Raw genomic sequence first — 219,687 nt, 5'->3', positions numbered from 1 at the left:
CCGCAGCGAGAACCCCCCCCACCTCACTGGGGAGCGACTCTAGCGTGGCCCCCCCGCCACCGGCAGGGGCCAAGCCCATCCCCAGGGGCCCCAGCAAACGGAGGCCCAGGCCCCCCCCCCCCCACCTACGACGCAGGGCAGCCCAGCCCACACCCGTAGCCCCCCCTCCCCCCCAGCGCCCACCACACGCCTAGGTAGGCACTGAGGCCCCAGGTCCCCACACCCGGGGCACACCCAGGCCCCCAGGGCAGCCCAGCCCACCACCAGGGACAGCAGAGCCCCCGCCAGACCGCACCCCAGGAGGCGGGCCGGAGCCCGCCACAGCTATCCCCGACGCCTACCCCGGAGCCAACCACACGACTTCCCCCCAGAGGGGAGCAGGCAGAGGCTCATGTAGGGATCCCAGCCGGGGTCCCCAAGGAACAGGAGACAGCAGGGTCCCGGATCCGCCCCGGGCAAGCCCCCCCACACTGGTATGGGTCAGAGGCCGAAAGATCTGCCACGGCGGACCCCACGCTCACCCGGCATAGGGACCCACCGTCCACCCAGGGCAGGGCGCCCAAAGTCAGCCCCCGCCGGGCGACCAGTCCGCGGCCCACCATCACCCTTCCCAGGAGTCATGGCAAGCCACGGCCAGGTCCCCCGGGACTCCCCCCGACAGACCGACAGCGGACCCAACTACCTACCGCAGCCGCCAGCGCCCCGGAGCCCCACAGCCGCACCCCAGCCCAAACCGCCGATCCCAGCTCAGCCGGGAGGCAGGCGGGCGGGACACAGATACCCGGGAGGTCCCCGTCACCCATCCCCCACCCCCCCCACCAGGATCTGGTGTGGTGTGTATGTATGTGTGCTGTGGGATGTGTGTATGGTGGATGTTGGTCTCTAAGAGTGCATTAAAAATGTGGGGGGAGGATGAGGCGACAACACCCAGCTGCTTGCTGACAGCGGGGTTGTCGATATGCCCCACCCCACCCCCAAGCCCTAGTGTCTAATATGCCATAAAAAATTGGGGGAGAGCGGAGACCCCTGGAGGGGAAGATGGGGGATAGACCCACTACTTGGTGGGCCCGCCCCCAACCCCCCAATGGTCTTCCCGTATCTCCCCCAATGCCCTAGTTGTGTGTGTGAGAATGATATACCAGATCCGGTGGGGGAGCACGGAGGGCAGGCAAGGTTGACCACCCAGGCCGGTTGCTAGCTTCCTGACTAGCAGAGCCGTGTATCGCCGCCCACCCAGCCCCCCAGCCCAGCAGAGGCCAGCCCGCTCAGACCGGGGCGACGCTTAAGCTCTCCACGGGCACCACCGGCGCGGCAGGGTCAGGTCCGCTCCCGCTCCCCCGGAGGGGGAAGCCAACAGTGAGCGCCGCACCCCGGACGCCAGTAGGACCCGTAGCCAGATCAGCATGGGATCCGCCACGACAGTCCAGGCCCCCGACCCACCCACCGCTTGGAGACAGCCCAGGCCGGTCCAGGCCCCGCCCCCCCCAGTCCCCCGGGTCCCCCATGCCAGGAAGCCCACCGGCCTCTACCGCTTTACCCGCCCAGGGGAAAAGTTACGTGCCGGTCCACCCCAGGGCACCGCCGGGACGCCGCAGCGAGCACCCCCCCCACCTCACTAGGGAGCGACTCTAGCGGGGCCCCCCCGCCACCGGCAGGGGCCAAGCCCACCCCCAGGGGCCCAGCGGGCCCCAGCATATGGAGGCCCAGGGCTCCCCCCCACCTACGACGCAGGGCAGCCCAGCCCACACCCGCCTCTACCGTTTTACCCGCCCAGGGGACAAGAGGTGCGCCGGTCCACCCCAGGGCACCGCAGCGAGCACCCCCCCCCCACCGACTCTGGGGGGGGGAGCGACTCTAGCGGGGCCCCCCCGCCACCGGCAGGGGCCAAGCCCACCCCCAGGGTCCCAGCGGGCCCCAGCATACGGAGGCCTAGGGCCCCCCTCCCCCACCTACGACGCAGGGCAGCGCAGCCCAGCCCACACCCGCAGCCCCCTGCCCCCCCCAGCGCCCCCCGCACGAGGGCAGCAGCTGCCCAGCCACCCCCCCCCCCCCCCAGTCCCCACGGGGAAGGCCCACAGCCACCGAGAGAGGGCCGGAAAGCGGGACCACCAGACACCAGAAGCCACCGAACATCCCCAGCACCCCGGACCCCCGGCCCCCACCCCAGGAGGCCGGCCAGCAGGGACGCCAGCCCACCACTGCCGTAAGTAATATGGTTGATTTAAGGTGCCCAGGTAGAATTGAAGTCAGTCGACTGTTTTTTAATTGAGGCAGACATTCTCTCCATAGAGATGTGGTCAAGCAGAAGATTTCTATATCGGCTTATACTTATTTTTTGTTTGTTTTTCCAGTTTCTGAGGATTGTTTTCTTGGTGATGCTTAGGCTCAAGATTGTCATTTTTAGTGGCGACTCTACCCATAAGTGATATGGGTAGAGGTCCATCGTTGGAGGTCATTTTCAATTGTTTTGAGTAGAGGTGTATAATTTAGTTGAGTCAGGTCTGAGATCCTAGAGGATAAACTAATTCCCAGATATTTAATGTTGCCTGATTTGCCAAAGGGAGTCGGTAAAGATGTTTTGAAGTCGGAGTTGATCGGTAGAATAGTTGATATTGTCCAATTAATTGAGTAATCTGAAACTACTGAGAATTTATTGATGAGTGAGATAGTACCAGAGAGAGTGTTTTGTGTTTTAGTGTTTTGAAGGAAGAGTAATACATCATCTGCATATAGGCTTATCTTGTGGTGCAGATTTTCTGTTTGAATACCTTTGATATTTCCATTTTCTCGAATTGCGGCTGCAAGCGGTTCTATAAACATGGCAAACAGTGAAGGGGAGAGTGGACAACCTTGTCTGGTGCCCCTCCGGAGCTTGAAGCTTGGAGCTGTTTGAGCGTTTGTCCTGACCGAAGCACTGGATGAATTATAAAGAATTTTGATCCAGGAGACAAAGTTTTGTTTGAATCCAAATTAATCCATTGTCGCAAGGAGGAATTTCCAGTTTACTCTATCAAATGCTTTTTCTGCATCTAGTGACATAATTGCTGATTCAAGTTTATCAATTGTGCAATAGTCTACTATATTAATTAGCCTGCGCGTATTATTTGTTGAGTGTCTGCCCTTAATAAATCCTGTCTGGTCTGGGTGAATTATGAAGGGGGTGATTTTTCCCAGTCTCCTTGCTAAGGCTTTGCAGATGATTTTAAGATCTGCATTTATGAGTGAGATTGGCTGGTAGCTGGATGGGAGTGAGGGGTCTTTATCTGGTTTAAGGTGGAGACAGATATGTGCTGTGTTTATGTGTGCGGGGAGAGTGCCACTTTCCTTAATTTCCATTACCATTTTATGAAATATGGGTGCCAGTATGGGCCAAAACGTTTTCCTTTTTTATAGAAGTCTCTAAAGACGTTATTTATTTCCTCCGGTGTGTGGGTTAAGTTCCCGTCAGGACCTTTTATGGAATGGATAGTTGTTTTTTTCCTTATTTATTTTAAGTTGGTTAGCTAAAAAACTGCTGGATTTGTTACTATGTTCGAAGCTTTCTAAGCGTAGCCTTTACAGTTGGAACTGTGTTTTCCTTTCAATTATTTTATTTAATTCAAGTTTTAATTGTCGTATATTGTTCAAAAGGTGTTCGTCTTGTGAGGCTGTGTAAGCAGTCTCCAGTGTTTTAATTTTCTGTTCTAATTCTATTTCTAGTAAATTGTCTTTCTTCTTTTTAAATGAGGAGAAGGAGATTATTCTACCCTCATTACTGCTTTAGCCGTTTCCCAGAGAACACATTGCGAAGTTCCTGGTAGGTTATTGAACTCCAGAAAGGTTGTCCACTCATCCTCGATGTATTTCTGTTTGGTGGGGTAACTGCCTTTATAGTTACGTTTAGTGAGACCAGTGCATGGTCACTGAAAGTGATACGGTGGATATAAGTGTCTGGAATATTTGCTAAAATTTAGCTGCTGGTCAGGAAGAAGTCAAGTCGTGAGTAGGAGTTGTGTACCGGTGAGAAGATGGTGTATTCTTTCGTAGCTGGGTTCCGGGAGCGCCAAGCATCACAGAGAAAACCATCCTCCATATATTTTTTAAGAATCCCCGTCGACTGCCAGTTTCATGTTGTTTCTGTCATACTGAGCCTGTCTAATTCTTGGTTGAGTGTCATGTTGAAGTCCCCTCCCAATATGACTGTTGTGTCCAGGTGAGTGGATAGTGAGGAGAAGAAGGAGTGAAAGAAGGAAGGGTTATCAACATTTGGTCCATATATGTTGGCAATGCAGAAGTCTGTACTATTGATTAGTAGGGTAATTATTATAAACCTACCTTCTGGATCTGTAATAGTGTTTTTATTAGGGATCGACCAATTATCGGTCTGGCCGATAATATCGTCCGATATTCGATATTTTATTTTTGCGTTAATCGGCATCGGCCGTTTTTTTCACTGATAACGATATAATTTATTAATATAGAACATAAGACGTCATTAATTAAATGTTATTCATGTAGGCTATCATAAGAATATGATGTAGTGGAGTGGAAGTTTAATAGACAGTTTGCTCTAATAAATTCATATATATCTACTCTTTTTAAATTCTCACTCTTTCTTTTTGTCTCTCTTTCTCTAAATCCTCATTACAGATGGATGGATCCAAGAATCTGGTGAAAAGTACAGTATGGCAGTATTTCACAAAGCCAACCCCAGGAAGGGCAGTGTGCAATACCTGCAAAGACATTAATGACTATGTGATTATGTTATTATGTTAATTATGTGTTCATGTTATTTTACAAAAAGTTAATTTTGTCAGTGTACACAAACAGTATACTGTATTCATTTTAATCCCAGGTGTGTTTCTCTAAATTTTGACACCAAAGTGTTAATTTTTATTGCAAATAAATATCGGTTCTACATATCGGCTATCGGTTTCGCTTGGTTATTAATAATCGGTATCGATATATCGGCCGTGAAAAACCCATATCGTTCGATCCCTAGTTTTTATGTGTGAAATGTAACTTCTTATTGATCAGAATAGCTACTCCTCTCTGTCTAGAGTTATAGTTTGCTAGATACATGTGAGGGAATTGTAGTGAAGTTAACTGGCAGTCTGACTTAGGCAGGTGAGTCTCTCGTAATAAGACAATGTCTGCTTCCAACTTATTAAGATGATTAAGGACTTTAAGTCTTTTATTTTTAGAGCCGATTCCTCGTACATTCCAAGTGACAAGCTTCAGTGTGGTCATCCTGGCTTATCTAATTGTGTTATGTAGTTGTGTGTATTGTCTGTTGGTGTGTGTGTGTGTGCGTGTGTGTATCTGTGTAATCAATATTATAATCCTGTATATGGGTGTAGGTGTAAGTCTGGGTGTGCATGTATGTATGAGTACATGTGAATGCATACGTAGTGGTGTGTGTGTGTATGTATCTGTATGTGCGTGGGTTCATGCGGGTGTATGTATAGGGGTGTATGTGTGTACTTATGAGTGGTTGTAGGTATAGGAGTGTGTGCGTGAGTGTCTGTGAGTGTATGTGTAGTTGCCTGACTATCTGAGTGTGTGTGCGCGCGCGTGTGCGTATGTGTGCGCGTATGTGTGTGTGCGTATGTGCGTGCGTTCGTGTGTGCGCATGTATTTGTGCCGGTATATGCAAGGTCCTAATCGTGATGTGGTTGCTAAGTACAATCAACATATCATGAATAGCAGTGATAGCTAAGTTATGCGTCTCAATAGTAAACAAGTGTGTAACAATACAATATGAATAAAATACAAATATACATTCAGGGACGGGGAGACACAACAAACAAAATACACATAACTTCTAAACAGGTCTGTATGTATGTGTATAATATGCATAATATAAATTCGAATTATTACCATCATTTATCCAGAGATTAATAATAATCGGCCAATCTTATAGTCGCACACCTCAGCATCCCCCCCCCCCACCACCGTTGTTAAAATCCCTTACTTTCTGTGTTACTTATTTCTGTTACCTCTTTATCCCAGTATAGCTGCCCGTTGACGTGAATTAAAATAACACTTATCTTTTTTTTGGTAGTAGATCAGAGTCCTCTTGAAGGCTGCCGTTTTTCCTCTTGAAGGTCCTCTTCCTTGCATCTGTTCCAATCCTTTGGTAAAGACAGAGAGTTTTAGTTTGCTAAATGAATGATTTAGAATAATAATCTCAGTTTGTGTTTGTCTCGATTGACATCTGCATCATGTCCCGTTACTAAACATGTTTCTGAGAAAACAATGTTTGGTTTGTGGTCCACATAAATGTTCTGTATAATTGACCTGGTATTTGCATTGCCCTGAAGTTTCAAGACGATGTCTGGGAACTCGGCAGAGTGTTGATCATCCTTGATGTTTTCTGAAAATACACAAAACCAAAAGACACCAATGAGACACATGACAATATAATGTGGAGAAAATTTCAACTCACCAAACAACACAAATGAAACACTAGTGAAGTAATTTTACTGGTAAATAATACTCATCTTTTTTTGGAGTAGATAAGAGTCCTCTTGAAGGCTGCCGTTCTTTGTTTGACCCAACCAAAACGAGCACAGTGAGCAAATCCCAGAGTGCAAATAATTTACAAGCAACCCCCCCGGTGCGTGCCTCGCTCCAACTAAACCTGTCTTCTGAGACGTGCCAGGCTCGAGGCCTATTTAAAGCAGAACTTCAGAAAACCTCAGCCATATGACCAAGGCCCTGAATGCTTGCCCCCACCAGAGAAACAAGTCTCAACCCAGGATTTGCCTCGAAAATAAAAAAGGAAAAATAACAAATAGTGCACCGATGGAAGGACAGATTGCTCTGTCCAGCTGGTACACTCCATAACTAACCAGGGAGGTCACTTGCAACTTGAAATCACAAACACTCGGGTACGGTACTCGCCATACTCCCAATGAGAAATCCACAGCTGCTCACCACCACACTACCAAACACCACCAACAACAGGAGGATGTTTGGGAAATGCTGGGCAGTGTAGTCATCTTCATCGTCTATTAAAAACACACAGAATAATCAGTTAAGACATAACAATTTTATGAACTTGTGTTGGGGTTTGGAGTCTCTGTCAGAAAATAAACTCACTTGGCTTAGGTCACACATGTCAGGAGCAGCTATGACTCTGCTGATTGGCACCTTCTAAAAACTGTGGGGGAAAAGAACACATTTATGTTTTTTAATTCAGTGTTTGTATACAACCCATGAACAACAATGTGTTTGACTGAAGACAAAAAAAACAAACTGTAAAACAAATGTGTATGCCTCACCTGGATTTCTTCATGCAGGGTCCATCTTCCCCTTGCTGCCCCCCCATCTTCTATTGGTGATTCCCACTCCCACCCAATCCCCACACACAACAAACATGACATTACATGATATATACAAGATGTGATACTTAACATTTTACATATACACCCTATTACCAGCCAATACATCTGTGACATCATAAAATACATGTGGTCAATCACATGTTTACAATCAGAACGATAATAGCAAAAAACAATTAGCATCAATGAGTTATTTAAAAACATTGAAAAAGAAACGTGGGACCAGTTTAGGACTTAACAAATGCCTCGACTGGAATCACGATATGCACACCCAGAATAATAAAAACACTGATATATGAGCAGTAAACAAATCATTTAATTACACAGAAAAATGAATGCGTGACAGCAGTTTAGGACTTGATGAATGCCTAGACCGCCATCATGATATGCACCCAAAAACGTGTTAGAGCAGTGGAGGACTCCATGAATGATGACAATGACTTGATTTCCATCCAGAAATGAGTTAGAGCAGTGGGGGATTTGACAAATGACGACAATGACTTGATTTCCATCCAGAAATGTGTCCGAGCAGAGGAAGACTTGATGAATGACGACAATGACTTGATTTCCATCCAGAAATGTGTCCGAGCAGTGGAGGACTTAATGAATGACGACAATGACTTGATTTCCTTGACAGCAGTTGGGGACTTGACGAAGCCTCAACCACAATCACATAATTTGCACGCCCAAAAAGTTAAAAACACTGATTTGTGAGCAATGAATAAGTTATTTAAATACAAATAAATATGAACATGTGAGATTTATAAATAAATTAGTTAAAAACATTTTTAAAAATGTGAGCGCAGGGGAGGACTTGACTTATGCCTCGACTACACATCACATGCACCCAAAACATTTTAAAAATGTGAGCGCAGGGGAGGACTTGACTTATGCCTCGACTACACATCACATGCACCCGAAACATTAAAAAACATTTTAAAAATGTGAGCGCAGGGGAGGACTTGACTTATGCCTCGACTACACATCACATGCACCCAAAACATTAAATAGCGATTTAAAAAACATTTAAAAAATGTGAGAGCAGTTTAGGACTTGATGAATGCCTAGACCGCCATCATGATATGCACCCAAAAACGTGTTAGAGCAGTGGAGGACTCCATAAATTATGACAATGATATGATTTCCATCCAGAAATGTGTCCGAGCAGTGGAGGACTTAATGAATGACGACAATGACTTGCTTTCCATCCAGAAATGTGTCCGAGCAGTGGAGGACTTAATGAATGATGACAATGACTTGATTTCCTTGAGAGCAGTTGGGGACTTGACGCAGCCTCAACCACAATCACATAATTTGCACGCCCAAAAAGTTCAAAACACTGATTTGTGAGCAATTAATAAGTTATTTAAATACATATAAATATGAACATGTGAGATTTATAAATAAATAAGTTAGTTAAAAACATTAAAAGATGTGAGAGCAGGGGAGGACTTGACTTATGCCTCGACTACACATAACATGCACCCAAAACATTGAAAAGCGATTAAAAACATTTGAAAAATGTGAGAGCAGGGGAGGACTTGACTTATGCCTCGACTACACATCACATGCACCCAAAACATGAAAAAACATTTGAAAAATGTGAGAGCAGGGGAGGACTTGACTTATGCCTCGACTACACATCACATGCACCCAAAACATGAAAAAACATTTGAAAAATGTGAGAGCAGGGGAGGACTTGACTTATGCCTCGACTACACATCACATGCACCCAAAACATGAAAAAACTTTTAAAAAATGTGAGAGCAGGGGAGGACTTGACTTATGCCTCGACTACAATCACAGCACGATTTGCACCCATGATAGATAAATAAATTAAATATATCATGAGTAAATATATATACACATCGTAGATAAATAAATAGTCATGATAGATGGATTAAAAACATCAGTTAAAACAGAACAAACTGGTCAACAGAATGTATTGGCTGGTTTTTACACACTCAGAACACAGTAGACTGGCTGGTGATAGCTGTAGTACGTTTGCAGTACACCAGACTGAAGGCAGGTTTGTGGTTCCGATGTGTAGATGTGGTCGAGCAGTGTCTGCTTTTCAGTTGTTGCCGCCGTTATGAGTTGCGTGTAGCCTCTGGACTGAAACACCTCGCGTATGGCTTTCTTTCCTCCTGAAAGGAGGTCCTCATTGAAATCCCCACAAACAATGACGGGCTGGTGATTCATCATGTCCAAACTCTCCAAGAGGCTTTGCAAGTTTGGCAGAAACTTGCCGAGACTGTAATTTGGGGGCTTGTAAACAGTCGCGATCAACGCTTTGACTGGTCCCTCAACTTTGACGACAACAAACTCCAGATCGGTAACATTGTGAACAAACCTTCGCACCTCAGCTTGAAGACTGTTTCGGCAGTACACTGCGACGCCACCGCCTTCTTTGGCAGCCATGTCTGGACAGCTCGAGTATGACGTGCTCCTGCTGCGCGTGAACACGTTGTATCCCTCCAAGTGTAACGTTTGGGGCACAAAGGAGCCAGACATATGGGTTTCGGTCACACAGAAAACATCAGCCAACTTGAGTTCATGGTGGGCTTTGACGTCGTCAATGTGACACGCCAGTCCTTCCGTGTTGTGGTGGATGACTGTGAGCGTCGCCGGACCGGTTTGGTCTGCTGGTGGGACTCGGTGCAAGAGTGGCATTACACCGTGGAACGAAGCTTTGCTCATATTCTCAAGAGCAGACGCGATGAGAGGATCGGCATAAATCTTCTTTTCTTCAAAGTCTGTGACGCTCAGTCCTTGAAGTGACGTGGTCCGACTCAGAGCGACGTAGGCCATTCCGGGCTGGAACACGCGCTTCAAACTGACGACAGCCGACTGTAAGGTCATGCCTTGCACTTTGTGGGCTGTACATGCAAAGGCCAGCTTCATTGGGAACTGTCGTCGAACCATTCTCTTGAGAGTCATACTCTCCTCCCATTTCTCCACGTAGACCAGATCGTCAGACGACCCTCGAATCTGTTTACGGAGCGTCTGGCCTGCGGAAGGATTGTCCAGTTTGAGTCCGATCAGCCTCACGGTAGTCTTTCCGTTTGCCGACGCGGTCACAATGTTTGCGATCGTTCCAAACGTCCCATTGACAAGCCCGTCTTCAACGTCAAGATTTCTGGTGATCATGACGCGCACCCCCTCTGCAGCTTGTAAGTTGTCAGGCAAGTCTCTTTTGCCGCCCTTGAGTGGCTGCGCACAGGCACGCATGCCTCCAGTTCTGGAATCTTTCCTGTAGTCGTCTGCTGGAATGTTTACAATGTTTGTGTGGAAAGCAGCGACCGTTGCAGCGTTGTGACCGTCCACCTCTTTGTTTGTAGCGAAAATGTGCAGGGCTTTAGGTGGGCAGTCCTTGACGTCTACGACGACTTGTGCTAGCAAAGCTTTGTCCTCGATGCCCAGCGGATCCGTCTTCTGCTTCACCCTAATCCGGTTCAGGAGTTCGGCAAAAGCACGGTCGTCCTTCTGGCGCATGATCTCCGTCAGATTGACCATCTGAAAGTAATCTCTCCAGAGATCCAGCACAGTCTCCTCATAGACGCAGAGCGGCTTGGTTGTACCAGGTGGTGGCAACTGGTAAAAGTCTCCTACAGCCAGAACAGACATCCCCCCAAACGGTTTCCTGTTTCCTTTGATCTGCTGGAATCTCCAGTGGACGTAGGCAAACAGCTCCTTTGAAACCATCGATATCTCGTCGATTATCAAAATCTCTGCGTTTGACAGCGTTGCTCTCACCTCGTCCAGTGCATTGCCAAGGCCCTGGTACGGTGGCTTCAGGCTTCTCGGCAGTTTCAGAAGGGAGTGTAGCGTTTTCCCCGAGATGTTGAATGCTGCGGTTCCAGTAAATGCTGCGAGCAACACTGTGGGCTGGGACATGTCTGCTATGTCGCGGAACTTGGGGAGCTGGCGCAGGATTTTGGTCGCTTCCTGGTGTATGGACTTGATGACGTGAGACTTGCCACAGCCAGCTCCGCCAGAGACCAGGTAGAAAAACTGTTCGGGGTCGTGACCCCAAACACGTTTCAGGCACCATTCTCGCACAGTGTAAAATATGGACGCCTGCGTTTCATTCAGACTTTGGTACATTTTTCTGACAAAGTCTGGACTCAACTTGGGTGCAACTATACCTGGTATGCCTCCACTGCTCTTGGGATCCACGTGGTAGTCTGGGATCCCGTCTTCGTCGTCGTCGTCACTGTGATCCACGGGTTCTCGCTGCTCGAGGCATTCCATGCGATCCACTTCAACCTCTGGCGCAAAGGTGTTCCACGCATTGATGTTTGGGCCAATCTCATGCATCAGTTCGAGTGCGGCTGCGATTTTTTTGCCATAGCCTTCGTATCGCTGCTTGTTGTGGTCCACAATTTGCTTGACTTCATGATCCCATTGGCGGCCGCTTAGGTAAAACTGCTCGTACGTCGGACACGTCTCGTTTTTCAAGTCTTCGACTGACCAGTGCGGAAAATACAGTCTCAGCAGACGTCGGTAAAACTTCTCGGGTTGCTTCTTCTCCGAGAAGTGAGGGAACCTGATGATGGCGGCGTTCCCTCGAGTCCGTTTCTGAATGTAGCCTTTGTTGTTTTGGAGAGGAATTGCGTTTTTGCCTTCTGTCTGGCGGCCATAAAGAATTCTGTACTCTGAGGCAAATTCAGCCAGACACATGTATTCAAACTCGGGTGTTGCTGGTCTGTCCTCATACTTCTCTGGCACGCCCGACATCCACACTGCCTCTGCGTCTGCTGGCATGCTCTTCAATCTGCTCATTGGGTAACTCATTCTCAGAGCATCGTCATCAGTCTGCACAAAGATGACGCTACGGGTGCATTTTTTCAAGGGCAGGCTGCAAGTCCGTGCCACGGCCTCTTGAGCGCTGACCTCTCGGTGTTTGGCGTACGCCTGCATGATCAGCTTCATCTCGTCTCGCTCGTTGACGCTCGTTTTCTTCACCTCGCTTATGACTGCATTCAGGTGCTCAGTCATTTCGTGCTCTGGTTTGGACAGGTAGGACATCATGTATGCCATGCAGCTGTAGTCGTCGACAACATACTGAATGTCCATGTTGGCGTTCCATGCCCTGAGCAAATCTGGATTGTACGGATTGATCCAACAATCATTGGGATGGCGTTTGATGTGAAGCACATTCCCAATGGTCATATCAAACACGGCGTTCATGTACTCTTCACGGGTCAGATTGCATTTCTCAAGCAGCTCTGACAAGTCCTTGAACGAAGCGTTTGGATCAGAGAGCAGACGTCTCATTGGCTGCAGTTTATCTCTGGCCTCTCTTTGCTTCTTTAAAAGTGCTGTCCTCTTCCTCTTGTTGCCTGCACTTTTGGCCTCGTTTCCACTCTTGCTTTGCTCCTCGTTGTCGTCCTTTTTCTCCTTATCGTCGTCATTGTCGTCATTGTCTGGGCACGGACATGCGAGGATAGTTTGGTCCATGGGCAATTTGGGGAACCCAAATCTGCATTCCACGTTGCCTTTCCTGCATGACTTTGAGTGGTTTCTGCTGTGAACTTGAACTTCAGAAACAATTTTGTGCAGCTCAGGGTCCGTGTTCGGGTCGGGCCTCGCACATGAAATGTACCGGTCGACAAATCTGTACACGTGCTCGTCAAAGTCGTCTCCCAGCACGGGTGCATCTTTGATCCAGACCAGCATGTGAATGTGTGGGCTTCCTCTGGCTTGAAATTCCACACGGTAGAAATAATCCTTCACTTCACCGATGGGTTGAGCAGGAGACATGATGAGGCTCGTCATGAGCGCATCAACTCTCTTCTCAAACATGCGCATGACAGTGACAGGATTGCTGCGGAGAATGTCACACTTCGCGTTCCAGTCCAGCTGTGAAAAATCCACTTGTTCTCCTTGTTGGGCTTTTATGGCCTCTATGACTTCAGGCCATCTCATTTCGGCAGCAGAGAATGTCAGGAAAAACGTAGGCCTGCCCAACTGTCTGGCCATAGCGTGAAGATCCTTCAGCGTTTTCTTCCAATACGCTGGAGTTCCTCTGAGGGGCTGCATGAAGCGTGTGGCATGTTGACTTTGGATGAGCCTCTCCACCTCATTTTTGTCCTGAAGCATTCTGTTGGAAATGAAGCGACCGTCTTTTGTCTGGGTTTTACCTTTGCGCATTTGGATAGACATGCTGCTGGTAGCCAAATTCGTTTCGGTAACAAATTGGGCAAAGAAAAGGTAACTTTGGTCGTTTGCAAATCGGAAGTCTGCAGAGAACAGTCTCACGTTGAAGTACATGCTTGGGGACAGTTTGATCAGTCTGATTTCGTCCAGCGTGTTTTGTCCAGTTGGGAACTGCACAGGAAATGCCATGGATTCAAGTTTTGGTATGGTAAAAAATCCCACAGGTTTGTTGCCTTGGGCGGGTGCAATGCTAAATATACCACTACCATATGACATTACTTCCTGTGCAATGTCGGGGGGCTGCATGCAAGTGTCCAGGGCCAAACCGGGTCTCAGTTGGTCCTGTTCACCTGTCGTGGAAGTGGGTGCAGTGGCTTCCTTTTCTCCCTCTGCAGTGGTGCTCTGCTGGGGCTGTGCAGCGTCGTCAGACTGATCAACCTGCTCCGTGTCCTCTTCGTGGTCGTCTTGGACACTTTCAAAAGTAGCACTCTGGTCTATTTCGATGTCTTCGTATTCAGAGTGCATCTCCTTAAGTGTCGCAAGTGCGGCGAGCACATTCTTCATGTTGACGGTGTAGAAGAATTGATGACCTTTGTAGTTGATGCGTCTTTTCAGCTTTACCTGCAGCAGCTGAGCTTCAGCGTTGGGTCTTGGGAGACAGTTTACAGTCGATTCCACCTCTGATGGCACACACACGACAGCGCCGCGTACTGCTCTTTGCTGTCCTTTGGGCAACGCGACGATCTTTGCGAAAGGCAGAATTTTGGCAATCAACTGTCTCTCGAGCACATTGAGCTCAGCGAGCTCTGGGGGGATGTCTGCTAACTCCAGGCTGTTTGCTACTGCGATGGATGGCATCTCTCCTCTCATCACGTGAGCGTCACAAGTGGGGCAGATCCACTCCTGCAGTCTCTCTTTTGGAACAGTACAAGGAGTTGAGCATTCATCGTGACAAACGTGAACGTATTTTCCAGTCAAACAAGCAGATGCCACGTCGGGGTTTCTGACATATTTGGATCTGTTGCACGGCTTGACTTGATTGGGAAAGAGAACACGGTGGCAGCTTGTGCAGGGACATGTGGGTCCCTTGCGAGTCGTCTCTCGGAATGCAAATGTGGCCGCTTGCATCACAGGGTTCACGACAGGCTTTGGAGTTTTCTGCTGGCGCTTCATCAAGAGTTTGTACTTCTCTTTTATTTTCAGTGCACGCTGCAACCTGTAATGGATTTGGAAGGTTGCATTTGAAGCCAACTTGTTCCTTCTGTTTTGGGCACAGCTCTGTATTTGGTGCAGTCTGAAGTCAGGGTCACTGTGGTATCTGGTGTGAACAGTTTGCTTCTTTTTTAGCCTGTACTTCTGGTCACGAGCATACTTTGTTGTGCTGTATGCTTTCTTGCTTTTGCTGACGTCAGGAGTGGTTTTGTATCTCTGGGCCATGTATTTTTTGTTACTGCTCTGAAAATCAGGATCTCTGTTTCTCTGGGCCATGTATTTCTTCTGTGTGCTCTGGAAATTAGGATCTCTGTTTCTCTGGGCCATGTATTTCTTCTGGGTGCTCTGAAAATCAGGATCCATTCTGTATCTTTGGGCCATGTTTTCTTTCTTTTTGTCTTGAATATGAGGCTTGGCATAATACCTCTTGTATGAAAACAGTCTCCGTTTGTGGTAGTGACGGTCTTCCACATACTTGGTTTTCACAGTTTGCTTTTTTTTCCCTCGAAATTCTGAGCAGGTGGCATATTTGGTTTTCTGACTTTGCAGTTTTCTTGTCTGAGCTGTGGACTTTTGTTGAGGTTGTGCTTGTTCCTCTTGGCCTTGTTTGATCACTTTGCGTCTAGCTTTTTGTCGCCGTTGTTTACTGATTTTGGTGACATTTGGTGCAGCCTTTGATGTTTTGTCTTCCACACATGTCACAATAACATCCGTGTTTTCTGGCTGTTGTTTATATGTGCTGCTCTGTTGGTCGTCGTCCACACACACTGTAGGTGTTGCAGACTGTGGTGACTTCTCCACACACACTGTGGGTGTTGCAGGTTGTGGGGAGTCCTCTACACACACTGTGGGTGTTGCAGGCTGTGGTGACTTCTCCACACACACTGTGGGTGTTGCAGGTTGTGGAGAGTCATCCACATTGCTCTCTGTGACATCTGCTGTCACGTTGCTTTGTGGGGGTGGTGGTGAGGTAACTGCTCTTTCAAAAGAAACGGGCACAAGTTCGTAGCTGGCATCAGGGCCGCGCTCTTTAAAGAGCTTGTTGAGGTGGTCAGTCAATCCACGGAGATGATTGAAAGTCAGCATAACTGCTCTTCCGTTTAGGTAAGGCAAGCCTCTTGCATTCCTTGAGTGAGAGTCAAAGATTCCATACTGGCCTGATCTGGTGCGAAACACTGCAAAGCACTCGGGGGTGACGAGGAGCAAAGCAAGGCTGACATCACTTGACAGACAGTCCAGTTGGGCAGCCAGGGGCAGAAACCATTGACTTCTTGATGGGCTGCTCACTTTTTTTTTCAGATAGCCACATCTCACATGTGACAAGCGTACACTGTAGATATTTCCATCGGTTAGAACTTGGGTTGGCAGTTCCTCTACAGTCAAGTGGTTGCTTTGGAATCTCTTGTCAACCAGGAGCTGTTGCTTGATGGCAACATAGAGAGAATCTCCATTTTCAAGCACTCTGTCAAGGTCAGTTGTGCTGAAGTGAAGGCCCTCATTTTGAAAGGCCAGGAAGGTCAAAGCGTTACAGGTACACTGATGGTTTCTAGAGAAGGTTGTGTACCTTGTATCGTTCTGAGAGTGACTTGCCCTGAGAGAACGCTCCTGCCGTCCGGCCGAAGCCTGAAAATAAAGACAATTGTCATTACACTTCTCATGCATTGTTTAAAGTTGAATTACCTTTTGGTTGAATGGCCAACACATTTTTTATTCAAATCATTGTGATTTTCAAAAGTGCTTCATTATATAGCTTTACACAGATGTTTCTTTGCATTAATTTTTTTCTTTTTTATAAGTGTAGCTGAATGTGTGAAATTTAAAAAATTTCAGAATTCACGCTGTTTGTTTTGTTTTTTTTTTAACACGCAGCCCTAATAGTGTCTTGTATACTTGCTTCTCCCCCTTTAAAAACACATTGAACGTGTAATACAACATTTGATGTCATAGCAACAAACCCTTCATGTTGTTCATGCAGACACATATTTATCCAAATAAAGGTAAAACTGCAACAAACTGGAATACAAGGTAAAGAAATAAATCAATATAATGACACAATATAAAATTAATGCGTTTGCTGTTTTTTGTCCTCCTTTTAGTTGTATTTGTATTGTATTTGTCACGGAGAGAAAAAACAACAACAGTATAATATACATTTCTCTGGTGTGCTGTCACTATGGAACCAGGAGGAAACTGTTGTCATACACATGTGCTTGCCTTCTTTACTCCTGAGCAATGCTCACTTTAGCAGGTACTCTTCTAGTGGCCAAAAGGAGAAATCACACAGTGTGCCATGTGTGCTAATTCTCATCACAGAAATTGGAGCACAGATACTATTTTGTCAGCTACACTGCTACACAGAGCAATTCACTCAAAACTGCAGATAATAACCTTTTATAGCTTTTGAAATGAAAAAAAATCTGCCACCAACACCTAAAACACAGAAGGATAACCCCCTGCAACGCAGGACCATGAAATAACTGATTAAATAGTGAAAATAATTATATATATATATATAAATGTATATATATATATACATACATATACATACATATACATATATATATATACACATACATATATATATATATATATATATACATATACATATATATATATATATATATACACATACATATATATATATATATATATACACATACATATATATATATATATACACATACATATATATATATATATACACATACATATATATATATATATATATATACACATACATATATATATATATATATACACATACATATATATATATATATATACACATACATATATATATATATATATACACATACATATATATATATATATATACACATACATATATATATATATATATATATACACATACATATATATATATATATATACACATACATATATATATATATATATATACACATACATATATATATATATATATATACACATACATATATATATATATATATACACATACATATATATATATATATATATATATATATATACACACATACATATATATATATATATACACACATACATATATATATATATATACACACATACATATATATATATATATACACACATACATATATATATATATATATATATATATACACACATACATATATATATATATATACATATATATATATACACATATATATATATACACATATATATATATACACATATATATATATACACATATATATATATACACATATATATATATACACATATATATATACACATATATATATATACACATATATATATATACACATATATATATATACACATATATATATATATGTATATATATATATATATATATACACATATATATATATATATATATATTGTTTTTTTACATAAAATGAACTGGCATTGTAATTCAGTCATTACACAGTCACTATTTCACCAATTTCAACCAAACATGTAAAAGCTCAAAAATGTATGCAGCTCTCCCCTCACTTAAATACTGAATGATAATACAGATGTAATTATATTTTTTATTCAGGCCTGGTCAAAAAGATTTTGTCTAAGAAACCGTCTTGTTTTGTCCAATAACCAAAATTATTCAGTTTTAATGATGTCTTTGTCATGCCGAGCAAAGAAACACAGAAAATATTGACATTTAAGAAGCCAAAACAATCAGAAATCTTGTTGTAAAAAGGAAAAAAAGCTTCTGAACGATTGTCAAAATAGTTGACGATTTCGTGATGAATCCTAAAATTCTCAATGGAACACATGGAAAATAGTATCACCGAGTGTCACAAGAATTTATTTATATTTATGACGGCATTTGTCAGAATGAGTCTAAAACATGTTGAAAGACTGAGGAGAGAGGTCTTACTTTGCACAATGACTAAGAAAAATGTAACAGATCTGAACAAGCCAATGACTTATTAAAGTTAAACCCTATTTTTATTTTATATACAATCGAGCTGAAAAAAATGAATCAATTACTAAATGAATTGTCAGCCATTATGATAAGCGATTCATGGGTTGGAAGCTTTTTTCATAGTTCATTTCTGATCATCTTAGCTTCTTAAATGTGATTATTTCCTGACTTCTTTGCTCCATATAACAAAAGAAATGATTAACTCTGAATCATTTTGGTTTGAGGACAAAACAAGAACATTGGGGAAGGTCATCATTTTCAGGTTTGACAAACACATTTTCAGACATTTCATGGACCAAACCATAAATCGAGAAAATATCCACAGATTAATCAATTATTATTAAAATAGTTGCAGTTCTAACATACAATAACTTTCATGTCACACCATACGACAAGTTTAGGGACTAGTACAACAAATGAGTTAATAAATCAAGATTCAAGTACTTCAACATGTACTTTTAGAAAAAGAACAGTCAATACAATATAACGCAGTCATTTTCACCAGTAGTATTTAATTTGTTTTGTTGTTTTTTTAAGTTTCATGCTCAAGCGTCATCCCGTTTCTTAATTAATCACACATACATGTATTTAATTTCAATTTTTATGAACGGAACAGGGATTAAAACTAACTTTTTTCACCACCGTCCCTGAAACGTCCCGAAAAACATTTTGAACAGTCCCAAATCGTCCTGAATCGTCCCGAAAATCTTTTTTTACATTTTGAGTTGTTACTTGCTGATAATATAATAAAAACTAAATACATTATGTTGATAATAAATAATAATATTAATAATAATTTACAGACTAGATTTGTCGTGTTGTAAATGACAACCAACACGCTCAGTCACAGAACTGTGGCCTACCGGACCTTCTGCCACTACTCCCATTTAGTGACTGCATTTAGTGTGTTGTAGTTGTCATGAGAAGGGCCATGCATTGAGATTTGCAATGCCTCATGCAATTTTTGAGTAATTTTGACAGCCCTAAACAGCCTCTGTTTAGGGCTGTCAAAATTACTCAAAAATGATGTTTGAAAAAACACAAATATTCTAATATCTGTATTTGCGCATGATATCAATGACGCGCGCATCTGGTGTGCGCTGCATCCGCTGCATCTGGAGGCTTTAAATCAGCCAGACTGTCAGGTGATGACAGCATGACGTCAATAACAGGTCGAACTAATACAACCAGACAAAACTACTTGTATAGGTAGTTTATTTAAGTTTAAACATATTTCACAACATATTACCAACACAAAAATAAGTAAATTAACTAATGACCAAGAGCGCTGATCTCTCTCTCTCTCTCTGTCTCTCTGCGCATACTGATTTACAGGGTTTCCCCCAGAAAACCTGCTAAGCCCGGTGGTACCTCTCAGGTCCACCGGCGGCCCACGGCGTTTTTGTAAAAAAAAAATTAAACGCAGCCAAGTTTCGCTTTTGCGCAGAGACTTTCCAGCTTTTAACAGGTGATGTTCCGCAGTGAACTCGCTCTGTTTCGACCGCCAAATTATTCAATCAGCACCTGGACATGCATGCGCTGCGCTGATTACACGGGGGAACATGCGCTCTTGTTCCCAGGTATAGAAAAAGCCGTGGTGTATAAAAAAATCTATTTTAAATAAATAAACAAGCAACGCTAAGCCTGGCGGGGCTTCATTCAGTGATTGAAACAAACATGTCAACATTAATGAAATGTTTACCGCGGCTCGAGCGGCGCACAGTGAGAGAGGAGCAGTATCTGCGTCTCACTGAACAACACAAACATCAGCGTGCAGCCATTTACCTTTTCACATTGGTATTTCACACCGACTGCGAACCCGTTCTGGTTTACAGAAAGTGTTAAAAACTTAAACAGAAAAATTTAGTCAGTCAAAATTCTCTTTCGTCGTCCCGAGAGAGAATATTGATCGTCCCGATGACAATTAATTACGTCCCCGGGACGACGGGACGGTGTTAATTTTAATCTCTGGAGCGGACACAGATAAAAATCCTTTAATGGTGTGTTTTGAATAATTATTGACACGAGAGTATTTAATTAATTACCATAGTGACCAAAAAGAGAAACCAGACCTCACTGTGTACTACTTATCCCAAAAACCATTTTATGAGCTGAACAGATCAATACATTATAATTCTAGTCATTATTTAATGGTGTACTTTAATGAATGAGTGACATGTAGTTAATTCCAATTTTAATGAATGATTGACAAATGCAAGCAATAATTTGATAGTGTTTTTTTTTTATGTAATTTTGGCACCTACATAGAAGAATGAATTAGTGTGTGTGTGTGTGACATGAATACGTACCATTCCAACAGGGTAGTAGGAGAAGGTGGGTGCAGTTTCCACCGTAATGGAGGGTTTTGCTGGTGGTTTGACAGGTCTCTCCTTCTGATGAAAATATGTATTCAAAAACTTAATCATGGACAGAAATGACTGATATAATATTGATATAACTTGATACTTAAAAACAAATAAAAAAAACAATGAGATTAAAGTCAGGTCCATATATATTGTGGGTGGAAACTATTCTACAGAGAACTACTTTGTTTAAGGATCAAGATTTTACATTATTTATAACCAAATCAAATGAACGGTGTAGGAATTACAACATTTTCGACATGTGCCTCCCACTTTTTAGGGGACCAAAGGTAATGGGACAAACTAAACAATCAAAAATCAAACTTTCATTGTTTAACACGTGGTTTTCAACTGATTTGGATGTAAATACCCTCCAATTAATGCTGAAAGTGTGCAGTTAAACCACGTGTTGTTCATTTCATGTCAAATCCATTGTAGTGGTGTATAGAGCCGAAAAGAAGAGAATCGTGTCGATGTCTCAATAGTTATGGACCTGACTGTATGTCTTAAAACATAATTTCCTTACCACCACAGGCCTGGTTGGTAGGGGCCACTCCTTGTCCAGCTCCACCTTGGAAAAAAAAACAAAAAAATCAAGTACCTGAATGAGTTATATTTTTTTCCACACTTTATTTCATTCTACACCTTTAAAACGTGTATGTTGAATATGGAATACAAAGTAGGCTGTTCATACCCATGCAGGCACACAGAATTATCCAATTACAAATAAAACTGCAACAAACTGGAATACATGTTAAAAAATACAATAAATAAATCACTGGAATTGTGACACATTCAATAATTATTTAGTAGTGTCATTAATTTAGACAGTTATGTCATTCATTCTGATTTCTCTGAATTAATCACATAGAGGAAATTATTTTTTTGCGTGTTTTAAGTAATTAATGGCACATGAATGCATTTAATTAATGACTATTTACACGGATCAATACATTATAATTCTAATCATTATTCAATCGTGTGTTTTGATGAACGATGCGTGTATTTAATTCCAATTTTAATCAATGATTGACACATTCAAGCAATTATTTAATAGTGCTTTCAGGGATGAAATTTTGGCACCGCCGCAGAATAGGGGATTTGTGAATTTTGTGTGTCAAACTAAAACGTACCATTCCAACTGGGTGGTGGGAGCACGAGGGTTCATCGTCGAGGGTCAGGGAAGTTTTCACTGGCGATCTCAAAATTTTTACGATCTGAGGGTACACAGCAGCAAGTTTAGAAAATCTTCAAGTGACACAGTGATCTCGCTAAGCAGGAGGTGGGAAACGTACCTTTGCAGCCGGAGACTGTGTGGGGCTAAGTGCAAGTCCAGTCATCCAGTTGCGTCTGGTGGGTGAAGGTGTCCCAGGCACCTGTTAACACATTATGTTAAATGTCAGTAAAATGAAGCTCGCCACCTCGTGTGTTGTCTTAATACGTTATGCTTTGTTCAAAGGAAAATGTGTCGAGTATGCTGCAAGTGTTTTAAATGACTAAACTGTCAGAAGGAACATACTTGCTCAACAGTAGAGTGCGAGCAGGACGCTGCAGGTGTTCTGGGCTCTCTGGGTGGTGCAGCTGTCACCTACAAGCACAACAAACCAAAAGGCTTTTTGTTACACAATATACTCAGTTGATATTTAACAATCTGATAATTGTAAGCAAATTTAAAGAGGTAAGACATTTTTTTTAAAGAAAACTTATGTTAAAAGGAGCAACCTTGCTTCGTGTCCTCTTGCTTCCGGTTCTCTGCAGACAACAACAGAAACAAAACCTTTCATTAGCCATATCTGGGAAAGTGATCACTTACGACAGTGATGCATTTGCACTTTGACAATATTGGCAATTGTAGATTGCATATGGAAGGAAGGAAGTCTGTACAACAATGAAAACAACTATAACTTCTTAAAAAACAGTTAAGACACTCAAAGTCTTAACTGTACAGTACCTTTGGAGTAGGAGGGCTGACAGCGATGTCAAGCTGTGATGGAGAAAACTGATCCATCGCATCCAAGACATCGCTGGAGAAGACCTCAGGATTCACTGGAATGGGATGAGCCTGTGACATGGCTGGCTGTCCCTGTAAAAGAGACGTGTAAAATGTGAAGTGGTGGTTACTTTCCTTGTCAAAATGGCAAACATCAACACAGCGTCAGGGTCATCAGGATACAGTGTGTGAAACCATTACCTTCCTGTGTGGTTCAACAACTCTCCACTCAAAGGGGTTTGTTATGCGAGGGACAGTTGCTTCTCCGGTCACCACCAGCTTTGGAGAGAAGCGTCTCGGAGAGGATGATGGTGGAGGCGAAACCTGTTGCACAGGAGCTGCATTTGGCGGATCTAAATAATTGTCTGCAACTTCCAACAACAGCTCCGCCAGGACGTCCATCCCTTGCTTGTCACTGAGGTGCACCTGCAAGAATGTGCATTTAAAGTTCATTTATGTCCAAGAACTGGTCAAACTTGATATTAAACATTACATGTGCCCTTTGCCTCAACATTCTACTTACATCGTCTCTGCACCACAGCCAAGGCTCAGAAAACTTGAAGCGGTCAAAGGCGGACAGGTACGGGACACCTTCAAACAAACAAACAAACATTCATCGATCAAACAATTAATTACTGCAACTTTCAGCATTTGAGGATTTACCGATTCATTTTATCAGGTTGGCTAAAAACATTGAGGACATTTGACAGGTACCTGCACTTCAAATTCAATCCATGTGTACATACCCATTTTTGCTGCCACACGATGATACTCCTGAGTCAGGAGTACTTGCATGCCAACCTCAACGTTCCGTCTCGGAACAAACTCCAAGACAGACAGCTGTGAAAATAAGAAGTCACATGATAGCCATTGAAATGAAAGAAATATCACCTTAAAAAAATGTACACTTTAAAACACAATAAATTCACCTGAGGCCAGCGACTACGGATAGTAGTCAGAAGCTGGTTGAAGTCTTTCCCTGATTGGGTGATGGTGGTGTTTTTGGCTGTCAGGTTGTTGCCAGGGGCCAAAAGACAGACCAAGTCAGGGATCCGATCCAGTTCAACATTCCTGACCTCAGTCCTCAACTGCTCTGCAGTGGCCCCCGGTGTTGACATGTAGCCAAAGGAGTACTTTCCTTCGACCTTCTTAGAAACTCCATCTACGAAGCCTCGTAGATGGGAGTCACCAATGACCAACACAAACTGCAACATGAGAAGAAATATTTTTAGAACAAATGTCACAAATAATTCATAGAATAAAGAGCTCTGAGCATAAATGATACAGAAAGACATACCTTTTTGTTTGGTGACTCGGCTGGTACAACCTTTTTGTGTTGCAGGCCAGTGAAGTCTGAAACTGGCCATGGTTGCACTCGCTTACGATGACCAGTCCCGTGACCTATTTAGAAACAAGGAAGTAAAGAGAAAAAAAGGGCTGTTCAACTAGTAAACATTATTTATATAAAGACAACAATGAAAAACAAACAATCACATAAACCCTCCACAGAAATAGGTTACATACAGTTATGGGAAGGTGCATCATCCAAAACAGTGGGCCTGGCAGGTGGAGCCCCTTCCTGGAGTCCGTCAAGGTCCAGCTTCGTCCAGCGCAGCTTCTGGGCCTGGGAACGCTTCCCCTTCCGCGGCATCCTGGGAAAAAACTGGGAGAAAAAGCTGGGAGAAAGCAGACAAGGAGAGAATAGACTCGCAGAAACAAAGTTAGTAGATAATACAATGAGCTTGTACAATCTAAACAATCTAAACTAAAACTAAATAATCTTAACTTAACTAAATAATCTAAACTAAACAATCTAAACTCTACTTAATAATCTAAACTAAACTAAATAGTCTAATCTAAACAATCTAAACTAAACTAAACAGTCTAAACTAAACTAAATAATCTAAACTTAATTAATAATCTTATCTAAACTAAATAATCTAATCTAACCTAATACAAACACACTAATCTAACTGCTTAACTACTAAAACAACTGCTATAATAATACTAGACAAACAAAATGTGATAACGTGTAGGGTGTAGGTGATGAAGATGATGTGTAGGTGATGAAGATGAAGAAGGTGATGAAGACGATGTGTAGGTGATGAAGGTGATGTGTAGGTGATGAAGATGATGAAGGTGATGAAGATGATGTGTAGGTGATGTGTAGGTGATGAAGATGATGTGTAGGTGTAGTTGATGAAGATGATGTGCAGGTGTAGGTGATGAAGAAGATCCTCGATGAAGTCTCTGTTGTAGTCTCTCGCCAGAAGCTCAAGCCAGCCAAAAGAGGCAAAGGTAAACTGGTATTGCAATCTGAAATTCTTCAAACATGAAAAAAGAGACAGAGGGAAAAACAGGAAAGATTATGTCGTGGATACAGCAAACATTTACAGAGAGCAGAAAGATGACACATCACACTGTCACAGGTAATGACACGGCCTAAATTCTTGTGATAGGTTTCTAGCCATTTACTCAATTTCACATCGTAAAAAAGGTCTCCACCAATTATACAATCAAGATGTAATTTTAAAAAAACAACAAAATAAAGATATAATATTTTACAGCTTGTAACAGTGGTTCAACAGCACTTTCCACAAAAAACACCTCCTCATTCATTTCCACTTTTGTTTGTTTTGTTCAGCTAAATAAGCAGGTGAATGAACCATGCAAGCCTCACACACACACACAGAAATATACCACTTTATACATTACTGTACAGTAAAATTACTTTCTTTAAAAATTAACCACATAAAATACACACACACACACACACGAAGCCTGCAAAATCAGTCACAGACTGATAAAAATATACCAATGTACACATTTCCACTTCATACCAAGGACATTAACGTCAGACATACACACACACAGCCTAACGCTTAATGAGCTACATCATGGCTTTATATTAACCCTTACACAAAAGAACCAGACCTACTTCTATGAACAACAAATTTAAGATAATCTTGGATTATAATCCCCAAATATAAAACACGCTTTACATACACACAGTGTGTCTCACAGTCTAAACATAGCATAACATAGACCACCAGATCTCCTTCAATAAACAACACATTTAAGATAAACTTGGATTATAATCTTCCAAAACACGCCTTAAATTGAAAATACATAGTCTCCCCACATTATTCAAGCCATCTCAGATAAAATGGTCATGTTAACATACTGTATAATATAATATACAATAGCCATAATTGTTTAAAAATCTTAAGGAGCAGAGAAATAGTGAGTGTACGTGTACACACACACATACAGACAGAAATATACCACTTTACACACTTCTATACAGTAAAATAACAGTTTACAATGTTCTGCTGAATAAGCACGTGAATGAACCATAAGCCTCACACACACACACACTTATAGACAGACAGACACACAGAAATATACCACTCTACACATTTTTATACAGTTAAAAAGCTTTCTTTAACAATTAACCGAATGACGCACACACACGTCTAGACACACACAAATATACCACTCTACACGTTTTTATACAGTTAAACAACTTTCTTTAACAATTAACCACATCGGACACACACACACACACTTCTAGACACACACACACACACAAATATACCACTCTACACATTTTTATACAGTTAAACAACTTTCTTTAACAATTAACAGCATCGGGCACACACGCGCACACACGCACACACGGGAAGCCTGCAAATTCAGTCACAGACACGCATATCACAGGAATGAAAAATATACCAATTTACACATTTTCTGTACAGTAAAATAACTTTCTCTAAACAGTTCCGCTTCATACCAAGGACATTAACAACGTCAGACACGCACACACACATGGCCTAACGCTTAATGAGCTACACCTGGGCTTTAAATTAACCCTTACACAAAAGAACCAGACCTCGTTCAATAAACAACACATTTAAGATAAACTTGGATTATAATCCCGGAAAACACGCCTTACAGTGAAAAGACACAATCTCCCCACATTATTCAAGCCTTCTCAGACAAAGCGGCCACGTTAACATACCGTTATATAAAATATATAATAACCATAATTGTTTAAAAGTGACGACGAAGAAACGAGCAGCGTACTGATGACGCGCTTCTCACACAGTCTAAAAATAGACACACGCGCACCGCACACACACACAGCTCCAAGCAACGCAAACACATGAAAAATGCTTCCACACTGCGTCAAAAGGAATGAAAAATATACCTATTTACACACCGGTGTACAGTAAAATATTTTCCTCTAAAAAGGGCCCTGAAAAACCAAGTGAATCACGAGGCCACGGTCACACATGCTAACCCTAATGAGCTAACAAGCTAACGCTAACGAGCTAATGCTAACAAGCAACACGAACAGCGTACAAACACAAGTTTAATATCGACGAAACAACTTTCTGACATGAGCACATTCACATTAACAGTAAAACAGCATGGTTTAATAATGAAAAAGTTGAGCTGTGGTTGTTTAAACATGTTAACGAGCAGACAACTACACAGAGCGAACAGAAACACGTCGTTTACTCACCAGAAAAAATGCCAGTCTGAAGAAGAGACGTCGTCCAGACACGTTAGAATGTCACGGACCAATCAGAGCTCACCTGGAATACAGACCATTGTTCACTGACCAATGGCAGGTGCAGCACATGCACTGACCGTGACTCTCTGGTGTCTGTGTCAATTTACCACGCGTGAGCTGGGGAGGAAGTAGTAAGAAACATCCAGTTTACTTTTCACAATAATTTTTTATTTTATTTTTTTTATTTTAAAAACATCTTTTGGCGCATTTCCACCTGGTTAGAGCTAGGACTGCATCACTAGAATCAGGTATTTAAAAATATTTCTCCCAGGCCAGCGCAAAACAAGTAAATAAATTAAAAATATCTAAAAAAAAAAAAAAATCAAAATGAGGGATTTTAATTTTTTTTTCTAAATATTGCCAGTTGAATTCTCAAATCAGCCACTACATGCTTGAATCACAGTAAAACCATAAACTTTGTATTTCAATTAGGGTTATACAGCGTACAACTTCATTTTCTGATGTACTCATTATGGAAAGTTCTACACTTCCATATTATAATAACTGCTGATAGTGCAGTGGTTAAGTAGGATAACTAATGTCTGGAAGGTTGCTGGATTGAATCTGGCCTTGTTATTGTATAAAGCATAATGAGTTGTAAGCATTATTAATACATAAAGCATCTTGTATAAAGCATAAATACTAGCGCTGTCAAACGATAAAAGTATTTAATAGCGATTAATCGCATTAATGACATAGTGAACTCGCGATTAATCGCGATTAATCTCACATTTTTATCTATTCTAAATGTTCCTTGATTTCTTTTCGTACCATTATTTTTCCTCATTTTAATACTCTTATTAACATAGAAAAGTGGATTGGCTTGCGTTGTGTAAATGTTATTTGCATATTTTGGCATATACTGTAGTGTAGGGCTGAACAATTAATCTAAATTGCAATACAAGTTACTGCAATTTCAAGACACAATATTTATAATATAATATTTGTATATATATATGATTTTAGATGAATTATTAGATTATTACACATTTAATTCTAAAGACTGAACCACCCTGGCAGACAAACTAATCTGTTACAGACTAAACATTGATAATGGAAGTGTTCACTGTCCTAAGAAGAATAGCTGCACAATTATGTGTGTGTGTGTGCGTGCGTGCGTGTGTGCGCGAGGAGCTGTGTGTGTGTGTGCGCGCGAGCGAGGAGCTGCGTGTGTGCGCAAGCGAGGAGCTGTGTGTGTGTGTGTGTGTGTGTGTGTGTGTGTGTGTGTGCGTGCGTGCGCGAGCGAGGAGCTGTGTGTGTGTGCGCGAGCGAGGAGCTGCATGTGTGCGCAAGCGAGGAGCTGTGTGTGTGTGTGTGTGTGTGCATATGTGCGCGAGCGAGGAGCTGTGTGTGTGTGTGCTGTAGGAGGTACGAGAGGTACATAGGAGAAGCAGGAAGTAATTTGTTGTTTACATTAGACATTACACATATAAAGTTTCATGCAGATCGGTCAATGTACAGCAAAGTAAGTCGGCACTTCCTGGTTAAGACTTCCTGCTGGGTCAAGGGCATGTCCCTAAACATGTCCATGGAAGGTCCATTGTCTCACATATGGTGTTTGGTGCAGATCGGCCAATGTATGGCAAAGTGACATTTAACTTCCTGTTCTGTGCGTTCCATTTCCTGTTGTGAGGTCACCTTCTGCAGACATGTTCAGGACGGGTCTCTGGTCTCACATATAAAGTTTGAGGTCTCTACGTTAAAGTATGACCCCACTGCGAGGTTCTAAAGTGGACTGGGTTCTGATCATGTTGTTGACCATTTCTCATGTATGTGTATGTGGAAATGGTTGCACAGTTTTTGGGGATTTTTGTCGCCATGGTTACTCGAAACGCTTAGAAAAGACATAGCCGGCTATTCCCGATCCAACCGCACGTTTTGATATAGGATGTGTGGGTGTTTTCACAAAACTGTGGGAGGAGTTGAGTGTCAAAGTTTGTGGTGGAGAAGTACATTTAACTGACAAGCCCCTCCCCCTACTCCTCCTCCTTACCTCACGCACACACGCACCTGTGTCTCTGTCGAAAACCCCAGACAACAGAGAAAACAGGCCCTTTTAAAGTTGTCATATCTCATGAACGGTAAATGATAGAGCTAAAATTCTTGGTTTGTGAGCGTCACAAGACTCTGAGCAGCGTGCACATTTAATTTCGTAAGAAAGGGGTGAGAATTGACCGAGTAATGACAGTTTTAAAATGTCCTGAACTTGACTTTTCAAAAAGTCCAAATCTAAATTTTTAACATGGCAGTCAATGGGGACGTTGACCGGAACTCTCTGCGCAATTAGGTGATTTGAAGAAAAACCGCAAGTCGTATGAAAATAAAAACAACACACAGGGTTAGCCAACAACCATAGCAACATTTCGATGTAAAAAATGTCTGTTTAAGTTGGAAATTGTGGGCAGGAGAGGAGTTTGTTTGGAGATTTTGTCTTTAATTTTGTCCTTCTCACCAGAGTGAGCCACTCTAGCTACCGCCCACGCACGCAATACACACCCATTATAAAATTAAAAAACAATTTTTTTTTTTGCAAAACTTAAACTGCGATTGTGGAAAAACCGTAATATGTATCGAAACCGTGACTTAGGTGATAAAAGTCCCAAGTCTTGTGACCCGTTTAAAGTTAAAATCACGTTTCTACGTTAAAGTATGACGACACTGTGAGGCTCCAAAGCGGGCTTGGTTTGTCGACTTTTGCCATCCGTTTCCCATTCATGTCTATGTGGAACTCGTTAAGGGTTTTTCGCGATTTTTGTCGCCATGGTTACGCGAAACCCTTATAAAAGTCATAGCACACCATTCCCGATCAAACCGCACGTTTTGATATAACTTGTGTCAGGGTTTTCTCAAAGCTGCGGGACGAGTTACGCGGCGAAAAACGGGAGGAAGAGGAATAATTTCAAGCGGAATAAACGCGTAGGATTATAAGAGATGCTTGCTCCGCAATGCATTTAGGCCTGAACTCTAGTTCTACTAGAGTTGAGGCCTAAATGCATTGCGGTGCAGGCACCTAACTAGAAAATTCCGCCGGCGTAATTTCGATGGTGCCTGCAGCTTCCGGCATTTGTCGTCGCGTGCAGGACCTTTGCTGGTAAATATGTGGGCACTTGCCGTTAAAATGGGCCGACTTCCTGTTGGGTCAAGGGCGTGTCCCTAAACATGTTCAGGACGGGTCCCTTGTCTCACATATGATGTTTCGTGCAGATCGGTCAATGGTTGGCAACGTTACATTTAACTTCCTGTTTCGGGTGTTCCACTTCCTGTAGTGAGTTCATCTTTTGCAGACATGTTCAGGACGGGTCTCTGGTCTCACATATAAAGTTTGAGGTCTCTACGTTAAAGTATGACGACACTGTGAGGTTCTAAAGTGGACTGGGTCCTGATCATGTTGTTGACCATTTCTCATGTATGTGTATGTGGAAATGGTTGCACAGTTTTTGGGGATTTTTGTCGCCATGGTTACTCGAAACACTTAGAAAAGTCATAGCACACCTTTCCCGATCAAACCGCACATTTTGATATAGGATGTGTGGGGTTTTTCCCAAAACTGTGGGAGGAGTTGAGTGTCAAAGTTTGTGGTGGAGAAGTACATTTAGATAGTTGGAGACTGACAAGCCCCCCCTAGCCCCTCCCCCTCCTTACCTCACGCACACACGCACCTGTGTCCCTGTCGAAAACCTCATACAACAGCGAAATCAGCACCGTTTAAAGTTGTCATATCTCATGATCGGTAAATAATAGAGTTAAAATTCTTGGTTTGTGAGCGCCACAAGGCTCTGAGCAGCGTCCACATTTAATTTCGTAAGAAACGGGTGAGAATTGACCGAGTAATGACAGTTTTAAAATGTCCTGAACTTGACTTTTCAAAAAGTCCAAATCTAAATTTTTAACATGGCAGTCAATGGGGACGTTGACCAGAACTCTCTGCGCAATTAGGTGATTTGAAGAAAAACCGCAAGTCGTATGAACATGAAAACAACAAACAGGGTTAGCCAACAACCATAGCAACATTTTGATGTAAAAAATGTCTGTTTAAGTTGGAAATTGTGGGCAGGAGAGGAGTTTGTTTGGAGATTTTAAGTGAATAATGTTCTACTTCTCACTACAGTGTACACTCTAGCTACCGCCCACGCACGCAATACACACCCATTATAAAATTTAAAAACGTACATTTTTTTTGCAAAACTTAAACTGCGATTGTGGAAAAACCGTAATATGTATCGAAACCGTGACTTAGGTGATAAAAGTCCCAAGTCTCGTGACCCGTTTAAAGTTAAAATCACGTTTCTACGTGAAAGTATGACGACACTGGTAGGCTCCAAAGCGGGCTTGGTTTTGTCGACTTGTTCCGTCCGTTTCCCATTCATGTCTATGTGGAACTCGTTAAGGGTTTTTCGCGATTTTTGTCGCCATGGTTACGCGAAACCCTTATAAAAGTCATAGCACACCATTCCCGATCAAACCGCACGTTTTGATATAACTTGTGTCAGGGTTTTCTCAAAGCTGCGGGACGAGTTACGCGGCAAAAAACGGGAGGAAGAGGAATTTCAAGCGGAACTAGAAAATTCCGCCGGCGTAATTTCGATGGTGCCTGCAGCTTCCGGCATGTGTCGTCGCGTGCAGGACCTTTGCTGGTAAAGTTGTACAGCAAATATGCGGGCACTTGCCGTTTAAAATGGCCGACTTCCCGTTGGGTAAAGGGCGTGTCCCTAAACATGTTCAGGACGGGTCCCTTGTCTTACATATGATGTTTCGTGCAGATCGGTCAATGTATGGCAACGTTACATTTAACTTCCTGTTTCGGGTGTTCCACTTCCTGTAGTGAGTTCACCTTCTGCAGACATGTTCAGGACGGGTCTCTGGTCTCACATATAAAGTTTGAGGTCTCTACGTTAAAGTATGACGACACTGTGAGGTTCTAAAGTGGACTGGGTTCTGATCATGTTGTTGACCATTTCTCATGTATGTGTATGTGGAAATGGTTGCACAGTTCTTGGGGATTTTTGTCGCCATGGTTACTCGGAACACTTAGAAAAGTCATAGCACACCTTTCTCGATCAAACCGCACATTTTGATATAGGATGTGTGGGGTTTTTCCCAAAACTGTGGGAGGAGTTGAGTGTCAAAGTTTGTGGTGGAGAAGTACATTTAGATAGTTGGAGACTGACAAGCCCCCCCTAGCCCCTCCCCCTCCTTACCTCACGCACACACGCACCTGTGTCTCTGTCGAAAACCCCAGACAACAGAGAAAACAGGCCCTTTTAAAGTTGTCATATCTCATGAACGGTAAATGATAGAGCTATAATTCTTAGTTTGTGAGCGTCATAAGGCTCTGAGCAGCGTTCACATGTAATTTTGTAAGAAACGGGTGAGAATTGACCGAGTAATGACAGTTTTAAAATGTCCTGAACTTGACTTTTCAAAAAGTCCAAATCTAAATTTTTAACATGGCAGTCAATGGGGACGTTGACCGGAACTCTCTGCGCAATTAGGTGATTTGAAGAAAAACCGCAAGTCGTATGAAAATAAAAACAACAAACAGGGTTAGCCAACAACCACAGCAACTTTTCGATGTAAAAAATGTCTGTTTAAGTTGGAAATTGTGGGCAGGAGAGGAGTTTGTTTAGAGATTTTAAGTGAATAATGTTCTACTTCTCACTACAGTGTACACTCTAGCTACCGCCCACGCACGCAATACACACCCATTATAAAATAAAAAAACGTAACTTTTTTTTTGCAAAACTTAAACTGCGATTGTGGAAAAACCGTCATATGTATCGAAACCGTGACTTAGGTGATAAAAGTCCCAAGTCTTGTGACCCGTTTAAAGTTAAAATCACGTTTCTATGTTCAAGTATGGCGACACTGTGAGGCTCCAAAGCAGGCTTGGTTTGTCGACTTTTGCCGTCCGTTTCCCATTCATGTCTATGTGGAACTCGTTAAGGGTTTTTCGCGATTTTTGTCGCCATGGTTACGCGAAATCCTTATAAAAGTCATAGCACACGATTCCCGATCAAACCGCACGTTTTGATATAACTTGTGTCAGGGTTTTCTCAAAGCTGCGGGACAAGTTACGCGGCAAACTTTTGGCGGAAGAGGATGTTCAAGAAGAAAAATTCCGCCGGCGTAATTTCGATGGTGCCTGCAGCTTCCGGCATGTCGAGTTCTCGGGCAACGTCCGAGTTCAGGGAAGTTCCCTCGTCACATCTGTCAAGTTTCGTGCAGATCGGACAACGTTAGACTTTACTTCCTGTTTCAGGTGTTGCACTTCCTGTAGGGAGGTGACCTTTTCTAGACATTTTCAAAACGGATCCCTGGTCTCATATATCGTCTTTCGTGCACATCGGTCAATTTACAGCAAAGTTAGTGGGCACTTGCCGTTTAAAATGGCCGACTTCCTGTTGGGTCAAGGGCGTGTCCCTAAACATGTTCAGGACGGGTCCCTTGTCTCAAATATGATGTTTTGTGCAGATCGGTCAATGTATGGCAAAGTTACATTTAACTTCCTGTTTCGGGTGTTCCACTTCCTGTAGTGAGGTCTCCTTCTGCAGACATGTTCAGGACGGGTCTCTGGTCTCACATATAAAGTTTGAGGTCTCTACGTTAAAGTATGACGACACTGTGAGGTTCTAAAGTGGACTGGGTCCTGATCATGTTGTTGACCATTTCTCATGTATGTGTATGTGGAAATGGTTGCACAGTTTTTGGGGATTTTTGTCGCCATGGTTACTCGAAACACTTAGAAAAGTCATAGCACACCTTTCCCGATCAAACCGTACGTTTTGATATAGGATGTGTGGGGTTTTTCCCAAAACTGTGGGAGGAGTTGAGTGTCAAAGTTTGTGGTGGAGAAGTACATTTAGATAGTTGGAGACTGACAAGCCCCTCCCCCTCCTCCTCCTCCTTACCTCACGCACACACGCACCTGTGTCTCTGTCGAAAACCTCAGACAACAGAGAAAACAGGCTCTTTTAAAGTTGTCATATCTCATGAACGGTAAATGATAGAGCTAAAATTCTTGGTTTGTGAGCGCCACAAGGCTCTGAGCAGCGTCCACATTTAATTTCGTAAGAAACGGGTGAGAATTGACCGAGAAATGACAGTTTTAAAATGTCCTGAACTTGACTTTTCAAAAAGTCCAAATCTAAATTTTTAACATGGCAGTCAATGGGGACGTTGACCGGAACTCTCTGCGCAATTAGGTGATTTGAAGAGAAACCGCAAGTCGTATGAAAATAAAAACAACACACAGGGTTAGCCAACAACCATAGCAACATTTCGATGTAAAAAATGTCTGTTTAAGTTGGAAATTGTGGGCAGGAGAGGAGTTTGTTTGGAGATTTTAAGTGAATAATGTTCTACTTCTCACTACAGTGTACACTCTAGCTACCGCCCACGCACGCAATACACACCCATTATAAAAATTAAAAACGTATTTTTTTTTTGCAAAACTTAAACTGCGATTGTGGAAAAACCGTAATATGTATCGAAACCGTGACTTAGGTGATAAAAGTCCCAAGTCTTGTGACCCGTTTAAAGTTCAAATCACGTTTCTACGTGAAAGTATGACGACACTATGAGGCTCCAAAGCGGGCTTGGTTTGTCGACTTGTTCCGTCCGTTTCCCATTCATGTCTATGTGGAACTCGTTAAGGGTTTTTCGCGATTTTTGTCGCCATGGTTACGCGAAACCCTTATAAAAGTCATAGCACACGATTCCCGATCAAACCGCACGTTTTGATATAACTTGTGTCAGGGTTTTCTCAAAGCTGCGGGACGAGTTACGCGGCAAACTTTTGGCGGAAGAGGAAAATCAAGCGGAAAAAGCGCGAAGGATTATAAGAGATGCTTGCTCCGCAATGCATTTAGGCCTGAACTCTAGTTCTACTAGAGTTGAGGCCCTAAATGCATTGCGGTGCAGGCACCTAATAAACGCGTAGGATTATAAGAGATGCTTGCTCCGCAATGCATTTAGGCCTGAACTCTAGTTCTACTAGAGTTGAGGCCCTAAATGCATTGCGGTGCAGGCACCTAATAATAATAAGAATTTGTACAATTTCAATTTAAATCTATGCTCTTCATCATCACTATGCTCCTCATCATCACTATGCTCCTCTTCATCACTGGGCTCCTCATCACTGTTGTGTACGCGGTCCTGTGTACGCGTTTTTACAATTACAATAGGTTCCTCGTCACGAGTGTAACGAGGACCCTAATAACTAGAAAATTCCGCCGGCGTAATTTCGATGGTGCCTGCAGCTTCCGGCATGTCGAGTTTTCGGGCAACGTCCGAGTTCAGGTAAGTTCCCTCGTCACATCTGTCAAGTTTCGTGCAGATCGGACAATGTTAGACTTTACTCCCTGTTTCGGGTGTCCCACTTCCTGTAGGGAGGTCACCTTTTCTAGACATGTTCAAAACGGATCCCTGGTCTCATATATCCTCTTTCGTGCACATCGGTCAATGTACAGCAAAGTTAGTGGTCACTTGCTGTTTAAAATGGCCGACTTCCTGTTGGGTCAAGGGCGTGTCCCTAAACATGTTCAGGATGGGTCCCTTGTCTCACATATGATGTTTCGTGCAGATCGGCCAATGTATGGCAAAGTTACATTTAACTTCCTGTTCCGGGTGTTCCACTTCCTGTAGTGAGTTCACCTTCTGCAGACATGTTCAGGACGGGTCTCTGGTCTCACATATAAAGTTTGAGGTCTCTACGTTAAAGTATGACGACACTGTGAGGTTCTAAAGTGGACTGGGTTCTGATCATGCTGTTGACCATTTCTCATGTATGTGTATGTGGAAATGGTTGCACAGTTTTTGGGGATTTTTGTCGCCATGGTTACGCGAAACACTTAGAAAAGTCATAGCACACCTTTCCCGATCAAACCGCACATTTTGATATAGGATGTGTGGGGTTTTGTCCAAAACTGTGGGAGGAGTTGAGTGTCAAAGTTTGTGGTGGAGAAGTACATTTAGATAGTTGGAGACTGACAAGCTCCCCCTATCCCCTCCCCCTCCTCCCCCTCCTCCCCCTTACCTCACGCACACACGCACCTGTGTCTCTGTCGAAAACTCCAGACAACAGAGAAAACAGGCCCTTTTAAAGTTGCCATATCTCATGAACGGTAGATGATAGAGCTAAAATTCTTGGTTTGTGAGCGTCACAAGACTCTGAGCAGCGTCCACATGTAATGTTGTGAGAAAGGGGTGAGAATTGACCGAGTAATGACAGTTTTAAAATGTCCTGAACTTGACTTTTCAAAAAGTCAAAATCTAAATTTTTAACATGGCAGTCAATGGGGACGTTTACCGGAACTCTCTGCGCAATTAGGTGATTTGAAGAAAAACCGCAAGTCGTATGAAAATAAAAACAACACACAGGGTTAGACAACAACCATAGCAACATTTTGATGTAAAAAATGTCTGTTTAAGTTGGAAATTGTGGGCAGGGTTGGAGTTTGTTTGGAGATTTTAAGTGAATAATGTTCTACTTCTCACTACAGTGTACACTCTAGCTACCGCCCACGCACGCAATACACACCCATTATAAAAATTAAAAACTTAATTTTTTTTTGCAAAACTTAAACTACGATTGTGGAAAAACCGTAATATGTATCGAAACCGTGACTTAGGTGATAAAAGTCCCAAGTCTTGTGACCCGTTTAAAGTTCAAATCACGTTTCTACGTGAAAGTATGACGACACTGTGAGGCTCCAAAGCGGGCTTGGTTTTGTCGACTTGTCCCGTCCGTTTCCCATTCATGTCTATGTGGAACTCGTTAAGGGTTTTTCGCGATTTTTGTCGCCATGGTTACACGAAACCCTTATAAAAGTCATAGCACACGATTCCCGATCAAACCGCACATTTTGATATAACTTGTGTCAGGGTTTTCTCAAAGCTGCGGGACGAGTTACGCGGCAAACTTTTGGCGGAAGAGGAATATCTAAGAAGAATAAACGCGTAGGATTATAAGAGATGCTTGCTCCGCAATGCATTTAGGCCTGAACTCTAGTTCTACTAGAGTTGAGGCCCTAAATGCATTGCGGTGCAGGCACCTAATAATCTTTACAATTTCAATTTAAACTTATGCTCTTCATCATCACTGGGCTCTTCATCACTGTTGTGTACGAGGTCCCTACCCTCATCACTGTTGTGTACGCGGTCTTGTGTACGCGTTTTTACAATTACAATAGGTTCCTCGTCACTGTAGTGTAACGAGGACCCTAATAATGCAAATAATGCCTTTCAAGTCTGTCTGCCCTTTTGATAACCTCACATGGACACTGCCTAAGGAAACTCATTTCCTTTCACTCAGTCACACAGGAGGGACTGACACAGAGGCAGTGTCATGGTTGGTCATTGATCTTTGGCTTAGGCTGACTGTAAACAGTGTGTCCTGGGTCTAAGAGTCTGGACGGGGTGCATAAGTCTAGTTCCCGCTTAGATCACGTGATCTACATGATGCTGAAAAGCTATTCTAGAATTTGTGATCAACAGTGACCCAGGAACTCACTGTAGTGCTACTATTACAGGTGCAACAGATAGAGCTCAACGGTCAGACTCATGATCAGTGCATGGAATTACAGTTTTATTAATTCACTCCTTCTGTGTGAAGTTTTTTTAAACATTTTTTTCAAATTTTCCAAACAAACAAAATCAAAGGACAATTAAAAAAAAAATTAAAAAAAATAAATCATCAGCTCATTTAAAAAAATTAACCAGTGTCAACAGGGGATTTACAAAAATGTACCCATGTGTATTAGGATTCTTACTGGCGCTGCACAAGAGGTAGACCACGTGTTCATTATGACTCCTTCAATCATTGTAAGTGAAAAATATTATTCGGCCTTCTCTAAAGTTATCAGCTCCCATTCCTAAGCACAAGCCTAAACATTTCAGGACAGCGCCTGCTGAAACTGTTGTTGTCACATTGACCTCGGTATAGCACTGTTGTCTACAGAATACGTCTCTTCATGTTTTCGCTGAGCCTGACCGGATTTGGGCAGAGGACTGACGCTACTGCGCAGTCCTCCCCAAGGTCAGCTCCATGTATCAGCAGAGGAAGCACCTTTAAGTATCCTAACTCTGGGACTCACAGGCAGACTGACAGAGGATGCCCAACTGTTAACATACTTGTTTATGTTCGGCATTGTCTCAGTTCTCCTCAGATCTGAGCTGCTTCCAATAAAGCCTTATTCAACTTAACTCATCTCTGACTCCAGAATACTCCATCCTTGGTCGACTCACCTAATAATCAAATCTCCGCAACAATCATCTGTGTAGACCAGCCATCAGTGACCTGTGGTCAGAAACTAATTGTTGTGGAAGAATGTTACATGTTGGTAACATGTTACCAGAAAGTAAAATGCTATAAAATGAGAAGAGGGAGAGAGAGAGAGAGAGAGAGAGAGAGAGAGAGAGAGAGAGAGAGGCTTAGCTGGATATTAAAGTTCAATAAATATGGTTTCATTCTGTAATTAACTGATTTTGCCTTTGGCAAACGCAGCAGATGTTCCTGTACAGGCAGCAGCGCTGCCCACAACAACAGGAAGGAGCCACTCCATGTTTCACCGTGTTTTACATGATGTTACAGCAGATAATGATGATACATTGACATCGTGTGCTGCGACACAGTGAATCTATCTGGTGCAGTTTGTTCATGTATTTACAAAAAACTATTTGTGACCTTTCCTGGTGTAGAAGGGGATAGTGAAGAATGGAATCTTTGTACTTAAGTAGACGAGGCAGGTTGAAGGACTGTTGGTACGTTTCGACTTAAAGCTGCTGTCAGCGAGTGCTTGCTCAGTACATGAGTCACGAGGCTCTGACAGTAAATCTGGGAGAAACCTGGGAGTAAGGCTTTATCCGCTGAGGTATGACTGTTGGCCGACATTTTTCTGACATACTTTTTTGGTTTTAGTTGCAGTATTAAGTCTTAGATTAAAACAAGCTGGAGACTTATCACATAAAATATCAACAAGATACAACTTTTACATCCTCAACGCAAGGATGAGAACTAAAAATTAAGAATTGGCAGGAACCAGTCAAACCACCAACCACTGAAAAATGAAAAAAAGTAGAACCTTTGCAATCACCTTCTTATAATGTTTTGTTTAAATTGTGATTTCAATTAAAGGCAACAAGAGACAGGAATTTAGCCAAACATCATAACTGACAGCAGCTTTAATGATTTAACATCACAAAACAGGTGGAATGCTGTGGACATCAGAAATATCTGTCGGAGAAACGTTCCTTTAATGTCTATAAATATAAATCCCAAGGTTCATCTGCTTATCAAACCACCCCCCCCCCCCCCTCTCTCTCTTTCGCCAACAAGGCTTCATAATCTACAGTGATAGGGCAGGTTGATGTCAGCTCTGTCTCAAGTTTAACAGCAAAAACAAACAGCAGATGATACTAGAAAACTGTACAGTACCAAACACTAGCGGATAAATAGAATCTGACTCACTCCGAGGTGAATGGTTGTTAGAGTTAGTTAGAAACATCAGAAGTGACACACGACGGTCCATAGAGCGTGTATTGTGAACCAAGTTTGCCAGTTGCGAAATAATAAAAAAAAAAAAAAAAATCACCTGCAACCCAGCACATACTGGACACTACAAGCTGTCCACTCATACATACTGCGCTTGAACGGGAATGTAACTTACAAAATTAGAGTACATTACTGAGAAAATTAGCTCCTCAGGATAATGTTTACTGATGTTATGAATCAATCATCTAATGGTTCTTTTAAAACCAGCTGTATCGCACCCTGGTGGCTATTCATCCTGCAAACCAGAAGACTATGTGCACTTTATAGTATGGTCTATGCTCAGGCCTCAGTGCTGTATCATCATATGAAATATTTGTAGTCAATGCATATATCAGAAGGAGGTTTGTGTCATGTTAATAAAATAAAATATGAAGTCATTTCGATCACAGGAGTATATTTTTTACATGATGACAAGATTATCCAGTTTTGTATCCCATTCATCAAGGTGCAACAGCTATACACACTCACACCCTTCTGAATTATCGTACCATCGTTAGACATGGGGGGGTGCATCACTACTTTGTGAAGACATGACAGAGCAGAGCATCCTTTACTGTGTTTTTATAGCAGCACCACTTGTTTATGTGAAAGTCCAGAGGCTAAAAGGCCAAAAAAGCACCTAAAGCACCGTGTGGTGTCCTCCTACTGTCTGTGTCAACAGAAAATAGGCCAGTGTCTCTACAGAGGCATGTTCAGTGCACAGTTAAGCACCTCATGCTACTACGTTGTTCTATTTCTTATAACCCTGTTTTACATTGACGTCAACATAAGCAGCAGTTCAAGTGTTTGAATAGAAAAATAAATTGTGTGTGTGCATGAATTCGTTGAGAGAATATTCACAAATTGTCAAATTTATTATCAATCTATAAATCAATCTATCCCGAACCACAGTGGATTTAGAATCTCAAATGAACCCCACTCTCTTTTTTGTCTTTGAACTGTGGGAAACATGTGCATGAAGTACATCCAATAAAACTAATGAGCAACGAGAGAAAAGGGCTGAAAAACGTGTCAAACGAACAAGGATTAATCACTTAAGACACACAAACTACTAGTATCCGTGTGTAATTAGCTTCAGAGAAGTCTGTGATTTCTTTTTTTTTTTACTTTTATGACGATCAGATCACATTTTATGAGCTTTCCAAATGGTTCATTTTCGTTTGTTTGCGTTTCTCTTCCATCAAATAAGTCTGACTGACTCTACTCAAAAGCACCCAGTGTAACCCATATATAATGATGGATTTAGTTAATTCACAACTATTCATAGTAAAGTTTTGTATGTAAAATGCTGTATCGGCTCTAATAAAATACAAATGGAAACTTGGAATATTCTGACATTTAGGCATGGAAAAAAATTAGCTGAGATTAGTGATTAAAATATCTTTAAAGGCTTACTCACTACTTTTGTTGTGTTCAGCAGCAACTGCATACTTCAATTAAAATATGAAAAAAAAACCCACACAAACTAACTTGGCTTTTAAAACCCTGAGCTTGGTTTCTGGTCATGGCAATGCCAGGAGAGAGTCAACTGTCCACTCACTGAGAGATGTGTGTGTGTTGGCTGAGAACAGGAAATGAAAGAAACTTATCTCCCTATTATTATCAGTGGGTCAGGGGTGTGGGTGGTAGGCTTGTTAGAGACTGCTGTGAGACAGAGCATGTCACTCCCCTTCAGTATTTTTCCAGTTTCTACTCGGGAAAGAGTTTCTGAAAAAGGGCAGTCTTCATTGTAGTGCACACTGTTTAACAATGAAGTATTGTATGCACGGTGGGAGACTCTATGTTGGCTCTAATGAATCCCATTGATGATATGATTGCACCGCAGCTCCGCGTCTTGGTTGTATATAACGGGAGTCAACTCCTCCTCACGCAGCCTAGCGTTCTTCCTGATATCCTCCAGGGAGTAGTCGTGCACCAGGCTGCCGTTTTCAAAGACAGTCACCAGCAGGTCCTGGAGAACACAGTGCAAACACACAAGATGCATCATGCACTTCAGGAACACGTTTCTCAAGTGGCTACATTCAGCTCAACAATAGGTAATAGTCACAAAGGTTATGTGTGTATAGGCTGAATGCCACTGCTTGATTATTTCAGTTCTGGGTCTCTGAGGTGGGTTTCCATGATTGTGTAATTACAGTTCTCAGATTTTTAAAAATGCATTCCATTTGTCTGTTTTTGTTATATTTAACAGATGTATATTACAGTTTTAAATGACAAAATCAACCAATTCATCATAAAATACAGAGCGAGACCGTTAAAAATGCCGACACTGACCTCCTCGGGCTTGCCTGCTCCTCCCTCTATTGTCTCTAAGAAGCCGCCAGAGTTTCTCCTCAGTGATAAACGACCCCTCTTTGAGCCCTTGGATGGGTCAGTCACCGGCTGCTTGTACACGTCCATCTGAACGGGAAACACATTATGCAATTCTTAAAGACATGAGCAAATGAAAAGGAACTTTCTCTCTTTGAGGATTGAATAACATGTGACCATAAGGTAGAGAAGCAAGTTCTGCTTCATCAGGTCACATCTCACATCTACAGATCCTCTCTATCCAACAATGGGAAACCAGTGAGTGATTTTTATTGAGAAATGTAATGATAGATGTATTGGGTATTTTAAATTTGCAAATTCCTCTAGTCTATTTTAATTATTTGACCAGGCAGGCAGTTATCTTTAACAATAGTCAGATGATAATCACTTTAGTGGTCTATAAAATCTCTGGTCTGTAATTTGTTTCCAAAACTCTTTCTCTTTGTTGAAATCTTTTTTACATCCTGGTGTTAATGGCTATCATGATGCCAAATAAAGTTGTCTGAAGCCTGAAAAACAAGATGAAGAAACCTAGTGGCTATAAAAACTCGCAATACTGTAATAATGATGATAGCCAGAAATTAGCAATCGAGTCGTGTAAAAACGGCAGAGAAAGATCAGCCGAATTTCACAGTAAAGTGTACTGCTTCTGCTAGTATTTCTACACTCGCAGAGCCTAGTTGCGTTATGTTAAGCAGATTTATCATAGCACACATATCAAGCCATAACCATTCCACTCACCCCCTTGCCATTGTTCTCCACGTAGCTGCACTTGAAGGCACAGTTGAGTGTGTCTCTGTTGAGTTTCTGAAGCAAAGCGCTGCCACACCCAAAGAAGACGTTCTCTGCACTCCATCCCTCATCACTGAGCTTCTGAAGAATCTGAAGAACACAGAGTGAGACAGAGGATAAGCCCAACCCTAAGCTGCACTGAAATCTGGATAATATCCAAAATTCAAATGGGAACACAAATGTCTGCAAAACATGTACTGGATTTTTCTCCAGAACTTGTGTCAACCCCTGCTGATTTTCCGCTCAAGAAATTGTCCACACCCAATTTTTCTGATCATGCTGTAAAACTGCATTTTTTTGAAAAGCCACTTTAAATCAAATACTAACAACCCATCTGACAAAAAAGAACAGCTTTCAAATCAAAAAGTCTTACTTTCAAATATGGGGCAGAATGGCGGTTTGGTATAGTTTAATATCAAGCCCCCATGACCCCTTTTACCTGTGGCTCCCAAACTCAGAACACCTGATTGTTTCTTTACCTGATCCACTGATTTGAGATCAATGCCATCCCCTTGAATAATTCGCAGGTAAGAGGGAAGCACTTTGTATCCTACAGAGTTCAGAGAGCAGCCAAAACACTCTCCTAAAATCTTGATGACCTGTAAAACAAACATTGGTGATTATAATAATGATAATAATAATGATAATAATAATAATAATAATAATAATAACAATATATATATATTTATAATAATAATAATAATAATAATAACAACAAGTAATTTATACATATATATATATTTATATATATATATATGTATATATATATATATATTTATATATATATATATATATATATATATATATTATATATATATATATATATATATATATATATATATATGTATAAATAACTTGTTGTTATTATTATTATTAATTATTATTATTATATATTTATATATATATATATATATATATATATATATACGTATATATATATATACATATATATATATATACATATATATACGTATATATATATATACATATATATATATATATATATATATATATATATATATATGTATATATATATATATACATATATATATATATATATACATATATATACAATATATGTATATGTATATGTATATATATATATATATATATATATATATATATATATATATATACATAAATAACTTGGTGTGGTCTGAAAAACAGAGGACCTTTATACAGCTTTAAGTAAAACATCAAACAACACAACCAACACTAATCAAACAAATGAGAGCAAAGTTCATTCACTTTACTGCTACTTTCTAATTTTCAACAGCAGCCACCACAACCCCAACCTGTTTTATGATGGTTAAATTGAAAATAAAACTATAGTTAGGATCCAATCTTAAACTAAGTTTACCCCTTCAAATTAAAAAAGAAGCCCATCTGTGTTTTTTTCCTGTCACACCATCTATTTGAGCAAGGAGTTTTTACCTCAATAAGAGTTTCAGCAGGATCCCCTGAGTCGGGCCGGATGACCAGACACGAGTCCTGGCTGCGCTCCATCACTCGATCCTTCAGTTTGTCTCCCCAAATGTGTTTACAGGCATTAAAGATGTCATAGCTGTCACTGACCACCGACACTGGTCCAGAGGAGAATTGGTCCAGGACTCGCTCAAAAGCATCCTTCTCCTTGTTCCTCCCCCAGGAGATGATGGTACTGTAATGACAGGAAGGAAATAATCTACCATCTCGTGGTGCTGGAGAACCCAACACTTAAAGTAACACGGAGACTGCAGTGCTTCCTCACAGAATTAATTCAATCTATGTGCAACCGAGAAAGAGTGACAGGTGCAGACACAAGAGAGTGAGAGAGACGTGAACTCCTGCACAGCCACAGCTGGAAAAGGTCTCGCTGTCTGGGTGGACGATAATAACTCGGAGCAGCACAAGTTCACAGAAGTGAGCGAGTGCAAGATCTGGATCTACAATGCAGCAATTATGTAAAACACCAATAGGTTTGCACTCATTTAATATTAATGTAACATTCAATTATTAATCTATTGCAAGGTCTGCCTGAAAAAAAGGCAACAACAAAATGCAGCCAATACAGTTTTAATCACGCTGTCCCCAGCTGATGTGTATGCACATAAATGAGACATTGGTTACATGCACAATATGACATGTAATTTACAGGCCAGAACCAAATCTGAAAAAATAATATATATATATATATGTATATATATATATATATTTTTTTTTTTTTAAATTTAAAGGAAGGTGACAAGGCCGGATTAGTGCAGACAATGTCAAAATCTGTGCTAAACGTGATCAATCATATCTGTGACCTGGCAAAGTCACTGTTTACAATACGATCTCAAATGTCCATATGAGAAGTGTAAAAATAATAATATTGAAACTGTGGCAGTGCAAACTAGACAATGGTAGAAAAAAATAAGGCAACTATGCCACTTTAAAAGTTAAAATTAATTTAGAGCGTGTTTATGGACCAAGTATGATGTTGCCAGTCTACATCCAATGTACAAACTTGTGATCTAAAGTATGTGTGGATGTGTCATACCTGTGCTCTGTTGCTGGAATGGAGAAGCCAGCCATTTGGCAGCCATAATATCTCTGAGCCATGAGCAGACCAGCGACTGTGTCTGTGCTGCAGAAGTTAACCAGGTGAGCTGCTCCTCCTAAAGCTGCAGACTGAAGAGTGTAGGTGGGAATTATCAATCACTTTGTGTCTGGTTTTATTATCACAATTTAAAAGAACAGTGTAAAAGCCCGAGAGCTCATCAACCAAACATCTGCAACTATCACATCATGAAAATAATTTTTCAGCAGACATTATATGGAAACAACTCTATTAATGTTATGGGATTTTTTATGCATGTTATTTTATACCATCATTCCTCCCTCTAAAGGGGTGGTGGCGTAACCATGGTAACTGCAGTGCAGGGTGTTAAAAGCAGATTGCTGATTGTTGGCGCCATGTTATCCATTTGTCGTAAGCTGACAGTGTGTGGTAAAACGTGAGGCTCTGCTCTTAAATATTTTCACAACATTAGGATAATACAGCTATATGCAGATGATGACATCTTGCTGCAATGCCAGATTTTCAGACCTACACTATAATTATTTGTTGCTCAACAAAAAAAAAAGTTAATGCTTTGAGGAAAGGTTTCTGTTGTCTCCATGGTAACCACACTATCCTCCAACTGACTCTTGTCAACTTGTTAATTAAGAAAGCAACAGATAAGAGTATGCTTTTGATCTAATCAAAGCACGAAAAAGTGTGATTGTGGCAGCAACATAATACAATTCTAGAGGTGTGCAGCAAATTAAAGTTTGTGACACAGTGAGTGACGAAGTTTAAATCAGAATTTACACAATTTCAAGAAAATCAACATGCTTCACAGGATGAGATAGTGATTGTGTGATAAAAAAAAAAAACAAGCTGGAGTGCAAATAAGGTGTCTGCAGATACCAAAAATTATAAGGAGCAAAATACCTTTATAATTAAATGAGAAACTCCAGCCATTGATTTTAGTATTTTCTGAACGTCCATGCTGGTTATTTATATAAGTACAGTATGTATACAAGTAAACACAAGAAGTGAAAGTGACACTGACCTCCTGTGAGGAAACTCCTCTGTAGCCAAAGTCATGCAGCTTCAGGTCCAGGCCTTCTAGGCTTCCAGTAGTGGCCTTCAGGTGCTTGGCGAGGATCTTCTTAAACTCCCTGGATATAGTGGCAACCGTGATGGGATACCACATCTGGAGCAGCATGGTCTACAGCACGCAAGAGGGATGGGTGGATGAGACAAAAAAATAGCTGGTGAACAGTTGGTAAGAAAAGAAAACGCACAGAAGAGGAGGATGAAGATAGCGAGAACGCTGAAATTTAAGCTGGAGTAGACACATTTTTGGCTTCGACTGATCAATTTATTTTGGTCCCTCAAGTGTTTTTACCCTGTAAAGAGGCACTATGTAAGTCTGAATTATTATTATTTTATCTTGGCCACTTGGGCTCACTTCTCCTGGAAAACATTTTATTGAAGCGTTATTGCTCTCAATCATTAGCACCAGGGCTTCTTCAATACCACATGATTTTAGTTTTGGAAACTATGTTCCCATTTTGAGAAAAATAAACAAAAACACATGGCACTGAGCGGACACTAGTGTGATCGACAGCTTACATTGTCCAATAGGTGAGGCTTGTTAACTTGCAAATGAAAAACCGTCATGCCTCAATCAAAACGCAAATCTCAAGGCTTCAATAAAGGTTTCCAGGGTTCTAACATTTTTAAGTTTACCTCCAGGTAGTTGGTGAGCCAGTAGAACTGGGGATCAGTGTTTTCCACAGTGAAGAGCACGTTGCCTCTTGGTACAATCCTGCCTTCGGGAATGGCTTTGATCCGGATAGGAAGACGGCCATCATATTTCTGACACGGTAACAAAAACAATTACTTCATGTTCGCTACAGTTTATGATGATGACTCTCTCTCTCTCTCGTCCTCTGTTTAGAATGACAGGTGAAATCTTTTTATGCACCTCAAGGATTTTCCTCCACCCTTCTTCATCAAACACATTTTGTCTGAAGTGCATCTGGTAGAAGAGCTTGGCTTCCTGAATCTTTTCCTCTGTGATCACAGGGCCTGTAGAAAACAATCCAAGTTACTATGACAATCAGGTCATGTGGGGTCACATCAGGTGACATGATAGATATGACGCGGATTGTGACGCTGATGTGACCTCACATGACAATCAGGTCATGTGAGGTCACTTGATGGATATGACGCTATGCTGATTGTGACATTAAAAAGAAACAAAAAAACAAAATAGAACATGATATTGTAATTTTGCACAAGCATAGAAAAATACATTTCAAAAGGGTCCTGTCGTTTGTGGGTAAGGGTGTTTTTGCAGCCTCATGAGGTGCAGGGATAGCTGATTTGTCTGGGTTTGCTGCAGTCTCACTAGTGCAGTTGTTATGCTCCTGTCTTCTCTCCATCAGTCAGAAACACAATGTGGAGTGGATAGACTTAATTATATAACTTTGGTAAGGTATGTTATGAATTTGCATTATACAAATTAATCAATAAATTGAAATTATGAGCATTGTGTGAACTAATTTTACAATGGTTTGAATCTAATAGTATCTTATATACTGAAAAGTTACACGCTATAGCTGGAAATTTTTCTCTAGTACAGCCTTTCAATGAGCATTCTAAGTCTGCGGTTACAAAAATTAAAATATATTTTTCTTAAAACTATATGGAAAAAATGATCTGCCGAACCTACCTGTTAGGTACTTCTTCAGAAGATATTGGAGACCGAAGAAGACCACTTCATTAAACTGGGATCCTTTCTTGCGTCTGCATTCAAAGTAGGAGTAGATTTTGCTGATGTTTGGAGGATACTGCTTGTAGTGTGTGATCTAAAAGAAACAGACAAGACAAAAGTCAAGCACAAGCTGGTAGGTAAAACAATATTACAATATCATTTGAATAATCACACAGTATCTGTAATGTTTATTCATCACTTCTCAATCTCATCGCGTCACACATATGTATTGTGAAACAGAGTGAAAAAATAAACCCCCACTAAATCTACTAAGAATCGGCTTTAAAGCGGAGGATTGTCTACTCTGCCTGATGCTTGTGTGTACAGTAAGCATGTTTTCTAAATCCACATGGGTAGGAATAATAACAGCTTAAAAACACAAGACCCTCTTTATGCTCCTGCAGCACTAATTGAATAATCAGCAACATCCACCAGTCAGTCATTGGAGGAAATAACTCTAAGAAGCATTAACTCTGCATTCTTCAGCCTCCTGTGTAACTTTCCTTCTCCCTCTTATGTCTCTACCTTCAGGAGAACAAAATCAGAGTGACAGAAGTAAGCAAACATGGAGACAACACAGACAACCATCTTTGCTGGAGGCAATTAGTCCTTCATGTAAAATCAAGTACAGAGAAGAGTGTAGAAATGGAAAATAAATTACAGTAGTATTTGAGCACCTAATGAGGGGTGGACAAAAACAGTTGCATAAAAAACTGTATGGATGGAGTCAATATAATACTCATTTGCTTTATCAGTCCAATAATGGTCACTCCCAAACAGAAGAAAAGAAAGATAAAACCCTATAATATCCCAAAAAAAATGTTTCACATAAATACTTCACTAGGCACAGACTGCAAAAATATGAGCTGTTTATTTCTTCGCTTGAGCAAAAATATGTGTTATAGAGTTGGAACATCATATTTTTGAAATGGTTGATTATGGCTCGGTGGTAATGGTAATGGAGGTGATGTTTTAGCAGCTTGGTAAATTATAAAACTGTAAGACACAGAGAGAAGTTGGATCATTGTCATAAAACACATTCAAAGTGAGCTTAGATGACAGAGACGTAGGAAACCAACAAACCAACGGTTATCACTTCTAACAGGTACAGAATCCAACACTTACTAGCTTATATTGCAATGTGTTCTGGAGATGTCAGTGTAAGAAAACTGGAGATGTCAGAACACTGCAGATCTGTACTAATATCCATTTCCATACCCAAAAATAGCACTGTATGGGTAATTTATATTCAGTCTGTCAAGTTTCGCAATATTTAGCTCTATGTCCCTGGATTCAACACTCTTAGTGAAGTCTGATGGCTTTGCAGAAACTGTTCCCGTCATTATAGCATTGTGAAACTGTCATGTGAGGCCTGGATCACTATACGCAAAGACCAAGGCTACAATCACACCTCAGTGAACTCCCAGAACCTTCAGTAGCCAAAGCTACAGCTCAGTAGCTCACTGTATTCAGAACTGTGCCGAGATTGCAGCAGTTATTACATTTTACACAGGTTAGAGAAGTTCCGTGACTTAACAAAAAAACAAAGCCAAAGTTAGATGCATTGGCCAGGGACCAAATGGAATTGAAGAATATTAGTCAGGCAGGCCTCATCATGATCTCTGATCAGCATCATCACTAGTCTAAGAATCTAATTATACAGGAACGTACAATGAAATCAGAGGCTCATGCAAGTCCAAAAAATCCTCCTCTTCTGTCAAGCCGACAAATAGTTGAGTAATTAAAATATCTCTGTCTCTAAGTTTTGCCCTGCTGCTGGCAGTATATGAAAAGGAAGAGAAACATGAACTAAACTCAGTGCACTTTCAGATAAGCTCTTCACATTGTACCAAATCAGCTTCTATTATGTGATTATGATTAGAGCTGCAACTAACGATTATTTTCGTAATCGATTAATCTGTCGATTATTTTCTCGATTAATCGATGAATCGTTTAGTTCATAAAATGTCAGAAAAGGTTAAATAACGTTGATCAGTGTTCGTCAAACCTAGAAATGACGATGTTCTCAAAAGTCTTGTTTTGTCCAAAATGATTCAGTTTGAATGATTTCTTTGTTATGTGGAGCAAATTAACAAAGAAAATACTCACATTTAAGAAGCTAAAACGATCAGAAATATTGTTTTAATAATGAAAAAAGCTTCAAACCGATTATCGATTATCAAATTAGTTGACGATTAATTTAGTAATCGATTAATAATCGATTCATCTATTAATCGTTTCAGCTCTGATTATGATATAACAGAGACACTGGAGAATTCCTCTTGGCTGTGCTACTGGTCTTTGGAGCTAATAAAAACACCATGGTCATCATCTAGACCTTTGGCATCTGGTTGCACTACAAAATATTCAGTGACATATTACAGCGACATCTGACATTTAACTCTACTGGCCTGAGTTTAAGCCAGCACAGCCTGCTCTATCAATTGGCTGAGTCACAGCTGGATAGGTTAGATTTGATATCACACATGACCTATTTTTAATTTCATTATCACAAAAGTGAAAGTGAAACCAACTATGATGAACATAACTTAACTTACAAAAATATTTTTTCCCCACACTATAGGCAAATGTAGCCTACATCTGGGTAGGAGGTGGATAGTTGGGTGTGCTGAAGTACATCTAACTAACTGGACACATTATTTGATATCAGGCACATCATTTTCCATTACTTTAGTACAGCCTTGTGTTTTTTTTTCAAGTTTTCATGACTCGCACTTCCAGTTAAGACACTCTGCTGATCAGTGACTGGCAGCCTGTTGACATAACATTTTAGTACTGACTCAACTTGCTTGGAACCTCGCTAGAGCAGCTACTAAAAGTACCAGGTACTACCCCAAATGAAAAAGCAAAAAAAACCTCTTCTCTTTCATGCTCAGTTTGAACTTCAGCAGGTCGCCATTACCATGTCAACATGCTGAAATGCAGTGAGCTGCTGCCATTATATTAACTGACTAGATTGTTAACCAGTAGTTGGGTTTACCTAATTAAGCTGTTATCGTGTACAACATTATACAAGGTACAGTGTATATAATTTTACAACATTTATTGGTGAAGATGCATGTTGCAGCTGAATATCCCTCAGCTCACCTCACTCTTCCCTTCCTTCTAAGTGAGAACTTTGTGTGGCTTTCATTGACATTATTACATTGCTTTTACATCCAAACTTAAAAGGTTTTAAAATTGTCCTAGGTTGACTAGGGTGAAAAACATGGTGGTCCAAAATGGTGGCCTCCACAGAGCTGACAGTGCCTGTGATATAAATATAAAAAGGGCTTATACAGGGGTAACGAAAAAACAACAATTCCTACAACCAGGTGATTGAATTATAAGTAGTTCTTCTTCAATTTCTGCTAAGTTAAAATAATTTCACACACTGGACCTTTAAATGTGACCGTTAACGTCTCCTGATTCAGAGTATCCTACATCTGGGAGGGAGGGACAGATGGTGTATACCAGCGGTATAACTATTAAAGTGTGAAAAGACTACACGGACAATGCTGATGTTCATATATTATTCCCTGACAACGCATACACAGATGAGGCTATTGGTCACATTTCCCCGTGGACACTGAACTTTGCTACGAGTTATGAGCAACTCTACTCACTAATAACAACCGCATGCACATGTGGTTTCACTGTGTGCTTTAATTACGCCATATCCCTGTCAAATTCAGCGAATGCTAACGCCGTTGGCTTTGTACTGTGACATGTAGTGAGATGCTGAAAAGAACGTACAAGCTAACTGCTAACCCAATACAAACGCTATTTACTCTAACGTCTTCGGAAACGACAGCGAAAAAGGACAGAAAGGACGGAGCGGACACTCTCACCTTGTAGGAATCGGTCGCTAGCAAGAGATTGAACTCCTGCGCTGCCATTGTTGTTGTTGTGGATGAATGAACTCCCGTCAGCGTTGACCAAATGTCACTCCAGGTAAGTTTAGAGAGCGACCAAACTGAAAGGGACACGGAGCATGTAGCAGCAGTGAGAAGGAAGCTTCGATGGCAACTCAGAAGATGTTCAGCCCGTGTGTATTACCACTAACTGTGATTAACGACACAGCAGCGCTGAAACAACTACCACAGAGAGCATGAATCATTTTATACATAGGGGGGTTGCTGGAAAGGCACGCATGGCCACGCGCACGTCCTCTCCCCGCCTTTGTGTTACGTCATGCTGCGTTCACTTACATTAGGGAAATTGTTGAAATCCTATGGGCTCTACAAACACAACTTCTACCCACAGAGATCTGGAATAACTGCAACATAAGAAAAAGTCATTGTTTTATGACAAATAAATGACAATCAACTATAGGATTGTATTAGTTGATTCGCTTTTTAAAATTAAGGTATAAGCTACATACAGCTCTTTCGAATTTATTGCGAGGTATAAAGTGTCGATAAGCCCTAAAGAATTGTCCGCAGTGTTTGATGCTATTCCTTCTGGCTGTTGCATGTTTGTTTTACGCAACGCTTTCCCATCCTATAACACAATAAAATGAGGTATTTGCTTCGAGTGTTTGTCAATAATATACAATGGGAAAAAGTCTGGTCTACACCCAAACACAACTTCTACCCACAGAGATTCGGGAATAAATACAATATAAGAACAAGTCATTGTTTTATGACACATGGTTATAGTATTGTATTAGTTGAAAAAAAAAAGAAAAAAAAAAGTATAAGCTTCATACAGCTCTTTCGAATTTATTGCGAGGTACACAGTGTTGATAAGCCCTAAAGAATTGTCTGCAGTGTTTGATGCTATTCCTTCTGGCTATTGCATGTTTGTTTTACGCAACAGTTTCCCGCCCTATAAGATAATAAAATGAGGTATTTGTATAAGAACAAGTCATTGTTTTATGACACATTGTTATAGTATTGTATTAGTTGATCTGCCTTTTAAAAAATAAGGTATAAGCTACTGCCAGCTCTTTCTAATTTATTGCGAGGTACAAAGTGTCGATAAGCCCTAGAAGCACATGTGTCAAACTCAAGGCCCGGGTGCCAAATGTGGCCCCCCACGTCATTTTATGTGGCCCGCGAGTGATTAATTGAAATTAAAATTAAAATTAATTAAAATAGGTCTATGCTACTTTAAGGCGTGCGTTGACCATAAACTACATTTCCTACAATGCATGGCGATTACCTGCAAAGTGACAGCACCGGCACTAGATTGCAGTGCATCATTGTATATGCATCATGCAACGAGTGCAATTGAATGAGTAATAAATACAGAAAGTTATTTAGCAATATGTTATGGAGTAGTTACCTTTATATTTATATTTGGTTACTTTTAGTTACATTTATTCTGTATGACAGTTACATCTGGCCCTTTGAGGGTAACCATTATACTGATGTGGCCCTCCATCCTTCTGGCTTTTGCATGTTTGTTTTACGTAACACTTTCCCATCCTATAAAACAATAAAATGAGGTATTTGCTTCGAGTCTTTGTTAATAATATAGAACGGGTAAATAAAAGTCTGGTTCCTACACCAAACTTTTTTATTATTATTATTATTATTTTTTAAACAAATTAAACTAAAGAATACTATTTCAAGTTGCTCCATAGGTTTTACTATGTTTCAGGTTTAAGTGTGACATTGAGGTGCTATTTTTGTAAATTGCACTCGGATGCACATTTTTCCTGACTTCACTCTGTTCTATAGATATATTATATTTGGCTGTTATGATCACAAACATAAAGACAATGATGCCTTTTCCCTCATCAATCTTACCGTATTTCATTCAAAATTTCATATTCATAAATGCAAACTTCCCAACAACGCAAGGCAAGTTTATTTGTATAGCACCTTTCAACAACAAGGTAATTCAAACTGCTTTGCATAAAACATTAAAAAGCATAGAAAATGACTTTCAGATATAACAAGGAGGTATAAACATAAGCAGGTAAAATATATATGAAAAACATTAAGTAATAGAAAATTTAAAAAATAAAATAATAAAAAGATAAGAAGTTACAGTGCAGTATTAGAAATTATTGAAATGCAGCGGGAAACAGAAAAGTCTTCAGCATTCTGAATTAACTGCAGCTGTCTGATGGACTTTTTGGGGAGACCTGTAAGGACACTGTTACAGAAGTCCAGCCTGCTGAAGATTAATGCATGGACAAGTTTTTCCAAATCCTGCTGAGACATAAGTCCTTTAATCCTTAATATATTCTTTAGGTGGTAGTAGGCTGTCTTTGTAACTGTTATAATGTGGCTCTTGAAGTTCAGGTCTGAGTTCATGACAACACTGAAGTCATGGCTTGGTTTGTGGTTTTTAGCATTACCATTTGAGCCTGGGCACTAACTTTTAATCGTTCCTCCTTGACTCCAAAAATGATAATTTTAGTTTTTTCTTTGTTTAATTGTAGAAAATTCTGCTCCATCCAATCGTTGATTTGCTCACTGCATCTACTCAGTGCTTGTATTGGGCTATAGTTGTTGGGGAGATTTGATTATTTAGTGAGTCGACCGAAGATGGAGTTTCCTGAGTCAGAGATGAGTTAAGTTGAAAAGCTTTATTGGAAGCAACTCAGATCTGAGGAGAACTGAGACAACTGCCTGTGAGTCCCAGAGTTAGGATACTTAAAGGTGCTTTCTCTGCTGATACATGGAACTGACCTTGGGGAGGACTGCGCAGCAGCGTCATCAGTCGTCTGCCCCATTCCGGTCAGGCTCAGCGAAAATATGAAGAGACGAATTCTGTAGACAACAGACTGGAGCCAGTGCTATACCGAGGTCGCTGTGATTACAACAGTTGCGGTAGGCGCCGTCCTGAATTGTTTAGGCTTGTACTTAGGAATGGGAGCTGATAACTTTAGAGAAGGCTGAATAATGTTTTTTTTCTCCTGGTGATATTGTTATGTAAATGTGTGTGTCTGCATAACTATTGTAACGCATTTTTGTTGCTTTACATGATCTGAGCCAGTAGGAGCATATAGATGTTAAACAGAAGAGGCCCCAGAATGGAGCCTTGGGGAAGTCCACATGTCAATATTGCATGCTCAGATGTGTAATTATCTAAAGACACAAAGAAGTCCCTGTCCTTCAAGTAAGTTTCATTCAAACCATTTTAAGTCCTATCCAGTTTTCCAGTTGGTCTAGTAAGTTACGATCGACTGTGCCAAATGCAGCACTGAGATCCAGTAATACTGAGATTCTGCCATTGTCTGTGTTTAATTGAATGTCATTTAAGACCTTGACAAGTACCGTCTCAGTGCTGTGGTGTGGTCTAAATCCTGACTGGAAGACATCAAAACAGCTCTTCATCAACATGAAGTTGTTCAGCTGCATAAAAACGGCTTTTTCAATGATTTGACTGAGAAATGGGAGGTTTGATATTGGTCTATAATTGTTCATTAGATAATCTGAGGCCATGCAGTTTGATACATTTTTGAAAAGGCTTGTTGGCAGAATATCAAGGCAGCAGGAGGAGGATTTCAAATGTTGTATAATGTCCTCCAAGTTTATAGGGTTGATTACGTTAAATTGTGTCATGATATTTTAATTGATTTTAAGTGGACACATGGACAATGCTTGTACTGCACCTGATGTTGAGACACTGACTCTTTTGTGTAATTTTCTGAATTTTGTCAGTGAAGAAGGAGGCAAATTCATCGCAGGCGCTTGTGTAAAACAGTTCAGGGGCCACTGACACAGGAGGGTTTGTTAGCCTGTCGGCAGTGGTAAACAAAATCTGTTCTTAATACTGACAAAGGCCTGAGCATGCTGTACTGTAAAATAAAAAAAAATACTGTAAATCCTGTCTCTGATGTTGTGGATTAGTACCTCATACACATCACATCTTCTTGAGGGACCAGCCTTGGCCATCCCTGCACAGCAATGTCAACACAGGCCTCTTCCACTGTCTGGATGAGATGTGAGATGAGAGAGATCTGTATGTCGATATAATTGATGGTCATAAAACTTCCAACACCACAGTGAATCAATAGGGTTCCAGAAAGAGAGAACAAGGGAGAGAACTTGAAACCATGGGTGATTGTTTCACCAGTGTTGGACAAAATTAGGCAGGAAACTCACATTGTCCCTAAAAATATCAAACATCCCATGAACATGGACAATAGCGCGCTCATATTCCTTCCCCAATGTCTGTTCTTAGTTAGATTGAAGCTTAGATTGATTGTTCCAAAGTATCAAGTTCTGTTTTCTTTATGGTGATGTTTCAGTGGCAGTATTCAGCAATGAATGATGTGTTTAGTAAAACCCTGCCTGTAGTGTTCTGCAAAGTGTGTGATGCTGAGCGTGTTGTTTAGTTGTAAAAATATGGGGTTGGCATCCTTGTGTGTCGAGTTTGAAATGCTGTGCATTACAAACTGTGACTCGGTCATGTCTGCAGCCTCTTGCATAATGACTGATTGTTGTGGGACTTTTATCAATGGCTTTAATTGAAAGAAGGAAGGCGAGGCGTCCACAAGCCCAACCGATGTGTGTCCTTTTAACAAAGAACATTCAAGTGTGTGATTTACTAACATGGTTGCCGTGGTAACCCGCATATAGATCAATGGAAGGTGAGGACGGCATCTGTCTCATTTCTCCATGTAAAACCGGGCAGAAGTGGTTCAATTAGCTCATTAATATATCTGACACATTTCTACCAATATCTCTCACACTTCTTGTCCAAACACTGCCAAAGTTTGCACTGCACACGCTGGTGCCCTTAATAATTAATCTACAAGTTTGAAGCCTGTCAAGTGAACCATTGGACAGATACTGTATGCAATTAACAGACAGATCAACATTATTACTACGAGAGATTGATAACTACTAGAGATCGATAACTTTATTATCAAAAAATATGATGATCAAATCAGCTGTTAATCATTTACTATGACAAAGTAATCATGAAATGAAAGTGATAATAACAATTAAATGTGCAATTAGTCTTGAACAGTTCACAAACAAAATCAGCAGACTAATTAAAAAACCCTACACACACACACACACACACACGCACGCACGCACACACACACGCAAACACACACACACACACACACACACACACACACACACACACACACACACACACACACACACACACACACACACACACACACACACACACACACACACACACACACACACACACACACACACACACACACACACACACGCTGTCTATGCTAGATACAATGGGCAGCACATCAATCCTGAACCATAACCCACAGCCACAACCTATATATGTATATAGCTCAACTGTGCCACCTGTAGGTTGAGAGAAGGGATTAGGATGATGGAACTGAAGTGTTGATGACGAGTTGAGTCTGCGCCACAAGTTGGATTAGTTCTAATAATGGATTGCATGCTTTTATAAAAACAATTATTAATATTATGATTATGAGTGTTGTTATTATTATAAGTTCGAACATACAATGCATAAAAAGGCAAAAGACAAATACAACAAAAGGGGAAAAGGACCATATTTCCTGTTCGCCACACTCATGTTATTATTGCTGTGTGACGTGTAACCATGGCTTGCTTTTTAAGACTTAATGTGATTTTAAACTGCTTGCTCACACGAATATCTAAGAAAGGTTTGAGTATAATGTTAAATACTGTCTTGAGTTTACCACGTCCAGCAGTAGCAGATCAGCCACAACATTAAAACTACCTACCACTGTACAGGTCCAGGGTGTAAGGCTTAGTGCCATCTACTGGTGACACTGCAAATTGCATCAGAGGACTCAAAACTACCTTTCTCAAGTGCATCAACTAACAGTGCAGTGGCCCTCACATAACAAAAGCGATGTCATTCTACTTCAGAACCATAAAATCAATGGTCTCAATCCTAGTTTTGAGATAACCCTAGGGAGAAGCCCAAAGAAGAAGAAGAGGGAGAAGAAGACCAGTTTGAGAGCTACTACTACTACTACTACTACTACTACTACTACTACTGGTTGCAGACAACATCTGTGAATTTCCATTTACAAAGCACACGACACTGGTTAAATTGTGATTCTGCAAAATTGGAATTCAGATTCTTATGAGTGATGTCAAGACTTGACAACGCTTGGTCCAGTGTGTCAGACCTGTGTTTGACATTTACTGGCGAGACTGTAGATGGCAACAAATAGAGGATTCCTCCAATCACTACTTCCTTTCCCAAGTGTGTCAGGGAGTTTCAGTGGCCAATATCGTTTTTCTTTGTTCGCAAAGTAAGGTACTGCTTCAAAAAGCTCTGGCTGGTTTGTGCGCTTGGACTGCTCTGGTCCAAACTGCTGAAGCTTTTAAGTGCTTACAAAAGGCTTATTCCAAGGCTGCAAACAACATTTTATTTCATTTCAAAGCAGAAACGCTTGGTGTTACACATCTCACCTTTGATGTTGTGCTTGGTGTGTGTGAAGATTCATTCAAGCTTTTATAGTGAAACAAAAAAACAACCCTTAGCTTCCGGTTTGCAGCTGTATGAATCTGACCTCTTCTGACTCAGCTGGATCATCAGGTGGTCGCTCATTTATTGTTTTCACCGACTAATCGAAGTGATCCCCGGGGATCAGGTTTCAGCACCGCGGTCAGTTCCAGCCCTGCCTCCCTCTTCCTCTTGCAGGCAGCGCAGCATCAACACATCATCTGTTCTCTCTCTCCCTGTGTCTGCCAGTCTCTCTCGCTCTCTCTCTCCCTGCGACCCCTCCCCCTTTCTCTTTGCTCCCATGTTAAATCCCTCCTATGTGTCCCTGACTGAGTTGAAAGGTCTAGAAACCAGCGCAGCCAACTCGACAGCAACACTTCAATTTTCCTTGCGGACACTGATTCGCCTCTTGGCAGTTTGATTACTATTTTTTTAATCCTGAGAAGCAACAGTGTGAGCCGCTTCTCATCATCACTCAGGTTGTTGCGTCTCCTCAGCGGCTTCACTTGGATCCCTCCCTCTGTGCTTTTTTTCCCCCCGTGAAGCTGATCAGCATCTCTCCTTTTTCCCTCCTCTCTCTAGTTTTTTTTTTTACAGTTTTACTTTTTGCAGTAGGAAGCTTGTTGTACAGACAGTCAGTCTCCACTACAGCAGCCCCAGTAGCATGTTGGACCCGTCTTCCAGCGAGGAGGAAGGGGATGAGGTGCAGGAGGTTGAGCGCAAAGAGGTGGCGGCCCCGAAGAGCGCCGGAGGAGCCCGACTGTCACCGGGCCGCGCTGCCGACAGCCACGGCGGCGGAGGGCTTCAGCCGCGGGGCCGAGGGAGCGGCGGCGGCGGTGGCTGCTGCCGTCCCTCCAGCCCTAGCCCGTCCGTGGGCAGCGACAAGGAGAAGGAAGACCTGGAGAAGATGCAGAGGGAAGAGGAGGAGAGGAAAAAGAGACTCCAGCTGTATGTGTTTGTGATGCGCTGCATCGCTTATCCCTTCAACGCAAAGCAGCCGACTGATATGGCAAGAAGGCAGCAGAAGGTGAGACCTGCAAAGAAAAAAAAATTAAAGAAGAAAAAAAAAAAACCTTAAATCCAACTCCAGAGCTGTGATTTTTAAATACACGCTTTACTTCACCATGCTTCTGCAGGAGATATGGCACCAACTGTTGCTTCACCACGTCACTGAAAGCCTTTTGTTCGAATAACAATGCACAAATATACAAAAGTCAGTTTACACACAGGTAACTCTTGCTTTCTGACACACTATAAGCTGATTCACTGTTTTTTTTGTGAGTGAGTGAGTTTTTTTTGAGTGTGATGATGTGATGATGGAGAGGGTTTACTGTCTTCTGATGATGCTGCACACAGACAGACAGACAGACCTGGCAGTAACTTAACAAAAGACACCGTCTCTTTTAGAGTGATGCCATGGCAAACCTAAAAAGATTAGAGAGAGGTTTCGAGACGATTATAGAGAGCGAGAGAGAGAGAGTCTGTGTGTTCATTTTGTTCCCACCCACTGTAGGAGCTCTTATTGTATGCCAATTGCCTCTAGGCATATAGTATAAACATTTTTGTAGTTCCCTCCTCTTACTCTAGAATGAGAAGCGAGAGACACATCATGATTTCACAAAAATGACATTCTCTGTCTACAGTATACAGAGGTTTTTATTATTATTATTATTATTATTATTATTATTATTATTATTATTATTATTATCATTATGACATCTTTTTACAGTCCAGCAGCAGTGATGTGATCCTTATGTATCAGATTGGTTAAGTTGCCAATCAATGCTACTCAATCACAATGTTTTTGTTGTAGCATTGTTTCTCAACACTGGTCTGCAGCCTACTAGTGGTCTATAGAAGACCTGCAAGCAAGATGGTGTCAGCATACTTATACCGTGTTTCCACTACATGGCCCCACTTCCTCGCCTCTAGTACATTCTCAACGTGGGCGGAGTCATCAATGCAGGAGGCATGAAACTGCTGTGACTTTTTAAATGTATTTTTATATGCGACACACACAGACTAGTGACTTGTAAAGCAGTTGTTTTCAGTGCATTAAAAATATTAGTTCAGTACTTCCTGCATGACTGGAGCACAGACTCTGACACAGTCATTGAATACAGCGGCAGGGTTAGTGATGCGGAGACATCACACATCAGCTCAGCTTGCTTGGAACCCTGTCAGAGCAGGTACTAAAAAGAGTACCAGGTGCAAGTACTTGCTAGTGGTAAAGCAAAAATAACGTGCCATGCCGTATTGAGGAGAGGCGTGCCGCACAAACTGGATAAAAGGAACTTTAGCATGAAAGTGCTGTGTTCACATCAGGGAAAAGTTGACCATTAAATTGTTTAAGGTTTACGTCCACTGGGGCTTTTTTTGATGAGTGCAATCATCACGCATCCTAGCCTCACACACTGTGTGTGCCACTAGGCAGCGTCCAATAGATGACTGACACACATGTTAGGTTGAATACTTTCACTTGTCGACTACCGGAGTTCAAGCCATGCACACCAATAAGGTTGTTTGGACATCTTTCCCATTTGTGGTGATCTTTGGGTGGATCACAGTTCATAAATAGTGATTCATATGTCTTTATTTGCTGTAATGCATTTTTTGGTCCTGTTTTTTGTCTAAATAAGGCCACATGCGCATATTTCATACAACTGGATGATGGTGAAAAACAACAAAATTAGCTTTTAGTGGCTTTAAGGGAAAAGATTTACTTCCTTTATGTTGAACATAAGCAGGCACACAACCAGTAACCTGCTAAATAACATTTGCCATTGTAATAATGTGCATAAAGGCTGGGTAATTCAAAGCAGAACAAATTGCTATAGGGTATCAAACTACTTTTTCCGAAACTTGCCTCCCTCAGTCCCATCCTGTCTTTAGTCCTTAATCTCATTACAACCTAAAACGATCCTCCACTCCCAATTAAAGGAGGCATTGAATAATTACAGCCTCTGGTGGCCTCTATACACTTGTGCTACACTTGTCTGTACACTGTGTTTGCTGGGAGTTAGTGTCTCGTCTCACACACACGCACGCACACACGCACGCACGCACACACACACACACACACACTCGCAGTCCCATTCATTCTAAAATGCGTCTTGAAAGTCTAGCAATCCATCCATGCGTGTGTACCTGATCCCGAATTCTTTTTCACTCTCAATTTACAGTATTGTGTCCTTCCAGTTGAATGTGCGGTCAACATGTGTGGACTGACCAGTCACAAATTAAGGGCTGCTGTTTTGTTGGATTGGATTGCTAGGGCAAAAGTAGAACATAGTTGAACCCTAAACCCTAGACCCAAGAACCAACATCACTGTCTTACAGCCATCAACTGTGGATTAATCCTGACCTGGTGTATCAATAATGAAGGCAGTAATGAAGGCAGAGAAAATGTAAAAGTACTCTCCCACTCAAAACATGTTGTCAGATTACAACATCAATCCATGAGGAAGGTTTCCATGATGGAAAATGCTCAATATACGGTGCATCCCTACTTCATTACATAACAATTTATAGTTTGCAGTTGGAAGTGTCCAGTCACACATGTCTCTTTTACAATAGCAGCCCATGGACAAAAAGCTTTTTGGGCTCCAGGGAATTTGTTTGTTAGAGTAGCTCAGTTGGCTGCTGTAACAAATTGGCAGTGATGCTGACTCACCACATGGTATCCATGGCTTTATCGCAGGGACTGTTTGGAATCTTGACTTCACTGTGATTTTACCAGGCATCCTGCCAATACTTAAGGAACTCACTATGACTGGTTGCTGTTTGCCAACACACGGGCCACTTACAGCAGTATCATCCTCACATTAATGGTTGAATTATAGACTGTGTTAAATGACCATTAGAGGATATACATGTGACATTCTTGACATTTCTATTTCCTTTCTCACAGTTCTTTCTTTCTTTTTTAAGGCATTATATACAGTGGCCGATAGGGGCAAACGCACTGCAAACCCCAAAACACCAGCAAATAAGAAAACACCGGCAAATAACAAAACACCAACAAGTAACAAAAAGCCAGCAAATAACAAAACGCCAGCAAATAACAAAACGCCAGCAAATAACAAAACGCCAGCAAATAACAATACGCCAGCAAATAACAAAACGCCAGCAAATAACAAAACGCCAGCAAATAACAAAACGCCAGCAAATAACAAAACGCCAGCAAATAACAAAACGCCAGCAAATAACAATACGCCAGCAAATAACAAAACGCCAGCAAATAACAAAACGCCAGCAAATAAGAAAACGCCAGCAAATAAGAAAACGCCAGCAAATAAGAAAACGCCAGCAAATAACATAACACCAGCAAATAACAAAACGCCAGCAAATAACAAAACGCCAGCAAATAAGAAAACGCCAGCAAATAAGAAAACGCCAGCAAATAAGAAAACGCCAGCAAATAACAAAACGCCAGCAAATAACAAAACGCCAGCAAGTAAGAAAACCAACCTGTTGACTTGCAGTGTTGGGCCAAAACTTTTTTATAAAAATAAACTTAATTTAAACTTTTCCAGTACACATATACAAAATACCTCAAATTGAATATAAAATTGCATTTGTTACTTGCTGGCATTTTGTTATTTGCTGGTGTTTTGTTATTTGCTGGCGTTTTGTTATTTGCTGGCGTTTTGTTATTTGCTGGCGTTTTGTTATTTGCTGGTGTTTTGTTATCTGCTGGTGTTTTGTTACTTGCTGGCGTTTTGTTACTTGCTGGCTTTTTGTTACATGCTGGCGTTTTGTTATTTGCCAGCGTTTTGTTATTTGCCGGCGTTTTGTTATTTTTCGGTGTTTTCTTATTTGTCGGTGTTTACTTATTTGCTGGTGTTTTGGGGTTTGCAGTGCGTTTGCCCCTGTTGGCCACTGTAATTATTATATGCAACATTTCTACACTAAAATATCTTAGAACAACAAGACTAATGATAGTGAGACTAATGAGACTTTACAGAACTGACTGAATTTAATGAGCACCAGAAAAGGCAACATGTACAGCGTAGACACTCTCCTATGTGTGACACAACAATAGCTGCATGACTAGCTTCATGTTACACCCATGTCTAATGTAAAGTACACAGCAAATGTGCAACCACAGCTATAACTTCCAGGGCAAAGCCCTGCAACATCATCAGACTGAGGAAAGAAATATTTGGTGCTAGTTAGCCAATGTGTTGTCTTTTTATTCTGTGCATTTGTCAGACTACTCATTGCCATTTACAAGCAATCAAGCAAAGTTTATTTCTATAAAAATCTGTGATTCACAGCAAATAAAATACACACATAAAACACAATTAGAGGGAAAAGAGTGTACTCAATAAAACTAGATTTTTAAGACCACTGTAAATAGACATTAAATTCCCTGCACGTTCTGCCGCTGAGGATTTTATCCTGTTTTGTTTAGTGGCAGAAATTACATTCTGTACACTTAACGGTAAGAGATTTCTGAGTGACGCATTGGCTAAATCAGCCCAACACATTTGTAACTTATCAGATGCTGAAATCCAGAACCCAGACCAAAAATGATCAGAAAATGTGGCCTGGTTGTGTTGTATATGTCTAAATCATGTGGTGGCATGTTGCAGTTTATAAGTACATTGCAGCAGCAATAGAGCCCACTGCCCTTGCCTTCATTTGAATCCGCTTGTCTACTAGAGTATGTGGGTGAAGTGGTGACAGTGTGCATTGAGACCATGCAGGAGAATACAGCGGCATCCAACACCCAGGGGGGATATTGGGAAGTGATGTTTGGGGCAGTTGAGGCAGCAAGAGTGGATTTTGGTATGTGGATAATCAAGAGCAGGAGTTGACTCCCATGCAATCATACTTTGTTGAGTTTGGGGACTGGGACTGCGGTCAAAGGATTGGCAGGGATGTGATGATTTCTGCTGTTGCTATTTACATTTTCCTGCTTGTTTGCAAACTGTAGTTACCATGTAAGCCTGATTATTTGCCATTAAACTGCTGTCACCTTCATCTTGTGTTTATATTTGCACAGTGACATTGGCAGAGGAACAGAGCAGATACACGGACAAAGCGGTCTTTGAACACAGGGGCTAAATACACAAGGAGGAAGGAACAATTGGGCATGAATGTAACACATCAACTTGTGGAAGAAATCAGTCTTATAGTTGAATGGAAGCGACAGATATCAGTGAACACCAGTAAAGGTTAAGACAGTAGTATGCAAACTTTACAACCTACAATCCTTCTGCTCACTGAAATCACCACTGAGTGAAAGCACTGCACACGCTGTAACTATGGCGACTCCTATTCTGCTATTTAGTAATGTGACAAACAATAACTTCCCTCTCTTGCTGCAAAAATGAAACATCACTGTGTAGAACACAACAAAAGCACAATGTGCCCTGGACATGCTCAATATGCACATCAAGCACTGTACCACTTCTCTCTCTAGGGGATGCCTCACACCGAACAAGACATTTGTAGCTATGCCATAGCAGAATACTTCTAGTAAACTCCTGCCCCTCTGCAACCAAATTGGCAACGCCCCCGGCGGGAAGCTATTTATAGCCTACCAACAAAACCAGGCTCCTATCTAAATAAATACAGAATAAATCATACAGCAACTTTAAATTGTGTTAAATAAATAGTAATTGTATGGAATCATCAGTCACACACACACATTTTTCTACGCATGCACAAGGTTTCCCAACACCAACCCCTTTTTACAGCTTAATCCAGAGCCATAAACCTTTGAATCTCTGACCTCGCCTCTGTAGATCAAATTTGGCTCCTCCCACCACAGCACTTGAACAGCAATGTGTTGTACTCAGAGTTGCAGATGATTTAAGGAGTGAGTCCTCACTCTATAGTGTCTGCTCATAAATGAAGTTGGACGGTTATTAATAAAAATGCACTAAACTAAAATAGGTTTCGATTTCTGTTCAAATAAGTGCCATCATATTCCAGTGGGGGCAAACTACTGTTAGTTATGGGGATTTCACAAGAGGTGACTGTTGAGTGTAGGTGAAGAGGTTACATAGGACACTTATACCGGATAATTTCTGCCTTTCAAAAGAGGAAAACGTCATTCTAAGGACATTTCTCTCACTCTCCAAGATGCATGGATGGATAACGGTAACGGTTGTTTTTGCTTAACCAATCATCTGAGCAACACTTGAGCAAAGCAAGTATGGTGTGGTGTTCTCAGATGGTGCATTCATGGAGGCATTATTTGCTAATGCAGAACTGCTAGATGGCATTCAAATAATCTACTGGATAAGCAAGGAACCAACAAGTAGCATATTTCTGGAAAGTTGTCTGCTTTTGACTTTTATTGGTTACATTCGACAAGATGAAAGCCAACATTCCATATTTCTCCTGTCATGTACTATTAAAAGGGTCAGTTAAATGTGCTGCCAGTGTCACCTCAGGATTACATGATTAGAGTCTTATTAAATTGGAACTGTTTTTATTCATTTTCATCTCATCTAATAGGCTACTTTAAAAGAAATGTCTGATACATTTGGGGAGTCTACTTTTCAAATAGTGTTTGGCGTTTTTTCTGTATAACTGTTGGGATTTCATCTCTATGATAAATCAGAGGGGGTGAAAAAAAAAAGCAGACTTTGTTTGATTCCAAAACAAAAAAAGAGCTGGGCTCTCTCTAAACAGATACACAATGCTCCCAAACCGGGTGACAATAATCTAATTTACAAGATGTAAACAGGTATAAGCTGTCCAAGTTATCTTGCTGCTCCAGTCATTCAGACAATTACACTCACACATGTTGTCAGTACTTTCTTGCATCTACATTGTTTTTATATTTGGTAGAGGTATGTCATAGTACCACAATGTGACTTAGTATAATATATTATACACAACAAGTAAATACCCAGGTCAATCTGTTGAAACAGGAAGCGCAGTGCATCAGTTGTGCAGGGTATATTTTAAGGAAGCGATCACCCTCATGTTTACTCAATTTTTCACTCAAAGGGCACTGTTGAGAGCAGAACACCCCTACGGTGCTCACTCAGAGGTCTTGTTATTGCTATTTTCTGTTCATGTCATCATGTTATTTTTGTGTCATCATGCTACTCTGTATCCACTTTGTTGTCTCCATACGACTCTCACCCCTGGGTAAATGGATGATGGTTTTATGTACAGTGAGATCCTTCATCCTCACCACCCTCTTGTACAGAACAATAGTGCATTAAAACCATGTAAATACAGAGTTTTCCCCCTTGAAGTGGTGCAAAATTGTGGCTGAGAGAGTAAAATTTTTTTGGCGTAAACCCTGAAAACAGTTTCTCATCAGACTTCTGTTTTTGATTTTTTTAGGCGTGTCTAAAAATATGGCTCGATGATGCACTGGAGCCTAAATTAGCACAACTCTCCCACAAATGTTGTAACAATATAAAAACCTTGATAAATGAGCATTATCAACAGTTTATCTTTGCACTTAACTGCAACTTACTCCTGCACTACATGCTTTGGTTTGTTAGCTAACTGAGATGTTTTAAAGAGATGCATATTGTATATGAAATATTCAAATACTTTTCAATTTTAAATTTTAAAAGTTGTTTAATTGGTGCTTCCAAAAGTACAATGCAATCAAGTATCTATTATAATCAAACACGAACACCCTACTGTGCCAAAAACAATGCATTATTTTAAATGAATGTATAGTTATGATACAAGATATTTTGAAATCGTTTTAATTTTTTAAATGTTTAATTGTCCACCTGCAGCTATTTGCCAATGACAACTGGTAAGTTTTTGAATTTTTGTGTGCTTATTATTATGTAAGACAACCATTAAAGCTAAAAAAGCTAAACCACTTGGTTTAGGGTAATGGGGAAAATCGTTTCCTGGTTTTACACTTTACTGTTCTACTCAAACCATTTGTCATTGGCTTTGTCATCTTCATTCACTCTTCTTCACGGCCTGTTTCCAGTTTCGCTTTTTATCACTTTCCTCCTCACTTTCCTCCTCACTTTCCTCCTCACTTGACGTGTCACTTTCCTCATCACTTTCTTCATCACTTTCCTCATCACTGGTCAGGTCACTTTCCTCATCACTTGCCATGTCACTGTCCTTGTTACTTTGGTTCTCACTTTCCTCATCACGTAATAGGAATTCATAACAGTTTACACATAACATTTTCTTATTCTCCTGCTTATTGCTCTCTTGGTCATGCAAAAAGTCATGTAGTTGATCCTTTGTGGCGGTGTTTTGTCCGACACACAGTGGTGCTTCTTTGTTCTTTACCACCTTCATCCTCTGTGGTTGTGTCATGGATCCTTCAGGGAGTGGCTCGATCGCCCCTTCTCTGTCTTCAGCTTCCCAATAACTGCCCTCATTCAGGATACACTGAGTACCATCAGTGTACAAATGATTCTGAGCATGGTCTAATCTATTTTCAAAACAGTAACCGCTTTCACCCAGGGTGAACTCAGTTTCATTGGTGTCCAAAGCATTTCTTAAAAGCACATTTTGATGGTCAAGAACCTCATACGGCTGTATTGACTGGCCAAGTTGGTTTGTCTCTCTCTTCTCATGTTCACTTATTTCATCAGTTGCGTTCATCATTCGTTCGTCTTCGCGCACGTTTAAAGTTTGTGTTGTGAGCCTTTAGCTCAAGACTGCGATGATCAAAGCATCGCAGTCTTCAAAGGATTTAAAAACTTCACTTTGTGACGTCACAGAGAACCATGACAATGATCTCAATGTCACTATGAATAGACAGAACCTGAGAAATAAGAGAATGTTCATGTTTTATATTGAGTGACATGAGCAATGAATGATATACAGAACTACGAGATAAGAAATGTTACTAATCGGATTATTTGAGTCGGACAATTATGAACTGACAGAACATGATCCTACTGATTATTATTGATTCTGCAGCAGCTCTCACATGTAGAGGGGATATTGTCCTCGTCAGTAGTTTTAGGTCACGTAATAGTTACTTATCATGTTTAATTCTGTTTCTTATCAAGGGCTATTTCAACGTCCAGAGAACTTTGCCCCAAATCTACCTATAATCTAGATATAATCTATGTCGTGAGAGAAGATTTTATAATTTACGATAAAACACAAACCAAGCGCCTTTCAAGGTTCCCTCCCTAGACACCAAGGCACCAGGTATCTGGACTGGATACACTATCTCAAGGCTTACTAATTATATGTATCAGACCTGGAACTCTGTTCTGAGCTGTCTTCAATAAAATCTTTCAATTTAACTCATCTCTGACCCCAGAGGGTCCATCATTGGTCTTCTCATCTGATAATCGGAAATATCCGTAACATGTCTTAGATAAAAGATAAACATCTTTTACCTGTTGTTTAAATGCTTGAAGGTCTGGTGTCCTATAACTCTATGTCATGAAACACTCATTCAGCTTTCATTCTTCATGTATTGTCTAAAATGTTTGCACAAATTTGCTCTTGTCAAAGTGTATATTGTGAACTGAGTCACAATAGTTTTTCCAATCCTTATAAAATGGTTCCCCATCTGAATCTGTCTGATTGACTGACCTTCAAAGACTTGTTGTGAGGCAGGTGGCGTAGTGAAGATGCATGGAATATAGAGGTAGTGAAAGCGTATGAGCTCAAATACCTGGGGTCAGGTCAACCATCCAAAGCAATGGACAGTTCCCAAGAGAGGTGAAGAAGAGAGTGCAGGCAGGGTGGAGTAGGTGGAGACGAGTGTCGGGGTGAAAGTGAAAGGCATGTGGGTACTAAGGCCAGCTTGATTTATGGCAGTGATGCTGTCTAAAAGACAGGAGGCAGAGCTGGAGGTGGCAGAGCTGAAGATGGTTAAGTTTTTTTGGGGAGTGACCAGGACGGACACGGTTACTAAGTTATATGGCACTTTAATCTCAAGTTCACCCATGCAGCAGGTTTTATTTCCTGAAAGTCCTTAGAGTGTTCTCTGTAGCCTCATTTTGTTGTAATTATTGCTGTTATTAAGATGATGCATGTTTCACTTTGCTTCTGGCGTTTATTCATTTTTATACTTTTGTGGAACTGGTTATTACATGAACTCTGAACAAACAATACATGTCAGATTCGGTTTCAGCACACTTCACCTGTTAAGAAACAACACTCTGGATTCTCTTCACCCTACCAATTATACCAGACCGAGGAACAGGCTATTCCTAAATCATTACCACTGGGCCATAAATACACATTTACACACTGCACAAATAAAATATAAAAAAAGTCTGCAGATTTCTGACTTCACACATCTCACTAAATTTTTTTTTTTGGCTCTGGAGGCTAATTACGCCTGGGTCCTAATCAGGCCCTGGGGAATTAGTGTGTCCAGGTGAGATTCTCCATCTGCTTGGTTATTTCTGAATCACAATAGGGCCCTGATGAATTCACTTCTCTTTCCCATCATGCTCTGCCGCTAAACATATCTTCTTCATACTTCTCTCTGTTTTATTTCATCAGTCATCCATGGCCTAAAAAATTAACTTTTCCTAAGTCTGTTTTCTTTTTTGGGAATATTTCCCTTCTCCAGTCTTCATGTCAAACACCAGTATTGCCCCGGTGGCTGATCTGTGACAGAGGAACACTTATACTCTACAGAATGTATGTGATCACCATCAAGCTCACATGGGTCTCGTCTCCAGCTATAAAGCAGACATCTTGACCTCATGTGAGCCAGCTCACAGCCTTAAATTCTCAGGTGAGCCCTTTTATCTGCTCCAAGGAAGAGACTTAACTCTCAAGGTGACCATGCTTTTGCCATCAGGACCCCTCATCTTTAGAAGGAGCTACTTGAGAAGATAAGGCTTTCAGGTTCAGCGAATTCTCTTAAACCACTTCCTAAAAATGATTTTTACAGACTTAGTTTTATGTGCAGTTGTCTGCTTGTCATATTATTTTATTCATACTTGTGTTTATGTGATGTTGCCTTCTTTGATTTCTCTTTTGCTTTTAGTATATTGACATTTGGTGTTTTGTTAAAGCTTCTGCCTTCATGTTACCTTGGTTTCTGTCCCTGAGTATCCCGCGTTTGTTTTGTATTTCAAAGCACTTTGTACCTTTTCTATTTTTTATTCTTGTATAAATCATTTTAGGTGGTTGTTCAGAAAAAGCTCTTTATGCTTGTCATAAAAAAGCTATTTATGAATGCTGTCCATTTACTGCATATTTGAGAACAGTAGCACTAAGCTGTTCAAATCTGCAGAGGGAGCTATGGATGTGAAATCTGATTAATGTCCTCAAGTGAGCAAAGTTTTCTGTTTCCAGACTGCAATAATTAAAAATAAATTGTGTTTGTTTGTTCTAATTCTAGTTATACAGAATATATACTGACCTCATCATTGCAGGCTACATTAGCTAGTACTGTTGGGTCTAATTCGGTGTTTGTTGTTAATTTTAACATTGCTACACCACATTAGCTGCAGCCACAGGCATCAGGCTCACCCAATAATAGTTTGGTCACTAATCTGTGTTTCAAAGTCCACGATACATTTTTTAATTTGAATCAGGAGATGGTAGAACTGTTGACTCTTGCCACCAACTGGCCTGATATGCTTGTTTGGGCATTTGTATTTATTTTATGTTCTTGTGTGGACAGAGGGGGGAATATCAGTTTGTGTGGACAAGACATACACTTGGCTCATGTCATTTCTGCTAGCAATCAATCAAAAGGTAGAAAACATAGCTTTTCTTCTATGCTCTCAATAGAGCATAGACAACGGATAAGCCACAAAAGCACATGTGAAACAATACAGATGTTCTTCAACTCAAGCTGTAACTATAGACTTTTCCCCAAAACTAACACGTTCTCATTGTTGTCACCGTCAGTGAGCCTGGTAACACAGAAGCAGGCGGGTTAAAGAAAGGAAAACCTTTTGAAATTATGCCAACCGAAAGGTTATCCATGTGTGCACATGTGTGTGTTGAAGAAACAGTTTAAAAATGTCTGCATAATTCATGAGGACAGCATGTAGGCTGCTAATAATGATGAAAGCCTTGTCAGATGGCCTGCTGTGTTCATAAACAAACGCACACCCACACACACACACAGACACACGCAGCACACATGAACATACAACACATGCTTCGATGCACGGGGGTCCATCCCCTCACAGAAAGCAATGAGTTTGGTGTAATTAGACTGGGAGTGAGTCATCATACAAATCCAATCCATTCAAACTCAAACATAGTATGATACACATCATCATTGTCTCTGCAGGACCACAGGGCATGTGGCATGAAGAGAGGTCATAAATAATGAGTGAAATATTACACTTCAAGGTCATTACATTCTGCTTAAATAGAATCACTTCTGGGCCTATTCTATTCTGAGTAGACTATGTATTGTACAGTAGTTTCATCTAAAAAATATATCTTCCCACACACCAACACTTCATCCTCAATCATGCACATTTGTTTTGTAAAGAACATGTTCCCAATTTGTATTGGGTTATGAGGACATTCTAGTCTGTTTTTATGGAAAGGATGTTGATGCTAGGGAGACAAAAGCTTGATCTTTCCCTGAACTGAACTGTTACTCACTCTAAACTAAGGCACAGTCTCCAGAAAAAGAGTTGATGCTACTACATACATTGCTACATTTCACCCATAGGTCATTGTTTACATTTAAACGAGTGATATCTAATAGTGAGGCTAAATATTAAGACCAGCATGTTGTTACTTTTTGTTTTGCTTATAAGGTTGCTTATAAGTTCCAGACCAACCATAAAAAACACTCTGGTTGATTTGGAGGCTCAAGCCATGGAAGGGTCTGCATCCTACAGCCGACATGATATATAGAGGACACATCCGTCTTCCATATACTGTGTCAGTTGTAATTGACTGGAAGTCACTGTGTTGTTAAATGAGAAGGACTGCCCTATAAGTGAAAATGCATCACCAGCTGATCCCACCTTCTTTTAGTGTGCGTTTTGTGTTCTTGGGTTTTCTCCGGTTTCCTCCCATAGTTCAAAAACATGCAGATTTGGGGATTAGAAATTGTACTCTAAATTGAGTCCAATTAGTGTGATAGTGGATGGTTGTTTGTCTCTATGCGGCCGTTTGATGGACTGGCTACCTGTCCATGGTGTACCCTGCCTTTTGCTCTTTGTCAGCTGGGATTGGCACCAGCTCCCCCCGTGACCCTCATGTGGAAGATAAAGCGGTAGAAGATGGATGGAAAAAAAAAACCCTGCCTACTATATATATATTTTTGTCCACAACTGCATTTCAGCCTGTCATGGGTTGTCACTGATGGTTGATATTTATAGATATGACAACAGCAGTGCTTAACAGGAAGCCTCTCAAATGGGTCCATACATCCATGTACAACAGAAGAAGTGTTGCTATAATGTGACAAAAATAGAAAACAAAGTGGGCACTCTTGATGTAGCCTCACTTATGTGTCATTTCCTCCAGATGACACATTAGAGCAGTTCTTCATTGGAGTAGTTCTTCATTAGAGTAGTTCAAGGCAAAACTGAAATTTCGCCTGAAATAGTGACTCAGTAAATACTGTTTAAACTGTTAAAGGTACAATATGTAGTATTTATGGGTTTATATAACCCAAAATCCTCTTTTTATACATATTATGTGCTCCTGCATTGTCTAGTCGCTGTATAATAGTTTTTGTTTCATTTTCGTAGTGTTTCAAAAAAGTCATGTAAAATAACATGACCGCGGACCGCGGTTGCATAGCCACTGTTAGCAGCGAGACGCCATGTTTCTACCGGAGCCTGTGAGGACAAACGCGAGAGAACAAAACAAGCGTCTCTTTACTTGTAGCGGAAGTCCCGCCTCCTCTCTCTCCACTTCGTCTGCTACGGCCACGGTAGCTCGCCCTCTCCCTCGCCTCACGAACCTCATCTGCTGACACGGAGAAAGACGACGAGGACGACATTTGACCAGCTGCGGATACCGTAGCGCTCAGGGAAGGGAGGGGGTGAGCAGAGCAGCAGGTCTTTGTTGTAAATTTCAGCCTCTCCTCTAGATGGCACTATAAACTACTTATTTCCCCTTTAAACTGTACACACACCTCATCTCAAATGAAAGCTACAGCAGCTGCTCTGCAATTCCTTTACATTTTTGTTTTTAATACAAACACTTACTGATTGATTACAATGATGTGTACGCTGGATTCTTGTTGGGTTAACGCTTGACCATGGGCAGGTCTTACGCTCAGTGCTGGAGGAAGCAGAGTCAGAGGTGAGCAGAACATTTTAACTATGTTGCAATAGTTGCTATTGTTGCTAAAGTAATGGTGATTTCCATTTCACTTGATGCCTCCACATGTGAGTTCAGCTGTGTTCAACTGTGATGCATCAGTAGGTATTTTATCGCAGCAGTGGTCAGCAGACCTAGACTGGAAGTTCCTATTAACGCTGTTGTTTAGTGTGTATCTGCGTCATTACCTTGTTTACGAAGCCCTGAAGTTTCGAAAACAAATAAATAGTTCAGCCACTGCTGAGAACGCTGTGTTGTATTGTAATCTCTGGCTCTGCGTTTACAGCAACTAGGAGGTTTTTGACCATAAAACGAGTTAATGTATGTAAGTAGACCTCCATAACTAACATATATGTGCAACAGGACCACTCTATGGGAGCTTTAAATGGAAATTTTGATTTTCTGTTATTTTCACTTTGTTATTTTTTTTTAATCAATCCATGAACCACTGCAGTTCATAAATATCCATGTAAACCTAATCTACATTCTAGTTTCACCTCAGAAAATTAGAAATTTAGAAAATCTAGAAAGATTTGTGATCTACGAAATCAAAGATGTCAACAGGAGAGAAAGTAGCTGTCCACATTCACAGTTTATTGGCCCTGTCAAAAAAAAAATAAAAAATAAAAATAAAGTTCACGTTGACACATAATCAGCTCTGACTGTGCTGTGGACACAATGCCAGCATCTACAACCAGTATGAGACAGTCAAGCACACTGAGTGGAAACATGGGTGCCAGTAGGGACACCAAGGAAAACAGATTTTAACAAATGGCTCACCCCAACAATCCATGCCATCTTAACTATTTGCCATTTTATTTCACTGTTACGCAGTCTTTTCTAACAGGAAACTGAAGTTTGTGTTGCTCTCTCCCAGCATCAAAGTCTACATCTCAGCACACAGAAGGTGTTGATCCACTGCTGCCTCCATCAGTTCAAACGTGTTATTTCGTGAATTGGGTGTTTGACATTCTTTGTTCAGATTTACTTTAGTGACACAAACAAGGCAGTATAGGTGACCAGGAGCTACCTTGTCCCAGATGGCTTAAAAGGCTCATTTTCTCTGTGAAGATCTTCAAACCAGTCTCCATCACATTCTCAGTTTATAGGTCTGTTTCCAAAATACCAAATATATTTTAGGTTAACCAACAAAAGGACACCAAATGTCTCTGGCTAACCAGGGTACAAGCGATGTAAATCTTTGCACCATAAAGATGGTCAGGATTCCACAGCACAGAAGACTAACTGACACATGCTCACACTGTCTGTGTCCGCTTACTGATGAGTCCTTGGACTAATCCCTGATGCCATAGTGCTAGATTACTCTAAATCTGTTGTGACAGAAAGCTCTATATATACATTAACAACTCAAAATGCTTAACATAAAATGTACATTTAATGTGACCGATTGTAAGAAGTAGATTATTTTCTGATGGTGAGGACCGTCCGCTGGCTGGAGAGGAGAAGCTGGCCACAGTTCAACTTTTGACAGGATGGCAGCCAGCAGCTGATCTGGTGCCAGGAATGAGTGGGTGGTGTGTTTCAAAGCTGTCTGAAAGTAGTTTCCATACATTCTCAAAAAGAAGCATTTAAAAATGAACATTAGTCACAGATTAGTAGTTTTTCTTTATTTTGGATTTACATGAGGAAGAAGACTGTGGTAGTGGTGTGTGGACCAATTGTCAAGCTCCTATGTTTGTGAGAACAATTTGGGTTAGGAATTTAGTTGTGATGGTTAAGGTTAGCATAAGGGACTAAGGAATGAATTGTCTATTACATTATCTCCACACAAAGAATTCAAAACCAGCATGTGTGTGTATGAAATCCTTGTGTGTGAATATGTAAATGGGAGCCCTCACACTAATGAGAATTTTCTCAATATGATAATCTGGGATTATGGGTTTCTTTAGTGTTATATCATCATATTTAGGGAGGTAAAGGAGGAAAAAGGGTTAATGTCAACACCAATATTCGTAAGAGCATGAGTGTGTATGTTTATGTTTTACAGGAATCTCCCTGTATGGATCATGTGCACGTCTGTTCACCTGGATTGTTTTTGGGAAACTTTGTCAATCACACAAACCTGCAGTGTTTGATTTCAGAGGAAATCAAATGAAATACTGCAAACTTGGATGTGTACTCAGCGACACACAAACACACAACCAGTGACCTTCTTTCTGTGAGGCACAGTGCTAACCACTACTCCACCTGTATTATTTTATACATCTTATATATGATTCGGAAAGAATAATCAATTTAAAAATAAATAAATAAATGTCCTCACGCACACTCTGGGTTTTTACCATTCTCTACTATACTGTACCAAACCAAACCAAACTGTCATAATACTTACTTAAGAAATGCCCTTGTCGTGAAACAAGAAGTCAAAGGACAAAGGAAATTAAGTTTATTAAATGGGTTTTATTTAACCCCCCAAAAATAATTCACAATACAAACAAATACAATCAAGATATTAGATGTATTAATTAAGGAATCTGACGCAAACCAAACATACTCAAACAGTCAAAAAACAAAAACAAACAACCCCCCCACTATCCTCCACCCCCCACCCCCATTTTAATGCAGCTTTTGGTTTGGTCCATGTACTGCACCTCTGTATTTAACCAGGCTCCACCCGCAGCCACGCCCCATAGCCAAACCAGGAAGGAGACCTGTACTGCAGCACATGGTAAAAAAACCCAAAGAGAAATCAATTAATGTAACAAACAAAGATAAAATGGTGTAAAGCGAATGTGTTTGCTTCATTTACAATACAGCATAGTGGCAGCTGTGATAGCATTTATTAACTTAATAACGAAACATGTGATAATGATGTGAGGGTGTGAAACCACTCCATGCTAGCTGATTAAACTTTATGCTAGGAATTCTAACACTAACCTCATGTATGTTTAATTAGCAGTTTATTGTAAAATATTGTATATCGGATCTTCTAGAGCCGAAATTAAGAGACGCAGGATGTAGACTTCATTTTGATTATCAGACTGGAGTGACGTGAAGTTACTCACTACTCACTTTTTTTGTTTAAAAGTGCATAAATTATACTCCAGATATGCCTGTCATTCACATTACCCTGGCAATTTAGAGCCCTGGAAACTGAGAATAACAACACATAAATGTAGTAGTGGTTGAGGAGGTTGGTGTACTTGGACTGGAATGTGTGTTTTTTGTATTTCAGTGTGATGTTGAGGAATAGCTTAACTTTGGTACCAGTCCAATACCTTCGAGAACAAGCAGTGAGGTGTTTGTCTGTCTGTCTTTCTTTTGATTGGCATTACAGGTTTGGTTGGAACCGGTTGACGCGGCATGCTTTTGGCAGCAATGTGTTGTGATGTTTTTGAGAACTTGGCAAGCGAGGAGTGGATAGGATTATTTTTAAAAAACGGAGGAGGAAGACCTCAACTTTCAAAAATACCTGGCTACATGTCGTCTTCACCTTTCAGAACTGATTTTATCAGGGCTGTGTAGATGCAACACGAAATCATACCACAGTCATTGTAATCCACAAGGCAGCTTGGAAAAGTCAGACAATGGAGTGGAGTGTGCACATGTGTGTGGTTTCAGAGTACAGTTGCGTTCACATGGAAGTCAGATGTGAGACACTTGGAGTTAGGAATGTGAACTGTCAAAACTAATCTGTATTAAATTGGAAATAAATAATGTGCTTGGTAATACCACATTGTTTATTGAACATAGCCTTAATCACAGAGCTAAAAAAAAAGAGACCTCCCAGCACTTCACACATCTCTAAAACATTTAATTAAACCACAATACCCTGTATTTACTGTCCGCTGTGTAGCTGTGTTATTTTTATGCCTCTGCGCTGGCTACTGCTGTGGCTGGAGACATAATGTTTTCAGAAGTGCTGTGATTATTTTGTCAAATTAACAGGTAGCTTGAATAGAGTTGAATCGATGAGGGCAGCATTTGAAGTTATACAGTTTAAAATACGCTGTTTGATAAGCTACTTGATGTCAGATTGCAACATACATATTAAGGCATAGTGTCAAGTGGAGAAGTGAAAATGGTAGTGAAGTGTCTTAGATACACACATTAACACAACAAATATGTTTACGATGCACTATAAGTTTGTGTCCACATATATATTTTGTAACTAGATACACAATGCCCAATAATTATGTTTACGGAAGTTGTAGACTTTACCTGAAGCATTGCCTTCTGCATTTTCGGTTGACCATAGTGTATGCATAGGTTAGGCAGTTGTCCTTGGATGTGTTCCCTGAGGGGAGACTGAAGGTCAAATGGCTAAACAAGGGCATAAGTTGATGTATAGAGAGTTAGAGCTTCTTGGGAATCTGGCTGAAGCTCTCCTAAGTGAACTGCAGCGCTTGGAATTGACACTTGACTTGTAACAAAATAAAGATCTCTTTGTTGGGTGAAAAGTCTTGTGTCACGGAGTCTCATTCTGCATCACCATCTCATCACCTGGTATTCTGAACAAGAAGGAAGCCTGACTAAACGACAGTAGGTCCACCATGCCTGAGGAATAGTTCAAGTTCAGCTGAAGCAGCACTAACTGTAAAATAGTTCAACTTCATCTGTAATGTGGTTCGTCTTTTTCTGGTCCCTGTTTGGGCTGCTGCTGCAGCATTTAAGATCATGTGGCATGGGGCTTTTTGCAGACTTATTAGACCATCCTTTTAATAAGGAACTGCAGTAGAACAGACTAGACACCATTAATTAAAGCGATTAGATTTTCAGAGTTCTTTAGGGAGAGGATGTTTCTAATTCTCATCATGTTGTGTCATGTTGCAGGTGGGAGAAAGGTGTCAGTGATATCGAAGGCCAAGTGAATGAGTGACTGTTTTGTTTGAATTTGAAGTATAACATTATCAAGTGTTTTATTTGTGTGACAGAAGGCCCACTGGCGCCTCAGAAAGTGTTTGCTTGTCGCTAGCCTGCTGTCTGTGGCTAGTGTTAGCTGTGTGGCAAACTTTCGGGTCGATTAGCTCACAGTCCGCAGCTGGTGTAAACACTTGTTTGTCACAAGGGACAAAGGACAGACAAAAAAAGAAGAAACAAGAGAGGTCTTGTTGTTGTTGTTGTTGATCTGGTACTAAATGTTCTATATTTATTTCTAACTAACATTTATTTATGTTTATTTATTTACTGTTCTTAAATCTTAATAAAAACTGAAACATGCTTTGTTTTACACCTGAAAAACATTTTAAAACTACCCAAATAAGGTACCGTTTGGTAATGATAGCGATACTGATACCGGTATCGGTTTAATTATGAGCAGTACCCAACCATACAGGGGACATGATTACATTTTTGGGCTGCATGTGAATTACCACAGAGGGTCCAAGCTTATCCTCTTAGAAATGGACGGATGACATTACTGTACGTCACACAGGCCATAGTGAACGTGGAAAGGACTCATGGGTGTGGAAAGAATCAGCCATAAAAGGTCAAGTGTCTGGAGAGAACAAAAGCACCGACTAAGATGTGTTAGCCCAGGCAACATTTAAACTTAAAAGAAATTATCTCAGTGTCGTCAGGAAAGATGGTTTTCAGAAATGCTCATCATCTTTGCCTTAAGATACACTGATCTTAAATGAAAGAAAAATACCAGTGACTAAATCCAAGTTATTTGACAAAGTGACTTTGCTCTTAAAATACCCCTCTGCTTTCAGACTATTTGTGCCACATCCTGCTCCACTCTAGCAGCTTCACTGGCTGGAGCAATTACTGGCAGATAGATAGCACCCACAGAGCGAGACATGTGATGCGCACACACACACACACACACACACACACACACACACACACACACACACACACACACACACACACACACACACACACACACACACACACACACACACACACACACACACACACACACACACACACACACACGTACAGATGCATATGCACTGAGGGAGGCATCTGCTCTCACACTGACATACTCAGACATGCAGACAAACCTACACACAAACACACACACACAGCAATGTAATCTGGGTTTTCTGGCTCCCATATGGCAGCTGTAGCCACTGGTCGTCAGAGTGACACACTGCAGTGTGGTTTGTGTAGAAAATTAGAATTTTAGAGTTCCTGTAGGCAGGGTACAAGATGGTTCTCAGGAGAGGAAAACATCCACTTTACAGTAAGATAATTACTTCAAAAAGCCTCAAAGCAAAATAGTTGTACTTCTGTTCATCAGCCATTGTTGTACTGAAAAAAAAATCTTGTGTCCCAATAATGCCATGTCATTAATAATCATATAATATATATAAGCTGCTCACTGGTTGAATGTGTGAATAGAACACACTCCCTTTTCTTTTGATCATTGTGCATGAGCCCTGTGTCTCAGAGGAACGTTGCTATTTTGCTTTTTCTACCATGGGAAATGTTACATTTTCACATTATGTACAGAAACATTTGTTTGAATGTCACATTTTGTTTTATGTGTCTCCAGTGATGTAGCTTGTATTAAATGCAAAATTCTAACCAGGAGGTGGATGGGTTGGTGGCAGCATGCAACAATGTGAGATGATGGATGTAAGGGTGTTATGAGGATATTACCATTTCTTAGTGCTTTTGTGCCTACATGAAACCACAGGGTTGCTCGCTTTGCCTTAACCTAACCGTATTCATAACCAGGAAATATTATCACATTCCACATTTTTGCCAGAAGCAGTTAAAACACTATCACTTTGACATGCACATCTGTCGAAATGTTAATATATATGGTCATTTTTATGCAAGAACGCAAGCTCAAATACTTACTCTCATAGATTGCCACAGTCTGTGGTAATGTTTTACCTGTCAACATGCTGCAGTCCTCAGTTTATGGAAGTTCTGTTTTCAAAAGCACAGTAAATAAATGAATATACAGTGTACACATGTAGCAAATTTATTTATGTAATCAATGTTATGGCGTTTTACTACTATACAGTAGTCGCATGGCATGGCTCGATTCTGCTCATTTTTTCCATCAGAGATAGTACATGGTATCTGACACTTTTTTAGCACCAGCTCTGACGAGGCTCAAAATGAGCGGAGTCGGTACTAGGTGTGATGTCGAGAGACTGCCGGCCACTGGTTGGTCAGAGAGTCTAATTGCTGGAAGAGTTACGAGCACGATGTCTGATCTCAGTATTTGACAGAGGAGTCATTTATTAGTGACAGCACTTCTGAAAGCCGACAACCGTGAGCCGCATCGCTACCCCTTCTACCGTACTTCAATTCATCAACTGAGTCACAAATGGAAACTCTGTCAAACAGAGCCTGTGCTGCAGTCATGCAGGAAGTACTGAAATAATCTTTTTAATTAACTGATTCTGATGAGCCCACGGTTCCTCCCACAGTCCAAAAAACATGCGATATGGGGATTGGGTGAATTGGTCACTCTAAATTGAACGTAGGTGTGGGAGTGTGAGTGAATGGTTGTTTGTCTCTGTATGTGGCCCTGCGATGGACTGGCGAACTGTCCAGGGTGTACCCCGCCTATCGCCCAATGTGAGCTGAGATGGGCACAGCACCCCCCGCGACCCTCTGGTGGAGGATAAAGCGGTAGATAATGGATGGATGGATAATTCTAATGAGTCAGTATACTGAAAACAAATGCTTTGCCCGCCACTAGTTTGTGTGTTTGCGTCCCGTATAAAGCTCTCCGCCCATGTTGAGGATGTACTATAGTAATAGAAAATTAACCAAACTTTGTAGAGTTAAGCTGGGCTGAGCCGGGCTACTGCTGGAAAAGCACCATTAGATGCACATTTGTAAAGTGAGCTGTTTTTTGTGTGCTTTTGTTGTCTCACAACTTCCCCTCTATTATCAAGAGATGGTTTGTATATTTTTTCTCTCACTCCTCTACAGTATCTCCTGAGTCTGAGTGGCAGTGTTAACAAAGCGTTACTTTTTGACAGATGCCTCTTGATATCCACAACTGGAGTGGAACCAACATTTTTCTGGAAAGTGAATTTAAGGCCCCAGAGTAGTGGCCCCTATGGGATAAATGCTTTTTGTTCACAAAAAAGTGTGCACTCCTTGCGAGACACTGACAATCCAAAGCTCAAGTACAATATTTTGGGTCAAATGGAGGCAGCAGAACAAGCTCTGAACGCGCCATTGACATACAGCACAATCACACTGCTGCTTATACTGGCTGTGAGGCTTCTTTCAGACATGAATGAAGTCAGAAAAGAAGCTGTTCTAAGGGGCTGTATGTGAGCGAAAGTTGCTCCAGACAATTTTAGTCTATACCTTTTTTCAGGGCTTGTTTTTATGTATGCAAACAGCTCATGACATCTATCAGTAGCAGCCTAGGCAACCTAAATTGCTGTACCATCTGCTGCAAAGTTTTGCTTTATTTTGCAAAGGGCTTGTCTTAAAGTATGAAGCCGTTCAGCTGATGATGATGATGCAAATATTTCTCAATAAGAGCCAAAGATGAATAAATTCAGTACTTTTCACTTTGAAATTGTGTCAGAAATTGTGGCTCTGGCTTTAGTTTATTGTTTGGTGAAGGCAAAAGCTTTGGTCAGTGTTGAATGTGAGAAGAGGAGAATTTGACTGTTCTCTGGAGCTAATTCATTGCAGTCGTACTTGAAATACTAACAAGAGAAACTGGTGTTGACTAAAACGCAGAGTTAAAGGTTAAATGAGTGGGTGAAACAACATTAACTGACCTCTTTGAGAGCAAAATGTTTGGACAGATGGAGCTTGCTATCGGGCTCCTAGTCAATCAAGGAAAACTCACTTGGATGCATTCTAAAGTAGGAGGAAACTTTTAAAATCATCACACAATGTCAATGACATGGCACAACATTTAAATGTTGTTAACCAGCACTGTTTGTCAGACGTTTCATCCTTTTGCAACACAAACATATTTGTCTTGTCACTGTATTAAAAACTCGTCAAACAGGCTTTATTTTGATCCCAGCGATTGTAAGTAACAACTTGGACACTGGCTACTTCAAAGACATTTTACCAGACAAGTTCAAACACATCACGTGTAAATATGACAAATGTACGTGATCTAAGAATGTTTCTGACTTTACGATGCATCCTGTCTTCAACAGTCAGTGTTGGTTTTCATTTAACTACAATGACTAGCTCATGGATAAGGGGAAATACCAGGTCTCATTATCGGAAGGTCGACCAGTTCAGTCCTAAGGGCTGGGTTGGTTCTGTGCAAGGCACCAAACTCCAGGGCCCTTCCTCATCACATTAAAATTAATATATCTAAAATTTCTCCACAAGAAGTATGTCAAATTTGGTCTTTGTTCACTCTGAAATCATCCAGACCAAACTCCTGAATCAGTTGCTGAAGTAGAGGATGCACTCGTAGATAATCCATAGTCTTTTGTTTGATTGTTTTTCTTAGTTTAATGTGTATATTAACTCAGTGAGGCAGGTAGTCTCTGCAGCTTCCAGGTTTTGATTGTTTAGTGATGGCAGACGTGACGAGAGCATGACCACCAAGCGTCTCAGTTAAAAAAAACACCTCTGTCTTTTTCCTTTTTTAAAATATCTTTTCAAAAATTCTATTTGTATCCCAGTCTCTTACCCTGTTGCAGCTTCAGACGTGATATAGCCACTTCTTCTTCTTCTTCTTCAGTCATACACTTTTAAATAAGGCCAAATAAATGTTGCCAGTGTCAGGCAGAAAAGAGACAAGAGTTCAGCAAAGGACATCATAGTTTCTTGGCAATAGGATGCTTCCCTGAAAGAACATGAGCGCTGCAGCCTTATGCTGCACGAGGTTGGTGAGTCAATGCCAATCAAAGAAAAATAAATCAAGATGCACACATCCCCCATCTGACTTCTATCAGTATTCAGTCGTACCCTGCTGCACACTGTTGTGGACAAACAGCACCAGTGCACAGCGGTCTCAGCTGTGGTTCATCTTCACTGTGAACTTTGACCCCCATTGAGGAAGCTGTAATCTCATACAGCTTCCTCCTGCAGTGACCATGGTAACGGTTACTACGGCAGCAGACAGAACTGGCCAATGGAAGTCAAGTCTTCCAGCATGAAAGGAGGCTGTTGTTGGTCATTTCATTGTAGTGTTCATTGTCACCGTTAAAGGATGATTCATATAATGACATGTAATTGTGTGACTTACTATACAAACGATCACAAGGTTTACGAGGATTTCCAGACTACAGCCATCTGTAGAAAACCAGGCAGACAACAAGTACTATCCAAGTCTTTATTATTGTAATTTATTATTTTATGGTTCTGTTATGTTGATCTTTATCGACAACGCTGAGGAAAATGACCCAATTCCATATAAAACACCACATAAAGTGCAAATACAAGCAAAGATGATCATTTCTGAAGACAAAGTTGAAATTGTGAGCGCAATGACAGACTTTGTATAAAGAGATTTCCTTTGATTCTCAATGGATCTGAGGTTTCACTATGCCTATGCTTGATAAGTTAACCACTTTGGACAGTTTGGTGTTTACACTTGACATTCAACTGTCTGCACCAAACCAAACCACATCAAACAAATCTAATAAGATAAATGAAAATGGTCCACAGGAAAAAACAAAACAAGATATGAAATAAATACCAGTAACTTTAACTCCTCACTCTGAGTCACAGTGGAGCCTTTGGCAGTGTGAAGTCAGACTGCCCTCACTGCAGACAGCTATGCAAAAGTTACCTTTTTCCAGAAAACCAACCCATTACCTGAGAGCCAGATAATTTATCGATCAGGTGAAAAATAAGGCATCCTGAGAACAAAGAATTGTCTCAGATATTTGACCCAGGTCTAAATTAAATCAATCCGCACAGACAGACTGACTGAATTAAATCAATCTGTCTATACAGATTCATTTAAAAGCTCTTGGCAGCTGTGGCTCACAGGGTAGCGTTGGATGGAGGTTCGACACCTGGCTCTTCTAGTCCGCAAGATGATGTGTTGTTCGGGCAAGACACCGTATCCCAAATTGCTTCTGGCGGCTGAATGCAGACAATGTGTGAATGGGCATGAATAACAAGACACTTGCTATGAGAAGAATATTATTTTCTCTTATTGAAGTGTGTTCTTCTCCTCTTGTTCTGCCAAGACACAAGCAGACGAAATTTTGACCAGAGAATTTGACTTTATGAAAAATCTCTGAATGAGCTATAGTGCTCTTTAAATAAAGTGGATTTCTTGTTTTTGTGAGCTATACAGTAAGGCACTTTGATGTGTCACAGTGAGCACAATAATACATCATAAAATAAGGAATGGTACTTCACTTGGTCCTTTAACTGCATGCAGACAGCAGTGAGGCCAATTCCATAAGAAAGAAAATCGAAATTCTAGCTCCCAGTGACATTTGTAATAACGCTATAAGTTAATCGAAAAATGCTCTGCAACAAATGCAGACTTTTCTTTAGTCGTGGTACACGGAAACTCTCCCAATCCAAACATTTTGAACCATGCTGAGCATGTAAGGTGGGGATTTTGGTGTATTATACAGCAAACTAAATCAGTGAGCAGTATTCCAGTATTGCTTTGCTCACTCCTGTGGGATATATCATTGAGCAGATGCTGTCTCCGTCTCTTCTTGTCCTCTCCTGACTGTTCTCATCACAGCAGCTTTGTTGAAGCATGACACCACAGTCTGTTTCTCAGTTTATGTGATACAGGCGTTCTGGCACCTCTGTGTTCTGTATCCATGCAACTGTGCATTTTACATGTTTTTTTCTCTCTCTCACACTTCAAAGATGTGCAACAGTTACTGGAGACTGTAAATTCACTGTTAGTGTGAATTTACCCAAAACATCTCTGAACAGATCCGTAGAAACAAAGAGTTTCCAAACTTTACAAATGTAATTCGTGTTGGTAAACACAGGGAAACTCATTTCCATATTTATTTTTTCTTTTCTAAATGTTGTGCAAATCCTAAGCTTTTTTTAAATTATTATTTTGAGACAACTATGATCTTAATGACAATTTGAATGGCATGTCCTGTGTGTTAGACAACTGCCAGCTGTTTTTTAAATTTTTATTATTATCTGTTTAGGACAGTGGTTCTCAATCTTTTTATACCATTACCTGACAAAATATTGAGCTCTCAAAATAACACAATTATCACCAACGTTAAAATAAAATAGCATAAATAGGCCGAGCAAAGTTTGCTACAGACATTTCACAAGAGGCAGATCTATTTGTTCTCTCATCACCCTCCTCTTCCCCACATATACTTCCGGCACTGGTATAGCGAAATTAGATTAAGATGGAGATAGAGATATGGTAAAACATTTTTTTTTTTTCCATTTTCTATACACTTCTGTCAAAATTCCTCAGCTCCACTCCTCACAAACCCTTGATATATAGAGTAGAACATTATTTCTGATTAGGACCATGGCTTGAGGAAAACAAATCTACAAAGGTGTTTAACACGACAATTGTAATACTTTTTTTTTATGGGAGAATTAATTTTGATACCATATAACAAAACTACCATTGTAAAGGAGGTTCATACATAGATAATTAGGCGGTAACATTTATGTTAGTTATTACTATAATAATAGAACACATTAGATAAAAAAGGTACCTGTGATCTGTTGCTTAATAGTAAACCCAGATGCATTTGCACTGTTTATGTCTGAATTCTCGCAGAACACGCTCTCTTCTAATATCTCATATTAAACCACATTCAACACCACAAAACAGTCATAGTTTAATTAGGAAACTTCTCACAACAAGGCTTTATTAGTATTGTTAACATTGATGTTTGCTATATACTGCAAAAGTTAGTGAGGTGGACACCACTGTGTTCGTGTAACTGCACACCAAAATACTCATTTGTAGCAATAATGAGGTAAATATTAATCCAGTTATTAGTGAGATTAAAGGTTGGAAAGCAATGACATGATCTTGCCAAATAATAGTAAAAGACTGAGTCAATGTAGGAAAACAGTTTGAACTTGTCTATAATTGTTTGTTAATATCAACGCAACTCATTTAGAGTAGACCATGATGCAGTTTAATTACACTGAACTCTTTCTGCTGGTTTCAGATCAGTAAACAGCATCTGCAGACAGTCAAAGAGCGTTTCCAGTCCTTCCTCAGTGGAGACACTCAGATCGTGGCTGACGAGGCTTTCATCAATGCTGTGCAGAGCTACTATGAGGTGAGTTGTGTTATCTCTTACACTTTTGTATTCACACAGGCTGGGCAGTAGGTCAATAACAACATATGTATTGTTGATGTTAATATTAATATAATGTTATTGCACTTTTCAACCACACTTTGATACAAAACACATCATTGCTATTGTATGATTTGTGAAATGGTTTAAAACATGATTTAAAACCTTAAAAACCAGATTCTTCAACTAGCACTCGGGAGAAAAACTTAATCTGACTTTTCACTGCAATGATTATTGACATCCACTAGGGCTGTAACGATATGCGTATCGAAATCGAAACCGCGATACTCAGAGCCACAAACCTGTCTCGCGGCATGAGAAAACAGGATCGCCAAACGCCCTTTCTAACTCCCAGTTATTTTTTTTTCCAGCCACATGATATGAGCTGTTAGTGCTACCAAACTTTTCAAATTACTATTATTTTTATTAGGGGTGTCAAATTATCGTGTTAATTGTGATTAATTAATTACAGTCATCATTAACGCGTTATGTTTTTTAATCGCGTTAATCTCTTATGCAGTTAATGCTGCATATACTCACAGAAAGGTAAGACCCTCAGCTAAAAGCTCATAAACCATTCTTATGTTCACCAAACACAGTTAAAACACCGATGGATCAAACCCGCAGGAGATGAAAAAGAACCTTACAGCGCACGTTTAAAAGCGGCAACCGGAGCGTCAGCGTGATTATGTAAAACAGCGGAGAATTCACAGATTCTAACGGTACCATTTTTTTATCACTATACGAACAATATTCACGGATCCAGCCCCAAAATAAGAGCAAAACAACAACTGACTTTTAAGAAATACAAGCGGAAATGTTGTCTTACCTTTGCTGTTTATGAAGAACTACACTTACTTCCCAGCATGCTTTGGGGACAAATCCCAGTCTGATTGATCATTTACTTTGTATTTTTTATTATTAAATCTTTGGTTATTTATGTTCAAATCTGTTCACAGTGTTACAAAATATTTATTATTAAACCTTACATGAAGTTGGTATAAGTAAATGTTGTTCAAATAAAATTGAGTTTGTGTATCGTTACAGCCCTAACATCCACTGATTTGAGAAGAAGCCAATTTCTCTGAATCAATAAAATATATCAATTTATTTCTTCATCATTGTTAATGAGTTAGACGTGTCTGCAGTGTTCATGTCATCTAAATTAATAATGCAGACGTTTTGACAGAATCTGTTCATTTGTAAAACTCAAATTAGCATGGAAGGTATCCAAAGCTGAATGAATAACTGAAATGTTGTGGCAAGTTTGGTAGATAAGACACCGATAAGGAGTGAGTTTACCTTTGTAAAGTCCATATGTACATTTCTTCAAACACAAAACAGCAGACTGAACATCAGCTGAAAAATCCTGTGTCACAACAGGCAATTTTGCCCGTACTGCTCTTCTTCTTTTACATTTGTAAAGTTATTAAATGGCCTGACAGCTAGACGATTCAATCTGTCTTATTTCTGTGCGTATACTGTGTGTACACAGCATGTGAAGTATTTGTGTATGTGCTGAGAGGTGATCCAGGTTGGGAGCAGAACAAGGTAGAGTATCTGTGCTAGGGAAGTGGCACCGACACACTGACTGGCACCTCCTTATCAGTTAATGTGGTAGCACCAGCAAGCCAGATGAGAGCGGTGTGATATTTAACAGATGCAGCATGGTGGCACAGGTTATCCAATTCAATTAAAACCTAAAGATCCCAGCTCGGCTTTAGCTCCAGGCTGAAACTGAGGGAGGCGGACAGAAATAGAAGGCTAAAAGAAAAACAGGGACAAAGGGTCAGACAGTGATGGCAGCAGGTGGCGGGAATTAATCTGTCATCAAAAACACGCTCATTCAATCGTTTAAATATGTCAATTCACACTTGTTGTGGAAACATGTACCAGCAATGCTTATTTCTGAGTTTTTTGAGGAATTTTCTAAAGGCTTTGTTGACTTTGGGTGAACCACTGATTCCACTCCACTTTATTTTGACGCTAGATTTAGACACTAGTCTTTTCCAGATAGAAACTCAAGGTTTCTGAAGCTTTTCTGAAGGTTGTACATTGCTCACTCCTCTGCACCAAAGTGCACTACTGCCTCTTTTGTCGAGCTTGTGCAACTTTGGTAAATCTGAACAATTAATTTTAAACACCAAATTCACAAAATAGTTGAATGTTGATAAACCATAGATTTTCTCTGTGGACTTTGGTGCAGGTCAGTGAGTGTCTACAGAAACAGAGGCGTGTGCAACGGCTTTAGTTTCTGAAAACGTTCACTGTCTCGTTGCCATTGCAGTGAAAATTTGGGGCTCTCTGAGTGTTTTTTAATAATTAAAACAAGCATTCAGTTTCTTAAATGTGAATATTTTCTGGTTTCTTTGCTCCATACAATAAAGAAATCATAAAAAATAGATTAATTTTGGTTTGTGGATAAAACAGATTAATCAATTATGAATATAATCTTTAGTTGCAGCCCTAAGTGAAATAGTTTTTGTTGGTCAATTATCGCCTCAGTACTTCAATTTGCCTGCGCAGTGTGCCTGAACACTCTTAATGTTCATTATTATTATACCATTATTTACCATTTACAATATACAGCAGAACATTTGCAGTTTTAGAAACCCCAAGTGATTTGTCAGTGTGGATCTGTGAGTTAACAAAACATCTCACTGACTGCAGGTCTTCCTAAAAAGTGACCGTGTCTCCAGGATGGTGCAGAGTGGCGGCTGCTCAGCCAGTGACTCCCGGGAAGTTTTCAAGAAGCATATAGAGAAGCGTGTGCGCAGTCTGCCCGAGATTGATGGCCTGAGCAAAGAGACTGTCCTGAGCTCCTGGCTTGCCAAGTTTGACGCCATCTACCGCGGTGAAGAGGATCCCAGGAAGCACCAGCAGAGGATGACAGCCAGCGCTGCCTCTGAGCTCATCCTCAGCAAAGACCAGCTCTATGAGATGTTTCAGCAGATCCTGGGCATCAAGAAATTTGAACACCAACTCCTTTATAACGCCTGCCAGGTTAGTGTTGTTTTTCTTAATCATTATTATTATTTATAATGGAGTATATATAACATTCAGCACATTCATCTCATTTTCTGATGTCCTTGTTGCAGCTGTATTGTAACTTCATTGAATATAGTTTTAGAAAAATCTCCCTGAACATGAATGAGACAGAACACGCCCACTGTGAATTATCTGGACCTTTTGCTGCTGTCATGAATCTCATGAGTTCACTCGGATATTATTTAAGGATTTGGACTCAACTGTCAGTCAGGACTGACCTTTTTGCAAACATTTGTGTTCTTACATAGAGCTCCTGAGAATTTGAGAAAAACTGAGCTTTTTTTATTTGTTACACTAAATTTATATTGTTATTTAATTTCATTTTAAAACTACCATGTCATGCATTGCAGCTGTTGCAGCTTCTTTTTTATATGTGTTTTATTTATCGATTCATTGGTTTGACTATACAGTGAAACCAGTGAATTCCTTCATTCATAGATATAGGCAGATATTTTGGAAAAGGAAGCAAAAAACATCAACAACAACGTAACCAGAGTGGATTTTCTGTGGCGATGACACTTTAATAAGAATGGAAACGAAAGGGAGAAATAGACTTTGTGTGTAAATAAATTGTGGTTTTGGCAATGCTTCTAAAAAGCTTTCTGTAATTATCAGATCAATAATGTATGGATTCGGAGTCATTATCATATATTTTTCATACACTTTCCTTGGGTTGGAGTGCCACATTGTGTCTCTAATGTCCCAACTGTGGGGGAAAAAAAATGTAAATTTAATATGACTTGACCAGGAGGATAACTGTCATTTATTTTACTTCACAAACCACAAATATTCACTGTGCTTCCTCATTTGTCTTTAAAGAGACGGATGATCATTACACTTTTGAAATTATGTTTGTTTTTAAACATCAAATCAAATGTAGCAAAGAAGCTGTATGTCACACAAAACTGCAGTGAAGCAGCAGTTTTTTTGTTTTTTTTTATCAGCCTTGAGTCATTGAAGTCCAGCTGTCCAAGAAGCTCTGATTACTGGCCATGAGTGACAGTCCTTGCTGCATCATCCTGTCTTTCAGTTTATTTTTTCCTTCGAGGACATTTATGAGAAGGGCAATATGTGCTCTCCCTCACAGATAGTGACAGGAAGTGTCTAAATGACAGGAGGCAGAGCTGGAGGTGGCAGAGATGAAGATGCAGAGATTTTTCACTGGGAGTGACCAGGATTAGAACTGAGCATATTTGTGGGACAGCTCATGTTGAATATGGAAGTGGAAATAAAGTAAGAGAGGCACAACGTTGAGATGGTTTAGTCACATGCAGAGGAGGGATAGTATATTATATTGGACAAAGGATGTTGAACATGGAGCTGCTGGGCAGGAGAAAAAGAGGAAGACCATAGAGAATGCGTGTGGATGCTGTGAAGGAGGACATGAGGACAGTTTGTATAACAGAAGAGGGACAGGACACGATGAGGGGCAGATGATCCACTGTGGTGTCCTGACAGAAGACATGACAGTGACAGAATGGCAATGGTATGACGGTCATTTTGTGACATGGAGGTCTGGTGTAGTAATTGCGTACTATTTCTACTGCAATCTCCTGCTCTGTAAAACAGAACAGAAATCAAACAGAAATCCTTTTAAAAAAAAAAATCAATATCGAAGGTAATAGCATGGCAAGGAAAGGTATTATCAATGTAATGTCTTCACATGAGTCAGAAAAGTTACCATGTATGAAGTTGAAATACCATGCTATTACTTACTGCTAATACTAATACTCAGTGGCAGCTCCTGAAGTAAATTTCAGGGGGTTGGGGGGCAATTTTTTCTGATAATGATTAAGGTGACCCATTCAATAGGTGCATAAAGCAAGACAGTATCAATTTGTTGTTAGATGATTAAGAGAGTCCTTATTGTGTCTCCTAGATGGCAACTTGATAAACAAATATTATTTACATGAATCGAATGTATGATGTGAAATAGCTAAACAGAACACAATATGTGTCCAGCAACCACATAAAGACAGGGGCAGCATATTAAGTCAAGGATTTATAAACTTACCAAGGATCAAGAGCTTTCACAACCTTTACCAGATACATACAACAAACATATGACAAAATAGTGCAGTCAAATTATTCATTAAGTGCAAAGGAAAGAATTGAATATCTTCAGATGTGTTCCTGAATGCATCTTACAATACTCTCTTACACAAAACAGTTTATTTTGTCTGATTTGAATGAAGTTTTACCTGCAGTTAAACCCTGGGGGATACAAATATCAACAATGTTAGCAAACAGGCTAATGAACGTCGCCTCAAACGACTGATGTCCGCTGCTCTGAGCCATAAACAGCTAACATGTATGAAAGTGTGAACTCTGTGGCACTGGTAAAAAAAACAGTGAGCTTAGCTTGGGGTGCCGTGAGCAGAGAGGCAAACAACTTATCGAGAGACATGACTTGATCGAAGATATCCCGTCCTCTCTTTGCTCAAGTAAGTAAATGACGCATGTGTTTGGGCGAGCCCCAAAATCCTCATTGAAAAGGCATTGGAGAGTAATTTTTCTAAAAAAAAAAAAAAAAGTTTTAACAGGAGAGTCAATGGGAGAATGCTTGGGCGATTATCACGTCAATCAAATCGCCCCTAAAGAGGCAGGACCATTTAAAACATGTCTTGAATCTGAGGATTCCGATTGGACAAATAATAATGTCTATAACACTGATAATAACTACTTTTGCTGGCAGAGACAGCTGAACGGAATATTAGTACTAAGGATCTTTGGAATTGGTTCGGGAAAAAAAAATCTCTTTCTCCTTAGTAGGGCGTGGCCCAAATCCCCTCTATACACCATCCGTCCGCCCATGCTAATACTACTTCCCTCATTACCATTCATTTATCATGTTTTAACCATACTGTGATAGATAATTTAATCCGAAAAAGATGGGCTAAATCTTACATTTGAAACAGCTGCAGTGTAAAAAAAAAAATATGACGGCAGGAGAGCAGTCAGTTGTGTGTTGGCTTTTTTCTGCTTTCGTGGTAACTTGAACACACAGGGAAGGGACAATTATGACAAAGGATCCTGTATGCAGGTACGAAACCAATGTAAAATCTGCTGCGGGATGGAAAATTAGTTATTAATATATGCAGAGTGTAATGGTAATGAGAGGGTAGAGAGCTGCGCTGTAAAGACAGATTGATGTGGTAATAACGGCGTCCAGTTGTGGGCAGCTGTATGCAGGCCTACAGGTACTCAGCCAGTCTTTTGTCTGTATGTGCGTGTGTGTGCGTGCGTGCATGTGTGTGGTGGGGCTTTTGCATCCTTTTATCTTTTCTCTCCCCTTTATTGTTTTACTCTAACATTGGCTGATGGAAACAACATCTACAACTGCTAGGACATCATCTCCTCCATCCAAAGCTGTATCCAGTCAATGCACTTTTCATATAATGAAGGCTATTGCGTCTTATATTTTTTCGGACCAAGGTAAATTTTATTTTCTTATTTACTTGAACAAATGCATACATCTGGGGTGGTTTACAGACAAAATGGGACCTTCCTTAAAGCCGCAGTGTGTACCTTTTCAATAAAAATGAATGTCTGTTGGATTAAAACCATTGTCAAATGAGTTCAAAATAGTCCCCGCCTGCCCCTGCACTGCTACACACAAACACTCCTTCAGTCAGGTCTCATAGTACTTACTGCTTGACCGAGCCCATTTTCAGATGTAGACACTAATTATGTTGCATTGCTTTTCCTTCATGAAGACCAAAAAATTATGCTCTGTAGCTTAAAGAAAAGGTGTGCATTTTAAATGATGTACCATATACAGTATCGCTCTTTTTTTCAGCACACATACACCCACCAGGTGTAATTTCATCTTTGCCATTTAAATTTATCTTCAGGCTTATCTTTCCATGTGAGACACAAGATGATTTTTCCTTCTTCTCTTGTCATGGACAGTTGCCATTTCTGGAGTGATCACTGTGAATTAATGAGCTGTAAGCTGACAAATCCGCCACCGTCTGTTGCAAACGGTTCTGAATGGAGACACAGGGGAGGGAACTGTAGGTGTTTGACGTGACAGCGAGGTTGTTGCTCTGCATTCGCGACGCTGCCGTGCAATATTGAATGAATCCATCATTTGAATATGGGTTGTTTTCTGTTGCTCTTTGGCTTTAACCAGCAACTGTGCAGTGTTCTCCTCAGCAATAAGATCAAACTCATATTATGAGTTTGATCTTACAGGACATGGGTTCATCTATAAGCCCTGAAGCCTGAGCGCCATACACATGTAGCCATACACATATGAGCAGATAAATAGTGTGTGTGTGTGTGTGTGTTCTTGTACTTCCAGCATACTGAGGACCAGTGAAGGTTTTTAACCAACCAAGTGAGGTCATTTTTACGGGGTGAGGACATTTTGGCCGGTCCTCACTTTGTTTTCATTGAAATCACTTCCTTAGGTTGCTATAACATGCTCAATTTGTAAAAAAAAAACATTTTGGACGACATAGTATAGTATGACTTTTATGTCAAATTTTGGAACAAATTTTTTTTGTAATTTTTTTTTTCGACTTTTGGATGACATAGTATAGTATGACGTTTTTGTCAAATTTGGGACCAAATATTTTTTGGTCAATTTTTTTTTGAAATTTTGGTCAACATAGTATAGTATGACGTTTTTGTCAAATTTTGGACCAAAACTTTTTTGTCAAAAATTTTGGCTAACATTTTGGATGACAATATTGTATGTATAAAAAAATAAAAAAAGTTTTCCAGCTCTTTTTGCTCTGGGGCTCCACCTGCATACATTTTATGGTACTGCACCCGGTAGTTCATTGTAGATGTCATTCATGAAGTAGATATTTGTAATTGTGTTGATTTATAAAGTGGAAATGCTGGTCCTCACTTTGTCAGCATCCCAGTCCTCAGTATGCAGCAAGTACAAGAGTGTGTGTGTGTGTGTGTGTGTGTGTGTGTGTGTGTGTGTGTGTGTGTGTGTGTGTGTGTGTGTGTGTGTGTGTGTGTGTGTGTGTGTGTGTGTGTGTGTGTGTGTGTGTGTGTGTGTGTGTGTGTGTGTGTGTGTGTGTGTGTGTGTGTGTGTGTGTGTGTGTGTGTGTGTGTGTGTGTGTGTGTGTGTGTGTGTGTGTGTGTGTGTGTGTGTGTGTGTGTGTGTGTGTGTGTGTGTGTGTGTGTGTGTGTGTGTGTGTGTGTGTGTGTGTGTGTAAGCATCACCTTTATGGCACTCAGTGGTTCAGATGTGGTCATGGCCAATGACTGCACTGTCATACCTCTTCACAACAGACATGCGTGTGACCTCAGGACTCCCTACATCATCCTGTGAGTGACAATGAGTTCACAGATCGAGTGCAATAACAACTCCCGATTATAAACATACTCATTTGTACATTTCCTCCACAAATAGTAGTGCCACATATCCTATGTATCAGCATGTGAGAATGACCCTTGAGCAGCTGGCTGATGGTGCCTTTTTATATTGTCAGCAGGTGACCTAACAACATAATTTCTATGAATAAACAAATTACGATTAAGAACTATACCTGCAATTAAGTGCACATTAATATTTATTTTTTTAAAGTATAGTGCAATTAATGATGTGCAATGTCAGACAAAAATTTTGTTAAATAAAACCACAACCCAAATAGTGCAATGTTAGTAACCACGAAGCTCCCATTGTTACACAGCAGTAGACACCACATGTGCACATTGGCCTAGAATAGAGTGGAAGGGTTAGACTTTTTACATCAAAGTTCATCATATCCCTCTTGGGTCTCTGCAGAAAACTGAGTGCAGAAAAACAACAGATGACAGGAAAAACCATGTATTATACAGAGAAGAGAGAGGAGGATGACAGACTGAACTGTATAAACAAAGATGGTGATTAGGAGGCAGACAGGATGGGAGGCCCAAGCATTACAAGAAACAAAAGGGACTTCCACTAAATGAGCTGTGTGCTCTCCAGTTATCAGTGCACAGTGTAAATATTGGCTTCTTGTCGTGGGAGTTGCTTTCTTCCTAATAACTGCCCATTAAAACCCAACAGTACAGAGTCACAGTTAAATAACTCATCTCATTTAAGGCGTATGCTTACTCTATTATGGTGTTTCATAGGGAGAGAAGATAACTGTAGTTTCAGAGGCGTTAGGTAAAACGCTTCCTCAAACTCAAAGTGGAATATTTCCGACAGATGGTTTGCTGAGTTGAAAGATAATATGACTTGAAGTAACTGTTGATGCTTAGGTCTCTACAAGTTTCAAATCCAAAACCACCACAGAAAACTGCACAATCAAATGGTTCTCAAACTGTGGTATGTGTAGCACCAGTGGTACGCGAGCTTCTTCTGGTGGTACTATGAGGAAAATCAGAAATACTTTTCTACTGTATATAACGGGGTATATGATGAGAGTGGAGCTGAGGACCGCAGTGCATAGAAAATTAAACAGATAACAAAGTAATCATAATAAATTAAATTATAATATTTTTTTTAATAATAATGAGGATTCTGATGAGAGAGCAGATTATATTATCGAGAATAAATCTACCTCCTGTGAAAAGTCTGTAGGTGGAAATGGTGTGACTCCCAGAGCGCAATCTTTTCTCAGGTGGTACTTGGTATGAAAAGTTTAAGACCCTCTGATTTAATCAATTTCAATTTCATGAGCAAATCCCTGCGCAACCCGAGATCTTTTTTTCTACTCGAGTCAACGTCTCGACTTGGGTACATACACAGAACGCAAAGGCAGTGTGCTTCCTAGATGACCCCAGCTGGAACAGTGAAGCACAGATGTAATTTACAGCAGCTTGAATGGGATTTGTCTTTTTCTTCTTTCTTCTACTTGTTGCCTGTAGCTCAGCTCAGCTGCTTTTGAAGAAAAGCCAGACAGAGAGCTCTCCGCCCGCATCTTTAAAAGCAACATGGTGCTGCCCTCATTAGAGGAATTTCCACTGTCTGGCCCACGCACAGTGGGCTTTTTGCTTAACGTCCCTACAGTTTAACCAAAGATACATTCAGATATGGCCTATTAAAGTGTTCCTTTACTGTCCTTCAGGCAGATGTAAAGACGAAGCCAATATCCATGTCTCTACTTAAATCATAGAAATTTGATTTCACAAAAACTTGAAAATATCTTTTAATCTGATTTAAAAAAAAAAAAAAAAAAAACGTAAACAAACCCTCATATGAGCCCCACTGGCTTTGTGTGCAGTTTACTACATGAGATGCAGCCATGCCATTCACACAGGGGGTGTGTGTCTGCTGTAGAGCTGCATACATGTTCTATTTTTAGGGTTTGCATTTGGAAATTATCATAAAATATATTTTTAAATCCTCCTCTGTAATCAACTAAATGCCAGGACTCTTCAGCATTAAGCAGCTTGTCCCTCGGTTTCCCAAACATTTCACAAATGGATTCAGACGACTGAAAGACTAGAGTGCTTCTGTGTAATGTGTTTGTGACATACAGTATACGATAAAGACTCTGAGACTGTGGCGAGAAAGATCACTATTTAGCTGTGAAACGTCTGTGGCTCCTGGACAAAAAAAAAAAAATAGACCTAGTAAGGAGACACATGACTCTGGTGCATCTCAGGCCGGAGAGTGGCTTCTCTAATTACTTAATATGAGTTCCTAAATGAGAAGCAAGTGATTGTGTGACGCTGACTCGCTGCACACACATCCATTATGGCCTGAGACCATCTTTAGAAGCCACAGAATCCACAGGAGGAAAGCAGACATGTCGAAACGTAACTGCTTTGACTGTGTAGTGGCGATTGAAAAATGACTCCATCCACATTAATAATTAGTCCCCTCTAAATCTTGCTTTAATTTCTTTGCCCCTGTGATGAGGTTTTTGCGGAAATGTGACTTCATTAATCCATCATGTTTTGAATGAAGAAGGACTTATTTTGAGTAAAAACTACCCATGTTCTAACTGGCGTCTTTATGACGGACCAAAATAATAATAATAATACACTCTGGAACTCCTTGAGACTTGAAAGCTGTTGTTTTGGGTTTGACTTCATAAACACTGATGTTTCATAAAGTGATGTTTGGTACAAAATGTGTAACACTAGAAAAAAAGGAAATATCACAAAGTAACACACATATCACCATATCACCCATAACACACATAACTATCTATTGGCATAATTGCTTATCTTCTTACTTAGAGTGTGTTCGTTGCAAATACAGCACGTCTCATACAAAAATGATGACAGGATGTTATTCTTATTGAATCGATTCAATAAACTGGGAGCTTTATTTAGTATGATTGTTACACATTGTGCTGGTTAATTATGTAGTTATATAAACACAAATACTTAGGAACTGAAAATACTGCATGTGTATGTAACTGAGCGTATCACGCATCATTCCCAGTTTCACCTCTCATATTTGTGAGGAAATTACATAACAGTCGGCGGCTCCTCTTGCTGAAATATCATGTTGTGTAATCAGGTTAGGTTAAAAAGGCAATTTTAAAATTCTCGCCTCTTTCTACATACACACCTGTTTGCAGTCAGTTAATTGTTCTGACATCATTAATTATTTTTCCACTGTCACATCACTGTTTCATACCAGGTTGCAAAAATAGTTTATTTAGGTCGTTTTGAAACCTAATAGTCCGCTAGACTGCGTACGATTGCACCATTTAGCCGATCCGAGTTTCCTTTCAAACTGCACTTCAGTGAAACGAACCAAACCTTTTGAATAACGCATTCTCCTACTTGCCTGCATAATGAATCACTGAAGAAGACGAGACAACATGAACAAGAAAACTTGCTCATCTGTTGGTTAATGCAGGACAACTTCTATTTCCCACACATCAGAACAAAACATGGAGCTTTTGATCTTTGATTCTTTGATTTGCAGATTCACACCTCCCCAAACGAACTGGACTTTCCAAGCACACAAACTAGGATTCAATTTAGAAGGGCTGGTGTGAATGCTCCCATCGTCTATAACTGTGGTCCGTGTACGTGGTGCTACTTAAACAAATAAAGTTTGAACAAATATTACAGGATATTTTGATGCTTTGAAGATTTTCAGATATCCCCCCCACGCACACATTGAAGACATTTACAGCTTACATTTACGACACCTAAAAAACACGAGTTCAAACAGGACAGCGAAAGCCTCAAATCAGCGAATGAGATGATTGTTCTCTAACAAACTGCACACATCATAAAAAGCAGCGAGGTCAAAAAGCGTTGCACATGTCTTTTGATGAATGTGCCTTTGGCAACAGTGACGGCTGGAACACAGTAAACAAATTGAATTGTCGGCCAACACAGCGGATATGTAGTGAGGGAAGAACAGAGAGCTTCTTTCCCTTTTATCAGATGGGTTTTAGTCATTAGGGCCGTGGTGGAGTCTGCATCTCCCTGAAAGCCTCAACAACACACAAGCATTGTGAGTGCTGAAATAATTAGTACATGAATCAATTGAAAGACAATCAGTGAAAATTTCTGCAATCAGTTCGGGGGGGAATTCACCCAAATCACATATTAGTTGAACAACAGAAAACACAGCTCAACAAAACATTTGCAATTTAATTAAGAATATGGTCGTGATGAAAACCGCCAACACTGAAACAGACACTTAAGAATGTGTTGTTGTTGTTGTTGCAACCACTTTATGAATGTCATTGTCAATTCTGTTGGCACCAAGAAGAAGCAGTATTTGTATTTGATTGTATTTGAGTGGATTCAAAAGTTTAAGACAAAACTGGTAAAAAATCAGTCCAAGAAAGGTTCCTAGAATTTATCAACAATAAATAAGTTAAAGTTCAGACTCGACACATCCGGTAAAAGTTACAATTTGTCCAATACTTTGGTTTATGACCATGTACCAAAACAACATTTTTGCCAGCCTATGAGCTATTATGCATGAAATGATCATGCTAAATTGATTTTAGCTATGCCGTCACTGATAGCATTTAGCTCAATGTTCTGCAGGCAAAACAGGGGGAAATAGACATTTAGGTTTGTTTAAAAGTTGACTCTTGAATCTTGGATTTGTGTGGAGTGACACAGCAGCAGCTCACTCAGCTCTATCATTCACACTGTGTGTGTGTCTCCAGCTGACCTTCTGTGGAGCAAGAAGCTGTGCAGCTTCTTTTATGTTTGCCTTTGAAAATCATGTAAATACATCTCTAGACTAAACTGAATACCAGGACTCATTAGTAGAAAGCCACAAATCTGTTGGTGCTGCACACAATACACAATTTGTTGAAATAAATGAATTAAACAGTTCAGTGCTTTTACTTTGAAACATGAACAGGATGCACTGCGTTTGAAAGATCATTTTCATCGTACATTTTTTACTCCGACAGGCATGTGGCTTGTGTGAAAAATAGAGATCTACTACCGAAAGGAGATTTGCGGGAAACGTACGTCTCATGCAGTCTCAGTGTGAATGGTTTCATTAGTTAACATTTGTGCCTGGGTGAAAAGAAAGACGAGCCAAAGCATGGAACACGCAGTGTGGAACCGGCCTCATTCATACTACACTGTTTTCAGCCTGATGCTCTGCTCACTAACAAGTTTTGTGATCCGCAACTAATTGCCCCTAATTAGCACATGATGGCAGTTGCCAGGTGTGACAGACCTCCACAATAAGTCAGTAAGACATTGAATCTGCTGAGGGCAGCCTGCTGACAATCTGATCTGATTGTGCGACTACGCAAGCCTCCCCAGCCAGTCAGAGACCAGGACAGTGTGATGTCAGGTGAGAGCCAAACAGGAAAAATCATGAAACTGAGCTAAACAAAGCCTGATAACACACATCATTCACTTCTCGCATTTTTGAGGAAATGTACACATACCAGTTAAAACACAGAGCATTTTGACTGCTTTTCTTTGCATTACTATGTTTAAACATACAGTGTATACAGAGGCTATAAGAATGTGGAACATAGTGTCTTATATCCTTTTTTCAGCACAACCTAGGCAATCTGATGAAAAAAAATCAAAAAAATCATCAACTTTATAAACACACCTGAGCAGAAAGTACTCAAAATGTTTAAAATCACATTGCATTTGTGAAATATGGAAATACGTCACGGTTCAAGGTTCACTTGGCTCGTTTTTATGAACAAAAACTGACGTCTGCATGATTATTGCTACTTGTATCACTACTCAAAATGCAGTATAAAATTAATTATAACTTAGACTCAAAAAAAAATGCACTTTTTAAAGTCTGAATATGTGACCTATAAACACACAACCCCAGGATGTCCATATAAGGAGTTATGTATTATTCCCATGACAATTTACCATCGGTGCACCTGTGGCTCAAATCTGGTGAAAGATCATGTCATGTGTGATGCCTGTCACTGCTCACTCATGTAGTGTAGACTCTATAAGACAGTACGTGGTGTAAGTGTTTGATGTCCAGTGATCCTCCGACCCTGAAAGGTGCAAACTAGGCTTTGTAGGTAATGGTGTAATGGGTAAGATTTATGACTCTGGGAACTTTTGATTGACATTTAGCCTTAACTATGGTATTGAAAACCACAGGGTGGGTTGGAGGGCTTGTGCAAAATTTGAAATTTGTCTAAGAACAACAGAACTCTAGGTCACTCTGAGGTTGTTGGTTTTTTTTTGGCAGAATTTGTGATAACAACATAAACACTGAACAAACCATACCGCAGCAACACATTGTCATTCACACCTCTAGCAGTATGTTGCTGCCAGTAGCCTATTTAAAATAAAATCATAAAATGTTTCCATTGCTGCATCTGAAAACAACAACAGAACACAAGCCAAGTTTTCTCTTTGGCGTTTTTATCGTTTCCTTATTTTACTACTTGCAACAAGAAAGAAAGACATGAAATGCCACAACACGGTTTCACAATGAGTGAGACTGATTTACCCCTCTGAAAATTGTTTGTTTCACTTTTATCTGCACTTCTTTGCTGATGTAGATAGTCAACATTTTCTTACGAATGTAAATCAATTGTAAGTTGTTACAAACATGAACTAAACCAGTGCATTATACCAGAATGTTCCCCAATGATTAGCTATTGACCTACATATTTATGTCAGTGTTTTATAGTTGCCCCTTAAAATAAACAACTGTGAGAGTGAAATGGTACAGGGCCAGTGCAGCTCCAGCTTCCTCTCACCCTGTGCAACTGTTGTGAGCCAGATAAATATCTTTTACCAAATCTGATTCTGAGCCAAAATACAGCTGCAAATGCATTACTCCTCTGTCTACCACAGACTGGCTGTTTGTCCTGCAGCATTTCCAATTTGTCTGTGTGACACAAGGTAAGATTGCAAATGTGAGCCTGCATTTTTCCACAGCTTTTTCCAGTTCAAAATTGTGCTCTTCTCACTCAGGGTAAAGTCTTTCCCAGCTTGCCGTTCCTGAAAGGGAAACAAAACATGGCAGGGGGCGGTACGTGTGCTGTGGCTGGTAATCCCCTTCAAATATACTGTACATTACTGCTGTGAAACCCCTGAATTCTCTGTGCATATTTCGTTCTGACAACACAGATGTTGAAGGTGAGACCAAAATAACCCCCAGTCCCTAGAATCATCTTTACGGTTAAACTCTGTGTTTGACCTCAGCACCACCAGCGTGTGAGAATACAGATGCAGAATGTCTATTGATGACATCGTTTACGCAAGCACCAGACACACACGCACGCACAAACGTGTGCAAACACTCACTAGTGCCCTTTATCTCCTTGTGTGTCGTTGCCATGGCAGCTGTACACAGAGGCTACCGCTTGTCACCATCCCCCTTCCTTTGTCATACCAACTGTTGTCCCCTTTGTCTGAATTAAGGGCGAGTGATTGCTTTTCTTTTAATCACTATCAGGGTTTGGGGCGTTAATCCATCCAGAGGAGATATTGGAGAGAGGAGGACAGATTTAGGAAGGATGAAGCTTTTAATTTGATCAGATGTTAAAGGTTGATGCCGATGATGGAGATCTATCAGTATTTTTAGTTAGAGTGTAAATGTTGGGAGCAGGTGGAATGGACATATAGCTTTATTCTCAACCCTCGCCTTGCACTCGTCAAAGGAGCTAACGAACTACAGTTTTAACCAATGTGTTAAATTTCTCAATGGTCTCTACCAGTAGCTAAATGGTCTGTATTTATGTATATAGCACTTTTCTAGTCTTGATGACCACTCAAAGCTAGTTTACACTACAGTTTTGCCATTCACCCATACCTTCATACAGCATGTGTGAAAGCAGCACACTTTCTATCAATCATCTTTCATACCCATTCACACGCTGCACGTAGCATAAACAGCTGATTCTTAAACGAACAAGTGACAACGTTCTAATCGCGTTCTTGTGTAAGTTTAATATTGAATTTTAAATACAACACAGTACATATGTGACGACATTTTAGAGGAAGCCGAGCTTCCCTTGCTGTCTTGGAGCGATCACCACTGGTCTCTACATACAGACCTGTTTGCAGGTGATTCCTTTTTACGACATCATCAGGGATTAGTCCCATATTTGTTCCTCTGAATTATGCAAGCAAGTTCTGCATCTGCAGTGGCTTATGCTTTCACTACACATTCCACACGCACAAACTGACTAGTACATGGTTTACTAGTACTAGTTTATCGTTGTAATGATGGTTATAACAGGAGGTGCAGGGCCCCAGTGTGATTTGAAGATGTCATTTGTCACTTTATGATTTGACTGAGACATGCTGAGGTGTCATCACTCCTCTCCTCTTCCTCTCCTACAATATGGCAAACAGTCTGTATTTATATAACACTTATCTTCTCTTGCAAACACGCAAAGCAATTTGCCATTTACATGCTCTCACATATACTGTACATCCGTTCAGCGCATCTATAAAAGAAGTATCGCTGAGGTAGATGTTCCAGAATGGGAATATATAAATAAACATGATGATTTTCATCAGTTTTCTGAGATGTAGTTGTTATATTCTGTCGATTGTTTCAAGGGATCCGATTGACATTAGTGAACTGTGAATGACACCGTGTTTAAATTTAAATGACATGGTGACCATTGTGGTTTCCTAAAATTGCTTCCTGTTTCAATGGAAGGTTAAAACAAAAAGCCTTTTGTTTTGGTTTTCCAACTCATCAAAGAGCAACAATTACCTTTATGGTGACGCTTGTAGCAGCTAAATGTTTGTGGAATTCACAATAGACCGGCATTTTTGCTTCTTTGCGGCATCACCTGCAAAATCACATAAAAAAAAAACAAACAAACACACACTATATCACATTCAAACAATGAAGCTATGAAAAGCCCTGTTAATACTTTCAGTGGGGATATCAATAGCAACTTGACGAGTCAGCTGCTGAACCAAATGCAATGTATTGTAATCGCATCACTCAACCACTTTGTTCACCACGCTGGAGTTCAGCTCAGGGTCGTCTGCAGTACTTGACACAGATGTTCTCTTTCACCAGAATACTTTCTATTTGTACAATCACAGAGGTTTGCGCTGTTGATCTACAACCCTTGTTGTTGAATTGTTTTGTGTAAAAGACACGCAGTGCTCCAGAAAGTTTTCCTTACATATCTACAGTATTTGAAGCGGCTTATACTTTTAAGTATCTCTTTGAATTAAAAATTAAAGAGTTGGTGTATTAGACCTAGACTTAAACTACACCCATTTAAAGTTAATGGCTTTAAACAACTTGCACCTGTGGTGGCTTTCCTCAATATATTTTTCATAACCAGTCTACAGTAAGTGCTCCTCGATGATTGTTTTTATTGTCTTTGTATTTATAGCTTTTTATGTTCCTACTCTCATGTGGCTTATTATTTATATAAATATTCTTCTCCTTTTGTGGAGACAACCAGACCAGCTCTACACTTCATCTACTCGGTCCTGAAGGATTATTGAGAACTATTTTTCTATGAACGTTCATTTTTGTTTGGTTGAATTTTTTTGATTGATTTTTTTTATTTTAATTGAATACTTTGTTTCTCAAGTTGTGTGGAAAACAAGAAACAAATCTGATCTCTGTTGCCTCTGTCCTTCCTGTTACTAACCAAATTGTGTACTTGCTACTTTTCTTACAAGTGATTCTGACATGATGTAGTTTTTTTTTTTTTATTTTTTTTTTTTTTAAAAGGTGCCATATGTAAGAATGTGGCCAAAAACGGTTACTACATTCAAATTAAAAATAACAGAGGTCTTTTAGGTTTTGTTTTTCTGACGTAACTGGCAACCAGTGGTTGCTCGGCAGCTGAGACTCTACTGACTGCAATGATTGGTAGGTGGCGCCACGTGCCAAAACATGATTTCAAAACATAAACGTGATTTGCAGTCTGCAAAATATATTTTTTAATGCAAATATTTTGGCTGTACTGTTGTTGTTGGTGAGTTCAGTTTGTTATATGAACATTATTCCTGAGTCTCTGTGACATTGTATGGCCAGTTGCTTTAGATTCATTACATAATGCACCTATAAATAATAATGAGGGATTTACTGCTTTTTGTATGAAGTATTGACTGTGATGCTAATGATGAAGCAAACTACCAGGACTACTAATTTGCAGTAGTCCTGGTATTGTGGTATGTGGACAGCCTCACGTATTAAGCAAATGCATCTTTGCCTCTTTCCCCACCCTTTATTCAAATATATATTGATGTCATGAATCTACACAAGAGCAACATTATGTTTCTAACAAGTCTGATTATACAGATGTGTGACTGCAAGAGGAATAGTGATGAGCTTGAGTGAATCAAAGCCCTGGTTATGCTGCTTTAACAAGAAATAAGATTCAATCACTATTAATATTGTGGCAGTAGCTATAAATATATGAATGCATGATCTCTGATTAGCACAATTTATTTTTTCTCCTTCAGCTGAGGAGGTGGTGAATGCGTCTTGAGGGACTGTGTATATGCAGCCTGAGGATGTGGACACATATCAGATCAGATCTGAGGGTGTATTTAGGACGGATTAGGATTGTTCAGACATACAGTACGTAGCACGATCTGGATGTGATCAGATCACTCGGGATGGATTTCGCTAGTTTGTGTTCTTCCCCACAGCCTGCTTTGTTTGCCTTGCTTCCCGACTGCCTGGACTACCTTTTCTCTGTATGTGTCTTTGTAGCTCATACAGCAAACTTTCCAAAGCTCCAGGAGACTTGCACAAAGAGGTTCACACTTAAAATTTGTACCGTATATTTTTTCCTCTGGAGCACAAATAGCCATTAAAAATTGAACAGGTTTTTATAGAATCAAATATATTGTTTTGTCTGTGCATTTACAGAACAACATATATGGCCAATTATGGTCCTGCATGGTCAAACGACATCCACCCTGGCATCTCTTTATAGACTTGCCACTCTAGAACATTGTCACATTACTTTATGTTTAGGTCTTAATGGACAAAATCAAATTTGTTACAGCTGCTACAGGCCTTTTGTCACTGGAAGCTTTAACAGACATTTTGGCCATTGACTGACCTCTTCTTCCCAAAGCTGTCGTCTCTCATTAAGTGCACGGTCTCAGTTCACACGGCACGACTTTAAGAGTCACTGAATCGCTGTGCATCCTACACACTGGGCTGCCATGTGATGGTGAGTCTTTGTAATCACTGTGAGTTGACATTACATGAGGGAGCAGGGATGGACACACACACACACGCAAGCACACACACTACATTTCACCAGGAAGAACCGCCGCCTGATATCTGCCATCACAAAAACACATGTAAGAAGTCACACATGAAATTACACGCTCAGTTTAGTTCCGTTTTGATGTCAACCTCCCTGTCACCATGTTTTTAAATGTTGGATTTCATTTTTTCTTTCCCACATCTTCTCTCTGATGAAGTGGGGTTCTATTTGTGTTATGCTTGTCATCACCTAGTTCTGATCTCTGAATGGCTGGATTGGCGTGACATCCAATTAGTCACAACATTATTTGGGAGCAGATTGTTGTGCTGACTAAGCTGATGAGCTTTAGTCCACTACAGTCCCATGAAAATAATTCAGAAGGATTACATGATAGATATGTGTATTTTTTTCTGCCTGTTGACATCATAGTCCACTGTGGTATTTTATGAGGAGAAAACTGCTGTTGGAGTTGGGTGCTTTACTCAGTGTCTCTAAGTGACTCACTCAAAATGTAATGTTTTCATATCTGCTGAACAAACACAGTCAAGGACATTTTTGAAAGAAATAAAAAGTGCCGTAGAGGAGATGATCTGAGTTCAGTCGGTAGAAAAAGTGGCTCAGTTGGACTTCAGAGGAACATGGTTTTAGGAATGCAAAAAGGGGGTTCTGGCTCAACAGGGAACTAAATATCTTGTCGAAGCGTTTTAATGCACTGAGCAGAGAGACCACCCTCAGCAGCATGAGGAACTTTCTGAGTTCCATTTCAACATTTTAAACCTCTGTCTCAGTTCATTTTCTTCCTCTGACCTTGTCCACATTGAGTCACTTCACTCCACAGACTGTGTGCACAACGACCACATTTCAATCATGTATATCACATGCATATGTTTCGCAAACACAGCTGTCAATATGGACGTGTTGCTCATGTGTAACATTCAGACAACCTGCACTCTGAGTGCTGCCAAAACAGGAGCTACACTAATGTGACTGCGCAGATTGTACATGCTAAATTAATGCATACTCTGCAGCAATAAAACAAATGGGATGCCCGTTTTATTTGCATTATTTTCTATTCCTCATCTATGGTACTGTTGCACATACAGTACAGATGTAGTTATTTTGTATACTATTCATCCACATTAAGCAAAAAATAAGGCTTTTTTTCTGTTGGTAGGTGGTCATCTTATGCATCTGCAAATACAGCTCAATGTACAGAGCTTTAACATTTTTAGTTATTTACACATTCTGAAAGTGTGGTTTCTAAGCTTTCCAACAATGTCTAACACATGGAAATATCTGAACATATTTGAAGAAGATGTGGCCTGTTGCATGTCCTCAATCTGGTAGATGCATATTTCTAATATCAAACAAAATACTTGTTGCCGGTTTTCCCGTGGCTCATATAGGGTGAATTCCAATTCCTTGCTTAATCTCAAAAATGCGCTATCCCGCTAGTGCAAGTGCTGTCCCGATTCTCAGAAAAATTTAGTTGAGGGGCAAGTTTAAGGGCTGTATCGCCCTCAATATTGAGATTTTCCGAGACCACCCTTGGGAGCAAGTGGTTGTGGTATTTGTATGAGTATCATCTTATAACTAACTGACAACCTAATAACTTGACTGACAAACGGATCGTAATAAATAATCGTGACATAAATGTGTTCTTCTTCTTTTTTGGAGTTGACAGACTGGACGCAGCTTTCGCGTTATTCTGCCCCCCACAGTCTGAAGACGTATCTGCATTTAAGGGGTGTCCCATTTCTAAGTGACAAAATAACCCTCAACACTTGGTTTTGAGGGCCAGTTAAGATTAAGGCTTGAGCTTGAGGGTTAAGATAGGAATTGGCCCATAGATAGCTAATTCCAGGAATTAGACTTGAACAACCATTCTGTCCTGTCATCATCAGTCAATCAGAGCATTTCAAGATTGCATTCACCATTGGTATTCTCAATTCATCATAATTAGGGCAATATGGAAGGGAGCGCAACTGGAGCCTTTTTCACACAAGTGAGCAGGTAAATCTGGGATATTTGAACCCAGATGACTCTGCTAATAAAAGGCAATTAACACTATTCCCAGTGACATGACAAACACAGTTGAACTCAGTCACAGTGTAATAATTGTTACTATTTTGCATCTTTAACTTTGGCAAGTGAAATACTTCACTATTAAAATAAAATCAGATGAGATACAAATTATTAATCCCATCATTTCTGGGAATTCACCTGAACCTTTTTTAATGTATGGTCTTCCGGGTGAGGAATAGAATCAACTAAATACTAAATTCTAACTTCTTGACAAGTTTGCTGTAATGTGAGATTCAACACAGTGATATGGTTTAATTAATATATGTATACTGTAAATCAGCCTTCTTCATTTATGTATCAGATCTGTGGTGCGTATTATAAGAGAGAGCGAGACACCTGCCTGGTGTCAGCATTAATTCATGTTCCTCAGTCAGTGGTAACAGCAGGGGTGGCTGTTCTAGCAAGATGTTAATGCAGCCACTTGGAGAAAAATCAATAGCAGTGACAGACAGGTTGGGACGAGTAGGTGGAAGGGGGCAGACCTGTGGCCTTTTTTTTTTTTATTTACTTGTTCATCACATCCTGCAACAGAACATGCTGTAGGTACGTTATAAAGGAGAGACCTATATCGTTACAGTTTCACTCACATGTTGAAGACCCCTCCGCTGCCACAAAAAAAAACATATTGATTTTGAAATATGTTTGTTGGAAAAGTAAACAGTGAACCTTGAATACGTGCAGGAAGTCTGAGAATGAGAAAACTTGTAAATATATTTTTACACAATTCTGTAAATTGTAAGTCTTACTTTTAATTTCAGTGTCATCTTCAGAGTCCAAGCAGCCTGACTTTTAATGAGAGCTCTGAGACAGCATTTCCTGAGCAAAGATGTTCAGAATACACTTCTCCCTAGAGCTTCACCAGCAGCACATTTTTTACTTAATACCTCTGCTAATACAAGAACAGTTTGCTCAACTGGCTTGTTCTGGTTCACGTCTTAATAATTTTTAAAGGTTAAACTTTAATGTAACCCCTACATTCAGTTGTTTTCTTCCAAAAATAAATTAAATACAGAGTAATCTCTATTTTACACACGATAATTACACCCTTTAAATTGAAAGGGCTTTGCAGCCTTGAACGCAATAAAGTCTTCTCTGGCTCCGTCCTGCAAATCATCATTCCTTCTTTCTCTTCAGCTTTGACCTCATAACCGTAACCGCATCTCCTAAGTGAAACATTTTCTCTGCATTTATGTGCAAACCCCTTAAATTTAACAGATTATAAAACACGTCCAGAGAAAGTGGGGGGGACGTCAGGTGATTGTTCAACTCAGGAGTAGGTTAACAGATGATTAGATGGACATGGACCCAGGGACAAAGTCTGGGGACATCTGGTGCGTGGAAGAAGAATGACTGGCCTGTCATGAATGAAGTTTCACTGTGCTCCAATAAGATCCCTTGCTGTTTGGAAAAATGGTAAAGACTCGCTTTTCTCTGCTTTCAATCTTCATTTTATGCACATTCTTCACCAGATACATGTTTTCGTAACCGATTGACATTGTCATGCTTGTTAATTGCATCTTTCATCACCAGCTGACGTACTGTATGTGCATGGGGTGCATTGGTTTGTAAACCAATGGTTAACTCTTCCACTTGGACATGTGAGAGCACAGCTGCCCTTTATCCTTATCTCCCTCAGACATGCTTCACTCTGGGTCCACTTCACCACCTCACATGCCCTGAATGTCATTTTGTCTCAGAAAATACATTACTTACAAAATGCTACTGAGTTTGCAGGTGGTGAATGATGAGGACAGATGGTGAATGAATGATGAGGACAGATGGTGAATGAATGACGAGGACAGGTGAATTATGAAGATATGTGATTTGGAGCTAATTTAAGTCCCTGAGTTAGTGACATTTGTGACCTTTAACCCATTTTGACTGATACATTATGTGTTTACATATTTTATTTTGTCAGCACTTTAATTTGTAAAGGTTTGCCTATAAGATTTGTGTCACTTTGTCCTTTTTGCAGGACACAAGAACAAAACAGTAATTAAGTAAGAGTACATTTTAAACAAGCTACATTTTTTGACCAATACTTTTACTTGTACAAGTAAACTTTTATCAAAAAAGTGGTAGACTATTTCAGTACTTTTTCCACCTCTAATGAATAGTCACATTAACTAAAGAATAATCAAACATTTATGCTCGTCCTTTTGGCAAGATTCTGTCACCCCCTGTAATGTTATATATCTGTCCCCCCCCCCCACACACACACACTACTCATTGAGTGGTGCGACAACAGTGCCATTGACTTGTTCCACCTCCTTTGTAATCAGCAGGCAGTGCTGCAGAGAAATTGTGCAGCCAGGGGCCAGAGCTGCTGATGAGTTCCACATGGCTCTCACATTGATTCCTGCTCTTGGTGCCGCTGGCCTCCGTAAGAAGCTAGGCTTCACAAGGCCGACTTGGAAAGGGAATATATTGACAGGTGTAAGCAATAACATCGCCCAGAGGGAATTTTCTCTGTGATTAAGTGTACTTACAACCATGGAGGACAATGCACTTTAATGAAAAAAAACTCAGCCATTCAAACTGTGTGAAACAAGTTTCGTTTTAATGCAGACATATCTCAGAAACATAAAAGGATTTAAAATCATCATTCACGGTGATCTGCTAGACGTTTAATCCCTCTTGTGTGTCCAAGCAGAGGCATTTCAAGGGAGTTTGGGCAAAACGCAAATTAGACCTGAGGGGGCCCCACATTAAACAAGACCAAATCTTCACCCGTCAAACCCACAAAACAAAAACATATTTGCTATGCTACACAAAATTACCTCAATATGTTTTTTTTATTTAAAATTAGGGCTGTCAAAATTAACGCGTGATTAATTTGTGGAATTAACGTGTTAATTTTTTTAATGCATTAACGCACTTTCTCACTTTCATCACGCTAAGGGTAGACGTGCAGACGTGTTTATGAACGGGACCGTACCTATGTTCCCCGGGTCCTATGTTCCCCGATTTGGTTGTGACCGGGGAACATAGGACCCTTTCTCTAACCCTAACCCTAACCCTACCCTTTTTCAAAAAAAGGGTCCCATGTTCGCCTGTCACATACAAAGTGGGGAACATAGGACCTTTTTTGGGAAAACGGGGAACATAGGACCCAGGGAACATAGGTACGACCCCTTTATGAACAGGCAAGGCAGGCAACTGCTTGGGACCCCGAGCCGATAGGGGGGCTACCGACACTCGGAGCCTAAATGCATCAGTGACCAGCCGCATCCCCGTCCCCCTTAAACAACAATGACATCTCGGTAGGAAACCCCCCTAAAGGGGCCCCATGTCACCTCACGTTAACCTGTGTGAAGTTATCGTTCTGCAAGTTGTAAATGAAGCAGAAGGAAAATGAAGAGGAGTTATCAATCAGGAAGTTAGAAGAGCTACTGGCGCAGATAATGATATAATCATAATATTAACAGTCATTGTGTAACTAACAGGGACACAGACAGCAGGGGGTCGTACCTATGTTCCCCTGGTGCTATGTTCCCCGTTTTTCCGGGGAACATAGGACCCGGGGAACATAGGTACGGTCCGGACAGCAGCTAACATTAGCGTCAGAATGCTAGCTAACGCTAACGCTAACTAGCAGAAGCAGGTGCTGATGAGGAATTTCCTGCAGTGGGTTTAGTACCACAAGAAAACAATTTAACTTCTTTACTTTATATTTTGTTTAAAATGTGAGTTATTTACAGTGCATTGTGTAGTTTTTCAAAGTTATTTACAGTATTTTATTTTTTCTATTTATTTATATTGTCTTATAATGTGGGTTCTTTACAATGTAATGTTTCTTTTTTTACTAAGTTTGTATAGGTTTTTACAAGTTATTTACAGTATTTTATTGTTCTTTGCATTTATATTTTCACATACTTTATTTATCTCTCCGTTCCTACAACAATATAAAGAGAAAATTTGAATTTTTCTGGCATATTTAGGAATGGTAATTAATCGTGATTAATCGTGATTAATCCACAGCTACCCTGTGATTAATCTGATTAAAAATTTTAGTCTTTTGACAGCCCTATTTAAAATATATCTTTAGTCTCAGAAAGTGTAGTTCTTCTCTTTATTTGTGTAATTTGCCATTTTTATTGTTTTCATTTCAAAACATACTGCATATATTTTCCAGCTGGACAACCCCGATGAGCAGGCGGCGCAGATCAGAAGAGAGCTGGATGGACGACTTCAAATGGCAGACCAGATCGCTCGAGTAAGTACAGGATATATGGATGAGTGGGTGGATGGATAGGTGGAACAGTTCGTTAGCTCGCAAAGTTAGACAATGCCATCATTTATCTTGTCTTTTAATTCTATTTCTCATCTTGGTTTGTCAATGCAATTACTGCATGACTCATTTCCATGTGTGTGTGGCATATTACCCTTAATTACAATTGGATGAGAGAGTTGTACTCTTTACAGACTTGATCTAATCAAAGAATTGCACTAAAACACATGAGGCTGACATAGCCTTTATTTTATTGACTTTAATGTCTGTTTTCCTCTGTGTTATTTGAATGTTTGCTTGCTATTTTAAATCTTCTGCTTCTGCTTCTGCTCTCCTCTGTGTGCCTTGTTGTAAGTATTTATTTGGTACAATAACTCAATTTTTTTTGTTTGAAACGACCCCCAGAACAGAAACACCCTTAATCAGTGTCATTAAGAATGCCTGTGATGTTTCTGTAGTGTACGATAATACAGTATATAATGGGGCAATATATCATTCGCCTTACTGCGATAATGCAAACTAAAAAAGTGTCTGGTACAGACACATTTATAACTAGAAAAGCACTCGAAAAGTGCAGACCTCCGCCAAGACAGCTCAGCCCCCCACCGCCTCCCCCCACGGATCACGCCCACAATTGAATCACTTGTTCCTGGTCCCATTGCGGACAGTTCCTGGAAATTTCATCCAAATCTGTCTGTGACTTTTTCGAGTTATGTTGCTAACAAACAGACAGACAAAAAACTCCAGTGAAAACATACCTCCTTTGCGGAGGTCAATTAAACAGTGTGGGAGTTTCGCATATTGACATCTATGACCTACTGCTTTATCCTCCACATGAGGGTCACAGAGGGGCGAGTCCATCACAGAGCCAGATACATAGACATCCATCCTCTCTCACACTCAATTCAGAGTGTCCAATTGACCGAATCCCCATACTCCATGTTTTTGGACTGTGGGAGGAAGCTGGAGAACCTGGAGAACCCCCCCCCCCTGCAAACTCTATGCAGAAAGACCCTTGTTCCAACCTGGTTGCAAACCAGTGTCTTCTTGCTGCAAAGGCAAGAGTGCTAACCACAACACCAATCTTGTGGCCAGATTGACATGTTTTATTAGAATTATTTTAACACTGTGGTTTATAAAATGCATTCTTGGTTTTGTTTTCTTTGGACATGTGTGGACCGTGTTGCTCCTCAGTGAATTTCTTTTCTTCCTGTTTCGGTCCAGCATGGTGGAAGGTTCCCAAAGTTCCCCACCAGGGAGATGGAGGCCATGTTCATCGAAGAGCTGCGCTCCTCTGTCAACCTGTTGATGGCCAACCTGGAGAGCATGCCCGTGTCCAAGGGAGGAGAGTTCAAGCTGCAGAAGCTGAAACGAGGCCACAACACGTCCATCATGGACATGGGTCAGGAGGACGAGAACACGTTGTCCAAATCTGACGTGGTGCTGTCTTTCACTCTGGAGGTTGGTGGAAAACTGATAATAAGAGCTAATTGGTTCGGAGTACTTACTGCATTGGAATACTCAATTTACATGAGAGTACTATAACAACATGATGTAATTGTCATAGGGAAGTTGTATTATGGTACTGCTGTCTTATTTCTAATGGTAATAAGAACAGGAGTTAATATTACACTAATGTTATTTCATAAGTAATGTCCAGGTAACATGAAACATGAAAATGTTCATTCAAGTTGATAATTAAAATGATATAAAGTTGAAATTCATCCTGCCTATGGTACCACACACATTACTAATCTTATTGCCAAGTTACTACTTGGCGATTCCTCTTAAAATAAGATGGTAGTATCATTGTTTTACTACCATGTTATATTACTATACTATTACCATATTTTTACCGTAGAGTAATGTTAAGTGTTACCATTACTCTTCTTTTTTAATGATGTCTCTCTTTGCTGTTTGTGTTACACAGAGGAAGTGGATGAATAAGAAAACCGTAATCAGTCCTATATGAATGTAGTATATATCAATATTAATATAATAATGGTGTTAGTGCTTGACTTTAAGGTTCATCCACTTAGGAGCACGATTGTGTGAGGCATATATTACCATCTGCCGATTAGAATTTCATGGGCGGAAATGTTGAGGTACAAGAAGAAGCAGAAAATGCTGTAAAAACGATAGCTTGACTTACGATGGTGAGGGGTGAATTCTATATTGAAGAGCAAACCTGTGCATTGAAGCAAATAGAGGAGAGCTGTCATCTATTTTCCTGGTTCTCATCAGTCCTAAAGTGTTTTTTTTTCTGCATCTTTTTGTGACAGGACCTGTCTGATTTGAAAATGTTGTAAGTGATAAGTCTGTGGTTTTGGAGTGTTGGTATATGACGTACTTACACAGTAACTCTTACAGATTTTTTTGCTGCAAGTATGAGATGATGAAAGGGCTGGAAATGATTTGAAAAGGACAACGTTTTGTGCGTTTTATTTCTATTCCATGATGTTTGCTTTCAGTTGACTTAAAGCTCCAGTGTGGAACATCTGTTGCCCCGACAGGGAAGTAATTACCAAAACACTGCTTGAATCCCCCCCCCCCACACACACATTTCCAGGGTCTTTACTAAAACACAAAATGAGAGACAAAGAGTCGTATGGAGCTGATATGCTAACCCATTTGACAACAGTCTGAATATAACATCCATTTACACACTTAAATCAGAGTTTGCAAGGTATTACAAATATTATCTTCTCTCCTTTAGACAGCATTTTCCAACAGTAAGTTTGTAAACCAGTCACTCCCACACACTTCAGTCCACAATTGAATGTAGGTGTTAAAATTGAATCAACCTTTACTTTTAAGCTCATACAAAATATGTGGACTGCTGAATGGGGACGTGCTACCTTTTGATATATTACTTGAATCACTGTTTTGTTTTTTGAATATTTTGGACCTTTGTAGCTTAAATCCATTCTAGTAATATTTGCTAGAAATTCTCTTTTTTATTGCCACCATAATGTCAGTCAGTGAATATCACAGAAAAGGAAAATGAATGAAAGCACAAAGCTGGAATTTTTGAGCAAAATACATAAAAAACACCTACATGTTAAAATGGCTCAAAAAAATATCACAGTACTCTTTATTTACATTTACCTAAAGTGTTATGTGTAACACACATACTTAGGTGACAAAAGTTCCCTTAGCAGTTCAGTTAGTCCAGGAAAGCTGAGTGGTTTAGATAGAAGTGACGTTTTTCTGTCTCCTGGATGTGAAATAATGTAGAAATCAGCCTACAGAGTGTCAAATTTACCCTCCCTGTTTTTCCTCGAGAACCGTATTCGTTTTTTCAGGATTAGCGTGGGGGACTTGCTAATGAGTTGACACACATCTCCTAGGATTTCTTCTGACTGACGGACTCTTGGAAGCCTGACTTAATTGGCTGACAGGAGGAGCCAGAGGAAACTGACAGATGAATCCTCCGAAAAAACAAGCATGATAAATTACCTGTCCACTACCTGTGTAGAGCCTCTGTGGGCGTCTGTGCTCCGCAAAGATCTGATCAAGCATAAACTGCAGCGCTGTGATCATCTTACCAGATTTTCTAGCATCCCAGAGAAACAGGGCACCTTTCCATCTCTTCCAGTATGAGAAATACTTTGTGGGTGAGGTGGTGAGAAATTCTATCTTTTGTACAATGAATGCATTCTTTTAGCCTGGCAGCACCTGCCCACAGTTTGTGTCTCTAGCTCCTGTAAATGCTCAGGAGACATTGACACAAGACAGGCTTCAGTTTCAAATTAGATCTATCTTGAATTATGGTTCGTCGGAATTGAAGTGAACAGATCTGACACTGAAACAAAATGTAGTCTGTGTGTCACAGCAGACGAGCTGCATATGTCTAAATTCTGTATTTACACTAAACTTCCAGCAGCTATTTTTTTGTGCTTGTGTGTCATTGTCAACGTTTCTTAAACAGTGAGATAAGAAATTGCTCTTAAACCAAGGTTAGTGTGTTAGTTATCCAAGGCTGAAGTTCAATTGCTTCTGTCGTCAACTTTCTCTCTGCTTCTCCACTGCATATTCTTGTTTTTCTTCTCCGCTGACATTTTTGAGAGGAGGTAGGGAAGGTTGGGAAGGTTTTTAGGTTCGTTAATGTTCGGCATTTCTTATTATAGCTGCAGCTTGCTGTGTTTCGAATAACTCTTTTGGCAACCCTGTCAAAGAGCTACAAGCTGCATTTCCCTCTCTCTGTCACTGTGGTTCTACCTGCGCCGCGTGGATAAATCAAACTATTGCCCTCAACAAACTATTTGGACAGCAGGCAACACATTCATGCATTAATCAGTGTGCAGGATTGAGTGTGCTGAGATTAATGAAAGTGACTACAACAGAGCTTATTGTTAGATCACGTTTCATGCTTTCAGAATTACATTTAAATGCTTCACTGTTCTCTGCAGCTCTTCAGGCTAATTCTGAACTGTAGAGTCAAACAGGGTGGCGGTGGCGTCTGTTGTTACTCATTTGGAAAGAACCGCAACTGATTTCTTTTGCTTGTTTGCTTGCTCTCTACAGATGTTCTGTAATTGCACAAAAGCTGGACCATCTGTTTTCATTTGCTTTAGTGTACAAACTAGTAGAGAGACCTGGAAGCTTTGTTTTGTGAAACAACAATCACACCAAAAGCCTCTAAATCAGAGGTGAAATCCTTCCTCGTTTTAAATAAACAACTCGATACAGTTTAAATGGTTTTAAAATAGCATGGTTGACATGACATTTCAACAGCACAGCTTTATGGAAAATATAAAATCATGATTGTTGCAATTATTAAAGTGAGGACAAATCCAAAAAGAGACATTTAGAGAGATAAATAATACAAGTGATAATAAAAGTGAAGTGTTACTTTCAAATAGCAAACATTGCTTGTGAGAAGTGTAAAATTCCTGATATTTCAGCCCATAAAAGTCTGTCATTTGTGGTATTCCCATGACACATGCTTTGTTTTCAAGTGTTAATAATCCTGGTGTATTTAGCCAAAGTCCTTGGCACTGAATTAAAACCATTATTTTCCATCTACGCACACAATACTGCCACCATCTGGTCATCTGGTAAATGGCTTTCCCCAGGCTTTTAAGGTTTCAGACTGTTCCTTGCTTACCCCAGGTGAACTGTAATTTTGAAGGTCAATAACCCACAATCATGTAACTGTTATAATTATATTCACTGATGAATACCACACATTTCCTCTTGTTTTCTGAGTTGCTGTTCAAACTCCACCTGTGTGTGTTGCAGGTGGTGATCATGGAGGTCCAGGGTCTGAAGTCACTGGCTCCAAACAGGATTGTTTACTGCACCATGGAGGTGGAGGGAGGACATAAACTGCAAACAGACCAGGCTGAGGCCTCCAAGCCCACGTGAGTGCAACACAGATGAGTGTGAACTCTGATTTATTGCACTTGCGCACCTTTGATCCACAGCAGGACAAAAGTGGAGGCTTTGTTTTATGAAATCTCAAATAAGAAATGTTAAATCTAATGATAAACTCGTCTTTATCTCTGTAACTTGGGCCTTTTCAACTTTTTGTTATATTCTTTCTTATGGAGATAAAGAGAGATTTGAATATGAGGAAGCCACAAGTGGTGGTTTGTCACTTTTGATCCTTGAACGTGGGTGTTGTTTTGGCTGTAGGGGATGTTTTTTTATTTTATTCTCTACAGGGTTTAAACTCAGGAGGTGCACATTTAATTTCATGATTCACAGAGGTAACAAAGCCTTTTCATTATTTCTCAATGCTTCAGTGTAAGATGTGACACCACGGGTCACACTGTGTTTCCATGGTAGCGACTAATTGTCTCATCTCACACTTCCTGTTTGTCTGATTCACTCTTAACTGTTACTGTTTAATAGAACAAGCTGTTTTATTAGTAGTGTAGGGGGAAGTCGTGATGGAAATGGCTGACATGTATGACCACATGCAGGCTGAAAACATTGAAATACCACATTTTTAAAAACCCTGGTGAAGATTTACAAAGATCTTTTCACTGAACTTTCACTTTCAACAACCTACTGCAGCCCACTGGGAACTGGGTTCTGTCATTTAGATATATTATTTATCAAAGACACAATGAAATGCTGTGAAATACAGCACAATACTTTAGAAGAGGGAAACTGCTTAATGAGTACACCATTTTTTGCAAGTGATACAAATTCACGTTAATACTGTGCATACATTATCTATATATTTTTAACATTAAACAACACATGTACATGATTAACCCTTTAAATGTGCATTATGTAATAAATCTAAAGCAACTGGCCATAAAATCCTCCTAATATGTCACAGAGACTAAGGAATAATATTCATATAACAAACTGAACTCAACAACAACAACAGTACAGCCAAAATATTTGCACTAAGAAAATATTTTTGCAGACTGCAAATCATGTTTATGTTTTGAAATCATGTTTTGGCATGTGGCGCCACCTACCACCATCTACCAGTCATTGCAGTCAGTAGAGTCTCAGCTGCCGAGCAACCACTGGTTGCCAGTTACGTCAGAAAACGGAACCTAAAAGACCTCTGTATTTTGAATTTTAATGTAGTAACCGTTTTTTGGCCACATTCTTACATATGGCACCTTTAAGAGAATGATACTATTTCATAATATTGTCATTTATTTAATGTGAATAGAATACTTATTTACTGTTTCCATGTACACTTTTCAGCAGATAAATTAGCAACAGCACCAGGCTGGGGCTGAGAATTGTATATGATCTTACATATGAGGTTAAAAAATAGAATAAAGACAAGGCAAACAATGAAGAATAAAACTTCCAAAAAAAAACACATAGTTGTACACAATACCCAACCAAAGAAAAGTCATATAATCAGTATTACTTACTGTGCAAGCCTGTTGCCTTCAGCTGGTCAGATGTCGGTTCAGCAAAAAAAAAAAACTTCAGCTGATGAACTACATTTACTGAATGACCAGGTTTTTCAGGCAGATGCCAGGACTCATTGGGCTCAAGTGGTGACAGAATGGTTGAGGGAGCATGACTTCATTTTCACACGTGGACTGGCTACCACAGAGTCCAAGCTTCCACCCCATTGAGAATTTCTGGGGTGTGTGAAGAAGACTAAACACAGCGGTCCATGTCGCCCATCAAAAACACAAGTGAATGCAACTGTGGACTAAAATAGATGTTGACATTACCTAAGCTTATTGAAGTAATGTTGTGATCAAAGCTGAAGTCGATCCAAATTTTAGGATTTTAGAAGACATATTGCTTATTTTTCCAATCTCATAAAGTGCATTAGCACTCAAAGCAGCTACAAGATTTACTCATTTTGTAAAGCCAGAGAAATGTAAAGCTTTACATAGAGGTTTGTGTGAGTAAAAAACTTAATTTAGATTGGAGGCGTGTGTAATATAATAGAAATGCTAAATGGCCAAAACTGACATAAGATCCAGGAGATGTAGTGTTGGAGATTAGTACAATACAAGTACATTGTAATTCTAAATGCACTGTAAATTGCTTTTACTTACAGTTTGTAAATACAGTATGACTTTAATGTTCACTTCAGAATTTTACAACCAAATTAGATCTTATTGTTAAACTCATCGTGGTTCTGTGATCATGTATAAGCAGCAGACCAAGTGCTGTGGAGCCCGTCTAATCGCACGTCCCTCAGAGAATTGCAGGAATTTTGCAGTGTCTCTGTCTAATTCACTGCTGGCTACCGAAGCAGTTGATGTGTTATTATGAGTCCCTGTGGGACCATTACAGGGGCATTTTGTTCACTGCTTTATGTCTGCTAATAGCATAGGATTACCACTTTCTAATAATCATGAAATTATTTTATTCGTTGCTCTCACCTCAGTGTCCTTTTTCAGTCTACCTCACTTATGCGAGAGCTGAAACTCCACAACAACAGGTCTCACATCAGCTTAAGTGCAGACAAGAGTTGTGCTGTGTATTATATTTTACCACTAGGGGGTCCTTAAAAAGATGGGAACTGAAATTTCATAATTAGCTTTTATTGTGTTTGTATTCCGAAATTAGTTGACCGCAAATGACATATAAGCTTTGAGACGAGTCAGGTTGACCCTGTTGCTATGGCTAAACTCTTCTTAGGTAGAATCCTGTGACTGTGTCTCATTACCTCATACAATCTCTGCAAAAGAATCTGAACTTACCTTTTTTACATTGCAAAACAAAGATAAAACCATATATGACTCAGGCCACTGTGATGATAGATGATAAAATCACATATGCATTTATATATACAGTACAGACCAAAAGTTTGGACACACCTTCTCATTCAAAGAGTTTTCTTTATTTTCATGACTATGAAAGTTGTAGATTCACACTGAAGGCATCAAAACTATGAATTAACACATGTGGAATTATATACTTACTATAAAGTGTGAAACAACTGAAAATATGTCTTATATTCACGGTTCTTCGAAGTAGCCACCTTTTGCTTTGAATACTGCTTTGCACACTCTTGGCATTCTCTTGATGAGCTTCAACAGGTAGTCACTTGAAATGGTCTTTCAACATTCTTGAAGGAGTTCCCAGAGATGCTTAGCTCTAATTGGCCCTTTTGCCTTCACTCTGCGGTCCAGCTCAACCCAAACCATCTCAATTGGGTTCAGGTCCGGTGACTGTGGAGGCCAGGTCATCTGGCGCAGCACCCCATCACTCTCCTTCTTGGTCAAATAGCCCTTACACAGCCTGGAGGTGTGTTTAGGGTCATTGTCCTGTTGAAAATGGTCCAACTAAACGCAAACTGGATGGAATAGCATGCCGCTGCAAGATGCTGTGGTAGCCATGCTGGTTCAGTATGCCTTCAATTTTGAATAAATCCCCAACAGTATCACCAGCAAAGCACCCCCACACCATCACACCTCCTCCTCCATGCTTCACGTGGGAACCAGGCATGTAGAGTCCATCCTTTCACCTTTTCTGCGTCACACAAAGACACGGTGGTTGGAACCAAAGATCTCAAATTTGGATTCATCAGACCAAAGCACAGATTTCCACTGGTCTAATGTCCACTCCTTGTGTTCTTTAGCCCAAGCAAGTCTCTTCTGCTTGTTGCCTGTCCTTACCAGTGGTTTCATAGCAGCTATTCTACCATGAAGGCCTGATTCACACAGTCTCCTCTGAACAGTTGTTCTAGAGATGTGTCTGCTGCTAGAACTCTGTGTGGCATTGACCTGGTCTCTAATCTGAGCTGCTGTTAACCTGCGATTTCTGAGGCTGGTGACTCTGATGAACTTATCCTCCGCAGCAGAGGTGACTCTTGGTCTTCCTTTCCTGGCACAGTCCTCATGTGAGCCAGTTTCTTTGTAGTGCTTGATGGTTTTTGCAACTGCACTTGGGGACACTTTCAAAGTTTTCCCAATTTTTCGGACTGACTGACCTTCATTTCTTAAAGTAATGATGGCCACTCATTTTTCTTTACTTAGCTGTTTTTTTCTTGCCATAATACACATTCTAACAGTCTATTCTGTAGGACTATCAGCTGTGTATCCACCTGACTTCTGGGGTGGTCCCAACCCCATTTATAAGGCAAGAAATCCCACTTATTAAACCTGACAGGGCAAACCTGTGAAGTGAAAACCATTTCAGGTGACTACCTCTTGAAGCTCATCAAGAGAATGAAGTGTGTGCAAAGCAGTAATCCGAGCAAAAGGTGGCTACTTTGAAGAAAGTAGAATATAAGGCGTATTTTCAGTTGTTTTACACTTTTTTGTTAAGTACATATTTCCACATGTGTTAATTCATAGTTTTGATGCCTTCAGTGTGAATCTACAATGTCAATAGTCATGAAAAGAAAGGAAACTCATTGAATGAGAAGGTGTGTCCAAACTTTTGGTCTGTACTGTATATATATATTATTTTGCACATAACAACCAATTAAAGTGCTTTTACGGTATGAGTCATCTTCACGCCCGTATAACCGGCAATGTTCTGTTTTCCTGTGATGCCTGTGAAGCAGTGTATCTTCACTGTACATGTGTTTCAAGCGCAGCTCAGCTGAGATCATGTCAAAGTGCATGGGGATCCATGACAAATGACAGTCCCAGAGACTATTATCATCTCCCTCTGTGTGTGTGTGTGTGTGTGTAGTTGGGGTACCCAGGGTGACTTCACCACCACTCAGCCATTACCTGCCGTCAAAGTGAAGCTGTTTACGGAGAGCACAGGAGTGTTGGCTCTGGAGGATAAAGAGCTGGGCAGGGTGAGAAATGACTTCATTTACTTCTGTATATCACACACACAGTAAATCGCACATGTTACTGATGTGTTGTCACTCACAGGTTGTGCTCCACCCGACACCCAACAGTCCCAAGCAGTCCGAGCTCCACAAGATGTCAGTGTCTAAAGGCTGTCCAGACAGTGACCTCAAGATCAAACTGGCCATTCGAATGGACAAACCACAAAACATGAAGCATTGTGGGTAAGTGGGAGTAGGATTCTGCCTTTGTGACCCTGAATGTTCTGAAATTAGATGCTTTTTCAGATTACATGTTCCCAGTTGTTTGTATCTCTGTACCCACTTATTTGAATACCTGTTTAAACAAGAAGCGTTGGTTTATTTCTGCTATTACAGTGATATACTCACTGACCAGTAGAGAGAGACATTATCTATAAAGCCAAATTGATATGGGCGTGGGTAATAGCATATTTTCATCTTAATACTGAAGCTTGTACGCAGTTATGTAAAATCACAGAATTGAGATATAATTCAGATACTGTAGTTTAACGAAGTAAAATAAGTCTCGTTTGGAAAGAGCAGTTACTTAAAATAGGTACCAGGTACTATCGCTAACGGAAACCCAAAATAACCGTGCCACGCCGAGATGAAGCATGCCGCGCTTGTGGAAAAGCTTTAGCAAGAAATTATTGATCGAGTGAGTGAGTGAGGGAGGAGTGGTATTGGTGGGTACAATCCCAGATGTACCTGCCAATGTTAACTGAAGCTTGCACCTAAAGTGCAGATGGAGAAGGAATGAACATGTTCACCTGGGTCTTGCATTAACACTGGTGCCAATCAGAGCCAAAGCTGATATACAGACGTGCATTACAGGGTTATTTGACTCGAGAGTAAATGCTGCTATGAGATACGTTCTTTTTTGACCAGTAGGAATGGAGTATCATAGATCATTTGGTTGTGTACTGTATACAGCTGGTGTGCCATTCAAAAGAAATCAAAACCCAGGCCAAACTAATGAGACATCACACAGCACAGTGCTGAGACAAAGCCATTGAAAATATGTAGAATAAAATAACTTCTTGTGTTTACCTGTTTATATTATTTTGGTGCTGCTCTTCTGTCTCTCACACTCACACTCAATGGAAACAACTGCAGTTTCCAGTCTTTAACATCAGAGTGTATTTTCTCTCGAGCAGAGTGAGATGTGTCAGCTTTTTAAAGTTAAAAGTGCATTAGTAATGAGTAAATCCTGTTCTAAACCCCAAATATGTTGCTTTGCTACCATCTTGAGGTTCTTAGTTGTTACTACATATACTATAAAATAGAATCCACATCAACAACATTTTATGGTGATGAACCAGCATCAGACCAATATAAATCCAATGCAATGTGTCTCCTTTTTGCAGCTGTTTGACACTACATTATTAAAAGTGAGGCAATTCTAGAAAATATGATGCTGATATTTTCATTCTTGTATGTGCTCAAATTTTAAGAAAAGTAGTTTAGTTCCTACCCATGATATGTCCACATTATGTACACGTGATGTGGTGACTGATGGTGACTGAACACAAGCAGACACATAAAGACACATCACATGACAATTGAAATGTTCTCTGTTGATCTGATGATCTACCACGTGAGCATGTTGAATAAGTGAAAAGCATAAAGAAAAAGCATGGCAGTGTTTTTATACACTTTGTCAAAGACACACTCCCTGCTTTGCAGCATTGCTCCTAGCTATCAGAAGGTGTACCCGTCCCTCTGACATGCTCACTCAGGCTTTCTGCACCATGATATTACTGGTTCCACTCTCTGCACAGCACTGAGGCGGAACCTTCATGTGTTGGTGATGTGTCAAAGGTTTTTATGCAGGACATTAGCCAGAAACAGCTCTGAGAGGGACTGCTGGGAAAGACTGACTCATCACTGATCAACCCACAGTGAGGCTGGAACAAGCAGAAGCAGAGCAAACTGAAGGCCTCACCTTGAGATTTTATAGAAGCCTTCTTCCAGTTCCCCGCATCGCTACATCAGGATTTCTTGGCTTTGGTGAAAGATAATCCTTAGCATTCTTTTTGACTTTCAGGTTCAATATACAAGCACTTTATTGGCATTGTGAAGCATATAGGCATATCACCTTTGCCTAATGACAAAGTTAATGGAAGCTCTGGTTGTTGCTCAATCAGGAGAAACAAGCATATTTTTTGACTTAGAAGTGTAGTGTTTTTTTTGTCAATCAAAAAAGGCCACACCAGCTGCTCTTAAAAGATGTTTCCTGTAGTAGTATTATAGTATATCCTACTGTAGTGTTTAAAACGACTTTAAGACAACATAAAACTTTTTATGGCATGGACAAAAGTCATATTGCTTCTGCTTCAAACAAAAGTGGGTGAAAACTATAGTAGCTTATTATCATTATCATTTCACTCTCAACAAAATGGAAGTTGTAAAACTCCTCTGTAAGCAAGGATTGGGAAAATACTTTACAAAGTGTGTAAATGCTATTTGTTTTTGCTGCCATCTAGTGGAGCAACAATTACTACAATGGCAAGTTAGTGACTACTGTTGCCAGTGACTGTGCTGACCGTTATTAATAGAGGTAGATTGCAAATGTTATTTTGACAGTAGGAATAAAATACAGAGAAAAAGTACACTTCAATGGCAGGTTTTCCCAGCTCTGCAGAGGATTTCTGATGTTTCATTGTCACCTTTTATTCTTTTTCTTTGGGAAGATCCTAATGGTTGCAAACCATGGTTGGAAATGGGTTAATTAATATCTGCGACTGACCGCTAGAAAAGGCATAGTTGATGTGTATGTTGATGTCACTTTTGTGGTAATTTGAGGTGCAATACATAACATTTGATTTATGGACAATTAAATCAATGAAATGGTGCACAAAGACAAATAATCCCCATCCCATTATCTGTCTGATCTCTAAATGCTCTAAGGAAAATATTTCAGTGATGTGACTGGCTGCAGAAATGAAATTTAACCAGCAGATGTCAGTAGAGACCCAAAAATACCATTTGGCTAGAGTCTTGCTCATCATACCTGACTCTCCAGTCCAGAACAGCTGCACAAATGTCACAAAGAGAAATCTGTGACTGTATCTTTTGTCCAACTGAAACTTCTTCTTTCAATTATCCACAGGTATCTTTGGGCCATTGGCAAAAATGTGTGGAAAAGGTGGAAGAAAAGATTCTTTGTGCTGGTTCAGGTAAGCACATAATAAAGTCGTGTTTACACTGGTACTTCCTGGTTGAGATGAGTTACAGATGTGATAAAATGTAAGCAAACCCCAAAAAGCTAAGTTTTTACAAAAGGCTTTGGATTACAATGAATAACAATACATACGTTTTCGTTCTTTTTTTAATGAAACACTTTCTTATCAAATCATATATCAACACATTGCTCCGATGTTTTGACAACCTCTGATCTGGTTGAGCTGTTTGTGCTATTAATCATCGGTGTACAGTGCGTGACTGGAAAAAACAGTCACATCATCTTGATCTGTGCTCACTTTTCTCAAATCTCTCACAATCCCACAAACTCTGACTGAAGTGAACACACAGCGAGCTCCATCACCACATCACACCCAGCAGAGAACCACCGAGCAGCCGTCAGTGTGAGCTCTGCTGCACAGGCGAACATTTCCACTGGCCACATGTTGTGTCGCACGGTTAGATAGAGAGATGCAGCCAAGCTGTCTTCTCTTGACTGTCAGAGGAGGAATGATGGAGAGGCCAAGCAGGCTTTTGTCAGGAGTTTGGGGGTGGGGGGGTGGAGTATATTATGTGTGTGTTTGTTAGTGTGTATATTTGTGGACGGGCTGGTGTAAGCAGCCATTTCCTGGTGGCTCTACATTGGGAAGTTGGCAGTGGGGGTTTGTGGGAGTAGTGTGTGTGTGTGTGTGTGTGTGTGTGTTGGGGAGGGGGGAGGCCTGTCTCCTGTGTGTTGCTGAGGATATGTCTCAGAGCTACAAGTTGACAGGGGATTGACAAAGTCGAGTGAACACTAGCTGGTCTAACACTCGCAGCTAGAAAAGCCTGTGTGCTGCCAAATTGAAGCCTCTCATTTGCTCCCAGCAAAATATATAGCAAGTGACAAATATTGGTCAATAGACTGTGTGCGCATACATGTGTTTGTGTTTGTGTGTGTGGATGTTTGGAGCGACACACTCACTCTCTGGTCATTGCTTTTTGCGTCTGAGTGCACATGTACTTTTTGTTGCCATTTCAGAGATGTTGCGTTGCAGTGCCTTTTTTTTTTTTCTTTCTTCGCCCACTGTCTGTTCTGTTCATGTAAAGTCTTGTGAGTAAGTGCTCACTGTTGGCATTTTGTTACCCAGCCAGGTCTTTATATTCATAACCCGCTGCTTCCTTCAAATGAATCGAAAACATGAATTAAGTTTGTGTGAGTCTGACAGGTTTCGCTATTATGTCATACTTTATTTTCCTCAATGTGGAAAACTGCCTCTGGCTCCACATAAAAACACAAAATAAATGACTAATTTAAACAGCAATTTAAAAAGGAAGACAGAAAACATTTCAGTTAATAAATGATTTCATCATTTAACTATTTAACCTGAACACCTCATTCATCAAAAATCCCCCTCTGATAAAGGGGCTGGAAGGGTCATAAGCCTGATGGATAACTCATGATTTGACAAAAATAACCAATGTCATAACAAAGCAATAACTATCTTAGCATATTTACCAAAACCCTAAAAAAAACAAAAAAGTGGCTTAATTCACTCAAAAGTTTATGTACAGACAAAAAAAAAAAATCTACTAATATGATGGAAAGGGAAATGTTCTGGAAAAGGGAAGTCTCTGTTACACATGGCAGGGGGATGTATATATATATGCTGTATATACGTACACACACACACACACACACACACACACACACACACACACACACACACACACACACACACACACACACACACACACACACACACACACACACACACACACACACGTATATGTTTTTTAAGGTGCGGCTATAATCACCCTTTTCTTACACACCAGCAATGTGTTGACGATAGCTTTGAACCAGTGAAAATAATCATGCTCTCCTCAGCAGCTCAGCGTGGCTCCTTCATCAGTCTGAATGAATATATCACACAAACGTAAATGCTACATTTCCATCAAGTTTTTCGATCTTTTTCACAGCAGCCGCTATGACTCTGTTTTAGCAGGAAGAGCACGGGTGTTACTCATCACATTAATGGTGGCTCTGTTCAGTTCATGTTAGTCAGGGCAGTGTGACAGTGAAATAGCAGGCACTCGGGAGACTGCGGCAGCTAAATGGAATGGAACTCAGCCAGTATTAATTTGATTATTTACACATGTGCTTTTCTGTGACTCAGGCTATCAAGATGTCTTCAATGAAACTGGAAATCTTATTATGAAGTAGTTTTGTTGCACCTTTGTGTATGTTGCTAATCATTTTATAGAAAACAAAAGAAGCATTTTGTTACTTTTAAGGAATACTGGGGGTTGTGAGCCCCTTCCCTCGTTATTTTGGATATTGTAAATACTATTTGAGAATCCCAGCTGTGTCCCGCTTTATAGTATGATGACTTTGTTTGAACACCTCCTCTCTCTTAACTAATGTACAAGTGTTCATTGCACAGACTTACAACATAATGACATGCAGACTTTTATTTTTTTACAAGAAGTATAAAACATTTGCTGTGCTTATCAAGAAGCAGTCATTAAAATATGCTGATAATTTGATTTCCTATTATGTCAATGAATGTGAAGAAAACTTTGCAATTTATTTTTTATTGGAAATGATCCAGTGATCCTGCACTGATACCACAGGACGGGGGCACTGAACGACACCATTTCATGTTTAAAAGTGAAAATGAAACACCTTTAAAATCATGTATCACATCCTTTCCCCAAAACTATACTCTCATATAAATAGTTTACTTTTAAAACATTTCCTATTGGTCCCATTTGTGCAAATGTTCGTCTACAGTCAGCATGTCTTTGATGACATGTTTCTGCACTTGTACATGCAAATGTGTCTCGCTGCTCTGTTTCATTTAATTTGTTTTATGAAGTTGAAAATCAAACAAATTGACTGGGTCAATAGTCGCTGACATCACCTGATGATTCTTCATAACAGCTCTTAAGGTCCTAATGAACAAATTGAGTGTTCATTAGTTAAATGAGTTAATGGAGCTCTGAGTCTTTTACATGCAGATGGGTGGCAGTGTCTCCTCCTTTACTACTAGAGATAGATAGATAGATAGATAGATAGATAGATAGATAGATAGATAGATAGATAGATAGATAGATAGATAGATAGATAGATAGATAGATAGATAGTTAGATAGATAGCCAACAAATTAAGATATTAAATAAATGAAAAAAAAACACAATTCACATATGATGTGATGGAGATTTAAAAGGTGATGCTGAGTTTGCTTCTGCGAGATCTTCAGCCAAGGAGTCTCTACAGCAGGGGTCTCAAATGTGCGGCCCGTGGGCCACATGCGGCCCCCCCGTCGATTTCCTGTGTCCCACCACTTGATACCAAGTTATAATTTGTATTTATTTCTGCATGTTTTTTAAAGGCAAAAAATAATTTTACATCATAAAAACACTTATATTTTTTCAGTTACATATTGTTCCATGTGAAATATCATCAACAATATTGTTATTGCAATATGTTTGATATACAAATTTGGAATTTTTGGGGAAATTGACCGCCCTCCTCCTGACCAGACTCAATGCTCAGTGGCTCCCCAGGTTATTTGAGTTTGAGAACCCTACTCTACAGCAGCAGCTCTGTCACCTTCAGTGAAAAGCCTGGTTCTTGGGAAGCACTCAGTCAGGCCCTTACTGGAGGATCTCAGGGAGCCATCAGGCTCATATGGTATTAAAAGTTCACAAACATTGACAGGAGCCAGACCTTTTAAATCTTTACTCCAAACTCTAAAACTCACAGGTAACCTGTGAAGGTCAGCTAGGATTTTTGTTTTGTCTGCGTGTTTAAAAAGCCTGGCAGCAACATTCTCAATCCGCTGTAGCCCGTGTACACTTTGTTTGCCGATACCAGAATTAAGTAGTGGTAGATCTTCACTGTCATTTTATTAAAGGAAAACACAACAGAGCTCACCTGACACAGCACATTTACCAAAGAAGCAGCAACATTATCTGATAACAAAGTACCTCAAAACACCATATGTGATCATTAAAGACTTGTGTATATCACAGAGTAGGTTACAGGCACTTTCCAACTCTGTAGACATCAATGTAAAAATGACACTGAACACAGACAGGTCAAAGTTTAAAAATGTACATTTTAAGGAAAACTTGCATTCAAACATGTGCACATTGTGAGGAGACGCTACAAAGGCTGCCTTATTATCTCGTTTTACCTTGTCAGAATCATCTATGACCATGGTTCTCAAAATGTGGTATGTGTACCTCCAATGGTGCATAAGCCTCCTCTGGTGGTACTTGGAGGGAAATCAGAAATGTTCTACTGTATATACCAGGGTATGTGCTTGGAGTAATAAAGTAGAGTAAAGTAGAGTTGGGGGTTCACAATGTGGTTACAATTCAACTGGATTTACTTCAATTAAACTTCTTTGAATTCATTGGCTTTACGTTAAATTCAGTTAATTTCAGTCAACTTCCAATTAAATGTTTGTAATTGTACAATTGTATTGTATGTTTTAATGACTACATGAACATAAGCAAGAAAACTCAAGTTTATTAAAGACATTTTAATGTGGAAATATACACACAGGTACATCGTATATGCACCAGTTGACCCCACATCAGGGTTCAGATATAGGAAGTTTTTGCTCTGTTTGTTTGTGAACACAAACACCACAACAAGCAAATCATCTTCAGTATTCACGTCTATGTTTTTCCTTTGATGATGTGAACATAAATGACTGCAGCGATCCACTCTCTCTCCCCCCCTCACTGTCTCTCCATCTTTTCTTTCTGCTGACTGACAGCTGAAGAGAGACAGAGACACTGGGAGGAAAGGAGGCTGGTGGTTTGGGGTGTGGGTGAGTGGGTTGTTGGGTGGAGTAGTGGGGGTTTGGTAGTTTAGACTCGGATTTGCATTTGTGGTGTCCTGGAGGCCAGGAAGCTGTTCAAGAGTTGGTGCAGTTCCCTCCGTCTCTCATTCGTGGCCTCAGGTCTCATCAGTGCTGTCCTCAGGAATCTCATTTGTCACACACATGGAGGGAAATCCAACACACACACACACACACACACACACACACACACACACACACACACACACACACACACACACACACACACACACACACACACACACACACACACACACACACACACACACACACACACACACACACACACACACACACACACACACACACACACACACACACAGAGGATGCAGCTGCAGCTAAAGTGAGAGCTGCCACTTGCAGCGGTGGAGGTGGTGACAGCGCCTGATTGGCCAGGGCTGGTGATGTGTGGTGACAGGCTGGTATGACTGGCAGCTACAGTGGCAGCAGACAGGCTACAGTTAGCAACAGAGCAACTACCGCTTACCACCACAGGAGGAAGTGTGAGAACCACAGCCAGTATGGGTTCATACAGTTATTTCATTACCAGAACTAGAACTTGCTCAGCTCCATCAGAAATGAAAAAAACAGCAGAAGAGATTGTGTATTTATAACAGACCACAACTTCCTTGAGTTTTAGAATGGCTGTTCATTGATCATGTGGTGATTTCACATGCCGTCTGTAAGTCATGCTAAAGATTTCAGTCATCTCTTACTTAGATGATGTTTGGTTTGCTCTTTGGAGACTGAGTGTAAGCTCTGGAATCATCTTTCTGCCTGGGTGGATTTTTTTTTTCTGTGGATGATATTAGAGTATATTTTTATATTTTTGGTAAGGCAGCAGTTGGTGGTATAGTTTATAGCTGACCTAAAAGAATATGTTATATGTTCTTGTAATGACTCATCCTTTCTTCTTTATGTGACTGGTGCAGGTGAGTCAGTACACCTTTGCCATGTGCAGCTACAGAGAGAAGAAGGCCGAGCCTGTGGAGCTTCTCCAGCTGGACGGTTACACTGTGGACTACACTGACCCTCAGCCAGGTAACAGTAGCGCTTCACATTGCCGTATCATGCAGAACAGTTTCCACAGTTAAGGTGAACTGTCTCAATAGTCCCGTTAACACCAAAAGTCTTCCTATGTCCATCGCTCAGGTTTGGACGGGGGTCGGACCTTCTTTAACGCTGTGAAAGAGGGTGACACTGTGATCTTTGCCAGCGATGATGAGCAGGACCGGATTCTCTGGGTGCAGGCCATGTACCGAGCCACTGGCCAGTCACACAAGCCAGTTCCTCCAACTCAGGTCCAGAAACTCAACTCGAGGGGAGGCACGGCACCACAGCTTGATGCACCCATATCTCAGTTCTGTAAGTTTTCATCTCCGGTACTTCTTACACCAGAAACATGATTTTCCCCAAACAGGATATAGCCTGAACTTGGCTTGGAGGCCTCTGTCCTGGCACAAACAGACACCTTGATGTGACCACTATTATTTATTGGGATGTTCAGGTTTTTGGAATTGTGGTTAAATGAAGTATTGACACATTTTCAGCACAGACTTTGCAAAATCCACTGCCATTGTTAAATCACAGTTTGTCTTTCTGAGAACTGCAAGTAGTTACATAGGGAACAAAAATTATTTTGGCCACTGAACAAAATGCTAACCTATTAAATCTAAGACTACTTGGATCTAAAACATCTTCCAACATCCACTTTGTCTTTCATTTATCTTAAGTTCCGTACTGCCAATACGGGTGATGCAGATCTGCTCAGGATCTGACAGTGGTGCCATTCACCCTGTTGACATTATTTCAAGGTTGAAATCTTACATTGTGTTGATTTAAGTGAATAAAATCAATTTTTCCTCGTGTCCCTGCTGACAGCCATCTTGTAAGTTGAGTGAGTGTCCGTGTGTCAAGCTGGTTCTCAGTAATGGTGGTGTGCTCTGGGAAGCTGATGTGTCAGTACTTTATACTACTATACTACTACCATTTAAGAAAACGCAATTATCACTTTGAAGTTAGTCTAAGACATTCTTGTTTATTGCAGCCCAAATTAATGTTGTGTTTTTTATTGATATCTGTCTTCTTGAAGCCTGAGAAAATTCACTTCTATATTTCTGTCCGTCAGTCACAGTTTTGTTGTGCTCAGTGTCTCACTCAGTCTCCTACCGTGCAGTTGTCTTCATATTTTCTTACATATCAGTCAATTATGTTGTTAGTCTTCTTCCTGGTTATATATGTTTTCAACTGTTACTCTATGTGCTGCTTTGCTCTTTGTTGTAGAACTGCTGTAGTGTTAAAGTGTTGGTGGCTTTGCTGTGTGTCTTTATGTTTCTCTATTTGTTCCTTCTTCCTTTTTTTTTTCTTCTTCTTCTTCTTCTTCTAAACCCTGACCCTGCTATCTTGTAGCTGGATTAAAGGGTAAGTGCTTTCCTCCACTTTCTTTCTCTCCCCCCCCCCCCTTTGTTGTCTGTCACACCTTCTCATTTAATAACTTTCTGTGTGCTATTGCTCTAAGAGGACAGATATATACAGTCTGTCACTACTGCTGCTTATTTTTAATAATTGTCCTTTTGAGTTTCTTATATTTCTAATATCATACTCCTTAAATTTTTATTATTTGCTTTGGCTGTGCTTTTGGCTGCATAATTGCTATGTGTCAAACACATAATATGATACATATGATGAGATATGATATGATAATAAAGATTCAAATACTGTGTATTATAATAATATTAATAGGAGCTGGATAGTGAAACCAATGTGAAAGTTGTCACCAGGCGGCGACTGTATGGTTCTAGTCAGAGAGAAAAAAAGTCTAAAATCCATGTTATAGACTTTAGGTCAGTGATGTCAGCATATTTTTTCAAACTTAATGGCTTATATCTGCATTTGTATGGTATATTATATATTTGAATATATGATTGACTTTACAGGAGACTGCAATGACACCATAGAAACCCCCTAACTTGCCTTGTTCCTGTTCAATATGGACCCCATGAATCCCCAAAGTCTATTAAATCTGCCCTGAGTTCTGTGCAAGTAGCACAAGTAGCTTATAGATGAAAGTACAGTCCTTAGAATCGTTTATACTACCTGTTTAATGTGTTAAATAAATACATTTATTAATGCATTAATTAATTAATTAATGCATTAATAAATAGTTTATAAAAATAAATAGTAATAATAGTAAAAAAAGTTTTAATATTTAAAAGTGTATGTTTTGTAATTCCTGTAGTTCCTGTAACTGTATAAATAACTGCAAAACAAGTGGGGATTCAGACACGCAGGCAAACACACACACACACACACACAAAGAAACAGCTGGATTCAGCTGCATTCATCTGTCATTTCACCTGGATTGACAGATGAATATGTCTCAGTGATACTTAAAGACACTTATTTATTACACAAGAGGAAAAAATGTATAAGTATCAAAAATGCAAGAAATGCGTGATCTGTTTCACAGAAAGTGTACAATAGAGTAATCAACAAATACATGCCGATCAAACGGCTAATAAATAAATGCATTCGTGTAAGTGAATTTTTTCTGAGTGAGCTGTTTTTGACACAACCACAGAAATCCCACTGAGTCCCAGCAGCTGGTAATTACCAAGTTAAAAGTGCCAGTTCATGAATAATACAGTGTGGTTGCTGCACAATTAAATCAGGCAGCAATCAGTCAATGTTACCAAATAACTACTTGACGGTTCACACCTGGATCAGCGCACGGAAAAATATAACATCATGTCCCCCCTCACCTATCCACCCACTCACACGCTCATGTCCGACCAACATCAAAATAGACCCCATTAAAACATAAAGAGTTGATCTTGTTTTGACATGTAGTGCTTTGCAACCTTTTAATAGACATACAGTAGGTTGAGTGACATTATGCTGCATTTATTTTTTTCAGTTTTCAATATATGTCACATCTCCTTCTGGCTCTCCTTCTTTTAAAAAAATAAATCCTTAATCATGTTTCTTTTTTTTTTATACAGCAGCCGTTCCCAAACCTAAGAACACCTTGGACCAATTTAATTTCAGAACATTAATTAAAATTCACCAGAACTCTCTAATCCCTTTCTAATCAACATGCTTTGATTTCTTTCTGCCTCGGTGCCAATACTCCATTATGCCCTGTGCCTGACTGACTGCCTTTTAAAAGTGATCACAATTTATTTTTTCTTACATATTTTGAAGCTTAATTGGAAAACCTGAAAATTATAAAAGCTTCCCAAAAATGTGAACTGCATCTGGTACTTTAGTTGTGTGTTCTGATGAACAAAGCTGTAGCATTGCCTGCATATACTGTGTAGGTGAACATACATCACATATTCCCCAAAATCATATCACATTTAGTAGCTCAGTGTGAAAATACTACTTCTCCATATCCGTTAAGCTTTTTTGTCAGATACATGTGACTTCCTAAGCTGCACACCCTACTTGTGTTGGCCAAATGTGAAAATACCAAAGTAGAGGCTTTAAAATGGGTTTTCTCAAACCAGTGGGTGACATCGTGGTGGGCTGACACTTGATCAGATATTGGACAGAATGTTGTTCTGAGACCAGATGTTGTTTCCACTTATTGACTAATGCTTGAGTTGCTTGCCCCAGTTTTTACATAAACACTTCAATTCACCACAGCATGATTTTAGCACAGATTAAAGGTTAAGTTAAGGATGATTGTCTTCCTTGTTTGCTTTGTTTTAGGCTCTCACTCCAAAACACAAAATGCATGCTGCGGCCAGTTTGTCTATTCAGGCTGCTGTAAAAACAAGAAGGAACAAGAGGGTAGCCTCCAAAGCAAGATCTTTGCCTAAAGTATATACTCATATATATATATATATATATACAGAAAGCAATTTTTAAAGCATTTAAAGCCATTATAGACTCATACAAGCATAATTATGGGTAGTAAGAATATTACATATTTGCCAATAAACCCTCCTACATGTTACACTGTGGACCTTGAAACTCATATTAAAACGTTATCCTCATGACAAAAATGGGAAAGGTAGTGTGTTGGAGAGAGAGGTTAAGTGTTGAGGAAACTTATGACAACCCTCAGAAGTGCACTGACAGACAGCTCTCCAAGTGTCTCCTGGTCAGTCCACAATAAACCATAACTCATGTGCTCCATAGCCCCAGTAGGTTTTGACCATCAAACCCAGGACCAGCAGTGTGTCCACTGCCTCCTGGTTCCTATTCCGTTGGATCTATAAATGAATAGCAGCCATCAATCACTGTCAGGTCAGTCCTTCCTCTGCCCAGACGGACTGGGGTGACTAATGTCACAGCATGTTACTGTCCAGTCCTCCCGCCTCCACTCCTGCCCACTCACATCAAAGAGACCTGACAGGGCACCAGCCACAGACCATAGGGCCACCACAATGTCACCTTTTTAGATTTTTTTTTTTTGGGGGGGGTTGGACTTGTTGAGGGGACACAATCAGCTCCCAGCATCTGGCTCTTTGGTTTGGTTGTTGATTGACAGCTGGGGTGCCCTCACTGGGCAGTGAAGAGGACGACTGCTGACAAATCTCTTGATTCCTGTGTAGTTCTGTATACTCTTAATTCTCATCTGTCCCATTTTGTGCTGAGTGACGGGACAGACAAGACAGTCACACTCGATAGTTTGTGTTGTTTTAAATAATGGGCCAACATTGATCAAACAGACACCTTATGTTATCATGTATGTTATACCAAGAATCCACTGGCCAATAAGAGGAGAATCGTTAGTTTTAGTGTCCTTGTTTAAAGTGACACCATGGACATAGACTAAGCAGCTATGGTTCGGAGGGAAAAGTCAGTCGTCAGGGAAGGTTGCGGGTTCGATCGCTGGGTCGTCTAGTCTACACGGTGATATGCCATCAAGACGCGTAAACCTAAATTGTTACCGGGTACAAGAGTGGTGTGATAGGAAGAGCACTATAAATGCATGTGTTGAGTGGTGTTAAAACTAAAACCATGGTAACGTATGAAAACAAACCATTAGTGAGACAAGCTTATCGACTGGGCAAAGCAAACCTAATGTTACTGACCCTGGATTCACCATCAACCAAGTTTATTTGTACAAATGTAATATGTTCAGTGTTTTTTTGTTGTTGTTGAAAAGTAGACCTGGAATCACAATCACTTCCTGAAAGTCTATTTTTACTTCACCTTGAGTCATTCCTGACAAACAGTATGAAGGGATCATAATGGAGTCATTTGTCATAAACCCGACTGAGTAACCAACTAATACTTTGAGATAATTTTTTTAATAACACTTGTGTTATAGAAATGTGCTCTGTGCTCAAGTTGACCATTGTTATTGATTTTCAACACATTGACATGACATTTGACATGTGCGTCATTCTTCCTGTCTGTATCCTCGTTGGACTGGTAAATGGGTGTGTTTAGATGCTGATCGGGCCCAGAAGCACGGCATGGATGAGTTTATTTCAGCCAACCCCTGTAACTTTGACCACGCCTCGCTCTTTGAGCTTGTACAGCGACTCACCCTGGACCACAGGCTCAACGACTCCTACTCTTGCCTGGTGAGGAAATAGTGTATATCTGTGCAACTGTCAAACTGGGTGTGGCACGTCCGGAAGCATTCACTGATCCCTAGGAAACCTCAGGAACAATACAAACTTCATTCTTATCTCTAACACGATACAGATTAAACATACTTGTGCTCCTCTCCTAATGGTGAGAAAGAAAATTAGAGAATGTCACCATGTAATTGGACGAAAGAAAATTGGTTTCACATAGGCTGTGTTTCCATCATGGTATGGTTCGGTTTGGTACAGTATGGTATGGTTTTCATTTAGACTGAGAAACAGTACCTTTACTTGATGTGTGGACTGTGGTCCAGCAGCACGGCGCCACCCTGACCATACCATACCATTTCACTCTGGTACCCTAAGGGAATTGTTCCAAAGATTGGAATGGTTGGGGCTGGTTTATTGTGGTGCTATTTCTACTGGAAAAACACAAGAAATTCATACTGTACAGTACCAAATTGAACCGGCAAAACACCTATATTGGCCGTCAGCTGTACTGATTTCTTAAGATCTACCATCGAAAATCTCAGTCAACCTGTACTTTAGTACACTAACATGGCAGTGGTCTTCTGTGTTGCCCACAGGGTTGGTTCAGTCCTGGCCAGGTGTTCGTCATGGACGAGTACTGCGCTCGCTATGGGGTTCGAGGGTGCCATCGCCATCTATGTTACCTGAGCGATCTGCTGGAGAGGGCGGAGAACGGAGCCATGATCGACCCCACCCTGCTGCATTACAGCTTTGCGTTCTGTGCCTCTCATGTCCATGGAAACAGGTAAAAATCAAACTGCAGGGTGCATTCTGTCTATGTATGTGACAACCACTGATCAGTGAACATATACTGTATGCGAATAGATGTGATACAATATGTGGCCCCACCCTTTTTAATGAGTTTTAAGTTGTTTCTTTTTGCATGTCGGTTGTTTTTTTAATTGCATGTTGTTTGCATGCTCACTTTAACTTTCTTTTGTTCTTTTTTCCTTGTCTTATTTTGACCTTTTTTTCCTCTTCACTTTCCCCTAATGACCTTTTGCTCACTGTTGCCTAAACCCTGCACTTCCCCACATCCACATCTAGTCAGCGTGTGTTTGAGTTGATAAATTGGCCAGTATCTCAGGCCGAACTCGAACAGGCCCTTTTCCCTTGTGTCCCTGAACTCCCCGCCCAAACTGCTAAGAGAGAACTCAAAATCATTGAGTTCATGAAGAAAAAGGACTTCTGGTCCCCAATTTTTGCAGGAACCAGGAGGTAAGTCAGCTTATCCTCATTAATAATCCAGATAATATGATTCAGTCTGAGTCGTTCAGTATTGTATCGCAAACTTGAGCATCTAGAAAAACAAAACTCTCCACTATGGGGCTGAACATCTAACTGTTTTCAGTTAGGTGTTCCACTCTCCCAGTTAGTGGGTAACAGCCTGCCTTTAATCCCAATAATCTTTTCTAGCTTTTCTCTCAGTGCTTGGTATTTCTTTAGCTTCTCGTGTTTTTTTCTTCTTGTTAGTATTGCTTTGGATTGCTACATCTATCACCACTGCCTTCTTCTTCCTCCAAACAGTACATGGTCAGATGGGATAGGCAGTTTTTCAGTCCAGATCTGTATGTCCCACAGGATCCTTGTCATTCCAATCTGACCTTGGGATTTTTAAGCTAAGGGTACAGGCTACATAGGGCCCTCTATAATGGTTCATCCACTGTTGTCTGAAGTTTTTACTGGGTAGCTCATCTTTGGGAGAGGGCATCTTCCTGATGTACTCCTGGATCTTAGTGTACTCCTATGCTGCTTAGTGTACAGCCTCAGGATGCTGGGTTTGGGATGAAAACCTCGGATGAGCTTCCTTGTCTTGATGCCTGTGACTTCTGTCCCTGATTTTGGGCCTGTTATTCCAGCAGGGGTATCTGATCACTGGCAGGGCATACGTGTTGATGGCCTTATTCTCATTCGTTGTCCTCTGCTCTCTGTTCATGTGTGGTGTTGTTTACATTCTGACATTCATATGTTCTTCAGTGGTGCCACTGCTTTGTTCAGCACAGTTTATTATCTAATGCAATATCTATCCATGTAAATTCACATCAATAATCATAATAAAAAAAGTGCCATACTTATACACAGCCACATCAGCAGACATCAAACAGAGTCAGTCCAGCCAGTGTGCCTGCAGGTCGAGGCATGACAGGTTGACAGGTTGGCATGTTTGAAGGGCTGGATGTTTCTGCTACCGACACTGCAGTGTTCGGCCACACCTCAAACCCTCTGCCCCCTCTCCTAATAGCCAGCTGGCCTTGGAGGTATTGGTGGATCGCCCTCTACAGGGTCAGGATTTAACTCATGTGCAGCATCTACATTTTGAAAGAATGATGTTTGTGCATTTACACATTGAGCTTTACATGTCCACATGTTGTTTTCAGTCTTGATGGTGATCCTTTGCCATTATTCTCTCAGAAAAAACAAATCCCTTGCAGCTTCTCAAATACTGTATTTGGAACATGTTCATTTTCTATTTATTATTTGAATAATTGTCTCAATTAGCAAATGTTTGGTCCATGAAAAGTCAAAAATCCATCATAGGTCAGTCAATGTGAGTTAGTTTGTTAAGCTACAGTTAAGCAATCACAACTGAAACTAATGCAACCAATAATTAATTTTTTTAGAGGAATTGGAACCAGACTTTTTAACACATTGTTTTTTGGTTAGGTGAACAGATTCCTCAACCAATAATTGGTTGAGGAATCTGTTCCAAAATCAAACACAGTAATGTTAAAGTAATTATTACTTTAACATTACTGTGTTTGATTTTGTGCACAAATACATTATTTTATTATTTTTCAGTGTAGATTTCATGTTATGTATCCTATTCTACCTCACATCCTCGATGAAGATGTCTGCTACATTGATATGGAGACATGGAAGTGTTACAGACTTGCCATTTGTCCGTCAATGATGGCTCATTTGCTAGTTGTTGTTGTTGGAGCTGTGAGGTTATCTGGTCAAGCAAACATGAGGAAGCTGCCAAAGAACAACATGTGTCTAGATTAGCAGGAAAAAAAGGACAGAGCCCTGCGGGACTTAATTAGTGTGAAATTTTCTGATTGCATTTTCTCTCACAATGTGAAAGGTGAGGTTGCTTTCTACTATGAATCTTTGCAATGACAAAGCTGAGTCAAAAACTCCATAAGTGTAGGCCCACAGGTGGCAGCATACTCTGTCTGTTCACTAGTCGGGGAAAAGTGATAAAAGTCTGGGTGAGATTATTGTTGCTGTTCACCAAACTGGTACCAAACACTGGTCAACACACAGGTTTGGCAGCTATTGTTCTAAAAACCTCATGTTGACTACCATTCATCCATACCATCCAAACAAAGCATTATCCCTAATCTTAATCATAACGGTGTGAGAGTGTCGTGTCTCCTGCTTCTTATCATGCTGTCATGGCGACCACTCCAGCGCCTTTTCTGTCACAGGCAATCTGCTCACTCTCCACCCTGATCTAGCCACAGCACAATTTATGATAAAAAATACAAAACACATCTGATCTGGCACAAACCTGCTGTAATTGCAATCTGTGAAATGAAATAATTTGGAGAATGTGATGTAATAATACCTCTTGATTTGCTGTCTTCACCATATACAATATAACTTGGTGTACTTAATGCTTCATTTAATTGAATATACGTATAGTACGTCTGACAGATTAGACTGTGTGTGAATGTTTTTCAGTGCCACTTGTGTGTGTTGGTCTGTAATATCCTGTGGACTCAGGTTGGATTTTCCTAAACTTAAGAAAGCTTTTCAATCAACATCATATGACCTTTTATCTAATATCCAACTGTTTGAGTTTGGTTGCATCTGTATAGGATTGTGTGGGGCTTTAACTATTTCTTGAATTGTTTTCAACGAGAGGCATTGATTTGTGTCACTCTGCCTGTGTTTCTAAGTGCATATCAAACCCTGACATGCAAAAATATTCATTTACTTTTTTTAACTTTATTACAAACCTGTTTCCAGAACTTTCTGTTTCCATGTGGATAATGCCTACAAAAAGTCACATTGGTTTGAGAAATACATTTGTTTTTCATCAATGACACTCACACACAGTACCTGGGGAGAATGTTGGCCCTTTCATTCACTTTTTAGCATTTTGTCTTTCAGGCCCGATGGTATTGGCACAGTGACGGTGGAAGAGAAGGAGCGCTTCGAAGAGATCAAAGAGAGGCTACGTGTGCTTTTGGAAAATCAGATCACACACTTCAGGTAGGGGTGATGTAAAATTACAACCAGGTCCTTTACTCGTACCTAGCCACAGCTGCTTAGGGTTTGAATTAAGGTTTATTCTTCTGCTACCAAAGGTACTGCTTTCCATTTGGACGACCAGAGGGAGCACTGAAAGCCACATTGTCCTTGCTTGAACGGGTAAGTTCATTTTTACTGCTGGACAGATACATACAGATACACTCTAATCCAGGCCTTAAACTGACACCACCTCAAAATCAATTATAAATGATGCCACTTACATTTTACTGATTTAACCCATTGATGCTGGGAAAGCATTGCCGCACTTCTACCATTGACGCAGAGAGAGCGGCTGCGCGTTTTATTCTACCATAGACACCGGTAAGTCGGGTACGTCAATTTTCAGGGGGTATAAGGGTTCCTCGCGACATTGTTTTGAAATTACTTCGTGCAAACATGGAGGACTTTGACAGTGGGGAGATTTCTGAAGGCAGTGATTTTGAGGAGTTTCGTCTTCGATGACGTCATCGCCGATAATTTCGAACGCGCTGAACAAATCGACCGGGATTTATGGTTAAGACATAATTATGTTTGAAGACGACAATAATGACGATAAATACCACCATAATCGACGGAGTGTTTACAACCACGCACCAGGGGTGACAGTGGATTTACCTGCAGATGCCACAGCGCTGTAAGCACTATCACCGTCACTTGTGAAGCAGACTGTTACAGTCATTACATGCTGTTCATGTTCTTCAAGGCACCGACACAAAGTTGATATTACTTTATTTTCTTACTTTTTTTTAAATTGAAAATAGTTATTCACTTTAATTTTACATTTTTGTATCTGAATAAACTAAATTTCACAGGAAAGCCACAGCTGTAAGCTCTCAAATACTTTTTGAATTGTGTTCCTATATCTGCTACAAAGGCTGAGAAATCAGTCACTTAGTAGCCATTGAAGCTCAGGTTTTAGAGACATTTTTTCCAGGCGCTTCAGGCCTTAATGGGTTAAATGTATGCACTTTATATAACAAATGACAGGTCACAGCATAACTTTGTTAAGGCTTGTGTGTGGGATTTCTCTGATACCCATGCAGACTGGGATTAGGCTAATTAAAGTGTTTTATTTTATTAGTGTAGATGTGAATGCGAGCATGAATGGGTGTATGTTTCTGTATGTTGGCTTTCTAATGAGCTGGTGAGTGACCTCACTGGATTTTAGCTACATTTAACTCTGTTTTCAATAATAATACAGCTAATAAACATGTTGGCATTGATCCATACTTGTGTTCATAAATTATTTACAATTGTTTTTGCCAGCTAATATTAATTTTACTGGTGCTGTGTAAAAAAAATGCTGACGTTTCTCATCATTTGACATGATACAATTGCTATTACTTTGTCTATTCATTCAGGTTCTGATGAGAGATATTGTCACACCTGTTCCACAAGATGACGTCAAAGCTGTCATCCACAGATGTCTGGACCAGGCAGCTCTGGTCAATTACCAGCGCCTGTCAGAATATGCCAAATTGGAAGGTAAGTTACCACTTTATTGTGTCACCTCTGTGGGTTGAATTTGTAGTGTTACAACTGTCCTATGACAGCGCTTTACCTGCTGAGTCAGGTAGACTTTTCTTTCACACATTAATTAAGGTGTGAGATACTCTAAAAGCAGTGTTGAGAGGACTTGTGAACTCAGTGGGGCAGTTGTTTTGTTAGAACGCTTATAGATGACTGTAGTGGAGATAGATGAATAGTGGAGAGAACGGAGTGATAGATTTTCTTCCGTCTGGTGAAATAAACAAATAAAATAAATTGACCATGCTCAGGTGGGACTTATAGACATGAAAAACATACTTTCCTCCTTTTTGGATTGACTATTGGTGAAAAGTAAATCCACTTAATGTCAGCGAACATAAGGGTCTGCACAATGACGCAGATTACTTTTATATACCTGTTATTGCAGTGCAATGTCTAACTGATGTTTTTTCTTCACAGCTACATAAAGAGCTGCTCGCCACTTTTTAAAGTGCACTTAATAGCATGGTTGTTGTTTGATGTGAGAAATGCTGTTGATATGCTGATTTAGTTACAATTTTCCAGTAAGTAAAAATGCATTCAACTCAGTCTTTATGCTGACTTTGTACTCCATGCCTATAGCTTTATAGCTTCTCTTTCAGCTGAGACCTACAAACTGCCTCTGTTTCCCACTTTGGTCTGCCTTTTAGCTGAAGTGATGGTCCTTCTTTTTCCTTTTGTCTGCCTTCCTCCTCTTTGCTCCCTGGTGACTTTCATACTCACCCTTCTCTGTTCCCTGTCTATTGGCTTTTGCTGCTTCTCATTAGCTGCTGGCTGAAAACAGAAAGGCCAATAGACAAGACATGAAGGGACTGGCCCTTGTAGCAGTTCAATTTATTTTATTTTCCCTGTTGCATGTTTTTTTTTTTTTTTTTTAAACATCATGAACATTTTGCAGACATCTTATTTGGACAATATTTATATAACTTATTCTGGATAATGTATTATGTTAAGTTAGATCGAGAAATGTCCCTTAAAAATATTAAATGTCACATAAAAATATTTAAGTATAACATAAATGACATTCAAAACTATCTAACAAATAGCACTCTGGGCAGCATTTTTGGATGAGCCTGGTTCAGGGGTTTAGGAGTCCAGCTCCTCAATGGACGACACATAAATTTAGGTGATTCTCATCCCACCACGGAGAGTGAGGCCAGGACACCATGGAGAATCCAGTAGATTGCAGGGAACTATATCCTCTCCAGCTAGTTTCAGGTTACTAGGCCGTATGCCCATGAATCTACCACATCATCCTGACCCCACAGACCTGTGAATTCACAAACAGGGAGAACCACAGTGGGCAGGGTGTCCACATTCACATCTTTTTGGCCATTTTGGACTCCCCACTTAAACTATACCCTGTCAGAGGAAAGCCTCTTGCTGTGAGGAGATATACTGTACATATATCACATACTGTATGGATGTATGCTCACCACCTGGTTAAAACATACAGTATATACCAGCCTGTTTTTCAAGGACCAATATAATATGTATAATATTTTGACTAATTATACACCCTAAATGTTATTTTTTAGGGTTTTAAATTAATTTGATATAGTAATTTGGTGTAGACATTTACCTACAGTCAGCCAGAGAGGTTACCTATTAGGCTAATACACAATGAAATTAATAAAATAGTGCGAACAAGCACATCGAAAATGTGTAAAAATAAAAATTCTTGAAATTGACAATTTAAGGAGATGTCTGTAAATAAACCATCACCTCGCTGAAGACACTAAGGATGATAAGCCTTAGTTTCTCAGTTGTGATTCTAAAATCCCATCCCTTCATTTTTGGTGGGCTTCTTGACCTAAGGGAAATGATTTCAGATTTTAATTTTGCTTGGAAAGAAATGTTATTTCAATGACAGTCCCTGAGTTCTGAACCCCAGACACACATGCATGGATACAGTCTTGCCTGTACTATGGTATCTATCAGTCACAGAAACAGGGTGATGCCACATTGCTCATTCTGTTGACTTGCAAATCTCAGATATCTGTCCCTCTACCCACCTACAACAACCTTAAAACTGTAAACTCTAAGGTTTGACTGATAAGTTGTTTTATTAATATGGTCTATCTTTGGAAATTATTGACATGGACGATCAACATTATCCAAAGGTGCTTTGTGTATAATTTTGATTGGTTGAATACTTTTTAACAACATTTAACAAACACAACTATCTATCAGTTTGGAGCTTTTTAAATGGTATCTGTATATATATATATATAAAATACTGCAAATCTTTCCCATTCAGTAATAGCCAAATATACATAATATTCAAGTAAAATTCTTGCATCAGGGCTCCCATCCTGACAGTTCCCTTTAAAGTCTATGCAGAACAAGGTTATCATTAAGTACCAGGGAACTGAAACTAGACCAGAGTTTATTGGCCATGAAGTAAAGCCTTGTGTATGTGACAGTAGGTATTTTTGTAAAATTGAATTAATCACTACTGTTTGAGCAGCCAAAACGGCACAGTTTCTTCTCAAATGTATGGACATCATTGTAAACAGTAACTAAACACAGAATAAAGTAGAAAACTGAACTTTATGAAGGCAGCTTGCATTGAAACTGCTGGAAGAGGCTTCATCAGATTTGTTATATATGACAGTAGACAGTGGGAGTATGTCAAAGAATTAACAAACTCTCAATCACCTCTCAGTCATGTATTGAAATGATGAAACGTAGAGGAGTGGAGTGAGTCAAATTCATTTGGTGGGTGCTAATTTTGGACCCTACTTTATTGTTGCCAAACTGCAGTGTGGCTCCAATGCTTTGCTATGCACATTTATGCATTTAGCCATTGTTTTTTTTTTCAGAAAACAATGCTATATAGATATCACAACATTAAAACATACTGCTCTGCTAACCTCCGATGGCTACCTCTCACTCCAGTCTTCACACCATTAAGCATCGTTAATTGTTAATTTCGGTAGGTTTGTGCTGCCCTCTGCTGAACTACACACTGTCAGCTCTTTGCTTCATTGACCCTTACTCGCACGTAATGTGTGTATTTCAAGTTATTTGATTACTCCATTGTACCAACGTCCCTTCATAGCTAATATTAAATTTAAAAAATACACATGGCACCTTTGACACAACTTTTCTTCTCATTGCATTCATTTTGGGGAAACTGAGCGATATTGATTTTCAACACAGAGAGTACAGGTTTCGACCTTTGGAAAACTTCATATCAGTCAAACCCTAGCGACCTCTGTGCTCATCCACTCTGACCCTGGCCTCTCGCATGCCTCGGTATCCACCCTCTTTCTCTCTAGGGAAAAAGAGAGAGATGTATGAGCATCCTGTCTTCTGCTTGGCGTCTCAAGTGATGGATTTAACCATTCGTGAGTACCTTCCTCATTCCCCAGCTTCCCCCTACCCTGCCTTCCTCAGCACTTTGACTTTTTTTTTCTTACAACCAGCACATCCAACCACTATAAGAAGCCTCACGTCTCTGTCGTGTATCAGTTTGTTTGTATGTGGTGTTTAAGTCTGTAAAATGCACTTGCTATAGTTTTCAATTTGCCTCATAAAGCACTCAAACCGTATTCCAATATTTTTTGAAAATGTTGTCTGTCATGATTGAAACACCTGTCCTTTGTGTGCCTGTGACTTGAATGCATTTTTACTTTGCTCGTGTGAAAAATTCTCTTAAATGTTTAAATGACCATGGTACATATAAATAGGGCGCCCACATCCTGCAGAAAGTTTCCTTTGGTTCTCAGTCTTGTGAGTGAAACATTTCTGTACCCAGGTCACACACACCTCTTGCATTTGAAATGCATTAAACATTAGATCCTTGTATTTATTATTTTGATAGTTGTGTATGCTTTTTTTGGAGTAGATTTCAGGTAAAATGACTATTTTCAGTTTTTTTCTGAAGTATTTAACGCTCTAATGGAGTAACCTCTGCTCAGATATGCAACAATGGTTTTAATACTAAAGAAAATCTAACCGTCATATTTTTTTCTGACTCCTGTTTCTCCTCTGCTCATACTAGCTGTACTGAATGATCTCTTCTCTCACACCCTATACCTGATTCTTTCCCACCTTTCTCTACCTTCTGTCCATCCCTGCTACCCATCCTTTTTTTATTATTTTATATTTAATTACACTCTTAGTGGAGGAATCTGAGAACAAACTGAAGGATCCAGGTGATGTTATAATGTCTAACCTGTAACCATGACCCCTATCACAACTTCCCTGATGCACTGCTCATCAAGGGCACATCAACTTTAGACGATAAAGTGACATTATAAAGGTGTTTTTCATATCATTCTGAATCTCAGAATGGAGAAGACATTTTAAAGAAGTTTTACAGGACTTGGGGGGCGGGGGGTGAATAAAGAGATTACCTCAATATGCAAGAATTAAGATTTGCAGTGCAATCATGTCACACTTGTCCTTTAAAAACAGCTTAGATGGTAAAGGAGAGTAGCAATAATGAGTTAATGATTGTGCAATAAATATTTCATAATTAATGTTACCATACTCGCTTTAGCTGATGAGTAACCCAAGAGAGACACAGCGTCTCACAGTATATTCCAATGTTTAATGGTAGCCATTATCATTTCCATAACTAACCCTGGAGTTAAAGGATAGATTATTTTCTAGCCTCTCTTTGGCTTTTGGATATTGTTTAAAGAAAGTTTTGTATGAAGGACACTGAGCTCACTTGAGATATGAACATGTTTCATTTCTCATTTGGAAAGCTGAAAAGATCCTTCAAGCAAGTCCAGCTAAATCTGCAGAACAATGACCTGTGTGGATCACAGTTTTTAAGAAGGATTTGGAAATGTTGGATCTACCCTTTAGTCTCTCTCGAGTCAACAACTGAAAAGAATAACAAGTGTCCCTTTATTTCCAACACTACTCTTCCTAATGCTGACTTAACCACTCTGACTTGACAAACATTACTTGATCCTGACAATCATCCCTTTGAGTCAGTACAGAGTTCCATTCTGTGGACGCTTTCAGCCATGTTGGCGTGAATTAAGCTCCACCGTCCTGCTGAGCTGCCCACAACTGCCACAGCCAGCAGGTGGACCGAACACATCGGAGTGTGGCCCTGACCAATTTAAGTGTGTAAATGTGTTGTTATCCAACAGAATGAGCAGTCCACACTCACACTTGTGTGCACACAGTCTACATTCTTTTATCCTTCCTTTAGTTTGATATGGCAGTGGGTATTAAATAAGTATAAAAATAAAGCAGGGGTAGTAAACCTTATTCCAATCAAGAGCCATTTCAATTTAGACATTGGTTGTGATGTGATGCAAAATCAAGTTTCCACTGCTTATTCTTTTAAATATTAGTCCAATTTCCCTGAAAAACCATGGCTCTTGGGTAATATAACAATTACACTGTCATGCATCATATTCACTCAGTGTTTTTTTTTTATTTCTTTATGTATACAATGGTGGGAGATTTACAGTATCTAATCTTCTACTGACTTAGCGGAGTTATCTTGTGTAAAATGCTTAGTCCCGTTGAATCCAAAATGTTAGAAATGTTGAAATCTTCAATAATGTGAGCTTTACTTTTAGAATCCTCACCGTCCGATTTTTTTCCCCCACAAACATTCCTGCTACTCGATAGTAAGTGATAAAGCACAATGTGGTGTCCTAATATATGAGTACAATGGAAGAAGTGGAGGAACCCTGCAGCTTTTTATCCAGGTTTTTTTTTTTAAATCTCAGAATTCATTCCATATCAAATAATAAAAGCCTTAGAGTGCATCTTCATGCTTATACCACGGCCAAAAATAAAGCTGGGCTAAATTAAAATCACCCGTGTTTAGTAAAAGCCACCAGGCATCAGTCAACTGATCAGAATCAAGTTACAGTCACTGGCCGTGGTATAATTTTAGTCCTTTCTTGAAACTAACCTTGTCTCCCAAAAATATTTTCCCACATATTGAATGTATTTTCTCACAGTTTTACTTGTTTTTGACATAGTAGTAATATTGTTTTTACTTGGAAGAGGATGGGTGAAACAACCTCTCTAAAATGTACAAAAAGTAATTTTCGGCTCAGAAAATACGTTCAAGAGGAGCCATCAGTGTAGTAGTCGTGTGGGAAACTGGAGACAAGGTTGCATGGAACATACTAAGGCATGGTGTGGAGGTCAAACCTTCAGTGCGCTCCACATTTTTTCATAACACTAACACTGAGATGCAACTTCGCTACTCTAAAGGGTTTAGAGTTTAGATTATGTGGACAACATACCAACCACATTACTGCATGATACGTGTTAAGTGTACATTCTGTTTACATCCCCCATCACGGCCATTTTCCCTCTGGATGACAGTGCTGTTGACTTGTTGCTTCATACCACAGACATCCACTAATTCCAGCCTCCTTACCTAGCACTCATGGGGAAAACATTGGCTTAACAACATCTATTCGAGCGGAATCAGAAAATAACTAGGGCTGGGTAAAACCTGAAAGTAAAGTCAAAATATAACCTGCAGTATAAGTATTTTAAAATCTAACATGTATTAAGTTCAGTGGGTGCATTCATATGGGGTCCCGTTTAACTGTTATCATAAAGACCAGCATTGTTTCATTAGCCAAACACTGTTACCCAGCCCTAATTATGAACCGTTGATATGTCATTCATGTGGTGTAATTCTGACTTGACAATCAGATTGTTTCAGTGATTTAGGCTCAGGCTATAAACTGGACAAAGGATCACTTTTGAGGAAGCAGCCACACAAAGTAAATCAAACATTTAGTGAGTGACTTGATCTTTAAGGTCCAGTGTTGGGGGGTAGGCAGGATAAAAATGCATGTTGTATACGTTTACTGTGTCAAAGGACACACTCTGATCATTTAAGTGTTAAAGATCTGGTATGCTCTCTAACACTTTAGGTTGCATGCAAACCGTGTCAAAGAATAGCCGGAGATCAGAAGTGGATGCCGCCCGCCCACACTAACCTGTGACTTTTGTGCTCCAGAGAATGTAGGGCGGTTAGTCACTCCTGCCAAAAAGCTGGAGGACACCATTCGCCTGGCTGAGCTGGTGATTGAGGTCCTTCAGCAGAATGAGGAACACCATGCTGAGGTTAGTCTGCCTGCATCGCTCTCTCTCTCTCACACACAGACACACAAAGACTCACTCACACACGTCAGTTTCATTGCAGTAGAAGCTGAAAGTTCACTAAAACTGAGGGGAAGAGTGATTGTGTGGGCGTAATTATTCATCTTCAACTTGTGAAAACACAAAGCTATGATTAAAGAAAAGGATTAGGACACATTTAAAAGAAAACTTTTCTATCTATACTGTACATCATCTACTTTAAGTACAGAAATGTAAATTCCAATATCTCCCCATAGTCTTGATGATAAATGTGTAGCGTTCGGTGATGAAAGTTGCAGTGTGTGTTACTTTAAGGCTTTGTTATTTTTCCCAGATTAACCACACTAATGTAACCACAACAAAACCTGTCCACTTCTATTCTCAGGTACTGAGGACAGTTTGATTGTGTAATTTATATTTCAGACATTGACTGTCTGCTGGAATCCCATTGTTTTCATTAATGTTTACCTTTTTCTGCGATATACAAAATAAGTTTTTTTTGTTTTTTTTTTTAAACACAGCTGCTTTGTATTGCTCCTCACTGGAGGTCTGGAAGTTTTGAAAAGAACATATAGTATCCCACCAGTGATCAGTTTGGCTCAGTCTGCACAGTAGATCTACTGTGTTTCTTCTTATAATCATCAGGTGTTCATATAGAAAACACAGCTGAACAGATATTGAGGGATAAGAACAAGTTTATATATACTCTGAATGCTGTTTAATTTTGTAAATCACATCATTTCTGTCCCTTTTTAACAAAACTACATTGACGTGTTCCCTCTCTGCTTCTTATTTCACCGATTTGTTTTGGTTTGCGCTGAAATGTTTGAACAGGGAAAAGAGGTATGTGATTGTCTCTCAGTGCCGTATGCCCCGTCTCCTTCCCCACCCTTTACTGTAAGTCCTTTGCATGCAACTTTACAACGCGGCTATTGTTGTAGAGGATCACTAATGTTTCCCTTCTCAACAATGACCCAAACCCGTTTCCGTTTGTAATCACTAATTAAGTGCTTGTCAGCTTCCAAGCGAGCAACGGTCTCATCTTTGGTGCCGAAAAGAACTGAGACAAGCACTTGGGCAACGTGATTTATCTACTGGACTTGCACTCCGAAAAAACAGCGTGCAGAGTTGTAGCATGTTGTGTCTAAACTCTGTATCCTGTTTTTCCCCAAATCCCTAATCATCCTGAAATATGCTAACCTGTTTCCAGTGTTTAGCCATATGTCATTTATTGCACCGAGTCCCCGTAAGGAAGCTAGGTGTGGATGTTATGTCGCTTTTCCTTCCCTTGAATAAACCCATTCCTTATCCATCCCTATTGGATCCACACAAGGGAGGAATATGTGGCATGCTGTGAGTGATCAGCGATCACACCATTACTCCCTGTGCAATTCAGTGAAATGCATCACACTGATGGAAACAGTGATGTGAGCACTTTGCTGAACTAGCCTAACCAGTGTTAGACTCAAGTCTTGTTTGTTTATTTTAATCAATTTACTGTGAACTACTTTGATTTATTTTTTTCACATGCAATATATGGCTCTAATTCTGGTTATTAGTTCTCAACTTTTTTCACCAGGCCCCCAAATGTTGTGCCTCTGATGTATTCACCATTTTTAATCCAAAATATGCAGATTAAATCAACACAACCTTCTAGAAATCGTGTTCCCGCACAAATAAATCACAGTCTCAATTGTGTTTTGTAAGGAACTCTGAATTAATATTTACATGTCAACAGGCAAGTGATGGGAACTTCATTTTATCATCACTTGTGGTGTTTAAAGGTACAGTGTACAATTTAGCAATGTTTATTGTTGTGGTTTCATCTTGCAGCTGAGTGTCCCTCATCCTCACACTTCCATTCCAAGTGTGTTGGAGAACCTTTGTAGTCTTCAGTTAGCTTCAGAACAGAAAAAAAACGTTTTGTTTGTCTCTTGTTCGCAACTGTAAAATCACGGTGGTCTGAAATGGCAGCCTCTTGATCTACGTAAATGTAAAAGGCTCATTATGGGGGTAATTAAGCAATTCATAAAACCAGATGGCTGTGTGCTTATAAAATATTTAGTATTTGATTTTTCTTTTCAATTTTTGCCAAATTAACATAATGCTACCAAAACTTTACACAATGGAACTTTAAATTACATCCCCATTTTGCAAATGGGGATGTAATTTAAAGTACAATTATTATGCCACAGACATCCTAATGTCTGTGGCATAATAATTGTACTGTGTATTCTAATTATAATTATATTATGTGTTTTGGTCAGTTTATGTTTGATTAAAAACAGCTGATCTGATGTGCCACAAAAACTAAATCGAAACAGCTTTAGGTGAAATCTACAAAGACATAACCGGAAGAATGATACACGATAAAGTCCTACTTCTTAATCTCCACCTGAAATCCTTTCAAATCATGTGTGGTTTTCAGCTTCCCAAGCCAACAGTTCCACAGCATCACTAACAAAATATATGTGCAGCTGTCATTAATGGAAAGGTTTTGAATAAGTAATTGTGGGGTTTCCAATTTTTTATTGGGATTTAAAAACATTTGTTATTTCCTAGTTTCCTAGGCTGCAGGTAATTAGCTTGTATCGATTGGAGAGGCATGAAAAAAGCATCTAACATTGTATTAGTATCATATCTAGACTTTTGGTCAGACAGAATAGGATAAAATAATATAGATCTTTAATTGGCAGTTATTTTGTGCTGAAATGTAAAAATGGTGATTACATGTGGGGCACTGGCTGGATGTACCTTCTAAACAACTGCCCAACACCAACAACAAAACTCATAGAAAGTGCATGACCCCGACCCCCACCTCCTCCATATACCTGGCACCACCTAAACCCATGGGTACATTCACATTACAGTGTTGGCAGCTTGATGTGAATGAGCAAACACCATGGGTCCTCATGGGTCCTTCTTTAGAGGCCTGGCAAGAGTGGGGGTGCATGGAGAAAAGCGAGTGTTTTTCATGTGCATGAGAGTAGCCTGGTCCCTGCACAGTCACTTCACTGCATCTGTTTGAAGGGGAGATGCACACGCGGCACAGCTCGCTGACTCCTTTCTTAAGATTGACTCGCTGAAGGAGCTGCGGGTGAGTGTTTAAGTAGCTCCCTGCCACGTCTGTTGAGGAGCTGCTGCTGTTTCCTCTGTGGGCCAACACAAGAGTGTGTGATTCCTCCGTGCCCAAGCGCCGTGTTTTCATGCTTTGAGTTGTGAAGAATCCATCCCCGGAGATCACGCGGTGAAATCGTCGAGGCGACAACTTGACTCGCATAGTGAAAAGCGGGAGAGAAAAGAGAGAGAGTGAGCCAGGAATATTTGTCATAGATCAGAGGAGTTAACACCTTCAACAGAATTGTATTTGAATTGAAAATTCTTAAGGATGTTCCCACAGGGGAACAACTGTATTTTCTCTCGTCTTGATCTAATTTGTGGAATTTCTTTCACTCTCAACCTCTTGATTTTCTTCCACTTCCCGTGTTCCGTCTCCCTTTGCTTTCTGTCTTTCTTTCTCTCCGTCTGAAGGCCTTCGCCTGGTGGTCAGACCTGATGGTGGAGCACGCTGAGACCTTCCTGTGCCTCTACTCAGCTGACATGGACGCTGCACTCGAAGTTCAGCCGCCCGACAGCTGGGACAGTTTCCCCCTCTTCCAGCTGCTCAATGACTTCCTGAGGGTTGACTGTGAGTGAAGAGCAATTAAAAGAAAACATATTCAGGAGTCAATGGCAGACTAAAGTAGTGTAATGTGCCAGTAGTTGGTCAGGAATTGGTCAGGCGTGAGGCTCTGGAATGAAATGGAAAGCCATATTATCTACTTTCCCAGATTATTGTGAAGGAGTTCATGAAACCTGGCGCAAAAACATAAAATATAGTTAATTATCTGGTCATACCTTAAGTAAATATCGTATTACAGGTATACATCTTTTAAACCCTTTGGAAATAGCAATCATCTTTTTGTTTGTACCCAACAAACAGAATTAAAACAATTTCTATAGAAGGTTTACAGCTGCTGTCGACAGCACACTGCAACGTCCCTTGCACAAAATCATTCTTGTCAACATGAGATGTCTGCATTTGGCCTAAAGTGTTGTGTGTGTGTGTGTGTGTGAGAGAGAGAGAGGGTGCGACAGTGTCTGACTGAAGATAATGGTTAGGTCTTGATGCTGGTGGTTGCTGTAGGCCAGTCATTTCTCTAATGAACTGCACTCCCTAGCCTGCAGGCACACTGTGGAGCTGTCCGTGGTCCTGTAAAGGATCCACTCCTCACAATGCAGACTGGATCTGCAGGGTGCTAATTGTCCCTGGGGAATGTTTCCCCCTTTTCAGTTCATCAGGCGGGAGTCAAGGAGAAGGAAGAGTGTGGTCCACTCATTCCGCTCAACACAGATGACTGCAAATAGCTCGTTATGCTCACTTGTTAGTGTCATTAATTGGCTGCTGAAGTGCATAGCAATGGATGAAGCCACACCAGCCAGCAATGAACAAAGGGAGGGAATTTGTACAAATCTGGTTATTTTTTTAAATATAATGTGAGACATTTAGTTTATAATTCATTCAACTGCCAGTGAGTTAAAAATCCTTTGTTTCTTTCTAACCACTTCCATCCATCACACCTATACTGAGTGAAGAAACATGCACATGTGAATGTGACAATTTGCATTAGTTGTTGTTAGAAGATGTCTGGTTCCATGAAAGGAATCATATATTCTGAAAATAATTATAAAATAATTATGGCTTTTTAAAATAGGTTTTAAAATAAATATTGAAATAAAAATATTCTACAATCAAATAATATTAATATAATATTAATATTAAATATATCCATCCATCCATGTTCTACCACTTTATCCTCTACAGGAGGGTCGTGGGGGTGCTGTGCAAATCTCAGCTTATAAACGGTACACCCTGGACAGTTCACCAGTCCATTACAGGGCCATATAGAGACAAACAACCATCCACTGTCACTCCTAGGGTCAATTAGAGAGTTCAATTTATCCAATCAATTATCAATTTAATGTTTTTGGACTGTGGTGAGGAATCCAGAAAACCCATGCAAACACGGGAGAACATGCAAACTCCACGCAGAAATGTCCTCGTTCCAACCAAGGCTCAAACCTGGGTCTTGCTGCAAAGGCAAGAGGGCTAACCACTACACCGTGTGGCCTATGAAATATAAATGAAATGAAATTAATTTAAATTAAAAGTGTATTTAAAAGTTAAGATAGTGTATACATGACTATTAATAAACGATGATATAAGGAGAACGTTGAATCATTCAGTTTAGTATAGTATTCACAAAAGATGCATAAACATAGATGTATTGGATACATTTTTATATGTTTTCACTATGAAGATTATATTGTAATTAAAAAATATTGATAATAATATTGAATATTTTCGGTGATCAAGCAGCAGGGTACTCCACCTCCCCAGTTTTTAACATGGGCTTTATTTTATTTTCTCCGAAACTGAAAACAAAATCAGCACCATGATGACTTAATAACAAATGTTTCCTCAAGTTAACAAAACTCCTCCTGGGGGGCAGAAGTCTTAATGAATTCTGACACTTTTGCATACTTCTGATTAGTAATAGTGGATAAATAACCTGTGGGCCATGTGACTATTACTGTATTCAGCAAAGCCTGCATGGATCTGCACTGTTCCAGTGTGTCATATAGTATCATCAGTGGGCCATCACAACACAAACCATCATCAATACCAGCTTCAGACCCAGCAGAGCCCCCACACTGCCCACACAGCATAACAAGTGTTTTTCCACAGAAGGTCATCTGCGCTGTTGCCCCACAGCACTGCACTTATCTAGCATTAAATAGCCTTGGCACTAGACAGGCGCCAAAGTCAGGCTGCCATTCCAGGAGTTAATGATGTCTTAAGTAGTAGTAGCTTGGCCACAGTGAGCCCCAGGAACACACTCCTGGACACAACACATCCAAGTGGACAGCAGCCGCTCAAGTGGCTAATTGGGAGCGCGGCAATCAGGAAGCACAACAAACATCGCACCTAGTGTGTATCATCGACCTTGACTCCAATGCCAGCACAGACAAACACTAACACAAACACACACATGCTCAGAGGGGGAGAGAAAAACAAAGAGGGAGAGGAAAAGCAGACACACGGCATGGAGCCGTGAGGCATCACATTAGTACACACTGGCCTCCATTTTATCTCCTGTGGTCTTTGTCAGTGTTGCCTTTTTACCAGTTGAAAGCCTGGCACAGACTGAGGGGAGTGTGTGCGTGCGGGTGTGTGTTTGTGAGAGACAGGGTTGTGTTATTGTTCAAGAGTAATTGTAGGTTACATTAAGTATGTCACACTTGAACCTGACAATGTGTTCATTTTAAAACTGCATCCATGTTTCCTGTATTTTCTGGATGCGTTTCAACAAAGACATTCAGATTGATTGAGTAATAATGATACTGTATGGTCCTTGTAGCGTTGCTAAAACAACAAATGGAATGCTTTTTTTAAATCCAAAGAGTGCAGAGTGCAGGGGAGGTAGTAAGTGCTAAGACAGTGCTTTATCACCTCCATGTCTTCCCTCTCATGCCCAACAGATAACCTGTGCAACGGGAAGTTCCACAAACACCTACAGGACCTGTACGCTCCACTGGTGGTGCGATATGTTGACCTGATGGAGTCCTCTATCGCTCAGTCCATTCACAGAGGCTTTGAAAGAGAATCATGGGAACCTGTCAAGTAAGCGTGCCTTAAATCACTTTACCTTTGCCCATCTGCTTTCCCTTTTATAGATATAGTGACACCTCATTTGTTATCAGTACACCTGCATTTATTTATTTTTAATATTGGTTCACTTCCCGTCCCAAACGTCTGAACATCTGGATAAACCACAGGTGTGTTTGGCGGGAAAAAAAGGAGCATTTGATGAAAAGAACACAGTTGAACATGAGAGTGTAAATATTATTCTGTGGGTTTTGTGTGGCAGCTGGAGGCAAAAGAAACACTTTATAGATGGGAGAGAAATAATTAGAATCGGATATTTCTGGATGCAGATGTCATTCAGTCAGTCAATATATCAAATTAAAAGCACACTAAGACTGGTCTGCTCTCTCATCCTCCTTTTCTTTCTCACATATACTATAGACACTGGTACCATCGGAGGAAGCTCACGTACCACTGGTGGTACATGTACCACATTTTGAGAACCATGGTTCTAAATCAATAATAGAAAGGATCTTAACTGCTATGAAATGCAGTGCTTTGTAGAGGAAAAACAAGAATGAATTTAGTGTTGAGGCTTCAGAAAGACGGCGTGAAGACAAGACGTTGCCTTTGTGCACAGATACAAAACAGAACGCTCGAGTGTTAAACACAAATTATGGGTATCACATTTCCCACGCTCTGGGTGACTCTGAAGTTACAGGGCAGAGCTTTGACTGACTTTCACTGATTGGACAATCAGTCCAATCAGAGGGCAGATAGTTGATGAGAGGTGAAGTAGGTTTTAAGGTGGCTAATAATAATAATAATAACTTTCGATAAGGTCCTCCACACTTTGTGCTCTTGGACCCTAATGTTAGCAAAACATGACTCTTGTATATAAAAAAAGAACTATAGAGCCCAGGTCTAAAAAGTGAATCAAATGCTGAAGTGTTTGAAACCTGAATTCTCCACTGGTTTGCACATCATGCCATGAGAAAATGATCCCCACACCTCATTTATTACATCAGTAAGCAATTTACTGAGGAGTTTATGGTCTCAATTACTAGTTTCACGCCTTCTTTAATACACCACGATGTACATATTTGTAAGTTACTGTTGTTATTGTTGTTTACTGTAATTGAATGATACATTTTAAAAGTCATGCACTACAGCTTTAATTTAAAGGCTTTTGGTCGTGTGTTGACTATGAGCTGTGTTAGGACATCACTAAAAGATTTGAGTCAAGTTTCAGGGCATGGAGTCTGACAGCTTGTACCGTCCAATGGGTAGTTGCAGGTGATGGTGATGGTGGAGAACCTTTTAGTCAGACTCCAGCCCCTGCTCTTTCAAATATGGCTGTTAATATGGCACAAAACCCAAAACTCAAGACACTTGATGCAAACTCACCTGTGTCCTGGAAGAGGCCTTGTTATAATTCCCAGTGCTGAACAAATACACATACGTGTTCCTGTGCATTTTTGTTTTATTGTTGTTGGGTTTTTTTGTCTGCTGTGCTTCCGCTGCAGCTTAACATGTGCCAGATGTTCAGCTCTCCAGAGTCAATATGCTCATTTCAACAGTGCAGTTGCACTCTTGACTATTAAAACATATTGTATTATTATGATTATTATTGTTATTATTAGTTATGTTTCTCTGATTAATGACTTAAGCTAGATAAGATGGTAAGATTTTAAATATTGTAACCATTTGTAGCCATACATCACAAAATGTCCTCCCCTGCTCACTATTGTGACTATTGTTCGGACACATAAATGTGATCATTTTCCACATCTCTTTTTTTGTGTCAGTTTTGATGCAGACTTTCTGTCCTCTGTCATTCTCTGTTTCTCTCCACAGAAGCATAACAAGCAGTCTGCCCACTGTCAACCTTCAAATGCCCAAAGTATCAAATCTAACTGTCCCAAGTGTTAACCTCCCACAAATGCCCAGTTTCTCTCCGACCAACTGGATGACAGCTAATCATGACTCTGAGTGTGTAACTGCCAGCCCTAGACATGCACACATGTCCTTGGCATGAACGTGGAACGTGTACGACCCCAAATCAGAATTAAGCATACAATTACAAAACAAAAACATTTCTGTCTTGGCCGGAATTTAAAAAAAAATGTCATGTATACATAGTTCGGGAAAATGCTTTCAGTTTTGATGCAAACATGCACTTAGACATGTTGGTGCTAAAGTTCAAATGTCACTGCAACCATAGACATCAATTTGACTACACCTCATGTCTGAGGTCTCTAATTTAGACCAGTTTCACTTATAATAGCACATACACTTTATTATCCAGTATTCTCTTTGAGATTATTTATTAAAAGCACCAGCTAACTGTGGCTATTCATGGAACAACATCTGGGGAGAGGTTGATCACTTCAAAACGTATTATCCAATTGATATGCACAGTTGAAAACCCTGCCCACACAAGACTAGAAGCTGAGCTTGAGGGTGAAAATAATGAAAGAAGCAAAGGCAACTGAAAATGTCTTACATTCACATTTTTATTTGACATTCAATTTGTTTTGTTTGATATTGCTTGCACACATGTAATTCCAAATCAACTGTTAACAGGTAGGTGGCCAACCTTCAAAGTTTAAACTCATAGTGGCCTCAGAAAACATATGGTTTGCCTCCGGAATATTACATTTATTTTAAGCCAAGTGCATTTTATTTGAAAAAAGTCTTCTTCTTCTTCTTCTTACACATTACATTATTATTATTGTTATTATGATTAGTATTATTGAAAATTGCTCAACACATTTGTATGATGTGTGCTAGGCCTATTTGCAGGTATGCAAATTAACATTATGCTTAATTCAGAAATCAGAGCATTTTTTAGCCATTTCCATATTAATGTGCTAAATAGTGTTTAAGTTACCATGTAATGTGTACTACAACTTTTCCATATTATGACTTTTATTGTAATTTACACAGAGAAATAAGCTACTGCTACTGAGTTCAAAGTGGAATTTACTGTGCGATAATTTAATATAATTCCGGCAATATATCTGATTGAAAGTGGGTGTTGTCATTAAAGACACTCTGCATATCTTATTATATACTTGACACATCATTTATCACACTTCAAAAAAACTTAAGCAGAACGTTGTCTGCACCAACAACAGGGATTTCAGGTGTAAAAACTGCTTCTTGTCATAGAGTGTGACGCTGTCACTGCAGCACATCCTTCACTATTCCCTCATGTGGGATCTTGTGGATACACATTTGAAAACACCAGCCCTGAATTGTCTTACTGGGGAAATACAATATTCACTGTATATTTAGATGGCGGACGTGTTATATTTGTGTTTTCCAAGACAATTAAAGTTAAAAGAGAAGGAACTGACTTGGGGTTTCACACAGGCTTTAAGTCACATTCATGCCAATGTCATGACATGGTGCGTGTGTGTGTGCGTGGATGGAGGCAGTTACTTTTCACTCCTGCTTACTGTATGTTATTTTACAATATTATTGTAAAGATGCAAAAACAACAGAGGATGGCAGGTGTACAAAATATGTTTTTGTTATAGATAAGGCAGAAGAATTACCAGCTAACAAGTCTGTAGTTTTACTAATAATTTGCATACCTTTGTCCATTTTCCTAATTTATACTGTAGATGAAATCTCATCTAACATTTAAAATTAAACATTATGGATTGGATTACTGTATAACCAACTGCAAACACTTTTTTGTATTATGTATCCAGTTTTATTCTCTGGGTATTGAGTCATCTCAGTGATGGACCAACCTGGTCCTGGTCCTCGGTTGAACTTGCATCTTTTCATACATTTCTATTCCAAAGCCTTTTCCTCCAGAGAACTGATCTTGTAGCCACCCAGACCCCAGACCCCAGACTCTGCCCTGCACTGGCTGCAGTGCCACTGTTCCTCTTCCTGCTCCTGGTATCCACACATTTTGCAGAAATCAGTTGTAGAAAGTGGTGACATTTTATAAAATGGTAAAAAATAAATGAGTTGGACATTTGCTTGCCATCGCAGCTCATGAGCTCATTTCCTTCTCGAACTTAATATGACAAAAACATGACTTCTTGAAATGAATGGAAAACCAGAATATATAAAGAATAAAATGAGAAATGTGTGATTTGTGACATTCCCACAAAACTAAACCACATTCTCATCTCTGTTTTGTAAAAATGTGTTTCCTGACCAGAATAACATGATATTCACTCTATAGTGCATATCAACAGGATTTTGTTTTGACTGAGCTTTTGGCTAAAAGGATGGTGCTGGGTCAACAAAATCTCACATGAAATTTTTAAAAAAGGGTAGATTATTTAAATATTTTTGTTGCTGCATGAAGGTATAAGTACTTATTTGTACAAGTTAAAAAAAAAAACAAATGTGCAAATGGAATAGAGGGATAATACATATATAAATGAATCATCAAAACAATACACAACCAATTTATAAATTACGTTACAGTAATTGTGTATTCCATTATAGCTGCACATGCTAATAATGACTTCCCCAAATCACATTCTGTATGAAACATAATTGAGAATGCAGGACAGTTGTGTGAGAATGTGTTTTGTCTTCACTTTATTGTAAGTGATATAGAAATAAATATTTCAGTTTATTTGATTTCCAAGCTCTTAACTTTGTCCTGTTGGTTATCTATCTGTACAGTAACACTCTAATACAGTACAAAGATGTGTATCCTGCTCCCACACATTCACACACTCGAACCCGAACTGATGCCACTTGGGGTGCAAATGACAGGATGGGTTATGCATAAATTTTCACCTTTATTCACTCAGATCAATGTTTATGACGGTGTGTACTATGTTGAAGTGCATGCACACTGTATACTTTGGTTATCATCGATGCAAACAGAGCCCTTTTTCAAGGAACTTTGAGGGCCCCAAGCAAAAGGGACATGAGAGGCCCCACACAGCAGCATTAACCCTTCAAAATTATAATTTTTTTTGCAGAGGGATAGTGACGTGGGGCCCCGTTTTGGCCATTCTTTATAGGGATAATCCCAACCCCTTAATGGACAAACTAGATATAGAGTTTAGCTATTTGAAGCAGAAGCTTTGTTGAATAAAGCAGAGCTATTCCACCCACATGAATCCAATGCATACACCAGCTTACCAACTGTAAAAGAGCTGATGAACAACTCGATGTGCATGTAGATGATGACATCTAGGAAGCAATGGCTCTGGGCCCTGAGGGGCATTACAAAACTGGAGAGAGGGAAACCACTTAATCATTTAGTGTATTTTCTTAAACATGCTCTAAGCTGTCATGATGGCATCACTGTCATGCTTCAAATTATGATCACAGAACTACCATCTACTACCAACTACTATCAGTCTTTAAAATCTATGTACCAAACTAGAACAGGGTAGAACACTGGTATTTCACACTTATTTTCCTTTTGCTAAACCTCTGCACTGCTGTCCTGCAGTAATGGTTCGGGTACTTCTGAGGATCTCTTCTGGAAGCTGGATGCCCTGCAGACCTTCATCAGAGACCTCCACTGGCCTGAGGAGGAGTTTGGTAAACACCTGGAGACCCGGCTGAAGCTGATGTCCAGTGACATGATTGAGTCATGTGTTAAACGGTAAGACACTGAATTGACATCCAACAAAATGTTTCTGCTTCTACAAATTAAATCCTGAATAAATATGTGAAACTTTTTTGTGACTACTTTTTGTGTTTTTCAGTCACACTCTAACCTGTTTACAGTCATTTCACTTAATGTGATTCTTCACCCTTTAGAGAGATAGCTGTGAGGGGGCTTCATTAACTTTTTTTTTTTTCTTAACCCTGGCCTCATCCCTCTGAATTCCTTTCCACATCTTAAGGACAAGGGCTGCATTCGAAGTAAAGCTTCAGAGGAGCAGCCGGGCCACAGACTTCCGCGTGCCACAGTCCATCTGCACCATGTTCAATGTCATGGTGGATGCCAAGGCCCAGTCAGCCAAGCTTTGTGCCATGGACCTGGGACAGGAGGTAAGAGGCACTCAAACTAAAACAGTGAATGCACAACTTATTGTGCACGTTATAAAGTTCTCTGTTGAAATGTCTTAAAATTTAAAGGCCATTAAAATGTTTGGATTTTTAAATGGCATTAGCAGATTAAGGTGTGAAAGTGTTATTTTATTTTATTTTTTACTCAAAGACATCTTTGTTTCTTTGTGTCTCACTTCTTTTGCAGTGTTCACATTATTTTACATGTGCCATGTCACCTCTATATTCCCCCCCTTTCTGTTTCTTTTTTTTTTTTCTCTTCTCTGTCTTGTGAAAGTTTGTGAGAGACTGGGTAAGTGTGGCTACAAATTCAATTGAAATCTCACCCTCCAGTTCCCAAATGTATAATTAGTCATCAGTTTTCCCTGTCTGTCTTCCTCCACTTTAATTGTTTGGATTTCATTAGCATATGTGTAGATAGCTTTGAATATACATGGGGTGGAAGTGATAGGTCTCATCTTTCACAGAATCTTGTGACTGATGCAGATTTCTAACGATGAATTAATTATTGTGAAGTCCTTCACTGTTCTGCTGGTGCTGTTAAACTGAACAAAGGGATTTGTCACAGTGCGGCTGCCTCTGAGTTTCCGTCACTGCAGTGCTTCAGCAGCACCAACTGTCAGTCTTCTAATCCATGCGTCAGTGGAGATTCTTTTTTTTTTAAGTCATTAAAAAAATACTTTTGAAACAAACACTTGATCAATTCATTTAATACAATATTCAATGTAAAAAAAGAAGCAGTTTAACAGAATAACAAGAACATGAAAAAGCAGCTCTCATTGAATTCCTTTTGTTAAAATTTGTACTGGGACATTAATTGGTTAAATACAATAAAGGATTTAAATAATTGCAAATTTATTTAACTAACCCACAATGTGATATATTTGGACTTCACATGCTGTGTAATTAAGCCTTGTACCACTAGGGGGCACAAATCAACCAAAGATTCTACTATTATTAGCAGAAGAAGAAGTCGAAAGAGCACGGAAGCAAAATGTGAAAGGAAGCGGCCTCTCAGCTCACCTCGCGCATTATGCAAATTACGTATGTTTAAGTGTATAGATGCAGGATTAATCAGACTTTGAATTTAATTTTCTAGGAATGTTAGTCCAACTAAGAATAGCTCAATTTTATTTTGACTATTGTTATATTATAACTGTTGCCTTAGTCAGATTTTTCACCTGCATGTAAACACACTGACTGCAGATCTTCTGCAGCCTGACTAAAGGACAGGCCTACATAAGCAGCACAAAGAGCCAGTCCTCTTTGCTCCTGAGGCTCATGAATGTTTTCTTGAGGTGACACAGAGCGAACAGTAATGCTTAAAAAACACGAAGCGATCCAAAAGATGACAGTAGCTTTCATTCTTTCATCTGAATCTCCATTAATGTGTTTGTGTTGTTCACCTAAACATCACTCTCTCTTATCCTTTATTTCAGGCTTACATCACAATTAGAATGTAATCCACTGGATTAATTTAATGTATTATTTACTATATTTACAATTAAAGAAGTGCATATTTCATGTACGGGCCCTCTACATGCAGTTTGGTTGTACCTGATATCATCTGATAATACAAGTATATTAATATACGATATATCTTAGAACAAACAAATAAATTGTCTATGTGTAAATGTCCTTCTGGCACAGTTGCTATGTTTATAAGCATCTGGAGTTCATGCCTTATGCAGCAAATGACCAATATTATTACTGAACTGCCCTTTTGTGATGATATCAGCCCTTTGCTGTATACCAGACCTCACCCTCTCATTTCCCTCAATTCTCTTTCATATAGCATTTATTCACTTAACCATCAGTCAGCTATGATAACATGCTGCTACAGCTACTACTACAACGATTTCAGACATGGGAAATTGCATATTTAATTAACTTGTCTTTTACACATAGTACTTTCCCCAGTGACACTGCCTTTGTCACTCCTATTTTTAAAATAGAGAGACCCCATGAAGACGCTAACTGCAGACCCATAATAACCATAGTGTGTTAATACTTTTAAAAGATTACTTGGAAAGAACAACTGACAACTTAAATAGAACATGAAATAGAAATAATGGTGCCTGTGTTATTAAACTAGTACTCACACTGTGTGTTGACAATTAATCATGGACTATCCAGCAAAATGTAATAACATTAGTCCATATACTGATCTATTGATTACATGACAAAGTGCCATTGTATGCCACTTTTAAAGCACTCGGAGAGAACAAACCTCTGTGATAGCCTCTTGGTTTGGTTCATGCATCGCCACTAAAATGCATTAATTTCCTACTTGCAGTATAACCTACATGTCCAGATATTATCTTCTGAAAAAAATAGGTAGCACCTGAGAAAACTGCTCAAGAAAGGATTATATGGGGACTTCTTAGTTTATTCAACCGCTGATATTTTTATTTTGTCATTGTCATCTGTTGTCTCTCCTCAGGTTGGGGTTTATAGAGTGTGAATTGGAAGAGTAACATGTCTTCTTTTCTTTCTATACAGAGACAATACCACTCCCAAATCGACAATCTAATTGAGGAGACGGTGAAGGAGATGATAACTCTACTTGTAGCAAAGGTACTGAATTGCATACTGTGACATACATTTAAACCATGGATTGGTGGCTGTAAACAAAAATGTGACAATGTGACTAAAAGCAACACAGCTGTTGTCGCCACCTTGTTCTGCCACTGTAAAGAATTATCTTACTGCTGCTTCCCCTTCTGCATACAACTGTGTTGTCATACAAATTGTTTTCTCTTTTTCCTGTTTCTCAGTTTATGGTCATTCTAGAGAGTGTGTTAGCCAAACTCTCCAGATATGATGAGGGCACACTCTTTTCTTCCTTCCTATCTTTCACAGTAAGTATAATTCATTCATTTATTTGCAAAGTATCTCCAAGCAGTTCAGACATGTAACTTACTTCTGCAGTAATCTGAAATTATTATATATTTCTTTTTAAATTGCTAATTATAATTGTATAGATGTAGTAAAAATATGTATTTGTTCTTTATGTATAACTGTATGCCTTAGTTCACCTTAACATTTCCATTCCCATGTTCCTCAGCAATAGAGAAGTAACAGACCATACGGATGCTGACACTCTTTTTTCTGAATCATTATTTTGCATAAATGAATTTACCTTATGTAAATTAAATCTTTCACGCTAATTTTAAAACAGTTAGACTTTTTAGCTCTGTACCAATCAGCTTAACTCTGCTGAGTCCCCACAGTCTTACAAAAGCCACATTATCAAGTGTGTGAGTGCACTTTTGCAGTTGAAATCACCACAGTTGCCACTTTAGTAGCCACCAAACTACATACTGCAGCTTTTGTTCTGGACATTGGTGCCACAGCTGGACTCCTGACTGTTAGTTTTATCTGCTTCTCTCTCTTTTCTGTCAAGGTGAAAGCTGCTTCGAAATATGTGGATGTACCTGTAAGTTATGTACTTATGTATTTATTCATCTTTCATCATGTATTTATTCATCTTCATTTTTCGGACGCTGGTTTAACGATTGTGCACAATCTGACATGCATCCATTTTAAGATTTCAGTGCTAAGTCACGCGCTCACTTATAGTTCGCTTCAATGTGTTGCCAGTGATTCTAAAGAAAGTGACTCACAAGTACACAAAGGAAAACCAATTTGGATGTTCCTGAAATCTGCATTTTCTTTAATGTCCATCAGGTGATGATGGCGATTTACAGTCAAATATAAGATGTTATGTAGTATTGGGGTGTTGACACAGTGTGAATGCCAGCTCGATCCATAGAGGAGGTGTGTGGTTGCAGGTTTAGGTGGACATGCAGTGGACAAGCTCTCGGTCAAGTTCACCTCTGATCTTCCAAATATGGCTGCACATGTCTGGTTTAAAAACAACGACACAAAAATACAAACTTGTGGTACCTCCCACCTTCCAAAAGAAAATTTGAGCAAGTTATGTCTGTAAATAAGAAGTACATTTTTGGTAATATTATTGTTATGCAGTATATTATATTCGATACAAATTACACATGTTTTTGCGTAGTATTTTGATTAGAAAACTGTATCTACACGCAAAAATACAAATAAATGAATGCCACGTAAGTTGTTTAATTTCTTCACAATTCATGTAAAAGGTGCAAAGCATAAACAACATTCCTGACTTAACTTTTATTCTAATTTTTAATCCTAATTTTAAGAATTATTTGTGGCGTAATTAAGACACTTTGTCCCCTAGCGAGGCATGTGTTTGTTTGTGTTTGTGTGTTTCTTGCATGTACAAATATTTGGCTGTGCTTTCACATGTAGAATCATAATCTGGATGATACTACTTGCCATATTTCCACATCAAATGTCCCTGTGTTTCCTTCACCCAAATGTCCATTCACAAGCATGTGGCCAGACACTGACAGCCAGCGATGCCTCGTGCCACGCTCTCTGCGCTGTATATATTGTGAGTCCATGTTGGACAACACATGCCTATTCTACTGTCAGGGTGGCAGCGGGGGCGGTGTGTGTGCGTGTGTGTGTGTGTGTCTGTGTGGATGCATGAGATCTGTATTAGCTGCCAACACTTCGGCCGCAGCAACATGCCAAATTTCAAATTAATGCCTTGTCAGGGAATGTGACGAGGCACTGTGTACGCTGGCAGGGGTCACAGTTTTCAGCCCGGCATGCTAATTATGTCCTTAATGTCCAAAATTAGAGTTTGACTGGTGAAAAAAGACACTCATTTACACATTGTAAGAACCATTGCACATGTGATAACTAAGTTTAGTGGCAGTTAGCTATAAATGTTGTCCTGTAACTTCTTGAATTCGTGTCAGCTGGAGTAAAGGGAGAAAAAAAGATAAGACATGTAGATGTTTTTTTCATGACGTGTTAGGACCACAAGTCCAATCCATTGTCCACAATGAATAATTAAAATGTCAGAATGGTAGGCATTGCAACTGTTTACTTTCTACCTTAAACCAAAATGTGTGTGTCGAGATATCAAAAAGGCACTGAATCCCAAACAGTGAACGGCAAAACTGTAGTATGAAGCACCAGGTCATACTTCATGCATACATCTGTGCTGCTCGGCTCTGTGTGACTTACATTTCTTCATCAGACCATACATGCTAACTGTGCTATGCTACATCTAATTGTAACACCTTCCAGTTCTCTTGGTGAAAAATGAGACAGTGAAGAAGAGACAGAACTTCAACTTAACTCAGACGATTCCAGCTTACAGCTAACTCGTGAAGGTCCATCATTCAAAATTGTTGGTTCATGGTTTTGAAGTGTAAGTTGTGTGAGATACTGGCACATAGTCATGGCTGACTGTGCTCTGTGTGACTGCTGCACTAACAACTGATCTGAGACACAGAGGCTCACTCTTTCTGAAAACACTGCTGCCAGCAGGGAACAGGACTATTTAACCAAAAGGATCACCTAATGAAATTGATGAAAGTCTGTGATATTTTAACCATAATTTAAAGCAGTCTGTGATAATTTAAAGCATATTATGCTTGCTGAATGTTGGCCTCGTTTCCACCGAGTGGAAGTTTGGTTTGGTAGAGTACATATTTTTTTTGCGTTTTCCATTAGGAATAGTACCAGAATAACCAGCCCCAAATGTTCCATTTTTTGGCACCCTTCCCTTGGGGTACGAGAGTGAAATGGTATGGTACGGTCTGGGTGAAGTGAAACACAAGCACGACCCAGGGCTTTACGGTCAAAACTGTACCGTACCATACTAAACCAAAACATTTTATAAACCACTCACTCCCCTGCACCAAAGTCCATGGAGTAAAGATCTTTACAACAGTACAGTAATTGCTTTTTAATCAGGAAAATAACTGCAAACATTTGCTTATACAGAGGTCAACTTTATCCTTTATTTAAGAAACAGATTTCACTTATGTGTCATGATTTTATTGTTGTTGGTGCAGGTACTGGTATTAAATTCATTCATTCTAGATGTAAAGTTCTCGAAAGTGGGTATCATCAGAACTGTATTAAATAATATTGTATCACTCGTCAGCTGCCTGAAAAAATACCATCCTCTTTTTCTCTTCCCTCTGTCCTTTGCAGAAGCCGGGGATGGATGTGGCTGACGGTTATGTAACGTTTGTCCGTCATTCCCAGGACATGCTACGGGAGAAGGTCAACGAGGAGGTGTACATAGAGAGATTATTTGATGTAAGTAAGCAATAGCATCTCCACACCCCACACAGGGAGGCTTAATAATACACAGATTCATTCCATCCACCTGGGATCTCACCAAGGAGGAGATTAAACAAACACAATGCAGTTCTATTTGTCTAGGATCAATCGTCCATCTGATAAGATTGAAGAAATATTCCAGCACATCTTCAGTGCTGTATGCTTTTTCTTGTCTATACTAATTTGTTATTACAAACATTATTAATATCTCTGCCAAGGAGCCATAACAAATAATTATGCTGTGGTCCTTAAAATGATGTTAGATTTATTGTTAACACTAGTGATTATAATAATTGCACCATGTCCATCATTTGATTTAACTTTTTGGCCGGATCTGTATTCCAATATATTAGGTTTAAACATGTTGATGCTCATTTGCTTTGGCTCACTTTACTGCCAACATCAGCATCTTTGTATCCTCTATGTCAGTCAACATCTCATGCAGCTTCATGTCTTTCTGGGTCTTTTGCAAGTTACTTTGTGACGCTGACTGTACTGATGCATCATTGTCCATCATTGTTCACAGCTGACAAACTGTAATCAACCCGAGCTGTAATCAACTTGCGAAACTGTCCAATGGTTTCCTCCCTTGTGTGAGATGAGGTCAAGTAAATCTCTAAGCCTCACTATATTGAGCCTCCTCTTAGTTCAAACTGGAGGTTTTCACCCCTAAATGAACTGAAATAATCACCTCAGCAGTGACACACTGCTCTCCGCGAATCCTTCTCTGTTTCTCTTTTTAAAGTCACCCTCTTGCGTGTGCACGCCACTGTCCTCTATGCTCCTCCCTATTAGCTCCTTTGTCTCATGGTGTTTCTATGCACTGTCTGCCGATCTTGAGGAGGGATTATCCTCAGCAGTGCTCTTTCTTTCTGAATCGGCAAACAACAGTTAATCGAGTGAAAAAAGAGGCACAAAAGACCACTTAGTAAAAAGCCTTAGCTCCATGTTTACAAGCAGCCACCTACCACCTGTTAAACTCTGATTTAGAAAGGTGGAGGCTGGGATGGAGGTGGCATTGGTGTAGCAAGCAACGAGTGAGGGAGGAGTGTTATTTATTTGAATGGTGTTATTTAAATGGACCGCCTTGGTTTTTTTTTGTAACCACACAAAAAAGGCTGATAGAGGTCATCTATGGACTGCTGCTGCTGAATGTTGTCACAAAGATTGTCATTGGACTGAGAGTTCTGTGTTTAAGGTTCTCAGATGGTCATACGCTGCCTGGTCTCTATGAAAACCATTGCTATTTTACTTTTCTGCCAAAGTTTTGGAGTAATTGGACACATTTAAAGTTGCTGTGACACAGACAGATACTGACAGATCCTGTGACATTTTGCCAAATCCTTTCCGTGCCATAACGTTTCATACAGTTCACAAGTATTTGAATTTAAATACATTTCTCATAATGACGTGAAGGGGTGAGGATAACAAGGAAAAAGTTATTATAACCTCCGTTCTGCCAAAAGTGCCACAGCCATTTATATCACCATGTACATCTGCAGACATAATTGACTTTATGTATTAATTTATTTTTTTAAATTAGCTCACTATTTGTGGTTTGTAGAAACAATCCCAAACACATATCTATACGGTCAGCTCCCTTGTCCTTTAAACTAATTTCTATCCAATCTGAAACTGCGTGGGTCAATCATATTCATTAACCTTGTACCAACAGCATTGAACCACCTCACACAGTCAGACAGACGAACACAAGCTTACACGTAAATAAACAAAACAACAAAGAACAAAACAAAGAAATAAAAGTCACTGGGTTGATAGATCACGGTAGTGTTTTAAAGGTGGTCCATTCTCAACCATTTGTAATGGCATTTAAACTTTATTTTGAACTTTCACTTATTCTCTACTGCTTTGTGTCTTTCAAAGTCTAAAACACATTGATCAGCCACATTAAACCCATTTAGCACTGTTAATGGTGAGCCTGATTAGTGGAGAAAATTACCAAATAAGCAACATGCTTCCTTACCCTTTCATGAGTTCTCTCACGTGATCACAACATCATTAATTCAGAAGAACTTTGCTGTGGTTAAAGGTTTCCTACAGCATGGATTTCCTCAACCGTCTGATTAATCCAAAATGTGGTGCGCCATCCTCTGCTCACTCAGCACAATGCACACTGTATACTGTCTGTACAGTAATCTGGAATCAAAGATTACTGGGGTTAATCTTTGACCTCCAAGGGAAGACAAACACACAAACATGTTTTCTCCAAGTCAGATTTTATAAACTTGACAGCTCTTGATAAAGTTATTCATGCCCTTATTGGACTTAATAGGATTTGCTTCATCACTCTCAAATGACGGTCTCTGCCTTTTAATCCACTTCCCACTGGCCGTGCTTTGTTTTTGATTTGTTCTTGTTCTAGTGTTCATATTAATAACAACAGAAAGGTGGGGGAGCTGAAACAACAGTGGAAACAGTGGGAACTCACTTCTTTACTGAAGTGCTCATCACTGCATCTCTTCTGTCTGAACACTTGCATCGATCGCTTCATGCCTTTGCGTTGAAACACGGTCTGAGTTGTAACACGTCTCCTTTCCGCTTGCTCTGTGTTGGTCCTGACACAGGGTGACACTGACAGAGAGGTGTCTGGTGCTGGATGTTTGCTGTTCATTGCTGCATCTCGACCTGCTGCCTCGTCACGTATCCTGTTTTCCTCCAAAAGAGCTTTTCTGCCGAGTTTTGTCTCACCTCTGGTTTTCCTTTGTTGTCATCCCGTATCAGTTCTCCCCACGGCATTGCACAGGCCGGCGAAGGTGTCACTAGCTGGCTTCTCTCTGTCACTCTGTTGTGATTTTCTTGTCACTCTACCCTTTTTTTTAAATCTACCCCACTCTTTCTTGTCTTTTTATCTGGTGAAGGATGACAACACACAACATGGTGAATTAATTCTTGGCTTTTTCCTTAGAGGCAAAGTTGCTCATCCTTAGGTCTGAAGTAAATTTCCATGCCCTCTAAACTGCAGTGTGGCTCAGTTACAGCCAAACAAGTCATAGTATAATGGATACAATATCTGCTAATGTTTACATTTTAAGTTAAATTTTTCGATACATTGACCTTACATAAGCTTTTGCCGTGAAATACCTTCTAATAGTATTGTTTCTTTAAGATGTAATCGGATGTGGACATGCTTAAGTACGACTGTTCACACCTGAAACTAAAATGTCAGAGAGAGAGAAAGAAAGAAGAAAGAGGAGGAGTTGAGTGAATCAAAGCACTTCTCTTGCTGCTGTAACAAGACATTAGTTTTAACCATTCGAAAAATCACGGCATTCTTCAACTGTCGTCTATTTGCTGAACATTGAGAGCTTAGACAAATGTCTTTCTCTTAAACTGACAATTTCAAAGCAAACATTTTCACACAATTTCATAGTCTTTTAAAAACTATTCATTCTGGTTCTCTAAGGAGAAACATAGAGGGGTGTTACAGCTCACCATGGCAGTGTGTGTGTCCTCGTTTTTAATACCTCTTTAGAAACTAGTCTAGCGAGGAAGCTAGAACCTCATATTTGTGGAACTGGTTAAGGTCTATAGTGTGGATGGAGCCTTAGCCCAAGACTAAAGATTTGATTTGATTTTCTAAGATTGAAAAATAGAAAAATAGTGCCTTGGTGAAGTGGAGGTCATGAACCTTATTTAAAAATGACAAATTTAGCATTGGTATATCGTAGACATATACTATTCTAGCAAAGGACTTAGTCAAAACCAATGAGCCATACGACAGCGCTTCTGTGTGACGAGCCACCTCATTGTGAGAGTGTATGAACACAGGTTGTAATCCTCACCAGGGAAACAGATATAATAATGAAGTCATCAGTACACAAGGGAAGGGAGAGGCCAGCTAACAAAGCAAAGATTAAGAGGAGTCCATCCTGACCTTATTTTTAGAGGACACACACACACACACACATGGGTTTGCAGAGCTATTCTTCTTAGGACATTGCGTTGAATTCCATTCATTTGGACAGCCTAAACAAAGCGTTATCCCTAAACTTAACCATAACCAGTTGATGCCTAACCCTAACCTTAACCTAACCACAATTTAAATACTCTCTCTTTGTTTGTCTTTGTTTAAAAATACAAAAAGTGTAAACAAGTGCTGTGAAAACAGCCTTCACCCAGCTTTATATGATCCATTTGACTTTTTCAAGACTAAAAAGACAATATATGTGGTTCGAGAGTAGGCACATTTTTTTATGCTGCTTGACAAGATTAAAGTCTTTACATGGGCCATAATGTAGAATTAAAGGGCATCATCAAATACCCTAGTGCCATGAAAGCTGACTGTAAAGAGATTATAGTTCTAATCCCATCAACACATCAGATACTTTAAAAATACTTTATTTTACACGTTCCTGCCAAATGTGAATGTGAACAACAAAGTTTGAGTTTGTTTTTTTGTACAGACCGAGATGGAGCACAGTGTAGACACTTTCCCTCTGCCTAGGTTTCTAAATCATCCAGAGACAATCCGAGGTTTTACACAATTTTAATTGGGATTATGACATGTGTTTATCTTAAGACGTCTTCTAATATCAGCCACAGTAAGCAGATTATTTCACTGTGGCCTCTTAATTTCCAAATATGTGTCAAACGCTCAATATTTGACATCTATGTGGTATAATGCTTACAATGTTAAACAAACAACAGCATCTCAGGAAATGAGTCATAATCTGAGAAATATTATCTGTAGCTAATACTCATGTTCTGACATAGATTCATTTGTAATTGATATTTGACCCACTTTTCTTACCAATCAAGGGGAAAAATACTTTGCACTTGTTGTTTCTGTGCTACTTCTTGGTGTTTTTCTGGAATCAGATTTACTTTATGCCATTTTTCTACAATCGCAGCTAGCAATCCAATTGTGAAATACTTAATATTGTATCGTCAGCTTTGGTAGGAATTGGTGTGAAGGCAGGTGTCTGTAGAATCCTGATTAAACTTGCATGAAAATCCCCTGTAGAGAGGTGGCTTGTGTTATGCTAGTATTATTCCTTGATCTGTTGCTGCCTCAGATCATCTCCATATTAAGCAGATACCGCTCACGAGTGATCATTTTGCATAATGTATTTCTTTTTTGCGTCATCCTAACACCCGTTGGTGCAGCTTGGACAAATATTGAGTGATGAACCCTGGTCATCAGGTGTTTCGAGTCTTTGATTATTTGTTATCACCCCCACCTGGTTGACCCAGTCAAGGATGATCAGTCCCCATCTGCTACAACATTGAACCCCTCCTCTGCAGTCTCTGTGGTAGATTTTCTCTCCAGTAAACGTTTGATGTCAAGGAGTCAGAGAGCTTGTTGCAGTGACTGGCATACAAAGCTCTTATAGCCCAACTCACTGGGTTCACAGCAGCACCTCCACCTCATTGTCTGCACATTATCTGTGAGTTCAAATTATTTTCCATCCTTGCACTTTTTGACCTCCTCTATCCAATTTTACCATTTCGAGTTATGATAGAGTTCCACTATCATAACTGACCTCAAGCAGACACAATTAATGTTAAATCTAGATCACACTTAGGTCACAAATGTTCTTCCAATAAAGACTGAGGCTAGCAGCCTTTCAGTTTGACTATTTTTCCTCTCCTGCCCTCACAAAGGCAACGCTATGCTTTGCCCTGCTAGGATTCTGAGGTCATGGAAGTTAGCTCATCCATCCTGCAGTGTGTATTTTCTACCATGTCCCTGTGGTATTGTGTTGTGAGTACATTGGAAGTTGGGGTAACCAGGGCCTTCACTGCATAGGGAGAGGGATTGCGATTGAGATGGTGACTCTGTTGTTTTAATCAGACGCTATCTTCTCTGTGTCTGGGCAACACACAAGGCACTATCATCTTATTGGGTGGATCACATGTGCTGTCCAAGATTGGGATGCCTAGGATATCACAGCTGGGGGCAAGACAGAGCCAGGTAACACATAACTGGCGTGACTGTGGCTCAGTTGTAAAGTCCATTTTGATTTGCAACAAAAAAAATGTCAGTATTTGATCCCCAGTCCTGCCAGTCTGTGAACACTTTGGTGTCCAAACATTTGACTTGTACTGTAAACCAGGCGTGGTGAAGATGATGGATAGCTCTTTTACCCTGTGATAGCAAACAGTCAAGCAAAAGGAGAGCATATTACTCCATCACCAAAGATTAAGTTCTGACATATTTTTTTTGTGAGTATGCGTAAAAGTTTGAGCTTTGTGTAGCTTTGGTAACTCAACTTTAATATAATTGATGATGGAATAATGAGCACTCCAGAAACGTGCTTCATGTAGTTTGCAGCATCCCTGTATTAGTCTATGTGTGTGTGTTTTCAGAGACAGAGAGAGAAATTAATTTGGTTTCCCCGTTCACCCCCCTGCCTCCATTCCCTCCCTGGTTTAGTTCTTGAAAGAGTGGCTGAAGAAGCCCAGATTAAAACAGATGTGCTTAAATGATACTGGAGGGGAGACTTAGCACAGCACAGCCCCAGGGATCATTGATTAAAAAAAGCCATGTCTTTAGCCGGAGCTAAATCCAGTTCTGCACTGATACACCACAAAGAGAGCAGGAAGGAAGAACAAGACGGAGATGGTGCTGTAGAACAACAAAATCTGACACACCCCCTTCCAAGCACACAGACACAAACACCCAAACCCCCTCCACCCCCTGGGACTAGGCTTGCTGGAGATACTGGGATTACGTAGGTCAATTATACACTTAATCTGGCTTCGGCCAGAGCGGATTAGGAGTCCTGCTCATTGATTGATTTGAAGTATTTCCTTTGACCTTGGTAGTTATCAGATTCACAAGCATGGCAAAATTGCACTTCTGTGTGACGAAAGTTAAAGCGCTTTTTAATCGCTGCTGGTTCTCCCGTCTCGCTCTGCTTACCAAGTGGTGGACGACTGTGGCGGAGCAGAGTGAGGGCAGAGGTCAGATTAAGCTGCTGATTGGGGGATTTGAGATTGTTGTCATCGCAGTTTCTATACTTTGGTCACGGTGGGTGGTGTATCTGTGTGTGCATGCATGTGTGTTGGGGATGCTGACAGAGAATGCCAGACTAGTGGGTGATGGAGCTGCAGTCATACCACTTGGCTGTCTGAGGGAAGACTTCACCATTTTGCAGGCTCCGGTCAGGAACTGCTGGCCCTGCTGCCACGGCAAGTGAACAATTTAATCAACACTGAGCTCAGTCAACACGCAAACTTAACTCAACTGATATAGAATTTTCTCTGGCCAGTGGCGATCTTTAGAAATCACGGTCGCCGATGGCTGATAAAGCCTATGATTTCTTTTTTGGACGCATGATATGTTTTGCCATTTCTCCATGTTTCCCTCCATTTGATAAAATTAAAATACATTATAATAACAAATTATACACAAATGTTTATGTTAAATAAAAACAATTGATTAACACTTATTGTCACTTATAACTTACTTATGGTCAGTCACTCCAATTGCATACTGTGTCTGCACTGCAGTGCACTACAGTATTTCAAATCAATCAAAGTGAAACTGAACTTTGGAAAATGTACTTTATTTTGTGTTTTTGCCAGTGCCCCTTATTTAAAATGGCAAAACATCAATTTACCCAGCAACTGAGTATTCAGTCCACCTCTCATTTCCAATCAAAATATTCTGATTATATTTGATACCCATTAAGAAAACCGTAAGTGATTACATCAAACAACAAGATAAAATCGGCATTACATCTCTGCAATATTTCGCTGTCGGACTGTCGGGTCATTTGGATCAGTCTTCTTTCCCAACCGAGACACCCTCACTGCAATATTTCATATTGCAGTGATATTGCTGTTGTTTTCCAGGGCAGTAATCTCATTTACGTTAAAGCAAAATAACGACCAAAGGATTACAAAATCAATAGGAAGGAAAAAATAGCCAAAGGTCACAGTAATAAAAAAAAGGCCAGCATACTAGGATAGGTTAAACTGACTGTGTGTGACTGTTCCAAACATGCTCTGAAAAGGTTTCACTTCCGTTTAATGAAGTCTGTAAGCAGCTTATAGAGTCCTTAATAATTACTGAGAGAGAGCATTTTGTTACCCTGCCTCGTTTCTTTGCTCTTAATCTTCTATGAACATTCCCAGTTGCCTTGTTGCTGGGAGGAAATGGCTAAGGACACTAATGCAGCGATCACTCCGAGAGGAGGGAAATGCAAGTTTAATGGAGACTTCTCCTTTGTAGGGTCCTGCTGGCTTATTGATGAGGGCTGGTGGGGTGAATTGATTGAAGACACACATGTCATCCCAAGGGTCTCTATCACCCTTTTACAGCCCCCTTCCTTCTCCCTTTGCCCCCTCCTTGTTAAAATGCGAGGTTCGGTGGCATTTGTTTGATTAACTTGTCTGACAAAAGTGACAGCTGCTCATGGGCGTACGTGGATGAGTGGCCCAGTGCCGCTCCCTCTTTGTACATCTGTCAGAGCCGGAGCAGGGCGAGCGGGGTGAAAAGAGACAAATTGGACCCAAAAAGAAGGCCATTCACCTTCTCCAGACCCCCCTCTGACGCTCCACCCCTCTATCCCATTCAGGTGCTCGGCGGGGCCCTCAAGTGCTTGCTGGCTTATTCCATTTTCACTCCCCCTATAGAGTTCCCTGAGCCCACAAGTGTTTTAGCCCTCTTTTTCCTTCCCTCAATCCAACCCTAAGCAGCTCTTTGTAAGTAGAATGGCTCACTTTTCTCAGGGCCTGAAGCTGGCGGCTTTTTCTCTTTTTTTATTGTCCACCACAGAGCCTTTCTGTTGCTCATTGTATGTTTACCCAATTCCAACTGTTTAGTTCCTCACAACATGAGCCCCCAGCCCCCTGCCCCCACCGCCCCAAATATAACCCCATCCCTTCTCGAAACCACAGTGTTTTCATAAAGTTGCTCCTTATTTAGTCTCTCGTGTTCATTGAACTGACACTTACTGGTAGAAGGAGATGGTTGTTTCGTAAGAGACCTAGATTGCTGTCCTGAAAAGAGACCCAGACCTGAGATAAACATTTACCTTTCTGGGGTCGCCTCCCATCCTGTTCCTTCAACGTCCTTAACCAGCTGTCTGGCCCGAATGCCAGCTGAGCCTGTTTTTTGTTGCTGTCCCAGCTGTGCTCGAACACAATCAGAACACTACATGCTTGTTGAGCCCAAAACTTTCATAACCCATCTACCCCTTTGTCCTGCTGTAGCATACCGACATCCTTCAAAAAACAGCGAGAGGGAGAGAGAGAGAGGGAGAAAGAGAGAGAGAGAGACTATTTAACACAGAAATTAAAGGATATAGCTGGGACTTCTTTAATCAGGGTGAACCTGTAGTGCTTTTTCTTCCACACTTCCATCTTCCATCTTCCATGCATGAAATGTGACGTCACAAATGCACCAGAAACATGAACAAGCAGGTGACACGGGCAAGGGGACATACAGGGGACATATTGATGTCCCGTGCTTGCTCATGACTTATGTGATGACTATTGTGTGCATCCTGAAGGTCCAAGCAGGAAATAATCCTCTAGTATTGGCAGAAGAATTCTGTCATCGTAATAAATTATGACTGGTGAGCAGTACTAGAATAAGCCGGCAGTGCCCTTGAAAGCAGAGCAGGTAGAATGAGCCAAATTCTTTGTCCAAACCACATAATGCTTTACAGCACCAGCCCAACCAAGGCTCTCTTGATGTGTTTCCTTATGTCACAGCAGTGTTAGCATGTTGCTGCTTTATGATACTCAGCAGCCTTACTTCTCCTTCACAGGGAAACCTGTCACTTGGCATTAGTGTTGCCGCACCAGCAAACATCATTCCATGTCTCCTGTTTGACGCAGTCACAGCTGGGTATCGACAGGACAGGCTGTGTGAGAGAGAGAGGACCTTAGCTACTTTTCATCGAGAATTGCCTCCATAATGTGAGGCACACCTCTCTTGATCTGTACCCTCTTCTTCTGGCCCTGGCAGAGGGGTGGAGTTTGAATTAGAAGAACACAAGTTAGGCCATATGCACAAAGAAATTTCCCCACACGATCTTTTTCTTCCTTTTTTTTCTTAAAAAGTTTTCCATAAACACGGAAATAAAAGTTAACATAAGACAAGAGACCAAACAAACTCCAACCATGAGAAGAAAACAATGGCGTCAAAGATACTGGCAGCAAATGCAAGAGCAAAAGAGGCCATGACATCATCGTTTTCCCATCATTGCATATTGTTGTATACACACAAACGCAAGGGTGGCATTTTGATACTTCTATGTCTTCCAAATACAGTCCCCAAAATGCCAGTTCTGTGTGAATAAAAAGCCAAAACAATACAAAACTAAAATAATTCTTATGTGTATGGGTCCTTAGTCAGTTAATTATTATTTATTTAAATTAAATCTAATACATTTTACACAAATTTCCTGTCAGAAAGTTGCTCAAGCAATATAACTTTATCTTTGCACCTAAAAAACTTTTTTGACAAAGTTGGGGAGTCGGAGTCTTGGTGCTACATTTAGTTCACAATTAACACATCCAAGTTTTACATTCATTTATCCAATCAGACGTGATTTGTCTCGTTTTAGCTCAAAAACATCCCTGCTCTGACTTTCCCCAGTTTCTGAAACTAAGCGAACAAACGCTGAGGAGAGAATCTGCTTCCTGTTTACACCACCAAAAGCATGCAGCCCAGTGCACCTAATGGCTGTGTCTGTTTGTAGAGAAGTTTATAACTTCGGATATAGAGCCGAAACTCGTCTGGAGGCAAATCATTTTTTATCCAAAAATGGTATTTATTTAGTGAATGCTTAGCAGTATGGATGTAGCACACACACACATACACACACACACAGAGGCAGCAGTAGCAGAGGCAGAAAGAGGCAGAGTCCCAGGTTGCTTGTAATCCCCGTGTACCTCCTGTGGTGAGGCCTCTCCTCAGCTTCTACATTCCTGCCTCTCAACAGCACAAAAGCTCCTGAGCGGCCCCACAAAGAGGGGCCTCTGACCTAACAAATCGGTCGGCTTGTCAGGGGTTTTGAGTGAGTGTGGATGTATGTGTGTGTGTGTGTGTTCCCCCTTTCACTCACATGCACTTTTATGGTGTCTTAATCCAACCTTTAATTAACAGCATTGTCTTTTAAATTCAGAGTATTAAGTCCCCAGACGTTTATTACTCAACGTTTTACTGCTCTCTTAAAACTGATCTAAAGCACTACTTTCTGTGCTCCTATACTTAAAGAGAATTGGAGTTGATTCTGAAATCAGTAAACTTCTGCTCTCACACTCAGTGTCTGTGGCCCTACTAAGGCAAGCTTGGTTTTGATCATTGCACAGGCCCTAGGGCTGGTCACTGTTCATTTGATATATCTAACTATTTTCTACTGCCTTGTGGGGTTTGTTTGAATAAAAAAAAAAACAGACAATGCATTATTTGTTGTGACGTTGTTGACCACAATCTGTCAGTACCTTAACCTCACAGTCTGTAGTAAATAAATGACATTTCCTGGAGTTTGAAACTAGGTTTTGTGTACAAGCAGGTGACCAAATACTAATGATGAGGAACAAATTGGATTCAAGCAAACATCAAGTGCTGCCTGAGGGGATGAGCACAAAGCAAAGTGCCTCTTGCTTGATTTGAGAAGATGTCTGGTTCAAGTGTAACACCTATCACTGAAATGCTGAAAATATGTAAACATTCAAGCACAAAGAAGAAGCGACCAGTACAGTATTGTACTGGCTCTAGATTGAAGATCTGATGAAATCAACAATATTGAGCAGTGTCCCAAGTTTGAAAAAGTAAGATCGTTACAAACCAGTATGTACAGTTAGATGAAAGGGAAATTAGCCTGATAATCTGGGTCTGAAGTTCCCCTTGACGATTAAACACATTAGAACTGATGGAAAAACCTTTTAAAGTAAGAATTAAACAGTTTGGAATGGAATATAATATAAAGCTATATTCAACCCACTGTCGTCTAGTTCCAGGAAACTGCATTTATTCATCTTGATACAAATTTTGCTCTCATAGTGAAGTAAAATGCTTCTGCTTATAGAGGAACATTGCATTTCTCGTGAACGTTTATGTGTTGTTTATCCATCATATCTGAAAAAAGGCCAGTTCCTTTTTGTGACACTCCACAGCAAATATATGCAAAAGGGTCATGAAAGAGGTGAGTAGGTTGGTGGGGTGGGGGAAGAATGGGAGGTGTGCCATTTTTTGCATCAAATCCTGCTGGTGGCAAGCCCCCCTGCTAAGCACCATGTGAAGACTTTGGTGTGAATGTTGACTTCCAGGCAAGGTTTATATGTGTGTCTGTGCATGTGTGTGTGTGTGTGTAATGGTGGGGTTGGTAGTGAGTGGGGGAGTGGGGGTTCTGGTGGGATGGGTGGGTTGGTGTCAGATGGGGGCAGGAGGTCGCTCTGTCTCCCAGCTCTCACCCGAAGGGGGATGGACCAGCAGATGTGTGTATGTGGGAAGTGTGTGCATCGCACAGTGTGGAATGTGCATGGTGTCAGTGTATAGGTAGGGGTTCATCACCATGTTGCAAGGTGATAAAATACACATACACACACACACACACACATACACGCACACACATAGATAACCCGGCTGAAGAAACAGAGGCACTTCCTTCAGATGGAACTCGTTAGAATGTCACAGATTTGATCCCTGTCGGGTTATGGCATTATGTATTCAGAGCCATGTTACGCTTGTTTTGGCTGTCAGCAAGTGCTAGCCCCCTGCTGATCCCCATGCAGCCTAAAAAGAGAGCTCGGGTATATTCATCTGTTCTGATAATTTTCTTTTGTTGGGTCCAGCCAAGGGGAACAAAGCAAGAGGGGCCGTTACTGTTCATTTGACAAGCTCAGCAAGTGTCAGGGTAGCTTTCAACTTTATCAACGTACAGATGCCACAATGTCTTGATCCTAGCCCGAAGGACCGTCACTTCCTGAGGGGGGGTTGATGTGAAACTGTGGCTTTTGCATGTGGTTATTTTCAAGCAGACAGTGTCAATTTGAAGTGCCTGTCAGAGAAGGTGAAAAGATCGCTCCAGAAATGGTGTAAAGTGTACCATTTGGAGGGAAATAGGGATTGAGTCAGAGCTAATGAAACAACCAGCCTTCGTGTTAGGAATGAAAACAGATCAGTGTATGAAACTCAGTTAAATGAGCAAAAAACCTAAGAAATGTTCACATAAAGAGACATGTTCAGAAATGCATGCAAGTGATAAATCAATGTCAGCTACAATGCAATGCAGTCTGTTGTGGCATGTTTTGTTATTTTTGTAAGTGAAGGGGGTTGTGAGTGAGAGAAAGACTCATTTAAAACACTTTTATTGACATTAATTCTCATTTGTTATCAATAATATAAATAAATAACCGATAAGAAAGCCTGATTTACGCGGCATTGTTCGACACATTTAAATGCATCAAGGGACAGAAATGGACAGAAAAATCATGCTTCACTCCACACTTCACTCGCATGTTGCATTTGGTAGTCATCCTTTCCATGTAGATGTTTGTCCTCAACATTGGACCAAAGGTCTCCCCAATTGCCTTTTTGATTCTTTCAACTGACAACTGATCACCTCTACTTATTAAGATGGACCACTGATTCTTACCATTTAATGACTCTCACATTTATGTTATATTGCCAGTAAGACCACTGTGGCACATGGGTTCTATTGTAGTAAAACAGCTGGAGAATGAACAGCTGTGCAGCTGATTGTGCATGGAGTTTCAAGCACATATATTTGAAAGTAAATAAAAATATAGAAAATATATGAAAGCATCCCCATTTCCCAAGAAGATGACTTTCTCCAATACAACTTGAGAATAATGAAAGTATCAGGAATGAAATAATCACTCTTGATCACAGCACAAGACTGTGGACTTTAATCAGCATTAGCTGATGTGGGTCATATCTGTGCTTTTCCATCTTTAAATGACAGGTTATAGCACAGCATTCACAAATCATGTTTCTAATCAGTTTTTCTCAATTTATTTTTTCTGTGACAGTTTTTGGGTTTTGCTCTGCAACAACTCAGCAGACAGATGCACCTTGCTGTGTATAAAGTGCATATTAAAGCATACGACAATCACCCTTCTAATACCCACCACTGTGATTTTTTTTTTTTTAATATATAAAATTTAATTCATTCATTCATCCTTTACCACTTTATCCTCAACATGAGGGTCACATAGAGACAAACATTCTCTCTCCACTCACACCGATGGTGAATTTAGTCTGCAATTGGTCTAATCCATTAATAATGAATAAATTCATTTTTAAAAAGCATAGGGACATAATTGTTGTAGTCACTGTTGGCTTGGCTTGTTGGTGGTTGTTGAGTGAAATACATTCAACAAGAAAGCATAATTTAAATCGTATTTAAATGGGTAATATACAGTACAATGCACATTTAAATTTAGATTTGCTCAGCCAAGCTAAATATTTTTTAAGAAGTTGGTTCAGTTTTATTGATTTATTCCAAAATTTCAATCCACAATTTCCATCCTCAGTTTGTGTCTTCTCAAGAGTTTAAAGTTTAACCGTTTCTGAAATGTGGTGTAATTTATCATCTGAAAGATCAGCAGTCACTTTCATCGAAAGTTGTATTACATTCAAACTGGCATTACAAAGATCTTAAAGTTGATGAAAATCACAGGCATTATGTGTACACAAGATGTCCCTGACAGACCTCCAAAATGCCAGTCATGGCAGGAAGAAGACTTGTGACATAACTGTCAAGAATCTTTTTTTTATGTAAAAATGAAGAGGAGTAAAGCAGAACAGGGCACAAAATGGCTGCTGCAAAAAAAAATGGCTGCAGATGGGAGCCGTGTGGCACGGTGTAAAGTCTTAAAAATTATGGAATAGTGAAGGCGGAGCGGATGATGGATAGAGGGAGAGCAGCCAGTCAGTGGATCAGTCACTCCAGGCCTGGCCTCTCGGTGGGGGGTTGTACTCGGGGCGAGATCACAGGCCTGCTGCCACACCGAAGCCTTCACAGGCACACAGCGACAGATAGGACGCTGCTGGCACCAGGTCGCCTCACTGATTCACCCCAGCTCTGCCTCGACAGAGCGATCTTCTTTTCTACCCAATATTCCATTTAGTGAGCTTGACCTACATGTAAGGTATCGGCTCTCTTCCTTTTCATATGGCCTGTGCAGACCTGACACAGTGGGGATCTCATTCAATGTTCGTACAGATACACAATGGAAAACTCAGATTAAATATCTAGCTCTGCAAAACCTCAACATTGTGTTATTTTGTCTCGACATTGAGTCTCTAAGTCTCATTTGATCAAAAGCCAATCAAATATCACAGTTAAATCTTTTTTTCCCTCTTGCCTCTTACACGCAGAGTTTACGATCATACTGTGTGTTGCCGTTTTAAGTTTCTATAAAAGCACAGATACGTGTGAATTGGCTATATGAACATGTATATATATGTAATATATATGTATACAGACATCTTTATTAACGTATAAGTAAGTGTTTGAACCGCTTGATGCACTTTTGGCAGATATAAGGATATGAGGACAATGATAACCATCTACGGGTTATCAATCAAAATTGCTGAAAATGGTTTTCAGAAAATCATAACTTGTGAGGCCATGCTGCTTCTTTGAATCTCTTTATTTTATGTCTTTATAAGATAGAGTGGAGTGCTTGAGTTTGCCATTGTTTCTTAATCTTCTTAAAATTACACAGTGAATCTGTTGTTTCTCCACTTAAGTGGATGATGGATGTGTTTTCAGCTCTCAATCACAGTTTGTACTTATTCTATCATTATGATAAAAAACCCTGCCTTTTACAGACAAAACCCTATATATATATCCTCTTATACACAAGTGTAACTCCCCTTTTTTCCTCTGCCATTGCCTCTGCTGTGACCCTGACTGTTGAAACACAGTCGGCTTCTATTAGTATCAACCTGCGCTCATCATTATCCATCAATTAGACTGGCAACAGCCTGGGCCCACAGAGAAACATCTGCAGCCTTTCGGCTTTCTGCACAGCCACTGTGCTCTGAGCTCACTGTGTCTCGAAGAAATCACTGTTCACAGAAGAGTTGACGAAAATGGAGCAGTGCATGGCCAGATTTCAAGGTGAAGGTCGCTAACACCTGTGCACAGTAAATTAGTTAACAGGACATTAGCTGCCGGTGGTACATGGTCTTTCTCTGAATCATGTCTGTTGCCTCTGAGCCTTTTTATTTTACAATTATTTATTTTGCATCATTCATAACCTTAAATTAAATCCATCAGTTTGTTGTGGCTTTGCAGCTATATATTAAATGTTTTACTTTGTGAAATATACAGTAGGAATTTTTTTGCTTTATATGTTTTTGCACAGCAGGAAACAACAACAATATTGCTCAGAATCAGCGATTTGCTGCATTAAAATACAGATTTCTGATTATCTGAAGTCCACTTCTTTTGTGTTTGCACTTTGTGTTATACGTAGACACATTCTGTGTCCATGGAACGTTGCTTCACATTTCCAATGTGTGTACATGTCCACGGTTCCATTCATCTTTAAATCTGTGTCTGTCCCAGTCTACCATGTGTACTCAATCTCAATTCTTTCCAGTAGTGGCTATTTTTCTCTAAAGGAGTTGTCCCTCCCTTTGTATTATCACTATTATTATTATTATTATCATTATTATAATGTCAAGCAAACGTCCATGGTGAGCATCTTATTTGTTGTGATTTTGGCCAAGAGTACGCCACCAACTGGACTTGAAAGTGTTGATCAAAGTCAAGCATTCATAGTTTGTTCATGTACGATAAACTGTCAATGTTCCACTGACCACCATGGAAAATATTTTTTTACTGTACATTTCTGTTATTAAAACACTCGAGAGACATGAGGTTATTAATGTGCCAAGACCTCCAAAGTCTTCATAAGGATCCACATCAACAAATGTCTCATTAGCTGCTGGATATCCCCTGGGTGCACAAGCCAGAATTAAATATATCTCTAGCCTGTGGGACTGTGATGGAGCCTCGCATGACAAGAGCCGAAACTGTTTCCTACATGTTGATCCCAGCCAGTTCTGCTCCATGCCATGTCTCAGCTGCTAATGTCCTGATGAGGCTGTTTGTCCGACACATGATTATCCTCAGTTTAGAGGCATTTTCTGGCGAGGGTATGTTTGTCAGCTCTAGGTTCTCCCTTAGATCCCCGAGAAACTTTATGTCATGATGACTCGCTGCAAGGATGACATCACTTACTTTCTCTGGGAACTGTAAGACCAAGACAAAGTCATTGAATTATAACTATAAATCTGTGACTATATCTGCAGTTGCAATACATTTGTAAAGGTGTTTGTTTTGAAACTATCAGATGGAGTTATATAATGTATTATGTGTTTGTGCGTTTGTTACAGCAATGGTACACCAGCACCATGAACCTCCTAGGAACATGGCTGACTGATCGTATGGACCTCCAGCTCCACCTTTATCAGCTAAAGATTCTCATCAGGGTTGTCAAGGTGAGAAAGGTCTTAACCACAGTCTCAAATGCATGCAGCATGATTTTTGTAAGCTACTCCTACTTAGTATTCTTAAGAAAGAAAACTTGTGGTCTAAGAAAAATCGGATTCAAACCAGTAGCAGTAGAGGTTATATAAGTAAAAATACAAATATGTTGATGCATTTATACTGTATACATATAAATGTGTTAATTCCTCATAGTTTCTCAAACACTACACAAATAATTATGTTGCCTCAAATCTAATCGCATTCATTTTAACCAAATTAACAAAATTGTTCCACAATAAATATAACAGTGTAATTCTTGAATCTAACTGAAGCCCATGTATTGCAGTACAAGGAGAGATGTACACCCCTGAAAGTCACAGGCAGGCAGATGTAAAATAAAAGCTTTAGTTTTTTTGTACAGATCAATATAAAGTTTAAGAAGTCATATTTTACAATTTGGTCAACACATTAATGCCAAGACAGCTCAAAGCTACAGTAATCTAGTTCTATGTATTATGTTTTTTTTATAATGGAGATCTCTGTCCTGAACCCCAACAGATTAGCATGGATGAAATGCAATTACTTTAAGTGACTCTTTCCTTTTGTAGGTTTCTTTGCTCCATAGGCCATTGTTGTCAGTGCTGGAGTAGCAATACTTCTATCAAAGAGACCTGTATGCAGATTTGTAGTAGAGAAATCAATAGGAATGGCTGCTTTTCTTCCCAGTGATACAGTAGGTTAAATATCTAGTGACGGGTGAGAAAGGCTTGTAAATCAAAGTTTCATTAAGCTACAAGGTTAATCAAAAACAAAGACAGTAGACAGTATAGTCCCCATATACATAAATGAAGCAGTCAAGAAGAAATTATTTTAAGCATACCTAAAATTCTAAAATCATGAAATCTAACATTTTTATTCAGTACCTGCTGACTTTTATTATCACTCACCACTCTAAGGTTGACCTTCATCAGTGATTCAGCAAAGCTTCATGGAGAGAAAAAAAATCTTTCAGCAATATGGGACGTGACCTATTTTGATGTAGTTGAATGTGTCATATGTTAGTGATCCAAGGCTAGGTGATAATGTCAAGGCATGATGATTACACATGACAGGTCATCTCAATTAACTGTTACACATATTTTGCTGATGAACGTCTTCACATCATCCTAAAGATTGCTGCCAAGTATAGAATATGTAGTACGAGGACACAATGCTGACAACCACATCTCCGAGGCAGTATGTTCATCTATGAAGGATCTGTACATATCTGCATTAGGAGAGGCAACATAATGGATCACTGTCCTGTTCCTGCCCTGCCTTCATAGTTTTATTTTAAAGCTTTATCTTTTTTTTCAAATCCAAACCAGCTACATATCAAATAAATATCACATGACAATCCGTGTACACTGGGAAATGGATTGTGTACTCTGTACTTGGTTGTTGTAGAAAACACTATGAGAGCGATGGTGGAAAATGAACCCTTTAAAAACCTTGACATGTCCGCACTTTTTTGCTTATTTGATTCATTAAAGGGCCAGAAAATGTCCTCTGAGTAAGTGCAACACAAGTGAAATCACCATAATAAACACTTTGGTTTTTACTGGAGCCAGGGCATACTATTGAATTGTGTCTTTTTTAAATTACAATGATGTCTGACCAGATGCTTTAATGTGTGCAATGTTGGTGTAAACAGGAAGCAGATTTTCACCTCTACACTTGGTTGCTTGGTTACAGAAATGACTTCATACAAGAAACGGCAATGGTGAAAATTAAGTGCAGGGATTTCTTTTATTAGACTAATAATGAAATAAAACTGAAGTGTTAACAATGCTTTTCATTCATCACCTGCAGTCAAGTCAAAGAGCAACTAAGAACATCTATTCGTGTATATACGTGAAAAAAAAAAAATCTGTTCATTTGAAACTAAATAGTCCTAACCCAACAGCATTTTCAGATAGTATATCTGTTTTAAAGACACCAAACAGTGGCAAGTTGCAATTCGTTGACACTTTAGATATCTTTTTTTGTGAAATGTTATCATATGTATACAAACCACAATTGGAGATTGGAAATAATGGCTTGTTGACATGTCTGTGAAGGTTATCAGTCGTCCAGGTCACAGTCCTGTTCAGTTTCACTTCTCATCCAAGACAGACGAGAGGTTTCCAACTTCACTCAAGCAAGTCCAAGTTGCTGACAGCTAACCCCTGAAAATGTCTTGTTAAGTTGGTGGATGCAAACTGTGACCAATGATACTGTATTGTACAAACTGTATTGTTTTTTTTCTTCATAAACATCTGAAGGCATTCCTTACAAACCACCTCTGATCCTTTTTTTCTTTGTGACAGAAAAAGTACCGTGACTTCCGCCTTCAAGGAGTGCTGGACTCCACATTGAACAGCAAGATGTATGATACAGTAAGAAACCGGCTGACACTGGAAGAAGCCACTGCCTCAGTGAGGGAAGGAGGGATGCAAGGCATTTCCATGAAGGACAGCGATGAAGAGGACAACGATAACTGATTCTCTGAGACTGAAATATTTAAGGATATAGTTTTTCAGAGGGTGAGTGGTGAGAACTCATGCAGGTAAAAAGAAAAGAAAGAAAAGAAAACTGGCCTAACATCCAACTTGGTCCCTCCATTGTTTTCCTTTAATTTTTACATCCCATTGAAAGTTATAAAGACAAAGAATGCATTTTGTAAGGTTGGAGCTCAAAGCTAAAAGTCAAAACAGCCAAGAACTGAAGGAGAATTATCTTAAAGCAACACTATGTAACTTTTGCTGGCTGTTCCGTTACTGTAGCAAACATGCCACGATAAAAACATATGTTTAATGACTCCTAAGTCTTTTCAACTGACCTCAGTTCAGCATTACTCTTGCTGGAAGTTGCTGGACCTGATTCCTTAACTTTGGGTCGCTGACCTTCATGAAGTTGTGTGCTCCTTTTTTTGTGTTTCTACCCGTTCACCAAACATGTCAATGACTCATCTTAAGTGTATTTGTTTAAAGCTGTTATCTTAGCGTAACAAATATGTTGCAAAGTGTTGCTTTAAATCAATCAAACACTGATTATTTTTCCAGTGAAGTAAGTTTTGTGAAAATACAACAGAAGCTAAAACAAATCTGCAGTGTTTCAGAGCAGCACAAGTGCAACCAGGAAGACTCACCATGCATAGCAGCCTTACAAAAAAGATGATTTAAAAATGCAGGTGATTGTATCCACAGTAGATTTGTCTTTGGAAGGCATGAGAAATATTATGTTATATGGTTTCGTGGTGCAACCCAGAATGTCTACAGTCTTTGTTCGAGAGCTTTTCGTGTGCTTATCGCTGAGATTTCTCTTTCACAGTGTGAAACATACAGGCCACTGTACTGTGGTTCAAAGTGGAATGGTGAAACATAGAAACAAAAAAAAATGTCTGTTTATTTGTAAGCCTGCCAACAAATGCATGATCAAATTGTCACTGTTGAAGTCATGTTGTGATAGATCCACATTTCAAATGGAGCTAGAACTGATGATGGGATTTTGTTTCCAACTGAATGAACAAGTCTATGAATGTGTCTTTATGTGCAGTCACTGTATGTTGCAGTTGATGTAAAGGCTTAAAAAAATGGTCTCATATTACTATCAGTGTAATGGTTTTGCCTCATATCCCCAAACAAAAATAAGTTGTGACAGGAAATGCCGATTCATAGTTTCTGAATGAGTGAGTCCAATGAAGTTCACTGTGATGCATGTGACATCAATGTTTTGTTGGGAAGCATTACAAAATAATTTAACTAATTGTTTAAATAACAGTGTTACTATATAAGAAGAATAACTCTTTAGAATACTTTGATGTGTGTGGACTGCACAAGTATCAAAACAGTTTCCATGTGGTAAAAACATACCACAACTGAAATGTAATAAAATTCAATTTGGCAGATTTGACTGATCCAAATTTCTTTTTTTAAAAAGAACCACCACATCGATCAGCCTTCAATCGTCATTCATTATTTGCCCTCATTGTGTAGGACTGAATTTACCTGATGTTGGTATAATTGGGACATCTGCTCCTTTTTTTTTTACCCAGAAAGCTTTGTGAGTTTGCCCTCTATAGTCAAAAGTACCTGTAGTGTAAAACCATACACAGTTGAAATAACACAGAATAAATAATAGAATGTATGTCAAATGATGTAATTTGGCAACAGTGGAAAAAGTGGTGAAAATTGTTTAAAAAAACAAAAGCATTTTGCTATTTTTAAGAGTAATAATTAAGAGAAAAATGTCCAACATAGAGTGCGGAATCACATCATTACGGGAGGGTAGCTTGATTTTCTGCTCTGACACAAACTATAACGGCAATCACTTTACTTCAGTTGACAATATTAAAAATCTTAGACCATCAACTACCACATCCAGTCTGGTCCAATCCAATTTGTTTTAAATTGCTTTACAGTAACATTAAAACACATGAAAGTAAGAAAAAAAACTCCTGGGGTCATTGACATCAAAAAGGAATGAGACTTTGATATTAACAAGCAGTTGAAAAGGTAATGAAGTGGCCTATGAGCGTATCTCATCATCGTGTTTGACAGATGGATGATCTATTTTTAATCCACTAAAACTATAGTAATTAATGAACGAAAACATGTCAGTAACATCAGACTAATCTGTTATATTGTGACAAGTGAGTGCACTTAGTTAGACATTTAGGAGCCACGTGACACACGTAAATCGTTTTATTAACCTGTAAGCACACCAAGATGATTTGCATGAAACATGGGATTGTGTAAAAAATCGTGTGAGGAATGTATGCGTATGTGTGTTTGTTGAGTTAAAAACTTCTTCCATTACAAAGTGAGAGAGCGACATTGATCTTTACAGAGAAAGTGATACTGTGTCACTGCAGATCAATTATTATTTTGGTGACAACACATGCTTTTGTTTGTTGTTGACGAACACTGACTGGTTATGGTCGAGCTTTTCCGTGTTACTTTTGACTTCCACGTCAACACCTTTGACACTTTCCTTTCGTCATTTTGTTTAGTATACATTTTAGCAATACACTCATACTTTGGTGTTATTTCAGTGAGTTTTTTTTTTGTTTTTTTTTCAGTTTGAAAATCAGTTTGCTTGAAATTTACATTTGTTCCTGTATGTCCCCTTTTCTTTATTTAATGATGTATGATAGGGCTATTCCACATTTATATATATGTATATATATATATATACATATATATATATATATATATACATATATATATATATACATATATATATATATATATATATATATATATATATATAAATAAAGGGATGATGGGAAGTGAAGTTTACTTGTTCTTTCCCTCTGTCGACTGTGTTCTATACTGCATTCCTGTAGCCACGTGTCGTCCTGTATGCGAGTACTGCATGTCCCCAGTATTCACTCCCCAAAGTGTTTTTTGCTCCATGTGTGAAGTCACTGGTGGGTTCGTCATGCTTCTGCCTTCTAGGAAAACCCACTCAGGGCAAGAACATTGAAATAAAGGTGAACAGCTAATGTGGAAAAGATTTCTTGCCTCATTTATTTGTCTTATTGCTGTGGCCATTCTCCCGAGTTTGCCATTCATGAAGGTGATGTGTCTGAGATGCATTCACAACAGCAGCAGAGTGTTCCGAATAACCAGGTGAGAGGTGAGTCCAGTTGGAGCATGCAAGACATGCAGATATTATCCGAATGTGCGACAGAAGAATTTTCCGAAACATGTCCAGAGTGACTTTAGCTACAGCCATGGTGTCCCAGGTAAATGTTACTATTTTACTTTTCTGCAAACAATAAGGAAAGTTTCAGTTGTCCATCATGTAGAGGGGAAACATGTTTGAATAAATACGCTTTGCTTGATAGTTAATATACATAGATTTGGGACAAAATGTATTTATTCTGTGAGATCTGTGAAACATTTTTGATTATTAGCATACTATATCAATGACTGGGAAATCAACATTTGATAAACCATTGCAATATTATAAGAATAAAGTCGTAATATTGTCAGACAGTATTTTTTCACCAGTGCGATTAGAAACTTTGTTTTGACAATACCTTTATTATATACAGGGTGCAGTGACGTAATGTGGCGCATTACTTTAATTATTAGCTGTTTTCATCAGACCAACTAGATCAACGATGTAAAACTTTGGAAAAAAAAAATTATTCAAAAAAAAGACATAGTATAGTATGACGTTTTTGTCAAATTTTGGACAACTGTATAGTATGATGTTTTTGTCAAACTTTGATGCAACATTTTTTTTTCAAAAAAATTGTTAAATGTTGGACGACATAGTATAGTATGTCCTTTTTGTCAAATTTTGGACCAAATTCTTTTTTCCAAAAATGGTCAAATTTTTAAGACATAGTATAGTATGACGTACTACATATTATAGACTGACGTTTTTGTCACGTTTTGGACCAAAAAAATGTTTTTCAAAAAAATTGTTAAATGTTGGACGACATAGTATAGTATGTCCTTTTTGTCAAATTTTGGACCAAATTCTTTTTTCCAAAAATGGTCAAATTTTTAAGACATAGTATAGTATGACGTACTACATATTATAGACTGACGTTTTTGTCACGTTTTGGACCAAAAAAATGTTTTTCAAAAAAATGGTCAGATTTTGGACGACATAGTATAGTATGACGTACTACATAGTATAGTATGACGTTTTTGTCCAGTTTTGGACCAAAAAAACGTTTTTCAAAAAAAAACTCAGATTTTGGACGACATAGTATAGTATGTCGTTTTTGTCAAATTTTGGACCAAAGGTTTTTTTCCAAAAATGGTCACATTTTGGAGACATAGTATAGTATGAAGTACTACATAGTATAGACTGACGTTTTTGTCAAGTCTTGGACCAAAAAAACGTTTTTCAAAAAAAAAGTTCTGATTTTGGACGACATAGTATAGTATGTCCTTTTTGTCAAATTTTGGACCAAATTCTTTTTTCCAAAAATTGTCAAATTTTGAAGACATAGTATAGTATGACGTACTACATAGTATAGACTGACGTTTTTGTCACGTTTTGGACCAAAAAAATGTTTTTCAAAAAAATGGTCAGATTTTGGACGACATAGTATAGTATGTCGTTTTTGTCAAATTTTGGACCAAAAGTTTTTTTTCCAAAAATGGTCACATTTTGAAGACATAGTATAGTATGATGTACTGCATAGTATAGTATGACGTTTTTGTCCAGTTTTGGACCAAAAAAACGTTTTTCAAAAAAAAACTTCAGATTTTGGACGACATAGTATAGTATGACGTTTTTGTCCAGTTTTGGACAAAAAAAACGTTTTTCAAAAAAAAGATTTCAGATTTTGGACGACATAGTATAGTATGTCGTTTTTGTCAAATTTTGGACCAAAGGTTTTTTCCAAAAATGGTCACATTTTGGAGACATAGTATAGTATGAAGTACTACATAGTATAGACTGACGTTTTTGTCAAGTCTTGGACCAAAAAAACGTTTTTCAAAAAAGAATTCTGATTTTGGACGACATAGTATAGTATGTCGTTTTTGTCAAATTTTGGACCAAATTCTTTTTTCCAAAAATGGTCAAATTTTTAAGACATAGTATAGTATGACGTACTACATAGTATAGACTGACGTTTTTGTCACGTTTTGGACCAAAAAAATGTTATTCAAAAAAATGGTCAGATTTTGGACGACATAGTATAGTATGTCGTTTTTGTCAAATTTTGGACCAAAAGTTTTTTTTCCAAAAATGGTCACATTTTGGAGACATAGTATAGTATGACGTACTTCATAGTATAGTATGACGTTTTTGTCCAGTTTTGGACCAAAAAAACGTTTTTCAAAAAAAAATTCAGATTTTGGACGACATAGTATAGTATGTCGTTTTTTGTCAAATTTTGGACCAAAGGTTTTTTTTCCAAAAATGGTCACATTTTGGAGACATAGTATAGTATGACGTACTACATAGTATAGTATGACGTTTTTGTCAAGTTTTAGACAAAAAAAACGTTTTTAAAAAAAAAATTCAGATTTTGGACGACATAGTATAGTATGTCGTTTTTGTCAAATTTTGGACCAAAGGTTTTTTTTCCAAAAATGGTCACATTTTGGAGACATAGTATAGTATGAAGTACTACATAGTATAGACTGACGTTTTTCTCAAGTTTTGGACCAAAAAAACGTTTTTCAAAAAAAAATTCTGATTTTGGACGACATAGTATAGTATGTCCTTTTTGTCAAATTTTGGACCAAATTCTTTTTTCCAAAAATGGTCAAATTTTTAAGACATAGTATAGTATGACGTACTACATAGTATAGACTGACGTTTTTGTCACGTTTTGGACCAAAACAATGTTTTTCAAAAAAATGGTCAGATTTTGGACGACATAGTATAGTATGTCGTTTTTGTCAAATTTTGGACCAAAAGTTTTTTTTCCAAAAATGGTCACATTTTGAAGACATAGTATAGTATGACGTACTGCATAGTATAGTATGACGTTTTTGTCCAGTTTTGGACCAAAAAAACGTTTTTCAAAAAAAAATTCAGATTTTGGACGACATAGTATAGTATGACGTTTTTGTCCAGTTTTGGACAAAAAAAACGTTTTTCAAAAAAAAGATTTCAGATTTTGGACGACATAGTATAGTATGTCGTTTTTGTCAAATTTTGGACCAAAGGTTTTTTCCAAAAATGGTCACATTTTGGAGACATAGTATAGTATGACGTACTACATAGTATAGACTGACGTTTTTGTCACGTTTTGGACCAAAAAAATGTTTTTCAAAAAAATGGTCAGATTTTGGACGACATAGTATAGTATGTCGTTTTTGTCAAATTTTGGAACAAAGGTTTTTTCCAAAAATGGTCACATTTTGGAGACATAGTATAGTATGAAGTACTACATAGTATAGACTGACGTTTTTGTCAAGTCTTGGACCAAAAAAACGTTTTTCAAAAAAATGGTCAGATTTTGGACGACATAGTATAGTATGTCCTTTTTGTCAAATTTTGGACCAAATTCTTTTTTCCAAAAATGGTCAAATTTTTAAGACATAGTATAGTATGACGTACTACATAGTATAGACTGACGTTTTTGTCACGTTTTGGACCAAAAAAATGTTTTTCAAAAAAATGGTCAGATTTTGGACGACATAGTATAGTATGTCGTTTTTGTCAAATTTTGGACCAAAGGTTTTTTTTTCCAAAAATTGACACATTTTGGAGACATAGTATAGTATGACGTACTACATAGTATAGTACGACGTTTTTGTCAAGTTTTGGACCAAAAAAACGTTTTTCAAAAAAAAATTCAGATTTTGGACGACAAAGTATAGTATGTTATTTTTGTCAAATTTTGGACCAAAGGTTTTTTTCCAAAAATGGTCACATTTTGGAGACATAGTATAGTATGACGTACTACATAGTATAGACTGACGTTTTTGTCACGTTTTGGACCAAAAAAATGTTTTTCAAAAAAAATGTCAGATATTGGACGACATAGTATAGTATGTCGTTTTTGTCAAATTTTGTACCAAAGGTTTTTTTTCCAAAGATGGTCACATTTTGGAGACATAGTATAGTATGACGTACTACATAGTATAGTATGACGTTATTGTCAAGTTTTGGACCAAAAAAACGTTTTTCAAAAAAAAATTCAGATTTTGAACGACATAGTATAGTATGTCGTTTTTGTCAAATTTTGGACCAAAGGTTTTTTTTTCCAAAAATGGTCGAATTTTGAAGACATAGTATAGTATGACATACTACATAGTATAGACTGAAGTTTTTGTCAAGTTTTGGACCAAAACAATTTTTTTCAAATAAAAATTCAGATTTTGGACGACATAGTATAGTATGTCGTTTTTGTCAAATTTTGTACCAAAGGTTTTTTTTCCAAAGATGGTCACATTTTGGAGACATAGTATAGTATGACGTACTACATAGTATAGTATGACGTTTTTGTCAAGTTTTGGACCAAAAAAACGTTTTTCAAATAAAAATTCAGATTTTGGACGACATAGTATAGTATGTCGTTTTTGTCAAATTTTGGACCAAAGGTTTTTTTTCCAAAAATGGTCACATTTTGTAGACATAGTATAGTATGACGTACGACATAGTATAGTATGACGTTTTTGTCAAGTTTTGGACCAAAAAAACGTTTTTTCAAAAAAAAATTAAGATTTTGGACGACATTGTATAGTATGTCGTTTTTGTCAAATTTTGGACCAAGGGTTTTTTTTTTCCAAAAATTGTCACATTTTGGAGACATAGTATAGTATGACGTACTACATAGTATAGTATGACGTTTTTGTCAAGTTTTGGACCAAAAAAACGTTTTTCAAATAAAAATTCAGATTTTGGACGACATAGTATAGTATGTCATATTTATAAAATTTTGGACCAAAGGTTTTTTTTCCAAAAATGGTCACATTTTGGAGACATAGTATAGTATGACGCACTACATAGTATAGTATGACGTTTTTGTCAAGTTTTGGACCAAAAAAACGTTTTTCAAATAAAAATTCAGATTTTGGACGACATAGTATAGTATGTCGTATTTATCAAATTTTGGACCAAATTGTTTTTATCCAAAGATGGTCACATTTTGAAGACATAGTATAGTATGACGTACTACATTGTATAGACTGACGTTTTTGTCAAGTTTTGGACCAAAAAAACGTTTTTCAAAAAAAAAATTTGATTTTGGACGACATAGTATAGTATGTCCTTTTTGTCAAATTTTGGACCAAATTCTTTTTTCCAAAAATGGTCAAATTTTTAAGACATAGTATAGTATGACGTACTACATAGTATAGACTGACGTTTTTGTCACGTTTTGGACCAAAAAAATGTTTTTCAAAAAAATGGTCAGATTTTGGACGACATAGTATAGTATGTCGTTTTTGTCAAATTTTGGACCAAAAGTTTTTTTTCCAAAAATGGTCACATTTTGAAGACATAGTATAGTATGACGTACTACATAGTATAGTATGACGTTTTTGTCCAGTTTTGGACCAAAAAAACGTTTTTCAAAAAAAAATTCAGATTTTGGACGACATAGTATAGTATGTCGTTTTTGTCAAATTTTGGACCAAAGGTTTTTTTTCCAAAAATGGTCACATTTTGGAGACATAGTACAGTATGACATACTACATAGTATAGTATGACGTTTTTGTCCAGTTTTGGACAAAAAAAACGTTTTTCAAAAAAAAGATTTCAGATTTTGGACGACATAGTATAGTATGTCGTTTTTGTCAAATTTTGGACCAAAGGTTTTTTTCCAAAAATGGTCACATTTTGGAGACATAGTATAGTATGACGTACTACATAGTATAGTATGACGTACTACATAGTATAGTATGACGTTTTTGTCAAGTTTTGGACCAAAAAAACGTTATTCAAAAAAAAATTCAGATTTTGGACGACATAGTATAGTATGTCGTTTTTGTCAAATTTTGGACCAAAGGTTTTTTTCCAAAAATGGTCACATTTTGGAGACATAGTATGTATGACGTACTACATAGTATAGTATGACGTTTTTGTCAAGTTTTGGACCAAAAAAACGTTTTTCGAATAAAAATTCATATTTTGGACGACAGTATAGTATGTCGTTTTTGTCAAATTTTGGACGACATAGCATAGTATGACGTTTTTGTCAAATTTTGGACGACATAGTATAGTATGACGTTTTTGTCAAATTTTGGACGACATAGTATAGTATGACGTTTTTGTCAAATTTTGGACGACATAGCATAGTATGACGTTTTTGTCAAATTTTGGAGACATAATATAGTATGTCGTACTACATAGTATAGACTGACGTTTTTGTCACGTTTTGGACCAAAAAATGTTTTTCAAAAAAATGGTCAGATTTTGGACGACATAGTATAGTATGACGTACTACATTGTATAGACTGACGTTTTTGTCACGTTTTGGACCAAAAAATGTTTTTCAAAAAAATGGTCAGATTTTGGACGACATAGTATAGTATGACGTACTACATAGTATAGACTGACGTTTTTGTCACGTTTTGGACCAAAAAAATGTTTTTCAAAAAAATGGTCAGATTTTGGACGACATAGTATAGTATGTCGTTTTTGTCAAATTTTGGACCAAAGGTTTTTTTTCCAAAAATGGTCACATTTTGGAGACATAGTACAGTATGACATACTACATAGTATAGTATGACGTTTTTGTCCAGTTTTGGACAAAAAAAACGTTTTTCAAAAAAAAGATTTCAGATTTTGGACGACATAGTATAGTATGTCGTTTTTGTCAAATTTTGGACCAAAGGTTTTTTTCCAAAAATGGTCACATTTTGGAGACATAGTATAGTATGACGTACTACATAGTATAGTATGACGTTTTTGTCAAGTTTTGGACCAAAAAAACGTTATTCAAAAAAAAATTCAGATTTTGGACGACATAGTATAGTATGTCGTTTTTGTCAAATTTTGGACCAAAGGTTTTTTTCCAAAAATGGTCACATTTTGGAGACATAGTATGTATGACGTACTACATAGTATAGTATGACGTTTTTGTCAAGTTTTGGACCAAAAAAACGTTTTTCGAATAAAAATTCATATTTTGGACGACATAGTATAGTATGACGTTTTTGTCAAATTTTGGACGACATAGCATAGTATGACGTTTTTGTCAAATTTTGGAGACATAATATAGTATGTCGTACTACATAGTATAGACTGACGTTTTTGTCACGTTTTGGACCAAAAAACGTTTTTCAAAAAAATGGTCAGATTTTGGACGACATAGTATAGTATGACGTACTACATTGTATAGACTGACGTTTTTGTCACGTTTTGGACCAAAAAATGTTTTTCAAAAAAATGGTCAGATTTTGGACGACATAGTATAGTATGACGTACTACATAGTATAGACTGACGTTTTTGTCACGTTTTGGACCAAAAAAATGTTTTTCAAAAAAATGGTCAGATTTTGGACGACATAGTATAGTATGTCGTTTTTGTCAAATTTTGTACCAAAGGTTTTTTTTCCAAAAATTGTCACATTTTGGAGACATAGTATAGTATGACGTACTACATAGTATAGTATGACGTTATTGTCAAGTTTTGGACCAAAAAAACGTTTTTCAAAAAAAAATTCAGATTTTGGACGACATAGTATAGTATGTCGTTTTTGTCAAATTTTGGACCAAAAGTTTTTTTTACAAAAATGGTCACATTTTGGAGACATAGTATAGTATGACGTACTACATAGTATAGACCAGGGGTCACCAACGTGGTGCCCGCGGGCACCTGGTAGCCCGCAGGCAGCCAATACGGTGCCCGCGGGCTCACTTCACTTCACCTCACTTGCATGTATCCATATGATGGCTCAGTAAAATATCTTTGATATTGTTTATAAAAACTGATAATCGTTAGGAGTTATCAGTGGAATGAATGTGTATGCAGTTGAATGCATAATATTAATCATTTAAATGGTAAACAAAAAAAAAATGTTAATGTGGTAGCCCTCCATATTACTTTTTTACCCTTAAGGTAGCTCTCATCTCAAAAAGATTGGTGACCCCTGGTATAGTATGTCGTTTTTGTCAAATTTTGTACCAAAGTTTTTTTTTCCAAAGATGGTCACATTTTGGAGACATAGTATAGTATGACGTACTACATAGTATAGTATGACGTTATTGTCAAGTTTTGGACCAAAAAAAGTTTTTCAAAAAAAAATTCAGATTTTGGACGACATAGTATAGTATGTCGTTTTTGTCAAATTTTGGACCAAAGGTTTTTTTTCCAGAAATGGTCACATTTTGGAGACATAGTATAGTATGACGTACTACATAGTATAGTATGACGTTTTTGTCCAGTTTTGGACCAAAAAAACGTTTTTCAAAAAAAAAAGTTCAGATTTTGGACGACATAGTATAGTATGTCGTTTTTGTCAAATTTTGGACCAAAGGTTTTTTTTCCAAAAATGGTCACATTTTGGAGACATAGTATATTATGACGTACTACATAGTATAGTATGACGTTTTTGTCAAGTTTTGGACCAAAAAAACGTGTTTCAAAAAAAAAGTTCAGATTTTGGACGACATAGTATAGTATGTCATTTTTGTCAAATTTTGGACCAAAGCTTTTTTTTCCAAAAATGGTCACATTTTGGAGACATAGTATAGTATGACGTACTACATAGTATAGACTGACGTTTTTGTCACGTTTTGGACCAAAAAAATGTTTTTCAAAAAAATGGTCAGATTTTGGACGACATAGTTTAGTATGTCGTTTTTGTCAAATTTTGGACCAAAGGTTTTTTTTCCAAAGATGGTCACATTTTGGAGACATAGTATAGTATGGCGTACTACATAGTATAGTATGACGTTATTGTCAAGTTTTGGACCAAAAAAACGTTTTTCAAAAAAAAAATTCAGATTTTGGACGACATAGTATAGTATGTTGTTTTTGTCAAATTTTGGACCAAAGGTTTTTTTTCCAAAAATGGTCACATTTTGGAGACATAGTATAGTATGAAGTACTACATAGTATAGACTGACGTTTTTGTCAAGTTTTGGACCAAAAAAACGTTCTTCAAAAAAAATTCAGATTTTGGACGACATAGTATAGTATGTCATTTTTGTCAAATTTTGGACCAAATTCTTTTTTCCAAAAATGCTCAAATTTTTAAGACATAGTATAGTATGACGTACTACATAGTATAGTATGACGTTTTTGTCAAGTTTTGGACCAAAAAAACGTTTTTCAAATAAAAATTCAGATTTTGGACGACATAGTTTGGTATGTCGTTTTTATCAAATTTTGGACCAAAGGTTTTTTTTCCAAAAATGGTCACATTCTGGAGACATAGTATAGTATGACGTACTACATAGTATAGTATGTCGTTTTTGTCAAATTTTGGACCAAATTCTTCTTTCCAAAAATGGTCAAATTTTTAAGACATAGTATAGTATGACGTACTACATGGTATAGACTGACGTTTTTGTCACGTTTTGGACCAAAAAAATGTTTTTCAAAAAAATGGTCAGATTTTGGACGACATAGTATAGTATGTCGTTTTTGTCAAATTTTGTACCAAAGGTTTTTTTTCCAAAAATTGTCACATTTTGGAGACATAGTATAGTATGACGTACTACATAGTATAGTATGACGTTATTGTCAAGTTTTGGACCAAAAAAATGTTTTTCAAAAAAAATGTCAGATATTGGACGACATAGTATAGTATGTCGTTTTTGTCAAATTTTGGACCAAAGGTTTTTTTTCCAAAGATGGTCACATTTTGGAGACATAGTATAGTATGACGTACTACATAGTATAGTATGTCGTTATTGTCAAGTTTTGGACCAAAAAAACGTTTATCAAAAAAAAAATCAGATTTTGGACGACATAGTATAGTATGTTGTTTTTGTCAAATTTTGGACCAAAGGTTTTTTTTCCAAAAATGGTCACATTTTGGAGACATATTATAGTATGAAGTACTACATAGTATAGACTGACGTTTTTGTCACGTTTTGGACCAAAAAAATGTTTTTCAAAAAAAATTCAGATTTTGGACGACATAGTATAGTATGTTGTTTTTGTCAAATTTTGTACCAAAGGTTTTTTTTCAAAAAATTGTCACATTTTGGAGACATAGTATAGTATGACGTACTACATAGTATAGTATGACGTTTTTGTCAAGTTTTGGACCAAAAAAACGTTTTTCAAATAAAAATATGTCGTTTTGGACGACATAGTATAGTATGTCGTTTTTATCAAATTTTGGACCAAAGCTTTTTTTTCCAAAGATGGTCACATTTTGGAGACATAGTATATTATGGCGTACTACATAGTATAGTATGACGTTATTGTCAAGTTTTGGACCAAAAAAACGTTTTTCAAATAAAAATTCAGATTTTGGACGACATAGTATAGTATGTCCTTTTTGTCAAATTTTGGACCAAATTCTTTTTTCCAAAAATGGTCAAATTTTTAAGACATAGTATAGTATGACGTACTACATGGTATAGACCAGGGGTCACCAACCTTTTTGAGACAGAGAGCTACCTTAAGGGTAAAAAATAACATGGAGGGCTACCATATAATATTTTTTTGTTTGTTTACCATTTAAATGATTAATATTATGCATTCAACTGCATACACATTATTTCCAATGCTTACTCCTAACGATTACCAGTTTTTATTAACAATATCAAAGATATTTTACTGAGCGATCATACGGATACATGCAAGTGAGGTGAAGTGAAGTGAGCCCGCGGGCACCGTATTGGCTGCCTGCGGGCTACCAGGTGCCCGCGGGCACCACATTGGTGACCCCTGGTATAGACTGACGTTTTTGTCACGTTTTGGACCAAAAAAATGTTTTTTAAATAAAAATTCAGATTTTGGACGACATAGTATAGTATGTCGTTTTTATCAAATTTTGGACCAAAGGTTTTTTTTCCAAAAATGGTCACATTTTGGAGACATAGTATAGTATGAAGTACTACATAGTATAGACTGACGTTTTTGTCAAGTTTTGGACCAAAAAAACGTTTTTCAAAAAAAAATTCTAATTTTGGACGACATAGTATAGTATGTCCTTTTTGTCAAATTTTGGACCAAATTCTTTTTTCCAAAAATGGTCAAATTTTTAAGACATAGTATAGTATGACGTACTACATAGTATAGACTGACGTTTTTGTCACGTTTTGGACCAAAAAAATGTTTTTCAAAAAAATGGTCAGATTTTGGACGACATAGTATAGTATGTCGTTTTTGTCAAATTTTGGACCAAATTGTTTTTTTCCAAAGATAGTCACATTTTGAAGACACAGTATAGTATGACGTACTACATAGTATAGTATGACGTTATTGTCCAGTTTTGGACCAAAAAAACGTTTTTCAAAAAAAAATTCAGATTTTGGACGACATAGTATAGTATGTCGTTTTTGTCAAATTTTGGACCAAAGGTTTTTTTCCCAAAAATGGTCACATTTTGGAGACATAGTATAATATGACGTACTACATAGTATAGTATGACGTTTTTGTCAAGTTTTGGACCAAAAAAACGTTTTTCAAAAAAAAATTCAGATTTTGGACCACATAGTATAGTATGTCGTTTTTGTCAAATTTTGGACCAAAGGTTTTTTTCCAAAAATGGTCACATTTTGGAGACATAGTATAGTATGACGTACTACATAGTATAGACTGACGTTTTTGTCACGTTTTGGACCAAAAAAATGTTTTTCAAAAAAATGGTCAGATTTTGGACGACATAGTATAGTATGTCGTTTTTGTCAAATTTTGGACCAAAGGTTTTTTTTTCCAAAAATGGTCAAATTTTGAAGACATAGTATGGTATGACGTACTACATAGTATAGACTGACGTTTTTGTCAAGTTTTGGACCAAAACAATTTTTTTCAAAAAAAATGTCAGATATTGGACGACATAGTATAGTATGTCGTTTTTGTCAAATTTTGGACCAAAGGTTTTTTTTCCAAAGATGGTCACATTTTGGACGACAGTATAAAATGACTTTTTTGTCAAATTTTTAACGACATAGTATAGTATGACGTTTTTGTCAAATTTTGGACGACATAGCATAGTATGACGTTTTTGTCAAATTTTGGACGCATAGTATAGTATGACGTTTTTGTCAAACTTTGGAAGACATAGTAAAGTATGATGTTTTTGTCAAATTTTGGACGACATAGTATAGTATGACGTTTTCGTCAAATTTTGGACGACAGAATAGGATGAGGTTTTTGTCAAATTTTGGACGACATAGTATAGTATGCCGTTTTTGTCAAATTTTGGATGACAGAATAGTATGACATTTTTGTCAAATTTTGGACAACATAGTATAGTATGATGTTTTTGTCAAATTTTTGACAACATAGTATAGTATGACGTTTTTGTCAAATTTTGGAATACAGTATAGTATGAAGTTTTTGTCAAATTTTGGACGACATAGTATAGTATGACTTTTTGTCAAATTTTGGACGACATAGCATAGTATGACGTTTTTGTCAAATTTTGGACGACAGTATAGTATGACGTTTTTGTCAAATTTTGAAGACATAGTATAGTATGACGTTTTTGTCAAATTTTGGACGACATCGTATAGTATGACGTTTTTGTCAAATTTTGGACGACAGTATAGTATGGCGTTTTTGTCAAATTTTGAACGACAAAGTATAGTATGACGTTTTTGTCAAATTTTGGACGACAGTATAGTATGACGTTTTTGTCAAATTTTGGATGACATAGTATAACATGCCGTTTTTGTCAAATTTTGGACGACATAGAATAGTATGACGTTTTTGTCAAATTTTGGACAACAGTGTAATATGACGTTTTTGTCAAATTTTGGACGACATAGTATAGTATGTCGTTTTTGTCAAATTTTGGACCAAAGGTTTTTTTCCCAAAAATGGTCACATTTTGGAGACATAGTATAGTATGACGTACTACATAGTATAGTATGACGTTTTTGTCAAGTTTTGGACCAAAAAAACGCTTTTCAAAAAAAAATTCAGATTTTGGACCACATAGTATAGTATGTCATTTTTGTCAAATTTTGGACCAAAGGTTTTTTTTCCAAAAATGGTCACATTTTGGAGACATAGTATAGTATAACATACTACATAGTATAGTATGACGTTTTTGTCAAGTTTTGGACCAAAAAAACGTTTTTCAAAAAAAAATTCAGATTTTGGACGACATAGTATAGTATGTCGTTTTTGTCAAATTTTGGACCAAAAAAATGTTTTTCAAAAAAATGGTCAGATTTTGGACGACATAGAATAGTATGTCGTTTTTGTCAAATTTTGGACCAAAGGTTTTTTTTCCCAAAAATGGTCAAATTTTGAAGACATAGTATGGTATGACGTACTACATAGTATAGACTGACGTTTTTGTCAAGTTTTGGACCAAAACAATTTTTTTCAAAAAAAATGTCAGATATTGGACGACATAGTATAGTATGTCGTTTTTGTCAAATTTTGGACCAAAGGTTTTTTTTCCAAAGATGGTCACATTTTGGACGACAGTATAAAATGACGTTTTTGTCAAATTTTGAACGACATAGTATAGTATGACGTTTTTGTCAAATTTTGGACGACATAGCATAGTATGAATTTTTTGTCAAATTTTGGACGACATAGTATAGTATGACGTTTTCGTCAAATTTTGGACGACAGAATAGGATGAGGTTTTTGTCAAATTTTGGACGACATAGTATAGTATGCCGTTTTTGTCAAATTTTGGATGACATAGAATAGTATGACATTTTTGTCAAATTTTGGACAACATAGTATAGTATGATGTTTTTGTCAAATTTTTGACAACATAGTATAGTATGACGTTTTTGTCAAATTTTGGAATCCAGTATAGTATGAAGTTTTTGTCAAATTTTGGACGACATAGTATAGTATGACGTTTTTGTCAAATTTTGGAAGACAGTATAGTATGACGTTTTTGTCAAATTTCGGACGACAGTATAGTATGACGTTTTTGTCAAATTTTGGACGACAGTATAGTATGACGTTTTTGTCAAATTGTGAAGACAGTATAGTATGACGTTTTTGACAATTTTTGAAGACATTGAATAGTATGACGTTTTTGTCAAATTTTGGACGACATAATATAGTATGCCATTTTTGTCAAATTTTGGACGACATAGTATAGTATGACTTTTTTGTCAAATTTTGGACGACATTGTATAGTATGACGTTTTTGTCAAATTTTGGAAGACGTAGTATAGTATGACGTTCTTGTAAAATTTTGAAGACATAGTATAGTATGACGTTTTTTGTCAAATTTTGGACGACATAGCATAGTATGACGTTTTTGTCAAATTTTGGACGACATCGTATAGTATGACGTTTTTGTCAAATTTTGGACGACAGTATAGTATGGCGTTTTTGTCAAATTTTGAACGACATAGTATAGTATGACGTTTTTGTCAAATTTTGGACGACAGTATAGTATGACGTTTTTGTCAAATTTTGGATGACATAGTATAGCATGCCGTTTTTGTCAAATTTTGGACGACATAGAATAGTATGACGTTTTTGTCAAATTTTGGACAACAGTGTAATATGACGTGTTTGTCAAATTTTGGAAGACATAGTATAGTATGACGTTTTTGTCAAATTTTTGACGACATAGTATAGTATGACGTTTTTGTCAAATTTTGGAAGACAGTATAGTATGACGTTTTTGTCAAATTTCAGACGACAGTATAGTATGACTTTTTTGTCAAATTTTGGACGACATAGTATAGTAGGACGTTTTTGTCAAATGTTGGAAGACAGTATAGTATGACGTTTTTGTCAAATTTTGGACGACATAGTATAGTATGACTTTTTCTCAAATTTTGGACGACATAGCATAGTATGACGTTTTTGTCAAATTTTGGACGACAGTATAGTGTGACGTTTTTTCAAATTTTGAAGACATAGTATAGTATGACGTTTTTGTCAAATTTTGGACGACACTATAGTATGAAGTTTTTGTCAAATTTTGGACGACAGTATAGTATGGCATTTTTGTCAAATTTTGAACGACAGTATAGTATGACGTTTTTGTCAAATTTTGGACGACAGTATAGTATGACGTTTTTGTCAAATTTTGGATGACATAGTATAGCATGCCGTTTTTGTCAAATTTTGGACGACATAGAATAGTATGACGTTTTTGTCAAATTTTGGACGACAGTGTAATATGACGTTTTTGTCAAATTTTGGACGACATAGTATAGTATGCCGTTTTTGTCAAATTTTGGACGACATAGTATAGTATGACCTTTTTGTCAAATTTTGGACAACATAGTATAGTATGATGTTTTTGTCAAATTTTGGACGACATAGTATAGTATGACGTTTTTGTCAAATTTTGGAAGACAGAATAGTATGACGTTTTTGTCAAATTTCGGACGACAGTATAGTATGACATTTCTGTCAAATTTTGGACGACAGTATAGTATGACGTTTTTGTCAAATTTTGGACGACAGTATAGTTTGACGTTTTTGTCAAATTTTGAAGACATAGTATAGTATGACGTTTTTGTCAAATTTTGGACGACATAATATAGTATGCCATTTTTGTCAAATTTTGGACGACATAGTATAGTATGACGTTTTTGTCAAATTTCGGACGACATAGTATAGTATGACGTTTTTGTCAAATTTTGGACGACATAGTATAGTATGACGTTTTTGTCAAATTTTGGAAGACAGTATAGTATGACGTTTTTGTCAAATTTCGGACGACAGTATAGTATGACGTTTTTGTCAAATTTTGGACGACAGTATAGTATGACGTTTTTGTCAAATTGTGAAGACAGTATAGTATGACGTTTTTGACAATTTTTGAAGACATTGAATAGTATGACGTTTTTGTCAAATTTTGGACGACATAATATAGTATGCCATTTTTGTCAAATTTTGGACGACATAGTATAGTATGACTTTTTTGTCAAATTTTGGACGACATTGTATAGTATGACGTTTTTGTCAAATTTTGGAAGACGTAGTATAGTATGACGTTCTTGTAAAATTTTGAAGACATAGTATAGTATGATGTTTTTGTCAAATTTTGGACGACATAGTATAGTATGACGTTTTTGTCAAATTTTGGACGACGTAGTTAAGTATGACGTTTTTGTCAAATTTTGGACGACATAGTACAGTATGACGTTCTTGTAAAATTTTGAAGAAATAGTATAGTATGACGTTTTTGGTCAAATTTTGGACGACATAGCATAGTATGACGTTTTTGTCAAATTTTGGACAACATAGAATAGTATGACGTTTTAAATTTTGGACGACAGTATAATATGACGTTTTTGTCAAATTTTGACGACATAGCATAGTATGACGTTTTTGTCAAATTTTCAATTTTGGAGGCCATAGCATAGTATGACGTTTTTGTTAAATTTTGGACGACATAGAATAGTATGCCGTTTTTGTCAAATTTTGGACGACATAATATAGTATCCCATTTTTGTCAAATTTTGGACGACATAGTATAGTATGACGTTTTTGTCAAATTTTGGACGACATAGTATAGTATGACGTTTTTCTCAAATTTTGGACGACATAGCATAGTATGACGTTTTTGTCAAATTTTGGACGACAGTATAGTGTGACGTTTTTTCAAATTTTGAAGACATAGTATAGTATGACGTTTTTGTCAAATTTTGGACGACACTATAGTATGAAGTTTTTGTCAAATTTTGGACGACAGTATAGTATGGCATTTTTGTCAAATTTTGAACGACAGTATAGTATGACGTTTTTGTCAAATTTTGGACGACAGTATAGTATGACGTTTTTGTCAAATTTTGGATGACATAGTATAGCATGCCGTTTTTGTCAAATTTTGGACGACATAGAATAGTATGACGTTTTTGTCAAATTTTGGACGACAGTGTAATATGACGTTTTTGTCAAATTTTGGACGACATAGTATAGTATGCCGTTTTTGTCAAATTTTGGACGACATAGTATAGTATGACCTTTTTGTCAAATTTTGGACAACATAGTATAGTATGATGTTTTTGTCAAATTTTGGACGACATAGTATAGTATGACGTTTTTGTCAAATTTTGGAAGACAGAATAGTATGACGTTTTTGTCAAATTTCGGACGACAGTATAGTATGACATTTCTGTCAAATTTTGGACGACAGTATAGTATGACGTTTTTGTCAAATTTTGAAGACAGTATAGTATGACGTTTTTGTCAAATTTTGGACGACAGTATAGTTTGACGTTTTTGTCAAATTTTGAAGACATAGTATAGTATGACGTTTTTGTCAAATTTTGGACGACATAATATAGTATGCCATTTTTGTCAAATTTTGGACGACATAGTATAGTATGACGTTTTTGTCAAATTTCGGACGACATAGTATAGTATGACGTTTTTGTCAAATTTTGGACGACATAGTATAGTATGACGTTTTTGTCAAATTTTGGAAGACAGTATAGTATGACGTTTTTGTCAAATTTCGGACGACAGTATAGTATGACGTTTTTGTCAAATTTTGGACGACAGTATAGTATGACGTTTTTGTCAAATTGTGAAGACAGTATAGTATGACGTTTTTGACAATTTTTGAAGACATTGAATAGTATGACGTTTTTGTCAAATTTTGGACGACATAATATAGTATGCCATTTTTGTCAAATTTTGGACGACATAGTATAGTATGACTTTTTTGTCAAATTTTGGACGACATTGTATAGTATGACGTTTTTGTCAAATTTTGGAAGACGTAGTATAGTATGACGTTCTTGTAAAATTTTGAAGACATAGTATAGTATGACGTTTTTTGTCAAATTTTGGACGACATAGCATAGTATGACGTTTTTGTCAAATTTTGGACGACATAGTATAGTATGATGTTTTTGTCAAATTTTGGACGACATAGTATAGTATGACGTTTTTGTCAAATTTTGGACGACGTAGTTAAGTATGACGTTTTTGTCAAATTTTGGACGACATAGTATAGTATGACTTTTTTGTCAAATTTTGGACGACATTGTATAGTATGACGTTTTTGTCAAATTTTGGAAGACGTAGTATAGTATGACGTTCTTGTAAAATTTTGAAGACATAGTATAGTATGATGTTTTTGTCAAATTTTGGACGACATAGTATAGTATGACGTTTTTGTCAAATTTTGGACGACGTAGTTAAGTATGACGTTTTTGTCAAATTTTGGACGACATAGTACAGTATGACGTTCTTGTAAAATTTTGAAGAAATAGTATAGTATGACGTTTTTGGTCAAATTTTGGACGACATAGCATAGTATGACGTTTTTGTCAAATTTTGGACAACATAGAATAGTATGACGTTTTAAATTTTGGACGACAGTATAATATGACGTTTTTGTCAAATTTTGACGACATAGCATAGTATGACGTTTTTGTCAAATTTTCAATTTTGGAGGCCATAGCATAGTATGACGTTTTTGTTAAATTTTGGACGACATAGAATAGTATGCCGTTTTTGTCAAATTTTGGACGACATAATATAGTATCCCATTTTTGTCAAATTTTGGACGACATAGTATAGTATGACGTTTTTGTCAAATTTTGGACGACATAGTATAGTATGACGTTTTTGTCAAATTTTGGACGACATAGTATAGTATGACGTTTTTGTCAAATTTTGGACGACGTATAGTATGACGTTTTTGTCAAATTTCGGACGACATAGTATAGTATGACGTTCTTGTAAAATTTTGAAGACATACTATAGTATGACGTTTTTTGTCAAATTTTGGTAGACATAGCATAGTATGACATTTTTGTCAAATTTTGGACGACATAGCATAGTATGACATTTTTGTCAAATTTTGGACAACAAAGTATAGTATGATGTTTTTGTCAAACTTTGGAAGACATACTATAGTATGATGTTTTTGTCAAATTTTGGACGACATAGTATAGTATGACGTTTTTGTAAAATTTTGGAAGACATAGTATAGTATGATGTTCTTGTAAAATTTTGAAGACATAGTATAGTATGACGTTTTTTGTCAAATTTTGGACGACATAGCATAGTATGACGTTTTTGTCAAATTTTGGACGACATTGCATAGTATGACGTTTTTGTCAAATTTTGGACAACAAAGTATAGTATGACGTTTTTGTCAAACTTTGGAAGACATACTATAGTATGATGTTTTTGTCAAATTTGGGACGACATAGTATAGTTTGACGTTTTTGTCAAATTTTGGACGACATAGTATAGTATGACGTTTTTGTCAAATTTTGGACGACGTATAGTATGACGTTTTTGTCAAATTTCGGACGACATAGTATAGTATGACGTTCTTGTAAAATTTTGAAGACATACTATAGTATGACGTTTTTTGTCAAATTTTGGTAGACATAGCATAGTATGACGTTTTTGTCAAATTTTGGACGACATAGCATAGTATGACGTTTTTGTCAAATTTTGGACAACAAAGTATCGTATGACGTTTTTGTCAAACTTTGGAAGACATACTATAGTATGATGTTTTTGTCAAATTTTGGACGACATAGTATAGTATGACGTTTTTGTCAAATTTTGGAAGACATAGTATAGTATGACGTTCTTGTAAAATTTTGAAGACATAGTATAGTATGACGTTTTTTGTCAAATTTTGGACGACATAGCATAGTATGACGTTTTTGTCAAATTTTGGACGACATTGCATAGTATGACGTTTTTGTCAAATTTTGGACAACAAAGTATAGTATGACGTTTTTGTCAAACTTTGGAAGACATACTATAGTATGATAGTTTGTCAAATTTGGGACGACATAGTATAGTTTGACGTTTTTGTCAAATTTTGGACGACATAGTATAGTATGACGTTTTTGTCAAATTTTGGAAGACATAGTATAGTATGACGTTTTTGTCTAATTTTGGAAGACATAGTATAGTATGACGTTTTTTGTCAAATTTTGGACGACATAGTATAGTATGACGTTTTTGTCAAATTTTGGAAGACATAGCATAGTATGATGTTTTTGTCAAATTTTGGACGACATAGTATAGTATGACGTTTTTGTCTAATTTTGGAAGACATAGTATAGTATGATGTTTTTGTCAAATTTTGGACGACATAGCATAGTATGACGTTTTTGTCAAATTTTGGACAACAAAGTATAGTATGACGTTTTTGTCAAACTTTGGAAGACCTACTATAGTATTGTGTTTTTGTCAAATTTTGGACGACAGTATAGTATGCCGTTTTTGTCAAATTTTGGACGACATAGAATCGTATGACGTTTTTGTCAAATTTTGGACGACATAATATAGTATGCCATTTTTGTCAAATTTTGGACGACATAGTATAGTATGACGTTTTTGTCAAATTTTGGACGACGTATAGTATGACGTTTTTGTCAAATTTCGGACGACATAGTATAGTATGACGTTTTTGTCAAATTTTGGATGACATAGTATAGTATGACGTTTTTTGTCAAATTTTGGACGACATAGCATAGTATGACGTTTTTGTCAAATTTTGGACGACATAGTATAGTATGACGTTTTTGTCAAACTTTGGAAGACATACTATAGTATGATGTTTTTGTAAAATTTTGGACGACAAAGTATAGTATGCCGTTTTTGTCAAATTTTTTTTTACAAAAAACATGTCACATTTTGGACGACATACTATAGTATGAAGATGTTGTCAAATTTTGGACGACATAGTATAGTTTGACGTTCATGTCAAATTTTGGACTCCATACACACACACATTTTATCAACACACAGAGAAACAACCACTCTCACAATCAGACCTATATGCAATTTACACTGTCCAATTCACCTCGACTGTGATGGGAAACCGGAGAAATCCCACACACACACAGGGAGAACATACACACTCCATGCAGAAAGGCAATTGTTCCGACTGGGTTGTCAACCCAGGTCTTTTTTTATGTAAGGCAATTGTGTCTAAATTTATATGGTAAATTATTATCACGACCCTTATTACTTCACTATAAATCACATAGACAAAGACAATAGACAAAGAGGCAGCCCCTTGACCTGGACAGGGATGTTATGTCAGCAGACTGCAAAAAACAATACATATTTGTTAATCCCTGGCCCTGACCTCCTGCCCCTCCCCCACATCCACATTTTCTTAAGAAAGGGAGTGTGAGATTAATGCAGAGGATTAAAGTTTCAGGGATCTTGAGAGTTGATATTAATGTCCAGAAGGAGATTGAAAGAATTGCCAGCGATCAAATCAGCCATGTCCAAAATCAAATCAAGAATCCAAGATGGAAGCTTAGACTAAAAGTCGAGGGGATTAGATATAATGCAGTCCCAAATTAAAGGAAGACAGGATATCTTTTAATTATTATATGGAAAGATGGTGGGGAGCAAATCCCTCCCTAAACAACAGAGAGCAAAGATTGGGGGAAATGAGGTGAATCAAACTACTACTGATATGTTTACTTTCACCCTAAATCATGCACCTGCAAATGATTCATTCAAATTCAGTCAAAATGATAATAATAAAAAAAACATGAATAATAAACATTATGGTAACTTTTAATTTTACAATAACATTTGCAACAAGACTATCGGGAAAATCAGGACGAGGACATTATATTATATACATTAGAGCTAATTGCTCTAATTATGGATTCTCATTTAACACCAGTAAAAAATAAGACAGAGCTGCTTCAAAGGGCCTACAGGTCTCTTTTGCTTGGGACAGTCCAACTCCTCTGAAACACCCTTGAGCATGATGTCCAAGTAAATGAAAAATTTATCCAAAATGCTGCAACTCAAGTGCTGACAGTGTTTGTTCATGTTTTAATGTTCACATGTAATGTTTTTTTATTAATTTAGTTTATTTGTTTATTTTCTTGCCTTGCTTTTCAGGTCTACATCAGGTCAATCACAACAGATGAAATCTAGCCTTTTGGCTCACTGGGGTATTTACACAATGTTAAAAATGTGCATTGTCCATGTCAAATAAATAAGCATTTCTCCTGCTGGGGTCCATAACATATTTTTTTCATTTGGAAATCACTTAGAGTTTTCTCTCTCCATTTTCCATGGGTTATTATTCAGTCTGTGCCATGTTATAATTTTATTTGCTAGTATATAATATACATAGGAAAATGATCAAGAGCAAAAACACAGAGCAGCCCACCTATTTCAAAATCTAATCTGCTGTCAGTGCGCTGCCTTGGAATCATTCATTTAATTTCCCCATGAATATCCTGACACGACTGGACAGTTCTGCGTGAGAGGCAACTCCAGGATGAGATAATGGGCCCGGAGTTTGATGCCGGCACGATCTGAGCTGCTTTGGCTTTTAAGCTCCAATCAAGTGGGGAAATAGGAAATGATAGCTGTATCAAAATAAAAAGAATATCCAACTGACCAACGCAGTGAGAGGTGGCCCTGAGTCTGAGCACTGACAGGCTGCTGCTGTACTGCAGGGAGTCTAATACGGATGTGAGAGCGCGCCGCTCCAACACATTGACTCCATGAAGTTGTCTCCGACATGATACGTGGGGATAATGACAACAGGAAAATGAAAAGATGAAGATGGAAATCAGCCCGTGTGTGTACATTCAAGCAGCCAAACAAATTGGTCTGTGATTTGTTGTGAAGAGAGATTTCATTTATGATGCTTTTTGCAGTGTCCCTCGAGGTAAACGGCGTGACAGCAGAGAAGGCCTCGATGCCCCGCAGATGTGCTTATTTTTGTGTGGCTGCTTTGCGTGCCAGAAGTGTCAAAATTGCCTGCCATTTGAGAGGGCAGGTAGATGTCAGATCCTTTTAATAAGAGCGGCCCCTAAAGCCTCTTATGTTTCCCTCCCCGTGCAACAAAACCTTCTTATCGAGGCCTTAAGAGGGGACAACAAGCATGCTGATTAATTTTAGATCTTTTCCATGAAAAGAATGGCTTACAGTTTAAAGCAATCTCACACAATTTCCAGGCAAGACATGATGGCAGATTGTGTTTTACCTTAGGGATGAATATTAGTCAGGACTGTTAGTCCTGTTTCATGTTCGCATACAGTAAAAGCCCATATGGGGATCAACAATATCACATTCTTACAGTGGGCCTGCTGAGCCCACTGTTATTATTAGATGGATGGGAGTGGTTAATCTCGGTGGTTAAACTCCTCGGCACATTTTGATTGTATACATCCCTGTTTTTTAGCAGATAATATGTTCTAAAATGTTCTTTGCATTTCTACAGCCCTGACATCACAATATCAACAATCAACAATTTTGCCCTCCATTTTCTCATCCGTGTTTCATCCACCTTGATTGACACAATTTGGGAATTCATGAAAATATTGTGCCTAAGATTTGTACTTCAGTTGAGGCTAAAAATAGAGATGTTAATGCTGGAAAAAACTTTTTCCACTGCACTCACTTTCATCACGTTAGTCAATTCATTAATATTGTGATAGTCGCTAAGCTTCATCATCATTTTTTCAAGTTTCATTATTTTCAAGTATCAGGGAGATGTTAAAAAAATTCCGGTCTAGGTCCGCTTTAATAATGATTTATTTATTTTAATAAATAGTAATAATTGTAATGACCAGATTGCAGTTCTACAGTTTACACTTATTGGTCTGTATCCAGTAATGTCCAATAAACATAAACCCTAACCCATAAACATTAGTAGCTCCTGGATTAAAACTATCAACTGTAATTCATTGTGGGCCGCCAGAAATGTTTCTGAGAACCAATGATTTAAATGAAGGAATAACTAATGGAAAGCACATACTGTGCATATTCAGGAGTAGGTGGCTGTGAAAAATTACAGTACTCATCATGTGAAGTGAGGTTTTGTGTAATGCTGTATTTACAACGCAGCAATGCACATTCAATTATTAGTATTATTATTATTTTTTAAAGCTTTTCATTTCAATATTTTTGGAAACTTCAGTTTCCCTCTTCATCTGTGGTTATAATTCCCTCATTATGACATGAAATTGTAAGCCGTCTCTGAACCACCAGAACTCTAACCATGTCATTGTCGGAATGTGAACTCAGCTGTGCTCAACTTTATGCTTCAAATTCAAACCCTAATGTGATCATTTGATGAACTGGGAACTGGGGAAGTCCGGGGGGGGGGGGGGGGGGGGGTCATGAAAATAAGTGCAAGCATGGGAGAGTGAAAAAGGGACTGGAGTGTAAAAGTGGCCCCAGGGGTGAATGTTGGGGTGGGGGAGTGGGTCAGAGGACTGAAGTGAATGGAGGGGCAGGTTGCTCAAGTGGTTGCTTTTATGAACCAGCGTCTGTTACCTCGACAGCGTTACACTGAGGGAAAGAAAGAGATTCGGCAGAGTGAGTGTGTGTTTGGACATTTTTGAGAAGTGAGATCATGGTGCCACTATACTTTCTTCGAGAACTCAACAGCATTTGAGTTCATGAGTTAAGCTGGGATGTAAATACATGCACAAGTCTAACAGTGTTGGTAAACACTGACAACTTCAAACATAATCCAGAGGGTTGCTCCTCTGGTCTTAAGATGTAATGTTTGTAACGTCCTCCCGATTGCCATAAATCTTTCATCCTTGTGGTCAATTTGACCCCAGCAATTCAAACCTCAAAGAATATTTTTATAATTAAAATGATCTCCCAATTTTGTGTCAGTTATTTGAATGCCTTTGTTGACTACCTATATATATTTCTGCAGCAGACTCATCAGGACCCAGATGCCCAGAGCATCCAGCAGTCCCATTAAAGGCCACATTATATTTCTCCGACTGCGTAATGCGTTATCCGACTGCGTCACTTTATGCAGGAGTATAAATTGGGCTTAAAGAGGAAGAGACCCAGGGCTATACCCCCCAGGGATAGCCAATGCTCTCTCTCCCCTTAGGTGACCAGGCAGAGGGATGTGGGGTGGTCACTTTCTATTTGGACATTCCTTTGAAATGTAATTGTATGTATGAAATAATCTGCATGATAATAAGATTGTTCAAACAAAAGCTAAGGTTACAGGCCCTTACAAAATAGGAAAACAAATTTTTTTACTGGTCCTCACAACTTCAAGTGGTGTTTGATGGTAAAGACCTTGGTTCAGGGCGAGGCTTAGGTGAGAATTCAACAGTTTTGATGAGTGCTTTGAAGGGCACAGGCAAAGGTGGATTGTGATTATTAAACAAAACACTTCAAAATTCTTTTAAATGAAAGCTAGCATGTGAGCGAGTACGAGTTGTGTATAAGCATTTAGCTCTGATGTTCAAGGGCAGGGTACGTTTCTTACAACATGCATGCCAGTGTGCACTCACAGTTGAGTTCAGTTTAGGCAACAAGACTACTTAGGTTTACAGAGAAGACCACAGTTTGTGTTAGAACAGCACCCCCCACAACATAAACCATTTGCAAAGGCTTTCTGGCAGGAACTTTCCCCATGTGCCTGCATTGCCAAAGGCGAAGCAGTGTGACAGGCCACATGGCAGCTGGAGGTTGGTGGGAGAGTGGGGTAGGTGCTCTGGAGGCCAGGTGACGGCATGACAGGCTGAAAACCCTGCACAGTGCTTCAGGAAGGAAAGCCAGGCTGCCAAAAAGACTCACGCAGTAATCCAGTCAAACAGTCACTTTTGCTGTTCCCAGCACAAACATGCCACATTGACTTGACATACCAGGTTTTTCTCTTCATTGGCACTCATTGCCAGAAACATTTCTTCATCTCCCAAGGCAGAAAGAGGAAGTAAACAGTCAAAAAGACAGACAGATGCTGGACACAGTGTCAGCACTTACAGTCCACAAAACCGCTGCTCTGAAAAGTGAAATATCTGAAACTGTGATTTGTGTAAAACCCCTTCAGTTGTTTTTCTTATACTTTATCAATACCTTAGATAAATTCTTTCTCTGCATTTCACCCATCCTTTGCTATAGGAACCGTCGTAGAATTAGCAGTGAGCAGCATCCGAGGGGGAAAGGGGGTTGCTCCATGACCTGGTGGGGACTTGAACTGGCAACCGTCTGGTTACAATCCAAGTTCGCTTTCCACTTGGCCATGGCTGCCCCCGTAGATAATGACACTATTGATAAATGCTCTAGATAATGAATCGTGTCTGTGATCAAACCATTCAGAAATGAGTTCACACAATGATGATTAAGCCTTTCAGCTCGACATGACTCTCTCAATATAGCAATTTAGATCTTATGTCACTTGGTCACATTCCCACGCTGCATTCAAGGACTGATGCATTTTACTTCATGATTGATAGAGGGAAGGCAGAAGCATACAAGCTACAATAGTTAGAGGTACCAGCAAATATAAGTATTCCTTATGAGTGTCACAGAAGATACACACTACAGTTTTAACAATAATGCCACAAATTAGCATTCCATAAGACAAAAATAAAAAATAGAATATGACACATTTGAATAAAGTGACAATGACAAACCTGTGTGTGTGGTCAACCCTATATCATTCTCTCTGGTCTCATAGGGTTTTACAGTCAACTAGAAATGATTCTCCATCATTACTAAACGGCAGTATAGCATCACACAATCACACATTGATAGTAAAGATAACATGGTACATCAGGTCCAGACCTCTCACCTGGTGTCATCTTGGGCTGCTGCCCACGGACGTGATGGTGTAACATTTTCTCCTTTGACATATGTTGTCAATTCTGTGATGGTGGTGGTTTGCCATCATCAAGTTAAGAAGACAAGCGGGCCAGGCTGAATGCAATCTCCTTGCGCGTGTCTGTCGTTCACACAGGAGGGCGTCAGCTGTGTGTCTGCAGCTATACTGTGCCAGTGGCCATAAGGTAAAAGAAATGCCAGGAGGCTACCGCGTCAAGCTGTGCATCGTTATGTACTGCAAGCATTTTACAATAAATCCCCTTTTGGGAATAAATGGTTCAGTTATAAGAAAAAAAGCAAAAGTAAGGTAGAATTTTACTTAGATTTGGGCACAGAAAGTATTGTGTATAGTGCAAAACATACACATCGCTCATACATCGAGGCGTAGCATCATACTGCAAACATCTGTCA

At 39.1% G+C, this 219,687-nt stretch overlaps 2 protein-coding genes across 3 annotated transcripts; one reads left to right on the top strand and one right to left on the bottom strand.

Moving 5' to 3' along the window:
• Positions 1 to 40,024: 40,024 nt before the first annotated feature.
• nampt2 (nicotinamide phosphoribosyltransferase 2) lies at positions 40,025 to 52,528 on the bottom strand. Its single transcript, XM_083892541.1, has 11 exons — positions 52,342 to 52,528; positions 48,449 to 48,584; positions 47,699 to 47,802; positions 47,461 to 47,589; positions 46,778 to 46,936; positions 45,721 to 45,851; positions 44,634 to 44,859; positions 43,679 to 43,798; positions 43,149 to 43,289; positions 42,372 to 42,497; positions 40,025 to 42,048 (listed from the first exon to the last, which is right to left on the bottom strand). The coding sequence occupies exons 1-11, from the start codon at positions 52,387 to 52,389 to the stop codon at positions 41,887 to 41,889; spliced, it is 1,482 nt and encodes a 493-aa protein (XP_083748667.1). The 5' UTR covers positions 52,390 to 52,528; the 3' UTR covers positions 40,025 to 41,886.
• A 7,018-nt stretch (positions 52,529 to 59,546) lies between these two features.
• On the top strand, positions 59,547 to 189,718 carry cadpsa (Ca2+-dependent activator protein for secretion a; the record flags this gene model as incomplete). Of its 2 annotated transcripts, XM_083892287.1 has the most annotated exons (28): positions 59,547 to 59,909; positions 87,091 to 87,204; positions 89,893 to 90,225; positions 113,047 to 113,127; positions 114,367 to 114,603; positions 118,387 to 118,508; positions 123,235 to 123,346; positions 123,426 to 123,565; positions 126,474 to 126,540; positions 132,330 to 132,438; positions 132,550 to 132,762; positions 137,803 to 137,939; positions 138,533 to 138,720; positions 142,095 to 142,196; positions 142,292 to 142,355; positions 143,597 to 143,720; positions 147,047 to 147,115; positions 150,730 to 150,836; positions 154,383 to 154,539; positions 157,434 to 157,575; positions 162,986 to 163,141; positions 163,386 to 163,533; positions 166,054 to 166,128; positions 166,329 to 166,412; positions 166,958 to 166,990; positions 169,612 to 169,719; positions 187,103 to 187,207; positions 189,545 to 189,718. In XM_083892287.1, the coding sequence occupies 28 exons, from the start codon at positions 59,547 to 59,549 to the stop codon at positions 189,716 to 189,718; spliced, it is 3,864 nt and encodes a 1,287-aa protein (XP_083748413.1). The 2 variants fall into 2 exon arrangements, with proteins under 2 accessions (XP_083748413.1, XP_083748414.1); XM_083892288.1 differs by lacking the exon at positions 147,047 to 147,115.
• Positions 189,719 to 219,687: the final 29,969 nt, after the last annotated feature.

This window comes from Microchirus variegatus, assembly GCF_963457635.1.
Source record: "Microchirus variegatus genome assembly, chromosome: 7".
In the NCBI taxonomy this organism is placed as follows: Eukaryota; Metazoa; Chordata; class Actinopteri; order Pleuronectiformes; family Soleidae; genus Microchirus; species Microchirus variegatus.
The sequence above is the reverse complement of the archived record's forward strand: the minus strand, read 5'-3'. Positions and strand labels throughout refer to the sequence as shown.

Bases quoted from the DNA above. Each gene is read 5' to 3' on its own strand.
- nampt2 (XM_083892541.1), bottom strand. From the start codon at position 52,389: ATGGCAGCGCAGGAGTTCAATCTCTTGCTAGCGACCGATTCCTACAAG. The intron at 47,590-47,698 runs GTGCATAAAAAG...TTACCGTGTCAG, and splicing joins GGTGGAGGAAAATCCTTGAG to AAATATGATGGCCGTCTTCC. The intron at 43,290-43,678 runs GTAAAGAAACAA...TGTGTTCTTCAG, and splicing joins ATCTCAAATCAGTGGATCAG to ATTCTTCAGAAGCTCAGTGA.